Source organism: Lagenorhynchus albirostris, chromosome 4 (assembly GCF_949774975.1).
Source record: "Lagenorhynchus albirostris chromosome 4, mLagAlb1.1, whole genome shotgun sequence".
NCBI classification, from domain to species: Eukaryota; Metazoa; Chordata; class Mammalia; order Artiodactyla; family Delphinidae; genus Lagenorhynchus; species Lagenorhynchus albirostris.
Window position 1 is genome coordinate 1973526 of NC_083098.1, and position 288358 is coordinate 2261883.

General features: G+C 41.7%; 1 protein-coding gene and 1 long non-coding RNA gene across 5 annotated transcripts; one reads left to right on the forward strand and one right to left on the reverse strand.

The window, feature by feature from the left end:
* Positions 1 to 6874: 6874 nt before the first annotated feature.
* On the reverse strand, positions 6875 to 225569 carry PDGFC (platelet derived growth factor C). 2 transcript variants are annotated; one of them, XM_060147503.1, is made up of 7 exons: positions 225236 to 225267; positions 110509 to 110569; positions 98588 to 98783; positions 61840 to 62020; positions 20925 to 21132; positions 16094 to 16311; positions 6875 to 8837 (listed from the first exon to the last, which is right to left on the reverse strand). In XM_060147503.1, the coding sequence occupies exons 3-7, from the start codon at positions 98689 to 98691 to the stop codon at positions 8721 to 8723; spliced, it is 828 nt and encodes a 275-aa protein (XP_060003486.1). In that variant the 5' UTR covers positions 98692 to 98783; positions 110509 to 110569; positions 225236 to 225267; the 3' UTR covers positions 6875 to 8720. The 2 variants fall into 2 exon arrangements, with proteins under 2 accessions (XP_060003486.1, XP_060003485.1); XM_060147502.1 differs by lacking the exon at positions 110509 to 110569 and having other exon boundaries at positions 225236 to 225569.
* A 7376-nt stretch (positions 225570 to 232945) lies between these two features.
* On the forward strand, positions 232946 to 237048 carry LOC132519605 (uncharacterized). 3 transcript variants are annotated; one of them, XR_009540196.1, is made up of 3 exons: positions 232946 to 233939; positions 234927 to 235556; positions 236937 to 237048. It is a non-coding gene; the product is annotated as an uncharacterized LOC132519605 (long non-coding RNA). The 3 variants fall into 3 exon arrangements; XR_009540197.1 differs by lacking the exon at positions 236937 to 237048 and having other exon boundaries at positions 234927 to 235308; positions 235471 to 236605; XR_009540195.1 differs by lacking the exon at positions 236937 to 237048 and having other exon boundaries at positions 234927 to 235018; positions 235170 to 236605.
* The last annotated feature ends 51310 nt before the right edge of the window (positions 237049 to 288358 follow it).

Genomic DNA, 288358 nt, shown 5'->3' on the forward strand with positions numbered 1-288358 from the left:
GGAACAGATTTCGTCCCGGATACATAAGACACACAGTTGCTGATCTCTGAACACTCTGAAATTAAGACTGCCAGTCTGGAAATTTGGAAGATAAGCCCTACCACACATACTATCTTGAAGAAAACAGCATCTGCATTAGGAGATATTAACTTTAGTCCTTGTGCAGGTTACTTGGAATGCATCTTATTTTCTGGATTTTGGAGGGAATTGCTACTTAAAATTTGTCTATTGCTTATTTTTATTAAATATATAGACATTTTAGTTATACCAGAAACTAGGTTATTTCATATAAATGATATTTTATTTACATCTCTCTATCTGGGATGTCATTGGAGCTAGTTGTCTATTGGTAAGTCCATCAGGTACTTCTTTAAATAACTGTACTAAAATTGATAATTTTTTCCCCTAGGATTTTTTTTAACAGGAAACTCATATAGTGTTTAGTGGGTTGTCATGGGTTTGACTTATATTGGAGGTGTCACTTAAGGAGGTAATACTAAACTCTTTAAACAGAGTTAAATTTTGTACTTCTTAGTAAAGTATTTACTGATTAAATGGATTGAAGACCATTACAAAATTTAAAATACTTTGTTTTTTGCCTAAACAGGAGATTAAAAAACACTTGTACAGAATTTCAATTTAGCTTAGAAAATAATTGCATTTTTTTTCTACCTGACTTCTGTGGAAGACCTTGAAATTAGAAGAGTGTAACATCTCAGTCTTTCTGAACAGATGGGCAAAACATCCACCACCCACCTAGTACTGAGTAGCATTAATAATTTTAAAAATTAAACCTGCAGCAAGATTTAAAGACAGAGTTCATATTTCATAGAGTCACATAATATTTAGTTTATACGTATAAAATGGAAATAGCTTATTTCGGTAGCAAAAAATATTTAAGCAAAAATTAAATGATCATTAGAGTCACAATAATTTATAATATTAAAAGAGTTTCTAACACCAGGATAATAACAGTCAAGGGGAGCTTAATCTCAGAAACAAAATTCCAACAAAAAGTTCAGCTGCTAGTAGCATCCAAGAAAGGGACATATTCCTGCTACATGAATGAGAATTTAAGAGTGAAAGAGGAGTTTATGGTGAGGCTTAGGATAGTCTCCATTCCAACCCCTCTTTCCAGATACAGGACTGAGGTAAAATTCTAAGCATCCTCACAAATATGGCTAACTTTAAAGTGAAGCAGTCAGAGGAGGTAGCATTATATTTTTTTCTGTTGTGAGTAGAAGGGCAAGGAGCAATGGTTTCTGGGGAGGCAGATGAAACATGGAAATCGGAGAGTGGGGGCTGATGTCCTCAGGCAAAAGGAGAGACTCAAGGTCTTTGCACGAGTCTTGAATACGATCTGAAACCTTCCTCTCTCCTTTCCCCACTCCATGAAGAGTGGATGCTTCTCCCAGAGTGAATCCCAGCATGAGATATTTTACAAGGGGGCTGAGCAGAATTCTTTCATCAATACCACACTGTTTTGATTACCGTAGCTTTGTAGTATTGTCTGAAGTCTGGGAGCATTATTCCTCCTTCTTTGTTCTTTTCCCTCAGGATTGCTTTGGCAATTCTGGATCTTTTATGGTTCCATATAAATTTGGGGATTATTTATTCTAGTTCTGTGAAAAATGTCATGGGTAATTTGATAGGGATTGCATTAAATCTGTACATGGCTTTGGGTAGTATGGCCATTTTAACAACATTAATTCTTCCAATCAAAAAGCATGGGAAATCTTTCCATTTCTTTGAATCGTCTTTAATTTCCTTTTTTAATGTTACGTAGTTCTCAGCATATACATCTTTCACCTCCTTGGTGAGCTTTATTCCTAAGTATTTTATTTTATATATTGATGCGATTTTAAAAGGGATTGTTTATTTACATCCCTTTCTGATGCCGTCAAAAAGAATGAAATAATGCCATTTGCAGCAACATGGATGGACCTAGAGGTTATCATACTAAGCGAAGTAAGTCAGAAAGAGAAATACAAATAACATATGATGTCACTTAAATGTGGAATCGAAAATATGATACAAATCAACATATCTATGAAACAAAAACAAGACTCACAAATATAGAGAACAGATTTGTGGTCACCAAGGGGGAAGGGTGTAGGGGAGGGGTGGACTGGGAGTTTGGGATTAGCATATGCAAACTGTTATATATAGGATGGATAAACACAGTGTCCTACTGTATAGCACAGGGAATAATATTCAATATCCTGTGATAAACCATCATGGAAAAGAATATGGAAAAGAATGTGTATCTGTGTAGAACTGAATCACTTTGCTGTACAGGCAGAAATTAACACACTGTAAATCAACTATACCTACTTAAAAAAAAAAATCTGCACATTTCTCCAAATGCTCTTGACCTCCTTCCTCCACAAGAAACAGAAAATTAAATAGAATATAATATCTAATCCTCAAACTGTAGTTCTGGTTGGCAAACAAGTTGTAGAAAAGTAAAAAAGGAGTCAAGAATTTACCCTTCCCACACAGAGTAAACAGTATTCTGGACGTAAACTATACATGTGTAACTAATCAGAAAAGAATTAAAGGCATGGAGATTATATAAATAACCTAATGTTTTATAAAGAAAGAGGAAGGAAGGAAGGAAGGAAGGATGGAGAGTGAGAGAGAGAGAAAGTTTGGAAAGAAAAATAAACTAAAGAACAGAAGAAAATTTCTCAAGATGCTTTAAGTTATAAAAGAGCTTATTAAAAATATAAACATTAAACATTATTATTAAATGTTTCAATGTTTTGTATTAGTTAAACGTTTATTAAAACATAACATAGGGCTTCCCTGGTGGCGCAGTGGTTGAGAGTCCGCCTGCCGATGCAGGGGACGCGGGTTCGTGCCCCGGTCCGGGAAGATCCCACATGCCGCAGAGCTGCTGGGCCCGTGAGCCATGGCCGCTGAGCCTGCGCGTCCGGAGCCTGTGCTCCGCAACAGGAGAGGCCACAACAGTGAGAGGCCCGCGTACCGCAAAAAAAAAAAAAAAAAAAAAACCATAACAAATAATAAACTACAGTGAGAATGGTTACTGAAGAGGTGGACCACATTGTCCAAGAGCTTATTTCCTCTTCTTAACAGCAAAATGATAGATGCTGACTGAACTAGAAGCAAGTGCTTTGTAAGTGGTTTTATGTTTTTAACATTTTCAAGAACATTTTTTCACAATTTTAGTGGGGTCGTTTAAGCAGATTATATCTTGTGTTGATGAAACATTTTCCAAAGTACATATTTTTCTGTCCCATTTCAATTTTCTGTCCGTAAGTTTCAAGTGAAGGTATTCAGGAAAGTTTCACTAAAAAACAGCAAGTATGATATGACCTCCTTTTAAATGAAATACCTATTAGTCACTCTCACCAAATAATGTTGTGTAACAAACACCCTCAAGACCCCAGCAGCTTACAGCAAGAATTGTTCGTTTCTCACCCAAGTGCATGTGGGTTGCCTGGGCTCAGCAGGACTTGACCCCATGGCAGGGACTGGGCTCAGAAAAGCAGCAGGAGTTCTGGTCCAGGGTGCTCTCTGGAGCACACTCTTCTGGTGATGGCAGCAAAGACAGCAAACCATCTGCGCCAGCACATGGCACCTGTCACAGGTACTTTCCTCCTGTAGGTTAGAGCAAGACATGGCAAAGACCAAATTCAAATGGGAACATATAGCCATGGCAAAGGTATAGACATCAGCCACTACTACTGGGGACACAACTGAGTCCAGTAATCCCCTTATGCCACCCATTCACTTATCTATACACTGGCAGGCATAGATAGAAATGGTGTGGGCTAGGGTGATAGAATTTTAGATTTTTTTTTTTTTTACTTTATTCCTTGTTTTTGTTGTTGTTGTTTGTTTTTTTGAAGGGAGCTTTATTTCTTAAATGCTGCAGTATATAATTTAAAAAAATACTGCACTTGTAATTAAAAAAATAACTTCATTGAGATATAATTTGAACACAAAAATTTCACCCTTTTGAAGTGTGTAACTCAGTGGTTTTTAGTATATTCAAATAACTATCACCACTATCAAATTTCAGAATATTTTCATCACGCCAAAGAGAAAACCTGTACTCACCAATAGTAACCGCCCTTTAACCCCCTTCCACTAGCCACTGGCAAAACCCCCGTCCACTTTCTTTCTGTATAGATCCGTCAATCCTGAACATTGCATAGAGATGGAATCATACATTCTATGGCCTTTTGGGAAGGGCTTCTTCTCCCTAGCATAATGTTTCCAGGGTTCATCCAAGCTGTAGCCTGTATCAGTACTTCTTTGCTTTTTATTGCCTAATAATATTCCATTGCATGGATACACAACATTTGGTTTATCCGTTTATTAATTGATGGACATTTGGGTGGTTTCTATTTTTTGACTATCATGAAAAATGTTGTTATGAACTGTCACATGCAAGACTTTCAATTTTCCTGAGTATATACCCAGGAGTGGAGTTACTGAGTCATATATTAGGTTTGGGTTTAAGGTTTTGAAGAATTGCGTCACTGTTTTCCGAAATGGCCACATAATTTTACAATTTTTTTTTTTTTTGTGGTACGCGGGCCTCTCACTGTTGTGGCCTCTCCCGTTGCGGAGGACAGGCTCCGGATGTGCAGGCTCAGCGGCCATGGCTCACGGGCCCAGCCGCTCCGTGGCACGAACCCGTGTCCCCTGCATCGGCAGGCGGACTCTCAACCACTGTGCCACCAGGGAAGCCCCCAATTTTACAATTTGACCAGCAATGTATAAAGCTCCAATTTCTCCACATCCTCCCCAACACTTATTACTTACTGTCTTTTGGATTCTCGCCTTTCCAGGGGGTGTGAAGTGGTTATCTCACGATTTTAATTTGCATTTCCCTAATGACAAATAACGTTAGCTATCTTTCTATGTGCTTCTTGGCCATTTGTGTACATACATATATTTTTTGAGAAATGTGTATTCAAGCCCTTTGCTCATTTTTCTATTGAATTAATTATCTTTTTATTGTTGAGTTGTGAGAGTTCTTTATACATTTTAAATGTAAGACCCTAATCAGATATATAAATTGCAAACATTTTTTACATTATGTGGTTTTTCTTTTCATATTCTTTACGATGTCCTTTGAAGAACAAAAGTTTTTAATTTAATAATGCCCAGTTTATTTTTTCATCACGTGTGTTTTTGGCATCATACCTGAGACACGATCACCTAAATCTAAGGCCCTCAGAATTTTCTCCTATATGTCTTTCTTAAGAGTGTCCTATTTCACCTCTTACATTTAGGTCTTTGATTCATTTTGAGTTAATTTCTGTATATGGTGTGAGGTAAGGGTCCAAATTTATTCTTTTGCATGTGCACACCCAGTGGTCCTAGCACCATTTGTTGAAGAAAGAATACCCTTTCACCACTGTATTGTCTTGGCAGCCTGGCTAAAATCAATTGACTGTAAATGTAAGGGTTTACTTCTGGACTCTCAATTTGCTGCTCGTCTAGATTTATTAGCCTTACCACACTATTTCTATAGCTTTGTAGTATGTTTCAAAGTTGGGAAGTGTGAGTCCTCTAAATTTGCAGTTCTTTCTCAAGATTTCTTAGCTATTTTGGGTCCCTTGCATTTTCATATGCATTTTAGGATCAGCTTTCCTATTCGTTAAAAAAAAAAAAAGCTAGCTGGGATTGCATTTATAATCTTTTAAAATAATGAAGTTATTAACGTTAAAAGCCATATTTCCTACCAAAATACTAAATTTCTTCCTAAAATTTTATATAGATTTAAACTGAATAAAAATTACTATAATGCCTTAGGAGTTACTAAAGAAATTGGATTTGGTGTAGGTGGCTGTTCAAATGCTTTCTGAAGCAGAGTGCAAAAGTGTATAATGAACATTTTAATACACATAGGAGGAAATTATTGAAATAGGGCTTCCCTGGTGGCGCAGTGGTTGAGAGTCCGCCTGCCGATGCAGGGGACACGGGTTCGTGCCCTGGTCCGGGAAGATCCCACGTGCCGCGGAGCGGCTGGGCCCGTGAGCCATGGCTGCTGAGCCTGTGCGTCCGGAGCCTGTGCTCCGCAACGGGAGAGGCCACAACAGTGAGAGGGCCGTGTACCGCAAAAAAAAAAAAAAAAATTATTGAAATAGATGAGTCCGGAACCATTGGTCCATAGAGAGTGCTAGCACACGAAACAGGAAGACTCACAGACATAGAGAACAGACTTGCGGTTGCCAAGGGGGAGGCGGGGAGGGGAGGGATGGATCGGGAGTTTGGGGTCAGCAGATGCAAACTATTATATATAAGATGGATAAACAACAAGGTCCTACTGTATAGCACAGGGAACTGTGTTCAATATCCTGGGATAAACCATAATGGAAAATAATACAAAAAAGAATGTACTGATACACGTACGTATAACTGAATCACTCTGCAGTACAGCAGAAACCAACACACCACTGTAAATCAACTATACTTCAATAAAATAAATTAAAAACAACCAGTTGGAAATGCTGGATTGAACACAGTTCCACCGCTCACTGCTCTTAGATTTCAGAGCCTCTTGACTGTGCTAATGAGAGTTGTCGACCGCCCAGAGGGAGAGGCAGCGTAGACCTTCCAGGGGAGCAGCTGGGCTGTACCTAATTGGCCTCCAGGGGGCTGCAACAAAACTATGAAAATAAGTCAATAAGACACAGCACGTATATTCACTTTTTATTTGTCTTCCACGTGGTTGGGTGCAGGGTAGGACTGCCAGGTGGAAAAGTGCCGGAAAGGGTATTGCCTTGGAAGAAGAGTCTGGGACCTAGATGGCTCCCGGGCAAGTTCAAAGGCAGGGATCAGGTGTGGAAGATACCAGCCTGCATAGAGATCTACCTCTGAAACTGAGGCTGCCACCTGGAGGAGTGCCGTGTAAACTGCACACACACGTAAGCCACACGCCACATGGACCTGGGCTCAGTCCCTCTAGTACCAGCCGTTGGAAATGAAGACAAGAGTGGAAAGTTACAGGATCCCCGCCCACTGTCAGTTTCATACTACCATACAAGCTATCATCAAGCATTTCATTAACCACACGCAACTCCAAGCCATCTGCAATTTAATTTACCAGCAATTACTATCAAGATGACTGGGAAAAAGAAAACTACGGCGCAGAGGCACTGGAGTCCAGGGGCAGGAAAGTCTCCCCAGAAATGGTCACTTTTCTGCCTGTCTTTTGAATGGATACCAGCTTTTGCATAATAAAAATCATGGTGACACAGAAGTCCGTCGCTTTGATTTTCTTGGCATTTAAGGGACAAATCTTGCAAACACACACTCAGTTTCTCCCCGGAACAGCTGCATTTTTTTTATTTGGTGATCCAACACATTTTGAATTCAAATAGTCACCACTTAACCTAGGCACAATATTAAGCATTTTACAAGCAAAGGATCTGGCTGATTTTCTTTTTAATTGCCAAAGAGTATAATAAGTGAATCGGTTAAAGGATATACTTCTGTACATAAAAATATTCATGTATTTATACAAGTGTATGGAACAGAGTTTAAAGACAATCCAACCAGAACATCACAATAAATAGGATGTGGTCCTACGGGACAGCCAAGCACGCTTTGTCAGGAGGCTGTCAGGTCTCTTTCTTCAAGGTGCTTTCTGTTCTGCTGAGCTAGGCTCACTTTTCCCAAAATAAGGGTTAGGGGTTAGTAATTCCTGGATGCCTCCGGGAATACGCTGCTTCTTGCCGGCATCTCCAATAAGGGGAGTGGAAGATGACATATTTACTTATTTTCCAAGAGTCTTTGCCACTTACCAAACTCTATCCATTTCCCATGTCAGTATTTCAAAATGCAGACTGATCTAAGCTCTAGCACCATACAAGAAGGAAATACATGTATTTTTGTCAGAGCAACAATATTTTATATCATCTTCGTCCCTCTGGCTATAACCATTCTGTTTAGAAAAATTTACCAAGCTAAAAATAGTTGATCTAGGTTGTCATAAAAAAGAATATTAAATACCTTTGGTAAAAATAGATATATTTAACAAGATTAGAAAAGCAAACCGTTATAATGTCAAAAGGAGACTATAAAAATGTACACAATAACACAAATAAACCAACTTATAAAGTGAAGATAAGGCCACTCTTCTTCTCAGGTTTGTCTGTTCCAAACCGCGGATGGAGGTCTGTTCTTCTAAATGGCAGGAATCTGAGTAAGAAATAGGGAAAATCCAGTCTCTCCTATCAGCGTGACACAAGTTTAATTCATGGCAGCACAGTTCTTTTTTTACACCCACGTTGGTAGAACTCAGAACACTCTGGCTTATGCATGTGAATGAGAAACAATCCCAGATTTCTGTGACTGTAGGCCCAGAGCAGGGGCTTTAGAGTTAAGCAAGGCGACAGAACCAGGGGCTTAGGGGCAGTGTTTCCTGTGCTGACATGAACCTAGGCCTCATCCAGACGAGAGACACAGAGGCAGCCAAGGGCGCACGTGGGGACTTCGCCACTAACTAGGAAGCTACAAGGTTCATCCTTTCCCTGGCAAGGACTTTTCTCCTGTCGTGGGGCCTCTCCTCCAAAGGGCCGTTGCACAACCCCTACTTCTGCGTGGTATCTCCTCTCTCAGAACACGCTGTAAATCCTGAAGACGAAAGGGCCCTGGAACCAACAGCCAGCTGGGATTGTGGATGGAGATAAGGCACGAGCTCTGTCGCAGTGGCAGCCCTGAGCCACCGCGAGGCGTTATCCCCCGGGGTTGCCCCTGCACACGCAGTCACACTCTTCGTGGTGCTCCAGGGCCACGTCCGTGAGCGACTTATGCAGCCCCCGGACGCCCGTCTTGGGTCTCAACTGAAGGACCTGAAAGGGAACGATGGAAACCACCTTTAAAATCAGGCCACGTCTGCAACTTCTGATTTCATGGACAAGGTCAATTTCAGACCAGAATCTCGGGGTCCAACAGCGACCTACACATTTTAATTTTTAACTACTGAAGGCAGGATGAACATACTCCCCCACCCCTCAGACAAATCACAAATGATCATCATCACTGTATGAAAGGAAGGACCTTTTAATACCAACGATTTGGAAGGAGGCTGCTCTGAATAAAGAACAATCCTTACACAGAGAACGGACTTGTGGTTGCCAAGGGGGAGGGGGTGGGGGAGGGAGGGAGTGGGAGTCTGGGGTTAGCAGAGGCCAACTATTACATATAGAACGCATAGACACCAAGGTCCTACTGCAGAGCACAGGGAACTATATTCAGTATCCTGGGATAAACCATTACGGAAAAGAATACGAAAAAGAACATACATATGTGTATAACTGAATCACTTTGCTGTACAGCAGAAATTAACACAATGTTGTGAATCAACTATACTTTAATAAACTAAACTAAAAAAAAAAAAAGAACCGGCCTTAAATGGAAAGGCCCACCATGCCATGCCCGCTTTCCTTTACGCACCTAACTGTATTAGAAAGAATTTCACCTTCGTTAGGTGTCTTGGAACCACGAATGCGCAATTCATTTTTCTGTTTGTTGGTTTCTTTCACTCAATCAGTTATTCACACACTTAGCAAATATTTATCCTTGAAGCAAGGCAGGCAAGTACTGCGATGCTGCGAAAAGAAACATGGTCTGCAGATGAGTCTGAGTCAATTATGCCACTCATTAATGCCCTTGGCTAAAGGTCAAGTCCTCCATCAACTTGATGACACGGATTACATGTACTTCGTAGACATCAGCCTCGGTCACAGCTAACTTCCTGCAGCTGGGTCCTAGTGCACTGTAGATGGTTTGGCAATAATAACAAGAATGTCTCTATTAAATGAAGTTATTTGCAGTTTGGATGGTTGAGATTCTTAACCAGAAATATAGCACAACGGACACTGATACTAAACACACCCTTTTCACACTGTGACGGAAGGACACGGCTATGTACTCTATAAGAGACTATCTGACGTATCTGATAAGAACTAACTACTCAATGTGTATGATTACATTTTAGGTCTTATGACAGAAATGGCAAAGTTTTAGAAATTATGTGGCTTTGGCTTATGAACAAAGCCTCGAGCACAGCATAATATGAAGTTGTCCAGTTTCTCTGCTCTCTGGGTCTGACACGGACAACCTCATAGAGCAACTTCTAAAAGACAGCGTTGCTGGAAATATTCATTAATCCAAAAAGGCAAAGGTCAGGTTTTATGACTGTCTTACTTGAAGATTTAAAAAAGAAAAACAGAGAATGGTCCCTCATTTGGAGTATGTGGTCATATCGAAGGTTAATCAGCTAACATTTTTTGAACGCTTATGGGTTGCCAGGCGCTCTAATAATGTTTTTACATACTTTAATTCACAAGAATTCTATGAAGTAATTTTCAGTTATTACCCCTATTTCACATGTGAGTGAACAGAAGCTTAGGGAGAATGAGTGACACAGCCAGTGTCTGTACTTCTGCCAAACAGAAATGATTAAGTTGCAGTGATGGATACTAATTTCATCAAGACTCAGAATATTACTAGTCATACACTCTATTTATTTAGTAACTTTCTTCCTAGAGAGATAAACTGCAAAATCTTATGATAACGATGAGAAACAGTAAACTTTTAAAGATTCTCTATTACATTTACAATTCCAGAATAAAAATGACTAAGACTATTATGTTAATGTGAAACTGAACCCAATGAGTATTGAATATAGATCATGGGTTGGTACTGATTTCTTGTTTTTGACCAACATAAGGTGGTGTCAAAACCAACTTCTCTTAAGATGTTGGCACTATACCTTAGCAGCACACTCGCGCTACAAAGGGCTTCTGGAATGAGGTTGGGTGGAGATACACTGCGATACTGGCATAGGCAATGTCTTTAAATCCTGTGTCCACTTCTATACATTTTCCCAGTTGGCAGGGGAAAAATAACTATGAAGGGTAATGGTTAGAGAGGCCGCCATATACAGTCCCGACAGTTGATGACACCAGGCGGCAATCCTAGAGTCTTTCCTTCCTCTGTGGTGCTGACGCAACACGCATTCACCAAATAAACGTCCCCCCCCACATGCCCAGTCTTCATCCACTGATACCTGTGGGTATTTACAAATAGCAGAAGAATCTCATAACGTTCCAGTGACGTTAAGGTCTTGTACGTGGTGTGGAGGGGTGGGTGATAATCAGTGTTTTCTCTCTCAATTCCCTTTGAAAGTTTGGACTTTGGGAGACAAAGAGAGACTTGGAAGATGACCAGCAGGTCCCAGATAATGTTAGAGAATTTGGTTTTTAGGACATAGCTTATGACACAGAAAAGAAACAAGGTAGAAGCACATCTCACAAAAATGTTGAGGAAGAGGTTCAAACTAAAATCACGAGGCCATGAAAAACCAATCCAGGGAAAAGCTAAAACCAGAGACTGCAGACAGAACAGATCGGGCACAGAAAGACCCATCAGGGAATGATGCCCAAAATTCTGGGCGGCATAGAACCTTGAGTGACGGGGCTCACTACTAGAATAAGGCAATTGAGTGGTATATTTATTTCCCCCAGACAAACAGATCTAAGCAAGAAAACACTACTGTGTTAAGGAAAGAAGTGAAACTAAATATACGAGGATATAAACAAGGTGAAACTCATCATGCTGATTAAGAATGGGAAAAAGGAGCAAATATGTTTCTTCTGTCAGAGTCTCCTATAGATCTTTTTTCCAGAAAGAGAATACCGTCCTACCTCTGGGCAAATTCATTAAATCTTTACTGATCATTTGCCGTACTTTAATGAGGCTAGGAACACGGAGGAAGTGAAGGTGAGTGAGACAATCGCTAGCGTATACTGAGGGCTTGAAATGCGCCACACCTCGTTCTAAGTCTTATTCATAATAAGGCACGAGGGGTGACGGCTCACTTCACAGATGGAGAAAGCGAGGCCCAGGGGACGAAGTAATTTGCTCCAAGTCACACAGCTAACAAATGTCAGATTCAAACCCTGGATGCCCAGCCTTGGAGTCCCCGCTCTTGAGTGCTACGCTGTGATGGGATCTTTACTCTGAGTTCTCAATTTGGGAGAAACAAATACAAATAAATAATAATTATGAAATAATAAAAGTTAGCTTATAGAGATATCTTTAAAGTCCTACACATGCACAGAGGAGGAATGAGTTATGCTGGGATTGGCAAGAAACTCAAAAGTGTTTCAAGGAAGAGGTAACATCTAAGTTTATACGTATATAAGGCTCCTGTCTTGCTTTTTTGAGAATTCCTATTTGGGAGACGGGGAAATTAGGAAAAAACATTTTTTGTTTTTGGCTAGAATGGCTTCCAATAAAGAGTATCTGGTGACTGACACAAAGAATCAGTCTTAATGATACTATTATGCTATAATATTATACCAAAACACTACTACAGTAATATCATTATATTTTATGAGAATTTTAAGTCTGTAAACTTATTTTTGATACAATGGTTGAACAAAAGTCAAGGAAAATGCTAAAGGAAAGCAAAAGAGGGAATAACTCAGTTATATTTGTAGTGATACAAATGGACACACGTCAGCTTAATATGCAGGGAAGCTGGTATAACAGAACTGGATGGAAGAGAGAAAAATTAAAACTCCTAAGCTCTATCTTTGCTTTTGCCTTGTCCATGAAGTGGGATAATCTTTAAACTGAAAATTGGAGCAATGATCGTCAAAAAGAATTAAAGCCCAAGATGGGCTTAACTTTGAATGAGTTAAATCTCTAGATCCAGATTAATGGTTTTCGATGACTTAAGAACTATCTTGAATTATGTTTTCAAAAAATTTCACTTATTTAGGAGTAGTACTAGATTCAGAACTTGCAAAATATAAGACTGAGAAAAATCTAGGCCTCAGAAATCATGAATTACACCAAACAAGTAATCCTTTTTTCATAGGGTAATTTGATGGTTAACAAAATAACTCTCACAGAAAAATTTGTAATTCCCATAGAAGAGAACTGAGATGATTGGATTGGAGATATCTATGAGAAACGTGGAATAGGTAACCATGTATATTTCTGCACACACACGAGAGATATTTGTGGGAAACTTGCACTACATGGTCGTACAATTAGATAAGCGTCCGAAGCTGTAAGTGTGGACATGCAGACAATACACATAATCAACGCCACTTGAAGACTGGAGATGCTAATCAATACCATTCTGGAAGGTCAGTGCGTGTCCAAGCACTGACCATGGCCTTTCCCTACACAAGAACTTTATCTCAGACTTTAAAACAGATACTGCACGTTCTGGGGCAACTTTCTGGAGAAACCTAAAACTAATGGTATTGGAAAAGAAATTTACAAGTATAGGATGGGGGAGGATACACTTGATCTGAGGACTGATTCAGCTGCCCCAGAAGCATGATACCAATTCAGCATCTGATAAACTTGTTTAGAAAAGCTCTGGGTTTTACAGGTCGTAGCAAGATGAGTCATAAACCCAAGACTTGTTGGCTAAATCAGGTCCCCAGATACACTTTGCTTAGTAAGTCCCTGCTTTAGAAAGTTCAAAATGAAATGCTTTTAGGTGGGGAAAGATCACCCCAGCTTAATTCCTACTCTCACCCTATTCTTTTACATTATGCCAACCAACTCTAAGATCTGCCGACCCTTTAAGGCCTTTTAACTTTCATGTGCTTCAGGGCTGTCACTGAGCAGGACCCTGGGAGGCCTTCCCAGAGCAGACCTCCTCGCCCGCCCGGCCGCATGTCCTCTGCCTGTCTTTTGTCTGTGGAAAAACTCTAGTCATTTAATCAGAGAAATGAGAAAACGCATAAAGAAAGGAAAACAGTACGGCAAGACAAAATAATAACAGTTTAGCCATTAAGCAAAGTCAAGGACCTTTAGTTCCTCCTCACGGGCTACAGATGATATTCTGAGTCAGGTCCCTTGAGCTGTTTTGCAGATACTGAAACCGCCACCAGATGGAAGAAGTTAACTGCGTGCTGCCCACAAGCATGGAGATCCCAGACCGGTTGGAACCAGAAGGTTGATGATGTGGACTCCCGATGACCTCACCACCAACCAATCGGAAGAGTGTCCACCAGCTGATCACACACCTCCCCCCGTCTTAAAAAACCTGTCCCTGAAAGCCTTTGAGGAGTTTGGGTCTTTTGAGCACTGGCTGCCTGGTCTCCTTGCTTGGCACCTGCAAGGAATGCTGCACTCTCCTCCCCACGACCTGGTTCAGCAGCCTTACTGCCCCAGCAAGCAGACCCAAGTCTGGTTCGGTAACAAAACCACCCCATAAGGGTTTTTTCTTGACTAGACTTCCAGTTCTTAGAGTAGCAACAAGCCGTCGTCTGGGCAGAGCGGAGCTGGGGCTCCCGCAAGCTCCCGAGGACCTCCTCCTGAACAGGAGTGCACCCGTTCCCAGCACAAGGATCTTTAGACGTGTGTGGTGCAGAAACGAAAGTGGACTATGAGGACGGCAGTCAACAGTCCTACTTTTATCCCAGACTGCCAGGTTTGGATGTCATCTTTTAAAACTTGCCATCTAACAATTGTCAGAGAATAACACCTTTAGGAAAAACCTGAGAGATTATCAGAGTTTACACATATTTCACAAAGGTTAAGTGTCCTGTGGATGGTTACAAGTTAATGGTAGATCTAGGAGGGGAACAGGCACCTTGTCTGGAATCCACTGCTTTTCTCCCACTTAATCACCTGCCAACACAATATTGGGGAAGAGCTGGGCAACCACGTCACATGAGCGCGGCTACCTGTTCAGATTACCCAACAGATTAGGGTTTCACCGACGTCTTCACTCACAGGTAAAATCATTTCCTTTATTAAGTGGGTATTTAGTTTGTGTTATTCTTTTATTTAGCAGAAAAAAGTGAAAATGAATGAAGCCATATCCAAATGAAGTTTTGTGAAAATTAAAGTTTGTAAAAGACATTTTGTAAAAACTGAAGGTGAGCCATCAGGAAGGGGTCGCTTCCGGATGCACGAAAGCCACGTGCTTCTGGGGAGGACTGGAGGGGGTTGGGTATCACCGGGGATAATGAAAATTTTAAACATATAAACTCTAAGGTCCCCAAGGCTCTGAAAAACAATAATTACTAACATTTCATATTGTATTTTCCTTAATTCCATGGAATAAAGGGAAGGATGAAGGATCTATAAAAAGCTTAACATACTATTTGGGGCACCATGAATAAGAGGAAGATATAAATGATGAAATAACAGGAAGTATAATTATGAATATGTCCCTTGGAATTTATGTGCCCAAATGGCCCCAAATGGAAAGATAAATATTAAAGATCTTTATTTTCTCCAAAATAGACCATAATTTACCTCCAAGTTTGTCTTTGAAATATTTTCCCTTCATATTTTGAAGAGGTGAAAAGTTTCACCCATTTTCCTCCCTGGAAAAACAGTTTCTTTTTTGTATGAGACAGAAAACCTCCACTGAGTACCCATGATGTGCTATCAGAGGACAAGCTTTCTAAATCCTTGATGTCTGGTTTCCTGAGTTCAAGGTCCTAATTAAAAAACAGGGATTTCCCTGGTGGCGCAGTGGTTAAGAATCTGCCTGCCAATGCAGGGGACGGGTTTGAGCCCTGGTCCTGGAAGATCCCACATGCCACGGAGCAACGAAGCCCGTGCGCCACAACTACTGAGGCTGCACTCTAGAGCCCGTGAGCCACAACTACTGAGCCTGCGCTCTGGAGCGCACGAGCCACAACTACTGAGCCTGCGCTCTAGAGTCCATGAGCCACAACTACTGAGCCTGCACTCTAGAGCCCACAAGCCACAACTACTGAGCCCGTGCGCTACAACTACTGAAGCCCACGTGCCTAGAGCCCGTGCTCCACAACAAGAGAAGCCACCACAATGAGAAGCCCGCACACCACAACGAAGAGTAGCCCCCGCTCACCGCAACTAGAGAAAGCCCGCGCGCAGCGACGAGGACCCAATGCAGCCAAAAAATAATAATAATAAATTTAAAATAATAATAATAATAAATGAAAACTTGAGCTCTTTGGTAAACCTTGGTTTTGTCTGGTCTGGTTTTCGTGAAGACGACATCTCCCTTCTAAACCAAAATCCACTTCAGAGAGGCTGGTCTGTCATCTTTCGGGAAGGGAAAGGCTGTCCGTACCTCGTGATACTTCTTGGTGACTTTGCTGGGGACACATTGACACTCGCTGCAGGTGTGCAGGCAGCACGCGCAGTTCCCGCCGCAGCGCTTCACCAGGAGACAGCCCGGCCAGAAGACGGTGTCGGTCCTCTTGAGCTCCTCCCGGATGGACACGGAGAAGTTGCGAGGCGTGCAGCTATAGAGCCGCACCTCTTCCTTGAGCAGGTTCAGGCCCAGCACTGCACGGCACACAGGGGAGCAGAGGAAGAGGCGGTCATGCTCTGAGCCTTGCGATTTCGCCAAGCGCCCTCGCGCGCTCGCTCTCATACAGAAATCTAGACATCTCCCGAACAATCGCCCCAATAAGAACCCCGATTATCTAACTAGGTCTTAGGGCGATGCAGCTCGCAGGCTGGGCTTTCCGTTTTATGGCAAACAGAGCTTCCTTGTGACCCAGGGACAGATGAAGGGACGGCATTGTGCAGTGCTGAGGATGGAGACTACAGAAGAGTTACCAGCTATAAACAGGAAACTTTCTAGAGAAAAAGGGGACTACACCTTTTAACCTTTGGAAAAAAGTAAACAAGGGGGGCGTGGGAGGGAAGAATAGAATGTAAAAGGAAAGCTTTGATGAAAACACAGATGCGATTTTTAGAAGGATGACAAGCTCCCGCGATGAATGAAACACAACGTACAGACACTTGTTGACAGAACCTTCTATAATCTTCCTGGCAACAAGAATCATAGAGCGTGGAAAGGAAATAAAGCAAATGAATTTCTGAAGACGGCTGAGTGGACCGGAGTGGGGGAAAGGACACGTTTGAAAGGAGCAGAAGTTGCTGGAAAGCACTGCTTCTGGAGCGTTGAGAAATTTTTGGACTTGGAAATTGAGCCTAACTAGACTCCTTTTCAGATGTCTATTCTCCTGAAGGGCAGAAGAAATGACTAACTTATAACCACTGTCTCTATTCTTTTAGTAACTTGGTTAACTATGCCGTGGTTTATTCTTTAAGAGAGTGTCTCCATGTGAAGACCAAACCAAATGTCCTTTCATTAGACTGTTGCAGTACGTTCTAAAGAACCATTGTTATCAACTATAGAATGATACTGCCTCAGTTAAATCAGATCAAAATAACACGTCATGTTTAGCATGAGCTTATACATAACATATGAAGTAGCTGATAATTATTAGGATAAGCAATTCTAATATGATTTTAATTTCTGCTTTACAGCTTTGCCTTTTTTCCCCTAGAAATACTCAAATCAAAGCAAATCCAATAAAATTGAAGTTTTGAATAACATATAATTCATCAGAGCTTTTTTCCTTCAAAAACAAAGTTTTCATTAAAATTTAGGAATACTATCTAAACTATACTAAATCTGGTTAAATACCTTTTGAGTCATATTGGCAACATTATAAATAATATTTTCTGGTTAAAGATAGCTTCAGGTAATAATAATCACTACATAACCCAGTCTTAAAAATTAAATGCCAACATTTTTAAATACTTTTAAAGTGACAAGGTAATTAAGAATCAAATGCTTGTTTTCTTAGCTAGGTTATTCTTGAGTATGTGGTCAAGTTTTTCTAAAATGTCAAAGGAAGCCAATGTAAGTATTTTCAAGAAATATATTACAGCTTATGCAAATGCAATTGTCAATTATAAGCACACGTAAACCATATGGTTGACTAAAACCTTGGTCAAGTAAGGGAAACACGGAGGAAATGCTAATTCAATAAGTTCATTTCAACATCTTATTCAGCTAGAAATTATTTTTTCCAACCTAAGAGAAAATCACTGTTTTATTTATCTAAAGATTTCCCTTTCATCTGAAAAATGACCCTGTGACAGCAAAGCTTTTAAATATTTAAGAGGAAAAGAGTTCATTCTTTCGAGGGTCATTAAAGAGAAGCTTATCTCCAATAAAATTAATGAGATAATTAGGTTAAATGATGTCACGTATTTTACCTCATTTCATTTTGCCGGAGCCTAACCTACGTCTATACACGTACAGCTCTTTCACTGTCAAAGTTGTACATGAGCTTCTTTGAATCTTTTCGCTAGAAGTTAACATCTAGGCAAGGAGCGAGAACGCCTAAAACAGGCAGACACATACAAAAGCCAGTTGCCAGAGTTTTTAATGCTTCTTTAAGATTTATCCTTCTTTAGAATGTGAATGAACTCTTAGCTTTCAAAGGATATTCATCTACCTTAAAGAGTTTTAAACATACTATTTCATGAAACTAGAAAATGAGTCTGTATATGTTAGCTTTAAAATGTTTACTTAACCACAATAAAAGGTTAGATGGATTTCCCAAGTGAACCAAGTTATGATACCTGCTACAATGTGAAAATTTAAACAGACTTTCAACTTAGCTTCCACTCATCTATCATGTTTGACACAAAAGTCAAAAGCCCTTTTTAAGTACTAGTTAAACCTGACTTAAAAAATATGGGTTTTTCTTTTCTGTAGTAGTAAGGTATGAATGAACACGCTGAACCAGAGGAAGAAAGGGAAAATAAAGAAAAGGAAAGACATTAACACAGTCCCCTCTGGGCTAAAAATACAAGTAAGGACTTTACATTTAGCATATGTTATTTGAAATTTATGCTTCCTACTTCTAGGGCTTCAAACACATCTAAGCATCATTAGAATAAGTCACGTGACTATGATTGGTGTCACAAATTCTCCAAACATTGGGTAGAACACCAACACATGCATTTTAATAGCTTAACTGTAATAATGTGGAAGTTTCCCTCTGCAAAATATCTGTAAAGTAAACTTAGCCTTCAGATGCTTTATTTCCTTTTCGTAACAACCTCCTAAGACAATACATGCATTAGCTTGTCTTTCTAAAGAATGAAGATTTGAAGCCTGTCGTCAATAAAAACTGTTTTTCTAATGCCTGTTTTCTTGTTCAGATTCATAAATATTGCAAGTTTTCCTAAACAGAATAATACTGATTGAAAAAAATTACGATCACAGTTTACTTTGTCAGTGTTCATTTTTTTCAGACACTCAGCCCAAGGATATTCTATTAACGTAATGCAATCTGAGGGTGGTCTTTCTAAGATGAATGTGGTAACGCTGTGATATGTTTATTCTGTGGAAAATCTATCTCAATCTCTAATTAGAAGCTTTTAAATGTTTTACTCCTCCTTCCTTTGTAGAAAGACTCCTGTAGGGGGGAGCTGGTTTTGTCTATAGAGATGTTATCCCACACCTGCATTTTAGTTTATGTAGAGTTCCAAAAATATACACTGCTTTGCTCACACTTACTGTACATTTAAAAAGTTAATAGTTTTGGCAAACTGCAAAGGGCTTCAATTTGGAAAGTGTTAAATGAATATTTGAGAGATCTGGTTCAGCGCTGGGCCTTTTAAACACACCCTAGCCTCCGGCCAAATCTTCACTGAGCACCACGTGAGAGGTGCAGGCATACAGGCAGGGTTAGAGGGGAGATTTTCAGGCTCCGTATCCCAACATCGGCCGTCAAAAAACTAGATCTGAGCTCAGTCCGGTTGACTCCCTCTGCTTCTTACGGATCCACGGGATAATCTACCTCGAATTTGCTAACAAAGGCTCTATTCAGGGGCGTTTCAGCCAGCCTTGCAAATCTTCATCTTCCCGTTCCTAAGTGGGAGGGAAGGGAAGTGTTGTTGTTGGTGAGTTATTTATCACGATCATGTCCTATAAATATGTAACCGTTTTCAGCATCTGGACAAGATTCAGCTGCCTCTGGACGTGAACAGCGATTTCCAATATCGCTGAGGAAACCAGGGCTGCTGGTCCAGCAGAACACCGTGCTGGGCAAGTCCGAACATGATCTGCTGAGATGTTAAGTCCTGATCAGAAGGGCTGCAACTCTTAGCAGGAGAGGGCAGGAATCGGGTTTCTTTCTGACCAGTCTGATGCAATCTGCCCCTGTGAGTCGCTCAAATTAACTAAACACTGTGCTTTCTACAGACTTTCTGCAGACTGTCCTCCGTTCTCTAAAGGGACCCTGGGTAGATTTCAAAGTTTCTGACAGACTGAAACAGATTGTCTGAGGGCTTTATAACTACCCAGTTACATTTTCATTTGTGTTTGAGAGGGATGCTTTCCAAGTTTAGGGTGACGAGGGAAGTTACCTGACCTGAGAACAGATTCGGCTAACATTATCTCCAATCTCTTGACCATGTGAAATTAAGTTTAATTATCAACACTTTCACTCTTGAAGGGAGATGTGCTCACAGAAGCAAAAGTGATCATTTCAGAAGCATATTTACATAGAAAAAATTATCATGGTGTGAGTTCCTTTAGAGCATTATTTTCTTACAGTGACTTCTATCTTGGAAACTACAGTTCTGTTTTCTGGGGGGCCATTGTTATTTTTCGTATTATTTAGAAAAGTTTCTAGGCTTAGGAAATGGAAATTGATATAATCCTGACTCATGGGGTCATGGTGAATACAGATTTTAATAGAGCTTTCCCCTTTTCTAGCCCTAAACCTGGTTTAGCAGCTATGATAATCTCTCTTGAATCTCTGAATCAATATACCCCAAATATTAAGTTTGAATAAGCAATGTTTCTTGAGAAATGTAGCACAGGACTTCATCAAAATGATATTTGTGAATTAAAGAAATAACAGGAATTTTCAGCAAAAGCATCTCTTTTAATCTTCCAAACCCTCCTTTTATATGTATTCTTATTTAATATGTAAATATGCTCAAATGTTAAGAAGGTTGATTATCTAAACTTCATCGGGGAAGAATTTTAAACTCTCCTCATTAGAAGGTACGGCAGAAGAATCTGAAACGTTAGCTGCTAAGAAACTTAAATGAGGTGCTAACCTGAAGAGAGCACTTACCTCTGGATTTTCTTCCAAACACAAAAGCCTTGCCCAGCAGTTGCCATGTGGGCCTGTAGAGATCTTCTAAGTCCAGCTGCCATCTATCTGGTTCAAGATACCGAATAAGGTCTTCCAAGGTGCTGAACGCAGTGACAGCATTGTTAAGCAGGTCCAGTGGCAAAGCTGCAGCGGGGAGCACGGAAGGACTCACAGTTTCTGTCAACTGCTGAAAGTAAAACGAATCCAGTGTCAGACGGCAACCGTTTTTAAAAAAAACGACGTGCTCCTTCTGGACTCACGCACGAGGTTAGATAGGCAGACTAAGGCCGAAAACACCTGGAAGTGAAACTGTATTCAACCCCAGTGAGCAGTAAACTACTTTGCCAAGGCTTCATGCAGATGAACTTGGACGGAGTTTCTGTGGGAAACGATTTTCAATGGGCAAGACACTCACTTGCGTTACCACAAACCATGGTAGGCAAAGATGCCTCCATGGTTCAGTTATGGACTTAACAACGGAAGCCTTAATAGAGTTTTTACCAAAGTTTTCTTTTGTTTTCAACTTTTTATCCTCCTCATTCTGAAAATCACCTGGGAACTCCCAGGTGTGTCAGAGGAATTAAAAATGTAATGTAAAGTAATTAACCCATAAAGAATAAGAAAAAAATATATAAGTGAAAAGCTAAAGCCTTTGACGTTGGAGAAGGAGTTGTTAATCAAGATAGAAAACACCCAAACCATAAAAGAGAACTTTGATAAATTTGCCTATTTTTTTGTAATAAACAGAGTTAAAATACAGACACTGGGAGAACACCTTGGCAAACCATATACCTGTCACAGGACAGAGTACACGGAAAAAAACAAACTCAATAGAAAATGGACAAATTCCAGACAAGAAGCTTGAATGGCCACTAGACATATGAAAATATGCTAAAATTCATTAGTTATCAGAGAAATGCAAACCAAAATGAGATATTGCACATACAAAAAAAGAGATACTATTTCACTTACAGGAGATCGGCGAGCATTGAAAGGAAAGGATTGCCAAGGATGTGGGTAAATTGGAATTTTTCTGGTCTGCCTGCAGAAGTGAGTATATATTGGTATCACTGTAGTTGATGTAACTGATGTACACAGGATACTAAAGTTGAAGATGGATATGTCCCATGTCCCTGTAGTTCACTTTTGAGGTTCTAGCCTTTTATTTGTGCACATGGAAATATGTGCACATGAATATCAATTCATCACAGTGTTGAAAGGAGAAGAACTGAAAACCACCTAAATGCTCATGTACAGAGCGATGGATTAAAGTGCACCATTTTAAAAGGCAAGCCCCAAAAGGAGGTAATGATTTCAGGAAAAGTCCATTAAGATACACACTCCTCCCCTCCCCAATTTTTAAAGTGGACTAAAAGTGGGGAGTGGTAGATTAGAACTGAAATCAAAACAGGCAAAATAAATACAGGAACAAATGCTCCACTTAGTTTTTTAAATTTATCTATTTGTTTATCTGCAGAAGAAGAAGAAAAGGGAATAGTATGGAATAAAACATTTATGTTGACATGTTTATTACCGTAATGTTTATAATAACAAAAAGTTGGTCACAATGTAATTTACAATAGTGGAATAGTTAATGACCCTGCAGTCATAAACTGAAATAGTGGGACAGGCATGAAAAACGAGGCCCTCTAGCAAGATGTGGAGCAACCTAAATGTCCATCGAGAGATGAACGAATAGAGAAGACGTGGTACCTATATACGATGGAATGTTACTCAGCCATAAACAAGGAAATAATGCCATTTGCGGCAACATGGACGGACCTAAGATGGTCATAGTGAGTGAAGTCAGTCAGAAAGAGAAAGACGAATACCACATGACATCACTTATATGTGGAATCTAAAATATGACACAAATGAACTTATTTACAAAAGAGAAACAGACTCACAGACATAGAGAACAAACTTATGATTACCAAAGTGGAAAGCGGGCTGGAGGGGGAGGATAAATTAGGAGTTCGGGATTAACAGATACAGGATATTAGATCTAAAATAGATTAGCCAACAAGGACCTACTGTATAGCACAGGGAATTCTATTCGATACCCCGTATTAAACTATAATAGAAAATAATCTGAAAAAAGAAGATGTACATATATGTATTACTGAATCACTTTGCTGTACAGCAGAAATTAACACAACACTGTAAATCAACTATACTGCAATAAAAAAAATTAGGTCTTGGGCTTCCCTGGTGGCGCAGTGGTTGAGAGTTGGCCTGCCGATGCAGGGCACGCGGGTTCGTGCCCCGGTCCGGGAAGATCCCACATGCCGCGGAGTGGCTGGGTCCCTGAGCCATGGCCGCTGAGCCTGCGCGTCCAGAGCCTGTGCTCCGCAACGGGAGAGGCCACAACAGTGAGAGGCCCGCGTACCGCAAAAAAAAAAAAATAAATAAATAAAACAAAATAAAATAAAAAATTAGGTCTTCTAGGATTTTTTTATTAAAAAAGAAATGCCAAATATGTAGTAAATGACAAGAAATCCAAGCTATGTAAACATAGCATTATTATACCATGATTTCAACATACATACATTGAAACAAAACAAAGAAAAATCAAGAGCACCTAAAATGTGGAGTGTTCATCTATGGTTTTAATGAGAATGGGTAATTTCCATTTTCTTCCTTATATCTATCCATATTTTCAGCATTTTCTATAATAAGTATGGATTCTTTCTAGAGATCAGGTAAAAATGATAACATTTGCTATAATTAAAAAAACTATCATATCAGCTCTTCCTTTTCATCGTCATGACTCAGATACAGGGCAGACCCTGAAAACAATGGACTATATTTAGCAGTCTCTAACCTTGTCTCCCTGCCTTTACTCTTTCTTATTCCTTTTATTCTATGCTGCATAACCCTGGGTTAATCTACCTAAAATAAGTTATCGCTGATCATGGGATGGATTTGGACAAATGCCTAGAGTGATTTCTCATCTGGAAGATAAAATCCAAATTCCTTTCCCTGCACTCAGAATCCTCACCACCTGACCTTCGCTCACCTTTCGCATCTAATCCTCCACTCATCAAAGACAGGCACATTTTGTCCCAATCAATCTAGTCTCCTCACTGGCTGCTGCACATGTCATATTCCTCTGACCTTGACCTTGCACTTCTCCCCATGCTTACGTTGCTGCCCCCCCTCCCCGGGCAAAACTCTCCATCTTGTGATTCACATAATAAATCTTTACCATTTCTAACAGCCTTTCTTGAAACCCATTCCATCCATGAAACCTTCCTGAGTAACAGGGCCATTGCTTCCCCAAACACCTCAATTGGGTCAATCTGGAAAAGACCCTCTCCAGGCTATCCTGTGGACACATGGCTTGAAAAGCAGAGGGTACTTGCTTTTCAGAAAAAAAGGACATCCGTTCTCTGGGGCAGACACAGCCCCTGCTGGGACTCATGGCTTTGTGGGTCCCGAGCCCCATTGCCCATGATGGTTGTGGGGTTTATAGAGGATAATCTGCAGAAGTGAATGTGGCAGCTTTGGTCAACACTGATTTCATTCTTATTTTAAAGATCTACTTTCAATAATGTCAAGATTCTGGCTAAAATATTAGCACTAAGATCTTTTTCCATTATTCTATCCAACTTTTAAGAGTAGAAAGTACATTTAATATGTTCCTCTCTACTACCAGAATGTTTTTAATTGTCCAAGAAATGCAATATTGCTTTGACAGAGAGTACTATTATGACTGATAAGTGCAGTATGGATATAAATAAGCAATTCTCTAATAAAAGTGTTCATTACTAATTTAGCCAATTTGGTTCATATTGATTAAATTTATAATGTGAAAAACTTGATGCAACGGTTTTGCAAATTTTTAAACTATACGCCAAAATGTGTATGTTTATGTAAAGTTAAAAGAGTCAGTATTACTCAAAGGATAACTGAGTTATGACTGTGATGATACAAAACAAATCAAATGTGTCAATCTGCACACAGAGGGTAAGTGTATAGAAAGCCTACACAAAAAGTATACAGTATTCATTAAAGTGTCAGAGTGCAGATGTATATTGTAGGCATGATATAAAATTGTTATTTATGCTCTGGGGTTGGCTTATTTTGCTTCCACGTCTGTTGGAAATGTATAGAGCATTCCTTCAAGAACAATGAAAAGTTCCAACTGAAATGAGGACCTCTGAGATAAAGTTTAAAGTAGTTACACAGAAAAAGAAAACACAGTAAGTCTGTAATGTTGGACAAACAGAATATGCCCATCTTGGGTTCAGTGAAGTATCAGAATATCAATCCCCTCAAATGACAAAGGGAAGAAAACAACTTGGCAAATGTTACTGCACGCAGTTAATTGGTTGATGTTATAAATCTCCACACTTCTAAATATTTAAATTAAAATAAGACAATGCTTTAAAAAGATAACCCCATACACACAGGCGCACACACAGCAGTCCCCACCCAAAAGAAACAGGAGGGGAGAATTAACTCACTTCCTCTGGATTCAAAGATTCAATCCCGGGACAGAACAGAGGAAGCAGCGCTTTTCTTTTTTAAGGGCTTCCTCATGACTGTCACCCACCCACTGGTTCAAGGAACAATCAAGTTGTTCACTTTTGAAGTTCTGCTTTCCTAAGTTGTCTAAAGGGAGTTTTCAGAGAAAAGGGGGGCATTGGAAAAAAAAAAAAGTTAGAGGGAAAAATACCTTCTACTTTTTTTAAGCTTTAATTTCTCCTCTAACTAAGAACTCCTCTTTCTGGTACAAGCCTAGAGGCTTTGCTCTCATATTTAGTGTCTAGAAAATTCTACCAATATCTTTGCTGTGTAAAAGTACTTACGACTGGGCTAAGGGCCTCCAATTGAATTGGATTTGCCTATTCCCCTCCCCCCAGCTCTCTCGGTTGCCATGCAAATAGATGCTTATCACTAAGCTATGGGTTGTGTCATTTAGTGGAAGCCAATGTTCAGAAACAAAAAGCAGTGTTTCTTGGCTTCTGTAATGTACATAGCTAACTAAATCAATACCCCTACTTCAGTAAGCCAGAGAAAAGCTTTTCTGCTATGCTCTTCAGTGCGGCAGCAGCAATAACCTGGGTGGATAATCTAGTCCTAGTCTAGACCCTTTTGGCTATATGACTTTGTAAGGACAGATCCTGAAAGATGAGGAAAGAGCTGCGAAATCTCTATGCAATGAGCTGTCCTGTCAAACCATTTCTAGAATGTCAGGACCGTGTGTAATGATCCTATACAAGATGAGGTCTTTTTAGTTCATTTCTAGAATGTCAGGACCGTGTGTAATGATCCTATACAAGATGAGGTCTTTTTAATTCCTTGGTGAGGGTCATTCCGGGTGGCAGCATGACACGAGAGAAGAGCCCTGATCAGGAGTCGGGGAGCCTGCACTTACCCCTGAAGCTACTACATCAGGAGAGGGAATTTCAGCAAATACTGTAACCCATACGAGCCTCAGTTTTCCCCTCTGTGAAGCACGGCTGCTTAAACCCAGTGACCTTTAAGATTCTTTCCAGCTTGTACGTTTAAGAGTTCCATGTAACTGTGGGCTACAAGAGGGTCCGTTTTCTCCGCACCCTCGCCAGCACCTGCTATCTCTTGTCTTCTTGCTGACGGCCATCCTAACAGGTGTGAGGCGATACCTCACTGTGGTTTTGATCTGCGTTCCCCTGGTGATGAGTGACGTTGAGCATCTTTTCATGTACTGTTGGCCATTTGTACACCTTCTTTGGAAAAACGTCTGATAAGTTCCTCTGCCCATTTTATAATTGGATTTTTGTTTTGTTGGTTATTGAGTTGTATGAGTTCTTTATACATTTTGGATATCAACCCTTGTCCAGTACTTGGTTTGCATACATTCTGTCCCATGTCACGGACTGCCTTTTCATGTTGCTGAGTGCTTCTTTTGATGTGCAGAAGCTGTTTTAGTTTGATGAAGTCCTACTTGTTCCATTTTTGCTTCGGTTGCTGTGCTCTTGGTGTGGTTTCCAAAAAATCCTTATGAACCGTTAGTGGGAAGGTAACTTTGTTCAGCCACTATGGAAAACAGTACGGAAGGTCAGCAAAAAATGAAAACTAGAGCTACCATCTGATCCAGCAATCCCAGTTCTGGGCTTGTAAGAAGAAGAAATTTGTAAGAAGAGGTCCTTGAAAAAAGAGGAAATTTGGACACAGATACGCACAGAGGAAAGACCACGTGAAGACACAGGGAGACGGTGTTCGTCTACAAGCCAAGGAGAGAGGCCTCAGAAGAAATCAATCCTGCTGACACCTTGATCTCCAACGTGCAGCCTCCAGAGCTGTGAGAAAATGAATATTGCTGTGCAAGCCGCCCAGCCTGTGGCACTTTGTAAAGCAGCCTGGCACACTAAAGCATGCTGTCGTGGAATTCCCCACTTCATATCGACCAGAGCAGCAAACGAAGGTTAACATTATACCGTGTGCATTAAGTCATTTAACAAACGTTTGTTAAAAAGCCCATCATGCGGGTGCTGTGAGAAAACCGACAAAAATTCTTGCCCTTGGGAAGCTTAACCTTTACAAACCAAGTATTTTGTTTCACAGAAGAGACTTTTTCCCTTTGCCGAAACAAAGCCAAACTGAGAATTTGCTATTACGAATCACATAAGCAACTCAGCAAGGATCAAACAAATCCTGGTGAGTGTGGACCATAAAAAGGGAACTTAATGTGAAAGAATAACTGAAAAACAATCATATTTCTACTTTTATTATTGAAACATAATGGGCAGCCCATGTGTCTGGACAAAGTAAGGGCCAGGATGAATCAGTGTTACAAGCTGAAGACAGCGAGTGAGTTCCTCTGTTGGCTTCTCCAGGTTCATTTAAAAGATCAACATCTTAGTGGTTTTGTATTTTCTTAAGGCTACTTAGATACCTTATGCATTAATTATCATCTTCTTTTTTAGAAGAAGAATAGCTGACTTCCTATTTGGAATAGTACTATCCGAACTGCTTATAATTCCACGATAAATACCCAGCTTGAGAAAACCGCAGCTTGTCTTTCTATTAGTGTTTCTGCGGTGAGTGCAAATTTAAAAATATGACATTGACAATGAACCTTCCCTGGACAAATACACACACACCAATGTTTACCTTGAGCAGCACAGGGCCTACGGACACTTACGCTGCAGCTTTCCCAGCCAAGGCATAAAGGACATTTCAAACTGATAAGGGGGCTTCACTTCATTCACACCTAACACAAGGGTTAGGAATGCGGATTAGGTTTTACTGTTGCAGTTATTAAAAACAAAAGAACAACAAAGTAATCATCCAGGTGTGGGGAGAGAAGAAAAAAGAGAAGTTCAGCCTTGCAGCCTTGCTTTCCATCACTTTGAAAGGTGTCCCCAGTCTCCGTTACACCATGTCAAGCTGATATATTGAATATAGGGCTGCTTTTTAAAGAGCTTAAGAAGCAGACGGGGCCCGCAGACAAACATTTCTGCCAGGAACGACTGACGGGCAGTGCCGTAAAGGCACAAGAATGCTCTGGAACAATTCATTTAAACACGCTTCTTCCTCCTTTCCCCCTGCTTTTATCTGAATCTGTCCCAAAAGTTATCTGGGTTATGTTTTTAAATGATTTTAAAGCCAGCAAAGAAAATCAGATGCTTGCATTACTACTCCAGAACAGATGTTTTAATACTGTGTGGGTGAGGCAGATTATACATTTAAGTGAGAAATCCTAGGGAAAGTGGCCAAGTGTATTCATGTCGTGTCTTAACACTGAGCGGCGCTTACTCAGAGAGCATGGCAATGGAATAAACCTTGATTTGTCTACACAGCTGATCCCAGCGACCGTCCAGGCTGAAAAGGGAACTATGTTTACCCTCCAGCACTTAAAAGCTGTCACGTCAAGGCTCAAACCTGAAGCTGACCTTCCCGGAGTTTCAGGGTTTCAGGCAAACTCTGAGTAGCAGCTGTGTTCTGTCTGGGCCCAAATATGGGAAAAGAGATGGCTAGCTTTGTTAAAAATTCCAAAAAAAAAAAAAAAAAAGAAGAATGGTTATGTTATAAGCACAGTTTCTTACTAAATTAGTGGATGAGACTGTTACCGGCCCAGTGTTCCTTTCAGTGCGAAACTTGAGAACCACTGCCGTCTGACTAGACTCACAAATTACAACACCATTACCCCAGCTGCTCTCCACCTAAAGTTCCTGGTCTGAGGTCACTCCAGTTAAAGGGTGGGAGGTCTCCTGGAAACCAGCGCTTTCCTGGGACAGCTGACTGCGGGCTGGTGAATCAGAGTCAACACACACAGTTTTCCACTTCCTAGGTAAAACTGTGAATTAGCAGCAATGACCCAGACTGAAAGCTAGGATTCTATGGGACAACTAAATAACACAGCACCAAGGACTCCTTCCCCAATGGCATCAGCGGGCGAAGCCAAAATGAAGGGTTCTTTCCTACTGAGATTGTTACAAGGATTCCTCTGAATCAAAAAACGTGACAGGCCCTAAAAAGCTGAGACAACATCTACAGCTACTAGCGTTTGACGGCAAAGTACCACGTGCCTTTTCCCCAATCTTGTTATATTGAACGCTTGCGGATTTGCTTTGTCTCAGTGCTCAAGAAGGGACCGACAGGAAGGTACTTCACAGGAAAGAGAAGGTGAGCTAAGAACTGTTAGAAGAAAAACACGTCTTCCCCGAAACCCTAGAATTAATGTGCGCCTCAAGCCGTAATCCTTAAGGCTCTTTCTTACAGAAATTTCTCTTGCGGCTCCGTATTTATTCAATGCATCATTTAACAGCCATTAAGGGAAATTTTCAGAATGCTTTGTGGGGATCTAGCTGAGAAATGGTGCCTGTATTGGTTGATATTTTCAATTATCTGTTCAGTAGGCTTAATAGTCAGATAAGACCCTCAACCTCATTCAGATTTTATGTGGGTGGAAGACTTTATTTGGGGCAAGAAACAATGGTATAAGTTATTTATTTTAAAATGGCTTGCCAATATATAGAGTGTGACCAAGTAGCTGAAACTGGGAGGAGTAATAAAAAAATCCCTCAGAAAGTTCCTTTGAGGGGAATAATGAGATAATCTAATGGAAATAATTAGTGTGTGCGTAAGGCATGAAGGTCCCCGATGACGCCCCACCCCTCAGGGCTGAATGTAACAGTCCATTTTCTGTCTCCAAGCCGACACCAGGCTCTGCAGACTTGCTTCCCACTTGGACAGACGCTTCTCCTTAGCTGTGCTTGCTGGGTCCACCCCACCTCCGGGCTGTCCATGCTTGGACCTCATCGATCTTCTGTCCGCGTTCCTTCCTTTAGTGACCTCCCTCCAACTTACACGCTGCCACCATCCCCCTCTCTATAACCTTACCCTGTGCTTCCTCAGTAAATGGACCCCATCGTGTGCAGTTGCTCTTTGCTTCTCTCCTGTGTCTTCACCCCGCATCCCACCTTATCTCGGCTCTACCATCAGACTAGGGTTAGAATCTGTGATCATCTGACTTATGGTAAGAAATATGGATTTGGTCTTCATCCTGTTTCTTCAGAGCTCCTAAAACCCTTGGAATTGCTGAAGTGATGAGAGCAATAAGGGTGTCTTTTGTGGTGTTAAGGAGATGACTCTTGGCCGCACCTAAGGATGGGGGCTGGTTGCCAGGAGAACCAATCAGGTGAGAGGGGTTTGAACTTTCGAGTATCTGGTCACCCCTCCTGCCCCCATATTCCCCCCCAAGGCCCCGTCAAGGAGGCAAGAGGACCAGGTGGGTGAATCTAATGCCAATGGCCAATGATTTGACCAATTAAGCCTATGTAATGAAGCCTCCATGAAAACCCAGAAGGATGGGTTCAGAGAGCTTCTGGGTTGGTGAACACGTGGAGATTTGGGGAGAGTCATGCCTGGATGGGGCACAGAAGCCTGGAGCCCTTTCCCCATATCCCGCCCTGTGCACCCATCTGCCTGCTCTGAGTGATATCCTTTTATAATAAACTGATAATCTAGTAAGTAAAATACTTCTCTGAGTTCTCTGAGCCATTCCAGCAAGTTAATGGAATCTGAGGAGGGGGCCGTGGGTCAGAGCACCGGTAGCAACCTGTATTCATGACTGCCAGCCAGAATCGGAGGGGATTGTTGGAACATCCCATGTGTAGCTGGTGGGTCAGAAGCCCAGGTAACAGCTGGGGCTTGTGCCTGGTCTCTGAGGCCAGGAGGGAAGCAGTCTTGTAGGACTGAGCTCTTAACCTGAGGGCTCTGAGTTGAGCAGAAGGTGGTTCCCCCAGCTGGTGCTGGGACATTGCTGCCAACACTGAACTTGGTCTCGGGACACCCCAAAGAGGATCTGAGCGCTTTTCACCACTTCCACTGCTACCGTCCTATCACCCAAGCCACCACCTGCAACAGCCTTCTAGCTGGCATCCCTGTTTTCTTTCGCCTTTCCCTTTGTTGACTGAATTTACACAATTCTATGTCAGACGGTCCGTAGGGTACAGTAAAAATACTAGTTTTTAAGTTTTACTTTTCCAGAAATATATATCAGCTTTTAAACATTATACTTTTACAAAACAACCTTGTTTGAAAGATGCTATAGATGACTCACAGTGGAGCCCAACGGGAGAGGTTTGTACAGATTCCATAAACCTCTGTACACTCCTTACGCCTCCTGAAATCTGCCCCTCCCCTACCCTCCCCTGGCATCCTTCCTTCCGTCAGGTGGAAGGCACTCCCCAGGCCTCCTGCAGAGAGCAGATGATGGAAAAGATGGTCTCTTCTTCAAAGTAGGGGAGCCACACCCACCGGCCAAATAAAATGCAGCATTTGAGTAAGTTACAAATGAACACTTCATTTATGTGTTTCTCTAGGGATCAATGTTTCAAGCAGGGATGATACTACCTGCCTCAGAAAAGTTTTAAGAATTAAGTAAAACAGTATCACTAGACATTTTAATAAGCAGTTAAGCCTTGTACAGACTTAGGAATTATCATACACATTTTTAACTGTACATTTCATCGTCCCCACTATGTCAGTTTTACTCAAGATAAACAATTATCTTTAAAAGTTTAGTTCCTGGGGACTTCCCTGGTGGCTCAGTGGTTAAGAATCCACCTGCCAATGCAGGGGACACGGGTTCGAGCCCTGGTCCGGGAAGATCTCACATGCCGCAGAACAACAAAGGCCGTGCGCCACAACTACTGCGCCCACGTGCCACAACTACTGAAGCCCGCGCACCTAGAGCCCATGCTCCGCAACAAGAGAAGCCACCGCAGTAAGAAGCCCACGCACCGCAATGAAGAGTAGCCCCCGCTCACCGCAACTAGAGAAAGCCCGCGCGCAGCAACGAAGACCCAGCGCAGCCAAAAAATCAATCAATCAGTCAACCAATCAATAAATCAATAAGTAAATTATAAAATTTAGTTCCTGATTTATGTTATTTTGTGTGTATGGAGTGACATTAGCTATTTAGTCCATGTTCATGGATACCTCACCCAACATTCTTATAACACTGACATGGCTTGCCCTGCACCACAGGGAAAACCCTTGTTCCAACTTCTTTCTCTCCTAAAACAGATTTATATTCAGTAGCTATTCTGGGGAGTGAAACGGGCATTTTGGAACAACAAGTTCAGTAAAGGCACGTCTAGGTATGTTCGTGGCCATGAAAAACTCTGTGCTGAGAAACTTAAAAAAAAACCAAACGCATAATAATGTTCGTAATTAACATCTCTAGTTTTCAGTTTTCTGAATTCATATTTCTTGCCTAAAAAGTCTTTATATGAAATGAGACAAATAGAAACCCCACCAGAAGCGCAGGATTTCACTAGTCAGGCACACTGTGTAACTGTATCCTAACTACAGTGTATGGCATTGTATTAACACAAACTTCTATAAAGTAACTAGTCAGCATGCAGTGTGAAGAACAATTATTTTATCGAGTGTGAAGTCATTGTCTTTCACAATTGTAATCGCTCCGTGACATTGCTATTACGCTACGAAGTCTTCAGTGACTGTCCACACATCCCAACATCTCCAAAAAATAAAAGTATAAGCAGTTATATGTTCTTTCACCATGTTTTTTAGCGCTGGCCACTGCACTAAAATGAAATTGTGTCACGTGGTCAGCATTCTGGGCAGGTCAAAAAAAAAAATCACACAACGTGAAATAAAGAAAAAAATCGTGAAATGTTACTACCATCATCCCCAAGTACACCTGAGATGTCTTTTCCTTCTGTTGATATAAGCAAGTCATGGCTTTGAAAATAGGGACACATGAAAGTAACATCATTCTGCAAACTGGACTGTACAACTCAGGTGCTTGCAGGAAGTGATGAAGACGAACAGCCACTGAGCTTCTGATGGGCAAACCTACACCCGTGCGTAAGGACTGCAACAGCGTTTAAAAACTAAGTGCCAGGAGAGCAACTGACTGCCCGAAAAAATCAGGGGAGACCACAAAGAAGAGATGAAAGTTAACCTAGAGCTCAGAGAACAAGAAAGCACTCATACGAGAAGAATACTTTGGATATTTACAAAGAACCTGAACTGGGAAACAGAAAGGTGATGGGTTAAAAGGAAGAGGAAGGGCAGCAGAGGCACTGCCGTCGGGTGGGAGAGCAGGTGGTGGTGGGTGGAGAGACAGACCGAGGTCTGATCAGGTCGCCTCTGTGTGTGCCAAGCTCCACAAGCAGCAGGAGAGTGAGAGAGGTTGTAAGAAAGGTGGGATGCGATCACGGCTTTTTTCTTGGTCTTCCTACGTGAGGAGGTGCCCTAGATTGGGGGAAAGGGCGTGTAGACTCTGGCGGTGCCATACACAGGGCTTCGGGCTTGAAGCCCTGCCCATGCTGCTTCCCCGCGATGGGAATTGCCTTGTTCCCTTCTGCACCTGGCTCCCCACTGCTCCTCCATGAAGACTCAGCTCATCCAGGAGGCTGTCACCAGCCAGACTTCTCTCTCCATCCACTATCGCGGGGCTACGGGCCCTTCTCTGATCCCATGTCTCTAGCACCACGCTGACTTGAAACTATTGCACATCTCCTTCAGGGCAGAGGACAACCCTCATGTCTCCTGGATAATGTTTTGGTTTTATTTTCATTAATTAATTCATTTATTTATTTATTTTTGGCTGCATTGGGTCTTTGTTGCTGTGTGCGGGCTTTCTCTAGTTGCGGCGAATGGGGGCTACTCTTCATTGTGTTGTGCTGGCTTATCATTGCGGTGGCTTCTCTTGTGGAGCACAGGCTCTAGGCATGCGGGCTTCAGTAGTTGTGGCACGCAGGCTCAGTAGTTGTGGCTCGCAGGCTCTAGAGTGCAGGCTCAGTAGTTGTGGCTCGTTGACTCAGTAGTTGTGGTGCACGGGCTCAGTAGTTGTGGCTCGCGGGCTCCAGAGAGCAGGCTCAGTAGTTGTGGTGCACGGGCTTCAGTAGTTGTGGCTCACAGCTTCAGTAGTTGTGGCTCGCAGGCTCTAGAGCGCAGGCTCAGTAGTTGTGGTGCATGGGCTTCAGTAGTTGTGGCTCACAGCTTCAGTAGTTGTGGCTCGCGGGCTCTAGAGAGTAGGCTCAGTAGTTGTGGTAAACGGGCTTAGTTGCTCCACGGCATGTGGAATCTTCCTAGACCAGGGCTCAAACCCATGTCCCCTGCATTGGCAGGCAGATTCTTAACCACTGTGCCCCCAGGGAAGTCCCTCTCCTGGATAATGTTGATCCCTAATGGCTTTTAGGGCCTGGCAGAAATACATCAACGGAATGTTGAAGAAAGAGTATATGCTATGAACTGATACCCACCGTGAGGAAGGGAAAGAAGGGTGTCAAAGCACTTGACTGTGGTTGTATCAACGGGATCTGGTAGCTGATGGAGTAGAGGAAAAGGAGGGAAAGGGTCCTGCATGACCTCAAGTACTTCCAGCTTCAGAGAGTGGGCTGCCCATGACATACCTATCCAGGTACACAAAACAGGTAAGGATGGAAGAAAGAAAACGTTCAGCTTGGGGCATTTGACGGAGAGGAGTGGTAGCCACCCCTCCCTGACATCACATATGCAGGACTGGCCATCGATGGAAACTGACAGTCATTCACAGGTATATGTTGGTTACAGCCATGGAGTAAGAGTGCAAGAAAAATGAGACTATCAAGGGGAGGAAATCGGGATTTCCCAGCACGAAGCTGCGATGCTGAGGCAGGGGGGCTGGCACTGGTTCCCAGAACACAGGAGCCAAAGGGGCTGAAGGGGGCCTGAGGCACCAGTGGTCCTGCAGCGAGAGAAGAGAGATCTGACAAGTGAGATGGGCAACATTAAGGTGATGGAAGGCCAAGGAGAGGGATGCTAACAGGCCACTGTAGTCACTAAATAGGTGGCCTTCTGTGTCCTTGGACTTACTGACCTTTCACTGAAGGAGGTGAGGAAGAAAGAGGGCCTTCCCGGGAAAGGAGCATCAGTGCAGGAGTGAGAACTGGGTTCAGTGGGACAGTGAGAAAGAAGGAGAAGAAAGAGCAGCGGATTTATGGGCAGGTTGACTAGAAGAAGACCTCATAGAATAAGGGGAGAAATCTGTCTGTATTTCCAATCAGAATACAAGAGGCCTAAGGACGAAAGGCAACTTGAAGACAGAAGAATTCATATCCACTGCAGGTAGAGAGAGGGCAAGGATATCCCTCCCATAAACCACAGGGAAACAGAGTAAAATGTCACAGCATCTCTGAAGGTCAACTTGATGGTATTTTCTAAGATCTTATAAGTTTATATTCAGAAATTTATCCTAAGGAAATAATCAGAGGTATAATCCAAGGACATTTTTTGTAGCAATATGATGAGGGAAGAGTAAAATTAAAATGAAATAAAAAATGTTCACCAAAGGAAGATTGTTAAAAACGGGATTATACTGTAGGTATGAACAACGGTCCGTCATACTGCCAATACTTTTCAGTGCACGTACAACACTGTAGAAATGAGCTCTAACAGCGTACGGATAAGATTGCCCCATGAGCTAAACTATAAAGCAAACAACAATTGACATCACACATAAGCTGAGAGAGAACAGGCAGCCTGAGATCGCCTTCGTTGTTCCCTAATTTAAGATTAATAAATATCTGAAAGTAGACTCTCTGGGGACTTCCCTGGTGATCCAGTGGTTAAGCATCCGCCTTCCAATGCAGGGGGTGCGGGTTCGATCCTTTATCAGGGAACTAAGATCCCACATGCCGCGGGGCAACAAAGCTTGTGCGCTGCAACTACTGAGCTCGCACATTCCGCAGTCCGCACGCCGCAATGCAGAGGCCCGTGCTGCAGTGAAAGATCCCCCATGCCGCAACTACGATCCGACGCAGCCAAAGAAAGAAAGAAATAAAAGGAATCCTTAAAAAAAAGCAGACTCCCCGGTCATCACCCTGATAAGAAGGGCACCTCCTGGATGCATGTATCTTCCTGAACGGAAGCAGGAGCATTGAAGGAAGGGGGTTACTGGACAGCTTTGTCTGTAAGTGAGAGGGGTTGACAGTGGGATTCTAAAGAGTGCAACAGTCACAGGTATACAGAAGGTAAAACTCTTCCAACCAGAGTCAACTAACGGGGTTACTAAAACAACCAGCAGATTTCTGCACTAGAATTTCTAGACTACTCAGAAGCAGCTAAGTCACAGTTGAGTTTATTAAAGTTCAAGGTAAATGTATAGATATCCTCCCACATTTCTTTCTTTGTCTTGTCCTTACCCTGCAACTCTGCTCTGCCGACCTTTGCCCTAAGCATCCTGTGCTCCGGAACCATCTTTACACCCCTCACCCCTACCCTGCTCCCTAAAAATCCTCATGGTTTCAGCTGATTTCAGAGAGAGGACTGAGGGCCCAAAACATGTAAAAGTGTTAGTAAAAGCTAACACTTCTACTCTATAAAAAGTAGATACAACCACAATTAACAGCATCTTAATTATGCAATTAGGATAATACACACACTCATTCAATTATTTTTATTCGCTAATTTGGGCAGCCCTAGTTGGAGAGTTTCAAGCAAAGGCGTGTTATTATTTGACTATGTTTGAAAAGGGTCATATCCACTGCTGTGCTGAAAGCAGACTTCAGGAAGGCACTTCGCAGGTAATGCCAATAAAATCCAAATGGAAACATTGAGGAGGCATGTGGATGTTCAAAAAAGGGTTTTAGCTGAGACACAGGGGCTGGATGTATAAATTTCAGAGCCAATGGCTTCTGGATTGTATGAAAAGCCATGCGATGGGCTGAGCTTGCCGAATGAGTGAGTTTTGGTGAGGAAGAGGTAAGTATCATGGCTTCCAAGCCTGGCTAGAGAGGTCCTGATTAAAAAAGGGCCATGACCCTAGGGATACTCCCATAATTCCATGTCCAAGGAGGAAGGGGGAAGGAGTACAGGGAACTGAGTTAGGAGGAAACTGGAACGGGTGTGACGACCTAGAAAGCAGGAGAAAAAGTGTTCAGCGGGAAAAGATAAAGGATCAGCTGCGTCCAACACTGATGGCAGGTCTGATCAGAGAATCGGACACTCGATTTAGCAATGCCTGTACGACCGCACTGTACATGGGGCACTCCAGCATCCTCGGATTTTGGTCCCCGAGGGGGTCCTAGAAGAAATCGCCCTGGACCCTGAGGGACGACTGCGTGCACTCTTTGGAGATGTTTCAGGTGTGATTTTGGTAGAGGGAGGGGGTGAAAAGCTTGAGGAGGGTGAGTTGAGGAGAGAATAAAAACAGAGACAGCAAACACAAAGGACAGTTGAGAGGCGCTGCTGACCGCAGAGCCGACGACAGGATTGGTAGTGGGATGGGGACATGGGATCCGGAGGACTTCCTCTTAATATAGGAGAAATAACAGGCTACTCGTATGCTGAGGAACGTGGGCCAATAAAAGGTCAAAATCATTAAGATGGGGCTTCCCTGGTGGCGCAGTGGTTGAGAGTCCGCTTGCCGATGCAGGGGACGCGGGTTCGTGTCCCGGTCCGGGAAGATCCCACATGCCGTGGAGCGGCTGGGCCCGTGAGCCATGGCCGCTGAACCTGCGCGTCCGGAGCCTGTGCTCCGCAGCGGGAGAGGCCGCAACAGTGAGAGGCCCGCGTACCGCAAAAAAAACAAAAAAACAAAAAATTAAGATGGTGCAAGAGAGAAAGGGGGGTGCTGGAGCCCCCCGAGTAGATGCAGATAAGAGGGAGGGGTCAGGCAGGCACGGGCTCCCCGAGGTTCTCCCAAGGCTGCAGGAAGGAGGGCCAGGTGGGTAAAGAGCAGGCTGAGAACTCGTGATCGCTGGTGTTCTCCTTGTGAAGCAGGAAGCAGAAGCATCTTCTGAGAGCGAGGAAAGAGGAAAAGATGCTCAAGGTTTTAAAAGAAGATATTGTCCAGTGGAGTCGTGGAGAGTGGGACGGAGGGCGGACAGAGAAGGTGTAGAATGACCGCCCAGCAACACAAGAGAATGTGTGACTCTAACCTAAATGCAGAGATTATCATACTGAGCGAAGTCACTCAGAAAGAGAAAGACAAATACCGCATGACATCACTCACATGTGGAACCTAAAATATGACACAAATGAACTGATCCGCCAAACAGAAACAGACTCACAGACACACAGAACAGACTTGTGGTTGCCAAGGGGCAGGAGGGTGGGGGAGGGACGGATTGGGAGTTCGGGATTCGCAGATGCAAACTAGCGTGTACAGGATGGATAAACAGCAAGGTCCTACTGTAAAGCACAGGGAACTACATTCAGTATTCGGTGACAAACGGTCATGGAAAAGAATATGAAAAAGAATATACATGTATAACTGAATCACTTTGCGGCACAGCAGAAATTAGCACAACGCTGTAAATCAACTATACGTCAATAGAATATTAAAATAAAATAAAAGCACCATCAGTCAGAATGACAACAGAGTTTTCTTCCTGGACTCCATGAAGGGTGTGGGGCATGATCTTGTGGTTGGGTGTTTCCAGAGCTTTCTTACGTCAGGTGCATTTGCCAAAAGTCACCAGTAAGTGGTCAAAAGTAGGCACACACTGGGCTGATACGGGTGGAGGCCAGCCCGGAGCCAACGTTGAGCAGAGAGGACACAAAGGAATGGTTAACTTGGGGAAGAACGTCGCGGGTTCAGAATCACCGCACCCTCCCAGGCGCCCTGAACTTCAGCACGCTGTCGCTGTGGCCCTTTAAGGACTTGACCAAGATTCACCAAGAGTCGAAGCTTATCTCTTTTAGAGATTTTTTAACGACAAACTGATACAAGAAGTTTTTATGAAAACATTCATTTCAGCATCAGAAGCCCAGCCAGGCCTGGACTCCTTCACTGAACTGAGCACCTGGCTAATCTAGTCATCACTGTGAATTCAATGTCACCTCTTATTCAACGTGAAAAGATGCTGAAATTCAATTTCTAATTTTCATCATTTTCTAACCAATGCACTTCAAAGAAGGGAATCTGGTTAAAAGTATTAACTTCATGGCGAACTTGAAACTTTGCACATAAGCAGCATAATTTGAGATAGATCCGCTTTAAAGACTTTCACTCAAGTCTGGTCACATGAATATTCATGCCGTGAACACGATGCCACTGTTTTTTTTCCTGTGTTTCACAAATGGTTACTTTCAAATGATTTATCTTTCTAAATGTCTTTCCTAGTCACTGACGTGGAAATACTTTCCTGCTTCTGATGATTTTATGCAGAATATATGGAAATAATTACATAGTGGTCCCAGCAAAACTGTGGTTTAGATGCTCTCATCAGCTGTCATTTCAGCTTTGCTACTGCGACTCACAGTCTAGGAAGTGGTTAGTTTTGTTCTGGGGTTGAAAGTATAGAATTATATATTTGTTGATGCTGGGCTAACCTCTTTCTTTGATATTCAGAGCATGGCATAATCCTGTATCCACTTAGTAAAGCAGTTTCTTAGAGAACTCTGGAAATACTTGGGCTTTACTGAGTGCACTACTGCCACCTGAAAGCACTGATTTCCTGTGCTGGCCAAGCTGGATGAAGTTGGTCAGATGTGAGGTTTTCCCTCTAACCCAACACAGAGTGCAGACAGAAAAATGTAGGAATCTTAAACAGCAGTCCAGAAAAGAAGTTTTTTCTGATTTCACTGAAGAGTAATGTACAAAATAAGGGTAAGTCCCATACTTCTTCACTTGAAAACTATGTACTCTGAAATGGTCAATGATGTACACACTGGCTTTTTAAAATATTTATATAAAATTTTACATAAGACAGGAGACTCAGAGAAACCAGAAGTATCTACGCGGGATGGGGGTAAAAAAGTTGGTTATGAGTACAAAATACATTACAACCACCAGAAGGCTGTGGGCTTTTTGCAAGCTCTTCATGGACATAAGTACACACACACACACACACCATCTAGAACCACTGACATTTGTCTCACTGAAAATTAGGTCACTTGAGGCATGGCTAACAAACAGAGAAACTGAAGAAGCTGAGGGTTGATAGCATCTGGAGCAGTGAATATAGGAGACATCGCTTAAGACTGGAAAAGATATTTTGAGGCAACGCAGCATCATGGAAAGAACATGGAATGTTGAATCCAAAAATCTAGGCTTGGACCTGAATCCACCCTGTATTATTTGTGGGTGTGACCATTAGCAAATCATTTATTTTCTCTGTGTTTTAGAGTATTTGTCTATGTACCCGGGATAATAATAATACATAAGCTACCTAATTTACTGGGTTGTTCTGAAGCTCAAATCAGATAATGTGCATAAAGATATTTCACAAGCTAACAGGTGATTATGCATTACTAGTGACGGAGAAAGTCATAAAATTATTGCAGGCAGTATCAAAGGAAAGACTAGGACCAGTAAGAGGGAGTTAAGAGAACAAAGATTTTTGCTTAATATAAAAAAGAAATTTCTAAAAACAATACTGTTTAAAAGTAGAGTGGCCTCAACAGCTTCAAAGACAATGAATTCGTAAGTTTTGCATCAAAGTCACAAAGTCATTTTGTTTGGGAAACAAAAGATTTTTGAACCAGATGGAAGTTATGCAAAATTAATAGATGGGGTCTTCCACGTTTGAAACTCTATGAACTTGGTTAGACTAAAAATATTCAAATATTAATAATACAAAGACTCTTTGCCCTAAGTCGGCCACCAGGAGCCATTGCTTTGTGTCCTGCAAATCCTACCCACCCCAAACTTTCTAAATAAAAATACTAAGATCAAGAAGTAAGCACAGGAATTTGCACCAATTATTTATTGAGATTTTAAAAATCACAGTTACCCGTGTTAAAATAAACATGTTAATGCATGTAAAAGTATTGTGTGACTGGAAACTTACATGATATTAACCTAGGTATAGATACTATGGTGCTTTACTAAGAAATGAACAATTCAGTTAATTAACAGGGTAGGAACTTAGACATTTTTATATTACTTCATATAGCCTGAATCTCTTTTCCTGTCTCGCTTTTAAATTTTAGTTCCTAAGTAAGCATCACTCTCACACCTTGAAAGTGACAGTGATTTCTTGGGCAAACCACCAAGGTTTTTCCCAGGATCATCATTCTGAATGGGCCCAGGGCTATGCCTCCCTGGCTTCACGCTCCAGGATTTGATTTATTTACAACAGAATACAGAGGTTGGCATCTTTCCAGCCAGTGCTACTAATGACGGTGCTACTGGCTATCATGGGAACACCTGCCTGCCACCAGAACACCCATGAAAGATGTTATTTATCACTCATTCATCTGCTTAAAATTTTGGGAGTGCTTTCTATGAGCCAGGTACCCTGCTAGGAAGTGAGACTACAATAGCGACTAAGACAGTTGTACAGGGCAAGGCATTTAGATGAACTGTAGTGATCCCTGCAAAAAAAAAAAAGTATAATTATGATGGTTTACATTCAATTTGTGATACCGTAAAAATTAATAAACAGAAACCTCAATTAAAATAGAGTCACAAGGCCGGAAGAAGGAAGTCTCATGCCTTATGACTAGCCTAGCCCAGCAAACAGAAGAGGACTCCCCTGCTCGCCTGGCAAGAGCTCAGCCAACGAGAAGCCAAGACACTTTGGAACTCTCGGCTCGTCCAGCGGTCTCTGGGCTTACGACAGCCCTCGCAGCTTCCTGTCCCCTCTATAAAAGAGGTCGACTCTCCTTGCCGTGCAGGGACCTGCGTGTGCCTTGCCAAGGCGGCAGAACCCCAGCTGCAATTCTTTGGTGATCCCAAATACATCCATTTTTGCTGCAGAACTAAGGAAGTCTCATGCTCTACAACTAGCCTAGCCCCACAGGAAGAAAAAGTCTATTTGCTTTAGATCAACAAAACATCTATAAGGAACTTTGAAATTTAAAAATGACCACATTGAATTTGATGTGCCTTTAAAACCTCCAAGCCAAAGGCCTCGAAAATGAATTTTCTTTTTTATCAAGAGGATAGTGACACCAGCTTCAGGAAAGCAAAAAGCAAAACAGGAAATAATGTGAAAAAGGAAACAAAATGACCTAACCAGTAAGGGTTATTTAAAATAAGGCTTGAGTTCTAAAGAACTGACTCACGTGTTAACTGGGGGAAAATCTACTAAATACGAAGCAGTGACAACAAAGATTTTATAGCAGTTAAATAAATCTTAAAGACAAAGGTTTACGTATTAATTATTAACTATTACATAATGCCCAACAGAACTGTTCTAAAGGTAATAAAAATATGTTAGTAGCAGTGACTTTACACAGATGCAATACCAAGGCAAGTCTTAAAGCAAATTAAAAATGTCCATTCACTTCATGGTACATATAGCTACGGTAGCAACAATGCAATACCCTGTCTGTCTTGGGCCTGAAAGCCTAATCTCCATTTGGCCATCAACTTTCAAATCTATTCTAGGAAGGCCTGGAAACTTTGTACGCCTAATGAAACCCTCCCGTTTATTATTCATAGAGATCAAAAGGGGTATGTGAAAAGCAGTTTCACCGTGGTTAACATCTGTAAATATTTCCTCTCAATCCCAAGGGTCAAGAAAAAAAGTCTAGCATCTTTGCCCATACTTAAAACAAATGTGACAAGAGACTGAAATTCTTCATGTTCTCAAAAGTAGAGCATTGATAGGAAAATGATTCAGTAAGTATTAATATCTGTATGATTTAGATATGGATAAAAGATTGAAAAAATACAGATTTCATTGGAGCAATCATCCAAATATATGAAGAAAAATACAATTGTTATGAATACAACTTACTCAGAGTAAGAATAAAATGGCAATGCTGTGGGATGCTTGAGACAATTTGGAATTGAATTAAGACCTAAAAGTCACACTCCATACAAAATACTTTGCTTTAATTATTTACCATTACATAGGACATTGTTCTAAAAGTAATAAAAGATGTCAGTAGCAGTCACCTTACACAGATGCAAGACAAAGGTAAAAACCACAGAGCAGATTTAAAAGCAAAAACCAACACATCAAAATTAGAAAAACTCAGATGAGCAGGGAAACAGGAGAGCACACATGAGCAGAGAAATATTTTGAAACTAAATCATCTTCCAAGCAAAACGTCTCAACTGAGTGACAAGTTATTTTTACCGAAAGTGCTTTATCTTCAGGCAGAAGTGTCATTAATACACAGGGAGTAAATACCATGAAAGGCCCCATTTCATGTCATGTGCACAGCTCAGGAAGCCCAGAGACCTGTCTAAACCATGAAAAACGGTGTTTTCCAAAACCTTTCATCTGTGTTTCCAGTTGGACCGTGGACGGCACAGAGAACTAATTCAAGCTCCATCTTCACGAGTTGGCCCTGAGACAGCTTCCCATCCCAGCTCCCGCCTCTGCTCTGGTGTCACTGAAAGCTCACAGAGAACTGCAGCGTGTGCAAGAAGCCATGTCCTTCCCCTGTGTGGATGGCCGTCGGCACCAAACAGGCGCGGGGGACAGGTGGGCCCTGGACTACTGATTCAGAAACTGCTAAGTGAACCTTAAATTCCTGCACTAGAAGATGGACGAGCTCTTCAAAAGCCAAGCGCGGAAGCAAACTAAGCCAATAGTGCATCGTCGCCAACAAGCTGTGCATTTAAATACCGTAGGCTACAGGGAGGCATTCAGTCCATAGTTCCTGTCGTCATTCAGGTGTCAGTACAATTCTGAGCAGTCACCATCAAGCACAATCTCCCAAAGGAGTAACTTTTCAACGGGTCAACACTGATGAAAGACCTTGAGCCTCCATTTCCCAAAATCCATGGGACGTTTTGCAGGGGATCATGGGAAGTGTGCTTTAACATCAATTTTGGAGATTGTAAGAATGAATTCTTACGTATTTTAGCATAATACGGTACTTTCCCAGGAAGGTGAGTAAAATGGTCCAAAGCCCTACTCTTCCATCTACAAATGATGCATCTTCTACAATTGAGGTCAGATTTCTCCAACTCAAGTTGTGATGTGTTTAGTGGGTTGTGAAACTGATCTAGTACATTTAACTAGCATTCTTTAAAAAAAAGAAACAGAGGGCCAAAAAGTCGGGTTAACTTACAGAAGAGCTGAGAAACAAAACAACAACAACAAAATGGCATTTTCCCAAGTGAGGAAAGGGTGAGAAAGTATAGACAAAATTCTGAAATCCTAACTTTGAAAATAACAAAAGTCAAGCAGTTGTTTAGGATAAGGAGCATTTAGGAAGAGGAAAGAAAGAGAGAAAGAGAGAGAGAAAGAGAGAGAGAGAAAGAGAGAGAGAGAGAGAGAGAGAGAGAGAGAGAGAGAGAGAGAGAGAGAGAGAAAGAGAGAGAGAGAGAAAGAGAAGGAAAGAAAGAAAGAAGGAAAGAAAGAAGGAAAGAAAAGAAAGAAAAAGAAAGAAAGAAAGAAAAAGGAAGGAAGGAGGGAGGGAGGAAAAGGAAAGCCTGTTCCACCGTTACTTTGATAAATATCTAATATTTTTCATAAGCTATTTTACGTTTCCAGTAAGATAAAAACATCTCTTCCTAAATCTTCGTCGAGAGTTCTCTATAAAGGATATTATAGGAGAACTCTATAAAGTTCTCTATAAAGGATATTCCGAGTGAGTCGGAAACTCACTCCTTCAAACTAAGTAACTTCCAGATGCCGTGCTCTTCTCTGCAGCTTGAAAAACAGCAAAGCTAAATCACAGGAAAATTTACGGAAGAGAATAAAAATGCGTTAAATGTCTAATTTGTGCCAGGCGTGTTGTTCCCACTCTGACAGCCATACGAAGACACAGTTACCACTACATTTCTACTGGCCACACTCATTTAATTTACAATTTCCCAATGACACACTATCAGGCAGTGTCAATATCAAAACTGAACAAAGGATGAGAGTCCTTATCTTAACTGACCTTCACTCGACTGGCCTCCTGGTTTAGGTAGCTTTCCTATCACGCAAAGCACGTGGACCGATGACGCCCACAACTAACTGAACGCTACTGGCATCCTTTCTGCTCTTTCCAGTTGGATTCTACACCTACCAAGAGACAGTTGTATTGTTCCCCAAACTACTTCTATCAGTAGTACCTGTTACTGTAATGCTCCTTATTTAAATATTATGTAACCCAATCAAACAGAGCAGTTGTCTCTTTGAAAACTTAGGTAATTGGGAAGGATTCCATCCAAAATGAGTTACTGTACAAAGTTGCTATTCAAGCAGGTATGAGAGAGAAAACGAACATTTAGGAGGAAAACCTCACAACAGCTTAGTGGAATTCTGCACTTCGATTGCATTGAAACCTACCTTTGACTTCTCATTTTTTACTTAAAGACATACAAACTGAAAGTCAATATTAAGGCATTACAGCTATGATTTTTGAAAGAAATACACCAAGTTTCCAAGTAGCATATCCCTACTTAAATAAAAGGTCTTGGCTTAAATAAAAAGTAGTGAAGTTAAAATTAAATGCTTACAGGATAAACAGCAAGGTCCTACTGTAGAGCACAGGGAACTACATTCAATGTCCTGTGATAAACCATCATGGAAAAGAATAGGAAAAAGAATATGAAGAAGTTATACATCTATATCTACGTATCTATATGTATAACTGAATTACTTTGCTGTACACCAGAAACTAACAGAACATTGTAAATCAACTATACTTCAATAAAATAAATTTTTAAAAATTTAAAAATTTAGAAAATTAAATGCTTACAGAATATGTGTATCATTGTTAGGACTCTCCTTTGAGCTCTCTACCAACTAATGGACGAGCTATCAGCCCCCAAGGCATTCAGGAGCTGCATTCCACAGAATTCTAAAATTTAAAAATACCTGGAAAATATCACATGTTACTATATTTTGCTTTTGTAATAGTTTAACTTTTACATATTGTACAGTTACAGTTACTATGTAAATATTCCCACATACCATACCTGTTGGAACCGCATTATACAGATTTCGCATGAGAAGAGACCTAGTAGCACTGAAGTCATCAATCTCTTCTGGAGAGATGAAGGGCTTTTAAAGCAATCAGTTCTGAATCTTGACATCAGTTTAAAGCTATAGATTATATCTTGAGCTCTCAGCATCCTAAAACTTCATTAATCTCTGTCTCAGAGGCAGCAGACCCTTATTCATGGATTTATTTATAGTGACTATTTACGTTTCATAGTTCACTCTGAATCCCACATCCAGAGGGGTGATTTGTGGTATTACTTTTGATTTTATAAGCTTTAATCTATGATAGATGTTCCACTCGAAAATGCCGCAAAAACGGTTCTGCACCACACAACAGAATTTCAGATGAACATTATAAGATCACCTAGTTCAGGACAGAAATTCTTCTCAGGACCGAGGCTGATGTTCTGAAGCCATTTCGTGATACAAAAATATGTGCTCTTTCTTGATTGAGCCATTTTAGAAACTGTCTATTAATCAAATGTCCTTTTAGCTTTTATTTGTAAAAGTCTTTTCATATAGCACTTTCGTGTAATACCTACTATGGTGTTGTGTATTTTCAGTCAAAAATTTCTTCTTGAGGTCGGTGGGCTGTAACAGTGTCACTTGCTAAGTTGTGATATTGTTCTATGTACGGTCATGCATGAAGCTAACCCTTGGGGAAAACCAGGTGAAGGGTGTACAGGACCTTTCTTACAGATGAATGTCAATTTACCATTATCTCAAAATAAAATGTGAAAAAAGTTCTTATTGAGCAGAAGTTGATTAGGGGATATCACGTACTATGGTTGAAATTCACGGTCTGACTCTCATTTTTTCCTGTTTATTTGCTCTGAACCTCAGGCAAGCTGCATTCTTTCTGGGCATGCTTCCTCACAGGTAAAATGGGAATCATTTCCCATAGTTATTATAAAGAATAAATGAGGGAACTCCCTGGTGGTCCAGTGGTTAGGACTCGGTGCTTTCGCTGCCGGGGCCTGGCTTCCACCCCTGGTTGGGGAACTGAGATCCCTCAAGCTATGGTGTGCAGCCCAAAAAAAAGAAACGAGATGATATATATCAAGAATCCAATACAGTAGCGGATGTTACAGAAATGGTTTGTACTACGATTATTCATGTTGGTAGACTGGAGTGTTTAAAATCAGCTTGATACAAAATTACAGTTAAAATACAAAATGCCGTCTACCTCCAAGTCAAATGACTGAACCCTTTTACTTAAGCTAAATGCCGCACCTCACAATATAAAGAAGTGAAAACCAGATGCACGAGGGCCCCGCCGGACGGTCCAAGACGGTGCTTTCCAAGAGTTAAATGTCCTTAAATTGCTCACGCGTGGAATGATGCCACACCATCTGTGCCATTTATGGCAAGCCAGGGGCAACAGTGAAGGCTTTTTATGTAACAAGGAATTCTATCGGAAGAGGAAACATCACCTGAGGATAAACGGAAAGCATGATCCCGAGATCTGGGGAGACCCATTTAAATACGCAGTATGAACGCACAATTCTCAATCAGTGCCATCACCATTACAGACTTCAGTCAGACGTACCCTTCTTGACATCGAGTCACAAAATATGGAACTTTTCTGGAGTTCCATGAGGTGACTGCACAACAGGCAAACACTAAACTCAGGGCCAAGTCAGTTCCCTGCAGAACACCAAGTCTGAAAGGGATCCCCCGACTTTAAACAAAACACTGTAGGCCTGGGTGGATTCGGGAGTTCTTTTTATTACCTTTACCAGTAATGGGATTAGAATACCACAAAGCATCACTCATCATATTCCAAAAAGAAAGGAAAATATTTCTGTCAGAATGTTTGAGATGACTTCTGAAGGATCTCGTCCAAAAGATGTGTCATGTATTTTCGCATTGCCTCACTCAGGCACTGGAAGTCAAGCCTTGGCATGCAGTCTTTCTGTTTCTGGAACAATTCTGTGTATTTCACATGTCTTCTCCTAAAACGACTAATTATACTTAATGCTATTTCATTAACTTATACCCGGCGGGAAAATGCCTTTTTTTTTCAAGCTGTATCAGAATGTTATTCTTCTGGAAAAAGGCATTTCCTCTTTAGCGACCGTGTGAAATTTAAAAGCACAATTTCAGAGACAGTATTAAGACACTCACACAGGCTAACCTGGAGCTATCCACGCTTACTTCCTATTCCTATCTCAGATTTTATTTTAGAGTCTTAAGATAATTGCCATTTCAATGCCTTTTCTATTATTCTTCCAAAGGAAAAAAATAAAAGTTTTTAATAGACACCTTAGCTTTTATTAAGCAAACCTGCTTTGGGAGTACTTAAAATAATTCATATAGTATTTTAAGGCAGATGACAGCCTTAATCCAGCTTCTGAATAACTACCTGCAGTGGGAAAACACAGGCAAAGGTACGAGGCAGGCATTCCCGAAATAGTGGAAGTTTTACTTCCACTAGTAAAGTAAACAGTGTTAGTTTTACTCACACTAAAACAAAAGCTGACTTACTTTTTAAAAAACTTTTTATGTTATATTGGAGTATAGTTGATTAAAAATGTTGTGTTAGTTTCAGGTGTACAGCAAAGTGATTCAGTCGTACATATATGCGTATCTATTCTTCTTCAAATTATTTTCTCATTTAGCTTATCACAGAATATTGAGCAGAGGTCCCCGTGCTATACAGTAGGTCCCACTTTAAATGTAGCAGTGTGTACCGTGTGTACTTCAATTTATCTTATTGAAGTGTAGCTGATTTACGATGTTGTGTTCATTCCTGTCGTACAGCAAAGTGATTCAGTTATGCACATATATTCATTCTTCTTCATATTCTTTTCCATTATCATTTAAAAACGGACTCAGTTCTCTAAAGTGGAAACACCTAGGCAGATGCAGGACCTCTGTTCTGGGGCCAAGACACCAAGACATTTAGGTGCCTGAATTTCCTCTCTGTTCACCGGGTCTTTGGTGGCCCCCAAGTAGCCACCCGGCAGACAGCTGCGAAATGGCACGCCCTGTGCAAATTCGTGCTTACATGAGCGTTTCCTCTTCCATTCATTTCAAATCTTACCAAATGTCTGCTATATTTCAGACACTGCACAAATTGCAAAATTTCAAACTAAAAGTGCTCTGGGTCTTTCTTATTTCAGTGGGACTCACTGAGTAGGTGCTTCATAGGAGACTTTCAGTGGAGTCTCGTTCACCCTGTTACGCTTGTTTTCCAACTTGATTTTCCTATTTCTTTGTATCAATTTTAGCCTTCAAAGTTTCCTTCATGATGAAATTCTGAAAAATTCTTTGGAGCTGAAAAGAGTGCTAGGGTACTTACAGGGAGCTGTAATTTTTCAATAGCAATTGAATTTGATGGATAAGTGAAATTATTAACTCCATCGGCGTTTTTACCTTTTTTTTTTTGTAACATTGCCTTTACTTTGAAAGTGACCTTTAAAGGAGCTTTATATGTCTTGTTTGCATTTTAAAGGTAAGCGTGTGGAGAAAGTACAATAACCCTCAATATTGATTACCACTATCATTTTTACAACATTGGCAAATTCTAATTTAATTCACCAGCTTCTCAAAGTTCCTAAACAAGCCATGACATCGTAATCAGCAGAAATAAAACTTAGGTGTTTTAACAGGAAAACATTTGCTCTTCCGTCCTCAGTGATCTTCCTAATATATTTCCCAAACCAGCGCAGAAGCAGCCTGGCTTTAACTAGAGTGAGGAAAACCCTAATTAGCATCCTCACTTCTCCGAGTCATAACCTGTAAAATGGTGGTAATACCGCAGTATGGGGATTCAATGACCTAAAAGCGCCCATCAAGCCATCAACATGTGTTCATTCTCTCCTGCCTGATTCAACTACTTCTAAGATGACATCCTTGAGCACCTCCTTTCCAAAATATGTTTAAAGTATACTTGACTTTCAAAAATTAACTTCTGCACAGGGAACTACACTTGATATTTTATAAGAATAAGGGAAAAGAATCTGAAAAAGGATACACACACACACATGTATAACTGAATCACTGCGCTGTACACCTGAAACTAGCACGACACTGTAAATCAACTCTACTTCAATTAAAAGAAAAAAAAATCGACCTCTTCAGAAGCACATAACACTAATCACACTGACTCTTTAGTTTTGTTCTAAGACTGTCAGAGGATGTAAAAATGGAAGGTTATATGATATATAAAATCAGGTTCATGTGGTTTTAAAGTAACCTTCAATAAATAACAATAGAAGTATGTCATATTAGTTAAAGGACTAGGTAAAAATTTTAAAGTTCTGGGTTTAATGTTTGAAACAGTCGAATACTTTAATAGCATAACTCAAACAGGTGAATATTTGAAGACTCTTCTTAACGATAGCATTTTCTCAAATGTATGGATCCTATGAGCTGTTTGGTTACAACTGACACGTATAAAGAATGAATCACGTCTTCTTATCCGTTCGTCTCTCGTTGGACATTTAGGTTGCTTCCATGTCCTGGCTATTGTAAATAGCGCTGCAATGAACACTGGGGTACATGTGTCCTTTCGAGTTATGGTTTTCTCAGGGTATATGTCCAGTAGTGGGATTGCTGGGTCGTATGGTAGTTCTATTTTTAGTTTTTTAAGGAACCTCCATACTGTTCTCCATAGTGACTGTATCAATGTACATTCCCACCAACTGTACAAGAGGGTTCCCTTTTTTCCCACACCCTCTCCAGCATTTATGCTTTGTAGGTTTTTTGATGATGGCCATTCTGACCGGTGTGAGGTGATACCTCATTTCTCTAATAATTAGTGATGTTGAGTACCTTTTCATGTGCCTCTTGGCCATCTGTGTGTGTTCTTTGGAGAAATGTCTATTTAGGATGAATTGGGCAATTAGGATTGACGTATATACACTACCATATGTAAAACAGACAGCTAGTGGGAACCTGCTGTATAGGCTCAGCTCGGTGCTGTGTGATGACCTACATGGGTGGGATGGTGGGGGGACGGAGGTCCAAGAGGGAGGGGATGTGTATATACATACAGCTGATTCACTTCATTGTACAGCAGAAACTAACACAACATTGTAAAGCAATTATATCCCAATTAAAAAAAGAGAAAGAATGCATCACGGTTGGTGTCCTATGGTTACTACTAGACAGGACACTAATACTGAAACATAGTTCAGGAAAAGTGAAATAGCTGAACAAGTCCTCTCTGCCTGTCCAACTTTAAAAAGGTAAACATAATATTAGCATCATCATGCAAAGCGACTTCTATATGGGCTTATTTTACCTGGCCTGGGAGGATAACCGAGAGTCATTCTGTAATAGGGAAGAAGATATCTGACTCCATATTGGATCTGTTTCTTTTACTTTAATCTTTGTATTTTGTTGCTTTTGCTACAAGTTAAGAATGCCTACAGCCTGAAATATACAGGACAGCCCATTCTCAAGGCTCTGACCTTTAAGGGTATAACACTTTTCATTCATCTGAGACAAAACGTTGCAGAACAGAGAATAACATTCATCTTGTTGGAGGTTTATAGAAACATCATGACCTGACCTACACGGACAGCTGCAAGAACAAAGGATGCTGCTACCAAGAAGTCTGCAACAACCTGCCACACCCCTCCCTGACCTGGCCTTTAAGATGCTTTGCTGAAACCCTTGGGGGAGTTCGGGGACTTTTGGGCACCAGCCACCCGTCTCCTTGCATGGCCCTGCAGTAAACGTTTCTCTGCTCCAAACACCAATGTTTTGGTTTGTTTCATCTCACTGTGCATTGGGCCCAAACACTCGTGTTTGGTAACAATTCCTGAAAGCCAATTACAGAGCATGGCACCTGGTACACAGTGTGTCCTCCATAGAGTGCAGTTTCTGAATATTTTCTCAAGCAAATAACAACTTAGTCTTTAATAAGGACATTGCTATATAAATAAAAGAAAAAAATGAAAAGATGGTGACTTTAGCTCTGTTCTAAAGGTATTTTTTAAATGCATAATCGTTAAGGCCGAAGAAAATTGGAGAGGAGCCTACTGCGGTAACATTCTGAAACCAACACGCAGGTGGATGCGTAGTCCTTGCATCGCTGGACCTGCAGGAGACAAAGCCAGGAAGCAACCTGACTGACACAGAAGAACCACGCAAAAGCTCTGGCAGGCGGGGCGTCGGGTACCTGTGGGCGTGGTGATGACAGGGAGACTGCATATAGGGGGACGGGCTGGAGATCGCAAAGCCATCAGACACCCCAGAAAGACTTCCCCACTGGGGCAGAGAGGGACATATTCCCTGCTCGGACTTGTACCCTGAACAGGATAAAACTGAGCATTTATGGCCTGGGGAACCCAAGCATAGAAGGGAGCAGTGATGTTATTCTGAATGCGGGGTGAGGAAGCTGAGTAAAAACCTTTATACTTAACGCTGTCGACTCTCAGCTCTGAGTCCGCAGAGCTGGTAGCCAGGATTACACCCTCAGCTAAGATGCGAGGAGAATCTGGGGGTTTTCAAGGAACTGAGCCGCCTTTACTCACAGGACAGTAAACACCTTCATCAGCAAGCCCATCACATGCACAGAATGTCCAGTCAGCTTCGAAGGGGTCAACTCACATTCTAGACTGAGCTAAGAATTCAAGTCTGAGGGTTAAATCAACGCGTTTTCAGTTATGCGAGGTCACAAAACCTTTCTCTGTGATACTCCTTTTTCTCAGTAAATTCATGGGGGTTTTGCTCCCTTCCCAAATAAGGAAGTAAACTAAGAGAGAGGAAGACAAAAGATGGTACAAACAAGGGATCTAATTCAGGACAACCGCAAAGGGGATGCTCAGGGCAGGAGTGGAAGGAGACCCCAAGGATGATGGCTGTGCAGCAGGCAAAGGGCAACCGGCCCAGAGGGAAGCAGACAGACTGCTTCTGCAGGGATTTCTTCCCAAAGACAAAATGATTAGGAAACCTAATGCATGTGACTGTACTGGGAGGAGATTCACACAATCTGAGGAATGATTGGGGGATGAATCAATGATAAATACACAGAAAACTCAGCAAAGCGCAAAATGACACAACTCTAGGGAGAATAAGACAAAACAGAGGGCAGGAAAGGAAATGTAGTCACAGCATCCTTCATGGCTCAGCTGTGAGAAATGGCTGCGCGGCCACCAGGGTGCACGGGGTGCATTTGGATCTTGATATAATTAGGATCTAACGGAGGACGAGGGGATGGATGGGAAGGGGTCTGTGAAGGCAGGAGGGTGAAAAAGAGGGAAGGTCTCACCTCCCAGAGCGTGACGTCAACGACGTCCACAGACAATTCTTAAAACCAAAGACGCCAGAAGTAGCGACAAAAGCCTTTTTGACCTGAAGGTCTGAAGGTCAATTCTAAGAGCATCAGTTAAAAGAACCAGAAGTACCTGCCGCCAAAGGACAACAGTCGGGGCAGGGGAAGTGGGCAGCAGGGGGCAACTGCTATGTCTGTAACTAGCCTAAGAAGAAGAGTCGCCTTTCAAAGCTATGTGCAAGTGTAACTCAGACAAAAATTACAATTACATGTTAAAAAAACAGAGTGAGGAGAATGAAAGAACACTTCTTGATGGCTGGAACTGTCTTGTTTTACTGACAGCGGCTCATCACACCCATCACAACCAACAACCAAAGAATACGTTGTCCGGAATGCTGCCTCACTGCTGGACCTTGGCCACCTGTGAATTCCCAGATAAGCTAGTGTTGACCAAGAAAAGATGGCGGGTGGTCATGTATCCTAGTTCCACGGGGAACAAACACTGACAACTGACAGAATTGATAGGTTTTAGTCTACAGCTTAGAAAAGTCGGTACAATAAATGCAAGTACTACAAACTGAAATCATAAAAATGTAAAATAAAATTCTCACTGGAATAATTTGAAAAAAAATCTGAAATCTATCCATCTGAAAGTAAGTCCCACTCTTTTCTGCAGTCCTGAAAAAATAGAGAATGCATGGGCACGTTAGCTATAGAATACACGAGCAGAGTCTCCGATCTGCTCCATAAAATATTCATGCTAGTTCGAATATAAAAAATATTTCCCCAACAACTTCAGTAAAACTCTCTGTATCCTGCTCAGTTTATAGTTTAGAGAAATTTCTTGCCCTTAATTCAATGTGAGAACGTCTTGGAGCATAATATATAAGCACATTTGATGAAAATGCAGATAACTGGGCACCACTCCAGAACTAGAGAATCATAATCTCTGACATCTGAAAACATACATTTTAATAAGCTCTTGAGAGGTATTTATCATACAGTTGTTATCGAATTTATACTAGGTAACTCCCAGGGTTTTTGTTTGCTTGTTTAGTTTTTTTCTCTTTAATCTAAGAGTTATGACATCCTCTGCTCTCAACAATCGCCTCTCTTCCTTCTCAAAATCTTTCCAAACCACTTATAGGACACACCGACACACTGTATTTGTATAGGTATACAGTGCGTATCTCTTGTCCAGAATAAGCCAGGTTCTTAGAAACACAGGGCAATACCATATACACCTCTGACTTTTCCCATAACAAAATACCTCAACACATATTCAACAAATGTTGAAAGAATTAACAGGAACATGGATGGGGATATTGAAGAAAAAGTATTTCTTTTATCGTTTTAAATTGTAACAAACTTATTTCTAGAGAGCAGTTCTCTCCATTGGGTTTAGGTTGCTGTATTAACCCTAAGCTTCCAAAACTTTGTGGCTTTCGATGTACAATATGAATCAAACTTCAAACTTTTAATTCACCTAACTTCTAATTTACAGCCCACTTGCACATCGACTTAAAATGATCTGCGCGCCTTCTACCATTCCCGCAGTTGTAACAACAGCCTATTTCTTTCCAACTACAAATCATTCTATCTGTGAAATTCCTTCTTAGATAGCTAGGAATTAAACGGAACAAAAAGAATCAGCAGAAATGGAAGACAGCCCATGCCCTTCACGTGAAAGGGAGCTCTGTGTCCATGGAGTAGAGGGTGGGTAGAAAAATATATTTAACAGCTCTTAGGCAAGTAAGAGTTTAGTCTCTGCAGCAATTGTATAATTTCTTTGATGCAAGAAAATACTGTCACCTCAAGACTCCCTGCATAAATATACAAGTACATTGTATATTTTAATAAAATTCAAATCATTTCAACGTGTTTCAGACTCCAGTATAGACATACAACACTTGAAATACTTCTTCTATTCTCTGCTACAGAAAAAATTCTAAGAACACATTTTTCTCTTAATTCTCTCTTAAGGTAAATAGAATTTTATTCTGAAAGGTTTAAACCTAATTTTCTCCTTGTTCAAATCGGTTTAATACAATAACATAGGAATGCAATGCAGTTTGTTATGAAGATTTACGATTTTTAAAAATCCTGAATACATTCTGACATTTTTTTTCCTAAGGCATTTGTGTTAGGATATTATTCTAAGTATTTTTATTCCAGCCCCGCTCCTGGAATAAAGTGAACCAGTGAATTTGATGCCTTGTTTGAGAGTTAGCTGGAATTTTTCCTAACCTGAACATAAAAGCAAATCTGGCCTTCTGGTAAGACATTCCTTGACAAGATAGTAACAGTGATAAAGCTACTGGCATATCCAGAAGGGAAGGAAACCCCCAGTCCTTTCTGCCCCGGAGCCAATGTTCACTAAGCTGCTTTGTTCTCTGCGTCCTGCATAATTAATAACTCTTTGGCGATCAGTCATGCATTCCTCATTGGCACCTCGGGCTTCCAGTGTCCTCTGAGCCTGCCCCACGGAAGGCCCTGCTGCTGCACGGCAGCCCCTTCACTCCCCACGCGTCCTTCACAAGAAGGCTGCTCAGGAAAACACACGGTGGGGTCACAAAGTGGCCTCCATACTTACCCTCTCTCTCTCTCGCTCTCTCTCTTGCTCTCTCTCTCTCTCTCTCTCTCTCTCTCATACTTTGCTCTCTGGGTATGATTTTACTAATAAGAATAAAAAATATGTGATATCCAACAGATGCCATTGATTATACATATTGAAAAGGCAACACAGGGAACTAGATTCAATATTCCGTGATAAACCATAATGGAAAAGAATATATTAAAATTATATATATATGTGTGTGTAACTGAATCGCTTTGCTGTAGGGCAGTAATTAACACAACATTGTAAATCAACTGTAGGTCAATTAAAAATGTAAAAATATTAAAAAAATAATTTTGGGTATTTAAAAAAAGAAACATTAAAATCATACAAATAATAGAACAAATGTGGAAGTAACTTAAGACGAGCTGCACGGCATTGTTGGGCATTAAAGGAGTCTTCAGTTCATTCAGCCCCGCACTCTCCCCTTTTCAGGCAATAAAGTAAAGAAGATCAAAATACACGGCGTCAAGTGTACGGTAGCGCTAACATCTATTTCTTTTCATCTAAACTGATCCAGTCATTAAACTGAAAATGAGAGCAAATAAACTGTTGAAAATATTGTTACTACTTCTGATCAGAAAGCTTAGATTAAAGCTCTTTAAAAATATTCAATAAAACCATCCCGAAAGAAAGCGGCGGTAGTTTAATCACCCTTCAAAATGTTAACCAGTTTGGAGAAAAAGAAAATCCTCAAATCTTATAACCATTTAAAAAAGTATGGATTACAAGTAATATTATACTCAAGAAGAAGAGTTCTCTATATAAAGAATAAAACCACCAAAAATATCAGATCTGGATTTGTGCAGTTTATTTCAAAAATAGGTATGGTTTTGTGAAGTAACTGACTGACAAAAATACGCGGTATATTTTACGTGAAGGCTGAGAATTTTTTAAAAACAAAACACTTTTAACAACGTTTTTTGATATGAGAAAAGATGTTATTTTTCAGCCTTTGTAGGTTTCTTAACGTTTTAAAATAATGGTGCTTATGCTACAGTACCCAGAGTGAAACACACACACTCTATTATAAATTACTCCAAAATTAAACAAGAAATTTTCTTTTCTTTCTAAGTGATCTGAAATGTGCGCTGGCGCTCACTGTGTGTGGCCTCCAAACAGAAACAGGCTTGCACTGTTTTATTTCAGTTTTGCTTCATTTCTTCCCAAACAATCTCTCACTGCTAATCTACCAGGCCTTTTTTTTCCTCTTCTAGCATAAAGGAAACAAAAATCAAAGCCATTATTAACTCCTTATGCCCCTTCAGAAAGCTGGATATATATTGTTTGGCATCCAATTGCCTGCATTTCTTTTCCATTATGTATTAATGGAGCAGGATTGGGGAATATACATTTCCATAAATAATTCTTGAAAACAGCAGGAAACTTCTATAAGTTTTAATTAATGTCGTCAATCTGGTACTATTTTTTTTTAAAGCTACAAAGAACTAGCTCTAATTTCAGGTAAACATCCTATGCCACGGTTTTTTTTTCTAAACTAACAGTCTATAATATCAACTTAAAAGAGCAAAATGGAAAGATAAATGTTATTCATGTCTTAGTCTAAGGTACCTGGGAATCAAGAAAATGGTACTGAAAACATAACATTACAAAGGAAAGCGTATCTCTATATAAAACACATATGAACTATATTAGATCAGCATCACTTTGTCCGAAATAGTAAGGGATCCCTTGTTTAACTACACGCTCTCTCATTCACTGGTGGAGGGAAAAAGAGTGGGTAAATCATCTTTCAAAGGCGATCCCAATTTCTAATGGCAACACGTGTAGCAAAAACTATTTCTGAGAACTTTAACTAATGCATTAAAACTCTCCTGCTAAGATGTATGGTAATCAGAACCACAGAGTCTTAAAGGTCGACTGGAATAAATATTCATTCAAGCCCCCAAAGAGGGCTGCGGAGTTCACTCTCTTCTTTGTAAAATATAAAGGATATTAAACTAAACTTTCTCTATAATCGTCCCAGAAAAAAATGTGATTAAACTCAACACTTTTTTTTCCTATGTGTCGACAGATGCAAAACATTCGTTCTGATCATTATAAAAAAGCAGGTAAGGATGCTTAGACCCATCAAAGCGTATGACGTCATACGTAGACACTAATTTCTTTACCCCGGGGGTGTGCTCGAGTCCCCAACAACAACAACAACAAAAAGAAAAAGAAGGAAAGAAAAGAAAAGATTCCAGTTCCATTCTTTCTTTAAGAAGAACCAGAATGTAACGTTGGCAATACAGCCTAATACACCAGGACCAGGAGAGTATATCGTGCCATTACTGCGATTCTTCAGTTTTCTGGTTTATGAATCATCACTACTCTGTCACATACAGTAAGTGAGATAGCTCCGTGGGGGGTTCACCGCCCCCCCCCCCAGGGGTGACGGCAGATGAGGGAACACTGAACAGCTGCACAGCGACAGCTCAAGGCAGGAAGTTCACAGTGCACTCAGGGCCTGTGCTGAACAGCATTGTATCATTACAAAATTAAGAAGCCATCGGGCCGGTGGCCCCTCAGTCCTCCTGCGCAGCAGGGGGTTTGCAGTCAGGGAGACCATGCCCTCTGGGGAGCTGGGTGTGTTAATTATGAAGTTCATCTCTGGGGAAAAAAAAAAGTGTGAGCGAGGATCCAGGGGCTTGGAGGGGTACTTGCCCCTGAGCAAATGCCCCAGAACTTTAAAGTCTCCTCTCCAAAAGGCAAACTTTCTTCCCTGAGGCTTTCCTTCGCTGGTGCACAGATAAGACTGATGGATGATGCCCTGCTGGCAGGGATGCTGGGGGAGAGGGTCAGGCAGGGAGGGGTGCCCTTGAGCAACGTACACTGATACTTCACAACACTCTGGGAGGCTAGAGTGCAAAATCGCTCACCGATTTTCACTCACCAACTCGGGGCAGTTGTTGAGAGCAGAATGAGTGTGGGCTGCATGGAGAGAGCCACGGCTGCATGGGATCAGGGCAAAGGGTAAGTGAGGGAATGGCAGGTAAACCGTCAAAGTAAACTCACACCCTGAGGGGTCAAAGCTTGTGAGACAGTACAATTCACGTATCAGTGATCACTCCAGAAAGCCATCTGGCAAGATTAAAATCACCAGGTCACACATGTTAAGCAAGGCAGGAACCTACTGTCCTCTTCTCTTGCTTCTTCTGGCCCCAGCCTGATGGTTTCCTAAGCATAATGCAAACTTTCCCCAGGCAGCCATCGCAGGGCAACTAGTTACCAAGAAGTTAGTTACCAAGAAAGACACGTTCAACAGAGCCCAGGAGAGTGTCAATCCGAAGTCCATATTGACAATTTATCCAACTATTTCTGCAACGATCTAAAAACGTACTGAACTTAATTTTGATGATGCAAACAGAAATACCCTCTTCACCCAAAGTCTTCCAGATGCAGTTTCTGGTCTTAGTCACAGTGAATCCCTGGTAACAGGTCAAACCCAGGGGGCAGGGTCTTTCCCAGTCCAGAGGATGGGTGGTACTTACAGCAGATCCTTATGGGTCTTTATCTCATCTCCAGGCTCAGGAATCTGACACACACATACATATGGAAACACAAGTGTCAGTGAATCCGCTGTTAGTTAAGCTGGGGTGACTGAGTTGTATGGTCAACTCAGTATTCAACTACTTATTGAAAAACTCTAATGGGGCCAGAACTAAGCGAGGCACTGTACATTTCCTGTGTTTTTGTCTTTACATATTTTATTTCTTCCACACCACTCCGTGGGTTATACAACCAGGCAACCTATGAGATCATAAAATCAGAGGAAGGCAACACCTGGTGTCAGCATATATCTTTTTGCTTTCATGTCTTATTCTGTGGGATGATAATAGACTGCTATTAATATAATGTGAAGACACTAGTTCATTTAAAATACTGTACAAACAGCTTCTCAGTTTCAAGTTTATTTTTGTCACAGGTTTGGGATAAATCAAACCTTCGCTATGATAGAAGACCTACCATTATGTTTTACAGTAAAATTTGATTGTTTCATAAATATTTAAGAACATTAGATGTGCTAAATCCAAACTGGAAAATATGGACTGTATAACTTTGTGAAAGTGTAGCTTTCTCATGGCTCCCAAGGGCGTTTTAGGCTTAAAACAAATACTAAACTCATAAATTCTGTGAAGAAGCGTACTGTGAAAGGGTGATAAACAGATTCTTAGTGGCTTCATTCAAACAAATAGTCAGAGTATCAAAAGGTTTTTAAATAAGTTCATCCTTGTCTAACATTAACACTTTTCTAGGTGAAATTATTAAATTTTATTAAATTTAAATAAAAATGTTAAACAGTTAAATTAAGAAAAATTTTGGAAATTAACAAAGGACATGGTAGAGAATCTACACTGTGCAAAGTATTTCATAATGGAATAGACACAGATATCTCAAATAATCTGTATCAGAAAATTGATCAAGATTCACAATGTAAATTCACAGCATATTTTAGAGGTACCTCCCTTAACTTCAACTGTACACAGTAAATGATTCTGTTAATAAATAAATTATCATTTTTCCAACTTCAGTTTACATTCTGTTGTTTCTTTTCAGCTGTATCTCGAACAATACTTAAATTTCATAATATAGTCAGTTGCTTAAATACTATTCCACAGAATTGAGTTTGGGCAATCAAAAAAGGGAAATTCCTGCTTAATGTTATAATATGAATAATATATAATTATTCACAATGTTTAAAAATTATTATATAATATAATATTATAATATTATATAATATACGAATAATGTATAATCATTCACAATATTTATATGTTAATGTATAATTATTCATAATATTTACGTATCAATATAATATATAATTATTATAATTATATATATTCTAATTGTAATTATAATAATAATATAAAGTTAAATATTGATCCCATATTTTCTAATTGGCCTCATGAATTGTTAGTGTGCTGGATGCATTATTTTTATACCTGGTTAGAATATACATGTTAATTAATGCATGTAGCCCACACCATTTCATGTTCCCAGTGTGCATACTGATTTGCTAAATCTGTCGAAATCATTAATGATATCAATTTTATATTCTTTTAAACGGTGATACTCATCATATTTGAAAAGTATACTAGGTGACACCATATTTGTATAAATAGTTCTGAATTACCATTATAAGCAGCATGTGATAAACAGCCAGAAGGTTTTCAATATTTTCGTTGCAGCGCAACAAACAGATACAAATGTTTGAAATAATACATAAAATAAAGGGAATAAACAATTGCAATACAAATAAAAACAGATTTCCTAAATCCCTGTGAGAATTTTGAAACTTCCTCTTTGGGGTACAAAGGCCATAATATTATTAATCAGGACAAATATTAAGATAAGTAGGAAAACTGAGATAACTACTTTTTAAAATATATTTTACTAAAACACTGATTTGAAAAGAGTAGTTAATAAGTTTACCTTTCCCCCAAAACAGATAAAATGACACATCTAAAAAATCAACTTTTGGTGGGTACAGAAAGGAAAGATGACACCTTAATGGGGGGAAAATTAAAATATCACATAAAAGCGTGGACTTTTAATGCAATGGAGACACTAATAATCTGCAGTGAATAAATTATAGCGATAACCATAGTGACATTTATGAAAAAAAAAAATCAAGCTATGGAAAGGTTTTTGGTTCTTGGTTTTCCTAAATCTCTTGTTTAAAAGGAGAAAAAGAAGTGACCAAACAACTGATCCAGATACATAAGGGCATCTCTAAGTGGTACTTACTGGCATGACAATGTTATAGTGGATGCAGAACCCGGGTTCCGAAGGAAAATATTCATCAGACACAAACCGTATCCTGATCTGATTGCCTTTAGAAACCTGCTTTCCCGGAACAGTGCCAGACCCACACCAGCGCCCTAATACGGCTCCGTCGCTGGGTTCCTCGACCTCTACAAAATCATACCTGCAAGAGACCAAGACAGAAGAGACATCAAACCATGGTCTGTTATTTTAGGAATTCAAAGTCCATGTCCATGGAGACAATGAGTCCCCGCGGACCACAGCTGTGAGTTCATCCCAAATTTAACAGCATAAATAGAATAAAATCTTCCAAAGAAGAGACACAACTGAAAATGCATTCCCAATTAAAGAAATACAAGTCTTCTATTCTAAGCCCTCCAGTTTTACTGGTAACGAACTTCAAATTCATTTAAAGAGCCATGGCAAAACTTGAATATTTTGTACAGAGCGACCATATCTGACGTTCATGAATTATTCAATTTAATCTCCATTTGGATATGACAGTTTTGCTCCAACTTAATTTCCATGATCGCTGCCCATCACTTTCCGGCAGTCACTCCTTCACCCCAGTCAGGCTCCTTGGCCCCCTTTCCTCATCTGTGTTCCAAGCTTTTCTAGAGCCACTTTTTTATAGACACGTCCTCCAACTCTCACTCTGTACTGCGCTGCCTCTGTGAGACCCTTCTGGCTGTTCTCAGCTCACCGCCATCTTTCTCTTCCTGATAAACACATACTTTTAACTACGCCTATGCAAGTGATTCATCTTGTTAGCTAGGCTGTTAAACCCTTGAAGAAAGGAATCAATTCTTACATGCTTCTGGTTTACACTGTGCTACACACAGTATCTTAAACCTATGGAATGAATGCTTAATACTTTTCTAACCAATGTTAACTTGGGTTTGAAAGTTTCGATCCGTGGCACTCATGGAAAGCCGGGCTGCCCCTTACGAGAATTGTGAGAAATGTGTAGGGCATTTTACACTGTCTCAATGGGGGGGGGGGGGGGTGAAGTGGGCAAGGTCCGTGGACACCCAACAAGGGACAGTCCCAAAAATGGGTGTTTGCTCCATGCCCTCCACGCCTTTCAAACAGTTCGCTGGACACTCACGTAGGCAACATTTCTGCTATCGTCCGTCTGAGTCTAGAACATAATACTGTCACACAGAAGCACAAATATGTTTTGCAGATTTAGTTGAAGCCAAATTTTCTAGAAATAGAACGATCACGTTAAGTCGAAGGAAGTTTCTATACTTTGGAACAACAGCTACTACTTTGGAAAATCAAATCACTAATAGGAACATCGCTTATACGCTTTGCATCACAGTGAAAACCAGAAAACATACGCATTTAGTCTGAGTCTGCTGCTTACAAGATACAAACATCTGACTACTTCATTTTCCGTTTCTTGTAATGGTGCATGTGTATTTTAATATAAGTTACTGTTATTATTTCAGCTTTACAGAGCATGTAAGCCACTACATTTATTTTTTAAACAACTGCACATATAAATAGATGATCGCTGTTATGAATTGCGTTTCACAACAGTAAAGAGGACATTGCCAAACTTTTCTTAAGGGAGGTCTGACATGGATGAAAACAACTGGTTGGTTTTTTAAAAAGTCTAAATTCAGTAGATACCAGACAACTAAAATCAATACACTTTGTACAGTACAGAATTTACAGAAGAAAAAAACTGAGGAAAAAGGACAGCATAATGAACCAATTGTACTTATGCAACTCTGTCCTCAAGCAGTAGCCAGAGCTCTCCTATGGTGTGTAACTCAACCTGTTCCAGCCTCGTTTTTCTTGTCCTTAAAATGAGGAGAATGCTACCTGACTCACGGGGACGTTTTAAGAGAGGGAAGGCGGGGCAGCACACGCGCGGCGCCTAGACGTCGCTGGTACAGAGCTCCCACTCAACAGTGTGCCCTTCCTCTCTACCCAGCACCCCTTCGCTCCCACCCGGCACCTACTTTAATGTGACCCTGCGACTGTGAAAGCAACAAATAAGAAAACTCAGATACCGGAGGAGAGCATAGCTTTTGCTCGATCGCACGACGAGCCTGGGTGGTAAATGATAAATGCACAAGGCAGCCGGTACAACCTTCCCAGGAGTCTTGCTGTGAAGGTGGACCAGGAAGGGGGGCAGGGGGGAGGAAGATTTGGGTAAAACAGACGGAGTGGTTATTTCAGACGTGACGCGGTATAAAAGTTGATAACTAGCATTTTCAATCAAAGAGCAACTTTTATACCGAGATCGTTTACGGGTGGAACAAAGTCGCTTTTCACAGAGTATGTCTGTTCTGTGTTTGGGAGGTGACGCTCTCTGATATGGGTCACCATCAGGGCTAGTTTGCAGACAGCTGAGTTCAGGCCTGCTCAGTCATTCCACGAGTACCTGCGAAGCACTGTGTTGGCCCAAAGCGCCAGCCCACCAAGTGCTGGGCTAGATTCTTGGGATACAGAGATGAAACCATAGCTTCTATGGGCTCAGGGTCCATTAAACAGCGCTGAGTGCTCTAATGAGGTTGCTTAGGAAAAACGGGCAGTGCGGAACCCTTTCAAGGTGAGGGAAACCCTGTACAGTGAGATGAGGGTCAGCCTTCCAAGCAGCATCTGGGCTGTCAGTGAGTCCTGACTGACCAGGGGGGACAGGGAGAATGGAAACGCATTCTAGCGAGAAGCACAATCCCGAGGACGTAACAGAGGAAACCAGGGGCCCGGGGTGGTCCCTTGTGAACAGAGGATGGAGCTCAAGCTGGAAGAACAGGGGTAGGTACGCAGGCCTTGAAATTTCAGAGTCGGATGTTAGAAAAGTAGTTTGGAGACCAATGTTCCAAAGAGGTTAAGCACAGTGTGAAGAGGTTCTACCCTTCTTTAAAATATTTGTCCACATTTAATGAATCAATTAAGTTTTTAGGTGCTACCTGTATTTTTTAAATTACTTTTTATTGAACTATAGTTAATTTATAATGTTGTATTAGTTTCAAGTGCACAGCAACGTGATTCGGTTATACATATACATATATATATTTTTTCAGATTCTTTTCCGTTATAGGTCATTACCAGATACTGAATGTAGTTCCCTGGGCTGTGCAGTAGGTCCTTACTGTCTATGTATTTTTTATATAGTAGTGTGTATATATATGTTAATTCCAAACTCTTAATTTACCTCCCACCATCCCCCCTTCCCCCCCTTTCCCCTTTGGTAACCGTAAGTTTGTTATGTCTGTGAGTCTATTTCTGTTTTGTAAATATGTTCATTTGTATTATTTTTTTCAGATTCCACATATAAGTGATATCATATGATATTTGTCTTTCCCTGTCTGTAAGTCAACATTTTCAAAAGTCAAATTTCACAGAAAAATCTGGATTTCAGGCCCTTTTAAAACAAATTTGAACATCTGGTCATACTAAATATTATTAGCCCTAGTGTGACTCCTTGTGTTACTCAGATCTGCAGAACCGGCGTCAGCTCCAGGAGAGGAGGGCCCTTTGTCCTCTGGCCTCACCCGAGCAGCTGGGTGCCAGGGACGGAGAGCGTTTACGGCACGAGGTCAGTATGGCCTTCACTCCTTCATGGAAACTGAGGCTGGGCCAGGTGGAAAGGGCTTTAATGAGACATCCTCCTTCCAGTTTTTAAAAAGCCTTGTCTGTTTCCTACGCTGCTTTATTATTTTTTTTCTTAATAACCAGATCCTCATTTATTTCCATCACTTGCCCACGTGGGCATCTGAGTTTGCTTCCCTTGCAGACTCTGGGGCACCTACAGGAGGTTTCAATGAGGCAGCAGCATAGACACAGGATCACAACACGTCTGAGGATGCAGAAACGACAGCATCTCAAGTGTGGGCAGAAAGAAAGCCCTTGTAACAAAAACATCCTGAAAAGGAGCCCTCAGGGAAGCAGGATGGCACAGGACGAAGGCAAGAGGGAGGGAGAGTGTCCACCCAAGCAGAAGTGGGCCCGCTGTCACTGCCAGAGAAAGACCAAAGGAGAGGAAAGCCAAGAAGCATCCCGTGGGCCTGGCAATTATGAAGTCATTTTCAATAAACTGGTTGGGTGAACACATAGTGTCAAAAACTTTCTTCAGGTCATTTTAAAATCATTTTATTTTCTAATTTTTAAAAATTGAAGTCAATGATTTACAATGTTGTGTTAGTTTCAGGTATACAGCAAAGTGACCCAGTTAAACGTATATATGTTCTTTGTCAGATTCTTTTCCCTTACAGGTTATTACAAGATATTGAGCAGAGTTCCCTGTGCTGTACAGCAGGTCCTTGTTGGTTATCTCTTTTATATAGAGTAGTGTGTATATGTTAATCCCAAACTCCTAATTTATTCCCTCCTCCAGACCATTTTCAAAACAACTATTATAATCTTTCTAATAGAAACATCCCAAGAGAAAAGAATACCATTTGCAAGGAACCTAAAACTAACAACTCACATAACTATTTTATTATACATATTTCCTTTTGATTTCTGTTAAAAAAAGAAACACCAGGGACTTCCCTGGCTGTCCAGTGGTTAAGACTCTGTGCTTCCACTACAGGGGCGCAGGTTCAATCCCTGGTCTGGGATCTAAGATCCTACATGCCGCCGGCGTGGCCAAAAAAAAAGAAACACCATATGTGTTAATCTGATGTGTAAGCTCCTTATAAGTATTTAAAAGGTGTTTTTAGGGGCTTCCCTGGTGGCGCAGTGGTGAGGAATCCGCCTGCCAATGCAGGGGACATGGGTTCGAGCCCTGGTCCGGGAAGATCCCACGTGCCACGGAGCAACTAAGCCCGTGAGCCGTGGCTGCGGAGCCTGCACTCTAGAGCCCACGAGCCACAACTAAGCCTGTGTGCTTAGAGCCTGTGCTCCACAACAAGAGAAGCCACCGCAATGAGAAGCCCGCGCACTGCAACAAAGACCCAACGCAGCCGAAAATATTTTTGTTAAAATTTAAATATAAGAATAAAAAGAAAGATCTTACTGGCCTTAATTCAGCAACTCACGACAGCACACAATTTAGAAAAAAAAAATAATAAAAACAAAAGGAGTTTTTAAGCACACTCGGAAATATCTAGATTATCAGTGTTAACGTATTAAGGCACAAATAAGTCTTAAACTTTGCCATATCTAACTTGTATCCTGAGACAAAAATCACTGTCCTGCAGAGAAGAGTGACAAGTAGATTATTACTTGTTTCATGAAGATTTGCTACTGAATTTGACACCATTAAAAAAAAAAAACACCCCATAACCCTAATCTTTATAACAATTTTTGGATTTGCAGTTAGATAGCTGGTAATTAATTCTCACAAGCTCATACAAGTCTGGTGCATACAAAAATTTATCATCGTATTTTAAAGACCTACATAGTTTTTCGTTCCATGAAGTTAAATGAAACGAACATCTAAAAAGTGCTCTGTTTTTTGCCTTCCAGAAGTAGAACTTAAGTTATACTACTAATTGTTTCATAGTAAATCTGGCATTTTAGGATTTGTTTTTCAAAAGCAGTGTCATTATGATAATATAATGCTAAGTTTCATCCAATTATTCCACATTAATTTTGTGAATCAAAACAGTAAATCCTCTTGCTAAAAATAGCATTCTTATATTTAAATCATATTCAAGTCATCTAAAACAGACCCAGTGACAATCTACTTGACACATATTACCATGCCTCACGGCTGCTTCCTAACCTTCAAAATAGAAACAAAACAAAACAAAAACCACTGCCACTCGATTCCATATTTTCCTCTAACTTGTTTCTAGAGTGTGGTTGGAAAAAGACTAAAGTATTCAATCCAATTATCTTCCCCAATACTTTGAAATTTTTCTTTTTTCTCATAGAATGCCATGTAGAGAATATGGGACCCATTGCCTAAGTTGGTTGGCTGACACACTACAACACAGCTCAAAACATCAAGAAGAAAAGGAAGAGAGAAAACAAGGATAAAAGATTATCTGCAGGCCCCAGCCAAATGAATGGGAGAAAATAAAACCAAGCAACGTGTGACCCATAAAAGTGAAATTACAAAACAGAATCAGATTCAGAAATCTACACATGCCCAGGTGACTTTTCTGGAGACATGGTAATCCTATAGCACACTCTCAGGTATTAATGTCCCACGTGCACAGTTGCTCACATCAGTATTTAAGGGATTTACTAAACCTATTTTAGGGGCCAATCAAACATCACTTTCTCACGGAAACATGATACAGTACACACAGCGCTAAGTGGTTTGTAACGAGCACTCCCTTTCTCTATCATACCCCTGGGGACCCACGGAGGATTTATGTTCTTTGATGTTTAACAAACAAGTCTGGTATTGTAGACAAAATTTTCGTTCTCACATGGGAATTTTAAAACTGAAGATAGGAGAGCTGCTGAGGACTAAACCAAAGAAATAAATTCACTTGTAAACACAATTGTCCGACACCTAGCTTCCTTCCACGAAAATAAACCAACCCTGCAAAACAGGCTGTTTCTAGTTCACACTAACTAAAACCCTGTCAATTAAATCTACCCTGTGAATGATGGAACCCGAGGGTGGTGTGAAACTCTACCAACAAATAGACATGCATCTTCAGAAGGCCTCGTTCTGCATGTGTCGGCGGGAGCCTGGGCTTGTTGGGGAAGGTAATAAACTTAACAAGATGACAGCTGTGCAGCAGTGCTCAGTGGCTTACACTTTGGTTTAACAGAAGACAACCCAGACACAGAGTAAACGTTTTAAATCCCTATTTAGGCACCAGAATGGTCATCCATACTTTACCTTATAATGAAAATAAATTTTAATAATTATGCATGTTGGTGGGAATGCAAATTGATACAGCCACTATGGAGAACAGTATGGAGGGTCCTTAAAAAACTAAAAATAGAGCTACCATATGACCCAGCAATCCCATTCCTGGGCTTATATCCAGAGAAAACTGTAATTCGAAAGGATGCCTGCATCCCAATGTTCATTGCAGCACTATTTACAACAGCCAGGACATAGAAGCAACCGAAGTGTCCACTGACAGATGAATGGATAAAGGAGATGTGATACATACATCCAATGGAATATTATTCAGCCATAAAAAGGAATAAAATAATGCCATCTGCATAGACGTGAATGGACCTAGAGACTGTCACACAGTGAAGTAAGTCAGAAAGAAAAAAACAAATATCATATGATATCTTTTATATGTGGAATATAGAAAAATGGTACAGATTAACTTATTGGCAAAGCAGAAATAGAGACGCAGACGTAGAGAACAAACGTATGGATACCAAGGGGGGAAGTGGGGTGGCGGTGGAATGAATTGGGAGATTGGGATTGACATATATACACTATTGATACTATAAATAAAATAGGAGAACCTACTGTATAGCAAAGGGAACTCTACTCAGTGCTCTGTGGTGACCTAAATGGGAAGAAAATCCAAAAAAGGGGATGTATGTACACGTATAGCTGATTCACTTTGCTGTACAGCAGAGGCTAACACAACACTGTGAAGCAACTATACTCCAATAACAATTTTTTTTAAATTACACATGTAACACATGTTACACATAGTCATTGCTCTTTATACATTGCTTTGATCCTCACAAAAATCATAAAAGGTTAATACTGTTATTTTGCCCATTTTACAGATTATAAAATATGGAAAAGCTAAGTACCCAGCCAAGGTCACATAGCAACTAAGTATAGAGCGAAGGCTTCGGTTTTGGGAGCTGAACTCCAAAGCCCACGCTCTCAAGAGCGAAGCCGTACTGCCTATTATATTTAAAATCTTCCTACTTAATTATATTTCCTCTATTCTGAGGCTTAACAGTATAGAATTTATGTGTCTTTGTCCAGATTGGCCAAATGAACTTGTTCAGTGGCTGGAGAACCATTAACAGTCATTCAAATAAATTAATCAGTCAACTTGATAATTTGGGCATATACATTTACAGGTATTTATTTTAATTGACTCAGGACTGTCTACTTTTAGGCACTCAAAATTCGTTACAGAGAACTTTAAACCTACATAGGAAATGCATAAGTCAAAGCAAAGAGCACGCTGCAGAGGGAGGACAACATACGATGGAGTAATTCTCAGGAAAATATGAGAGTTCTACGTGTCAAAAATGGGGGTGTTGACTGTACATGGTAGGAAGTGAAGAGTTTTAAATTATCTTATTACTAAATAAAAATACTGCAAATATATAAGCCATGAACTCAATCTACAAAGCTAGAAAAATTAAAAAAAAAAAGAAAACCAAGAGAGTATAAAGTGAAAAAAAAATGAAGACTAAAACTCTAAAAGATATATTCAAATACAAAATTAGGATTCAGAATTAAAACCAAGAGCTGGTTCTCAGAAAGGAGTTGGTGGGGAGAGAGAGAGAGGTCAAGAATTTCCATGCATAGGAGTAAGGAAGATGTAATCACAGATAAAAATGGATTTCACATCTGTAAGTATGTTTTAGGCAACACTATTGCCAATTAAATCTGAAAAGCTAAATGACATGGATGCCTTGCTAGGAAAACGTAAATTACAAAGGTTGACTAAAAAAGTAGAAAAAGTGAACAGACTAATAACTCCAGAAGAAATTGAAAAGACTGTCAAACATCTGTCAATAAAAAAAGATGCAATGGCATAGGATTTATAGAAGAGTTCCATTTGATATTAAAGGAATGTATAATTTCAATGTTATGTAAGCAATTGTAAAAAAAAAATGCAACGTGACCAGATATTCACTCAATTAATAATAATAAAACCTAGCCTAAATCTTACGAATATAGTTAACAATATTGTATCATATACTTGAAAGTTGCTAAGAGAATGTATATTAAATGTAGAAGTAGAATGACGTGGTATGAAGGGGCTCTTAGCTAATGCCACAGTGGTAATCATACTGCAATATATAAGTATTTCAAATCAACAGGTTGTACATCTTAAACTTACACAGTGTTACATGTCAATTATATGTCAATAAAGCTGGAAAAAGTAAAAATTTCTAATAATTGAAAAAAAAGTACTGTGTCCAAGTTTTTTGAAATGGCAAAATATCAAACATGTAAAATGAAGACCAAGTTCACTCATAAATGGAGGGAAGGGCTTCCCCGGTGGCGCAGTGGTTGAGAGTCTGCCTGCCGATTCTGGGGACGCGGGTTCGTGCCCCTGTCCGGGAAGATCCCACATGCCGCGGAGCGGCTGGGCCCGTGAGCCATGGCCGCTGAGCCTGCGCATCTGGAGCCTGTGCTCCGCAACGGGAGAGGCCACAACAGTGAGAGGCCCGCGTACCGCAAAAAAACCACAAAAAAACAAAAAACCTATTTATAAATGGAGGGAAATGCAAACATTCTAAATAAAATGTAATCAAATATCGTTCATTAGTGGGTTAAAAGCATACTTCTTGACAGAATATGGATTTGCAACATGAACTTGAGGATTAATGTAATGATGACCTTTTAGAATATTCAAAGGAGAAAAACTATATGTTCATATTAATAAATGCTGAGAAAACGTAATAAAGTCAATTATATTTAGATAAAAACGGAGTCAACTGTGAAGAGCAGGAAACTTTCAAATCATGGTAAAATTACACAACAGAAATTAACTGCAAGTATTACATGAAATACAATCCAAGTCATTCTCATTAAGGTTAGAACAAAGGCAGGATTGGCCATTCTCACTACTATTTTCAGCATTTTGGGGGGAAGCTCGAGCTAATTTAATGAGAGGAAAGCAAATAAATGTAATAGAAGCAGGAGAAAAACGATCCTTAGTTGAGAACAGATCCCTTAAGAACAGACAGTAGTCGGATAAGCACAGACTGGAAACGCTCCGCCATCATCCAGGTGGGTGGCTTGAGCATGGGGGCAGGTAGGGGTAAAGAATGGGCTCCAGGCTGTGCACAGTCTGAAGATCTGATAGGAGGTGGGCTGGGTGTGAGAGAAAAACAGGTATCAAAGACGATTTCCAAGTTTCTGGCTTTTAAAAACCACCTGGAACTAAAATAGAGTTCAGTAAAGTGACTAACTGTGAGATCAATATACAAGTATCAATAGTTTTTCCTTATGACAGTAAAAAAAAAAAGTTAGAAACCGAATAGGGAAACATGTCTTTCAGTGAGCTGTAAAAAGGTGTAGTAATAAAAGTAACAAATAAAATATAAACACTTTATGAAGAAAGGCAAACAATATTATTGAATGACAAAAAGGCATGCGTTTACGATAACTTTTACCAAAATCCCAAGTCTTCTAGAATATCTGTGCAAAATAATAACCACAATAATAAAGCAAACGATATGCAGTACATACTGTATGCAGCTCCTTTATAAATATTAAGTGATTCAATCTTCAAACACAATCCTATTTGTAGCTCCTATTATTATATCCATATTAGAGATGGGAAACTGAGGTATAAAGAGGTAACAAAGCAAGTCATACAGCGAAGAGTAATGGGGAGGCAGGTCCTTGCTCTGGGCTTCAGAGCCCATGTTCTTAGCCATCACATGATACTGTCTCTAGCAAAACAGGACACAATGGAGCCTCCCTAGATCGTCTTCTTTCCAATGAGGATAATATTCATTAACTCTCAAGGCTGTGGTGAATGGTCAATGAGAGAATGTATGTATATGAAGCAATTAGAACGATGCCTAAGGAGTAAACTGCTCAGTAAGTGGTAATTTTTTTTTTTTTTTTTTTACTAGCTGCTATCGTCAAAACCCCACATGCAATACTCTGGCTCTGAGAAACAGCGGCCCCTCCAGCTCCTCACCCGACCACAAGCTGCGGGAATCATTACTTCTGGCTTGAGGCGGACCTCAGAACCAGCCCCCATGGCCCTACTTTCCGAAGCCTACCTGCCTAGAACAACACAAGCACACATGCCTTGCTGTTAATTATTATTACCGGTTGCGCCTTTCACTGTAGTAGAAGACACATTCATGAATGCAGTGGGCAAATACCGAATTCTTAAATTTTGTGTCTGTATTTTACGTCCTACAAAAGAGGCACAGGAACAGGGTCAACTTGATGGCTGTTGTGGGGATGAAATGAGTTAATGTAAAAACAGCACCCACCTACCCGCTCAGCATCCTTTCCAAGACTCGCCAGCCCTTGAAACATATCACCCCTACCCTGAGGCAACTACTACGTGGGTGAAGGATGCACTGTTACAGAAACATCACCATGTACCATTGTGCAATTCCTGAAACTATGCCGCGATTCAGGCAGCTCCGGTTACCAGGTCAACTCAGAGCCCCCTCGCGAGACAAGGCTCCTCTCTGCTCCGAGGGCCACTCTTAACCATCATTACTATCAGGTAATTCTTCTCACAATAAAACCTCACCATCACTGAGGGCTGCCTAGTGTGATGCTTTGTGGTGTGTGGCTGGTTATTAACCATATATTGACTGAGTCACTGTTAAGCCAGTAATAATTAAGTAACAATTATATAAATGATAGACAGTATACCTTTGCTACATGTGCCAACTACCAAACCACTGTAGTACGGACAGAAACGGGAGGGACTAAATTGAAGCAATGAAATTAACATTCTCCTTAGACTTAAGCAAAGTTTTTCTCTCATGGATTACCATCTTGTTTGTTTTTCCTTCTACTTTCAATACACAGGGTAAGGATAAAGGAGAATTTGCCTGTAGAAGTAGGTGGATATAGGAAAAAAGGACTTCCTGTAATGCATTCCAACTCTTGAGTTTAGGATACTAGGAATATTGAAATGGGAATGCACGTGTCAAGGCTTACTTCAAGGGCCTCAAAATTTAAAAGAAAGAAGGCCTACGGATATACTCTTGTCCACCCAATATCAAGACCATTCCAGGCACAGGAAAGCCACAATGAACCATCATCCAAAGGCACCCTACGGACTGCTCCTTCTGTATGCTGTTTACCTACCAACCAAATAGATTCTTTGAATAGCTGAATTCCATTGCCTAAACATATTAACAAAAGGCCATAACATCATTAATCAAGACATTTGCAAAGGATTGCTGTTGGTTAGGTTAGTTCATTTTTTACCTATGTTGTATTGTCCCTACACTTGCACAGACAGACCAAGGTGCACTGGATATGGGTTTATCTAAAGCTGAGAGAATTATTTAAGTAGTGTGATAATAAAATTTGGACCGGATTCATGCAATGCTTATCAAAGCATTATCGTGACGTCAGGCCTGGTTTTAAAAGAAAATATTTACATGGCTGAGCAGGAGCATAAGGGATTTTAAAAGGCTCATCTGTTTAGATACACAGATTTACCTTTTGGTGATAAAGTCTGTGCAAATGGCAAAATAAGCTTGTTTTAAAATACACCAAAGTGAAATCAAAATATTCTTCCTCTTGGGATACTAGAGAATTTCAGGCATAGTCCTGAATATGAGTGTTTTTTTTTAAGCTCAGGGTACTTATTTTGAGCATTTATATTCGTTAAAATTTATTTCATGATGGAATGATTTCTGAGAAAAAATACTCTGAAAAAAATACTCTCAGAGTTTAAAACAAATTTCAGGCCATCCAGCATAATTCATTATTCAAAGCTGTAAAATCCCTAAGAACAGACCCACAGCCTCGTACTTTAACAAACACAAACAGATGTGCAGAGCGCTTCAGTCTTCAGTCATGAACTCCTTATTTTAAGGAAAGAGCTGTACAGTTTTAACTGGCTCTAGACATCATGTCCCTCTTGGCAAAATAAGCAGCAAACTAGACGGTCCAGAAGGTAGTTTTTAAAATCTTAGCTTTTTTTTTTCTTTCTGGTTTAAGATCCAAATCACATTTCCGTCGATGTGTATAGTCGTGTCAAAAATAAAGCAGCTTAAACACAGAGCATATGACTAGAAAACACCCACTACGACATTTTTCTAGAATATTTTATTATTTCCCAAGGTCTGTGTGGCACTGCTATCACCGCATATCATCATTTTCTACAGACAATAGCCATGGAAACAACTTGTAAATATCAGTGTATCATGAAGCCAGAGAGAAACACACAGTCCTGGAGGGGCTGAGGCGCTGAGCAAACGTGCCAACAAGGAGCCCCGTGCTGTGCACGGCCCACTCCCTGACCAGGCAGCCCGGGGTTAGGGGCTCCAAGCCCCCCAGGAGTGAAGGCCCCTCCCCTCCTCCTAACCAAGGCACTTTCACAAAACTCTTCCAAGTGCCAACCGGTCCACTTGGACACCCAGGGCTCCAAGACTGCAGAGTATCTAGCAGCACAAAGTCCTTTTTCTTACATGCCGTGCAGCGCAAATCACACCTTAAAAGGTCATCCTTATGGGGAAAGAATCTAAAAGAAGAGTGGATATAGGTATATTTATAACTGATTCACTTTGCTGTACAGGAGAAACACAACATTGTAAATCAACTATACGCCAATAAAAATTAAAAAAAAAAGAAAGGTCATCCTTTGGAACACAAAAGCAGATTTTGGAATTCACGTGACATAGTCTCCATCTGACTCTTCTGAAAAGAAATGATCCCTCATCCCTCCTCAGATACACCAAAGAGTGATTCCAAGAGGTACCCATAGGATGGGATCCGGCATGAAGAAGATGCTCAATTAATGGAAGTTTTTATTATAGAATGAAGATTCTATTAGTTTCCGAGACCGTCTCGTTTCTCATTCACCTGTGTTGTCCAAGTCATAAAAATGGAATTTTACTGCTACTTTGTTTGCTTTTTCTACTTTGTCTTCAGTGATCACTCTACAGGATACAGGTATATATTTGTGTGTGTATATACCCCCGTGCATATGTAAATATACCCACCCACACATACACACACATATATGCATGTGTGACTTTAGGGTATAAATATGTAGAGTATAAGTAGAATAGGTAAAATTCTACTCATATCACTTTGATTTTTGTATCACCCCCTGAGTACATATGTATTTACTTTAAGCATGTTCATTATCAAGCTATTCATATATATATTTCACACATATATGAAATCCAGAAACTGAATTAGGTAAGTTGGAATCATTTTTTATTAAAGTTTACTGAGCAATTTTGAAAAGAATCAATCTTCACTTTGAGATTTTCTAAGATCATCACTTTTATTTCTAATGCCAAAAGGTTTATGGGATATACGGGATTATATTTTCCTCTGAACCTGACTACAGAATGAGGCAGAAGAAAAAAAAGAAAAGAAAAAGAAAAAGGACTGTCATTTCTCAAGAAACTAAACAGAACAAAAATCTTCACATTAAATAAAACATTGCATTTTGCCAGGTGATCTGACCACTCTGGTAAGTCCAGCTAAGGTGATTACTTCACATTTTGTGGCACGAAAAGGGAAATAAGAAATGCTAGGCTTCGTGTGCACCTGGCTCAACCCACCTTCCTGGGCAGTATCCCTGGGCCGGGTTTGTTTCGGCCCTAGGGTTGTTTTATTTTCCTCTTCTCACTTTACAATTTTTCCTCTTGCTCTATTTCTTTCCTCATCCTGTTAAAATTACCCCTTCAAGGGGCTTTGATATCCAGGACTCTTACCATAGCCTTTAATAGGTTCCCGGGCTACCAGAAAATTCAGCTTCTTTTAACAGTTTTCTTAGGCTCTTCACCCCTTGACAGAGGTGTAGAATAGCTTTTTTTCTTTCTTTTTTTTTTGCGGTACGCGGGCCTCTCTCTGTCGTGGCCTCTCCCGTTGCGGAGCACAGGCTCCGGACTCGCAGACTCAGCGGCCATGGCTCACGGGCCCAGCCGCTCCGCGGCACGTGGGATCTTCCCGGACCGGGGCACGAACCCGCGTCCCCTGAATCGGCAGGCGGACTCTCAACCACTGCGCCACCAGGGAAGCCCTGCTTTTTTTCTATTTTTAATTATCTCCTGACTTCTATTCATATATTCAGAAATTTTTATCTACCTACTTATTCTGCTAAGCCTCAGTGTCCTCTCTGAAAATGACAGGAATCAATCACGCATGTCACGCCTTAATTTTCTTAATCTCACAGGTAAACAAGAAAACAATATCAATAAAGTAGACGAGAACCAGATCATGCGCCATATAGGCAGAACCGAAGTCTAAGAAGCCACTTGCAGCAGCTATTGTACTCTGGTTTCAATCACAAAGCTGTTCGTATTTTCATTTAAACTAGAGTTTAAAATATGAAAAAAAATACACATGTAAATGTCTTTCTAATACTGTATTAGCACAGGATATAAGCTTAGAATACAAGCTCTTGTGAGGCAGGGGCTGCATTTCTTTTCTTTTCTTTTCTCATCTCCATGTCCCCAGCCTCTACTATCTGATACCAAGGCACAAACACTGACCCATTCGTTCCATTTGGCTGACAGGCGAACGGAAGTGCTTCAAACCACACAGGAAAGTGAAAGATACGGCAACATGCATCCTCTCCCTGCCCCCGCCCTCTGCAAACTTCAGTTCAGGGAGCTGATGAGACACAGACAACTTTCCCGTCTACTTGTGGGCTTTTGGGCAACTGAGTAATTGTGGGCTACTCAGGGCTTTAGTCATCTTGAACCTCAACCTGGGCGAGACAGCACAGCTCACCAGATGGCGAACATGATCCCAGTTTTCAATACAGCAACTCCAGCGATAATATTCCTGTCATAGGTCAAGAACGCACTATATCACCAATTATGACTCATGCGTTCCAAGCACACACGGCAGGACACTTCACTGGATCTACTTAGAAGGTGCCTAATGGCAACTTTTAAAATACTGAGCATGGAATTCTTTAGAACAATGGATCCCACACTCAACACTTTAAAAGTTGACCGATTAAGTCCTGCACGACTAATAGTATTAGCTCTATCATTTCACTCGGCACAGTTACGTGTACCCTTCACATTTCAGCTGAATGTCATCTTCTCAGAGACGTCGCCTGTGAATCCCACAGGCAAAGAGGTTGCAACCTTCCCCAGCAAAGTCCACACTACACACATTACTATTTTCTTACTATTCAAGGCTTTCTAGAGGCCAGGGGCCCATCTAATCATCTTTTTATTCCCAATGTTTAGCATGGCCTTTGGTCCATACATAGCAAGGACTAAATGACTGGTGAGTGGGATGGATGGATGGATGGATGGATGGATGGATGGATGGATGGACGGACAGATGGATGAGTTTACACATGAATATATGTTAACATACATATTTATATACAAACATAAGTAGAGTAGGCAACCAAATAGTCATGATTACACATGTGGTCTTGAAATATTCCTATATAACTAACATCTACACTCTTGAACATTTTTTTCTTCTTTCTCTAATTCTGCCTATTCACGTTAAATACAAGCATAACTTTCTCAAAAATAATTGCAAGTGGCTTTTAAAACATGAGGACTCTAGACTTTATTCAGAGTAATAAATTAACACCTTTTTTTTTTGGTCACGCCGTGGCTTGTGGGATCTTAGCTCCCCGACCAGGGATTGAACCCATGCCTTCAGCAGTGAGAGCGCAAAGTCCTAACCACTGGACCGCCAGGGAAGTCCCAAATTAGACACTATTTTTTAGAAATTTATTATAAAGTTATTCCTCCTTCATTTCCTCACATGCTAATCATTACCACGGCGAGCTCTCTGATTTGCTGTATACACCTTGGCACGCTAGCTGAATACTAGTTACACAACTTGCTGCCTTTGAATTCTATGGTCTAGGTATCCGGCTGTTTCTTTTTCAAATCGTCTCCAAGTAGGAACCCATGCTTATACATCTCAACCTCACCAGTGTTTCTATACTGAATAAAGGCTTGTAAAAGCAGTATTAATTACATATTCTCAAACCTCAAGGCTTGTTTTCATCAATCATTCTCTTTTTAAAATTTTTATTGAAATATAGTCGATTTAAATAAAATGTTGTTAGTTTCAGGTTGCCAGCAAAGTGATTCAGTTATACACATATGTATACATATATATATATATATATTTTTTTTTTACATTCTCTTCCATTATAGGTTATTACAAGATAACTGCGGGGAGTTCCCTGTGCTCTACAGTAGGGTCCTGTTGGTATTTTGTATATAATAGTGTGCATATTTCAATCATTGTCTTTGACTAAACGTTTTACCTCTTTCAAGGAAGTAACAAGCAGGACTGTAGCTGAGTTTTTCTAACTCTCCCCACCTGCTTTGTCAAACAGGAGATTAATGAATTATGAAGTGCTTTATGACTAATGCTTCCTTATCACACACAACCCAGCCCATGAACTGTGAGTGCACATATTTTTGTTCATTTCAAAATATTTTTGCCTTTCCTCTCTCTGTACTGAAATCCCATGATTTCAGGCCCTGGTTAACATAATCCAGATGATGCTAGTAGCCGACCCTAATCCGTACTTGCTTGCCCTCCTCTACACGCTGTGAGGCTTACCCACCTTCAGGACTGGCCTCTTCCCTACAACACACCCTGGAGCACGTGCCGCAAGCACCACATACAAAACCATGAGCGGCCATTCATCTGCTGCTTTGTCAAATCAGAACCTCGGACATTATATTTTTCATTTAAACTGAATACATTTAATTCTGGTTTACAGGTTGATATTTTGAGAGTTTGCTTCACCTAAGCCTGGCCTTCAGAAGCTGGTTCAATGTGCTATTCAAGCCAAATTTTGGATCATCTCAGGTAAAGGCCACCTTCCGGTGGTGAGTTCATGACGGTAAGTACCAACTTCTGACATCTCCTGGCAGCCACCCTGCTTGTGACCTTCTCAGGCTGTTCACTTCCGTTCAGACTTCTCCACTTCGAGAATCTTATTCTATTCTTCACAATCCAGCATTCAATTTCACATTATCTTGTGTCTTTCAAGCGCTGGTGTCTCTGGCTAGTTTAGCTGTTCCCTGAGGGCAGAGATTATGCTAATACTCCCAGTCTGTCCCTTACACTAGTGGGCCTTCACTAAGCACATAATTAATCTCTGGTCCTAGGAGGGAAAGCTCACATCACCTTACTGCAGCAGAGTAAACCAGGGCATCAGTGAACTTGAACTTTGCACCGATTGTAAACATTTGATGAACATAAATTCCTATTATTAGCAAACAGTCTGGGGATGGAATTATGAGTTGTAATTACCAAAATCTTCAGATAGGAAGTACATTGTCATGTGATCGTGACTATTACTTAATGATTTAAGCTACCAGGTGTTATTTGTATTTAGTTTTATGATGAACAAGAAAGATACATAATGATGTTTTTCTTGCCTAGCAAATGATACAACAGTTAGTACAGATAGGGATAATTCTACTCTTAGATAATGCTTCAACTTGGAGCAAAGGTATGAATCCAATCTTTACCATTTTCCAGCTGTCTATTTGGACAGTTTTTACATCCTCTTTCACCTGTATCCTCTTTTGTAAAATAAGGATAATCCCTCCTGTGAAGGACTGCTGAAAGATTAGAGCTCACGTGAGTAACTAACCTAGTTTGTTTTGCAAACCTAGCTTGCTTTGCAAACAGTAGGCGCTCCGTAAGTGGTGCTATTTGTCACGTAGTTCCCATCTGCTAGGGTTCTCTGCCCAGGCCCTCGGAGACCTGACAGCATCAGAAAAGAAGTGTAGTCTGCAAATAGCCGGCAGCAAACACAGTATCTTCCTCTCTCCCTCTCTCTCTTCTTTTTTTCTTCCCTTCCCTTTTTCTTTCTTTCCTTTCTTTGCAGGCTGCGTGGAAAACTTTGTTTTTTTTAAACATTCCTTTTTATCTCCTAAGAAATTCCTCATATTCAAGTTCTTGAGAGATATAAATAAGAATCTGAAGTTTGCTAAGCATAAAAGAGCAGTGTCACACTTTGGAGAATGATGTTGAACTATTACCGTCACGCTTGTGGACATCCTTAACCTAGATAAATAGTAGGGAAACTACGATTAGAGAGTTTCGGGGGGCAAAATGCTCTCGGATAACATAAGTGCAGGCCTCATTTGTGCCGAGATTAACCCCAATGCCCCAGCAAAACAGTGCCTACCACAATCCCATGAAATAATTTTAGAAGCGATGAATTAGGACTGGTTCCATTTACACAAATATTTTGATACCATGAACTGGCTCGCTTACTCAGACAGACGCGCAGAGTTGGAGACCCACAGATAGGAATGTCGAGAAGTGGGTGATTGAAGTCAGTGCATGGGGTTTTTGCTGAGAAAGAGTCGGGGGTTAAGTCAGCTGCCATATGGGGAAACGATCTGGGATTCTCGGCAGACAGGGAGCACGGTCTACTTGACTGTTGACAGTGTCTATTCAGACATGTGTCCAAGTGCTGCAAACAGCTATTGAGGAATCACTTTAGGGGAGAAATCTTTGAGCAATGAGGTTTCAACATGTACTGTATGCAATGCATAAGTCCTTGACTACCACCTGACTGTCAGCTGTGTGTTCACCAGAGTTGTTGGTTCCATTACATTTAGGGATTTGTCATGGGCTTGGGTCATATGGTTAAGAGTTTGAAAATGACAACAGAAACAACTAAGCCCCTGAGAGATTTCTGGGCAGTGAAATTTCTGTCCCATTAAATTAAATGTAAAGGAATCTAAAATGTGATATAAATGAACTTATTTAGGAAACAGAAACAGACTCACACAGAGAACAGATTTACAGTTACCAAAGGGGAGGGTGGGAGAGGGACAAATTAGGAGTTTGGGATTAGCGGATGCAAACTATTGTATATAGGATGGATAAACAACAAGGTCCTACTGTACAGCACAGGGAACTATATTCAATACCCTGTGATAAGCCATAATGGAAAAGAATATGAAAAAGAATATATATATTTTATATATAGTTATAAAAGAATATATATGTGTATAAAAATCAAGTATATTTTTAAAAAATCAATATTACTGCAAAGGTTCATATACAAAACTACAGTTTAAGAAGAAATATGAAGTGGGGCTTCCCTGGTGGTGCAGTGGTTCAGAATCTGCCTGCCAATGTCGGCGACATGGGTTTGAACCCTGGTCCAGGAGGATCCCACATGCCAGGGAGCAACTAAGCCCGTGCGCCACTACTACTGAGCACGCGCTCTAGAGGCCACGAGTCACAACTACTGAAGCCTGCACGCTCTAGGGCCTGTGCTCCGCAACAAGAGAAGCCACCGCAATGAGAAGCCTGCGCACCGCAAGGAAGAGTAGCCCCCGCTCGCCGCAACTAGAGGAAGCCTGCGTGCAGCAACGAAGACCCAGTGCAGCCAAAAATAAAATGAATAAATACATTTATTTAAAAAAAAGAAATATGAAGGGATTTTGTTCCCACAGGAACAGAAAAGTTATAATATTATCCTATACTTTAATATTTTCAAAGAACTTTTATAAAACATTACTTTATAAAGGCAAAACAAATGTGTGTGGACAGTCCAAGGAAACACAGATCTTTCAGTGGTGGAAGAGACTTGAATCTTTGTTTGGGACCCAATCCCCTTACTTTATTTTATTTAAAGAATATAATGATAAAACAGGCTCAGTATTTTAACCAAAACCATGTAGCTAATAGTAAAGGACAGAGCTGAATCTGAAACACGTCAGGCATTCCAAGCCATTGTTCTTCCATGTACATAACAGTACTCTCATCATAATTCTGTCATGTACATAAGTGGCCAATTCATCCTACTAAAAAATCTAAGGCATCAGTATGGTACCTGGAGCAAAGTACAAATGGAATTTCTCCATTTCCCAAACTAGTAGCCCTAATACTGTGTGTACTGAAAAACGCATTCAGAATTTCACCTAGATGCGTGCGGAAGAATCTACTCTACTCACGGTCTCCTGTGGGATTTTATTTATTTATTTATTTATGGCTGTGTTGGGTCTTCGTTTCTGTGTGAGGGTTTTCTCTAGTTGTGGCAAGTGGGGGCCACTCTTCCTCATGGTGCACGGGCCTCTCACTATCACGGCCTCTCTTGTTGCGGAGCACAGGCTCCAGACGCGCAGGCTCAGGAGTTGTGGCTCACGGGCCCAGCTGCTCCGCGGCACGTGGTATCTTCCCAGACTAGGGCTTGAACCCGTGTCCCCTGCACTGGCAGGCAGATTCTCAACCACTGCGCCACCAGGGAAGCCCGCCTGTGGGATTTTAAAAAGAAGGTAGGAACATACAGCTCTGTGCACCAGTAACCTGACGGTTTGTATGGACAGAAATTAAAGAAGGTGTACATTACTGTGAGCAAGAGCATCTTTCTATATCTACATAAGAAGAAGCATCTCCCTAAGATTACTAACACTGCGCGTGCTCTGAGCCAGAGTCCCCAGAGTCTACTCCCTGGGGCAGGACTCCTTCCACACGGCCCTCCTCTAAGTGGGCATCTATGAACACACAGGTCTCCCCAATTGTTCTTAAGCCAGGTGGCAGCTTATACAACATGCATCGTCGCCAATATTCAATTGCATCTCATCTGAAGGCAAGTCACAACTACCACAAACCCTCCCTCTAGAGGGTGAGGCTCCCTTGATTTCACTGAATGAAATGTTAAAGTGAGGTCCACTCCACAGCATTTTCCTTTAAATACTGGAATCCAGTAGAAGAACTTTCTCCTTGATTTTATGACATCCTCTGTATACCAACAGAAAATCCCTTTTCCCCTGTTCTTTTTGTAAGTTTCAGTGAATGATCAAAGTTGGGTCTGCCTGCACAGAATCAGTCCACTGGGCTCACAGCGAGTCCACCTCACCTGCACGGTGATAATATTCATACACATATACTGTCCATATCCTTATAATACTCATAGCATAATACCCATATACTGTTCGTATCCTTATATTCATATACATATACTATTCGTATCATTATAATATACATATGCTATTCACATCATTATACTATCCATATACCTACACTATTCGTATCATTATAATATTCGTATACCTACACTATTCATATCATCATAATATTCATACACTATTCATATTATAATACCCGTATACTATTCGCATCATTATAATATTCATACACATATACTATTCACATACACCCAGTATTCATATCATTATACTATTCATATACATACACTATTCATATCCCTATACTATTTGTATCATTATAAAATTCATATACATACAATGTTCATATCATTATGATATTCATATCCATATGTTGGGTTGGCCACAAAGTTCGTTTAGGTTTTTCAAAAACCCGAAAGAACTTTTTGGCCAACCCAATACTATTCATGTCATCATAATGCTCATATCCATGTACTATTTCTATCATGTTCATGGTCCAGGAGATAATATTCACATCATTCCTTCCGCTGAAAACAGAGGTGTAAGCAGAACCAACATGGGCAAGGAAGCTGGGCAGGGGTCCTTAACTTCTACCTTTTACCTTCACATGTGAATTAGGTGCAATGAAATCTTTTCAGCTTAACTTCAGAGGGTTTTGTGAAATATCTTAATTTAACCTCTGTTAACTGCATAGCAAAACAATAATCCTTTTGTGAAAGTTATATGTTTTGATTCATTCTGTCAAAAACCTTAGAGGGGAAATCAAATAATACTTAGAAATAATTCCATGAATGAATTAGAAATAAAACCTCAGTCAGCACCTCCCTGTCCTATGAAAGCCAAAGGAGGTGGCCTATTTAAAGACTGCTTCTTTAGAAAGTAGTCTGTACCCTAAAGAGAGCTGAGCACAGCCTAGTTCCCCGAGAGTCACGGCCAGGGCACCTGAGGAAAGTGCGCCATTTGAAAGCTCAAACAGCAAAAAGATACTAATACTTTAATACCGGAGATACAACTACATAAAATATTGAATAAGCTGAGAAAAGGAAGGCCTGTGCAGTACATTTAAGACCTGTATATGTAGAAGTCTTTTATTCTTAGTGATTGGTGCTGTAGTGCTCTTGCTTGGCTTTTCTTTGAGGGTAAAATTATATAAATGGATAACTAGCTAGCCAGCTGGTAATACGGGCGTTTCGTTGGTTGCAGAAGTTGTCCAAGTGTAAGTCACTGTGCCAAGGCAAACAGGGGGTGGTGTCCTCACCCCACGGGAAGACATGGCAGGAACTGAAAGCAAAGGCTTGCCACGGAGAAGGGCACTGAGATATGCCCCGAATCCTCATGGCGTGCAAACGGTCAGAATCTTCCCGAGTAACAGAGGGACAGTGATAACTGGACAATAAACGGGGAAGATGGGGGAAGGAAAGCCAAGAAGAGAGGGAGGTGTTGGGGGTAAAAGGGGGGATAGGACGGGGACATAGGTGCAGACAGGGCTGGAGACAGACAAGCATGGGGAGACCGACACGGGTTCTGGGAGTTACGGGATTCATTCTTTCTCTGCTGGAATGTTGATTTTGAACATTTCAAAACATAAAACCAAAACATCTCATTAGCCCAGGGCACAGTCCCTTGATCTCAGACTTGGTCGGGTCCCTACCCTTCATTTTAAGCCCTCTTGGGAACGATTTTTTTTTTTTTTAAGTTACAAAAGTAATTGCTACAGAGGTCAAAGGATAACAAAACTATAAATTATGCCATCAAGCTCACTACTCAAGAGCGGCTGGAAAGGGCTCTGGCAAAGCCTTCACTCTAAAGGGAACTTTATTCTGGCCAGAAGTGGAGGAGGGGAAAGCAATGAGTGTACATTTGAAAGCTGCCCGTAACTCCTTCTGGGTCTTAACACCAAGAGTGAAGACGGTTATTTCTGCACCACTGGCATTTCTTCCTCTTTCTGATGGAAAGGGAAAGTTTTGTTTTCAGGAACCATTTCTCCAGCAATACAAACCATCACTTAACTTCAGGATGGGCAAGGAGCCCAAATCCTGCCAAGCGCGGTAACAGCTGCTCCTATCTCCCCCTATAGTAACTGGTCCAGGGATGGATACCTGGTTCAAAGCAGGCCAATCAAAACTCTTCCGAACAGACGTGTGGTTGCCAAGGGGGAGGGGGAGTTTGGGGTTAGCAGATGCGAACCATTATACATAGAGGATGGATAAACAACAAGGTCCTGCTGTAGAGCCCAGGGAACTACATTCAATACCCTGTGATAAACCATCATGGGAAAGAACCTGAAAAAATATATATATATATAAAACTGAGTCACTTTGCTGTACAGCAGAAACTAACACAACATTATAAACCAGCTATACACTTCAATGAAATTACAAAACAAAAAGAAACTCTTCCAAAAATTTTTGCAGGAAGAGTTCCTGTCTCCTTCGAAGATTGCAAGTTCTAAAATCTTGGCACCTGTCTGGTTTCCTCTGCGATTTTATGAAGACAAACTGATTGAGAGTGAAGCCCACCACGAGAAAGCAAGTCTATGGAAGCAGAGGAAGAGGCAGAGTGGGGGGCATCATTCAAAACCTGGATGAAGCCCATCCCTTGAAACGTTCGGGGACGGATCCAAACATTATCTTTTTCAGTTGGTTACTTGAAGCTGAAAGGATCTGAAAGTTACTCTTTCTTGCATGAATCCCACTATCTTTCAACCGAAGCCGTTACCTATTAGGGACATCTCTTCTGTCCTGGTACACCGGTAGCAGAACTGCAGTAGTATCCCCAGACCCTATGCAATACTGCTTTGTATTGTAGCTCTTCTCAGGGCCCACGGAGGCCTGGCTTAACCCTCGGAGAAGTGAGGAAGGCCATCTCTTCTCTGTAACAGAGGAGCCATTTAACGTTCTAAGCAATTCCCTGGTTTATCTTTAATATAAATATTTCTATTGTCGGCAATGTTGAAATTGGTCGTTTTGTTCCTCCCCAAACTTGTGCCCTGGGGCAAAGGGGAACGTAGCTTTGAAATACAGAGCATTGATCCCACTGTAGAGCTTCTTTCTTTTTTAAAAAAAAAAAAAAATTATTGGCGTACAATTGATTTACAATGTCGTGTTAGTTTCAGAGGTACAGCAAAGTGAATCAATTATAGATATACATATACCTATTCTTTTTTAGATTCTCTTCCCATATACGTTCTTGCAGAGTATTGAGTAGCGTTCCCTGTGCTCACTAGTTATCTATTTTATATATAGCAGTGTGTATCTGTCGATCCCAATCTCCCAATTTATCCCTCCCCCGCTTCCCCCCGGCAACTATACGTCTGTTCTCTGTGTCTGTGAGTCTGTTTCTGTTTTGTAGACAAGGTCATCTGCACCATTTGTTTAAAACTCCACACATAAGTGGCATCATATGGTACCTGTCCTTCTTTGCGCTCGTGTGCATGGGCACACCGCGCCTCAGCGGCCCCTCCACTCACACGGAGCTTTAACAAGGAAGGAGGAGAAAGGAAGAGAGGAAGAGGCTTTTTCTGTTATTAGATCAGGCAGAAAATAATTGGCCAAGGGTAGGTCTGAGGAAATCTCTAATGGGAGAGTTTTGTGTCTGAAAATAACACAATTCCTTCAACTAAGTACCTTTAAATTCTTCTCCAATCCATTTTGCATGGCTTCTGGCAGTATTTTCTTGGTAAACTATAGACTGGTCCATGTTCTCTTCTGCAAGAAAACCCTCAGCTTCTGAGAGCAGAGGAAGGGAGACCAAATCCATCACTGGGGGTTCACAGTTGGACCCTGCCCACTGGGACAGCCTCACCTCGACGGCATCACGTGCTCCAGGGGAAATCATCATTCACACATTCTTCCCCTCTAACCCACCTATCCTCTTATGTTAGCTAGCTCTTACTGAGTACCTGATAGGTGCTGGCTGGTACTGACGTCTCACCTATTCTTCGAGGCGGGACACGCATTGTGTCTCCATCCTTCTGGATCATCACTTATCGCTTCCTAGTCGTGACAGGCGCTGGAGGAGACCCTACCTTTGCCCTCACAGCCTCCTCCTGTGCTCTCTTCTCTTCTGCCCTAAAACACCTGTGACCTGTGTAGGCAACCAGCCTGCATATGCCTGGCACAGACAGGCCCTTCAGGAAGGTCTCGGGGATGGATAATAAATGCCCCAAGCCCACCTGGGCCCCTACCCCTTGCCAGTAGTGGAGGTGGACGCCAAGCAAGTGGTCATGCTGTCACCTGTAACACCAGGCACGACTCCTCTGGTCTCACAGCAAGGCTCCCACAAGGCACCTTAAAAACGCACTGAGCTTTCTGTCTCCCCTAAGCTTTTCTTGCCATTCTGAACAGGACTGGAATGCTGAGTGAGAGGCCCACACCCGGCTACATGTTCTGAGCCCCAGTTCTGCAGACTCAGGCTGGGGCTTCACGGGATGCCTTTGGACCTTCCAGGGATAAAATTTAAGATCATTTATGCCAAACAGTGTCTAATGCCGCCTTGTCCTTCCCTTCACTATTTTAAGGGGCTCACAAAAATATTTTGCTTGAAAAATAAATTCTTAGGATGAACTTATGGGTCTCCAATGTCATTAGCAGCTCAATAATACTGTCTTTTTTTCAGTTGTATGGCAATAGAACTAAGAAATATCTTTATTCCTTTCCACAAAATAACTTTTTCCTTAAAATTTTGTCTCCTAGAGCTTGCACTGTCGTTGTAAACTTGATATAAGAAATCTATCCTAGGCTTAAAAGTTACATCTACTAGAGGGAAACACAGAAAATGAGTATTTGAGCTTCTGAGGTCTGCGTGGGAGGGTTAATTTGTGCCCCCCATTTCTCCACAATGAATTAATAACAATTATTTATAGGCTGTTGCTGGTAAGATACGCAGTTACGGTCTGAATTAGAAAATGGTCAACAAAGCAATCTAAACACAATCAGTTACAGTCGTAACTGTACTCTCTACTTACCGTCTTCTGGGACCTGTGGCCTTTCTATTTTAATTGTCTGTTTACTTGTCTGCTTCTGACCAGACTATGAGTTACTTGAGGGTAGAGACGACTCCCCCTCACCACTGTCTCCCCGCACCCCCATGGGGCTCAGCAAGTGCTCACTGGACTTACAGTAAATACATGAGCAAAAACCAAGGCCACATTAATTCTATGATAAACAGCAGGAAGGGAGGACAATGTCCAAAAGATTTTCTTCGTTTGGAAGAAAAACTAACAGTTTTGATCATCTTCAATTCCAAGTATTAAAAAATGTGTTTCTTTCGCCTAGCAGATTTAGCATTTCTATCATTCAACGTTTTCCACGCTGGACCAAAGACAACATTTCCTCCAAAAGAAACTCAGCTGTTTTGGTGAAAAAGAGGCACTATTTTATTTTTTTTTAATTGAAGTAGAGTTGATTTACAATGTTGTGTTAATTTCTGCTGTACAGCAAAGTGATTCAGTTATACAGAAGCACCAATGAACAGCCCATTCTTTTCCACACACTGTCATTTACGGTCTTTCTCTTTGTAAAATATAATATATAATAAGTAAATTTATTTATGTCAGAGAGGAGCAAACAAACAAACAAAAAATTGACTTTCCACTAAAAAGTGCTCTCTTAAGGACACCATATGTCACACACATAAGAGCCACATGTGCACAGAGAACATTGAAAAACAAGACATATTTCGGCCCTTTTTACACCAATGTGTGTACACACACACACACCCCATCCTTCCATTCCTGTCCCACACCAATACCCGCCACCACATTGCCTGCACATCTTCTCAGGCTGGAAAAGCAACAAAACCAAACTTGCCTCTGACTTGTTTTGCTCTTTGTAATAATGTCAACCTCACAGCATAAAAACACAGCTCCCTCTGTCTGTTTCTTTATAAAAGATGATTTGAGAAGCCAGCAAGGCCACGGGGGTAAAAGTCAAACATCTCACTCGAGTCTGCCCTCTTTTGAAGATGCCGCTAAAACAGTGAATCACATTTTCTAGACTCTTCTACGTTTCAGACTTGAGAAAATATTGACACTGGGGCAGCTTAAATTCCGAAGATGCATTTTATCGGGGACACATCTGTACTTAAGTTCTCCAGCCTTGTCATGGAAGAGAGTCCATCTGGCCATTTTTAAAAATCAACTTTAAACTTGAACTTGAGAACACTAAGTCTTGTTAGGAGAAACGTGGTTTTGCTTGAAACAGTGTCGCTTCCAGCCACACGGTAGACAAAGTTAGGCAGAGACACTCCTCTTGGTGCGCTACAACAAAAATGCTGAATAAATGAGTAAAAGAAAACCTTTGTTTTTCATGCAATACTGAACTGTCAGGAAAATAGGAGAATTCTCTGGAGGACACACAAGAAAAGGAACCAATATTCCAGTGAGGTGACTATGCTCTGGGCCCTGCGGGCATCTGCTGAGCCTCTACGTGCAAGGGCGGGGTGGGGGTGGACGGTTAATGGGCCACAGGTGGTCCAGGAGCTGCGTGGGGCTGCATCCTAGCTCCATCCTTCCCTCTCTACCCTGCGGCCCACACACCTCACTCGTAAAAGGTACCCCTCTATGGGAGGCTACAGGGATACGTCAGCAATTAACCGGACGACTAACTTCTCAACAGCCGTAGACAGTGGATGGCGTCTTCACAGAATTGAGAAAAACATAAACACACAACGGAAAATCCTATATCCCGTCTGAACAACTTCCAAGAATGAAGGTGAACTAGAGAAATGTTCAAATAAATAAGACCTGAGTATTTACTATCCACGGGCTTTCACTTAAGAGGCCTTAAAGACTATATTGAAAGAAGTAAAATGATGCTACCCCCAAAATTCTGAAGTGCAAGAAGAAATCGTTAGCGTCAAAAGTAAGCCCGTAGGGATGGCTAAAGAAACACCGACCACACAAAACAATAACGACACATGTTTTACTTGTGAAGGTAAAGAACACAAAACTAAAATCCTCAGAATCCCACACCTATCAGGAATGAGAGTAACTGTGGTGAGAACCAAGCCGGCTCGGACAAGAAGGATGAAACCACCCGGTTATGTGGTTATAGTACCAGAACATGACTGTTTTACTGTCTTCATTATTTTCCCAGGCAAATGCCTTTACTGTTAATTACAGGAACTTCCTCCAAAGAACCATTAACTCCTTCAACAAAGCATCAGCAGTTTACTATCTAGCACTGCGGAACCCATGCCTGAAAATCCCTGCCTTGTTTCCACGAGTTCCGAACTATTATGTCCTAATTCTTACACAACCCTTAGTCCAGTCTCAGACTGAAGATCCATTTTAAACCAGACTTCAAACCCTCAGCGGAGTCTGGTTTTGCCTTTCCTCCCCAGACGCTGCTCGAGCTGCCAAGGTGGCCGTCCCTGTCACCATGGTGAGCAATCAACTCAGCTCTGTCTTATCAGCTTGGTGAGCGGAGAGCTGGGATTCAGCATTCCAGGGCAGTTCAAAGGTTCTCAGGTAATTTTCTATTTGGGGAAGGCGGGTAAACGTGAATGAGCTTTCTATATGGAGTCCCGTATGCATTTCTAAGGGAGCCATTTAAACACAGAACTTGATGTACACTTTCTGAATTAGTAGAAAAGAAAACTAGGATGAGAAGACAAACTGAATGAATGCAAAAAAGGAAAGAAACAGAAAAATGAGTAGAAATGGAATGTACAAAAGAAATAGTAGCAGGCTTCCCTGGTGGCGCAGTGGTTAAGAATCCGCCTGCCGATGCAGGGGACACGGGTTCGAGCCCTGGTCCGGGAAGATCCCACATGCCGCGGAGCAACTAAGCCCGTGAGCCATAACTACTGAGCCTGCGCTCTAGAGCCCGCAAGCCACAACTACTAAGCCTGTGCTCTAGAGCCCATGTGCTACAACTACTGAGCCCACGTGCCACAACTACTGATGCCCGTGCGCCTAGAGCCCGTGCTCCACAACAAGAGAAGCCACAGCAATGAGAAGCCTGCGCACCGCAATGAAGAGTAGCCCCCGCTCGCCGCAACTAGAGAAAGCCCGCGCACAGCAATGAAGACCCAGTGCAGCCAAAAATAAATTAATTAATTTAAAAAAAAGTAAGAGTAGCACTGAATCTAAAAAAGGTATAATCAGAACCAATGTGCTAAATTAAGTTCCTAAGTGTAACATGAAGATTTTTAACTGAATTTTTCTTTTTAATCTTACTCATGTTCCTCTCACAAGGGATAACACACACATACACACACACACACACACACACACCCCTAAGGACACAGGAAAGCTCAAAGTAAAAAAATGGAAAGAATGCCAGGCAAATAACCAGCCCAATCCCTGGCACATCTATATCAGTATTAGGCACAATATACTTTGAAGTCAAAACAAAACATTAATAAAGATTAAACAAGATCAGGTCTCTGAGCCTGCCTGCACCAACCGGCACGATTTAGACACATATAAAAACAAAAGTGGACAGTCCTACGAGATGAAACTGATACATACATGTATTCTCTATTAGGAGTATTTGACACATACCTCTCAGGAATTGTTACATCAGGAAGAAAACAAAATCAGGAAGACCCCGATGTCGTGACCAGCACGGCTACAAAACTTGCCATGATGTACATACATGCAGTGCTGAACCCATAACGGAAGGAGAGCACATTTGGAAACTTAAAAATCTTGAAGCAAGTGAAGCCAAGTATTAAATTTTGAACAATCACAGACAAACGGGCCACATTCTTTTTTTTTTTTTTTTTTTGCAGTACGCGGGCCTCTCACTGCTGTGGCCTCTCCCGGTGCGGAGCACAGGCTCCGGACGCGCAGGCTCAGCGGCCATGGCTCACGGGCCCAGCCGCTCCGCGGCACATGGGATCTTCCCGGACCAGGGCATGAACCCGCGTCCCCTGCATCAGCAGGCGGGCTCTCAACAACTGCGCCACCAGGGAAGCCCAAACGGGCCATATTCTTTATCCAAAATACAATTAATTTAGAAATCTATAATAAAAAATGCATTTAAAAAACCTTATGCATTTAACGTAGAAAATGAACAATATGCTTCTATATGACCCGTGCGGCTTAAAAGAAGAAAACAATCGATGTTATAAAAATCCCCAAATGGACAAAAATAAAAATACCACATTATCAAAATTGGCAAGATGCGTTGAACACTGGATTGAGAAAGCAAGAGTGTGTCGTGGAAATGCAGTAAATGAGCAGGGGGCTTCCCTGGTGGCGCAGTGGTTAAGCATCTGCCTGCCAATGCAGGGGACACAGGTACGAGCCCTGGTCCAGGAAGATCCCACATGCCGCGGAGCAGCTAAGCCCGTGCGCCACAACTACTGAGCATGCTCTCTAGAGCCCGCGAGCCACAACTGCTGAGCCCATGTGCCACAACTGCTGAGCCTGTGGTATAGAGTCCGTGGGCCACAGATGCTGGGCCCGTGGCGGGAGAGACCACTGCGGTGAGGGGCCCTCATGCTGAGGTGGGGAGTGGCCCCCCCCTCGCTGCGGCTGGGAAGCACCTACATGCAGCGGCGAAGGCCCAGTGCAGCCATAACTAAATATATAAATAAATAAATTTTATTAATAAATAAATTGATCTTCAAATAAATTAAAAAATGAGCAGTCCGAGGTACCCATCGCCTAGAGAACATTCTGGCCAGAATCTTTCAGCAGGACTTAATTATGAAGACGCACTCAGAAATGAAATTGAGAGACATTCCACTGAACAAATGGGCTGGACAGCTCACAAATATCAGTGTCATGAAAGCGAAGAAAAGGCAAGAAAAGAGTTACAATAACCAGCTTCAATCAATGACTGATTACCGAATCAAAGCATAATAAGAAAAAAAGCAAATAATGAAGTGATAACATATTGGGATCGTGAGAAACATTGGAAAATCAACTATATATCAGGTAATAGTTTCATGTTAATGTTACATTTCTTGCAGGTGATACAGGTTTTCAAAAGACAAAGGAAATATCCTAGCTCTTAGGTGATACATGGTGAGGTATAAAGTGTCATTATCTCTGTAACTTACTTTTAAAAGCCAAATTAAATGAATAAAAAAATGTCTCCCAAAGGGAAAATAGGCCCCTTAGAAAAGTAAAACAAAACAAAACAAAAACAAAGTACTTCAAATAATATAAGAAAATCTTCATCAATCATCATATTCAATATCGATGTGTTAACAAATCTTTTACTTCCAGTGGCCAAAGATGAAACGATTTCAACAACAAAGGAAACAACAATAGCACTGCGTTATAACACAGGGCATAAAATAAATCTCCGTGAGTCTATAATGATACAAATGATTGAAGAAATGAAGGAAGGAAGGAAGGAGGGAAGGAAAGGAAGAGGCACAAATTTTCTTTACTGAAGAATTCCCAATAATATATGTATATATCCCCCCCTCTAGGAGGTGTAACTTAATCACCGTCTCCTAGAATGTGGACTGGACTTAGTCACGTGCCTCCAAATAATAGCATATGAAAGGGAAACGTATTTCCTCACCAGAGGAGAAGCCCACCTGACCTGAGCGATTATTGCTAACATCGTCAGTGATGAGTGCGGCTGGTAGTACATACCCTCTGCCACCATATGAGGAGAAGAGCAGCTCACCTATTTGGAACCCTTCCCCCAAACCAATAACCTCAGTGTGATCACCAGGAAACATCTGAAGAACCTAAACTGAGGCCTCTTCTACGAATTACCTGACCACTACTCTTCAAAACTCTCAAGGCCATGGAAGACCAAAAAGAGAAGCTCACAGGTCCGAGGAGACTAAGGAGGCTTGAGGACTGAATGCAAGCTCATCCTGGAAAGGATCCTGAACCAGAAGAAGCACACGGAGTGACCGCACTGCTGACATCTGTGTAAAGCGTGTAGCTCAGTGAGTGGCATTGTATGAATGCTGGCATCTTAGTTACGCAGATATGCGGTGCTGACGGAAGACATAACATGGGGGGAACCTGGGAATATGGAAACTATACCATCTTTGCAACATTCTGTAAATCTAAAGTTATTCCAAAGTTTAAACTTTATTTTTTTTAAAAGAAGCAAACTCTAAAATCAGGAAGTCAGAGACACCTCCTCATGCAATCAACAACTTAATAAGAAACAGAAGAGTAAAAAGAACTGACTGGAAGAAAGACATCTTTCTCATGAACCATATCTTTTTTTGCACAAATCCAAAATAATTGCCAGAAGAATTATTAAAATAAAGAGCTTAGCGAGTTTGCTACGTACAAGATCGCTACTAAAAAACTATACAATTAGAAATGCTAGATACAAGATCGCTACTAAAAAACTGATTGCCTTTCCATATACCAGCAATATACAATTAGAAATGCTAGATACAAGATCGCTACTAAAAAACTGATTGCCTTTCTATATACCAGCAGTGTACAATTAGAAATGCTAGATACAAGATCGCTACTAAAAAACTGACTGCCTTTCTATATACCAGCAGTGTTCAATTAGAAATGCTAGATACAAGATCGCTACTAAAAAATTGATTGCCTTTCTATATACCAGCAATGTACAATTAGACATGCTAGATACAAGATTGATACTAAAAATTGATTGCCTTTCTATATACCAGCAATGTACAATTAGACATGCTAGATACAAGATTGATACTAAAAATTGATTGCCTTTCTATATACCAGCAATGTACAATTAGAAATGCTAGATACAAGATCGCTACTAAAAAATTGACTGCCTTTCTATATACCAGCAATGTACAATTAGAAATGTAATTTTCAAAAAGCGATTTTAGTAAGAGACCATAGAAAGAAATCTAAATAATGATGCATCACATCTTTACAAAGAATAGTTTAAAACTGTACAGACAATAAAGAAGACCCAAATAATCGGAGAAGCATAAAGTTCTCAAGGACAGAAAGGTCGTTACAATAAGGATGTCAATTCTTCTCAGAATGACCTATACGTGCAAGGCTATTTCAATAAAAATCACAGCAGGAGTTTTCAAGGAACTTGGTAACCTATTTCTGAAAACATATATTGAAAAGTAAAATGGTGAGGATGCTCGAAAAGGAGAGGAAAACAAGGTGACTTCCCTACCACACAGCTTCTGTAACGCTACAGTAATTGAGACAGGGTCAATTTGGTACACAGGGGGGCACAGTAAACCCAAGGAACAGAACAGAGAACCGAGAAACAGGCCAGATCAGATACAAAAATCTGACCTGTAAGTTGGCTTTGCACATCATTGGAAGAAAGTGTGACTATTCAATAAATGATGTCAGGGGCTTCCCTGGTGGCGCAGTGGTTGAGAGTCCGCCTGCCGATGCAGGGGACACGGGTTCGTGCCCCGGTCCGGGAAGATCCCACATGGCGCGGAGCGGCTGGGCCCGTGAGCCATGGCCGCTGAGCCTGCGCGTCTGGAGCCTGTGCTCCGCAACGGGACAGGCCGCAACAGTGAGAGGCCCGCGGATCGCAAACAAAAAAAAATGCCTTTGCTGGGTTTCCCTGGTGGCGCAGTGGTTGAGAGTCTGCCTGCCGATGCAGGGGACGCGGGTTCGTGCCCCGGTCCGGGAGGATCCCACGTGCCGTGGAGCGGCTGGGCCCGTGAGTCATGGCCGCTGAGCCTGCGCATACGGAGCCTGTGCTCTGCAACGGGAGAGGCCACAACAGTGAGAGGCCCGCGTACTATAAAAAATAAAAATTAAATAAGTAAATGAATAAATGATGTCAGGACTCTATGTGATACCCTAGTGAAGAACCTCACACCGATAAGATGAATTACAGATGAATCAAGGACTTAAACGTGGAAACCAAAGTTTAAACAGCCAAAGATCCCAGTAAAAACTGGGCAAAAGACATCAGCAGGCATCTCACAGCAAAGGATGTCTGAGTAGCCAACAACAATATGAAAATTTTCAAGCTCACTGCTAAGAAGAAGAAACAAATAGGAATTAACATTAAGGTACAATTCTACCCTTACCGTAATACCCAGAATTAAAAGAATGCCAAATCAAAAGGTTGGGGAGAATGCAGAAAAACAAAATTTTGTATATTGTTGGTAGAACTGTAAATTGGTCACTTTTAAGAATAATGTAACTCTACCTCAAGAAGTTGAAAATATTAATTTCTTAAGACAGCAATACCATTCTCAGCTATAGATTCGAAGAAAGTTTTCTTGCACTTTGGGCAAGGAGCGTTGGAAATAAGCCAGACATTCATCAAAGCGGAAAAGACAAGAAAGCTTGCCTATTTATACAATGGAGTACGGTCCGTCACAGAAAGCAAAGGATCCGAGCTCTCTGCATCTACGTGAACTGGAAAAACATCAGACCGCATCGGGTCACAGGAGTAAGCACGTAGTATTACCCCACTGATATATACTTCGAAAGAGGCAGAACAATTTTTACAGGCTAGTTCACGGGGAGATGTGTACATGCGGTAAAATTACAGAGAAAATTGGGAGGTCGAGGAAAAACAGAAAAACTTAAGACAATGATTCTATGTGCAGGAATAATAGGAAGGTACATCAAGGGATTTCAGAACTATTGGAAGAGTCGCTTTTCTCGAGTCTCCTATGGTGCGTGACGTCTAGCCACAAAATGCTGCGGTAGGCGTCCTGGACGATAGTTTATCTTCTGCGATCTAACCACTCACATGCATCACACACACACACGCGTGCACACACGCACGCACACAGGACGCTGCCTGTCCCGTCACACGTCCAGCCAGGCATGCAGGTGTCACGCGGCCCTCCCGGCACTGACCTGTGGGAACAGAACTCCTGTCACTGCCACTGCTGTCACGGATCCTTTGTCTCGGACCCGGGAGCCTCCTGTCTGCAATCAGCATCCATGAAACTGTGGTAGGTTAACTTGCTACTTTGCAAGGAGGGCCAGACCTTAAACCCTCTGCGGTTTTTACAACATTATGTGATCCTCCGCATGAAAAGGAGGCAAGAGGTGTAGAACGGCATGGTGAGAAAACATCTCTACGAGGGTCAGAAAAATGGATTTTAGTACGTGTTGAGTTATAAAACATGAATGAGATCTAGGGCAGCTACTTTACTTCTCTGGCTTGTTTGCTTATCTATAAATGAAGGGTTGAATAACACCATCTCCAAAAATAGCTAGAATAACTTATCCTTCTCAAAGCCTAAAATTAGAGATGTAAGGGAAAAAATAACCTGAAACGCATAGCCACAGAAAAAAGAACTTGAAAGAAAAAATGTAACTATATATAAATGTTAAAGATACAAATTGTGATGACAGCAAGTATAAAGTTTATCTTATCTGTATTGAAATATTTATCTGTAATATACCATAAAGAGAAAATTCTCTTTTAACTTGTATATCAAAGGGAAAATAAAGAACCCCACAAAGAAGCTCAAGTGAAATATTTTCATGATATACAAATGCCATTGAAGTGAAAAATCTTCCCTGAGACCACCCAACCCTGACAAGTATATTCACATAGGATTTAAAGACTAATATTTGTATGACATACGGTAGGTGGTCTTTTGCGTGGGTGAAATACTCCAGCTGACTCTGGTTCATGAAAGCTTCTAGGAGAATTATGATAAATTTCTACCTGGCCAACTATAATGTTAGCCTAAATGTTTAATTCTGCTTTCAGAACTGTACTTCTTCCTTGTAATGAAATATTCAAATTTCTTAGTTCTGGGTGTATGTATGTATCTATTTGTGTATCTATGGATACTGCATAGTATGGATAAAACGTATGCATGGACACTGCTCTTTCTTTTTACAGCTTACTATTTATCTTATTGATTTGGCTATAAGGAAGCTCAAATGTAAAAGTTTTGGCACTAGTGGTAACTCTGGTACAACCTTCATTCCTTTACTTGGCTTTTGATTCTCTATTCCTTATTTTATAAATTGTTTTACTCTATATGTAATGTTTTCTACCATATATTACCTCAAATTACTATCAGATGTAGATAGAAACAGAGCTTAAATAAGGTTGTAAATTTCTTGGATCATCAGAAAAACATAAGAGAACAAAAGATGCCATTTAAAATCACAGCCTCAAAATGAAGCAACTTGAAAGACTGTAACAGTTGTTACACTGTTGGAATTTCAAGTATGATCACTTACTTGCATATGTCATCTTCTGGGTCTTCAAGCCCAAATCTCTCATCAAATGTGAGCTGTATCCATACATTTTCCTCTACTGCTACTAATCTCCATACCAAGACCATATTTCTTGGATAAGTATGAGGAAACCTCGGGCTGTGAATACTTCCATTAGTAGACACAGTAATAATTCTCTCATGCTGGGGATCTTGTACTCCTGAAAGTAAAAACATAAGCATAGACACACACTTAGAACAGACATTTCAAAAATTATAGGTTTCAAGATAACTTCTGAAAAAAGGTAACCAATACAAGCCCAAAGTTTCCCATGAACTGTAATTACTAAATGATTTCAACCCTTAAATGACCTCGAAAAACGAAATGAGGTCAAAGCAATGGTATCAATTTCTTGTTGTAAGGGAACTAACAGCGATCTATGAAGATATGAAATTATAAGAAATGTTGCAGGACTTCTCAGTGACTTTAAAAGGCTAACATGAATTTTAAATTTCTAAGAGGAGAATACAGTATAAAATCGCTTCCAAGTTTATTAGGCATGGCAACCTTTTACACGGTGAAACGCCAAAATACATTGTTATTAATATCTTTTTCTTTTGCTTAGATTGTTGGGGGAGACATGAGGGGACGGGCAAATTGAAACAATTTGTTGAGACAAAAGTGTTCTTTTTTTAATTGAAGCATAGTTGACTTACAGTGTTTCAGGTGTACAGCAACATGATTCATTTATATATAGATATTTTTTTCAGATTCTTTTCCATTATAGGTCTCTACAAGATACTGAATATAGTTTCCTGTGCTATACAGTAGGTCCCAGTTGTTTATCTATTTTACACACAGTAGCGTAGAGACAAAAGTGTTCTTATATCCACCCAACTGAGAGTTCATAATGAGAGGAAACAAATAATTGGTACTTGGAAAAGGAGCAGCTGTTTACCTACACGAAGAAAATCTAAGAAGTAAGACAGTTACACTTTTTCAGGCCATGAAAATCCAATCCATTGTTTGCTAAATTCCAGTAAAAAATAAAAACAAAAAACAAACAAACAAACAAAAAACCTTTTAAAGACTCTTTTATTCAATTTCTAAAACAATTTAAAAGTCCTAAACTGCACCTTGAACACATGAAGTAATGTGCATGGCACAACACCTGACACGTTTTTTGTTCAACTTTGATATACTCATAACATCAGGACAACAATATTATCCTGTACCAATACCTCATTAGTTTTCATGATTTAGAGATATGCTTCATAAGACTGAACTTTGTATTTGCAGTATTATACAGAGAGAAGAATATCATTACTTTATAAGCACCATTTTTCCTTTATTTGCCCATTTCCCAACATCCAATCTCAATATATGCATCGTTACTTTCAGAAATATGAAAAAATTCTCATTTTATTGACTCCTTTTAGGTACATTCCATCAAACTGTGTAATACAGAGTTGTCTAAGGACTATTAAATCATTGACATTTTATACTAAACTACATTTTTCTTCTCTCTTTTTTTTTTCTTTCTATTATGGTTTTCTGCCTTTTCCTCTTCAATTCTTTCACTCCCATACCCTACTTCCCTTTTTTTAATTGAAACGTAACTGATTTACAGTATTGTGTTAGTTTCAGGTGTACAGCAAAGTGATTCAGTGATACAGACATATGTATCTACTTTTTCAGCTTCTTTTCCATTATAGGTCATTACAAGACGCTGAGTACAGCTCCCTGTGCTCTACAGTGGGTCCTTGTTGGTTATTTGTTTTATAGACAGTAGTATGGATCCGTGAATCCTAATTCCTTTTTGACCAATGGACTCCTCCATGCCAAGTTTGCCTGCTAAGTATCTCAACTCCACGTGCTCTCTCCATGATTTTACACCAATGACCCTGCTTCCCGCTCTGGAAGGCAGACCCTGAGGCGACCCCCGATGTCCCTCACGCGTCAGGAGCCTCTGCCTTGAGTGGGTGGAAGCTGTGACAAGGATGGGGTATTACTCCCAGGACCAGGTCAGTTAACTCTGAGTTAACCCAAAGTTAGATTATAGGAGAAGCCTAACCTAATAGGGTGAGCCCTTAACAGGAGCTGGCCCTTCCTGATCTTAGAAATTCCAAGTGTGAAAGACACTCAACGGGGAAAATTCTGTGTGGTGGCCTTGGAAAGGGAGCAGGTTGTGTGCCCAGGATGTGGATGGCTGAGAGGTACCGAGAAAGAGGGGGTTTATCCTGAAACCTCAAGAGACCTCGATGAATCGGAGGCAGACTCTTCACCAGCCTCCAGAAAGGAATCGAATCTCGCTCATACCTTGATTTTAGTCTTGTAAAAACTTGGAGCAAAAGCCCAGTCTCCCAGGCCTGGATTTCTGAGCTCCAGAGCTGAGAGCAAACAGGGTGTATAAAACTGAGGGTTCGTGGTGATTTCTTACCTAACAGTAGACAATTAATATACCTTCTGCTGTGCACAAAGCTATTTGATTTGCAAGTATGTCTTTTTGCCCTTCGTTCTTCAACGGCACTTAGAGTAATTGTAGCAACTTTTCATTTACTATTTATGTGACTCAAAATACATACTTCACACTGATAAAATGCAACTTAAGAATATGCTCTAAGATACTTCTTGAATTCAAAAGACAATGTCAAGGGTTATTTATTAGTGAGAATATGATTTGGGTTAAAGAATACCTGTTTTATTGTTAAAACACCCCAAATACTTTTAACAAGGTGTAGTTATGGTTCTTAAAGCAGCTTTTTCATTCTCTTAAACTCAGCTGTTTCAACAATGAGTCTGTTAAGTATGATTTTATACAAAGACAAGATAAAGACAAACATATTTCCTTTGAATATATACAGTGCATATCATGGGGAATATCATCATATTAGTAAATATGCCTTAAGCGCCATAGGATGTTTAAATTAAATAATTATTATTTATAATTATCACTTGTGCAAAAGCACGCTCCCTCTCATTGGGGGCTAATGTTCGATATGGCCATAGGTTATATTCACGTATATCAAATAATCAATACCTCTCCTGTGCACATAATTTAGCACCAGTATATCTCATAAGGACACAGAAGGATCTATCAAGTTAGATGAATTCTCCTCTATACTGACAATTTTTTAAAGAAAATGATTATAATCTACTATTAAAATTAAGTTAATACATTGTCTGTTTTCAAAGATTTCTTTAAAAAATGAGATTATTTCCCCACTATCTAACTTTTAATACAACAGCCTGCATATGTCAGAGGTGTTTTAGAGCAGTAGCTAATACAATAGCCTGCATATGTCAGAGGTGTTTAGAGCAGTAGCTTATATCAAGAGTCCTTCTCATTCTGGCAGCTAATTTTTTTTAATGAATTAATTTTTTCCAATCAAATTTATTAAAATATATTATTTGCCCCATTCTGTCTCAAAAAAGAAAAAAAAAACAAGAGTGCCTTATATCATCCACAGCACTGTTCACAAATATAACAGTGTGTACGCTTTCATATGCGTAAACTACATGGCTACTAAAAGATCTGAATTCTATTTTTATATCTTCAGTCAAAAAAGCACATGGCTAAAACGTATATACTTAGATTGTGTTTACATCTTTATTTTTTCCTTTATAGTCCACAATTCCATTAAACTATAATTAAGCATAATTTAAAGGTTGAAAATCTAGGCCTTATTTGTGGTAAAAGAATTGTAAATTTCCTTTGAAGTTAAATTGCTGCTGCCCCAAAATCATCTCAGAACACAGTGAGGTTTGCCACCAAATACATATGATTTGCACATGACTGTCAACGTTACATGTAAATCTCAAACAACAAGGCCTATAATCGAAAAGGAAAAAAAAGAAGCAACAAAGAGTGGGATCTACCAAAATAAGACTTTGCATTCGTAGCTCAGCTGCTTAAAAAACCGTCTTTCCAAACACAGAACTCTACTAGGGTTTTAGGGATGAGACAAGTACCTATTCTGTGACTACTTTATTGAACGTTTGCTTTTCCTAAACAATGGACAGTACACTCAACGGAAGTACCAAAGAAATGAAACAAATGTTTGTCAGCAATCATTAACGTGTTTACAACATACTCCTTGCAATGCATCCTCAACAGGAATAAGTCTTGCTCTTCCAGATAAGTCTTGTTCATCCAGATAAGACAGCATGAAGAGTGAAAATATATACATAAACACTAAATTTTAAAAATTAAAATTAACACCATTTCATATTATCCTACCCAACCCTCCTTGAGGTCAGAGTATTGAAAACTAACAATAGAAAAGGAAAAGAAGGGAGATTAATAATGTGAAGACTCTAAAATTGTTGACTAAGTATGTTCACATACAATTCAGTTATGAAGAATCATTACACATCTGTATGTACTCAATAAGTTAACAGTAAAACCAAAGCAATTTCATAATATTTGCCATGCATTTCAGACTGTTAGCCCCTTTAAAAGTATATTTATTGGGCTTCCCTGGTGGCGCAGTTGTTGGGAGTCCGCCTGCCGATGCAGGGGACACGGGTTCGTGCCCCGGTCCGGGAAGATCCCACATGTCGCAGAGCGGCTGGGCCCGTGAGCCATGGCCACTGAGCCTGCACGTCCGGAGCCTGTGCTCCACAGCGGGAGAGGCCACAACAGTGAGAGGCCCGCGTACCGCAAAAAAAAAAAAAAAAAAAAAAGTATATTTATTAAGAACGAAAGAGGGAAGGAGTAAGAGAATCATGAAAAGCAAAAAAAAAATTTAATGCTTGAAAATCTGTATTATTTAAAAAGATAACATCAAAAAAGAAGTTCTGTAGGGAGTTCCGTGGCGGACCAGTGGGCAAGACTCCACGCTCCCAATGCAGGGGGCCTAAGTTCCATCCCTGGTCAGGGAACCAGATCCCACATGCATGCCACAACCAAGACCCGGAGCACCAAAATAAATACATAAATAAACATTAAAAAAAAAAGTCTGTGGGCAAGATGTAATTCCTAAAGAAAGATAAACCATCCGTCCTTCTCCATGCTAACGCTTTAAGTTGGCAATAGCAGAAAAGACCTGGAGGATTAAGAATGAGGTAAAAAGAAAGGCCTCCAGTTTTGGTTTAGCTTTAAGTTCTGAAGAATTCTGGTTCCTGTTCACATAGGGAGGGCGTAGGGATGTGTCCCCATAAACTGGTAGATTTCACAGGTGTCTTGTGAGATTTTTGATGCGTTTACTTCCAAATACATGTTATCTTCAAATTGCGTTAGAAAAGGTATTTCTGTAATAGTCAGGTGCACCTATTTCCAGATCCTTCCTTGATGCATACACATGCGCACTGGTCTCACTTGTGCTTTGATCTGCTCACTATTTTTTTTTTTTTTTGCCTGTGATAATCCTTCTTTATCTCAATCTTGCTAGTTTTTTATACGGCTATTTCCATTTTCAATCTCATTAACTCTTAATTAGCAAATTTCACTTTTAACAAAAGTTAGTTAAAATCATTTAACATATATATACATGCACACATACAAACATACATATATGTATTTGTTGCTAGTTTCACTGGCTCCATAAATTGGCACTTTTTGCCTAGAAAATCCAGAGTAATCTCACCTAATCTTACTTGATTCTGTAGAGAGAACGTATACTTGAACTCCACAGCGCAAACAAATCGCTCTCCATAAATTCCAAACTATATAGAAGTACCTTGTTTTCATGCTTAATATTTTAAATTCTGACTATTGTACAAAAGTACAATAATACTTAATACAATAACACAAAAAAACTGAGGCTCAAGTTTTTGTTTTCTTATTGGCTCCATCTACTGTTTCCCATACTTTAAAACAACAGCAAAATAAAACAGACAATCAAAAAAAGTTACTGTCGTCTACCTCAAACTGTTTACAAATTGCAAAAAAAAGTTCACTAAGGAAAAATAAAAGATTGTTATATTAAGTAAGCCATAAAAACAGATGCAATTATTTAAAATATGCCCAATGGAAGTTCTTGAATTTATTCCAGGATATAATCATTTTATGCCTCAAGGGAATGAATAGTCAAAAATCATATATTGAGAACCTATTATGTTTCATGCACTGTACCAAGGGCTTGGGACATCAGAACAAGACAAAGCCTTGTCCTCTTAATGTGACAACTTCTAGGACTGTCATTTAGTATCATTCCTAGACTAGGTATTCTAGTAAATACATACTCAATTATCAAAACCCACTTCAGATGTCACCTTTTATGGAATGTAATCCTTAATTCCCTTTGTACATTCCTTTAGGGCTGCATTTTTAAAAATGTATTTTATTGAAGTATAGTTGATTTGCAACATTGTGTTAATTTCTGCTGTGCAGCAAAGTGATTCAGTTATACAGATATATACATTTTTTCTTATATTCTTTTCCATTATGGTTTAACTCCAGGAGATTGGATATAGTTCCCTGTGCTATACAGTAGGACCCTGTGGTTTATCCTTCCTATATAATAGTTTTCATCTGCTAATCCCAAACTCCCAATCCATCCCTCTCCCACCCTCTCTGCCTTGGCAACCACAAGTCTGTTCCCTATGTAGGACGGCATACTTTAATCATCACACGTAGGCTGACGTTTCTGTCTTTTCTGCCACACTCTGAACTTCTAGTGAGGTAGAAAATCTTCTAGGCAAAACTGATTTTGAAGTCTGTAACCAGTATCTAGCTCTATGCCTGGCACATGGTACCACATAGTACATATTGTTAGTATAAAGAAACTTGATATCTTGGAACTTGGCAATAAAACAGTTTCAACATTCCATCCTTCATTCATAAGTTTCCAGAGACAATACATATGAGAATTAGAAGCTTTTACAATGTACATTCCTCCCCAATTAAAATCCCTTAATTCATATTTACTCCAAGTTCATCTATTATAACCTACATATATATTTCAGCTGGAGGTGACAGATTACTCATAACTGAGATTTGCCATTTTCTTAACATACTAATTCATTTTAAAATAAAACACGTTTTATAATTTTACCACACTGAGAATGCCACAATTATTGTCATTATTTTATCTTAACTCTGAACTATGAATCAGTTGACAATAAAAATCTGTTATCTTGTGACTTCCCTCATGGCGCAGTGGTTAAGAATCTGCCTGCCAACGCAGGGGACGCGGGTTCGAGCCCTGGTCTGGGAAGATCCCACATGCCGCAGAGCAACTAAGCCTGTGCACAACTACTGAGCCTACACTCTAGAGCCCGCGAGCCACACCGAAGACCCAATGCAGCCAAAAACAGAGTAATGAATTAATTAAAAAAAATCTGTTATTTTAGGCAAGACACTTGATATCAAGGTTTATTTTTTTATGAACTAGAGATAATCAGAGACTGTTTTAAAGTTCATATGAAACGATGCTCATATAAACTAACCACCTTGATAATTACAAATCAGTATGTATGTGAAGGAGAAACTTTGTCCATCATATTCGACCTAATTCAAACACAGTGAGAAAGAAAATTTATTAGCAGGTATCCAGTTTTTCTGATGTTAGTAAATAGAAGATTGCTATGGAAGATAATGCAAAATTGGTCAATATGTATACGGAATCCAATTTCACAAAGATCAAACTGATGACGCAAGAAGCAGGAATTTTTCGGCAGTGATGCAAATTTCTGATTCCCTTCTACAGGCTGATTGCAGAAGGAGGAAAGAGGATAACTTTGTAGAAATATGCCATTTCTTTGACTTGGCACTATCTTTAAAAAGAGGTTTGAATTCTTTTGTATCTAAAAAGAAGTAAAAGAATTCAGCCATAAGCCTCCTACCTACCTATGAGCAACGGTAAGAAACGAGCGTCCATGTTCAGAAGTTCATAGCAAATCTTCCAAATGCAATGAGGGAAAGTTTATACACGGGCATCCGCATAGCATCCCTCCCCCTGCCCACCAGCCCTGGTTGACTCTACCCAGAAATATGCCTGGAAAATCAACATGAGTCCATTTCCCTCATTGCATGGATGGCTCTAAGGGGCCAGAGTGAATCCAATGGCTTTTTTTTTTTTTCCCCTCAACAGTTGGGGATTAGACCATGTTGGGCACAGAAGTAAGGTCCAGAGCTGCTGTAGCCAATAAGCTGTCACATTAGAATCCAGTCTGATGGAAAAGTCAATGCACAGAAGTAGACAGACACACAGCAGTACAGCAAAGTGGAACCAGATCCCAGCTCAAACCACGCAGTAAATTCAGCCCATCTCTGGGCTTCTCGGGTACATGACTAAACAAATCACTTTTACTATTATTCGAGTTACAGTTAAGATTTTTACGCATGCGACCAAAATCAAAATGGGCCGTGGTTCAGGCCCATTATCCTGGCGTGATTATTACTGGTGTTCCCTGTTCATGCTTGAAAATATCTGGATTAACGTTAGAAAGGACACGGCAAGTAAGACCTATAAAGTTCTGCTGTTGAGGCACGAGATATAGAAGTGGTAATGATTTGACAGCATGGTATTTTAGCCTTAAGGTAGCGGTAAAAATAACCTATTTGGGTTTTATACAATGGGGTATGACAACATTTTCAGTGAAGGCTCAATTACAGGAGACACACTGGCAATAATCTTCTTACCTCTTACGCTGCAGGATAAATCGCCAAGTATATAAACACAGAATCTCCTTAAAGCCTTTGCTGCACACCAATTAGTAACGAATGTAATTGTATACACACACATTACACACACCATTACACAGAAACATGTTGGAGCAATGCTATTAGTTTTTATTCTGCATTAAATGGTGCACTATTTTACATACCACAAGGCGGCTAAAACCAGAATATAGAACAGAGACAAATGAATAAAAGAAACGTTCACTTTAAAGATTCACTATTGATTTCATTTTTTCAATATTTAATTGGCTCTCCTGTTGAATTAAAACTATTATTCAGTGTAGAAAGTTTACATTAAATACCAGGAGCTCTGAAATATTTTAAGCAGCGAAACGTATTTACGTGAAATATTATGACACATGATTAAGCCCAAATTCATATTACTTAACCTCTAAGAAAACAAATATGCTTATTTAAGAAAAGCTACGTCCAATAAAGAACCTAGTCCATTTGGAGACTCAGGATCTGTCAGTGTATTGTATCTGCACTGGACGTATCATTTACACCATTCAGATGGAATTTACCAGCAATTTCAAATGTGGAAAGCAGTGACCTATTTCTTTGTGAACACACAATGTCTAGTACAGTAGTGACGTTTTGATGCGAAGATGTTTAAAATGCATCAAGGAGGGCTTCCCTGGTGGCGCAGTGGTTAAGAGTCCGCCTGCCGATGCAGGGGACGCGGGTTCGTGCCCCGGTCCGGGAAGATCCCACATGCCGCGGAGCGGCTGGGCCCGTGGGCCATGGCCGCTGAGCCTGCGCGCCCGGAGCCTGTGCCCCGCAACGGGAGAGGCCACAATAGTGAGGGGCCCGCGTACCACAAAAAAAAAAATGCATCAAGGAAAATAATCATGAAACAGTAATCGGTACAAACTTACTCGTTAAATAAGGCCATTCGTATATGACTTAAGTGAATTTTTAAAGTATGTTTAAAATTCTCTCTTATGTTAAACTCTGAATTAGGCAAAATAAATGATTTCTAAGAAACAGTAAAATAGGAACCTGTTTCAGCCTTGATATATTCAACCATCATCAGTGTTGAAGAATGAGACTTTGCTGCTTCTAGTTATATTTATCATTAAAGATGAATGCATATAATTTATAGGTAATGAGCCTATGAGTTTCTTACGAGTAACATCCAAAGATAGGAAAAATAATAAATTTGGTCACTTCTATGCAAATCGTGTCCTCCCATCTTATGTTTTAAATGTTACTAATTAAACACTCTCAATGATGGAGAGCGTTTGGGTTTGCATCTCTTTCCGTAAGCAACATTTGAGGTTTACAAGTTACATCTGCAGCAGGATCTTTGGTTTCAGTGGTAATTCCACATCAAGATAGCAGGAATAAGAGAAGAGCAGTTACCCTGGACGTGATTGCCCTTCACAGGCCACGGTCAAGTAGACTTATGCTCATGAATATTCTAACCATTCTGCCCTGCTAGAAAACGTCACCTCCCTACCCCACCCTCCAAAACCAACAACTGTCCTCAACCGTAAAGTGATGTTAGAATGTGTATAAAACACAACTGTGAGACTTTTAAAAGAAGTGGAGGTCGCAAATGAATAATATCAATAAAACACATAATTTTGGTGGGGAAATAGATTACTTAAATTTTATTTCTCAAAGCAAGGGCATTTTTTTATAATGACCAGGAGATACCAAATCATGCCAAGCTATTTCATCTCAGCGTATGTTATTTTATCATCTAGTTGGGCTATTATAAGGGAGAAAATAAGCACAAACATGAAGATGTCGAATAATTGGTCTGAATATAACCGTTAGCAGAGTTCTTCCACAACAGCTAGTTTTATGACAATAGTTTTAAAATCAAACCAAAGATCCAGAGACGAGCGGTCTAAAAAGAGGAGCTGAGACACAGGATGGAACAGAGTCACGGGGATACATAGTTTGAATTTTGAACACGATTTCAAAGCAGGAACTGAACTGAACTTTACAGAGTCCACTGGAAGTTTCGTTTGTGAGGAGGGATGACTCTCTGACACTCCTTATCACTGGTTCCTTCAACGTTATTCAAAAATACCTACTACTTCCCTAGCTTCTGATCTCAGGGAAGATTCTGAGGATACGTCTGTCAGACTGGACGGTGTCAGATGCCACAAGAAGATTAAGAATCCTTCTGCGTGGTATTTGCACTGTTTACGTGACTGTAATCTCCAGCCAGCAAATGGACCAGCTGCATTCGTGACCTCCCAGCAAGGGAACAGACCTGTCTCAACAGAGCATTTCCTTGAAAATTCTTGCCCATGAAATCTGATTTTGATGCTGAAAACTCTCCACCCACGTTTCCTATAAATCCATCCATCCCTCTTCTGAAAGAAATCAAACAATTGTCCAAAGAAATGGAACAAAGTTACGGACACACCTGCCCAGGGAGTGAGGGGAAGCAGGAGAAAACTGGCGGGAGAAAAATTACAAATTAATTTAATTTGTACAAACTTAATTTAATTACAGCAACTGTAGTAATACTAATTACCTTGACATGTGGCTATCTATCACTCTTATTTTCCAGTAGAGATCAGGCTTTTTAAAGAAAGATATTCATAACAAAAGCCTGAAGAACAACTATACTAATCACTTAAAACACATCATTTAAATTTACAGAGATCTATTCCTGCAGAGCCACACAAACCGTCAAAATATTTATTTTATAGCAGCCATCATACTTTCAAATTTGATTGCAATGTTGTAATCCTGTTAAAAGTCATCCGGAACAAAAGATTTACGATGGGGAAGCAACATACCAAGAAAAAGCCCCTGATATAAAAAAATGTATTATGACTTTTACTCAGGAATTAACAAGAACCTTTTATTCAGTAAGTTCTGCCAAAGAAAGTTAAGTATCAATGAAGGATGAAAAAGAACGCTAAGGAACACCAGAATAATCAATTACACTTTGAGAAACATGCTGCTAGTCTCTCTACACCATAACAGCCAAAGCAATATGCCAGGGGACGTTACCTTGAACACATCAGAGAATACACAACTGAGAACAGAGATGTTTCAGTAAGCATGCTGCAGTCTGCAGATTATTAGGAATATGAAAACAGCCCTGAAGCACCGGCACAACTGGCCAGACGTTCAGAAGCACAAGGATGTGAGGACTCCCACTATGAAAGGAAAACAGTCAAGTCTACACTTGCTCACGTCGAAGAATCAGGTAAGAATGTGATCCCACCTAAAGAAATTCTCTGCTTTAGCAGGGTTCATTGTGTAAACCTTAACCACGTGAGATGATGTCAAGCGTGTGTAAGAAACGTTTAAAATGGAGAGTAAATAAAATATATGTTCCGCTTACCTTTCAAATGTTCTCTCTCCTCTTTTCTATGCCAGTCCAGATGCTTGGGGATAGTTCCTCCCTGCCAGTAGATGAAGATAGTAAAATTGAGTCTTTTGATGACCTCAAATCCTAATCTAGGGGGTTCAGAATCTGCAGTTTCAGATTTTGGAAGTCAAAATAGTTTGAATGATTGAGAAGACGCACAAAATTTGTAATAAGTGTTATCTGAGTCAGTCAAATGAACTCGTATTCATGGTCATTCGTAACAATCCGGAAGGGAGAGGTCTTGGCTGGCATAGAAAAAAATTAAAGAAAGAGCATTATTTTGTAGGATATATTCCCTTGACGCTCCATTCTTCCCAGATCCTGCGCGTTTACTCAACTAGTATTTATTAAGCAGCTACTCAAAATTGCAGGTTACGGACCCGATGTTTCCGTACACATTATCTCTTTAATATTTTTAACAACCCTGTGAAGTAGTAATAACTATCCCCTAGTATCTTGTCCCAGAAACTGTATTTTTAAAAGTTCCAAAGGGTGAGCTGACTCTTGCTTGCCAAGGTTCTGTGGTCCACACGATGCTTAGTTCATGGCTTCTCAGATCGAGGCAGAATTAAGTTTCTCCTTCCTACTGATAAAGGGACCTTGAATCTACCCCTTCTCCTCTTCACAAGTAAAATCTAGGTTTCAATATTCTTCGTTGTCTGGTTGTGCCTCGATTTCAACATAACATATTCTGGGAAACTAGGGCATTATACAACCACTTAAACAAGAGTAATACCAAATTTGTTCGAGAATGACTGACTGAAATAAAACCACTCTCTGTATACAAGCCACTGTAGTCTTTCTGCCCAAATGAATACACTAATATTTATACACCTCTTTCTAGTTCTTATAAATGATGTTCAGATTACAAAATGTTTTCTTATACACAGGTTTCTTCCGGCTACCTCAACAGCCTGAAAGACCAAATGTATTACGCAAACTTTATTATTGTAAAGATAGAGTTGGTCGTCACAGTAAGTTGGCCATATAATTTCTTGTCCAAACCAACACATTTTTAACCCTGAAAGAGGGCAGTACTATTAACTGTGTCAGGACCACAGATATAAACCAGGACGGTCCCCAGACAACCTGGGCACACGGTTACCCTAATGACAAATGACAGCATTAACCTTCAATCCAGGTCTTTTGTGTTTAAATCAGGAAATCTTTCACCCTGAACATCTGTGTGATGAATTCTTAAGTGTATGTTTTCCTCTTAGCATCTTTAGTCAACTCAGCACACCGAGTAGAACTTTTTGTTTTCATAAACTTGGTAATATCTATTGCTTTCACAGTACGTTATTTCAAGGTAAGTTAAAACAACAAAACAGCAAAAGTCACAATCCTAATAACTTTCTCTGTTTAACCACTTTCTAACGAGTTATTTGTGAGGCCTTTCTAATACTACCAAGGAATCGGGAGACATTTTTACCAGTTATTGCTGATTTGCTGGATTCTGGCTCCATTCCAGTGCTTGGACCAATAAGTTTGACATTAATTCTACCTCTAACTATAAACAGCTTCCAGAGTTTGGTACTCCTTAACAAATGATAAATTCCTTATTAATTGGGAGAAGATAAAAGATCATTTAAAAGGTACTTTAGTCCATCGACCGATGAATGGATAAAGAAGATGTGGCACATATATACAATGGAATATTACTCAGCCATAAAAAGAAATGACGTTGAGTTATTTGTAGTGAGGTGGATGGAGCTAGAATCTGTCATACAGAGCGAAGTAAGTCAGAAAGAGAAAAACAAATACCGTATGCTAACACGTATATATGGAATCTAAAAAAGAAAAAAAAATGGTCATGAAGAACCTAGGGGCAAGATGGGAATAAAGATGCAGACTTACTAGAGAACGGACTTGAGGACACGGGGAGGGGGAAGGGTAAGCTGGGACGAAGTGAGAGAGTGGCATGGACATGTATACACTACCAAATGTAAAACAGATAGCTAGTGGGAAGCAGCCGCATAGCACAGGGAGGTCAACTCGGTGCTTTGTGACCACCTAGAGGGGTGGGACAGGGATGGTGGGAGGGAGACGCAAGAGGGAGGAGATATGGGGATATATGTATACGTATAGCTGATTCACTTTGTTATACAGCAGAAACTAACACCATTGTAAAGCAATTATACTCCAATAAAGATGTTAAAAAAAAAAAGAGATAGTGCTTGAACTGGTTTTAAAAGTTTAGCTCTTAATTCTCTTAATTTTTCACTCAGGGAAATGGACAGTGTAGTTTACTATGGACCCCAAAATAAAATAAAATTTAAGTCAAAAAATAAAAATAAATAAATGACAGCATTAACCTTCAATCCAGGTCTTTTGTGTCTAAATAAAAAAATCTTTCACCCTGAACATCTGTGTGATGAATTCTTAAGTGTATGTTTTCCTTCAATTAGGGTTAAAAACTATAGAAAAATGAAGCTATACTAAAAGTAAAAACTGCTTACCTTTCACAGTGAGTGCTGTCTCACGCATATAATCATTTACTTACTTGATTATTCAATTTTTAAAGTATCTGTGTGTAATTTCATTAACAAACTCCAAAAGATCATGGATTTTGCTTAGGTTTTTGTTTTGCTTTGTTTTCATTGTTTGTTTTTTTCCTAAGGTATCCCCCCACCAAAATAACATCACACCTCACCCAAAACAGACACTTAATAAACATGTGTTGACAGGAAAGGCCCATGTTGCAGCTGCAAACACATTGACAAAGGAAGTTCAGCAGATAAAAAGGATGGCATGTGGGTAGACTCCTGGCATACTGCTGCTCCCTGAAGATCTCTGGCCTTTAGAAGAATCAACCAAAATCCCTCACATTATATGCAAAGACGCCAGCAATCTACTGCCACGCCATCAAAGCTGTTTCTATGGAATTGAGTTATACTAAATTCGTATTTGGAATTACTTCACTGTATCTCTGAGATCTCTAAAAGAAACCTTCAAGCAACTGTAAGATTTCATCCATAGAGCATCATATTCAGGGAAGAAACTCTTTTTCCCTTTCTGAGATCGAAAGTCAAGTACCTATTTTAAAAACTAAAAATCCCCGTTCTCTCTTGGTCAGACTTTAGAAACACGTATATACGAAACACGGACAAAGTTGAGATTTTCACTTCACAATTCCCTTTCTTACACGATTCCAAGATCCAAACGTGTTTTAGTTAGCGTTATGCTTTTATTTTTCTGTGCCAAATGAGAGGTATAAAAGGTAATGTTAAGAACTGATTGGGAGCATTATGGGATGGTGGGATAATACAATAGCACCATTATGGCGAAGAGCATGATATAGGCTGGTCTATACAGAATATAATAATGTAGGAAGTTGTTGAGACAGAAAACAAGCCTTGATATAATTTGCTAAATAATGCCTATAATCCTCTCTTCCTTTATAATTGCTCCAATTATAAAACTAGGATTCCTCAAGAATGTTGAACTGATGAACCAAGTATAACAAGAGCTATTTTTTGATCCTTTTAAACCGTGGCTTGAGAAAGTCTTGAGAACCTGATGAAAGATATGAATGTTCAAGCCAGAAAATTATATATCTAAATACAGACTCTCATAATTTTCACAAAATAGCATATAATTTCAGAGTATCCATCCAGTCCCTGTAAACTATCCATGCACCTTTTATCTATGAAATCAAGGCTAAGAAGGCTTTGCTCAAAAATAACTTGTCCATTATAAAGCAAAACGAACACAGAACCATTTTGGTAAAACAGCATCAGTGCAAAAAAGTAAACAATTTAGCAATCAGGGATTAAAAAAGAAAATTATTCTGAAAGACTAACTTGAGTTTTGGAGTAAGTAAAATATATACGTATGTGTATACATACATACACACACATATATACATATATACACACATACACATATAGTAGGTGTAGCATGTTTTTTACATAAAAATAATGACAATATTTCAGACTTCCAGTGCAACTGTATAAAAGTGTTTAAAATATTTCCTGGAAAAATGTATCTAAAATGTGTAATTTAGAACAATCTAAGAATTCTTTACGTTCACTTTTCAGTGATATCCTTCAAATATTCTCTTTTCTGGAGAAATTTTAAAGATTTCTTATCAAGAAATGTATATAAAAAACAGAAATAGACTCACAGACACAGAAAACACATTATGGTTACCAGAGGGGATAGTGAAGGAGTGGGGGGATAATTAGGAGTTTGGGAGGAACACACACACACTACTATGTATAAAATAGATAAACAAGGTTCCACTATATAGCACAGGGAGCTATACTCAATATCTTATAATAACTTCTAATGGAAAAGAATTGGGAAAAGAACACATATATGTAAAAGAAATGTATACATAAAAGAATATAAGATAGTTTTTTAACAAGAAGGATTGTTTACTATAATAGTTTATAAGTGCAAAGGACAGAGCAATTACCAACGTTTGAGCACTAATTGTGGACAAGTAACTGTCGGGCACTCACGTGAACTGTCCTACAGCAATACTGTTAGGGAGTTAGTAGAAGGAAAGAAATCATAAAGATCAGAGCAGAAATAAATGACATAGATACAAAGAGAACAACAGCAAAGATCAATGAAACCCAAAGCTCGTTCTCTGAGAAGATAAACAAAATTGATAAACTTTTAGCCACACCCATCAAGAAAAAAAGGAGAGGACTCAGATCAATCAAATTAGAAATGAAAAAGAAAAAAAAAGAAAAAAAAGAAAAAGGAGAAGTTACAGCTGACACCACAGAAATACAAAGGATCATAAGAGACTACTACAAGCAACTATACACCAAAATGGACAACCTGGAAGAAATGGACAAATCCTTAAAAAGATACAACCTTCCTAGACTGAACCAGGAAGAAATACTGTTAGGGAGACTCTGGTATCACTGCTCCACCAAGGAGAACACTTCTAACTTCTAACAACACATCATAAGCACAGAGAATTAAAAAAATGGTATTTATCAATGTGCCCCCCCTGCCCCCAGGGAAGATGCTCCCACCTGCAGGCATGGATCGATAACAAAGCTGCCTTCTTCTGGGGCAGCTGTAACTGTACCCTTAGGGTGGGTAGTAACAGGAGTTCACGTGCTTTGAAATGGGCTGTGGTTCTCCTGAGCCATGCAGGGGGTCAGATAGCATGAAGCAGATCTAATTCAATCCTAGTTCTTTGGTGACCGATTCATTTTCAGAAGATACTTAAGACAGCATTAGAAATTTTCATCTACTTTTGGTTTTAACAACCCAAAAGCCCATTCAGTCAGGCTGAAAAGCAGTTATCACAAAGATTGCATATGCTGTTATTTTTTGCTTCTTAAAGAAGTGTTATAATGCAATTAAAATCTTTCACTAGACTTTCTATTTCATAAGGGAGATTAGAGAAAGTTTAAAAACACAACAGTACTGTATATATTTAAGTCCTCTGTAGGTAGTTGAATATTTTACTCAATAATATTAACTAAAACCGTTTTTTCTTGACAAATGTACAGTAGGTAGGTTCTTTCTTTAGTGAGCATGGTACAGAAAATGTATGGGAAAACAGTGCACAGTGAGTACAAGTTCAATCAGCATTGGACTCAGGCTCATGCAAGGCTCCGGAATCATCATCATTCTCTACTTGTCCCTGTCGAGTGTAAGTGAGGGGGAGAAGAGACTTCAGTAACTGTGATCTCCTTCGTATCTTTCATATTCTCCTACTCCATAAGAAGTATAGCACGCAGTAGGGTATAAACAGTCCAATATAATAAAAGTCCTAAAAAGCAGTTCAATTATAATTTAAAAAATGTCTTCACCCCCAAATTTCATGTTTTAGTCAAGAATAAAGTATCTTAGCATGCATATGAAGCTGACGTGTTTAGTAAATCATGGACAGAACATATTCTAAGTAGAATTAGACTTCAGAGCTATGCCTAAATGTTGCGGTCAACAAATATTCATTGACCGTCCACTGAGTCCAGGGCGTAAGACAGGAGCCGGGCTGCTGCAGCCTGGTGGGCCCGGGCTCACTGCTCCACACTCAGGTGTCACTTACTTGAAGCACAAAGCGCTAAGCAACAATGCTAGGTGACCTTTCTACCTCTTGAACTAAGTGACTTTGAAAGGCATATCCTAAGTCTCTATAGTCACTTAAGGTCTCCGTTTGCTTCAGGAGACAGTGGTGGCTGGTGAAGGTCCAGGTGGAAGTTGGCAGAAGCGCTACGTGGACATCACGGCCAAGGCCAAGTGTACGTGCCAATCAGTTCAAGCGAACCTAGCCACCAAGCGTCCCACAGCCGGCTCCGACCTTAAGAAAAGCAGTAAATCACCTAGAGAAGGCTTAGAGAATTGACAAACGCTCACTATAACCTCAGGGCGTTCCTGTTTTAAGTGATGTGTCTCTCTTGCTGTTCACAAGCATGTGATTATAGCTAGTTTTAATATTTTAAACAGAGTTCTTAAAATTAAAACCATAAACCCCCAATATGAAAGAACTGATGCAGTGCTAAGAATCTATGGAAGTGTCAAAGAAAAATGTGAAAGTTAAATTCAAGCCCCAAAGACCAAATCATGGGATTCGCTGACAAAGTAATGTCATGTGAAGAAACTGCATGAATAAGTATTTTGTGGCAATAAAGGCAGGATATTAAATACTATGAATGTCATGCAACTATCAGCCATACCTGTCATTAAAAAGAAAAAGGAGCATTTTGAAAGTTCAGACGGAATATTTTTAGCTAACGTAAAACTAATTCTTGAGCTGGGAACTTAATTCTTTCACAGGTCATTTTAAAGTCAAATAAAATTTTATTACTACAAAAACAAATTTTTCTCAAAATGATTCCTGTGGAAACACTGCTATTTAAGGATTATCTGTCACCAGCTTTGAAAAGGTAAGTGCATCTGTTAAAGAATTCATTTAATAATGTTTTACAATGAACAAAAATCACCCAAGGAAAAAATGGATATATAAAAATAACTCTCCAAAATCAGAAGCCTACAATTTTTTCATACATTTTCAGAGGCTGATTTTATAATAGTTTGCTACCGTCCGCCAATGGGACGATATGACAGTTACCGACTGCTCTTCTAACTGCTTCATTTGATCGTGCTACCCGGCGCCTCTTCCTACTTCCTTTCCTACCTTAGACATCTTAGATGCTGCAGAACTGCATCCTCTTCTACCTAGAGTTCCTTCTTCTGCAAGAATTTGTCCTCAGTATTCTATGTTCCCAAATCCTTGGCGACCTTACTTCTTGGACTGAAGTCCGTATCTTCCACAAGCATATGCTCTTTGAATCTAGAGCAGTAGCTCAGAACTCTCTCCCAAGTCACAGTCACATTCCCAAGTGTCTGACTAGTCCTGTAAATCAATGTATCCTACTCCAAACTTATGTATAAGGTCTAGATCCTCTTCTACTTTTTTTTTTCTAATTTCTATAAACGGAATCACCATTTCACCAGCCACTTAGCCGCCAAATCTCCTTATTTTTTACTTTAACTTTTGTTTATGACACTACGTGGCCAATTTAATATGACTGAGATGATTTTAAAATAAAACGTGGCCTAGGACACGCTTAGTGCTCCATACATACTGGTTACCGTTGTGTCTGCAACTGTCTTCAGTATGGATTACTCAGTTTGATCAGACAGCAACCTTGCTCTTCCTGTTCTGTGACCAGAGTTTTGCCACCTGCGAGTAACAGCATATTCGTGTACTACTTGGACATACCTATAAGTGAAACAAATCTTCTATATTAAAATCAATACTGATAATCCCATACCTCCTTAAGGAACAAACTTAGGAAGTAAACGCATTTCGCCAAATATGCCTATTCATGTCTGGTTTTATCAGAGTGAATTTTTAAGTGAACACAATGAACAGGGAAGCTGTTTCTGATTTTTTTTAAAACGTTGGTATGGTTTTTTCACACACGTATACACAAAAGTTTAATATTAGTAGTCAATTTTGAGTGTTTCACGTCTCATTTAAGGAACTATAGCTTATAAGGTCAAAGGGATATTCTTTTATATTTCACCCCTGAATGTTTCTTAAAAAAGGTTTTTGTGTATGGTATGAATCATGTTTAATTTCATTTATTTTCCCATATGGATGGCCAATATTCTAAACATTTCTGTATTCTGTCTCGCAAATCAAATTGCTGTATGTATATAAATCAATTTCTGGTTTTTTTGTTCTTCTTCATTGTACTATGTGCCTATTCTTATACAAAAAACACCACATGGTGATTATGTCTTTATAATACGCTTCAATGCCTTGGTTACTTACTCATGGCCCCTTACATTTCTACGTCAGTTTTCAGATTAGCTAATCAAGTTCCATGAAATTCTACAAGAATTTCATTGAAATTATGCTGAATTTATAAAATTATGGGAGGATACTTTACATAACTGTAATGTTGAATTCGCCCACCAGTAAGCATGGTATTTCTCTCTTCATTTATGTACAGTTTATGTATTCCTTTTTTTTAAAGACGATTTGAACAACTCCAAAGACGGCTACTGAAAATGGAAGGAACAAGTATAAAACTGCTGAGGAGTGTGCTCCTGTCAGCTAGGAAATGCCAACGTCAGATTTGTGACAACATCCCAAAGCCAAGTCCAAGGGTGGGGAATAAAAACAGATGCACAGCGGAGAAAGTAACCACTGCATATAGCCCTCAAAACTGTCAGCTGTCAAAGTGTTCTAAAGCTTGGCTGGCTCCCATCACCAGAAGAGACACTGTCTCACTTAATCCACCCGCACAGCATTAACAGTTCTCCAGCTACTATTTCAATACAATTTCAATTATCTTCACAAAGGTCTCACACACCTTCTTTCACACGAACTGAAAAGCAGCAGTTGTGTAGTTGTCATGAATAGGAGTTTTTCACGCTATTTACAATGGGTTCGTCATCACGCTGCGTTCAGGTTTTTCCTCGGTACTTACCTGAAATCATCTTATGTAACATGCATTTGCTTCACTGCCCTTCTCTCCCTACCAGAAGGTGAGTCCCTCGAAAGCTGGCATCCTGTCTGGACTGTTTATTGCTACATTCCCAGCAACTAGAGTAATACATTGTCCACAGGAAGTGCACAATATGTATCTGTTGAATTAATAAATTCATATTCATCTAACAATATGCCTTAAATGTAACTACACAATAGTCAGACTGTTTGTCTTAACAGTTTTATAGTTTTGTGATCCTGTTATCCATTAAGAGGATACCAAAAGGACTGGAGTCAGAGCCAAACCAGGAGAGTCTACAAACAAAAATGATTGACTTACTTCCCCAGTTCAGGCCTCCTATTTCTTCTTCCCTTCACTTTTTTCTACCCATTTATTACACTTTAAAGAGTCTTCTTTTTTCTCTCTCTCATTTTACCTTAATAGGATTTTCTTTTTCCTCTCCCCATTTATCTCACCCAAAGGAATTTCATTAGGACAAAAGTTTACAGTGTTTCAGACAAATTTCATAGTGTTATAAAGCCACAAGGCTGAAGTGAACTTAAAGAAATGTTTTTGTCTTAAATATGGAGTGAAAAGATGAGCACAGCACATAATTATCTCCTGCTTCTAAGAACTTTCCTCTCCAGTACGCTGTCTCTGTGAAACTCACTCTTCCCCATAATCTTCTTGAAGAAGATGTTATCCCTGCCGTATTTAAATGGCTTTTATTCTCTTCACCTATAAATAGATATTACAAAGTTGTTTCCACAAGGCTTATTACAAACTTATTTTTTTAAAAGAGAAATATGGAATGAGTGCTTCAAAAGAATGCTCAGTCCCGATGCCGCCGACAGGTAAACACCATGAAGATTAAGAAATCCTTAATACAGAACCACTTCTTATGGGGAACTAAATGACTTCCTCCCCCATCCATGTTCACACAGTATTCCAAAGTCCAGCCCAATTTTAATGCCATTGATTTGTATATTCTATCTTGCTATAGTTATATGACAACAAAAGCTATGCTTTATAAAATGGTTGCAAAGTTTCTTTGAAGAAACTGGACAAAGGAAACAGTAAAGGGGAAAAGATCATAGAAAACACTGAATGCTGAGTGATTCAAAATACTAAAAGTCAACATGGAGGAAAATCCTGTAGGTCAACAGAATAACGCTTCACAGGCAGAAGCTTTTTTGTGTCGAGAGTACGGTGCAAAGAGAACCAATGTGGGGCGGAAAAGGCCATCATGCTCAGTATTCCTTCCAATAAACCGCTGTCTGTAGGAGCAGCTGCAAATTCTCTTAGGGAGATGCCAACGCGAGAGTTTTCATCAGCTGAGGATGGGAAGTGTGTAAGAAATTCCTTGCAAACAGGAGCACGAAGAAAAGAGACAAACGGAAGGAACTGGAACAAATCTAGGCAATTTATGGATGAAAAGGCCTAAAAGATTTAGATTTAAAACTATTTTCCTGGTAAAGACTGTAAATCATGGAAACAAACAAGCAATCACAAGCACCCAGTAAGGCTACACAAGAAGTTACTATGTCATTCTGAGTTTTTGTTTTACACTTTTGGTTGAAGGTAAGAAATGGTGCAGGTATAATAATTTTTAAAAAGTGAATGAAGAAATTGACTCTTTTAATGGGCCACGCATAAGAGAACTCATCTGTTACAACTGTCTTCTATTTTAAAACTTTCAATCATTTTTGCTCAATACCTATATATTTAGGTGTTTGTTTATGGATTAATATAAAGCGCGTTTAAATATTTAATTCAAGTGAAAATGAGGTAAGACACCCTCCAGGAAAATTTATTAAAGAGAATATACTGCTTAAGTACTTTAGCCATAAAAGTTACTTTTTCAAAAGTTATAGGCTAGGCAATAACACTTCAGTATTATTGTAAATGAACATGGGAATCCTGATCGTGTGTGTCCACAGAAAGATAAAGGTGTCACCAAAGATGTATCAATTGCAGGCTTTTAACTTATGCACCTGTGCCTGTCCTATAACGCTGGGGTCTAGTTCTCAAATAGTTTTTCTGAGAAATCTACACTTTTTTGGTTCTCCATAATCAAATGGCATATTTTAAAGGAATAAAACTAATTAAAGAATAAATAACAAAAAAAACTAGCAAGATTATAAAAATAAACCTCTTTAAAAAATCACACATAAGATCACTAAACCTCTATTTACCACTTAGATTAAAAATAATAGTTTTGCCCACTCTGGTTATACCTGGGGACCCCTTTAACACAATAGTCTCAGCTGCTGCCCTTAACCATGTTTGTCATAAATATGATAATATACTGAAATGTATCTGTACATATACAATACGTATACACGCACGCACCCACATCACTAAACCCAAATGTAAAGAACGTGCCACAGGTGTGGATTCTGGGAAAGCAGAGCAACGAGGCCGTGGCCTGAAAAAAGTGCAAACAAGGCTAGGTCTTCAAATCCCAAAACCCGAGTAAGGGCTTGTTTTTTCTAGCACACACATTAGCAGACATTTCTGGTGGTACCGCTTTGATGCGTTCCAACTGGAATAACGCTGTTGACTCAGAGCTTCAAAGGGCCAACGGCAGAGCCGGACAGCCCTGGACCCATCACGCACAATGACCTCATCCCCTCTGAGCGCCCAGGGCACATCAGTCAGACTCACTCATTCTGAAGTTTAAGCTTGGAGGCCTTCACTGTTCTTTACTTGGAGGATATGTTGAAGTTTTATCTCCTTAACTAGACTGGTGATTACTTCAGGCCACAAAATATACTCTAGTGTGTTTTCCTTTTCAACATTCCATGTTAACGCGACTGAATATAGAATTTCAGATGATTCCATCTTTGACAAGGATTGTTCTGCACACAGTAAGCAATTAAACATATGCATTTTAGGATGGCTGTGAATGACAACATTCATTTGGACTGTTAGCCTTTTGTTAAAAAAAAAACCTCTTACACTGAAAGAAAGTACATATAATGCTAAATGCACCATGATATTGACAAAATACACAAAACATTTGCTATGTATTATAACTGCCTCCTGCCAAGACTAGGTTTATCCAACTACTTTTCACCCGTCGATATCAGCAGCTCACTAGGCATGGACTGAGGAAAAATAGTTTGACCACAGCTCTCACCTCTTCACCCCCAACTCCCAGAATGAGCATGACAGTGGGCTTCCTTCCTGGAAGGAAGGGTTCCAGTTCGGAACCCTTGCTCTAGACCACTGTCTCTGAAAGCGTGGTAACTGTACCACTAGCAGTTCTCAGTATGATTTTCGTTAGTACATTAAAAAGGCATGTTCTTTATTTAACAGTTGGTAATTCACTTTAATAGATATTAACTATACATAAATTATATTTTGTTCCCATGGATATTTCCTACTGCTTCTTTTAAAGATCTATTCAATTAAGAGAAAAGGTGCTCATGGGACTTCCCTGGCCATCCAGTGGTTAAGATTTTGCCTTCCAATGCAGGGAGTGAGGGTTCGATCCCTGGTCAGGGAGCTAAGATCCCACATGCCTCAGGGTCAAAAAAACCAAAACATAAAACAGAAGCAATATTGTAGCAAATTCAATAAAGACTTTAAAAATGGTCCACATCAAAAAATCTTAAAAAAAAAAAAAAAGAGAAAAGTTGCTCAATGTAAGAAAAAATATTTAGGGAATATTTGAGTGAACAATTTAGTGAGTAACAGGTGAGTAAAACCTTGGTAAAAACTATGAACGGGTGTAATGCAGTGTCAAGTCTGGAATAAAGGCTGTAAGGCCATGAGGATGGAACCAAAGCTGATGCGTTCATTGTTTTATACGAAGGGCCTAGCACATTCTTTGGACTTATTATGCTCTTAATAAACATTTGTGGAAAGCATATAATGCATAGGTAGGTCTTGCCGCTTGATTAAAAAAAAAGAAAAATGTCAGGTTTGAGCAAAGACAGCAAAATTAAATATGCAAAGTAATTCAATGAATACTAAAGTCCGAGTGCTGCAAAGATCTTTTCTTACTTTTACTAAATTGTTTGAAACTATCACAAGTCATTCCTGGTCAGAAATATGAAAGCCCACGTTTGTCCATGGATTACAACGATATAACAGATTAGGAGTTTACTGTCATATATGCATATATTGTCACTTGCAGAAGTAGTGATCAGGAGATTTTTAAGGCTGAAGAGGGTGTGGCACGACCAAATTCCAGACACGAAGTATCTTCTGTATTAAAATCGAAATCAACAGCCTAATGGCCCTTTGGGCATTAGCTCTAATATGAGACATTAAATTACAAGATGTTCAAAAAATGTTGTAAGAATTGTGTAACTGCCCAGTTGTATAATCGTAAACATGTACAGCTATGTATTATATAGTTAATAAACTGTCATAAATGTGGAAAGAAAATTTAATACATACTGTAAAGATGACCATTTTCGAAGAATCAAAAAAGTAAAATTATAGATCATAGACCATATATCAGTTTTTTAAAAATATTTAAAACATTTATTAAACATCCAGTTTGAAGACTGAAACATAAGAACAACTTTAGTTTAAGGTGGTTTCTCAGACAGACGCTGTAGAACAATGAAGACTCAAATACAACAAAAACTATGACTAGCGAAACAGATCTCACACAATCTGGGGCGAATTTACACGTACAATACAGTGAAGGCAGCTGACATAAAATATAAATCAGTAGTTTACCTATGATTCGGCTCAAGAAATTGAAAAAGCTGACCCACCTGAATAAAAAAAGAAGGAAGATACTGCATCTTCCCTCCAGCTGCCTCTTGGTCAAAAACATTGGATACATGCCAGACAAAATAAACATTTCTCTATTTGATAACTTATTTTTGAAATGGCATCATTTTAGGTGTATGTACTTCTTTTTATGTGCATGACCATGTAGATATTGCAATTATCAGAAAACAAAGCAAAACTAATTGACGATTGTGAGCAGAATTAAGACCGATGTCAGGGGTTAAAACTGCCAACCAGAAGTTCATTTGTATCTTTTGTTTTAGATTTCACATGTTAGTGATGTCATATGGTATTTGTCTTTCTCTGTCTGACTTACTCCACTTAGTATGAGAATCTCTAGGTCCATCCATGTTGCTGCAGATGGCATTATTTCATTCTTTTTCATGGCCGAGTAATAGTCCATTGTATATATGCGCCACATCTTCTCTATCCGTTCCTCTGTTGGTGGACACTCAGGTTGCTTCCGTGTCCTGGCTGTTGTAAACAGTGCTGCTGTGGTCACCGGGGTGCACGTGTCTTTTCAGAATGCTATGCTGTTCCGAGCAGAGTGCGTCCAGGAACACGGCTGGTCAGTGCACGCCGTGGAACTTACAAATGTCAGTAACGTCCTCCTTCTCATCAGAATAACAGAATTGAAGGCAATAATGCTTAAGGGTAGCCCAGCTCACTGGGAACTGGGCTGGATCTAACGCTTATTAACCTTCCTTCTATTTACAGAGTTGAAGAGGGAATGTGACCATCATACAGGTGGACGCTGAGCCCTTAAAACTCCACACAGCCTGACCTCCAGCAAAACCCAGGTCTACCAGATGTCCCTTCACCCAGTCAAGCTAAGTGGTAAAACAAATCTGTGGAGACTATGATAAAATCACTGCAGCCCAGGAAAAAGGTAATATTAGCCCGACGGATTAGAGGAAAAGGTGTCTCAAAAGCGACTGAGCACAGACACGTGACGAAAGAATTTTAAAACTCTTTTACATGTTTGTTAAATGAAAACTGGGATCCTGAGGAACCATCACCCCTGAGCTGTGGGAGAAGTTAGTAGACAGAGAACACAAAGGATGGAGAACCAACCTAAGAATGATAGAGGCTCCTGAGGAAGAAAACATAAAGTGGGAACAGAAACAGAATCGAACACGAATGCCTGGCTGTGCAGCGAAAGAGAAAACAAAGCAATGACATGAGTAAGCAGGTAACAAGTCTCCCTGTGCGTGCCCTTTACAAACTTAATGAAAGACGATCTATTCCTAATCATTTCCCCACAATATTTTAGATTATAAAAATATAGGGAAAAATCCTAAACTTCAGATTACTTACTCTGTCTACTCTTGCCAACCCACCTTTGAAATAACTACTGTAGAGTCTCCCATTTAATAGCTGAGCAAACTGAATCACAGAGAATTACACATGACCCCGGCAGGGTTTACAGATGGCACTAAGAGGAGAAAACCTGAGGCGGCCTCCAAAACAGGAGTCACGGTTCACACTGCCGAGGGTCTTGCTGCCATGATTTCTCCGGATTTCACTGCATAACTCTTTTAAATATGAGACCGTGACTGAGATTATGATCCCTTCTTCATAATATAGAATTTCCGGTGAGAACTTTGGAATATGCTAAAAATATATGTTATTTATCATACTATGCTAGGATAAGAGTAGCTTTATTAAAATTAAAAAACTTTTTCTCATCATTAACAGCATATCTTCATTTGCTGAAACACCATCAATGCAAAAAATGCCAGTATACTACCGAAGCACAATACCCTGTCCTCTTGTAAGAGTATAAGTTAAGACATGTATCTTCAATTCACAGATCAAATATAGCTCTATTATGCTTTTCAACAGTCAAAAACAATACCTAATCTAGAAAAGAGTGGCCCACTTATTTAAATGTCTCAAGTTAATCATTTCAATATCACCTAACAATGATATGGCGTCTACATACTCTTCTAGGTATGAAAGAAATAGTTTCATTTTTTAATATTGCTCTCTTTTAATCTAAAAATTACTTATGACAGGGACTTCCCTGGTGGCACAGTGGTTAAGACTCCACACTCCAAATCCAGGGGGCCTGGGTGTGATCCCTGGTCAGGGAACTAGATCCCACATGCATGCTGCAACTAAGAGTTCACATGCCATAACTAAGGAGCCAGTGAGCCGCAGCTGAGGAGCCGGTGAGCCGCAGCTGAGGAGCCCTTGAGCCGCAACTGAGGAGCCCGTGAGCCACAGCTGAGGAGCCCATGAGCCGCAACTGAGAAGCCCGTGAGCCGCAGCTGAGGAGCCCGTGAGCCGCAGCTGAGGAGCCCGTGAGCCGCAGCTGAGGAGCCCGTGAACCGCAACTGAGAAGCCCGTGAGCCGCAGCTAAGGAGCCCGTGAGCCGCAGCTAAGAGCCTGTGAGCAGCAACTGAGGAGCCCGTGAGCCGCAACTGAGGAGCCTGTGAGCCGCAGCTGAGGAGCCCATGAGCCACAACTGAGGAGCCCATGAGCCACAGCTGAGGAGCCCGTGAGCTGCAGCTAAGGAGCTGGCGCAACCAAATAAATATAAATAAATAAACATAATAAAACTTTTTCAAAAATTACCTATGACAAATTTTACATGGCACATTCAAATAACCATAACTTAATCATTCTAAGTAAATGATAAAGTTATAATAGGGTTAGTGATGTATGGTGTAGATTATTTTTATAAAAGTTCTTTCTTCCTTCTGGACTCCACTCCACATCTTGCCAAAACTCTACACTGTAATCAAGTGTCTGCTGAGCAAATACTATAAGGCAAACATTGTTGGGGGGTAAAAACAGAAATCTCGGTGCTGTACGGGTGCACAGTCAGGAAGGGCGGCAAAGCAGAATACCCTACTTCACACTTGTATTCAGTGCAACCTAACGCTGGTTACAAACCCTGAGTGCTAAGAAATTCAGAAGGAGCAAAAGCAGAATGAGTGCACTATGCTGTTTCCTCCCCTGACACCATCACTTCGGGGGTCCTCACCCTAGCCACCCTAGCCCTCCATCCACATCCAAGTCTCTTGCTTAGTTAATTCTAGTCACCCTTCAGCTCTCCTCTGCCCATGGAGACTGTCCCTGGTTCTCCAGGGTGGGACAGGAGCCCGCTCGGAGCATGTGATGCTGAGCGCGCCTTCCTTCCACAGCACATACGGGAAGTGCACCTGGACTCATCAGCTCTTTGCTGCCCACCCGCCCAACCGGGAGGTAAGTCCCTCTGGCGCAGAACGGCGCTGGCCCCACCACAGCTCACTCCAAGACGCACCCCTGGGCCCGTGCGGGGAAAGCACTCTAATGTTTGTGCATGAGCAAAGGGGTGGGATGGATGGACAGTTACCTGGGATTCAGATCGGGGAAAGGAGAGGAGATGAAACGGCCTTTGGTTGGAGAGGGTGGGATGGGGTAGTGGGTACTTTGATCCAGTCATCACAGATTGGCTGGGAAAAGTAGGATGCAACCAAAATACGGTTTCTACCAGACGTGAAATGCCCCACAAAAATGATTTAAAATTAGAGTTCACAAATCTGTTTAAATAATATCATTTTTAAAAAACTAAAGTAGAGTTGATTTACAGTGCTGTGTTAATTTCTGCTGTACAGCAAAGTGACTTAGTTATACATATATACATTCTTTTTCATATTCTTTTCCATGGTGGTTTATTACAGGGTATTGAATACAGTTCCCTGTGCTGTACAGTGGGACCTTGGGGTTTATCCATCCTGTATGTAATAGTTGGCATCTGCTAACCCCAAACTCCCAATCCATCCCTCCCCCACCCCTCCCCCTTGGCAACCACAAGTCTGTTCTCTATGTCTGTGAGTCTGTTTCTGTTTTGTAGATAAGTTCATTTGGGTCATATTTTAGATTCCACATATAAGGGATATCATATGATATTTGTCTTTCTCTGTCTGACTTACTTCCCTTAGTACAATAATCTCTAGGTCCAGCTATGTTGCTGCAAACGGCATTATTTCATTTTTTTTATGGCTGAGTAATATTCCAATCAATAATATCATTCTACAGCTCAAAGGTATTTGTGGCTTCCTAGTGCAGACTAAAGCAGAACAAAATCACTGGTCTAGTATTCCAAAGCTTTCTGACTTCCATTCCCTCTAACTGGGATAGAACCTTGGCACAGCCTATAAGTTCCATCTCCAATACTACTCTGTAATAAATGAATAGAGTGGGAACTTCACAATTAAAGAATAATGACTCACCACCAGAAGGAATTCCTACAAAGCATTTCTATGTTTCCTTTCTCTTTGCATTTCCTAACATAGTGCTTGACATCTTATAGCTCCTAAACACTTGAGATGTATCTGACTTTGAACCTCCTCAAACACTGGCTTAACGATGCGATCATGACTAATTTATATAGCATCTCTGTGCCCCAGATAATTTGTCTGTAAATGTAGATAACATCAGTGGCCTTATAGAGTGTTTTCTACATAATATCTGTTCAAAACTGAGTTCCCTCTTTTCCCATTTTTCTTCCTTCTGGAGGTTTCCTTACTGCTCTTCACTGAAAACCTTGATAAACCTTAGAAGTTTAGTCTGAAAAACATTCAACCCTTACATCACTCTCTCTTCAGATGTCACAATAAGGAAAGCTTTGTCCCTGCTAGTTGATGAGAGTAACTAATTTTTATTATCTTCACAAAGTATTTGAAAGACTCACTTTCACCTACAGATAACAAAAATCTACCAAAATATGGCCTCAACCATCTCATCCCATCTAGCAAAGGCAGAGGCGAGGGGAGAAAGTAAAGCATTTTAGATTTTAATTCCTTGTTTCCTCTTTTAAGTTGCTTCCTTTCTTAAAGCCCTCCCCTTAGAGAAAAGCCCAACAGTGACATAGATAACAAAAAATGAATTCTCCAAAGGCACAAGAAAACCAAACTGCTCAGTGTAACTAAAAATACAGTACATTAATAATAAAGAACAAAGCTTCTGATCCGTCTTTAGGCCGTTACACAAACATGGGGCATTTATTCCAAATTCCAGTATTCTTAACCATGATTTATGGACATTTTTTAGCTACTGGGTAGAACATGCAGATTTTCATTGTTTTGATTTTAAACAATAACACACTATTTTCCTCTCCTGAAGTATAGTTCTTTCAAAACCTCCAGTAATCTCCAAAGTAAAATTATCAATTAGCTTTATGACCCTATATTACCAGGCATACTTTCCAAACTAGGTATTTATATCTCAAATAGTAATAAGTCTTCCAAGTCTTATGTATCCAACTGTTTCATTATGCCACAACTGAAAAATCAATTTTCTATTTACTTTGACAAGATACTTTACTTTGACAAGATTTTACTTTGAGTCTTCAATCTTTGCCATTCACTATCTTTTTTTAATCCCTTTTTAAATTGTAATCAAGGAATTTTCTGACAAAAATATTTTAGGGAAAACAAACTGCATCAAGACTCAAAAACCTATTTCTAAGAAGTCATAGTAATACAAAAATATAACACTGTATAATTCACTTAATGTGAAGAACTATTAAGGCACTTATCCTTAAATGAGCATTTAATGCCCCAAATATAAGACAACCTAAAAAGACTCCAGAACCATACTGTAAGATATTTAAAATTATCATCTTAAATATACAACCACACAGGGTTCAGAGGCTAAAAGATGCCACACATAATGTTTACAATTATAGAAAGTTGTGTGTTGATAAAGATTATTCTTCTCTCTTCTTAAAAAGCTAAAATTTGACTCAGTGGAGATCTTTTCACTAAAAGTAACCAGCAGTAGATTTTGAAATAGATTTCCGTAAAGCCGTTTTAAGCACAAATTTAAATGAACTGCTACTGCATTGTTAAGATACCTGCAGCTTTCAGGACCACAATACAACAGAGGAAATGTCACTCAGTAACTCTGGCTTGACATCATCGTTCTTCTAATATTCCTATGCACTTTTCTTGTCTTTGTCTACATCAAACAAGACGGCATGTTTTTATATACTGCTGTATTTCCCTATTATTTCAGAATATTGTACGGTTGGAAAAGACCTCAGAGGACCTCAGGTCCAGCTCTTTAATTTACAGATGAGAACTATATAACTAAGCACCATGATATGATAGGATCAAAATCACTGGATGAAAGCCATTTGGGTTTTTCAGAGGCTGGAACTGAAAACACACCCAGGTGATCTTCAGACCCTTGGTCTTCGTCTCATCCTAGCCTGCCGCACTACCCTCTCTTTCACAGGCTTCCAATTAGCCTACCCCAAGAACGAGCAATTTCAGGGGCAGGGGCTATGTTAACTCTTTTTGTGACATGCTTTTAAAATGCAAACTTTCAGGGACTTCCCTGGTGGCGCAGTGGTTAAGAATCCGCCTGCCAATGCAGGGGACACGGGTACGAGCCCTGGTCCGGGAAGATCCCACGTGCCGCGGAGCAACTAAGCCCGTGCGCCACAACTACTGAGCCTGCGCTTAGAGCCCTCGAGCCACAACTACTGAGCCCACAGACCGTAACTACTGAAGCCCATGCGCCTAGAGCCCGTACTCCGCAACAAGAGAAGCCACCGCGATGAGAAGCCCGCGCACCGCAACGAAGAGTAGCCCCCGCTCGCCACAACTAGAGAAAGCCCGTGTGCAGCAACAAAGACCCAATGCAACCAAAAGATAAAAGAAAAATAATGCATTCAAATATAACTGCCTTGATTGATTACACTGCCCATTTACCTTATGCAGAAGAAAACAAATGAGCTAGAATAATTCCAGTGACCCTCAATTATAGCGGTCTTATGTGTATTCTGAACTTTCTTCTCGATGAGGATAAGGGCATCTGTAATGATCCGGGACTTTCTTTTCTCCCTCTCAGTATCTTAAAGAAAACTCAAGTAGCTGCTTATCTAAATTGCTATTTTCTAAATTGTTATTTCTATTCACTGAAAACTTAATTTAACAATATCATCAGAGCTGATAGGGGCCCTTTATTTAGGCTTTCACTCTTACTGAGTATCTACCTAAATCCAAGCACACCCACAAGATACCTTGGGTCTTTTGGCAAACACCATTCATGCACCAGTTTTGAGGGGAAGTTGAGGATGTCCACCTCTTACAGTCCACTTAGAATTAATCCACCCTGACTTTCAGCAGAAGAATTAAAGGCGTGTATTCTACTGTGGACCCCTAAGCACCCCTTCCCCTCTTTTAAGTCATGTCCTGCTTGGAGATTGCCTCCAAGAAAAAAAACGAAGCAAGATTAGAGGAAACCCATGGGAAAGCAAACCCGGCAGCTAGATTTTACATTCAAATATGTTTAGATTCCACAACAACGTCACATTTACACGATGCCATAGTAATGCTTTATATTAGTTAGATAACATCAGCTGACATAATGTATACTTAACATTTGTGAGGTCTGAAAGATTGTTCATCCTTACTTTCCCCCTTTTCCTTGTAATAGAACTAAGTCACGAAACCACAGACTGTCATAATTATTTAAAATCCATATACTTTGAGGAAAATATAAATACACTAGGCTATATTTTTATTGGGCTTAAGCATTGGTTTCTGGAGCTGATTTAAATATATACATATATCTTTATGGATATAATTGTTAATATCAGAGATCTGTCATCTACAGAGAGTCTGTGTTTGTACTGAGAGAATGACGATTGCAGATGGCTTTGTTCTGTTTTGTACAAGCTCTGTAAGCTACACAATGTCTATTTCAGATCAATTTAAAAGTTCCAGTTTTCTCAGAAATGATGCTAAACAATCATGCTGAGTTAACAAGTACATTCAAGTAGCTGTTAGCGGGTGAAGAGACTCTTATCTGACCCAAACCTCAAATGCAGAGAAGCCGAGGCTTAGCAGACAGGGACCTCAGATTCTCCGCAGCAAATATCTTACGTGAAAGTGATTTTCCACACGTACAAGAGGATCACCTTGCTGTCACGAGCCACACTAAATCCCCTAATGAATTCTACAAAAGTAGAATCTTATCAATGTTTTCTTAGAAAAGAACGACGCGCTCTGTAGGCTTCAAGTTGCTGGGAGTTCAGGTTGGCTTAGGCACACCTCTCCCAAAAAGAATCTTTGCAGTCCCTACATGTGAATTATAAACCTTTAGATGAAAGACATTTTCATATTATTACTGGCACTGTTGCTTCAGGACTGCATATTTGGAGAGGCCATAATAATAATATTTCTTCTGTTAGACATTTCAGAACAAATGTCCTAACCTAACCAGAAATAGAATATGAGAAAAAAAGGACTCAGGCCTACACATGTGCATATGTGTCTGTGTGTGTATGGACACATAGAAACACACACATATACCCATCCTTACATAAACATTTAATATCTAAATATTTTACCCACAGTTCTATTCCACAAACAGAAGGTTTATGTGGGCCTATTGTATCTTACTTCTTCCATGTTAACAGCATCCAGTGAAATCTTGCGTTACATATATGTCCTAATACAAGTGATGAGCATTACATTCAATAAAGAGATCAGTGAAAATGTAAGTTTCAAAATTTTCTAGGCTGCAAAAATTAAATTAATTAAAACGCATTTAATAAGGCTTAGAGTACCTGTGAACCCTTTCAAAGCCACATGTGTGGCTTGAAGACTTTACGTTTCTAACAGCTTAAATATGAATGTCATATAAAAATGGAAGTTTCAACTGATAATTTGAAGTAAGCACTCACTGACTGTCAAATTGCCACCATTTCATTTTGTGTCATAAGATGTAGGCAGCTACGTCCCTTATTTTTCAGCTTCCAGCATAACAAAATACTGGTGGCAATTCTTTTAGTATGCTAGCACACTTAGAGGAATATTTAGGAGTACACTACATTTTGTCTCCCGGGTTGATCATTATCGCCTAGAATTCTGTTCAATTATTAAAATGTTGCACTGCAAAGCCAATTTAGCAGGAAACAAGACTTGGGGGTGGGTGGAAATGAAATCTCGACTCAGATGGGGATAAGAATTGGGGGAGGTTATAAACAGAACAAGAGTCACTCACAGCCAAGTCTCTTACATAAAATCATAACTATTGATCTAAGTATATTTGGGGGGGGTTGTTTTTTAGAGGCTTCACTTATGTGTCAATAAAACGCCAATGTATTACAAACAATCCATAGATGACCAAGAGGTTCATTGCTTCTTCATCCTTGATGATCGTTCCCACAGGACTTGCAGCTCTACTTGGGACTTTTTTTTAACTCTGTGCTAAAAATAAAATTAAAGTAGTTTTATATTGTGAATTCGTATTTGGTAGACACAGTTTTGTGAATGCTCCAATTGTCATCCCACACTCACTATACTCTGTTAATAGAATCTTGATTTTTTTTTTCTCTCTTCTCTAAGGGGTCAGGTTCTTCACGGGAAGCGGATCTCCTCCCCAGCCCAGCAGGGACTCAGAAATGACCTAACACAATGAACTGCGGTCTCCTTGCCCTGTGGCCAGTGACTTCTAGACAGAGGCCTGAGACCCAGTACTGGCCAATGAAGGAAAAGTGGCAGTTCAAAACGAGGTAGCTGTGTTGAAGCTTCCTTTGCTGCGTCTGGACACAGCTCCGTGAGGAGGTGACACCGGGAAGAGCCTAAGGTCTGACATCTACAGGCTGAGGATGATGGAGAAACAAGTTTAATGAGCCTGGTGACAATGACACTGAGCCCCGGAACTGAGTAAGCCCGAGCCTGCCCGAACTCCAGACGTCTTGTTATGAGACAATAAACCTAACATGGAAGCTATGAGTTGAGAGTTTTGTTACAGGCAGTCATCAGCATCCTATACGATGACCCTATATTAGAAATCATGTGTGTATATACACAAATATGCATCCAAAAATAAAGCCATACGACCTACTATTACGAAACTTATTTCTGCATTCAAACACTTTAGATCATATCCTCATTAGAATATGAGGAAGAAGAGATCACCATGAATGCTTCATAGCATGCCAGTTTAGTGTAGGTGTGAAAATCTGATTTAGGAATGCATTTATACCAATTGCTAATTTAAAAGTCTGACGTCAATTTGTTAGAAAGACTCCCTCTAGGTCATCTGTTTAGTCACTTGACTAAACACGGAACACAAGGAACTCATTTCAGTGCAAGTGTCCATTCTCCACTCTTGACCCTCTCATTTCTCTTTCAGGAATAAGGACAGATTACGTGCGTTACCATCAAACAGAAGCATTATAATTGTGCCTGAGGTCACATAGTTTACCTGACCTCTTTCTTATTATATGGGTTAACTGACAACATCACAGAAGGAATAACTTCTTTAAAAAAAAAAAAGAAAGCAATCAATTTTGAAAGAAAATCTGGGAGTCCATGTTGGTCTCAGGCCAAGGAGACCGGAAAAGTCCATGTTCAAGATTACTGTTAGCATAGGAAAAGCAGAAAGTGATACCCTAGTCCCGTAACAGTTCAAAGAGTTTTCTATTAGGAATCTCCCTTAAAATAATGGACTTCTTTTACTCTCCTCGTGATAAATACCCACAGAAAATTAAAGCATGTTTACGAGTGTGTCAGCAGTCTCCAGGTCAAGCAGTCCTAAGAGGTTACTCATCCTGGTGTCTGGATAACATAAAGAGGAGAAAAGCTGGCCACTGTGACGTGTCGTTTGAGGTTGCAGTTAGTGACCTGGTCACCTCACAAGCATCGTCTTACAATTCAACGTTGTGCACCTTTATACCATCTACATATTGATCACCTAATTTAGTTCAAGAAATCCCTTAAGGAGACAAGGGCTTTACTGACCATAGTTTCAGGTATAGAATTAGGTGTGAGATGAAAATATTCTCCAAAGAGCGCCTCCGCTTGGGTCACATGACGCCCCTCCTTCCTGTGGCTCATCACCCAGAAATCCGTCCCCAGAAGGTCCTCTCCTGCGTATTCTGCCGAACTTTTTTGATTTATTTTACTTGTTGCGTTGGTTGCTTCTCACGTGACTCAGTCGTGCTCCACCGTTTACTTGCGTTTCACCTCATTCTTTGTGTTTCACCCCTTTTTCTTCCAACAATAGTGTATATTTATCGTTTGTCAATTTTGCATCCTTTACCAAGCGGTGTTGGAGGCTCAGGAGCTGCTGCACGGAGTGTTCACAACACACGGGAAGAAAAGGGCACATGCAGCTCTCACACAATTAGAGGCGGGAACCGTTTATCCAAGAACTACAGGCTTGAGAAAAAAACTGTTTTTTCAAAGTCGATCTGTTAAATGCCTTGAGGAGTTACTCTTTAGGGCTAATGTACTGCTGCACCGCATGGCGTGTAATGATTCCTTTGTGAGCTGCCCTCAGAACTCCGAGAGAACGAACGCATTGTGTGTCTACCACCGGGATGAAGAATCCAGACACTCACTATTCTGTGTGATTACAGACCTCCCATTTTTCACTCAAAGTTATTATCTTCAGAAATCTCATTTTCGTGCCCAGACACAGGCCTATTCTCCCCTCAGCCATAATTTCTTAACTCTAGTCACCGTTATTACTTTTTTCCTCCTGTTTTCATGTACTCAAATACCCAGCTGTGTCTGCAAAGTCTCACATACAGATCTGGTAGTTTCTCTAAACATCACACCTTCCTATTAAACGTCCAGCCTACTGTGCCTCGCATCTCATACTTTCTCAGACACATACACACGGTTGGCCCTTGGTATCCATGGGCCATTGGCTCCAGGACCCTCCAAAATCTACAGATGCTCCAGTCCCTTATATAAAATAATATAGCATTTGCATACAACCTACACACATCCTCCTGTATACTTTAAATCATCTTTAGATAACTTACAATCCACAATACAGTGTAAACGCCATGTAAATTGTCGAGGTGTACAGCAAATTCAAGTTTTGCTTTCGGGAAAGTTCTGGAATTTTTTTCTCTGAATTTTTTTTTTTAATTTAATTTTCATCTTTGGCTGCGTTGGGTCTTCGTTGCTGCACACGGGCTTTCTCTAGTTGCGGCGAGCAGGGGCTACTCTTCGTTGCGGCGCGCAGGCTTCTCATTGCGGTGGCTTCTCTTGTTGGGAGCACGGGCTCTAGGCGCGTGGGCTTCAGCAGTTGTGGCACGCGGGCTCAGTAGTTGTGGACTCAGTAGTTGTGGCGCACGGGCTTAGTTGCTCCGCGGCATGTGGGATCTTCCCGGACCAGGGCTCAAACCCGTGTCCCCTGCATCGGCAGGCGGATTCCTAACCACTGCGCCACCAGGGAAGCTCTCTCTGAATATTTTTGGTCTACAGTTGGTTGAGTCCGTGGGTGTGGAGGCCTGCCTATATTTAAGATGTCATGTGATCCACAGAGCGTCCCGGGGTCATGGAGAAGGAGCAGACAGACACTGTTGCCATAGTCCATGCGAGGATACTCAGCCCTAAGAGATTTAAGCCCCCTGCCCAAGTGTTAGAACTGGGATTTCAACGTGCACAACTTTCAAGGCCAAAGCTCTTAACTGCCACACACCTGTCCAGGTGTCGACAACGCCGATTCTGTAACGCGGAGTTCACATGTAACACCTGAGCCTTTTCTTCACGAACAGGAGCTCGTGGGCCCACAGAACTCCCTCCACACAACCCCACAGGGCGTTCACGGACCGGCTTAATACAGCAGACCTCAAAACCCAAAGGAGACCTGAAGCTCACAGAAATCGTCTTGCTTTCCTCTGATCTCGGCATTTGCCCAATTCTCCACAACAGCCGACTGGCTTTCTCTGTGAACAGAATGTAGTTCACGTGTACGTCTAAGCAGCAGCCTTGCAACCTTCACGCATAAAGGTTTAGCCAACTGTGTACATGCAGCTGTTTTTTCAATGTTGAACGGTCCAAGCGTTGGTTTATCTGGGGAAAAGGTATATGGTACCTAGAAGGAGGGATGGGGGTTTTCTTGCTTATTTAATCAATTCACTCCTTATTTTTGTTTGGATTTAACTTTACCTAAGCAGGTGTTCTGAGTTCATACATGCTGACGGTCTGCGTTTTGTTAGCTCCTGGGTTTACAAGGAGGGTGGGCACTGGCTGAAAGTGACATGTGTCCAGTGAGGGGACGAAAACACACAGGAAGGGGGTCAGTTAGAAGCAGTGACTCTCGGACCAGACTGCAGAGTTTGGAAGCACCCGAGCATCCATCCAGAGACCGGGGGGGCCAGGAAAGCGAGGTGACCGCTGCAAGGGCCAGATGTTCCCCCGGAGGCTGGGGTTCTCGTCTGAGAGCGCCGTGCCCCCCGCCCCCTGGATTCCAGCTGAGCCTTGATCCCTGGCTTCCCTCCTCCAGCATCTGGCACAGCTGCTGCTCTGGCTGGGACACCTTCCTCCGCCCAAGTCCTCCCTCCTCAGCCTCCAGACCCAGGAAAAGGCTCAGCCTCTCGGAAGAATCCGCTGCACAGTCCCCCTGACCCAGCACTGCCTGCATTCTTGTTTTGTTTCTTTAATCGAAGCAGAGTTGAATTACAAAATTATGTCATCTTCAGGTGTACAGTACAGTGATTCAGTATCTTTACAGATTATACTCCATCAACAGTTATTACAAGATCATGTAATCACTCTCCCCTCTGGTACCAACTAGCTCGTTCTCTGTATCTGTGAGTCTGCTTCATTCATTAGTTTTAGTTTTTAGATTAGGTTCTCATATGATATTTGTCTTTCTTTGTCTGACTTGCTTCACTCTGTATGACAATCTCTAGGTCCATCCACGTTGCTGCAAATGGCATTATTTTGTTCTTTTTTATGGCTGAGAAGTATTCTGACGTATATATACACCACATCTTCTTTATCCATTCATCCGTTGATGGGTATTTAAGTTGCTTCCATGTCTCGGCTATTGTAAATAGTGCCATATGAACCTTGGGGTATGTGTATCTTTACACATTAGCGTAAGGAATTAGTGTTTAAATTTTTTCCAGATATACGTGGGATTGCTGGATCATACAGCAGTTCTATTTTTACTTTTTTTGAGGAACCTCCATACTGTTCTCCACAGTGGCTGTATCAATTTACATTCCCACCAGCAGTGCAGGAGGGCTCCCTTTTCTCCACACCCTCTCCAGCATTTGTTGTCTGTAGACTCTGTGATGACGGCCATTCTGCCCAGTGTGAGGTGATACCTCACTGTGGTTTGATTTGCATGTCCCTGATGATGAGCGATGTTGAGCATCTTTTCATGTACCTGTCGGCCATGCGCATGTCTTCTCTGGGAAAATGTCTGTTCAGGTCTCTGCCCCTTTTTAATTAGGTGTTTGGGTATTTTTTTGGTGTCGAGCTGCTGAAAGATTGGGTTCCCTCTTCCCCACGCTACCAAAGCACATGCACCCCTCTTGTTTACTTGTCTTTGTCACTAAACTGAAATCTCCCTGAAGCAGGAGCAAAGATCTCTGGCCTCTCTTTACTCGCTTTAAAACACAGAGTAAAACAGACACTCAATGAACGTGTTGAATAAAAGGCTAAGGAAAAACAAAACAAAACCTTAATAAACTGTACAATGTTTCATGTAAATCTTGCTATGGCAACACAGTGGCAAATATAAATGTAAACAATACCCTTTACAAACCGACTACTCCCTAAATGTATCATTTCAATGTTTAATTTTTTCTGTTCCCCGTGACATACATCAAGTTGGTAACACATATGCATATATATTACATTTTCACCACAGAGTCTTATGACATCAAGCCTCAGAGAGGAACAGTGAGCTCCACCTGGGCAGTGGCCAAAGACAAACTGAAATGACCTCAGATTAACCTTTCCGCAAACTTCTCGAGTGTTCAGTTAAATAAGTTAAGTGCAGACTCGAGCAAACAATACCAAACCTTTCCCCCTTCCTTACCACGTGTGCTAAGACACCGTGGTGAATACAGGCACTGGCTTTACGGCTGAATAATTCACCAATCATTTCTACCAAAGGGAGAGCTTCCATTAAAAGTCTGATCATTTCCCACGAGAAACGAAGTTCCTGTCAGCATCAATGCACAGTTAAGATTTTTATAATTGAAAACCTTGAACACAAGCACAAACTAGTCCTGTAACTCTAAATGACATTACTGTGATGAGTAGGCTGTTCTAGTTTACCTAGATGGGGAGTCCTTGCTTCCTGTCACCCAGACGGCAACTTCTGAGCCCTGTGATGTTTAGTCTCGCACAAGCTCTCAGCACAGTCAAGACTGGCTCCGTCCTAGCTTCACCAGCTATGTAACCTAGAACAATTAAAATCCCTGACCTTGGAGGTCCTTATCTATAAAATAGGAGAAAAGAACATCTACCTAGTAAGACAGATGACAAAACAAAATAGGTAAGGCGCCAGAAATGCCAGAAACCACTGAGACATCAGTAGAGGCAGACACTGTACAATAATGAACATAGTGACTCTCTTTATGTAGACTACACCCTACGGGAGGCATGATTAACAAAAATGACATGTTTCTCAGCTCAGCTTTGAGGTCCTAGGAGCTACTAAAATGCAACACATTTAAAACAGAATGAATGCTCTCCTCCCCAGAATCAGTTCTTAGACACGGTACACTTATTTTTTTATTTTCGTTGTTGTGATTTCTTTTATTACTTTTTAGTTTTCTGATAGCACCATCATTTTTCTTACCACAAGTCTCAAACAAAAATGAAATATAATCATTAACAGAATGCTGCCCTAATCTTTGATGAATGCTCAACTGGGAATCCAAAAACGGATTTACAAGTCCTGAGAGATTATTATGAAGAAAGTTGGAGAAAAGTATAAACACATAATCCATTATAATATGGATGGGCCTTTAAATATGCTTTTGTTACATAAACTATGCAGCCGAAGGATTTCAGCTGAATTTATAATTTCTCAGCAAATGACACTGATGATGGAAAATGACCTGCACAGTCACACTGGACCACGATATTGTCTGCTAAGTGTTGGCACACACAGTGTTTACGACCCCGGCTATTTACTGACTGAGTCAGTCCCCTAAGGCAGGGGTCCCCGCTCCGTGGCCTGTTAGGAGCCGGGCCGCAGAGCCGGAAGGGAGCGGCGCGGGGGAGCGAGCGAAGCTTCATCTGTATTTACAGCCACTCCCCATTGCTCGCATTACCGCCTGAGCTCCGCCTCCTGTCAGCATTACGGCGAGTTGTAGAAACATGTCATTATTTATTACAGTGTAATAATAATAGAAATAAAGTGCACAATAAATGTAATGCGCTTGAATCATCCCCAAAACATCCCCTCCCCCTCCCCCGTCCGTGGAAAACCTGTCTTCCCCGAGACAGGTCCCTGGTGCCAAAAAGGCTGGGGACCGCTGCCCCAAGGGAGGCAGGGCCCTGGGCTCGCACAGCTGTGTACCTGCTGCCGTGTTTGGAGGACCTGACTTCCTACTAAGTGCTCTGGAGTCAACTATGCAGATACCTGGCACATGCTGGGCTAAGTCCTCACCACCCCTACACCACACAGATTTTTTTTTTTAATTTTTATGTTATATTGGAGCATAGTCGCATAACAGTGTTGTGTTAGTTTCAGGTGTAAGCAAAGTAACATCAGGTGAATATTACAAAGACCTATAACATCCTTTCTCAATATTTTGTATTGCAATACTGTTCATTTGGAAACAGGATAACAGCATTTGTCACAATCCTTTTAAAATACGTTGCAAGTCAACAAAAGAACTGAAGTGGGAAAAAAAGGTTAAGATGAGAGTCTAGTTTTCTTTTTTATGCATTTTTATTGAAGTATAGCTGATTTTAGTTGATTTACAATGTTGTGTTAGTTTCAAGTGTACAGCAAAGTGATTCAGTTATATGTGTGTGTGTGTGTGTGTGTGTGTGTGTATCAATTCTTTTTCAGATTCTTTTCCATTATAGGTTATTATAAGATATTGAGTGGAGTTCTCTGTGCTATACAGTAGGTCCTTGTTGTTTATCTATTTTATATTTAGTAGTATGTATATGTTAATCCCTAACTCCTAATTTATCCCTTCCCCCCCTTTCCCCTTTGGTAAGCAGAAGTTTGTTTTCTATGTCTGTGAGTCTATTTTTGTTTTTAAATAAGTTCAGGTGTATCACTTTTTTAGATTCCACATATAAGTGACATCATATTTGTCTGAGAGCCTAGTTTTCTTAATGTGAAAAGAGCTATTCTGTTCATCCTATGCAAAAGCAGCAATACACGATTTCAACTTCAGTCCTGTCATTAAGGTGAGAAGGCACCCAGGGACACAACGGGTAAAAAGAGCTCTGCTGGATCTATTTATGAACTCATTCATCGCCATTAAAAAAAACTTCATGATGAAGTAACAGTGGGGACAATTACTGCACGCATTGGTCTGCTGGTTTCCATGCTTGGTTAACCAGCAGTGAGGTACACGAACTAGTTCAAGGGGCAAGCAAAACAAATATAATTTAGAAACTCACAATGTTTCAGCATCTTAAGGTGGAAAATATATATAACTATTATATTTCAAAGTCCTCCATGAAAATCATGCCAGAGGTTAGATAATTTTTTTCTCTTTAGTAATTTTTTTCTCTCACAGACTAGACCTTGAGGCCTCCCTTTAGATCATGTGTTTCCTGAAGGTGATACACAACTAAGGTATCATTCACCTTTTATTCCTAACATCTTCCAAGGTGCCAGATATACAGTAGGTGCTCAAAAACAACTGCTTAATTAATTATGTATTTACATCTTTTATTCCATGGTTAAAAGAACATTCATGCCCCAATTTATTACTTTATCACCACAAATATATTAGCAAAACTTCTGCTGTATTAACTCCCTTTTTACAATTTTGATGAACTATATTTTACTTTACTAAACTTGACTTTTTTTATTAGAGGCTATTTTAAAATCTTTGGAGAAATAAGAAGCCTAATTATAGTCTAAACATATAATGTAAAATTTCATAACTTACATTATCACTCTAAGTTCCTAACTGGGCAACTTAATTATCCAGTTCTTCCCCAAATTCATGCTGAAGCCAAGGATTTACGTCTCTCCATAAAGGAGTTATAGATTCTTTTAAAAGTATGCTATCGTTCTGCTTTTTATGAACAATCTGCTCCAGCAGGGTTGGTCTCATCACTACTGTAATGAACACAATAGGTATTTAAACATATATTTAAAAAATTCAGCCACTAATCAATTACTACGAGCAAATATATGGCAATAATTCAACCTCCAAAATCTTGTATTCAAAACGAATTCATTCTCTCGTTCAGAGGCAGGTTGTAAACAGGAACTACGTTACACAGAAGATAAATTACAGCATCAACAAGGACCTACTCTACAGCACAGGGAACTCTGCTCCATATTCTATAATAACCTATAAGGGAAAAGAATTTGAAAAAGAACAGAGAAATGTATATGTATAACTGAATCACTTTGCTGTACACCTGAAACTATCACGACATTGTAAATCGACTATACTCCAATATAAAATTAAAAATTTTTTAAAAACAGTAATTATACCTTCAAAAAATGGTATAGAATAATTGGGATTCCAGCAAATAGGAAATGAAAGGACTCAGTGGTTAATAAGCCAGAACACAGATATCCTGTCTGAGAAGTTAACAGAAAAATGAACAAAAACCAAGCCATAGGCTCTTCACTCATTTAGTCCCTTTTCTAGATTTGACCCATCCCTGTATTCTTCAGTCGACCGTCTCTTGTTATGAGCACGCTTGGGGACCTTCACAGCCACTGGACGGGCAACTCAGCAGTGCTGTGCGCAACCCAGTGTGCAATTACATCCAATTATGAACTGTCCACTTTTCACGTGTTCATCTTGCCTCTGCAGGTGGAGTTCTGTGAATTCGGATGACATGTTATATTTCTTTGTTCCCTCACAGGCCCTGCCACTGAGAGTGCCATGTAGGGACCACTCCACAGGAGGACCACAGAATAACTGTCCAACAGAGAACTCTTCTTAGCGAACGGGGGCCCTAGTCTTGATGAGACTACAGACCCAACCAGCATGAGGGCCCACTTAGTTCTCTAAATCTTCTATTTCCACAAAAGAGTGTTAACACAAAGTGCTGTAAATTATACAAAACTTTAAATGCTTTGATACCTAATTTGGGGTTAACAATCTATAGAAAAAACACAGGTTTCAGAAAAGTGATAAATTCTACCTTATTTCCTCAAAGAGACATAAACTCTATGGATACATCTATATGTCTGTGTATTTATAGTACAATATATACGCAAAAGTCTTAAGTGGGTTTTTGTTTTGTTTTGTTTTGTTTTAATTTATTCAGTTATTTATTTTTGGCTGCATTGGTCTTCATTGCTGCGCGCGGGCTTTCTTTAGTTGCGGCGAGCGGGGGCTGCTCTTCGTTGTGGTGCGCGGGCTTCTCATTGCGGTGGCTTCTCTTGTTGGAGCACTGGCTCTAGGCACATGGGCTTCAGCAGTTGTGGCACGCAGCCTCAGTAGTTGTGGCACGCGGGCTCAGTAGTTGTGGCACACGGGCTTAGTTTCTCCACAGCACGTGGGATCTTCCCGGACCAGGGCTCGAACCCATGTCCCCTGAATTGGCAGGCAGATTCTTAACCACTGCACCACCAGGGAAGCCCACTTCAGTGGTTTTAAACAAAAGCATGAGGCTAAAGTTAATGGCACAGAAAGGCAGAAGACAGTAAGTAAACAGGGAAGGATGAAATGGAGACAGAAAAGTTAGCAAAGGAACAGAAGACCTGAAAAGGTTGATTTACTAGGAAAACGAACATGACTAATACATTAAACATGAGCATTGCTACAATAATAATTAATCCACTTCCACTGAGTGAATCAAAAGAAGACAACTTAGTCAAATCTCGATAAAAATTAAGTAAGATTAGAAACGATTATAGCATTTCAACTACAGATTACAAAGAAAATGAATAATAACGGAGACCTGATATCAGGATTAAGGAAATCTGATTAATTACATATTAAAGCAATTAATGTACCAAACATGATGAATCTTTTTACCTAATACACAATTCAGAAATACATAGGGAATAATTTGCAGCAACACAGGTGCACCTAGACATGATCACACTAAGTGAAGTCCGCCAGAGAGACAAATATCGTATGATATCACTTACATGCGGAATCTAAAAACATGAAACAAATGAACTTATTTACAGAACAGAAACAGACTCAAAGACACAGAAAACACACTAAAGGTAACCAAAGGGGAAAAGCAGGGGGAGGGATAAACTGGAAGATTGGGATTAACATATACACACTACTATATATAAAATAGATAACCAACAAGGATCTACTCTAGAGCACAGGGAACTCTACTCAATATCTTGTAATAACCTATAAGGGAAAAGAATCTGAAAAAGAACACACACACATATGTATGTGTGTAACTGAATCACTCTGCTGTATACCTGAAACTAACACAACATTGCAAATCAACTACACTTCAATAAATTTTTTTAATTTAAAGAAAACGGGAATAATAATTTTAAATAAAAGAAACATAGAAGGCATAATTTAATCTTTCTTAGCATAATTCAAAAATACCTCATAACCTTACAGTGTGTAAAGATTAGCTATAAACATCCTTGTAGTCTTGAAGAAGTTTCTGAGGCTCAACAACTGTCTACCAATGTCTCTGAGTATCTGATCGATGACTGGGAAAGTGCTAGCTCCTCTCATGCTTTCATTCACTCCCCACAACAACCCTGAGAGGTAAGTGACACCCTCATTCTACTGGTTAGAAATGTGAAAAGCAAGTAGTTTACAAGCCCCTAAACACACAGGTCTATAGGTTGGACTAAGAAATCCAACCTATAGATCCCTCCAGCCCTGAATCATAGCTACTGCTTTCCAACTTTCATCACAATTTTAAACTGATGCATATTAATTAACAGATTGATATCACATAGAATATCAACAAATCAAAATTTGAGTTATATATTTGGAAAAGTCATGCATGTAACACATTAAATTAAGAGGTGAGAATACAGAGAAAACTATGCAGATCCCACTGTGCAAATCTGACCAGGAAGTTACTATAGCAACCCAAGTATTCAGAAGGTAGAAAGTTATTCAACCATCCAGGTACAGGAAGCTCAGAAGCAAGCCACTGAAAGATGCTTTACGGAAAACTGTAAGCTTTAAGGACCACCAAGTACCATATCTGGAAATAGATTTTTTATTTTTTGAAGAAGGAAATCTATTGAGATTTGAAATTGACCCAAGAAGAGACTGACTCTGCGTCTCTGGACCATCTGCTAAAACAATGGCATCGCTCTGGGCAGAAAAGATCTCACTCACTTTATGAGGAGTATAATTTAATACGTACAATGAAGAAGCCCAGTCAATACCCCTCTGCAGCAATAAAGAAATCTTTAGATGTGCAGGTCTCCACGCATAATAGGAAAGACAACAGAAACTTATGTGGGGATTTAAAGCAGTGAGATTAATTGGTAAGGTTTTATCGAGGTAAATAGGAAGGCACTGGACTCAAAAGTAAAGGGAGGAGATCTCACTTTTTTTAGTTATCTGAAAGCTACATTTTCTTTGATAATTCCACACAGGAAATTGTTCAAGGTAACAGTATTATAGCCAAAATCATTGTTTCAAACTCAACGCACGTTAGGTCAGCCTTCTTATACTTTTTATTCTGTTCTCTCTGTTCCCTGCACATACACACATTTTCTGGCCCCCAAATTACGCGACTCTTTGCCCACAGGAAAAGGACTGAATGAGCTCTACCTGACCTATCTGGAGAGAGCCTAGCCAGGATGCAGAATCATTTCTATTTCTACATTAAATATGAATGGAAAATATGAGAAAAAATATGAGACAATTACAGCTCCATGATCTACATAGATTTCCAGAAATCTCACTATCAATATTCACATTCATGAACATTCATGTCTGGGTGGACACACGTGACTTACAATGAGGTTATTTCCACTTTTCGAGCCGTGTATGAGCAAACTCAATCACCCAGCAGAAGAGACTGGCTCATGCATAAGACTCGTGAAACTCACTTTCCAAAGAGATATGCTTTAACCCTTCATCGCGATGGAGACTTCAAGTAATAAATGTTGGCTTTACAATAAAACAAAATTGTGAGCTTCACACCACAGAAACGTTACTCTGCTTGAGACGGATGAGAAGAAGCTCTATGGTGTCTTAACTAACAAGCTACGTGCACTAGTAAGAGTTATCAACACCCACCATGGAGGATCAGATGATGAGCTTGGTGTGCACAAACCTTCCAGATCTCTCGCCTCTGCATAAGCATGTCTCCAAACGGAGCCTGCATTTCCTCTTTCCTCTTCGCTCCCAAGGAAGAGGCACGTGTCCCCCTACTCAAGTTAGAGTTCCTCTACTTCTGCTCAGAATAACCCACATTCTTGATGCCAACAGTATCCAATCCTTCTTGATTCTAAGGCACTTTTCTTTTTCTAGGAATTCTATCTCTTGGGCAATTCCACGTGCTCAAGTTACACCCATCGTAACTAAAACCAACAAAACAAAACCAGTCAAATGCATGATTGCCTTGCGGCCCTACTGCTCTTGTCTAAAGCTTCTTGAACACGGAGTTGATTCTCATCAATACATCTCCACTGGCCATTCACTTACTAACCCAAGGGCTTCCACTCCCACTGCCCCCATTAAAATGGCTTTTCTTATGGTGCCTGTTGATGTCCTAATTGCAAAATCCAAAAGATAACTTTCAATCCCCTCAGTTCACTGGACCTTTCTGCAGCATTTGTCATGGCTGACCACTGCTGCTCTCCAGAAAATCTCCACTCTGCTGCTAGGCCTACTATGTGGTTACTCCTTCTCTGAAGCCCTGATTCTCAGGTTCTCCTTAGTATTGGTATTCTCTATCGTTTATATCCTATGCTTTCTAGTCCTTCCTCTAAATGATAATCTAATCACTTCACTTCAACTACCCCAGCTTGGCTGATGCCTTCCAAATAGTTCATTTCTAGACTTAAGATCATGAGTCTGTGTCTCTAGATAAACATCAGTCATCTTTATTAAATAAATAAACAGAAAACTTGAACCAAATATGTGCAACACAGAAAGCCTCATCCTTTCCACCCACCTGGCTACAGCCCTGAGATGTTAGTCATCTCTACCTTCATCAAATGCAAATCTCCAATCTTGATCTCCTCTGTAATCTAATTTTATAAATTCCTGCTAGAATTCAACGTGGCCAGTTTTGTTCTCTTTTTCATAAATCTCTTTAAGTGATCTACCGAAAATGCAGGCTCAAAAGGCATAGCTGATTCCCTGTGACGTTTAAAGCAGTGCTATTGATTTAACAATCTTTTTAGAAGGCCCCTCTTAGGCCAGATCCCTTGCTGTGTGTTATATAAACAAGACTCCCCCAGCCTCAGGACCATTACCACTTAAAGGAAGGGAAGGTTTGAGAAACTAGGATATGTAGCTTGAGAGAGAGAAACTTGTGGAGTCGAGGGAGGGAAACAGGTAAGACTTTGAGATGCTAATAGCGTATTGAGTCTTAAAGGATGAGCAAGCCTGAAGGAACTAAAGGACAGCGCAGGGAAGTGAGTGTGGAAGCACAGATGAAACAGAGGATGCTGATGAGTGAGGAATGAGCTTTCCACACCCAGCTCCAGAGCTGGTACAGGCTCCGGACGCGCAGGCTCAGCGGCCATGGCTCACGGGCCCAGCCGCTCCGCGGCATGTGGGATCTTCCCGGACCGGGGCACGAACCCACGTCCCCTGCATCGGCAGGCGGACTCCCAACCACTGCGCCACGAGGGAAGCCCCAGAACTGGTCTTTTATCTAATAGAGCGATGATTCTCAGATTGTATGATGCATATAAAACATCTGGGCTATTTCTTATAAATACTCATCTGAGACCCACCTCTAGAGACTCTTAGTCATCAGGTCAGAGTCTGTGCCAGGGAACCTGCCTTTTGAACAAGGACCACAGGTGGCTTTGATTCCAGGGCCTCCATGGATCACACAAATGACCTTAGAGAGCCTGTAGGGTCCTGAAAGGGTTCTCAGCAAGCACAGGGAATGGTCAGACTGACTTGGAGTGGGTCTCTCTAGAAAGTAGGTGAAGGATTGGTAAGCAGAGTGAACCCAAAGGGCCACAAGCAAGGACACCACAGCAAACCAGGACAGAGGGACCAGGGGGCCAGACTCAGTTGATGATGGAAGGGAAGAAAGAGAATCATAAGACAAATCCATGGCAGATGAGACAGGTAGAAGCAGGTGAACCATTATATCATGGTGGTGAGTGAGAGATGAGAATAATGGCGAGGTATCTAGAATAAAGTAGAAGATGTCTAGTCTGGGGCATGTTATATCCACAGCGCTACCAGGACAAGGGCGGTGGGACACAGAAATCCGACATGCAGAGGAGGGGGCTGGGTTGGATTGAGCTCAAGGATTTCAGAGTCATCAACCAAAAGATGAGTAACAAAAAACATAATAGTGGAAACATTCACGGCAAAGCCACAACTTAGCATGACACATCAAACACCTTCCAATCTAACTCCTGGCTACTCCTTCACTCTTCTTATTCTTTAACTGCTGTCTACTACCGTATCTTGTTACAAAATATGTTTGTGATTTCTGTCATAAACTATTTCAAAAAAGTTCAGAAAATCTTATAATGAAAACTTAGTATCTACTCCCCAACTTTAACAAGTCTTAATATGCTGCCAAAATTGCTTCAGAATTTTCAAAAGAAATTCATTATTGAGGGCACAGTTGAAGACTCCGTGTTCCCTTTCATAATCCCATTTTCCTCCTTGCCTCCCTGGAGAAAACTTTTGTGCTAAATTTGGTTTTAATTATTTCTTGTATGTTTTTATACTATCCCTAATATGTGTATATCCGATTGCTTTGCATGTTTCCACACTTTACATAAGTTCTATCAAACTATAAGGACCATCTATAATTTACTTTTCTTAATTCAATGCTGTATCTCTGAATACATTCAGGTAAAACAGGCTCTAAACTATTAATCACTGTATAGTATGTTGTATAAATTCACCATAGTTTATTCATGAAATTACATCTTGATGGGCTTGTAGGTAGTTAACAATACATCTGCAGTCTATACCCCAGACAAACAACAACCTGTGGTCCTGAACATCTGGCCCTGGTTCATTTCACATCCACCTGAAATATCCTTCCCAGAATCAGTATATTAGCAAACAGTATTTTTTTCCTTTCTGGCTTCCTTCAAACTTCTCATTCTTCAACTATACAGAGCAAAAAACAGGCACTCAGGAATTGTTTACTGGTTGGACCAAGTACCTAGTCGCTGAAGATTTATTTACAGAGCTCCTACTATGTTTCACTTGTTAGAATAACATACAGTGGTTTCAAATACTTCCTACTCTCCTGGCTCTGATGGTGAAGAAAGAAAGCAACAACAAAGCAACAATGACAAGAAGTGTGTGTGTGTGTGTGTGTGTGTGTAATACAGTGTGAGAGGGCAGTTACTTAAAGAAATCTTAATTTTCTAATGAGATGAAATCTTCAAGCTACAAGCCAGTAAGGGGGATATGTTTATGAAATAAAATGATTTATGTAACAAATTAAACAGCAACTTTCTATGATAAAATGATGCACTGATGAGCGACATCATTTATGTGATGTGTCCATTTAAGTCTTCATAGGGGAACACAGACTCAATAAAAACAACAATTAGGAGACCACACCAAAGTAAGCAAAAGGTGATAAAAGAGATTATCAGAAGAATTTATAGTGTTCCCGGACAATAAAATTAAGTACCACTTCTACATGTATACTTATTTTTATGCACTAGCAACAGACATGATGGTTTTCACCTATGAACAGTGAAAACTACACCCAAAATATAAAACTAAAAAAATAACACACAACAAGTTCAGAAACAGATATTTTTGCTTTATAAATTTATTTATTTATTTTATATTTTATTTTTGGCTGCATTGGGTCTTTGTTGCTGCGCACAGGCTTTCTCTATTTCTGGCGAGCGGGGGCTACTCTTTGTCGTTGCGGTGTACGGGCTTAATGCGGTGGCTTCTCTTGTTGTGGAGCATGGGCTCTAGGCACGTGGGCTTCAGTTGTTGTGGCACGCAGGCTCAGTAGTTGTGGCTCGTGGGCTCAGTAGTTGTGGCTCGCAGGCTCTAGAGTGCAGGCTCAGCAGTTGCTCCGCAGCATGTGGGATGTTCCCGGACCAGGGCTCGAACCCGTGTCCTCTGCATTGGCAGGTGGATTCTTAACCACTGCGCCACCAGGGAAGTTCCAGAAACAGATATTAAAAATAAAAGTGACTCCAAAATGAAAGATTGAATGTTGACTGATAAGACTGAATGTTGACTGGAAAGACATGGCAATTCAAGACAACACCCTTCTCAAGTTATCAGAAATAGAGATAAATCCATATGTGCAAATGGCGGGACTTACGAAACACCAGCACACAGACCACACAATCCATTTTTGTAGGACAAACAGTTGTTTGGATCTCGTCATAATTTCAAGATTAAATTTATAATATAGCAAAGTATACGCAGAGAAATAAACAAATACACAGATTTGACCGGAAGAGGAAGGAAAGGGAGACTCTGAACTCAAAGAAGGTTTTGAAAGGTGAAAAACTCTGAAAGGTTTTTCTCTTAACAACCAATTTTAACCTCACTAGCCTGATCTAACGTTCAGAGTGACACCTGCCTTTAAGCTGGTAAATCATACCTCATTAGAAATCCAAAACCAGGTTAACTATAAACTTCAAATAACTACACGAAATGTAATAATCGACTTTGTCAGTGAAAATGAATTTAGGGGCTTCCCTGGTGGCACAGTGGTTAAGAATCCACTTGCCAATGCAGAGGACACGGGTTCAAGCCCTGGTCCAGGAAGACCCCACATGCCGTGGAGCAACTAAGCCTGTGTGCCACAACTACTGAGCCCGCGAGCCACAACTACTGAGCCTGTGCGCCACAACTACTGAGCCCGCGAGCCTAGAGCCTGTGCTCCGCAACAAGAGAAGTCACTGCAATGAGAAGCCCGTGCACCGCAACGAAGAGTAGCCCCCGCTCGCCGCAACTAGAGAAAGCCCACACGCAGCAACAAAGACCCAACGCAGCCAAAACTAAATAAATAAAATAAAATAAATTTTTAAAAAAAAGAAAACGAATTTACCTGTCATACTGTTGCAATGAAATCACAACATACCAGTTACAGGCAAAATTAGATTAAATCGGGATTAAAATGGAACGGTGGAGCTGAGGGAGGATCATTAGTCTTTATTTGAACAGAGAACTGAGAACCTTATCACCTGACTTAGATGTTCAGTCTTTCACAGCTCCTAATTTATCACGTGAAGTAATGGATGAAAGCTCACACGGGAAAGAGATCATGACTGAAATCCTTTTTCCATCAGCCATTAATAGTGTGTGACTTCCGGCAAATTACTTAATTTTATTGCGCCTCCACCACCTCTAAAACAGGGCTAATTATACCTTCTTTAACCATTGTGAACATCAAGTAAAATAACACACAGAAAGTGTCCTGCATTTATTAGTTCCCTTACCGATGAAAAGTCAGCATTTCCTCCGTAAAAAACCACACCCTTTATCCACCTCTCGAAACACCAGTTCCATCCTTTATAAGATCCAAAGAAGAACTAATTACCTCTTAAGATGTTTGTGTGACATAAACTTCAGGAGATGTAAGCAAGCTTTAAGAAACTTTCACTCGTGTGCACATGTGTGTTACAGTTATTCCAACCATCTACTCTACCCTGAAGCTAAAAGCACCTCCCCTGTGGGGTCTTCTCTGGTTACTAAAATAGCACCTGCCGACAGGCACACCTGTCTCTCTAGTCCCCTAGACTAGTCTCCTGTTTCGTTTTCCTTCTTAGCACTCCTCACCGCCTGACATATCTTATAAGTTGACTGGTTGTCTATCCTCACTGGTTTGAAAGCTCCATGGGAACAGACACTTCCTCTGTATTTTTACTGCATGACTGCTGGCATAATAGGTGCCCAATAAGTATGTGATGAATAAAAACCTGAGTTAAAAAGAAAACTACCTTCAGAGCAGATTCAACATCGGAAGAGGAAAATCAACCTGGCTTTAATGCGTGTATCTTAGCAGCAGGAGTATCTGGGCACTGCCGGCGGATCTGGGTTCCGCACATCCCTTACACAGAAGTGAAGTGAGTATCAGACAAAGACAAATGTCATGTGACACCACTTACATGTGGAATCTAAAATATGACACAAATGAACTTATTTACAAATCAGAAATAGAGTTGCAGACATAGAGAACAAACTTATGGTCACCGAAGGGGAAAGGCGGGGAGGGAGGGATACACTGGGAGACTGGGATGGACATATACACACTACTGTATATAAAATAGACAATCAACGAGGACCTGCTGTACAGCACAGGGAACGCTACTCAGTACTCTGTAATGACGTAAACGGAAAAAGAATCTGAAGAAGAATAGATACATGCATGTGTATAACTGAGTCACTTTGCTGGACACCTGAAACTAACACAACATTGTAAATCAACTCTCCTCCAATAAAAATTTTTAAAAAGACAAAAAAAAGAAAGAAAGAAAGAATGGCGATGCTACCGCTGTTAATGCCTGGGGACAGGCCTAGACCCAGAAACAGACACTGACCCCAAAAGTAACCCCCAAACTCCACTGAATGAATTCATCAGCATTTCTGAGAGAATAAGAATACAGCAATCTGAGAGCACTGCTGCAGAATGAGGACCCATCTACCAAAAAGCCAGGCGTTGTTGTAGATATGTTACGTTTATGATTTCATTGAATCTTCACTAAACCCCTGCATGGCTTCAGTGTCATTCTTGAACTCTGACTACATGCCAGACACGTTGCAAAGGTATTTCACACAATCGTTTATGTTCACTTTGTTTCTCAAAGATAAGACAGTTGCCCATAACGTGCAGATGTGTAAACTGAAATGTGACTCAAAGAGATTAGTAAAATCTACCCAAATAACACGGAGATTTAGGTACCAGGACCTGGATTCACACTCCAGCCTAAGACTTCAAAGCTTCTTATTCTGTCTAAAATACTACATGATCACTCAAATTTTTATAAAACAGATCTTCTAAACTGTTAAGTGGTTCAACTTGGAATAGAAAATATGTATCTGCTTCTCCCCTCTCAGTCAACCATTTAGAAATCCTGGCATCCAATCTCTGATTCATTCCCAAAGAAAGACTATTTCCCCAGATACCAAAGTAAATCTATTTAGAGTTTAAAGAGCTCAGCTTTCTTTTAATTCCATTAGGAAAGCCTTTCTGTATTACCCACGGGGCACTCAAAGCATGCATTCTATCTCCGAAATGGAATAAAGGAACATAATTGTCCTATACTGTCTCACATTTAATGTACTGCAGATACACGTCCCTTATGCAAATGTGTCAGGGACCAGAAGTAGAATATGAAACACAGTATTATCGGGAGAAAGATGCTCCCCCGCTTTGTCAGCTCGTGTTGTGGTGTGTGTATACGTGTGTGTGTAAATATACAGAGAGACATACATTTATAATCTACACATATGCATTTAATGTTTCTGTTTGTATGTACACATGTAATGTATATATGAAATACATTTTACACGCTGCCTCTTCTGGAGTTATAAGGTCGGAAATTTTTAAAAGATTCAAGAGAGGATTTCATATGATCGTTGCACCCAAACAGATACAAACCACTTAAAAATATCGCTGACTTAGATTTCTTAATATCCTAACTTTTATTTTGGTGGGGGGGGGCAGGTAAAGACTGAGTTTATTAGCATAGTAATATCCTAACTTGTGAAAATGGAAATTTTAAGCTTTTTCTGCTCTTCCTTTTCATTAAAATTATATCCATTGTTAAAGATAGCAAATGAAATTCAATTTCTTTCTTTTTTTTTTTTACGATTTTTATTGAGGTGTAGCTATTCACAACATCGTGTTAGTTTCAGGTGTACAGCATAGTGATTCAGTTATATATACATATTATTTTTCCTATTATTTTCCATTACAGTTTATTACAGGATATTGAATATAGTTCCCTGTGCTCTACTGTAAGACCTTGTTATTTATCTCTTCCATTTCTATTTCCTTGCTTAAATTCTAGAATGTTTACGGTTCCCGGTGAGAGGTGGTTTGGCCCCCTCTTTTGTAGGAATAATCATTCTCACTTTGATTTACTATATTTTTATCATCACCTGTAAAACATGTGATACAGTGGAATGTAAAACTATATTCTTGAGAGTAGACAGATGTGTAATGGGAGCTGACTTCCTGCTTCTTCCCTGTGGTGTAATTAGGAATTCTTGGAAGGTAGCTTAGGGGGACAGTTTCCAAAAAAAAAAAAAAAAAAGATTTATGATGTACTTTGAAGAAATTCTGAGCATGGACAAAGGTTTCTCTTTGAAGTTTGGGGATATAATTAAAGTGGAACTAGACTTGGGATTCATAAAGCTCTTATAATTTCCTCTTTGCAGACTCGGTTTCTGGCTACCCCTCGGCGTTGTCTCAGGGCGTCTCAAGGTGAGGAAAGGGACGTACACAATGGACTTTATTTGTAGCTCAGTGGCATTTGGCAACTGGGACTTTTTCCCCTCAATTACATGTAATGACATGTAGTTTTTAAATAAACTTTTTATTTTAGAAAAGTTTGGGATTTACAGAAAAATTGTGAAGATAGTACTGAGTATCCATTAACCCTAAACCTTGTTCTCCATCATTAACATTTTAACGTTCCTATGGTACATCTGTCCTACTTAACAACCAATATTGATACACTGCCATTGACAAAGGTCAAAAATTTATTCACGCTTCCTTAGTTTTTGCCTACAGTCCCTTTTCTGTTCCAGGACCTCACATTTACATGTAGTTATTGAATTACCTTAGGGTTCCCTTTACTGTGACAACTTCTCAGACATTCCTTTTTTCTGCTGACCTTAAACGGCTTTGAGGCATAGCAGTCAGGCATCTCGTCGAACGGCCCGTAACTGAGATCTGACTGATGCTTTCCTCATGATTAGACTCAGGTTATGGATTATTAGGAGTGAGACCGCAGAGGAAAAAGTCATCCCTATCACATCCTATCAGAGTGTATACTATCAGCATGATGTATCGCTGCTGCTATTAATCTCCATCGCCTGGCTGACATAGTATCTGTCAAGTTTCTCCACTATAAAATTACTCTTTCCCCCCGTTTTACTGTATCCTTTGGAAGGAAATCATGATGCACAGCTCACACTTAAGCGGTGGGGAGTTATTTTCTACCTCTTTGAGGGCAAAGTAGCTATATAAGTTTTTGGTTTCATCTGCTTGGGAAAATTTGTCTACACTCCTCATTTATTTATTCAATAATTTGTTTACATCAGTACAGACATGTGGATATTAGTTAAAACATAGGTTATTTTGTAAAGTCATCTCTACTTCAGGCAATTCTAATCTATTGGAGACTACGCTTATTAGAAAAAAAAAATGGTGAATACCCAAACCTTCAATATTGTCCACTATTTAACCTATACCCAAAAATCCTGGTAAGAAAGCTTCATTCTAAAAGAAGAAACAACTTGCATTAAAAACTTTTTAAAAAATGATGGGGCTTCCCTGGTGGCGCAGTGGTTGAGAGTCCGCCTGCCGATGCACGGGACACGGGTTCGTGCCCCGGTCCGGGAAGATCCCACATGCCGCGGAGCGGCTGGGCCCGTGAGCCATGGCCGCTGAGCCTGCACGTCCGGAGCCTGTGCTCTGCAAGCGGAGAGGCCACAACAGTGAGAGGCCCGTGTACCGCAAAAAAAAAAAAAAAAAAAAAAAATGTATCTCATGTAATTTAAATAAATTCCATCCTAAGCTATTCCATAAAGAGAATATTAATAATATAAACAACTACATAGAAATTAATTCAAACTTCTAGCATCAATGACTTTTACTGTAATTAGTGATGATGGTATCTACCAAACAAAAATCAAATATTAAAACGGATACAAATACATTTCCATAAGAACATAGGAAACCTATAAATTTAAAGATCTCACCAAATATAATACTCAAAAAAGGGGAAATAATATTTAAGATGCTAACGATTAGAGGCATAAAAACCTCTCCAACTTCCTGAAATTTTGCTAACATAAAGCAAAATTGATTAAGGCATACTTATATAACTCTTCCATGATTACTTTTGTGTATACACGTAATATGTGCATATAACTTAAGGTAAGTTTTTGGAGATATCGGCAATTCAGTGTAGCTCAATAATTTAAAAGTTGAAGTACTAAAGGGTACTTTACTGACATTTAAATAGTGTATTAATAAAATGTTTCCATTTGTAACGAAGTTCAAGGGGAAAAAAAGCAATGATGATAAAAGTAAAAAGAGTGGTTACAGCAGGGATAAATTCTGACTGACTGGGTACAAACATGTAAAAAGTTACCAGGCTGTAGACTTCAGATTAACACTTTCGCACTTTGCTCCATGTATTTATTCTCTTCCTTGAAAATACAGAGGGGTAGCACATCCCTAAATCCATCACCATAGCTATGCCATGACGCATGTGGACCTTACAAATGGCTCCTGGCATTCTCCAAACATTCATAACAGTCATTGTCTCTGCCGTTTATCATAAATTGTCTCAAATTTGTGGGGCAATCTGTGAAGAACCGTTCTTCTTCAACCAAGTATAACTGACTGAGGCCCTGGGTTATATATTAAGTTTCCCATATGTCTAGTTTGTTTCTGGCATCTCTGCCAATAATCTCACCAGGTTGGCCAAAATATACCGCATTAGAAACTATATTTTATTTGAGGCAGATAGAATTTTTAGGTAAACCAGTGAGGGGAAAGAAAGTAAATGCTTTGACAAAGAAACAGTCAAACTCACCTGGATTTCCTTAAAAACCGTACAGCGATGATCTTACTACAAGGCATTTAATTATTGATGTTTTCTTCATGTTACGAAAGATATCAAAGATATTCCTGAATTTATATATCATTTCAATTTGATAATGTTTATTTTGGGTAGCAGTCATATTACAAAAGAGTTGTATGCAAAAACAGGACTTTTAGAAGTTAATCATGCTTTTCCCTTAATTTCTAGGATAATTTCTAACATGCTTTAATTTTATAATCACTTCCAAAGAGACCCGTCTGGAAACAGGAAGCCTGGTTTGAGCTGGTGCTGTGGACTGAATTGTGTCCCTTCCAAAATTCTTGTGTTGAAGCCTTGACCGCAATGCAATGGTAACTGGAGGTGGGGCGTTCAGGAGGCGATGAGGCTTAGATGACCCCACAATGGGATTGGTGTTCTTAGCGCTTTCTTGGCCACGTGAGGACACAGTGAGAAGGCAGGTGTCTGCAAGCCAGGTAGAGAGCTCTCACCCAGGATTAAATCTACAGGCACCTTGATCTTGGACGTCCAGCCTCCAGAACTACGAGAAACAAACTCCTGTTGTTTAAGCTCCCCCAGTCTGTGGAACTTTGTTGTGGCAGCCTGAGCAGACTAAGAGGGGTATCAATTCTGTCCCATCCGCTACATGTGAGTCAATAAAATGATGCAGATGTAGCCAAATATGTTTCATGATAGGAATTGAATCTTTACTGTCATGAAAAATGCACTTTTGTAACGACAGTCATGTTGTTTATTACTTGCATTTACGTTGCTCAGAGCACATGCGTATGTGGAGCCCACGATCCATCCCACGTTGAGAATTTACTACCACAAAGACTTAAAAATAAAAATGGGCCAAAAAGAGATTAACAATAGTTTTTAAAGAGACTTTTTAAGAGATTAAGAAATGCCTGATTTAAGTTAACACCTGTCTTTAATATTTTGGTAATATGAAAAATAAAACTATTTTATCTTTTTACACATCCTGATTTTTTCACGAGATTTTCTTAACCTAACACCTAATTCTAATCATAAACTATACATTTGCTTGTATTTGAGTGAAGTTATGTAATATAAATGTAAGCCAAAAACACAAACGAAAGAAAATCCAAGCACGCCTAACGATGACTTTTGGAATTCGCACCAAGAAATGGAACATAAAAGTCTAGAGATCTGGTACTCTACGACAGATGAAATGAAGTCTTTCTTCTTCTTCCTTTGCATGTTTTAATTAATCTCAGTGTCTGAAGACTTCATTTCTTGTATCTCTTTTCACAAAATAAGGCTTAGCTTCAAGGGAATAAGAAAATATTGATTGATCAATAATAAAAAAATTAAGAGATTTATAGTGCCTTATGACAACACTATTCTAATTACATAAAATAGTTGGTAAACTATATAACATTTCATTAAAGGCAATTTACTAAACAATTTAACTCTCTTAATATTCTTCATTTATTTAAAAATAATTATTTCAGGGCTTCCCTGGTGGCACAGTGGTTGAGAGTCCGCCTGCCGTTGCAGGGGACACAGATTCGTGCCCCGGTCCGGGAAAATCCCACATGCCGCAGAGTGGCTGGGCCCGTGAGCCATGGCCACTGAGCCTGTGCGTCCGGAGCCTGTGCTCCGCAACGGGAGAGACCACAGCAGTGAGAGGCCCACGTACCGCAAAAAAAAAAAAAAAAAAAAAAGATGTGGTGGATAGATACAATGGAATATTACTCATCCATAAAAAGAATGTATTAAAGCCATCTGCAGCTACGTGGATGGACCTAGAGATCATCATACTAAGCAAAGTCAGTCAGAAAGAGAAAGACAAATATCATATGGTATGACTTATATGTGGAATCTAAAATACGACACAGATGAACATATCTGCAAAACATAAACAGACTCACAGACGTAGAGAACAGACATGTGGTCTCCAAGGTGGGGTGGGGGAGGGATGGAGTGGGAGTTTGGGATTAGCAGATGCCAACTATTATATAGAGAATGGATAAACAACAAGGTCCTACTGTAGAGCACAGGGAACTATATTCAATGTCCTGTGATAAACCATCATGGAAAAGAATATGAAAAAGAATATATATGCATATGTATAACTGAATCACTTTGCTGTAGAGCAGAAATTAATACAACATTCTAAATCAACTATGCTTCAATAAAATAAATTTTAAAAACAAGAACTCAGTCCCTGTGCCATGGCAGATATTCAAAGCTCACGTGTCTGTTGATCACGGCCTCTAATGATTCAGAAGTCCTTACTACACCCAAGGCAAATGTCCTCAGAAAATTCCTCTCTCCCTCCCTCTGCCCCTTTCTCTCTCCCTCCTTCCCTCCTTCCTTCTTCTGGCAGGTGAGGCAATAATACAGAAGGCAAAGCCAAAATCTACCCCTAAATTCTGATCATCAACAGCACTGGCCTCGTTTGTCAACTTTAATGAGATTTCACAATTTTAATGAAATGAATCGATCTTAATCTTAAGGAGAAAAAAAAGAGGCAAACTCAAGAAGTATGTAAGTACACTGTCAATATTATATACATATTTATATTTTTGTCTACTTTGGAGGTAAGTCAGTAGGACGTCACATAGTCCACACACATATATACTTTTAATCTTTTTTTTTAATTACTTTATTTTTTGGCCACATTGGGTCTTCACTGCTGCACACAGGCTTTCTCTAGTTGTGGTGAGCGGGGGCTGCCCATCATTGCAGTGCACGGGCTTCTCATTGCGGTGGCTTCTCTTTTGCAGAGCACGGGCTCTAGGCGTGCGGGCTTCAGTAGTTGTGGCACCTGGGCTCAGCAGTTGTTGCTCACAGGCTCTAGAGTTCAGGTTCAGTAATTGTGGAGCATGGGCTCTAGGCGTGTGGGCTCAGTAGTTGTGGCTTGTGGGCTCAGTAGTTGTGGCTCGTGGGCTCAGTAGTTGTGGCGCACGGGCTTAGTTGCTCTGCAGTATGTGGGATCTTCGTAGACCAGGGCTCGAACCCGTGTCCCCTGCACTGGCAGGCGGATTCTTAACCACTGCGTCACCAGGGAAGTCCCACACACATATATATATTTTAAATGACAGGCTATAAAATGAAAAGAATGCTGCTCAAAAAGCTGGAGGGATTTAAAATTTTAACAGGTGCTTTCCCCTTTGTTTCTCCAATTACAGTCTTTTGAGACACAGTCCACACCCATCCTCACGTTCTGGACAGAGGCTTCCAGCTGGGAAGTTGATGCCCACGACCCATTAACAGAAAGACTCAAATGCAAAGTTCAGGTTACAAAACGTCTGCCTTTCAACAGCCCCTGTGTCGCCTTTCTCTTCAAAGAGTAGAGATCCTGGAAGGTTTCTTACACACCCTGGGCATTACTGGCACATAGTTACACAGGCAAACATTTCCATCCTTCAGCTAAGAACCCGGCCCCCTAGACCCTGTGGGTCAATCGTGTACTTTATTGAGATATAATTCACAACCATATAATTCACCCATATGAAGTGTATAATTCAATAGTAAAACGCAAGCACTGTAGTAACGGTTCCTGTAAACGTAATTGGAAGAGCACTTTTCAATCACTGTAGTGCTGACACACTTGCATACCAGCTATGCTAAAATGTCAATGTAAGCAACTATACTCTGATAAAAATTTTTAAAAATTAAAAAATTTTTTAAAATTTAAAAAGAAATGTAAGGTGAAAAGTTCTACTTAAGCCTTGAGTCTGACTTTCACTTACATATTAAAATAACAGATATTAAAAAAGAGAGACTTTCCTGAATGGGGTTGTAAGATAGAAGCTCTAAAATGCTTATTTTGCAAAATCTTTAACAAATTAAGTTAATCCAACTGTAACTTATCTAATGAGTTATATTCAATGGACTATTTTGCCTATATGGGGTTTTTAGCTTTCAAGCTTTCAGAATGTTAAAAAATAATTCTGCATGAACGGTAAATAATGCTTTATTTTGTTTTCATTCCTTTCTCAAGTAGATGCATACTTCAAACCACTCCTCTCTTCCAACGTTCAAAACAGTTTTGTTTCAAATCCAATTAAATTCCATTAGTGAGAAAAAACGCTTTTTAAGTTTTAAACGTATGCTTTAGTGCATTTAGTTTTCGATAGTGATCTCTTTACAAACTTGACATTGCACAGTAAATCACTTCTACCACATCATCTTTAACTCATAATTGAAGACATTTCATTGTTTTTTTGTCTTACGGGCATTTTTTTCTTCCTTTTATTTTTTTTTTAACGGGCACTTTTAAAATTTGCTTATTCTTAAACTATTGTTTTTCCTTAGAAATAAGTATTCCTGCGGAATTTACTCTAAGAAATCATAATGATTTAAATACTGAAGATAAGCTACATACATGGAGTTAAACAGAGTATATACTCCATTTAGGAAAAATAAAGGAGAAAAAACAGGCATTGAAAAGGTTGTATCTATAAGACCACGTCCCTTAGATAGGTACGGAGTATTTTTACTAATTGTTATACCGAACATCCTTGAGAAGTGAAATTCATGAAGTTATCAAAACCGATATTACCAAATTTCCTAAAAGGACTTTCTTTGAATGTATAGCTTGTAATGGTTTCTAGTATTGTATTAGGTTGTAGGATAATAAAGATTCTGCCAAAGAAGTAAAGTGATTCTACAATAGGACTTACTAAATATGGACATATTTCCAGTGCTATTTACTAAGTACCCTCTTTTCAGGCCTAGAAAGACATTCACTTGTTTCCAAATGTGCTTTCAATCTGATTTATACGAGTATGTAAATGCAGAAATATAAAGTACACCATTCAAAAATTGTTCATATCAGGATATCTGAGAAAAGTTAAGCAAAGCATTATCTTTTAAGGCAAGCTGGCTTCACAAATCGTATTTTCTCACTAATCTCCTTACAAACTAAAAAAGGAAAACTAAAAATTCATTACTGAAAAGTACATGTACCTTTTTCTACATGCGGGTAATCCCTAGCCTTCCTAAATGGCCCCCAAATTTCATAATCTTCATCTGAGTGGAAAATTTACTGGGATAGAAAGTGGAGCAGACCAAAGAACTTATGGCAAGTTGCCTGAAACTCCCGACTGAAAACGGAAAGATTCCAGAGAAGGAAACCATTCAGCCCAGAGGACGGCCTGGGCCCACGACCTCACGAGCATCCTGGTCTATTCCTCTGCAACGGCCCGTCCCTCAGGTTCCACGGATCAGACCATGAATGACCCCAGACGGCTGCCCACCTGGGCTCCGTCCTCTGGTGGAAGCAAAGAGGGTGGAAACGAAGCTGAGGACCAAGAAGGCACCCAGGATGTGCCCCAGACCCCGGGTGACGGGCACACAGATGCCGCCAGCACCTGAGGCCGCTGTCAGCCGTGATCTCCACGATCATTTGAAGAACAACAGGACAGTATTAATTTGGACAGAGTTACCGGCATGAACCTTTTTTACGCCTTTTTAAATTAATTTTTATTGCAGTGTGGCTGCTTTACGATGTTGTGTTAGCCTCCACTGCACACCAGAATGAATCAGCCATACACAGACATCTATCTCCTCCCTTCTGGACTTCCCTCCCATTAGATTACCACCGTGCATTAGGTAGAGTTCCCTGTGCTAAACAGCGTGTTCCCATCGGCTGTCTATTTTATGCATAGTATCAATAACGTATATGGGTCAGTCCTAGTCTCCCAGTTCCTCTCACCCACCCCTTCCCCCCTTGGTGTCCATACATTTGTTGTCTACGCCTGTGTCTCTATTCCTGCCCTGGAAATGAGATCATCTGTACCATTTTTCTAGGTTCCACATATATGCGTTACTATACGATAGTTGCTTTTCTCTTTCTGACTTATTTCACTCTGTATAACAGTCTCTAGGTTCATCCACGTCTCTACAACCGGAATGAAACTTAATTGGAATTTCAAAATATCTTAGCTCTCTAAAAGCAGAACCCTTCTTATTAACGTATATAAGCCTGTGGTCAACTTCCCCATCTTGAATTTTTAATACAGCTAAGAGGTACCTCACGTGGGCAACCAGGCCACTACCTAAACCTTGTCTCATTTAGTCCCTTTAACAATTCTGTGAGGTGGACATTGCCATCATCTCTACAGATGGAAACCACTGAGGCCACAGACTGAAGAACTGAAAGTGGTAGATGAGGTTTTGATTGCAGAAGAGTTGGCTCCAATACTCTCCCTAAACTTCTGCCCTACCTCAAGAAAAATGTCCTCAGTCCGGGCTTCCCTGGTGGCGCAGTGGTTGAGAGTCTGCCTGCCGATGCAGGGGACACGGGTTCGTGTCCCAGTCCGGGAAGATCCCACATGCCGCGGAGCGGCTGGGCCCGTGAGCCATGGCCGCTGAGCCTGCGCGTCCGGAGCCTGTGCTCCGCAGCGGGAGAGGCCACAACAGTAAGAGGCCCGCGTACAGCAAAAAAAGAAAAAGAAAAAAGAAAGAAAAATGTCCTCAGTCTCAAGATAATTTAGAAGTTAGCTTAAATCAGCAGACTTCTCCAGTTAAAAGAAAAATCACATGATCTGAGGAAGTGTTTGTATTTTGAGAGTATATAAATTCTGCTGTTGAAAACCTTAAAAGGAAGGGAAAACTCACAGTCTTACACACACACACACACACACACACACACACACACACACACACAGCCCTGTAGTTCGTCCTATGGGTGAAGAAAAGGTCTGCCTAAGAATTTTCTCTGGCCCAACTTAAATGAAAACTGTAATTGTAAACCTTTTTCTACTGTTTTTCTGCTCCTAAAGGCGTATGGCCTGATAGATGGTTCTTCTGTTTTGGGGGAAAGTACAATGAATCCTGTCTTTTGTGCCAAGGATGTTGGAGCCCAGAGCCTGGAGATTAAAAGTTAAATTTCTCTACACAAGATGGCTGGAGGGAAGGAGTGAGGACCAGAAATCCAGTCACCCATGACCAGATATTCAGAGCAACAGATAATCGGAGAATAAGGACTCAAACCCTAACCTCCAAAACACTGAGAACCGTGGTGAACTTCCCACAATAAACAGGATGGGGCATGTTTGGGTGTTAAGAGAATGTGGTCCCAGATGTCTGGAGAATTTGGTGGGTAGGTAGGAACTTCCTGACAGAAGCAGGGGCAGGGGAGGGAAGGAGGAATGAAGGAAAGAAAAAGACACACACTGATCTAGAGGGTTTTCCCCTTGGTGACCAAGTTAAGGGACAGAAAGGTTTCTGGGGTGATGCCTGAATTTTTGAATTTAAAGTGACCTTCTGAACTGAGTAATCTTATGTCTCCGATCAAAGACCATGCAATATTAGAACCCATCTAGTTCAACCCTCCATTCTATAAAAGAGGAGTGATTTCCAAAGAAGTAAACACATGCCAACGTCTTACAGCTTTTCACCAACAGTTCTCCTGCACCCTAGTCCAAGGTGCTTCTCTTTTCATGACTCATTTCTGGAAGCTTCTCATAAAAAAATTTAACTTAGGAAAAACATTCTCAACCTACTTATAAGTGTATATATAAGTGTGTGTGTGTGTGTGTGTATATATATATATATATATATATATAACTTGTAAGCCTGTTAGAAAACTCTTTTACTAAAAGAAATACAGATAACTATTTCTACTGATTTGTTTCCATCGTTAGTATCTCTAATTTTTCTCTGATATGTAAGTTGTCACCTCAAAATTCTTCCCTCCTGAGCAACTCTCTACACACACACACACACACACACACACACACACACACACACACGTCTTCATAGTCTTGGCACAGTGATGATTACAACTGCCGATCAATGGAACAAGCTGCTAACTGTGCTAATAACAGGTGTGCAGATAACAGCAATGAACGCGGCCCAGACCCAGCCCTCAAGGGGCTTCAGCTTAGTGGAAAACCAAAAAATGAAAATCAGCTTAATGAGGGCTACTTAAAAATATACAGTAAGGAGTCCATAGGGTTGTACCCATGTCACAAGGATTCATCCTTTCAAGGGGGGATAGCACGCATGTGTGTGTTTCTGGTTCCTGGTTCAGTTCTTATGTAAGGTATGTACTCGCTTAAACACTGTTCACTGGTGCTGAATTTTGAAAAGGACTCTTCTGTTTCACCTCTAATCTGGAAAATGCATTCATTTATCCATTCGATACCTAACACATCCAAATAATATTGTAGGCGCTTAGACTACAACACTGAAGAAAATGTACCCAGGTCTGTTCTTTTGGAAATGTCAGTGTACTAGAAATATTAAAAAGTGGCATATGACAACATATGGTGTGGGGAGCGTCACTGTGACAACAAGTGGAAGGGCAGAGGCTGGCATGAGGAAACGGCATGAACCTTGAAAGGTTGTCCATAAAGTAGGGCACCGACGACCAGGGCTCATGTTCACATGCAGAGGTCTGGGGGCTGAGCCAGGTCACACGCGAAGGTGGAGGGACTATCCCCAGGAGAAGATGATGGGGGAGAGGGTTTGACCATCCTCATGGACTGATGTTGGGGAAAAGATGCTGGAGAAAGGGGAGCCATGGGAAGAGAGAGAGGACAAGCCGGACGGACGGGTGAGACAGCATCACCGCCACTGTGGTGGCGCCTTCCCTGCTCGTCACGCCTTCCCCTGCTCGTCACTCCGCGGCTTCCTAGGTGCCCTGCACACCCACTGTCTTTTCTCCACACGGAAGCGGGCGATTCTTTTAAACACAAATCAGATCATTTTATTCCCCTGAAAACCCGCCAGTGGTTTCTCACCGCTCTTAGATCATCCAAACTCCTTATCCTGGCCCGCGAAGCGGTCGTCCACGACGGGACCCCTGTGCAACCTCCCAGCTGGGTCTCCTGGTCCCTCACCGGGTCCCCTGCAGCCACAAAGGCTGCCCTGCGGCCCCTCCGTTAAAGGTCGGGTGGGTCCCGACTCAGGCCCTTCACGCTTCCCGCTCTCCCTGCCCGGCAACGCTCACCTGTGGTTTGGGTACTGCTTCCTTTTCATCACTCCAGTCTCCAGCCAAATGGGACGCCCCCCCTGCCCCCCAAGTGCAAACCCTCCCTGTTCCCTTCATCTTGCTTTACTTCACCCAGAGCAGCTGCCCCTCTCTAAAGATGTACTTTTCCTACTTTCTCCCTTGTGTGCGTGTGTTGTGGAGGCAGTATTTTTTTTGTTTTTTTTTTCCGGTACGCGGGCCTCTCACTGCTGTGGCCTCTCCCGTTGCGGAGCACAGGCTCCGGACGCGCAGGCTCAGCGGCCATGGCTCACGGGCCCAGCCGCTCCGCGGCATGTGGGATCCTCCCGGACCGGGGCACGAACCCGTGTCCCCTGCAACGGCAGGCGGACTCCCAACCACTGCGCCACCAGGGAAGCCCCGAGGCAGTATTTTTGTTTATCGTCTTTCTCTCGCACCAGAAGGAACCTCTAGAAGGAACCTCTAGAACCCGTGTTACTCACCTTTCCATCCCAAAGGCCAAGAACAATGCCTGGCACATCGTAGACACTCAAAAGACACTTTAGGAGTTAAAGATATTAAAGATTGAGTGATAGGAGCTAAGACACGAATAAGCCCACCGGAGGACAACCTAAGAGGAAGGTTCAGGCAGATGGAAAAGTGTGCTAAAGCAGTGACATATAAAATGAAACCTAAAGGTGTGCGAGGATAAATTAGGAGTTTGGGATGAACGCATACACACTACTCTATATAAAACAGATGAACAGGGGGCTTCCCTGGTGGCGCAGTGGTTGAGAGTCCGCCTGCCGATGCAGGGGACGTGGGTTCGTGCCCCGGTCCAGGAAGATCCCGCATGCCGCGGAGCGGCTGGGCCCATGAGCCATGGCCGCTGAGCCTGCGCGTCCGGAGCCTGCTCTCCGCAACAGGAGAGGCCGCAGCAATGAGAGGCCCGCGTACCAGCAAAAAAAAAAAAAAAAAAAAAAAAAAGATGAACAACAAGGACCTACTGTAGAGCACAGGGAACTCTACTCAATACTCTGTAATAGCCTATATGGGAAATGAATCTGAAAAAGAGTGAATATATGTATATGTATATCTAAATCACTTTGCTGCACTCTTGAAACTAACACATTTCAGTCAACTATACTCCAATCTAAAATAAGAATTTTTTTTAGAAAAGATGAAACGTAAAACACAAATACAACATAACATACTGAGTGAAAGCTCAAAGGGTGAGTGGAGTATCCAAATACAAGAGAATAAAAACTTTAAAGCCTCAGACTGAAATTAAAGCCCATGCGGAAGCAAGGACAGTACGGATGGTCCCAAGAAACGAGGAAGAAACCCTGACGGCAAACGGAGCCGAGACTGTGAAAACAAGGACAGTGAGATCAGCCCCAAGAATGTTCAGATCAACTGAGCAGCTGGAAATTGCTTGTCCTGCCTACACTGAGTATAGGAGTGTTTCTAGGAAGGTCCAGCATATAATGGAAGTTCACTAAATTGCTATTAAAGGGGCTAAGAGACCAATGCATCGTTATTATAAGAGATATGGCGTAGTTACAGAATCATACAACACCAACGTTAACGGAGTCTTCTTAAGCCATCTATTCATTCTTCAATCCCTGGTCATCCTCAGACATCTACTGAGCACCTACCATGTACCAAGCAGGAAACTGACGATACAGTTAACACTGTGTTGATACGTTATTCTCCTTGGAAATTGCTACAGATGGTTACCTCCACTTTCCACTCTGAGAATAAACGTTACAAGCAGCCTTCTGGAAACAGTGCCCTTGGATCTCTAATGTAATGACAGGTCCTGAGGTGAGGAATGTCAGGCCCTTCAGGAGGGGAAAGTGGAGCACGTGGAACCTGCGGGAAGGAGATTCTGGGGCAGGTAGAGGCTTGCGGGCCCCTCCAGCCCTGCCACGGAGGCAAATACCACCAGCTGAAATTAAACAGGTACATAAATAAGACACTGGAGAGAATGTTCTCTAACACCATACACGGAAATAAACTCAAAATGGATTAAAGACGTAAATGTAAGGCCGGATACTCTAAAACTCTCAGAGGAAAACAGGGAAGAACGCTCTTTGACATAAATCATAGCGAGATCTTTTTGGATCCGCCTCCGAGTGTAATGAAAATAAAAACAAAACAAAACAAACAAAAAACCCCAAGACAATGAAAATGTCTCGTAATTGAAACAACCTCCTACCAATGGAGAATCCATTCTAATGACCCCCCGCCCCCAGCTGTCAAAAAGAGTTTAGGAGATATGAGGATATATGTATTCGTATGATTCCCTTGTTATAAAGCAAAAACTAACACACCATTGTAAAGCAATTATACTCCAATAAAGATGCTAAAAAAAAAGTTTACTACCAAAGTTGGAATTAATACACAAAGACAAGTTTCCCAGGGTGTGGATAGAGATTTGTTCACATTATGTCTTAATAAAAACCTCTCTTGTAGGTGGATTTTAGGCTTTCAAGGTGATCGCCTGAAGGTATCCCTGTCCGTTTCCATTGGAACTTCCTGGGATGATAGGAATGTTTTCACAGCCCAGTACCACTAGCCACACGTGGTGACCGACTTCCAAGTGACTACAGCAACTGAGAAAATGAATTTTTAATTTAAGCTTAGTTAGCTTTAACTCATTTAAATAGACACAGTTACATGTGGCTAGTGGCTACCGTGCTTATCATCACCATCAGGCCACAGCTGTGGTCCTAACACTGGTTAACAGAGGCTGATGTGTGAGAAATGGTATCACTGCCTTCGCTTCCACCAGCACTGAAATGAGAATTTCCCCCAACCCAGAATGACAGTTGAACTAGTATAGTCTTTGGTTAAATTAATTATTTTTTATTGACGTATAGTTGATTTACAATGTGTTAGTTTCAGGTGTACAGCAAAGTGGTTCAGTTATATATATATATATAAATATATATATAAAATATATTAAATGAATACATACATACATATATATATATATCTTTTTTCAGATTCTTTTCCCATATAGGTTATTACAAGATATTGAGTAGAGTGCCCTGTGCTATATAGTAGGTCCTCGCTGGTTACCTATTTTAAATACAGTTGTGTGTATGTTACTCCCAAATTCTTCTTTCTAAAGGGTTAGGTAATCAACACTATTCCTGAAGTCCCCTTATTCTACTCATAAATGTATTAGCTGTTTGACTGTCCATAACTCATCATTTCTCTGGACCTCAGCTGCCTTACAAGTAAAATAAATGACTGGAACCAGGAAGCCATTTGCTACCTGACGGGTTTTTCCATATCAAATATATATGACTTAAATCAGTCTACTTCACACTTTGAAAGAGCTATTCTTTGTAGGTAATTAATATGCCTAAAACATCATCGGCCTGAAGATGCATCATTGATTTAATAAACAGCTCTGAAGAAAAAAGAGAATGGTATATGTATTTCAAGGTCTCCTACAACTTCAGCAATAGAAATTTGTAAAAAAATGTGCATCTTGGGGTCAAGGACCTACAAATATTCAATACAGATATAATAAATTATTATAACACATCAGTTTTCATTTTCTTAACTTAATCAGATAGTACTTTTTTTTAACATCTTTATTGGAGTATGATCGCTTTACAATGGTGTGTTACTTTCTGCTTTATAACAAAGTGAATCAGCTATATGTACACATATATCCCCATATCCCCTCCCTCTTGCGTCTCCCTCCCTCCCACCCTCCCTATCCCACCCCTCTAGGTGGTCACAAAGCACCAAGCTGATCTCCCTATGTGGCTGCTTCCCACTAGCTATCTATTTTACGTTTGGTAGTGTATATATGTCCATGCCACGGTCTCATTTCGTCCCAGCTTACACTTCCCCTTCCCCATGTCCTCAACTCCATTCTCTCATAGGTCTGCGTCTTTATTACCATCTGGTCCCTAGGTTCTTCATAACATTTTTTTTTTTTTCAGATTCCATATATATGTGTTAGCATACAGTATTTGTTTTTCTCTTTCTGACTTACTTCACTCTGTATGACAGAGTCTAGGTCCATCCACCTCACTACAAATAGCTCAATTTCCTTCCTTTTTATGGCTGAATAATATTCCATTGTATATATGTGCCGCATCTCCTTTATCCATTCATTGGTCGATGGACACTATCTTGCTTCCATGTCCTGGCTATTGTAAATAGAGCTGCGATGAACACTGGGGTGCATGTGTCTTTTTGAATTATGGTTTTCTCAGGGTATATGCCCAGTAGTGGGACTGCCGGGTCATATGGTACTTCTATTTTTAGTTTTTTAAGGAACCGCTATACTGTTCTCCAAATTGATACAGATAGTACTCTTATAATTAAAAAAAAGTACAGAAATACCATATTAAACCCAGGCCAATAACATCCAGCAAAAGCAACAAATAACATACACAATAAACATATAAAAAGAGTAACTGGAAATTCCCTGGCTGTCCAGTGGTTAGGACTCTAAGCTTCCACTGCAGGGGGCCCCGGGTTCGATCCCTGGTCGGGGAACTAAGACCCTGCAAGCCGCGATGCACAGGCAAAAAAATAAAAATAATAAAAATAAAATAAAAAGAGTAATGTCGCCCACAGCATGGTCTACCCATTTTATTTTTCTTAATCATGGCTTAAGTTGAAGTTAGTCCACAAGAGTGGCGTCTGTTAGCAATGAAGTGTCAAACTGAGCTTTGAATTTCCTGGCTTTTTACATATAAAAGCCTCTAAGAGTGTCTTAAGGATGGTAGTAATATTGTACATTAGACACGAATTCCAGGCCATTGTTACCTGCTTTCAGATTGTGAAACCTGTGTTAAAAGCATCCCAAAATATATTTATTCTGTTGGTCTTTGAAGTAATTATTTTGGCTGAAAGAATTCCAGAGTAATTAATTTCTTCCTTATATAAAATTTAAATTTATGAGAAAAATGAACATATATTCATAGTCAGGTAAAATTATTAATTCATTACGTCTGCATCTCACATTCTCCTACAATTATAGTAAACTACTAAAATGTTTTTTAATAGTCTACTATAACTGTATACCAGCTGGTGATATACCAGCTAGACGTAAATGAAGATTATTTCAAATCTATGGATCAAACTCAATGCTCTGTAAGCCTTAAAAAAAAAAAAAAGAAAGCTAAAAAAACTATCTCAAAAACAATAAAGAGAAAATGAGCAAGCTATTCAATTTTATTCAATGAATAGACTTGGAAAATCAGGACTGGAAGTGGTTACTAATTATTTTTAAATATTTTTAATTACTAGTACTAAAGGGAAATGCTGCAGAAAGCAATTTGTAAATAAACAAAGAAGGAGTTTCAAAGAAAACTCAGAAGACATTTTCTTCAAGCCACCTTTTTAAATGAACTATCAAAGCAAAGACTCCTTTTTCGAATATCATTCAATGACATTAGAAGGACTGATGATTGCTAGTAGTGTCTTTAAAATAACCTGTAAAATTCTCAAAAAGGGGCCATTCGACACATAAGCCCACCTTCCAAGAGACACAGCATCTCATCAGTCAGCAAATATTTGTTCATCATTTATAATTCATGCAAGGAAATGGGGGCAAAGGGTTAAAAAAAATCGGTTCCTGCAATTCTGCAGCTCATGGTCTGGAGAACATACAAGACAGAAAGGCAGCAAACACATATGGAGGTGCGGGTAGAGAGGCCAACGGGAAGACAAGTGGCTGTGTGGTGAGGTTGAGGGCAAATGGAAGATGGACAGTGTGGAGCTGCCGATGCCTATTCCTAGAAGGAAATGTCGTCCCCCTGCCCGTACCCCCTGCCCCACTACATCAGTGGAAATATTATTCTTCCAAGGCTCTGCTTAACGAGCAGCCCCAGCGAAGCATCCTGGTCTAAAAGGCACAGAGGAGGCACTCAATAAACGTGGGCCAAATGAATAGCCCTTTTCTGGTCTCTGCAAAGCCGGGTCATGTAAAAGTTTAAAACTTCATTACGTGCAGTCAAGTGTCCCTTCAGGGGCAGCTGAACGGTCTTACCCTACAATCTGCATTCTTGAAATCGGGCCCTCTTTCTCTGCATAAACTCATTACCTCGTCCATCAATCACTTACAGAGTGCTTGGAATACACAGAGCATCCTTTAGTTGCTGGTGTACTGACACGGGAAAAACACCTGCTCTTAAGTCCCAGCGGGAATAAAAACTTTTAAAAATAAATGTTGTCTAAAATAACAACAAAAATATCAGACAGTGATGTGTGCTACACAGAGAATTAAAATGGTGTGATGTGACAGAGACAGGGTGGGTCCTCTGGTGGCCTCAGGTGTCTTAGTCCTGACATCCCCAGAAGTGGACCTTGGGACAAGGATTCAGGTGCAAAACGTTTATTCAAAATGTGGAAGAAACATCAGTGGGGGTGGGGGACTGAGACCAGGAGATCGAGTAGCCAGGAGAAGCTTCTTTATCAGGACAGTCACCGCCATGAGCGGCATCACTTAATCCCTGGCGTTAATTTTCTGGGCAAACCCTGGGGCCCTGTGGACATACACATGCTTCCGAGTTTCCCAGTTCTGGGGGGTGGGGAGCTGGGGTATTTATACGCCAAGTCCTATCAGTCATTGGTTGAGAGCCGATGGGGAGAGAGTATCAATTCCCTGGCACTGCTGTCCTTCTGGGCCATAAGGAAGGCTCAAGTGAGGTGTAGATGCCACAGGTCTGCCAGGATGTAGCAGGTAGGGTGCAGGGCTTTGCCTGCAGGGGGCCTCCTGGACCAGGAGACAGGTGCGCTGGGGTCTAGATGGAGGGAAGGATCCAGGGTAAAAGACTCCCAGACGGAAGGAACTGCTAGTATAGGATCAAGCTTGGAATGCTCATCCAAGGTCACCCAGATAGAATGTCTGGAGCAAAGTGGATGACGATATCACATCAGACCACAGAGGGCTCTGGGAGCCAGAGTGAAGTGCCTGGGCGACACCAGTGGGAAATACGGGCTCGACAGGATCTCACGTGCATTTTCTTCTTGTTTTTTACTTATATGTGTGTGTGTGTGTGTATATATATATAATATATATAATATATATATATTCTTTTTCAGGTTCTTTTCCATTAGAGGTTATTATAAAATATTGAGTAGAGTTCCCTGTGCTATACAGTAGGACCTTTTTGGTTATCTATTTCATATATAGTAGTGTGTATATGTCAATCCCAAACTCCTAATTTACCCCCCTCGCCCCACCTTCCCCTTTGGTCACCATAAGTTTGTTCTCTAAGTCTGTGAGTCTATCCTTTTTTGTGTAAATAAGTTCATTTGTATCATGATTTTAGATTCCACATATAAATGATATCATATGGTATTTGTCTTTGTCTGACTTACTTCACTTAGTATGATAATCTCAAGGTCCATCGATGTTGCTGCAAATGGCATTATTTCATTCTTTTTTCTGGCTGAGTAATATTCCACTGTGTGTGTGTGTGTGTGTGCGCGCGCGCGCGTACCACATCTTCTTTATCCATTCTGCTATAATTTCAATTTTCAAAAGATGACTGGTGCAAATGAGTAGCGGAGTCCTGAGTGGAAGCAGGAAAGTCAGGACGCTGCTACAGAGGCAGACTCATGGCGGCGGAGAGGCAGGAGCGGCCAGATCAAAAACCCTGCGTGCGTTCTTCTTTAGGGATTCTGTGTCCGGTAGTGTCATTGCGACCTTTTACTAAGAAGGAAGAAGACTAGAGGCGGAGTATGTTTGAGGAAAGAAATGAAGTGGTTGTTTCGGTCAAGTTAAAGTTAAGATGCCTACGAGATATTTGCAGATGGAGAAAAAATACAAGTTTGAAATCAGAGAAGCATCAGAACTAGAGATCAATATTAGAGCCATCTATACGCATACTGCATTTGAAGTCAAGAGATTAGATAAAGAAGAAATGTGTTCCAAAGACAGACTGTTATCTTGCAAATAATAGTTTCATGTCAGTAATCTTTTACTGTATCCGTAAAACGTACCTCAGTAAGCACAGGTGACTCATTCATTATTTATTGAATATACAATTCCCCTGAAACTATCACAACACAGTTGATATATAGTATATCAACTATATACCTCAATAAAAACTATATATATATAGTATATCAACTATATACGTCAATAAAAATTACTTATTGAATATAAAAGAGACGTGTGGCATTACGCTGAGAACTGTAGGAAATTAAAAATATATCATATATTAATTCTCATTTTTAAGATCTAAGGTCTACAAACCCTTCAAGATTAAAGATTGACCACAGTAATTGTCCCAAGAGATAGAGAAAAAGGACCATGGAAACTCAAGAGAGAGAGATTACTTCCACCTGGCAAAATCATAAAAGGTTTTGAGTGGAAAGAGCATTTAAGCTGGGGCTTAAAGCCTTTTCAAATTTGTAGAACTTGCCCTGTAAACACTTAGAAAGTGGATGCATTTCAAGAGTTAGAGATTTAAAGAACAAAATCACAGAGACGGGACATTGGAGGGAGCATAATTCTGGAGTTCATTAAGTAGCTCAATTTGCAAGATGATAAAACATATGAATGGGATATAGGTGGTGAGTATTTCTAGAATACAGTTATTAAATTCATTTCTCAAATATTCCATGTGAGTAAATAATTCACTTTCCACGGTGTTAAATATATATCTGGTCGGGTTTAAGAAGAAATTTTAAAAGACGTAATTTCATTTCACCTCCATTTTATAGAACATTATTTTCCACTATACGCAGCTACTATGAACAGTCATTATGCACTTAGGAATTTGGTTCTCACTTTCATTGCCCATTTCGGTTATACTGTTCCCACATTGTAGATAATTTCCCATCTATCTATCTGATTTTATGTTGAAAGACTGAAAATTTGTGCATTAAAATTGGATCTGTAAGGTGGGATTACTAATTACTGGTCAGTAGAAAGGGAAAGGAAAAGACCTGGGCTGGGTAAAAAGAAGACGGAAAAGGTGCAGAACAGTGAAGTACAGGGGACATGCCCCAGTGACCGATCGAGGGGACAGGATGTGTGGACCACAGAGAGGGTGTCACCAGTTCCACACCCTGCACTTGCCTCTAGACAGCCTTCATTTTAGACCCACCAGTTCAGCTCCTTTTTGCCATTCTTTAGGAGACCATGAGAAACATCCTTTTATGGTGGCATTTGAAGACTTCTTAGTTCACAGTTCCCCCAAAACAAAAATGTAGCCATAAAGGACTTTCTGAAAAACACTGCACATGAGAGATTACACATTTTCTCATACTGTTTGTTGTAAGAATAAAGTTTATAATCACTGAAGGACCAAGTGTTTATCTCTATGGTGGGTCTCTAGAAGACTGTCATGCTAACAATACGTGACTGCACGTACAGGAAAGTGAAACCAAGTTACAAATTAGAAAACGCAACAGGCAAAGAAGTGATAAACTCAAAGAATATGCCTGACCTCTTTCCAAAAGAAAGGTGAGTAGAAACAATTGCAATAAGTGAATCAGTGAGGGGCACCTCAGGAGGATGGGCTGGAAGCAAGTGACAAAGGAGCAGTGACCCCCCCCCTGCCTGGACTGGGCCTTAAGACTCAAAAACTTAGAAATCCTTAGTTAAAAAAATGTGCAAAATGACAACTACCAAGAAGACACCCCATACAAATCAGTCAACGCTTATAGAAAATGACTGAATAATACTATTACTATGTAAATAACGTGTTCCTCCAACATTTAAATACCTGTGTACTTTCAAAGAAAATTTAACATCGTCTGCTCAACCCAGAAATTATGAAAATATAATATATTCTATGTCCTGAGCTATCTAGGTAAGATACCAGTTGGGGAGGAAAGAGGAAAAAAAGGGAAGAAAGAGGAGAAAAAGTAAATCTATCTTATAAAAATAATTTTTATAGTTCATAAAATCAATTTTTCATAGTAAAAAAGGGCAATAAAATATAGAACCACTCTCCAGTTAAAAAACAGAACTAATTTTGCCCCCCAGCACGTGCACATGTAATTTCTATTCTTCGGGCCTTCCGGAAAGCATCAAAATACAACAGAGTGACCCAAAGGGACAAAATCTTTCTTCCTCCCCCTCCTCCTTCAGTGAATGATTTATTGTTCAACAAGGGTTAACTCAGGTCAGCTTAAGGAAAAAAAAAAAAAAAGAAAGAAAGAAAAAAAAAGAGGGAGCTGGTACTCACAGTCTTTACAGATTGAAAAATACTCCCTGGTTATTTACCCTTCAGTGGGATACAAGGCACAGTTGATAACATTTTTAAATACTTGGGTTCACATCAAGTTACCTCTCCTACTTTCAAATGGTCCTTTCAAGATATCTGTGTTGACAGGCCCGAACTTGCAGTGCCCTGCCCAGAAGGCCCACCCAAGTAGAATGTTGAAAAACTCCTCTGCTCACAGATGGTAATATACCAGATGCTGGAAAACACCAAGTGGGTTGCCATTTGAGTTTGGGTCTAAACTAAATGAGCTGGGTTACTAACTGGGTTCATCTGTCATTAGACTCACCTTCCTAACCTCCAAAGAGCACATTTTCATTGTGACCTGCCTGCATGCCTTTGTGGGAGGAACGGGTAACTCACATACACTGTAAGCAAGTATCTCTTCAAACGACAAGCAATAATCTTGCTTAACAACAGACTTAAAGGAAAAAACTCTCTATAGTTCACCCTTATTGTTATACGACTTTTCCAGGTAGCCTCACGGAAAAGGAATTTCGGGCACTGGGAAAAGCGTGTGCAAAATCGTGCAAAAATCAAACCGTGGGGAATCGTAAGGACTGCACATCAGAGGTGGATGGCTGAGGGCAATAAGGAGTTTGAGCTGGATCCAGGGAGGATGTGTAAAATAGGAAATCCTGTTTCTAGATTTTTGAAAGGCAATAACGTACAGAACAATTTGTTTACATGATCTGAAAAAACACTTTCTTCAAATAAGGCATTACCACAAGAGTCATATAATTGTAAACAAAAATGAAATCCCATTATAAAGCCGAGACTACTTGTACTAAAGGCCAAAATGAAGAATCTAGGTTTACGTGTTTATTACACGCGAAATTCAGCCTGGCTTCTTTCCCTTTCCCACATTGGTGGGAAATTATCATCGCTGCTAATTTCCCTGCCCTGTAATCCCACAATGTATTTTAACTTTCTTTCCCTGCTACCTACCAACTGGGGAGAGAGAGAGCCTGCAAAGTGTGGAATGCAGCCAAGTCGATCTGAAGAGACAAAACTGACATGAACTGTGAAAGCAAAGGATGTGACAGCCTCAGAATTCTGACCTTTAGAACAGGAAAGCCAAGGTACGACTCAGCTCCCCAACCTGCATGCTTTCTTTTGTATCTGGGTAACAGGCACAGATTTCCTGTTATTAAAGCATTTGTGGATTACCTTCCCAAGGGTCACGAGAGCTTCTGAACAGATAAGTGCAGGGAGACAATGAGATGACCGTTAACAGGGCCCGTCAGCTAGGGGACAGGAGTATCATATTTCTACTGAGAAGAGCACTTAAATCACAGGCAAAGGTCCAGGAAGGCTTGAGTTGCCAGGGATCACGTTCACCTCTGTGGTCAGTGCATGGGCTCAGGGACACGTGACGATCGCAGGGCTGGCTTGCTCGGGGAAGGACAGGAGGGATCACCTTTCCTCACTATCCAGGAAAAACCGCCCAAGGTAATCTGGAAGCACCTCACACCTCGCGTGTGGATCGCAGCTGGGACGGGAAGGCCAGGGCAGTGGACAGAGGCAAGCTGTCGGCACTGGCCCCGACTCCCCAGAAGACTCACGTCCCAGGAGACTCCAGACCACCCAGACATGCGCTATGCTAACCGTCATCTTAAACTGAAGTGGAGATATTTATTCAGAATTATGGTTTATACTTATCTTTGGGCAGATTTTAAACATCACATTTATAGGAGGTTTTTTTTTTTTAAATCTACGTCTGTTGAACAGAAAAGTCTCAGGTAGCACCGTCTGCTTTACTTTTATTTTAGAATCTTCTTTCCTTTGAAAATTGTTCCATACATTCTTCCTAAAAAGTATATCATGGCAGCACTGAGAAGGCACACAGTACCTGGCCAGGACATTTATAGGATACGAGTTGGCTTTAAAATAGCTCCAAGTTTTAGAAAACTTATAAATAAAAGGAGTGAGGGGGGCTTTTTCCTTACCAATGTGAGGTTAATTTAATCTATTATTAGGAACTTTTAATTCGCCAAAGACTCTGTTTTGATCAGGAGTCTGACTGTGTCCGTTTCCTCCTCAGGTTTCCTGCAGTTTACATTTCTAAGGGCAACACTGCAAAAACTTTTAAGAATGAAGGCACTTAGGTTTAGCTTTCAGAAATCCAGGAAGGTATAATATTTACTCTTTCTGGTTAAAGGAAGTAAACCCAGAAATGCCACCCTGTATTTGTGCTCAAAGAGGGAACAAAAAAAAGTGCGGAGAGAGAGTTAATATTTAATCACGAGCATCACGGTGGGGCCAGACAGGCCTGTTGAGAATCCGACCGAAAGCCCTCAGGTTCCAGAACTTCTCAGAGTCTGGGCTGCCTCACCTCAACCAGCAAAGTCAGCTAACGCACAGGTTTGCTTAAAGACCCACAGGAAAGAAAGCTGAGGAACTCCTGGCCACGGCAGACCTTAGTCGGCTTTCGCTGCACATCCTTCCCATAAAGGAACTGCTGCTCACCTGTTTCGTGCACATTCAAACTCCCTACAGCAGGTTCTCACTACTTGTGGACTCCACGTTTGCCAAGTCCAAGCAGGCGAAAAGGTCCTGCTTTCAGTCCCTTCCTGCGAACGAGTTTCCTTTCCACAGCGTATTTAGCACTACGCGTTCCTCGTTTTTGTGTTTCTGGGGAGAGTTCACTGTTTTCAACGGCCCCAAGCTGGTACTGATGCGCCGGCTTGCATTCCCTGCGATGCCCTTTATGGGTGTGAGATAAGCTTTGTTCAGACACGAGTTATATGCCACTGGCCGTGAGTTCAGTCGTCCTGAATCAACAATACAGATCAAATAAGGTGTCTTTAAACAGAAACACACATAAAACCGGGTGTATGAGGTGACGGGCTGAAGGAAATGTGACCAGGGGCTCATGGGAACCTGATCCTACGTTTCCTGTAGGGGCGATGGTTTGGTATTCGCTAATGTACGTTTGCAGTGACTTCACACAACATAACTACCACGGATGTCGATAACTGACGGTATGTATACACTAGATCTCATGTTAAGCAACAGCAGTGCACAATTAAAGAACGCAGCCCCTCGCTCTCAAGGAAATTAAAATGTCAAGTACACACTTCGTAAAACATTAAAATACAAACAAAATTTGCGTCATTCTTTTTCAAATTATGTAAAATACACAAACATCCTGTCATTGGAGGTTAATATTAAAATATAAATTACCAGTCTCTGGCTGGAGTCAGGCAACACTTGTTTGCTTGCTATACAATTCCTTAGCACAGCCCGATGTGTCTAGTAGTTAAATCCATCAAGTGGCCCATCACCTCCATAGGCTGAGTTTCAAAAAGTATCTTTGTTTTGTTCAGGATGTGAACTGTTTCCCTTGAGGGGATTTCAACTTTGAGCCCTGATGGTGTCTCAAAAATTAAGTCAGAATGTGGCCAGTGGAGCCCTTCGAAGACGATTTCCACCCCACTTCAGGTCTTGATACCGAGCAGGACCCCGTAGGGCTCCTGGGCACAAAAGCCTCTCCGTGTCCCCTTTTTTCTTGATGACAGGAAAGAGGCTTCACCCAGCCTCCAGGACCTTCCCTGAGTTCCAGCGGGCAGGTTCAGAAAGTCGCTCATCAGGGAAGGGAGGGGATGCAGAGAACCTGGGGCCAGGGTCCCTGTTCCCCCTCCAGGGATGCACAGAACAATATTTTGAGCTGTTCTGCAGATACGGAGACGCCCACCAGGTGGGAGAAGTTAACAGGTAACACAGCATGCTGCCCGCAAGCACGCAGACCCCAGACCAGCTGCAACCAGAAGATTGATGCGGCCGACTCCCACTTACCTCACCACCAACCAATCAGAAGGACGTCCACGCGCTGACCACGCCCTCTTTGAACCGCGATGATAAACCTCCGCACTACCGCCGCAGGTCCTGACACACGGTTTTGCGGGCAGGAGCCCGCTGCGGCCCCCTCTGCCTGGCAAAGCAATAAAGCTGTTCTTCTTCTCTACGTCACCCAAAACTCTGTCTCCGAGATTTAGTTTGGGTACAGAGGCCGGATTCGGCAATGGCCTTTCTCTTCCCCACCCGCCCCTTCGACTCATTCCCCTTGCGGAAGGGAAGGCATTAATAGCCTTAAGGGAGCCACTAAGGGAGGGGAAGGCACTAATACTATGAGTTTCCCTCGTAAGTGTCTTACTGTGTCTTTAAAACGGAACCAACAGACAGCTTCCGGCCTCTCTCTGTGACCTACGAAGGCCAGCCCTGAGCCCTTTTGCTCTTTTCTCCTTATTTTATCCTCCGGTGCAGCAAGCAAAGAGAGGCAGGGGATGCCCTGGCTCTCCTCCCTCACGACGCACCCTTCCCGCCCTGTCCTGTGCCCTCCCTCGGGTGCTGACCTGCAGAGGCCACCAGGCCAGGCGCCCCTGCCCTCCAGCATCTGGCCACGTTTGGTCAACTAGGCACTGGCCCAAGTTCAGACGGCAGAAGAAGAAAAGGCTGAGCCCTTGATTTCCTCTCGTCCCTGCCTTGAAGTTCAAGTCCTGGCTGCGCATTTGTTCTCTGATGCGCCAAACCCCTGCCCTCAAATTAGAGGCTCACTACATGTGGTCCAGGCACCCCTTCGTGTCCCCAAGGGCCTTTCAGGGGTCCATGAGCTCAAGATTATTTTCATAATCATATTAACATGCATTCTGCCTTTTTCTCACTCACTCTGTCACGCGTGTGCAATGAACTCTGCCAACGGCAACGGGACCTGATACCACAACCTACCGAGTGCAGACGCAGATATGAACACCCAGCTGTCTTCCAACAGGCCAGACATTAAAGAAATCGGCAAAAACGTGACAGAATTCTAGCACTATCGATAAAATTTTTCTTTGGAAAATGCATTTTATGATTCATGAAATTACGTTATTTAGGTTAACATAGAATGGGTTTGTTGTTATATTTAAAGTTTCCATCTGTTTCCTGCCAGGATCCTTCCAGCCACAGGGGCATCTCCTTCCAAACCCCTTCCACAAGGGCCCACCTCCCTGACTTGGTAGGTTAAACAGGTCAGGCTGTTTAAGGACCCAGTGATGGATGCAAAAACTCTCTTTCGGTCTCAAGTGCAAATCCCGTTCTCCCACATAATCTGTCTGAACCCCTGCACTTGGCAGAGTTATTGGATGGGCGCCCAGCCTTCACCAAAGCTGTTATTTGGCCACCACTAGGCTGTCCGCTCTTGGGGCGCAAGTTCTGTCAATCAGGGACGATAACGGGGGGGAAAAGGATGTCTTAGGTCCAAAAGCACTTATGAGAGAAGGTTTCGGGAGTTGCTGTCTCAAAGCAGGCGATGAAGCCAGGAGCCCCCCTGAACTTCATTTATCCCTTCAACAAAGTAGTCTGGCTCAATTATAGTAGTTTTATATACAGTCATAACCATTTTACTTACCAAATGCTTGCAACTAAAAATAAAACCTTTCAAACTCAGAAAGCCTCCGTTCTTGCCTTCAGGAACAGTAAAGGAAGGAAAATTGGGGGGTTAAATTCCAACATGTCATTCAATGCAGCCAGTCTGGTGGAGCAACAAACCCCAAAGACCAAGTGGCCGATGGTCTCCCCAAGAAGAGAGAGAAAAGCAGAGTCTTCAGCCAAAAAGAAACGCGGGTAAGGAGCCTGACATGGGTTTAGTACAATCAGCACCGGCAGCTTTGATTCCTGAATAAAAGGAACCCAGTGTTTTATTCATATTTCCAACACAGAAAAAAAGATAAACGCCATTGTTAAAAAGATCTCTTCAATTACCTGTTCTTTATCTTCTGCGCTCAAATTGAAAAGCAAACTGTAAGCTAGAGAACATATTCACTAGAGAGGTGTCAATGCATTAAACTCTTCATTGTAAACATATTCTTATGCATAATGAGAAAAAGAAATTGACCAACACAAAAATAGACCGGGGGTATGAAGATGTAAGTCACCAAGAGAGAAATGCAGATGACCACAAATTAAACTTAAAAGAAAGAAAAAAACGTTCAACTTTACCAGTACTAAAATTACGCTACGCAAAATGAGAAACTGCTTTTAAGTGTTTTAAAAGAAGATGGAGCTGAAAAGGATAATCATCCCATCACTGCTTACAGAGTCACCAAAAATTGGGTCAAAATTTTTCAACAGAAAACTGGCTAAAGGAATTATAAAACATGAATTGAAAGGGCCAGTATATCGTGAACAAAATAATGCTGTCAACTAATATTTTATATCCATGGTATTTCATTATTGCGTGAAAAATCATACTATAAAGCAGCTGGATCCTAAGAGTCCATTTTTGTGAAAACAGATCTGTAAATACGCACAATAAAAAAGTGGAAATTTTTTCCAAAATTAACTTTAGTAACCAGGTGGCCAATATTCATGAAAGCAAGGAGAAGCAGGTAACATAGCTAAAACGTTCCGGGGAGGCTTCCTGGACCAGGCAATGCAGAACTGCGGGCTATCGTGAAAGCATCTCAGGAAAGAGGGCGGAGCTTGGGAGGAGATAGGACTGCTTCCTCTCCGCAGTGTGATTCCTGGGTAGGACCAACAGCTCAATGCCAGGTGGGGAGCGAAAGAGAAAAGACTACATTGAAAAATTTGAAATCCGGGCTAAGGAATGTGGATTTTCTCCAAAAGGCAAAAGGGAGACGTGTTAGTAGGCAGATGGACTAGATACATCGGTGGGAGGAGAACGGCAGGTCAGAGGTCACTGCCCTCACCCAGGATGCTGTGACCTTGTCTGCGACTCAGCCTCAGAAGACGCTGGCTTCTCTCTCAGCCTCTGGATCAATAGTCTAGGCCTGCTTTATGAATTAACTGAAGATCTTTTTATATTTAATTTACATGTCTTCATTCTTTAGGCTCAAAGTCTGCCAGCCACACACCACAGCCCAACCTATATCACCACTTGAAAGCTATGTTTTTTCTGGTCCAAATAGTATCTTAAATGATATTCTACAACATGTGTGTAAACTTGTAATGCTGACATCATGAACAAAGTGAATTCAGCAGAAAAATAACTCAGTGAGTCAGACGTAGAAACAAGAAATAACAAGCAAGTTCATCTCTACATGAAAGAAAACCCTATCACCGGCAAGGCCTACTCTCACTCCTGGAATTTCTCTCATAAACCTGAAAAATAAAATTTGGCTCATAAAAAGAGGGCTTGAAAAGATGAGTCTATATAAATCTCCAAGATAAGAAAACACATTTTTCACTTACATGGGAATGAGGAATTCACTTCAGAATTGTATTATGAACCAAAGAGAATATACAGAGAAAATTTCTTATTGTGGCATAGTTAGATCATGGCTTGTTTAAATAATATCCCTTACAAAAACGTAAGATGCTCAACGTTGCTAATTATTAGAGAAATGCAAATCAAAACTACAATGAGGTATCACCTCACACCCGTCAGAATGGCCATCATCAAAAAGTCTACAAATAATAAATGCTGGAGAGGGTGTGGAGAAAAGGGAACCCTCCTACACCGTTGGTGGAAATGTAAACTGGTGAAGCCACTGTGGAACACAGTATGGAGGTTCCTTCAAATACTAAAAATAGAATTTCCATATGATCCAGCAATCCCACTCCTGGGCATATATCCACATATCCGGAGAAAACCATAATCCGAAAGGATACACGCACCTCAGTGTTCACTGCAGCATTATTTATAACAGCCAAGACATGGAAGCAACCTAAATGTCCATCTACAGATGAATGGATACAGAAGATGTGTGTGTGTGTGTGTGTGTGTGTGTGTGTGTATTACTCAGGCATAAAAAAAACAACGAAATAAAGCCATTTGCAGCAACAAGGATGGAACTAAAGATTATCGCAGTAAGTCAGAGAAAAAGAAATATATGATATCACTTATATGTGAAATCTAAAAAAAAAAGAATCATAGAAATGAACTTATTTACAAAACAGGAACAGACTCACAGACACAGAAAACAAACATGGTTACCAAAGGGGAAAGAGTGGGGAGGGATAAATTGGGAGATTGGGATTGACATGCAGACACTACTATATATAAAATAGATAACCAACAAGGACCTTCTGTATAGCACAGGGAACTCTACTCAATATTCTGTAATAACCTATATGGGAAAAGAATCTGAAAAAGAATATATACTTGTATATGTATAACTGAATCACTTTGCTGTACACATGAAAGTAACACAACATTGTAAATCAACTGTATGCCATAAAAATTAAATTAAAAAAACATTATGACACTGACGTGTCATCAGAAGAAATCAAATTAACATATTCTTCTAAGACATATTACTTCTAAGCACGTCTTGTATAATAATTTTGATTCCTAACTTTGATCCTTCCCCTACAAACTACTTCTTAGATATTGCCCTTGTGATAGAAAACTGTCAACCCGATACCAGTTTCACGTTCACTGGACACAGAAAAAAGATGGAACTATACCAAGAGGGTTTACAATATATGAAACTGTCAGTGACTTACTGGAAAGAAAGTCTTGGAAACTGGTAAACAGTTGTACCCGTGTCACTGCACGACACTGTACAGCTTTTTACTGACAATCACATGAAAAAAAAAAAAAAAAAGGAAGAGCTGAGTTTCTAATTTCCTCATGATATCCGAACCAAGTAACAATAATTCAGGTAGATTCTTCACAGATGAAAGGTTTTTATAATGCTGAACAATGTGAAATACCAGAAATATATACGTAAAGAATCAACTACTGGTTGTAGTCAAGGAACTATAAAGGAAACCATCTTATTGTTACATAAAATCAATTATTTTCAAACTTGAAAGGAGCATTTCCTTCCTAAGTACTTTAGTGCAGCTGAATCTTGAACACAGCGGGGGTTAGGGACCCCAACCCTCTGTGAAGTTGAAAATCCACGGATAACTTGCGGTCAGCCGTCCGAATCCACAGTTCTTTCATATCCTAGGTTATTCCGTATCCTCAGATTCAACCAACCTTGGATTGTGTAGTATTGTTTATTTACTATGGAAAAAAATCCGTGTATAAGTGGACCTGTGCGGTACAAACCTGTGTCGTTCAAGGGTCAACTAACTCTATTTCCAAGTATCCTGAAAAAGTTTAAAAAGTATAGCACTTCATCCAGGGAGATTTAAGCCAGCCTGCTCTAAGATCTGGGGTCATGTCTATACTAATAGAACACATGCCCTCAATATGGGGTTAGAAAGTGTACATTCAACACCTACTATGAGAATAAACTGTACTTAGGTCCACAAAAGCCAAGACTAGAGTCTCTTTTTGTGTACCAGTCTATACCTGCGGCTGACACAGAGGTCCTCAAAGTGTGCTCTAGGAACCTTTGAGGGGTCTGTGAGATCAAAGTTATTTTCCCACAAACGTGCAGTCATATTTTCCTGAGGTTATTTCCTGAGTCATGTTTTCCCGATGCACAATATCTCAGCAGATTGAGTACAGAAGCAGATGTGAGAATTCACCTGTCTTCCTGCAAGCCAGACACTAGATTTTTTAAAAATGTAAAACAACAACACACTTCCTACCCATTGTGTTTGCTTTGGAAAAACAATGATTTTTTTCATAAAATATGTTCATGTTAATATTTATCGCTGTTACTTCTAAATGAATAAGTATGTTGATGCTTCCTCAGTTTAATTTCGAATACGATCAACATCAATAGATGTAACCCCTTCAAACAAAAGCTCTTTGGCATCTTCAATAGTTTTCACATGGATACGAGGATCTTGAGACCAAGAAGTCAGAGAACCAATGGTTCAGCATCCAGCTGGCCCTCGGTAAGTACTGAATCGTGAACTAAGGGGGAAGGCCAAGCAGACACAGGGAGAGCTGAACTGGGATCTGAAGGGTGGCACAGATCTATGAGGTGAGCACAAGACAAGAGGGGGTAGAACTCTTCTATAACAACATACACAGTTTATAAGTCGTGCTGTTTAAAATGTTTTCCAAGCCGTTGAGCAACTTGTAGACAATGACTGAAAATGAAGTGGTCCCTTACAAATGAGAAACTGGGCAGGATGAAGGAGCCACAGCCATGGATGTTTACTGCCTCTCCACAGACTCTATGCTGTAATTCTAGAGAACATCTTGAATTTAAAGCTGGACACGCAACCATCTTTCCAAGGACAACTGTGCTGAGGGAAGGAGTGTGGTTTCTCGTTGGTTCTATCATTTTCGAGGATGCATCAGTTTTTAAATAATGTTATTATGATCTATGTTGATATTATTTCCCTTTAAAAGATAATGTCAAATCCAAAGAAAATATCAAATATGGGTTTGCGCAATAGTGTTTCCTAAAATCACTCACCCTTTGTCCTTTCAGGCCGGTTAGTAATCTCCTTGGGTGTATAATACACGAGATTCCTCCTCAAAGACAAGTGTGGACGTTACTCAAGGGACAAAGTAATACCATCTGTTCCTGGAAGGAACACTAGCCATTCTGAGCAGAACAAGTTACGATTAAAATAATAAGGTGAGGGCTTCCCTGGTGGCGCAGTGGTTGAGGGTCCGCCTGCCGAGGCAGGGGACGCGGGTTCGTGCCCCAGTCCAGGAAGATCCCACATGCTGCGGAATGGCTGGGCCTGTGAGCCGTGGCCATTGGGCCTGTGCGTCCGGAGCCTGTGCTCCATAACGGGAGAGGCCACAACAGTGAGAGGCCTGTGTACCGCAAAAATAAATAAATAAATAAAATAATAAGGTGACACTGCCTATTTTGTAAGCAGAACCTATTAACAAAGCTAAAAATTGAAGAGGAAGAGAGGTGAGCTTGAAAGAAACAAAAACAAAAAATATTGTCCTTCTGCATAAATCCCTTCATTCGTTCCAGATCAGCTAACAGCTGAGGTAAGCAACACAAAGCCATTTCTAAGATCTTACAAAAGGGGACCAGCTTGTGAAACCGTTCCTACGGGTGGTATCAGAAACACACTCCAGCTCCCAGCCCCACTGTCAGCCTGAAGACCAGAGGGAAAACCCCTGGTTGACCATAAAAGGGCCGCCTGCATGTGCCCAGGGCAGAGTATACAGGATCTTATTTACACGAGTATAAATACATGCCATTCCCGTGTGCTCACTGGTCCTCCTGAGGCCTGGCCAGAAGAGGTGGGTCCCGGGTGCAATGCAAACAGGATTCAAAAAGTCTGTGACGTTTTCCCAACGTCTTATGTACTTTATTTTTCTGGCTTATCTTCTCTCCTGAGAAAAATATCTACAAAGCCTAAGATCACTATCATTTAACAGGTGACAGCTCCAGAAATACTTGAAAATTTAAGATTCCGCAGGAGGAGAGAAAACACACGTCCCATAAATAGGCACTTTTTTCTAGTAACAGTACAGCTGTGTGAAAACTGAGGAATGAAGAAGGTATTTCTGTTCCATCACAATGGGCTATCCATTTCTATTTCTAGAAGGCTAAAGTCTGAAAACTTCTGAGAAACATTAAGTGCACGCATTACCATGACGTAAACCTGGCAAAAAATACTGGTAACAATAAATTAAAGGCACAGCCGGCACGTGAATCCTGGGTGGGGGGTGGGGGGTGTAACTACAACACTGTGATCACAGAGCAAACATGTGGATATGACTATGAATAGTTTCCATTTAAAACTCTTAGGAAACTCTGAGATTTCAGTTTAGTAACTTGTGTTAAAGAGACACGGCACAGATCTCAGAGTGCCGCTTTCAGCTGGATTTAGTGTCTGATTTAAAGACCCATCTCAAGGCTACAGCAAATATTAACAGCATCTCATCCGATCATCTTCACAGAGAGTGAATTCCGCTAAAACGTCTGGGCTTGCTGGTCTCACCGCCCAGAGAGACTCAAACTATCTCCGCCAACAACGCTTAAAGGCTCCACCGCTTCTAGGCGAGGTTACCCCGCACCAGTGGGTCAGGTGAGGTGTGAGTCTGGCTCAACCCCCAGAGCATCAGCAGTGACTGGGGAAGGGTCCCCTGGGATACAGCTCACCTCACCTCTGAGATGCCCCTGGAGAATGCTTTCCTGATATCGACCTGAAGATCAACCAGTATCACTCCCCATGTACTTCAGAAACCTATTTTGATAAGTTCTTGCTAGCCATGAAACTGAGCAGGACACTGCGGGGCCCTCCTGGGTACAAACCCCCCTCCATGTCCCCTGTTTCTTGTTTGTAGAAAAAGGCTTTAGTCTCCTAGACCTTCCTTGAGTTCCCAAGAGCAGACTCAAGCAGTTACTAATTAGGGAAGGGAGGGCATGCAGAAACAAAAGAAAAGCAGTGAAACAAGAAAAGTAATGTTAGCTTAAACAATAGCTGAGTGATAAATAGAGTCCGAGGTGCTCCCCAAGGGACATACAGAACAACTGACACATATCTTTGAGTTGTGCTGCAGAAACTAAGACCACTGCCCAGGTGGTGGACGGTGAGTACATGCTGACAGCAAGCACCAGACCCCAGACTGGTTGGAACCAGAAGGCTGATGACGAAGATTCCGGAAACACCACCCTGTGACCTGCACCCCGCAGCCCTCACCCCAAATGCTGCCTTTAAAAACCCTTCCCTGAAAGCCACTGGGGAGTTCAGGTCTTTTGAGCATGAGCTGCCCACTCTGCTTGCCTGGTGCCCTGCAATAAACGCTGTACTTTCCTTGGCCACAACTGGGTGTCAGTAGCTTGGCTTGGCAGTGAGGTGAGCAAGGGGACCCAGGATTGGTTTGGTAACGGGCAGAGTGCAGTCCCCAGACCGCCAGCACCAGCATCCCTTCAGCTTTTTAGAAACGCAGAATCTCAGGCCCCACCCCAAGCCTGCTGAAGCAGCATTTGTATTTTATCAAGATCCCAGAGGGTTCAAAGGAGCATTCCAGTCTGAGGAGCACTGAGTTGAGCAAATGCATGCATTATTTCTTTACGGTCCTGCTGTGGGGCTGCACTGCATTGTTCCGCTAGCCTCCTGCATCAGGGTCTTTTTCTCCATTCTATCCAACTTGTTTTTGGAAACCCCTATGTTCGTTTTCAGCCTCTCTAGCCTGGAAGATGGGCAGAGGAAGTCAAATGTGTTCAATGGACCAGACATTTTGCTACTTTTCATTACTCTACTCTGTGAGGTAGTTCTTAATTTTAAAATTTTACAAACAGGAGACCTGGGCACTCAGAAAGGTGAGGCAACAAACGGAAGAAGTAACAAGTGGGTAAACCAGGATTCGAGCTCAGTTCCAGGCTCCACTGAGTCATACTTCCACCCTTTCCTTCCTCTATGGGCTCTTCTCACCCCAAATGTCCAGGCTTTCCCAAAAACAAGAATGTGATGATGGAGAGAAAAACCTCCAGGGTATTCAGGGCCCCCGGTGCCTTCTAGACATTGAAGAAGTGGAACCACATTATTTCATTCTTTTTTATGGCTGCGTAATATTCCACTGTATACAAGTGCCACATGTTCTTTATCCATGCCTCTGTCGATGGGCATTTGGTTGCTTCCACATCCTAGCTGTTGTAAACAGTGCTGCAGTGAACACTGACATACACACACTGCTACGTATAAAACAAATAACTACTAAGAACCTACTGTATAGCACAAGGACTCTGCAACGGCCTATATGAGAAAAGAATCTAAAAAGGAGTGGATCTATGTATACGTACAACTGAATCGCTTTGCTGTGCACCTGAAACTAACACAACATTGTAAATCACCCACACTCCAATAAAATTTTTTTAAAAAGTGGAACCACATGTGAGCAAGTCTACTCAGCTCTTAACCAAATTCGAGCTCTCGTTCCAACACAGCAGGGTGGCGATTAGGGGCCGGGTGATGCAATGGTTAAGGGCAGGCACCCTGGGACCAGGCTGCCTTGCTTGGAGCGCGACCCTGGGCAAGTGGGTTACACCCTCCTCAAATTGGGAATAATCCTAGCCATCGCCCCCAGGGGTTTTTGTAAAGATTAAAGGAGTCAAAGTATGTGAATCATGCATTAACACATGGTGTGTCGTAAGCACTCGGTAACGGTTAAGTATATTTATTATTAGACGGAATTTATTACAGTACAACCCGCCTCTGGTTACAATAAAAAGGTCCAGTCTTCCACCTAGTAAGCAGATGGTAAGATTCTTCCAAATCAATATGAGGCTGTTTTCTTCTCTTCTGTTGCTCTTAAACTCACACACATTGATCGCTTATCATTATTAAATATGAACAATGAAACCCATCACCAACTTGTATCTTTTACATCCTTTCACGGTCACAATCACGCCACGTGTCCGGGGTACCCAGAAGAGCAACTGACAAGTCGCCTGAAGCCTTGAAGACATAAACACAGGCCGCAGACCTACATGCCAGTCTGGCCCATGGGCCAGAGCTTCAAGCTTCCTCCTTAGAACTGACTCCCAGCTCCAGACAATTCTAACAGCCCTAATTTCAGAACAGAGCCGAATCTGAGCCCCGACCCCCTTCACTGAGGTCTAAGTCACCCTTTTCTACGCCCCCGCCCTACAGAAGCAGCAAGCCCTACACAAAGCGCCACCGGTCAGCTCAGTCCCCTCCAGCCAGCCCCCCACCCCCGCTGTCCCCAGGCATCCGGGCACAGGCACACTGCCTGCATCTGCCAGGCCTTCTCGCCACGCCCTCAGATCCAAGCTCAGCGCCACTCTGCGGAGGCCCCCGCGACCTGCCTCAACTGCGGGCACGTGCCCTGGCCACTCTGCGCATCCTCCAGTACCGACCGCGACGCAGCCCCGGAGCACCAGCAGCTTCCTTCTCTGTGTGCGCGTCACCTTCTCTCCGCACCAGACTGTAAAGTCCACCAGGTCAGAGTGTTACCAGCCGGGGTCCTTGGGCTCTTTGTAATCAACAGAAATTGACCAGAGGCCAGACGAGGAATCCATGCAGGGCTTTATTGGGGCCCCCGGCTGCAGCAGGCGGGAATGAAAACAAGTAACAGGTGCCCTTGCTCGCTCCCCACGGGGTGGGGTGGGGGAGCAGGCTGGTCCCTTATCTGGGATGAGGGTGGAGGCAGATCCGATGGTCTGCCCGCCCCCTGGGTGGTGCTGTGTGCAGGGACCCTGCTCAGGACCTGCTTCTGCTCCTGGGGACCTCAGGAGCGGCGGTTGGCTTGTGCCCTTTCTGTATCTTGTTCATACTCTGCCCCCCTGCTCGGGCCTGCAGTTATTTTTAACCCCTTATAGTTTCTTAGTATCTGTTGCTCCAGGAGGTGTCTGTCCGGGTGCCTGCACTGCAGCAAAGGGTCCCAGGTCCCAGCCTGTCTCAGGGGGATTTGGACATTCTGTTCATCACTGTGTCACCTGCGTCTAGTATCTTGCTGTCTACGTAATAAATGCTCAGGAAATATGCATTGAAAGAACAAATGAACGGGGGTATCCTTTTCCCATCCCATTCACCCCTAGACTCATGAATAGTCTAGAGATCTCCTAATATTTCAAAACAGAAATATATGTATGTATCAATATATATATAATCTCAGTAGCAAAAACTTAAGACAGCAATACGCCTCCTCCTGCCCCAAAATCTACATCAAAACCCAAAGATTTAAAAGAAAACATGAAAGAAAAAAATCTAAACTCTATTTTTTTAATTGATCGGTTTTATTACATAAAACTTTTTTTTAAAACTTTGGCATGGGAAAAAAGCACTATAAGAAAAATGACAAAGTAGAAAAAAACATTTGCAAGTTATTCGTAAACAAAGAGTTAATATGCTTAACTCTTTAATATAGAGAGACTTTCCCTCATCAACTTCCCTTCATCATAAACTCTAATTTTTAGAAGCTAAGCAACCACTGTCCCATTTCCCAAAGCAGGGGGGAAAAAACAATAAATGTATAAGCCTGTGAATTAAAGAACTTGTCCCCTCTCCGTTAAAGAGGCCACTCTCCCGGAATGTGACGGTTTTGCTTGGGAGGTGGAGGCAATGACCTTGCACGAATGAAACTGCAGGACCGAATGACAGAGCCACTCATGTGGCTCACGTGGCCAAGGTGCTGGCTAACGCCTCATAATCTTGGGAAAAGCACTTTGGGGACCGTGATGACCATCCAGAGTCAGCAGTTTAGTTTCCATTCTAATCTGCAAAGTATCCAGTTCTATATCCATCTCTCTATTGTGACACCTACTCATGGGTTCAACATGGCTCCTGCATCCCCTGGCCGGTCGTCAGGAGGACTCCGGCCCTCTGCTCCCACACACAGTCAACCCCACCTTCTCCAAACCAGCTGCTAAGAATGAAGGAATTAGAGACTCCGAACTCGTGTTCTGTCTCCTTCTCGTATTTGGTTTGGTCGTATTTATCATCCCAACAGCAGGATGCTTTAGCCTTGACATGTCTTCTTGTAAACTGCAGAGTGTGTATTATTTATGAAAAATGGATAAAAGTAGGTTGTCCTGCCTATGAAAGCAACCTACAGAATATGAAAAGAGAAGAGTAAGCCCTGCAGAAAGTACTACTTATTAATATCATTCACATGGACAGAGGAGATAAAAGAAAATAATTTTAACAGTCAAGGAATTTAAGGTGAAATGCTGCAATGTCTCCTTCACCTGCCACCTAGAATATGGAGTATGTACCCAGGTCAAGGCAGAAATAACAGCTCTGGTTTCAAAGGAGACAGTGACAACGTAACCAGAGACACAAAAGGTACAAATCAGAAAAAGAGACCAACCCATTTAAAAGTATATTATACAATATTTCACACGAGATGATTTCATGTATTTATCCATGAAAATTATAAACAAATAGGTCAGAGCAAGGTTTTGACCTGTTCTGAAAAACGGCCTTCGTATCATTTCTTCATTTAATGAGCATGGCATTTTTTTTAAAGCCCCTTTTCTGAGGCAACAGTGACCTCAGATGAGCCCAGGTCACTGGAAGGCAGAGCCCCAGTCTTTTCTCGGGAGGTCACCTACTGTCATCAGGACAACCTGATGGAGGTCACCTACTGTCACCTACTGTCATCAGGACAACCGAGGGCAGGTCAGGATGCGGCCCACCAGCCAGGGCGAGAGCCAGCCTCTGCTCCAGTCCTTCCGTCAAGGCCTCCATGACTCAGGACATGACTTCACCTCCCAGACAAGGAGGGGGCCCTGACAGCATCTCACCCACTCCCAGGGCCTGTCCCTGGATCCTACCATCCGGGATATATCCAGAACAGAAGCATTAAAAAGACATCCTCAAGTCGATTTCAGAATGTTGAAATCATATTCTGAGCTACTCTGGTGGAGGAGGCTGAGGCCCAGAGAGCTCTCCGGGTTTCAAGGCTGGGAGCATGGCCGTCACCATGGCTCAGACAGCCCAGCCCCTCGGTGGGGATGAGTCACCATACACGTCTCCAGCCACAGAAGGCAAGGAGGTCCGCAGTACGCACAGACTCATCGCTCTCTGATCTCCTCCGACTCTCGCCACGAGGAAGTCAACTGGACGGAAGACCAAAGGGGGAAACAGCTTTAGCGTACACAGGGCCCTCCCTGGCAACCGGCAGCTCAGGCCCTGTGTGCACACGGCTGCACCCACCCTGCACCCCGGACGCCCCGACCCTTCACTGCTTACAGAGCGTCCCTGAGGGCTTCTTCCCCATGCAGAAGCCCGAATCTACTTCCCCACTCAAAAGTCCCTTTTCACTGAGGATTCTCCCCTGAGCTGGCGAGCCACAGAGCCCAGTGCACTTGGAGCAGCTCCAGCCCCTGCAGACAGAATCTTTCACTGGCATCACAGAACCGTAAGAATTCAACCTCAAAATGAAGGCGCGGCCATGAAGTATGAGGGCAGCAGGAAAAAGCGAGAACCAAACAAACCCATCATTTGTGTAATGTCTTTGTTATTTGGGGGTTTTGTTTCTTTGCGTTCTTTTATTGATTACCAGTGTCACTGTTTACCTGATAGATGAACCTCTGAGCGGGGATAGCCCAAAATAAGCACCTTAGTTGAGGCGTAACTTCACCCACGGGCACAAAATACCAAGTCATCACTTTGAGTCCTTTTTTTCCTCATTCCCTAAACTCAACCTGCAGTGTCCTAAGTACAAACTGTAGGGCTTCTTCCAAAAAAGCATTCCCCAGAGCAGAGTTTTCTTTGTGCCTTACACCTGGAGGTTGAAATAATTTTGAGTCTTGAATTTCTAAAAAGGCAGTCACAGATTGAGTATCATATGACATCACTTATATGTGGAATCCAAAATACAACACATACGAACAAAACAGAAACAGACTCACACAGAGAGCAGTCTTGCAGTTGCCAAGGGGGAGGGGTGGGGTGGGAGGTTGGGATTAGCAGATGCAAACGATTATACAGAGAAAGGATAAACAACAAGGTCCTACTGTAGAGCACAGGGAACTGTATTCAATATCCTGTGATAAACCATCATGGAAAACGATCTGAAAAAGAATGTAGATAGACGTATAACTGAATCACTTTGCTGTACAGCAGAAATTAACACAACATTGTTATAATCAACTATACTTCAATAAAATACTTCAATACTTCAATAGTATAATCAACTAGACTTCAATAAAATAAATTTTTTAGAAAATGAAAAAAAGAAAACTAAAGTGTGAGAGCCTGTGGCCTCGGGGCAGCACAGCCCTGATGGAAGCCGCCTGACCCCAGTAGGGGACCAGGGCCTGGTCCATCGGAAGGACCTGCTGTGCTTAGAAGGGCAAGTCCCGTGTGTTTCTCAGTCTACCAGTCTGGGCGAATGGGACGGGCGGGATTCTGCAGTCCTTACAGACCTGGGATCACGCGAAACCGTAGGATGCAGCTGTAGGAGGTCTTTTTTTTTTTTTTTTTTAACGATGGTTTATCTCACACACTTGTTTGTAAATAAAGCCCATGGTATGCAACCTAGTGGCACGTTCCAGATGTTTCCAACAAGTGTGCAAAAAGCCCACCATATTGTTTTGCTCTTTAAGGCTTAAGAGCAGGGTGTGCAGACTACACACTAAGCTCGGGGGAAAACAAAGAAAAGGGGAAAGCAGAAATCCCCGGATGGTACCAGATGATCTCTCCTCTCTTCCTGGACAAAACTCTTAGGTCTTGTGAAAACAACATTTCTTGTAAAGGGCCAAAAACAACACAGATCCTCGTGGTGATGGCTTGCCCTTGCCGACTGCCGCAGCCATGTCCAGCCTCCCGGGTAAAACTAAGAGCCTAGTTCAGCTCTCAACCCTGCTGGCCCCGTTCGAGATGCCGCCTCCTCCTGGCTTCTGAAACAAGGCTTGCATTTTAGGTGCTTTCCTTCAGAAGAGGAGAAAATGCTATTGTTTGAATCTGCCTCCCTTTCATTAAATTTGGTTTCCACAATTAGTACAGCGTGGCTTCAACTCTAATAGCAATATAAGCGTATTACAGGAAATTTTAGAACTGTTCAATGTATTGCAGGAAGGAAGATAGCAGCAGCCCCACTGCTTCGCTGGATCCCTTGTTGATAAAATACTGAGAACATGTGAGGATGCTTCCTTCTACTCTTCCACAACCATGGAAGAATGTATGTGGGCATATGAACAAGTATCTTGAAATCCAACTTGCACCCTGCCTTTCCTGTTAACACGATAGTGTGAGCATTTTCCCAGGGTCAGACATCATTTTGATCCCCACCCCTTATTCCCTGAGTAATGACAGCTCTGGATAATTCACGGCACTTTGTGCAGCTGAAACCGGAGAAAGGTGAGAACGTGTTATAGTGCACGCGATGGGAGCCCACCTCGGAACACACGCAGCTCTGGGGGGTGGGGGGTCTCTTCAAGAGACTACAAAGATACGATATATAAGAGAGATTAACCAACAAGGACTTGCTGCTGTACAGCACAGGGAACTCTACTCCATACTCTGGGATGACCTATATGGGAAAAGAATCTGAAAAAGAATAGATACATGTACATGTATAACTGAATCACTTTGCTGTACACCTGAAACTAACACAACATTGTACATCAACTATACTCCCATAAAATTAAAAAAACAGGTAAACAAATAAAACCTTTCCAACAACCCCTGCCGAAAAAAAGAAACTAGAAAGAACCTCTTTTTCTTAAGAACCCAGAAGAGACAAACGTATTCTGTGGTGTCCTAACATTACAAAGCCTTTGAGAGATTCATGATTTTTCCTGTAAATACTCAAGCCATTGAGATGTGTGTACAATATAGAAAATGAGGCATTTAATTTGAATCATGGAGAGAAGTTAAGAAGCATTCATTACCTTCTGCCTGAGGCTATGATCTCCGTAATTAACATGCAAACTAAAGGCAGAAGTATCTAATGCTCACTTGTATTTTTGCTACAGAGCATTAATATCATTTGAGTTGGTCATTAAGGAGTCATCACACACACACACACACACACACACACACACGCAACTCACACACACACTGTCTGTGCTGCAATGTTTCTTTATAACAAACCAGCCTCAGGAAATTATTAATGAGGGGTTAGGAGGTTACACAGCAGCTAAGCCCAGAAGAATGTCTGAGCAAAGAGAAAACTACCTATTCAGAGGGAAGAGAACAGCTCACAGCTCTGGAGGATGGGCAGCTGGAAAGGAATTCCTTCCCAGCCAAGAAAGTTTCTATACTGCGCAAAGCCAACACGCAATGAGTCAGAACACTGCACATTTCCTAGCTGTGTATTGCTAGAACCACCTCTGAATTTCTACAGAAATCCAGGATGGCACAAATGAGGCTGGAGAATTGCTTCTCCTTCACTCACCCTCCTGCCTACGCATTGCAAAGAATATTTGAGGTCATATGGACCTAGTCCTGGCAGAAGCTAAACTAAGAACTAGATGCCATATTATTTGTAACTTACGGCTTTTACAAGAGAAGTAAGGAGTGTACCAGAAAATAACAGTGGCTTTACACAGAGGTACACAGGTACCAGCATCGCCAGCCGCCAGCAGTCCACTTATGACCCTTTTTCTAGGCTACGTGTACTATTAGCAAAAGCCAAATGGTGTAACCAAGAGTTAGGGATCCAGAATGTGCCACCCCCAAGATACGCCACTTTGGCACAAGGACTGTTTTGAGCAGAAGGCAGTGAAGCACCAACAGATGCAGGACAAGTTCTCTGCTCTTTCCTTATCTGCCTAAAAACACAGCATAAATTTCCCTTTGGGAAGGTGGCATAAATTTCGCCCCCTACCCCAGTACCTGGGTAAGAAGAGCTACCCATAGCCCTGGAGACAGAGAGCCAGCACGGAGATGAATATGCATAAACAGACCCCACTAAAATGAAAATAACCCTTATCTTCCATTCATTTCCTCCATATATTTCCTAGTCACTTTCACACAATTTATAGCCCTTTGTTAGAATGGTATATAAAGCCCCCTGAGTCTAACTGCTTCTTTGGATTTTTCATCCCTTTCTGTGAAGCCTCTGTGCACATAAGATTAAAAATATTAACAAAATGTGTATGCCTTTCTCCTGTTAATGTGTCTTTTGTCAGTTTAATTTACACACAGCAAGGACTGAATCTAAGAGTGTAGAGAAAATGTCCCCCACCTTCTATAATTCCATAGGCAGTTTGAAAAGCAGCGTTGAGTTGGAAAAATCCTACTAACACAAATACATAGATCTCCAAAATGTCTATAATTGTTGAAGTGCTAAGTGACTATAAATTTGTGAAGTGCAAAAATTTATAAATTGATAGAAATTGGCCAAAATAGCAAAATAAAAACGCCAATTGATATGTCTTTGTAACAAATAAAATCACAGTTCACATCTGTATAGTTTTTGAAATTCACTCATTCATTCTTTCAGTTTTTGAGTGCCCACCACAATCAATGTAGGCAAACCGTTTAAAGAGAATACACAACGGACACATTTCTGTATTTCTATACGCTTGCTCGTGAGGACGCCAACGTCAGACCATTTGTCTTCAATTTTGAAATCACTATTAACCTTGCAAGTTGTGATTAGTGAGTTGTGATTAGGTTCTCTATGTTTTGGTTTCTTGCTGAACGATCTGTTGAAAGGGCAGTTTCTCCTATGAGACTGTCTCACTGGGGAAAAGTTAACCAGGACTGAGTGTCTTCGTGTTCAAGGTCACGATACCAACCCATCAAAGACGATTCGAAAGGCAAATGACAATGAAAAGAAGGCAACCGCTGCTTCTGTACCAGAGCCAGCCTTAGTCTTGTCCTACTAATCTAGCCAAAGAATCTAGTCTTTCTCAGGTTAGCCAAAATCTGAGCCTGGAGATCCACATTCCGTGTGGCTGGAAAGATGAAAATCCTTGTTTTCTAACGCAGACCAACCGCACAAAAGGTCAACGTTAGTCATTCCTAAACCCACAATGTACTCAGGTCCCCAAAACGTTCCACGTTTAAAATTTCTAAACCATTTCAAGAATACATTTTAGTGGCAAAGAAACTGATAATGAAATGTCTAAATTGGTAGAAAAGAAACCAAATCCTTCCTCTAGGAATATTCTTCTGCTTCAGACTTTCTTCCCCCAAAACAGTAAAAATGACAACTCTTGGTCACATTATCTTATTTGTGGCATAACCTCTTTCATAGGTACAATGAAATGAAACATGTCCTGTTTATAACCTATGACAATATATTTAACCAAAAGGATGAGTCTGCTGGATTTTTAAATATTGGGTGTTTCAAATAAGCAAAACTTCTTTCTAGAGCTTTTACTAAATATCTGATTTTACCAACATCCTCTGTCCACTTAAATAAATAAGGTATTTTCCATAAAATTTAAAAGGACTCAAGAAACAGGGAGAAGCAAAGAATTTCAAGTCACAGAATAATGATGGAGGGCTTCCCTGGTGGCGCAGTGGTTGAGAGTCCACCTGCCGATGCAGGGGACGCGGGTTCGTGCCCCGGTCCGGGAAGATTCCACATGCCGCGGAGCGGCTGGGCCCGTGAGCCGTGGCCGCTGAGCCTGCGGGGAGAGGCCACAACAGTGAGAGGCCTGCGTACCGCAAAAAAAAAATAATGATGGAGTTAACCTAACTTATGGGTTACTTACTACACAGAGACATACAATGATACAGTCAAGTTTCTTAGGAAATGGAATACTTATTTATTGTCAGTTACCACTGAGGTAGATATCAATACTTATTACCATGTAGAAAATCAAATAGAAATCCTCAATTCTTTAATTCTTCAATTCTCTAAATCTACGTTTTAAATATACACACAAAAGAATGTGTTTGTATTAGCCACTAAAATCACCGACAGCACTGGAACTTAATCTATTAATGTTTTAAGATATGAGCCATTCTTTAACCTGCCATCTATTCCAGTACAAAGACCTAGGCTGCAGACGAAATGGGGAAAATCAATGTTAGCAGCTGGACAAGAATGTAAACAGCACAGGCCAAGTATCCCCGGACCCACGACACTGCCTGTAAATGACACAGCTAACACTAAACATTCAATAAGCTGAAGTACTAAAGGACTGCGAAAGGGATCTTCCTCGACCTTCTAATATACAACCAAGGCAAGTTCCTTGGTAATCTTTATTAATCTGCACAGGATTCAAACACCCACAGTAATCGGTACAGTTTTGTTTTTATTTTCAGCACCAAAATAAGATTTTAAAGATCAGTAAAAAATCTGTGATCGTTGTAAAATTCTTGGGCATAAAAACAATTGAATGTTTCATCTGAAAAAAAATGGTAAAGGAAAGTTTGTTTTCTGTTTTGTCTATTATTAAGACAATTATTTACAATGAAAACATACTGAATTTTGTCTTTTTAAGGAAACACCAAGGGAAATCTCAAGGATCAATGTCTGGACTACCAAAAAAGACCCTAAGCACAATGTTTAAATCACTGAACTCAAAAAAACCAAAATAACTTCTTAAATATCTTGGATCCTATTCCATCGTAAAAGAAGGATTTACATAGTCAAGCTTCATTTGCTCCCAGGGAAGTTACTCTTTAAAAACTTCTTTTATCCTACAAATGAGGAAGCCTCCCCCTTGCAGAAGAGATGGCCACTTGTGGTCACCAACTATTGTGGAAAACTTTGGCTTGACACTGACTTATAGGACCATCTCCCCAAGAGTCAAAGAGCTAAAGAGTACTACTAATCTGGTTCCTGTCCAGATATTTTTCTAGACTGGAGTCTCAGCTAACGCTAGAATCTGAAGGAATCGGGCAAGAACCTAGGACTTTCAAAAAGACCAGTAGGGATGCATTCATATGCAAATGTCATATCCATCAGCAAAGGTGATAGCCTGTTGTCTACAAAACCGCATTCCAATCATACCCCTGCAGTTTTGTACTACCTTTGTCACTTCGAATGCTGTACTGTTAGGTGCCTAGCAGTGTGATTATAACTTAAATTACCAGATTTCCTGGTCTTGTAAAAATAGAAACGATGGAGTCCCAACAAGCCTTCTGACATTTTACTGTTCTTAAAAATTTACCAGATGGTAATGCTTTCAAAGTTGCCGTAAAAAGACAGAAACTATGTCTTCTTACCAAAAATATGCTTGGAATTTTTCTTTTTCCAAACTGGTGTAATCCAGGTCCTCTACTAGCAGAAATAAGACACTATATAGTAAAGATGGGGACCTACCCATCTAATCTAAGAAGGCACCCATAGACAACCAACAAGGGCCTCCTGTCCCTACGGCACAGGGAACTCCGTCCAATACTCTGTAATCACCTACACAGGAAAAGAATTTGAAAAAGAACAGATACTAGTATATGTATAACTGAATCACTTTGCTGTACACCTGAAACTAACACAACATTGTTAATCAACTATGCTCCAATATAAAATAAAAATTGAAAAAAGAAAAGAAGTAAATTTAAAAAAAATAAAATAAAAAGAGGTTCTATTCCATACCAGGGGATGTCTATGCAGGTAGATAGGCTTTCTTTTATATCCATCAAAGCTCTAAAGTCTTTTCTATATATTTCTTGTTAAATTTATTTCTAATTGTTATATACCTCTGTTGCCATTTTAAATGAGATCTTCATTATATTTTATTATTTTTTCCTCACTATAGAGATAGCTTTAAAAAGATTATTTTAAAACATGCGGCCATTTCAAACAAAATTTTTGGAACAATAAAGTAAAAATCACTCGAAATCTTAAGAAAAACAAATACGAAGCTGTCCACGTTCACGATAAGTAAGCAGTACATCTAACTCCCCCCAGCGCGCAAGTGAGCAGACCAGGGTGTAGCTACCTGAATGCATGGGAAAGCACAAAGCCAGTTTTCACCTCTGCTAAATGCAAGCCCTTCAGAAAGGACAGAAGTGAAGACAATTCACTCTGCCTCGCAGAGCAAAATCAAAAGGATGTGAAGATAAAGAGTCTGGTCCCTAAGAGCCCTGAGCATCTGTACTGCCTTAGATTTACTCAGCGACACGGGCACAAACTTGTCCGGTCTGGGGGCTGCACTTCTGAGGGTCTGGTTTTAATTTGGATGCGACACCACACACACTAGCACGTGGAGCGCATGCTCCCTGCCGTGGATTCTGAACTTCCCTCTCCAGGGTCTGCTTCTGTTTTGTCCACATGCCAGAACGAACGACTACTTGCCCATAATCTCATATGATCAGGGCTGAGAAATTCCACTTTATTTCCAAGAAAAAAAATACATTCTTTGAGTGACTTTCTAAAATAAGGATGTTTTCAAGATTTTTGCCTTCCAGGGAATAAATCACAGTTGTCAATCTCAAAGAAAAAAAGAAAACCAAACTAAAAATAAGAAAGTACACATTTTATGTTACCTAGAAAACAGAAGGGGGGAATAATCCCAAACAAAAACAAGTGAAATCTCTTGAAAATGGATTTTTGATAGTCAGGTTTTTTCTTAGAATAAACTGATTGCAATAAACGTTATCACCAAGTTCCCTGTCTAAAAATAGGTTTCCTGGAAATGATATGTTTCTTTTTCTTGTGAAGGAAATCACATTCTAAGCAGTCATCATTATAATTTTGCCAGTGAGGTTCTTTGCACATTCATTTTGCTCAGTCTAAGCAGAAAGATTAAGATGCCCTCCAGTGCATCCCCTTTTAGTTCCTCAAAATGAAGCCAGACGTTAGCTGCATCCTTGGTTGTGAAATAAGGCAGATGACCTCTTAGGGCCATCAGCCATGACCCATGAGACCAGAGGTCCACGCTGACAGGACGGGCTGCCCTGGGTCAAGGGGGCTGCTTTCGCTTCACTTCGAAGATCTGCCATCCAATGGGGCTCCAAGCTCAACACTCTTCCACATCTTACTCTGACACTTGACAATTATGGGAGATAAGGCACATGTATAATTACAATCTCAGGTAGAAAGTGGTGGCTTCTGCAATATTCTGGGAGTTTGGAGAAGGTAGACATGCCAGCCTGAGGAACAGGAAGGCCGGGCCTTGAATACCTGCAGGCTGTGGACAAGCAGAGTAACGGAGAAGCGGTGTGGACCTGCCCCTGTCCCGGGCAGGGGATATCCGACATCCGAACTGTTACCAATGCCTTCAGACCAGAGTCTAGCTTCTGCTTCTAGCTTCTCTGCCCTTTCCAGTCATCCTGATGTACAATTTTTTTGAAAGCAAAAAACAAAACCAAATAAAAGCAAAACAAACAAAAAACCAATCTGACCATTCAGTGGGTAGTTACTGATCTGTTATAGGGTAAGAATATGAAAACGGAGGGAAAGACAGGCCTTAACGATTAGGAACTGCAGCCTCCCCCTGCATCGTCCAGTTGGTCCAAACGTGTCAGACAGAGTCTTTACATTTAATGAATCACTTTTTCAGTCATATTTCCCACCAAAGAGAGCTGACTTTTAAAGAGGCTGTGGTCCCTCCCAAGTCTATGCCTTCTGCTTAGAACCCTCCTCCTTTTCTAGTGAATGCTCTTCATCCTTCAAGACCCAAATGGTACAGCAGCCTCCCGTGGAGTCTCTCATGACTGGGAAATGGAGCTTCCTTGGTTTCTTGTGGGTTCTGAGGACACGTCTGGTGTGTCCCAAGCCACATGGCTGCTAACATCAAGGACCCTAAGAACCGCACTTTGTTTGTCCGTCTTCAGGATGTGATATGGTACCTTGAACACAAGGTGCTTGATGTTCACTGGATGGACCTGGATTACTTGGGTAAAAGAGTTGCAGAAGCAGTGGTACAGGGTCCTCTCTGTGCTGAACGGAGATGGGCTTTGTGCAACCGTTTTATTAGAAAGATAATAAAAATATGATGAGATCCCAGCAGACCTCGGAACATGGGGAGAGCCCTCATGACTCAAAGTTTGGTCCTCATACCAGCATCACCAGTGCACTCACTGCACCCCCATCCAACACACAACATCAGAGTACGTTTTACTAAGATTTCCCAAGTGACGTGTACATACACCAGAGTGTGAGAAGGACTGACCCAAGCGACACAGGAGTAACAGCCAGAATTCTACTACAGGAAGACTGTCTGCTATCAGTCTCCTACGTAAGATCAGTTGCTTGCAGGAGGGTATGAGGAAAGCCTGGATGCAGAAGGAAGAGAAAGGATACTTCTGCCACCATGGAGGTAGCCAGCACCTGACCTGGGGTGATGACAGCGAGGAAGCAGAAATTACAAACATACTGGCTTTACCTAAAAATAGAAATGTTAATATTCACCCATTAGCTTAACAATAACTCTGTGCTTGATTAATGTACTGTATTGTAAACAATAATTCTATGCTTGTTTGATCTACTATATTACACATTTTGAATTTTTGTTAAGGAATGATTTTTTTTTCCTTTATTTTTGGCTGCGTTGGGTCTTCGTTGCTGCGCGCAGGCTTTCTCTAGGTGCGGTGAGCGGGGACTACTCTTCGTTGCGGTGCGTGGGCTTCTCATCACAGTGGCTTCTCTTGCTGTGGAGCACGGGCTCTAGGTGCACGGGCTTCAGTAGATGTGGCTCGCGGGTTCTAGAGCACAGGCTCAGCAGTCGTGGCACACAGGCTTAGTTGCTCCGCGGCATGTGGGATCTTCCCAGACCAGGGCTCGAACCCATGTCCCCTGCGTTGGCAGGCGGATTCCGAACCACTGTGCCACCAGGCAGCAAGCCCCAAGGAATGATATTTAAACAGAACAAAAGCTCTTAGCTTTAGGTTGCGCTCTCAGACTTGCAGTTGTAAGAGCAAGCCTAATAGGAGGGCTAGGAAATCCTGTAATCATGTGTGTAACTGGACGCTCTCATGGGACCCAGGTGCAGACGGACAGGTACCAGATACCAAAGCGACAGTAAGACAGATGCGCCATAGGCAGGGTTTCAAGGAAAATGGCCAGAAGCCTTCCCTAGCTGTGTAATCCCCCTGCTCTTCCATCCCACTTCCTTTTCCTAACAGGGTCCCACTCAGAAGCAGGCCTAGGAAGGGGGTGAAGAGATCCAGAGCTCTCACATTTAGAGTTTTATTTATTCCAAAGGACTGGGCAATTGTCATTGGTAAATCGTATGGGTGTTTACATTCGAAGTCACTCTAGAACTCTGTACCTCTTAGGAGTGAGCTGATAAAAACACCGTCTTGCAGAAATATCTATCCTTGGACAGGGGAAGATCGCCCTGCGCAGTAGAAGTCAGGAGCAACACACATAACATCGTATCTTCATCAAGACCCAAGAATCATGATCATAAACAAACCAATTCCCAACGGCATGTTGCCAATGACCGTAAAGAAGGATACCCAGGACAGGAGCACAGAGGATCCCTGCAGAAAATGTACTCTGCAGATGTACACAGAAGACAGCCCTCTTGGGAGGGCGTGGGAAACACATGCCAAGATATACTCTTCTCTTGAGCAAACAACTGCCATAAGTTGAGCGCACACCCAGTACGTGTCTATGTGGCTTCAGTAACCGTTAACACAAATCAGGGCTTCCCTGGGGGCGCAGCGGCTGAGAGTCCGCCTGCCAGTGCAGGGGACGCGGGTTCGTGCCCCGGTCCGGGAAGATCCCACATGCCGTGGAGCGGCTGGGCCCATGAGCCATGGCCGCTGAGCCTGCGTGTCCAGAGCCTGTGCTCCGCAACGGGAAAGGCCACAGCAGGGAGAGGCCCGCGTACCACAAAACAAAACAAAAAAATCCGAACAAATCTGTGTAGTGCTTACAACAGATGCTAAAGATGCCACAGCAGAGAACCCAGAAGGCTTGCCCTGGTGTTCTCCTACCTTTTATGACTTAAGGGCATATTTTGAAGAGCATCAGAACCAGAAAAATCAAGTAAAGATCATTAAAGAGGTCACTGACTTAGAGATCTTCGTACTAAGTGAAGAAAGTAAGACAGAGAAAGACAAATACCATATAATATAGCTCATATGTGGAATCTAAAAAACACAGTACAAATGAACTTATTTACAAAACAGAAACAGACTCACAGACTTTGAGAATGAACTATGGTTACCAGGGGGGAACGGTGGGGAGGAGGGATAGACTGGGAGTCTGGGATTGACATGTACACACTGCTGTATTTAAAACAGGTAACCAACAAGGACCTACTGTATAGCACAAGGAACTCTGCTCAGTATTCTCTAATAACCTAAATGGGAAAAGAATGTGAAAGGGAATAGATACATGTGAGCAGAAGCATGAAGAACTACAATCCTGCAGCCTGTGGAACAAAAACCACATTCACAGAAAGACAGACAAAATGAAAAGGCAGAGGGCTATGTACCAGATGAAGGAACAAGATAAAACCCCAGAAAAACAAGTAAATGAAGTGGAGATAGGCAATCTTCCAGAAAAAGAATTCAGAATAATGATAGTGAACATGATCCAGGAACTCGGAAAAAGAAAGGAGGCAAGGATCGAGAAGACGCAAGTAATGCTTAACAAAGACCTAGAAGAATTAAAGAACAAATAACTAGAAAAATTAAAGAACAAACAAAAAAAGATGAACATACAATAACTGAAATGAGAAACATATTGGAAGGAATCAATAGCAGAATAACTGAGGCAGAAGAAAAGATAAGTAACGTGAAAGACAGAATGGTGGAATTCACTGCCACGTAACAGAATAAAGAAAAAAGAATGAAAAGAAATGAATACAGCCTGAGTGACCACTGGGACAACATTAAATTCACCAACATTCGCATTATAGGGGTCCCAGAAGGAGAAGAGAGAAAGAAAATATTTGAAGAGATTATAGTTGAAAACATCCCTAATGTGGGAAAGGAAATAGCCACCCAAGTCCAGGAAGCACAGAGAGTCCCAGGCAGGATAAACCCAAGGAGAAACACGGCGAGACACACAGTAATCAAACTGACAAAAATTAAAGACAAAGAAAAATTATTAAAAGCAACAAGGAAAAAACGACAAATAACATACAAGAGAACTCCCATAAGGTTAACAGCTGATCTCTCAGCAGAAACTCTACAAGCCAGAAGGGAGTGGCATGATGTATTTAAAGTGATGAAAGGGAAGAACCTACAACCAAGATTATTCTACTTGGCAAGGATCTCATTCAGATTCGACAGAGAAATCAAAAGCTTTACAGAGAAGCAAAAGCTAACAGAATTTAGCATCACCAAACCAGCACTACAACAAATGCTAAAGGAACTTCTCTAAGTGGGAAACATAAGAGAAGAAAAGGACCTAGAAAAACAAATCCGTAACAATTAAGAAAATGGTAATAGGAACATACATATCAATAATTACCTTAAATGTGAATGGATTAAATGCTCAAACCAAAAGACACAGGCTTGCTGAATGTATACAAAAACAAGAACCATATATATGCTGTTTACAAGAGACCCACTTCAGACCTAGGGACACATACACACTGAAAGTGAAGGGATGGAAAAAGATATTCCATGCAAATGGAAATCAAAAGAAAGCTGGAGTAGCAATACTCATTTCAGATGACATAGACTTTAAAATAAGGACTATTATAAGAGACAAGGACACTACATAATGATCAAGGGATTAATGCAAGAAGAAGATATAACAATTATAAATATTTATGCACCCAACATCGGAGCACCTCAATACATAAGGCAAATGGTAACAGCTATAAAAGAGAAAATTGACAGCAGCACAATAATAGTGGGGAACTTTAACACCTCACTTACACCAATGGACAGATCATGCAGACAGAAAATTAATAAGGAAACACAAGCTTTAAATGACACAATAGACCAGATAAAGATTTAATTGATATTTATAGGACATTCCATCCGAAAACAGCAAATTACACTTTCTGCTCAAGTGCACACAGTACATTCCCCAGGATAGACCACATCCTGGGTCACAAATCAAACCTCAGTAAATTTAAGAAAATTGAAATCATAACAAGCATCTTTTCTGACCAGAGATTCGAAATCAATTACAGGGAAAGAAACGTAAAAAACACAAACACATGGAGGCTAAATAATATGTTACTAAATAACCAAGAGATCACTGAAGAAATCAAAGAGGAAATCAAAAAATACCTAGAAACAAATGACAAGGAAAACACGACGACCCAAAACCTATGGGATGCAGCAAAAGCAGTTCTAAGAGGGAAGTTTATAGCTATACAAGCCTGCCTCAAGAAACAAGAAAAATCTCAAATAAACAATCTAAACTTACACCTAAAGGAACTAGAGAAAGCAGAACAAACAAAACCCAAAGTTAGTAGAAGGAAAGAAATTATAAAGATCAGAGCAGAAATAAATGAAAGAGAAACAAGGATAACAATAGCAAAGATCAATAAAAATAAAAGCTGGTTCTTTGAGAAGATAAACAAAATTGACCTACCTTTAGCCAGACTCATCAAGAATAAGAGGGAGAGGACTCAAATCAATAGAATTAGAAATGAAAAAGGAGAAGTGACAACTGACACCGCAGAAATACAAAGCATCATAAGAGACTACTAACAAGCAACTCCAGGCCAATAAAATGGACAACCTGGAAGAAATGGAAAAATTCTTAGAAAGGTATAACCTTCCATGACTGAACCAGGAAGAAACAGAAAATATGAACAAACCAATCACAAGTAATGAAATTGAAAGTGTGATTAAAAATCTTCCAACAAACAAAAGTCCAGGACCAGATGCCTTCACAGGTGAATTCTATCAAACATTTAGGGAAGAGCTAACACCCATCCTTCTCAAAGTCTTCCAAAAACTTGCAGAGGAAAGGACACTGCCAAACTCATTCTATGAGGCCACCATCACGGTGATAGCAAAACCAGACAAAGATATTACAAAAAAAGATAATTACAGACCAATATCACTGATGAATATAGATGCAAAAATCCTCAACAAAATACTAGCAAACAGAATCCAACAACACATTAAAAAGATCATACACCATGATCAAGTGGGATTTACCCCAGGGATGCAAGGATTCTTCAATATACACAAATCAATCAGTGTTATACACCATATTAACAAACTGAAGGATAAAAGCCATTTGATCATCTCAACAGATGCAGAAAAAGCTTTTGACAAAATTCAACACCTATTTGTGATAAAAATTCTCCAGAAAGTGGGCCTAGAGGGAGCCTACCTGAACATAATACAGACCATATACAACAAACCCACAGGAAACATCATTCTCAATGGAGAAAAACTGAAAGCATTTCCTCTAAGGGCTGGAACAAGACAAGGATGGCCACTCTTGCCACTATTATTCAACACAGTTTTGGAAGTCCTAGCCATGGTAATCAGAGAAGAAAAAGAAATAAAAGGAATACAAATTAGAAAAGAAGTAAAACTGTCACTGTTTGCAGATGACATGATACTCTACATAGAGAATCCTAAAGATGCCACCAGAAAACTACTAGAGCTAATCAATGAATCTGGTAAAATTTCAGGATACAAAATTAATGCACAGAAATCTCTTGTATTCCTATACACTAACAACGAAAGATCAGAAAATTAAGGAAACAGTCCCTTTCTCTATTGCAACAAAAAGAATAAAACACCTAGGACTAAACCTACCTAAGGAGGTAAAAGACCTGTATGCAGAAAACTATAAGACACTGATGAAAGAAATTAAAGATGATACCAACAGATGGAGAGATATACCATGTTTCTGGATTGGAAGAATAACTATTGTGAAAATGACTGTACTACCCAAAGCAGTCTACATATTCAAGGCAATCCCTATCAAATTACAAATGGCATTTTTCACAGAACTAGAACAAAAAATCTTAAAATTTGTATGGAGACACAAAAGACTCCAAAGAGCCAAAGCAATCTTGAGGGAAAAAAATGGAGCTGGAGGAATCAGACTCCCTGACTTCAGACTATACTACAAAGCTACAGTAATCAAGACAATATGGTACTGGCAGAAAAACAGAAATATAGATCAATGGAACAGGATAGAAAGCCCAGAGATAAACCCACGCACCTATGGTCAACTCATCTATGACAAAAGAGGTAAGGATATACAATGGTGAGAAGACAGCCTCTTCAATAAGTGGTGCTTGGATAACTGGACAGCTACATGTAAAAGAATGAAATTAGAACACTCCCTAACACCATGCACAAAAATAAACTCAAAATGGATTAGAGACCTAAATGTAAGGCCAGACACTATAAAACTCTTAGAGGAAAACATAGGAACAACACTCTTTGACATAAATTACAGGAAGATCTTTTATAACCCACCTCCTAGAGTAATGGAAATAAAAACGAAAATAAACAAATGGGACCTAATGAAACTTAAACGGTTTTGCACAGCAAAGGAAACCATAAACAAGACAAAAAGACAACCCTCAGAATGGGAGAAGATCTTTGCAAACCAATCAACGGACAAAGGATTATCTCCAAAGTATATAAACAGCTCATGCAGCTCAATATTAAAAAAACAAACAACCCAATCAACAAATGGGCAGAGACCTAAATAGACATTCTCCAAAGAAGACATACAGATGGCCAAGAAGCACATGAAAAGCTGCTCAACATCACTAATTATTAGAGAAATGCAAATCAAAACTACAATGAGGTATCACCTCACACCAGTTAGAATGGGTATCATCAGAAAACCTACAAAGAACAAATGCAGGAGAGGGTGTGGAGAAAAGGGAACCCTCTTGCACTGTTGGTGGTAATATAAATTGGTACAGCCACTATGGAGAACAATATGGAGGTTCCTTAAAAAACTAAAAATAGAACTACCATTCGACCCAGCCACTACTGGGCATATAACCCGAGAAAACCATAACTCAAAAGGACACATGTACCACAATGTTCACTGCAGCTCTATTTACAATAGCCAGGACATGGAAGCAACCTGAGTGTCCATCGACAGACGAAGACAATGGAATATTACTCAACCATAAAAAGAAACGAAATTGGGTCATTTGTAGAGACGTGGATGGACCTAGAGACAGAGTGAACTAAGTCAGAAAGAGAAGAACAAATATCGTATACTAAGGCATATATGTGGAATCTAGACAAATGGTACAGATGAACCGGTTTGCAAGGCAGAAATAGAGACACAGATGTAGAGAACAAATGTATGGACACCAAGGGGGGAAAGGGGGTGGTGGGATGAACTGGGAGATTGGCATTGACATGTATACAGTAATATGTATAAAACGGATGACTAATAAGAATCTGCTGTTTAAAAAAAAAGTAAAATTCAAAACAAACAAAAGAGAAAAATACCGTACGCTAACACATATATATGGAATCTGAAAAAAAACGGTTCTGAAGAACCTAGGGGCAGGACAGGAATAAAGACCAGACGTAGAGAATGGACTTGAGGACACAGGGAAGGGGAAGGGTAAGCTGGGACGAAGTGAGAGAGTGGCATGGACATATATACACTACCAAACGTAAAATAGCTAGCTAGTGGGAAGCAGCCGCATAGCACAGGGAGGTCAGCTCGGTGCTCTGTGAACACCTAGAGGGGTGGGATAGGGAGGGTGGGAGGGAGACGCAAGAGGGAGGAGATATGGGGACATATGTATATATATAGCTGATTCACTTTGTTATACAGCAGAAACTAACACACCATTGTAAAGCAATTATACTCCAATAAAGGTGTTTAAAAAAAAAGATACTTGTATATGTATAACTGAATCACTTTGCTGTACACCTGAAACTAACACAATATTGTATATCAACTCTCCTCCAATATAAAATAAAAATTAAAGTAACAAAGTGGTCATTGAATTTGAATTTCCATGGTTCTTTTTTAAATCTCTGCGGCTTTTTCTAGGTTAATAGTCTTCCCCATTAGTATTTTCACTGCTACACATGACCATATCTCCCACCACAGCCTTCACGCATCTTCCATCCATGTCCACCCCGCAAGCCTGTCACCGCATTCTCCCTGTAGGTGGACGAACCATGAGAAAACACCCACCCTCCTTAACTTTTCTCTCCTGTTATTTAGGAGACATTTGGCTGGACCCAAACCCCACTGCGGGGCTCTCTCCAGCCCACCAAACAAGGAAACAAATATCCTCTGTCCTCCTTCCCCTCTGGGAGCACTCTCAGATCGCCCCGCCTTGATCCCTAAAACTCTCCCCAAAGTCTTATAGACTTTACGTCTCACTTCTCCACTTGAGCCCATAAACATTCTTCCTTCCACTTCTGCATCCCTCATCACACTGAAGCGTTTTGGCTTTTGTTCTGTCTTCTGTCAACATTGAAACATCATAAGCTGTTTATTCGCTGGTCCTCATTTTCCTAAACTCTACTGTATTCTGTACTATCGGCCAGTTGCCTTGGTTTTTCTCTCCCGTCCTTGGCGTCCTCATCCTCTACCTGCCTTAAGCCTCCTCCTTTCTTTCTCTCTCCCTCCCTCCCTCCCTCCCTCCCTCTCATTTCCCTCTGCTTCTTTTTCTCCTCTTCTCCCCGCTTTGTTTCCTTCCCTGTTTGCCTGCACGGACTCGTCTTCCTGGTTCTGGACCACAAAGGTGGGATTGCCTTTTCCTTCCACTTTAGGGTTCCCTGTCCAGCAGCTCCGCTCCTGTCCCTATCTGCCACACACCATGAGGACTCAGATGTACGTCTGGGCCAAGGATCCGATTTAAAAGCAGACCCTGGATTTTTCACAGACGTAAGGCCATCTAGCCCTAAGTTATTCATTAAAAGGAGGGTGGGGAAAAGGAAATAGCAAGTCACACATTACACAGAAACTATAATATCCACCATTGTCCCTTGTTTTTCAGGCCCACGGAGCCGGAGCAGTTCTTTCCGCTGCCAAAGCTCCAGCAACAACACGTGAAAGCTACCAGTACGGTGTGATGCAACCAATTTTCAGAACTTAGAAAGGCTCATTGATTTTTACTGCAGTTTCTTACACAATCCACTTCCTCTCAGGCCAAGCAAGCCAACCCTGATGGAGAGAAGTTACAGGATGAATAAATGTGATGGTATCGACATAGAAATTATTCACTTTCCTTTCCTCACTTCAATTTCCAAATTTATCTCTGCCTTCCTCCCGCTAGCTATCACCAGCAACGTGCAGGACCACGCACCCCCTGCCCACCCCCCCTTATTGGACACTGTGGCACAGCCCTCATGCCAATGTCAGGGGAGTCAATTAATATTCTAATGCAGTAAAGCAACTCTCTAAAGTAAGACAGCTTGGGAAAGGATTTTCTACCTACACCTCAAGCAAGAGGAATGAATGTCACAGTAGGTTGATCTAATAGCGGTTTACTACATCAGCGGCAGAGTCACAGTAACTGTAAATCAGAACTTTGGTTGGCTTCCTACTTTACGTACTTATAATTATGAGTCCACTCTCGCTATTCAGAACAATTATTTTACAATTAGTTGGGACATGTCTGAGCCCAGAAGGAAAACTTCAATTGCAGTCATCTTATTTTCCTTGAATAGAACCCAGTGCTACCAAAACTCAGGTCAATTCCACTTTTCACACAAGGGTTCGTCACCGTTGTCTGAAGCTGAACCAACATACATGCAAATGCTCAGAATTGTAAGTACTTTTTCAAGCTGCCGTATAAAACAGCAATAATGGGTCTCCACGCACCAAAGAGAAACAAACACACAAACAAACCAAAAAACTAAGCTTGTAGCTTCATTTTCAAGGTGGAACATGGTCAGAGCCTATAAAACATAATCCCTAACCCTGAATTTGGACTGCAAATCTATCACTGAAACATCTAGCAAATGACTCAATTTATTTACACAGCTCTGTACCTTTTTACGGCCTTTCCATAAAGGAGTCATTACATCCTTTCCCTTTATTTTGTTTAAGAGTGTTTGAATGAACCTCCGAACCACAAGCCAGTTAAACGAGCTCTCCTTAGGTGGACGTGGTCTCGTATAATTCACCACTACCGGGAAAATTTTCAAAACGATGTTTGTAGTTTGGAAACACCACACACTCCCACACGCTCGAAGTACTTCCTGTGCTTTATGCAGTTTTAAACGTCCAGCAGATATATTAAATAAGTCCTCCTTTTCCATTTTTCCAAGTAAAAAGTGTGGCATTTGCACTTCTTCCAGAAGATGTGCACCTCTGAGTGTTTTGCTATAGGGTAGTTTGGCTGTTTGGAAATGACTGCAAAGGAAGATCGCAAGGAAATGTGGGATCCAGGCACCTTAACTGATTTCCGAGGACGTAAATGTTAGTTCTCAAAGGAAACCATCCTAAAGCAGTTAGCTTAATGGGGTGCCAAACCGGTGCCCAGCAAAAGTTATCAGTACGGGACTTCCCTGGTGGCGCAGTGGTTAAGAATCCGCCTGCCAATGCAGGGGACACGGGTTCGAGCCCTGGTCCGGGAAGATCCCACATGCCACAGAGCAACTAAGCCCGTGCACCACAACTACTGAGCCTCTGCTCTAGAGCCCGCGAGCCACAACTACTGAGCCCACGCACCACAACTACTGAAGCCTGCACTCTAGAGCCCGTGCTCCACAACGAGAGAATCCACCGCGATGAGAAGCCCGCGCACCACAACGAAGCGTAGCCGCCGCTCGCCTCAACTAGAGAAAGCCGGCGTGCGGCAATGAAGACCCAACACAGCCAATCAAAAGTTATCAGTACAGATTAAAGATAAATTTTCTACGACGACAAAACAAGTGCTTTCTTAAAACAAACACACAGATTATTTAATTTTACATTCTTAATCATGCCTGTAAACACCAAGCCTGTTAATTTTCTCAAGAAAACAGAGGTTAGAACCACTTTTTCAAGGGTTACCATTTATCAGTGAGGTATCTAGAGGCAACATCCTGGCCAGATTTTGACCAGGAACACCTGCTAGTTTTTGATTGTGGGTTTTTCTACAGCCAGACAGTTTTGCGACTCACACAAAATACAGATACAGCCGAGGCTATACACATCTCTAATATACAGGAAACTGCATCTGAAACTGTAAAAACATAGTAGCTATGAGATCTAGGCACCTGTATTACAGAGGCCATCCACTGTCACGTGGACCTCCAGAAACAGAGTGTAGTTTAGTTTAGAGGTAAAAGTAAAGCGAGTCACGAAACATACGCATTGAGACATCGCTGTTTATCTAACAGGAAGCCTCCCCAATACCTTTTATTACCCACAACCTAACCCTATTACCATCAGGGGAGACCCGCCTCCAGGACACCCCATCTCTGGCCCTCGATGTGCACTAGCTAATTCGGTTTCTCGTTTTTATGGCATTCAGTCTCCTTTGAATGGCTAAGCAGACGGCAAGTCACACTCTAGTAAGAAGGAGTCTAGTCTATTTCCAAAGAAAAACATGAAAATGCTGGAAGTTACTGTGTTCTTAAACCATGTGCACCCTACCACCACCATACCTCAGGTTTAAAGTCAGATACATCAGAAATGAACCCTGCAGGTTCCCCTTTTTTCCAAACCCGGGAAGACATTTCCAGTAAGGAACTGAATACTTTTTTGTTCTCATCTCATCTCATCACATTTTAAGCAAACATTCCTTCTTCATACATGGATTTTAAACATCACCTGTTGCCACAGAAAAAGACATTATAACGCTTTAATGACTCCCAATTTGCATTTCTCATCACCTCAGCCTATGACTGTGTGTGGCAATACAGGAAACAAGCTGTGATTCATTCCTCAGTCAGAAAAAGAAAAGATAAGTAATAGGACTCTTTAAAAGACAGATGTCCTTAGAAACACCCAGCAAAAACAACTGCTAGAAACAACACAAGGTGAGCCCCTCGCAAGCCCAGCTTCTGTTGTTCGTGGTTCCTGATCTCTGCAGTGACTCTCAAGGCAGGTGCAGGAGCCAGCTGGGCAGTCGAGCACAGAAGCCCGTCCCCATCTGGCAAACGCTGAGAAGCTTAAAATAGTACGCACTCACGAACAAGGCTTCCCTGGAATGCAAATGGCCTGCCTTCAAAAAAAATAGCGTGGCATCCACATCACATCGAATGCATTCATTTCAAATCCTTAAATACCTCAAAATATTTCTAGCATTGGGTCCAGGGAACCAGGACGAACCTCCCCAGAGGTTACTCAATGCAAATTAACCTCAGAGGAATTAATTTTCCAGGAAATTCAACATCCTTTCCCTTAAAAGTACAAAGGCCGTTTTCCTCGCTCCTTGCAAGGGAATAGCTTCATCACACTGATTCTATGTGCCCTGCCCCTTTATCACATCCTGTCCCACACCCGGCCTCCTTCTGCATGCCATCCGTTTTGTGAATGAAGTGTGAAATTAGCACTTTGTTTACATAAAGCAGGCAGCAGAGATGGCGTGGACACAGGCTTAGCTTATCTGAGTGTCACTGAGGCTGTGCAGCCTGCACCCGGACCCGTTCAGAACCTCCCAAGAAAACCCCAAGAAGCCCTTAGCCGCTCACACCAAAGTGGAACTGCTACCTGCCTGCCTAGAAAGCAACTGGAAAGAAAAGGTTTGACTCAACCTTAAACATGAAGACAACCTTTCCCTTTTTAAAATTAAAACTGATTTACAATGTTGTGTTAGTTTCAAGTGTACAGCAAAGTGATTCAGTTACACACACACACGTATATATCTAGATCTATGATTTTTCACATTCTTTTCCCTTCTAGGTTATTACAAAATACTGAGTGGAGCTCCCTGTGCTCTGCAGTAGGTCCTTGTTGGGTCTCGATCTTACACACAGTAGTGTGTACCTGCTAATCGCAACCTCCTAATTTATCCCTCCTCCACTTTCCCCTTTGGTAACCTTCAGCTGTTTTTCTATGTCTGTGAGCCTGAGTCTGTTTTGTAAGTAAGTTCACCTCTATCATTTTTTATATGGAATCAACAGATTCCACATATAAGTGATATCACATGATATTTGTCTTTCTGTGTCTGACTTACTTCACTCTGTATGACAGACTCTAGCTCCACCCATGTCACTGCAAATGGCATTATTTCATTCTTTTTTATGGCTGGGTAATATTCCATTGTATATATGCACCACATCTTCTTTAGCCATTCACCTGTCGATGGACGTTTAGGTTGCTTCCATGTCCTGGCTATTGTAAACAGAGCTGCAATGAACATTGTGAATTATGTTTTAAATTAAGTCATTTTATTATAAAAATTACTCTTTTTGAATTATGGTTTTCTCAGGGTATATGCCCAGGAGTGGGATTGCTGGGTCATATGGTAGCTCTATTTTTAGTTGTTTAAGGAACCTCCATACTGTTCTCCATAGTGGCTGTATCAATTTACATTCCTACCAGCAGTGCAAGAGGGTGCCCTTTTCTCCACACCCTCTCCAGCATTTCTTGCTTGCAGAGTAAAGACAACCTTCTCCTGGATTCTGCTTCTGAGCTGCCCTGCACACAGCACCAGGGCCTTACATCTCCCCTGCCTCTGTTCATCCTCAACCCCAGACTTGCTTCTGTCCTGGGCTGCAGGCTGTCCCCTCGGCCTAGAACACTTTCCTCTTCTCCCTTCTCAAGCCCACTTCAAAGTATGTCATCTCCCCCGTGGGAGCTTTTCTCCATGCACTTCTTTTCTGCGCGGAATCCACCACCTGGTCGATCACCAGAGGATCCGGGGGGTCACGGTAAAGCCCTCTGCGTTCCCACAGCTCCTGGAGCCCAGAACCAACAGACCTGGAGATAAACTCCAGAGCTGCCATCCTCCTCGGACAGCGCTTCGCAAGGGCAAGGGCTGCATCTCCTTCTCTGTGTACCCGGCACCTCGGGCAGAGCTTAGCACAGAGCACAAGCTCATAAACTGCTGTTTAAAAACAATGTTCTAATAAAACGTTAGACCATTAACTCATGACGGGGGAGGCGCGTGGCTGAGTCCTGGCTTGGAGTCAGAGCCAGGCCCAAACGTTCACCAGCTGTGCGACCTTGGCTACTTGGCCAGCCTGGCCTCGGTGTTCCTCCCAATAGCGCACGGTGGCGGGGGCGGGGGGGGGGGGCGGTGTCACAGAGATGAACTGTGGACTGTCTGCAAACACTGAGCACCAGCGCCGCACCCAGCGGGCTCTCGGGGAGTCATCATCAACATCACAAGACCAGAGACCCACCAGGGACCCTTTGGTCCCACTGAATCGCCCCCCGTGGCGGCATCCAAATACTGCCCTTCCCGGGAGCGCGTCCCGGTTTCTCATCAGCGCGCAGCGTATACAGGTGCAACGCAGAGCCGCGTCCTTGCGCTGGCTACCATCGACGGGCCTCGTGCTGTCTGGGGGTGGTGTTTTCTCTCAAGGAGCCAGACACCCGCTTTGCCTGCCGCCCCCAGACACTGCAACAACCCGACACACCATCCCTTAATTGAGAGATGGTTCAACTACTCTTCAATGGGGAAAATGCCAAATCCGAAAAAAAAAAAAATTCACAGTTTGAAAATAAAAAGGAATTAAGCCTAACACCACGAAAGCTAAATTAGTGAAGCTAGCCTGGCAAAGATGGTTTGGCTTTGCAACAAGGCAGATGTCCAAGGGGGGCGGCTGCCCCATCACCAGGGGACTGGGAATAACCACTTGAAGGTGGAGCAGAGAGCCCGACGTGAAGGCAGATGGCAGATAAGAGGGGCTGAACTCCATTTGAAATGTATCCTCCTGACCTAAACCACAGAATGAGCTCATGCTACCAAAAACATTACGCTTAGGAACTTGGCTTTAAGGATAAACGTAATTAACATAACTCCCCTTTATAACTGTAGCTCATTTGTTCTCCGATTCTGAACTCTGTAAACAAAATTTTTTAAAAAGGTAAATGAATTCTGTTTTAGGCAAGCTGTTCGAGTCCACAGCTACGAATTTATCTCCTTGATGCTCTTGATTTGAGAGCAGTCTGAACCTCTGAATAGAATGCCCTGTATAATATAGAGTAAATAAAGGCTAAAGTCACTCATTACATCCACTGCAAGAGAATAACAGGCTGTGTGTTCTAGAGCTCACTAAACCATGCCTATTTACTCACTTCTCCGGTACTTCACCACGGAGACATCCTGTTAAATAAAATGTTCAAAATTGTTAAAAAAAAAAAAAAAGAAAGAAAAGAAAACCTCCCAGTGGAGCCAAGCTTTCCCATGTCAACCTCCCCCTCAGCATCAAGAAATATGGCAAAATATGCCAATCAACATTGTTCATCCACGGACCCGCTGAAAATTCGATCCCAGCCCATCACGGTAACAATTCTAAAGGAAGTATTTCAAGTCATTTGCCAAAATGGCAGATTTCTACCCCAACAGAGGTGTTACCGTAGACTTAGCCAGAGTATCTGCTCTGCGTCGTTAATAGAATTATTCCGAGATTGTTGTCCTTAGCGTGCCTGTAAAAAATGTTTCAGGATCAGGGGAGCCCAAGCTGCCCTTACAACCCCCAAAGCACAAAACCTCCCAGAACAGTAAAGAAATGCATTTATGCCAAGTGTTGGAATTTTGAAACGAGAACGCCATTTGCCTCACTGGTTCCCATGGAAGGAAAACGTATCAGCCCACAAGCCGTTGAACCCGGCTACCCTCCAGCGCGACCTTGACAAAGTCACCTCGGTGGTCTAGGCCTCACGGTACACATCGCTGTGGACGGACTCCTGGGACCCTTCCGGCCCTGACGTTCCACCTGCCAGAATTACTGCGGATTTCTATCCTGTGCACGTTCTCCGTGAGCCACAAGCAGAAGGTGGGAAGCACACTGATGCTGGAGTGTGTCAGCCATTCAGCCTCACCATTCTGTGCAGTCCTGGGTCCAGATCACATGCGTGCGACCCAGCTGCAGCACTACAGAGGTGCACACCCCCGTGGCACTTTTAAGACAGTAACTAGCACCGCTTCTAGAAAACCTACCCACCGGCTTGGTACACACGCTCCTGGTCACGTGGTACATTTACCAAGATGACAAAGTAGAACTCTCACTGGCGGCTCCCATCCCAACCAATAAGCAAGTGCATCTTCCTTTGCAAAAAGTCAAGCAATGGTGAAAGTTCCAGTATCAAAAAGCCACCTTCCAAGACGGGCTGCTGTTCCAGGCAATACCAGAGTCCTGCTTAGGCGAGGCACTGCATCCAGAACTGTCTAACAAATATTTACTCTATGCCACCCTTCGTTCCAGGCGCTGGTGCAGCCACAAAGGGCAAGTCTGACAGGGCCACGCTCTCAGGGGCCTTACATCCTACAGGGGTGGCAGGGAGACAATATATAAACCAATAAACAAGCAGAATACCACAGTGGTAAGTGCTATGCAGTGAATTACCCTTGACGTGATAAACAGGGGTGGTTAATGAAAGTGGTTAGAAAAAAGACCTCGCCGAGAAGGTGGTCTCTTTAACCCAGATGTTAGGAAGGTGGTACCCAGGCCGAAGCAGCCGCCCGGTGTTGCCTGGGGAACCAGGAACAGGCACCTGAGGGCTGCAACCCCACGCCACGTGTGCCACGTCCCCTGCCGCGTCTCACTCCCAGGCCTCGAAGCAAAGAAGCTGCAGGAAGGAGGCTTGAAGGAGGCTGTACCCTTTCCTCTCTCCGGGTCCTTCAAGCTGCAGGTGGGTCGGGCCCGAGTGCCCAGCAATGGGGAGAAGAGACAGGAGTTTTAACTCCCCTGTGAACTAAACTGTCCATAGCTGAAAGTGTCAAAAGGCTTAAGCATCAGTGTGGCAGGCACAGGAGGGGTCCATCAGGAAGGAGGCCAGCAGGGTTGGAGCAGTGTCCCCGATGTCCCCAGCTGTGCCGGGCATTAACGCTGTGGCTTCTGCTCAAAGATGCTCCATCTGTCCTGGAGGAGTGGCCAGGCTCCTTCTCAACCCACTGGCGATGTTTCAGTATTTCCACAACGGGTGTGGTCGTACCCCGTGCTTACCAGCCAAAGATCGACCACTAGACGTATCCTCAGGAGACAGAGAAGGGGGATGTGAGGGGAAAAAAATCACAGGTGGAGGCAGTGGTAGAGAAAAATAATTCAGAGACTGTTTAACCAAGGAGCGTTCAGAAATTATATGGCGTCATACAGAGATATTCTGGCTACAGATAACACTTGCAAATAGAACCATCAGAGGCATCAAAAGCAGGCCAAGTAAATGAAGGGACTTTTATTACGACTTCTACCACGTTGGTTGATACAAACAGAAACCTCCCCTCTGCTCAGTGCTCTTAAATGGGAAAAGAATTCGAGAAAGAATAGATGTATGTATACGTACGGCTGAATCACTTTGCTGCACACCTGAAACTAACACAACATTGTTAATCAACTATACTCTGATATAAAATAAAATAAAATTTCTTTAAAAAGAAACATCTAGGGAAATGTTTAGCAGTCTTGGGAACATTTCGGGGGGAAGGTGGATATTACAAATGCACTGATTCAATTATTTTTTATTTAACACACATCACATTATCATTAGATTTCTATTTCTACAAAAAGTGTGCACGTTTATAGATAAAACAATTTTTGCACGAAAATGTTGAAAAAAACATGTAGTAGAAGAGAATGTCAAGAAGATACGTAAGGAGTAAGTTTCAGGAAGGATGAACTAAGAATAAACCAAGCTAAGACGTTGGTGCCCGACACAGGGCACTACAAAATACACCAAGGAGGAAAGTGTAGGGCCGGCCCCCAGCATCTATTTACAACTATTCAACAAATGATATATAGTCCCTGAGGCTTCGTACAGACCTTCGTACTTTCTAATTACCTTTCAGAGGTAAACATCAAGTTTCTAAGATTAAGGGTAGAAGGTAACAGCTGGGAGAAGAGGAAATATCACCATAAAATAGAAGGGGGATTTTTTGTCACCTATGGTGAAAAGCAATATTCATCATTACATAATGGTGCTTCGCTTCTCCAACTTCCTCAACTACCCCAAACAGAGCAGAGAACCAGGAGGAAGTTAAAAAACAAAAAAAAACCCCTCTAGATAACAAAAATAAATGTCACAAAGGTCATGCGCGACAACTTATAGACTAACAGGAAAGTCCCCTGGGTCCTCGGGCAGAGCTATGTACTCTTGGACACTATTCTAAAGGTTGTGACGATCTGCCTTGCAGTCAAATACAGCTTTGAAGCTGCTACCTAGGGCAGAGGGGAGGGGAGTGGATATGGGCACACTGGCAATGGGAGGAGGGGTGAGCTGACACTGAAAGAGACGCACTGAAAAGCCGTAAACACAAGACACACGTACTGAGCGAGGCACCAGGGGACCATCTGTCCCCAAAGTAAATGGCCGCACAGGCCACAGAAGCCCTTGAGGACAAGTGCGCAAACAATAAACGATGCTCAGTGGGGACAGGGAAGGGGGAGGGGCAATCTGGGGTAGGGGATTAGAAGGTGCGCTGTTATGATGTTGAAAATAAGCTACGAGGATGTGTTACACCACACAGGAAAGTAGCCAATATTTTACAGTAACTATAAACGGAGGATAACCTTTAATGATCATGAATCACTATATTGTGCACCTGTAACTTACATAATATTATACATCAACTGCACTTAAATTTTTTAAAATAATGTTCATAAGGAAAACCCTAATCAACAGAGACATATCCCAGATCTACACTCACAACAGTTAATAGAACAGTCAGAAGCATGTTTCAGGGCTATGGGTAAATTAAAATCCCTCCCCAGTGACACAAGGTGGGTGAGGCCTCATCCCACCGACAACCCCGTGACTGGCGTCTACTGGGGCCAAACACACGCGGTAAACAAAGCGAGCTGTGTTCCGTTTCGCTTGAGATGCGCCTGATTCCCTCTGCTATGGCCTGGAAGCAGCATCCCAGAACCCGCCCATTTCCTGGGAGGAGTTCTCTCCTAAAAGGAGTGCATGCAGACCACACTCATTTCCCCGTGGCCGTACAGCGCGTCCAGGCCAGAAACCCTACCTGCGTCAGCGTTCTCATCTTTCCTCTCCCTCTCTCCGTTAAATCTGGGGGCAGATCCTTGGTGGATATGTGAGACTTCATTGTCAGCAGTCAGATTAAGAATGAAAGACACAAAAGCGGGAGTTCTCTGTGGTCCAGCGGTTAGTTAGGGCTCCGCGCTTTCACTCATGGAGCCCAGGTTCAATGCTGGGTCTGGGAACTAAGCTCCCACAAGCTGCGCAGCGAGGCCACAAAGGCACCTCATAGTACTGGAGGATAAAATTATTTTTCCAGTAAAGTGGCAAGAACTGCAACAGAGTTTTGAGGAGAGAAACAACTAACTGAAACAGGGTAAGTGACACTGACCCCTCACACCTAATTCTGAAGCGCCTCCCTTAACCCCGGTCTAAATCCAAGTGCCCAGCATCGGTCAGAGCAATCAATTTCCATGTTTGACAGGGCTCAGGACACCCAGTTGATTTTGAAACTGAGCAGGCCTGGGGATCTGATGGAGTCAACCCCACAGGAGGCTCTGGAATTCTCCAGGGAAGAGAGTAACCATCCGTCGGGGAGGGGGGTGGTCAATGGTGGACAGAATGACCTCCGACTGTCACAACAGATCAATTTGGACATCTCACATTTAGCAGTTCTTCGAAGACCTTTCTGAATATGACACAGTACACAGACTGGGTGAATGGCGTTTTCTATGTGGTACCCTCAGGTGGGTCTGTACTGGGGGAATCAGACTCTCATCTACGTTGTGAGAAGCAACAGGGCAATCAGAAACCAATCATAATTCAGTAAGAGGGCAAAAAAAAAAAAATGCCCACATGACGGAATGGAAAAGTTGAAAGCCACAAAAACAGGAGAAAGTTCCAGCAAAGCCGCTCACTTTCCTGGGGGATCTTCCTTAGCACCCACCTGTTACCCTCGCATCCTGGGACCTTCCATGCGCAGGAAGATAGCTCTACACCGCCCCCTAGCGCTGGCCGCCCCGCTTCTCAGGCTGAGCACCGCAAGGTGAGCGGTTCCTCCACCTCCACTTACTTCCGGCTGCCAACCCTCCCAAAGGCTAAACATAGACCAGTCCTCTGCACACAGATTAGGAAACCACCCGGCTATTTTTAGCATCATGCATCTTAGGAATGGAAATGGCCCAGCCTCTGACGGCAACACAATGTGTGTGGCCTGGCTTCACGAACCCACTTCTCAGGAGGGGGGTGAATCGACCCCGGAAAGTGGCCAAAGACCCCGGTGAAAGTTCTGGGCCTCGTTACAAAGCGACGATGGCACGTGGACCACAAGAAAGAATGGCAAGGAAAGGACAATGACAAGTACAAGTCGCGAAGGGACTCGGGAAGATGAGAGATGCCAGGACAGGCCTGATAAGTAAGTCAGAGCATTAGGAGAAAGGACCTGGGATGGAAAAAATAAAAAAACAAAAGCCAGGAGCCAGGGATACGGTGCATGGTCATTTGGGGAAGCTTGGTCCAGTCAGAAGTGATATTTTGAACTGGGCATTTATTTTACGTGATAAAGAACAGAGGTTGGTCTGATCCGTCTCCTGCCAGGGTACAAGTGGCGCTGTGGCTTCTTTGATCCCCCCCTGCCCCCCCCGCCCTGTCCCCGCGCCCCCGGCCCTCTGCAGTCCCCGGGATTGGACGTGGATCCCTTTGATCAGCGGCTCAAGCAGCCTGCAGGTGCCCCGTCCCATCACATCACCAAGTCTTAAGAAGCAACCACAGTGCTATCAGCCTTGTGATGCCTTGTCTTGCTGCCCAAACAGCGAGTACAGATAATGGCTACAAAGGTCCCAGGAATCCTTATTTTCTCTCTTTTTGGACCCTAGAACTTTCTGTGCTTTCTTAAAGGTGAACACTCTGGAGAGTTTCAATCCAAACTTGAAGCTCGGAGACACCCCCCCCCCCCAAAAACCGACAGAAAAAGTTGCTTGTGACTTAAAAACACAGTTCAGGGCACTCTGATCTCCTAGGCACACGCTGCTCACGTTCGTTTCACACGGTTCACGAAGTGACAGCCTTCTTGCATTCCGAACAGATGGCATATAAAGCAGTAAAAACATGTACATTTCTTTTCAAATAACACCGAGAGCCGCCACTTGTAAACAGGGTGTTTAATATTCTAATTTTAGACAGCCTGCATTGACATTGTGGTTTCATGTGCAGTATAAAATTTCTATTTACAAAGTAGTCTCAAAAATGACTTCATAATGTTAGATCAAGAGCAAAAGGGTTTAGAAATTGAATGATGTAAATCATATGGGGTTCAGAGGCTAAGCAAATTACACACCCTGAAGCAGCCCTGGCTTTATGAAAGGAGCCTTTCTCCGGCTCTGTGCGATCCCAGCCCAAGGGAACTTGCATCTGAGAGTTTTCTAAACATTTCAGGTACACTTGAAAGGTGAAAGTAATTCTCATTTCCTATGCAGGATTAAGTCGTTTCCAGCACACACAAACTAGCAGTCACTCACCATCGCATATAAAAACACACCACCAGAAAGGTAAGGGCTTCAGGAGTACAAAGGCACATTTAAAAAAAAAAAAAAAAGAGCACAAAAGAAATACATTTTTTTAATTCCCCCCTGCACACGTCCACGGGGCCCCTCGACCTCTTGGCTTGCTATCTACTTACTGATTAATTGATGCCTTTCCACCGCGAGCGCTTCAATTAATGCGGCTGACACACGTCCTGGGACACCCCTCCCCAGGGCAAAAAGCTCGGAGGAGAGTCAAACATGCCAGGACGCGTTCGTGTCGGACTCGGGTCTAGAGGCAGTTCTCGAACTTAGGACTCCGGCGACGAGAGGTCTTGCAAGCGCGCTGGCCCTGACGCCCCCCAGGGCTCCCAGCATGTCCGCGCTGCGGCGGCGCCCGCGGGGACACTCAGGCTGCCCCGCTGGAGCCCGGCGGCCGCTGCCCCAGCCGCAGGCTGCGAGGAAGCTCCGCGAACGCGGCGCGCGGGCCGGGGTGCGTCCCGCCCGGGCGCGCCGGGCGGCGCGGGCGGCGCGGCAGGGGACGGAGCGGGGGCACTCACCGTTCTGCTCCTTGGTGCTGGCGAGCTGGAGTTTGCTGCTCAGGCTGGACTCAGCCCGGGTCCCGGGTCTCTGGCCGGCCAGAGCGGATGTCAGCAGCAGGAGCCCGAAGAGGAGCATTGGGCTGAGCGGGCGGGCGCGCGGGCGGCGGGCACTGGGGCGGCGGGGCTGCGGGCCGGGCTCAGCGCCGCCGAGCCCCGCGGGCTCCTTCCCACATCCTCCCATCCAAGGCTTTCTCCGAGGGCCCTCTTCGGCGTCTCCAGTTTGCGCCGAGGATCAAAGCAGAACCTGGACCTGAACCAGTTCCCCGAGGTCTGAACAGATCCTGCGCCGCGCCGCGGCGGCGGGGGGGGGATGGGGGCGAAGGCGAGGGGGAGGGGGGGACGCGGGGGCCGCGCGCGCCGCCGAGGAGTCCCCGGCCAGGGCCCCGAGCACCTGTCAGCCGGCCGACGGCCCGGCGGCGGGTCGGGGGTCGCGCGGGGCCGGCCTGCAGCCCGCGGGGCGGCCGGCACCTTCCAATCGATCACAGAGCTGCCGGTCGGGGCGCTCTCCGGGCGCCGCGGCCGCCCCGCCCCCAGCTCGAGGGGGAGGGGAGGCCCAGGCGCGGGCGCGGCGCCGGGGCCGGGGGGTGTCCCGAGCGGGGCCGGGGTCCCGGCCGAGGCCGCCCCGGCCCGGGCGCACGGAGGCCGCGGGACGCGCTGCCCGCCCGGAGCGCGGCGCGGATCGAGCACCTGGAGGCGGTCCCGCGCGCCCGCCCCGCGCAGCGCCGGAGGTCGGGCAGGGGTCGCGCGGGGGCCGCTCGGTTGTCCCCTCCCCAGCGCTCGGGCGGCGCGGCGAGCGGGCCCCGGGCGCGGAGCAGGCCGGCGCGGACCTCGCGTGTCCCTCCCCTTCCCCACCTTCCCGGCGCCGGGGGGGTGGCCGGGGTCCCGCGCGCCCGGGCGGTCCGGCAGGTGCCGGCGCGTGCGCGGGGTGCCGCGGGGCCCCGGCGGGGGGATGCGGCCCGGGCTACCCGGGCGCCACGCGACGAGCCGGCTGGGCGCGGCGGGCGCTGCCCGAGCCGGGGGACGAGTGAAGAACTTCCTGCGCCTCCCCGCCTCCGCGCGGCCCTCCCCCCCGGGCCGGGGCTCCTCGTTCCTTCCCGAGGGCATCCCCGTCCCCAGAGGGCCGGGCTGCGACCCTCGGCCAGGCTTTCTGCGTCCGAGGAAGAAGGGAAGCCGGAACGCAGGGAGGTCTTTGCCTCCAGCTTCCAGCCCTCTGAAGCAGGGAGTGGAAAAAAGTAAATGTAAAGACAAATGGCCGGGCTAGAACACCATTTATTCCTTTAACAAACACTGTAGGGACCGAATGCCTCCTGAGTCGGGCACTGTTCTAAAACTGCAGACATGGAACCAGGCAAAAGTCTCTGCCCTCGTGAAGCCTGCCTCAAGCAAGGGCCAGGGCAGGCAAAGCACAAAGAGCGCCCACCTCCTGTCAAAGAGCCGAGGCGAACGACAGGACCAGGTAAGGCCGGGGGAAGGATGGAGCCCCAGGGGGCGAGCTGAAATACGGGCGGAGTTTCAGGGCTCCTGCCGAGGGAGCCAGCTGCCCTTCCCGGCCCGGCTAGGCCCTCGGTGAGTACGGAGGGGAGCCGCCCTGGGACAGGTCCAGGGACGCCTGGGCGGGGACTCCCCCACCATGGACCCAACTGGGGGCGGAGCCTTCCCGCTGAACGTGGCAAGCCCCCTTCCTCTGCTCGGATGCCCACCGAGCCCAGCCAACTTCACCTCTCTGCTTGTAACATCTTAGTTCTCTTCTCTTTTTTCCCCTCTTAAAATTCTCCGAGGCTCAACTCCCCTTTGAGGCCTTTGCTCACCTCTCCCATGGGTTCATTCTTACTGCTTCACCACTTCTGTCTTCAGAGAGCAGGATGTTAAGGCCGATAAGGAAAGTCCAGTCTCTGATCGTGAAGACGCCGCAGTTTAGCAGACACAGGCCTTGGTAGTGTCTTCACTTGAGCAGCCCCTCAAGGCCAGTGTGAAGCCATATTTGCACAGTAAATATGTTCTAAACGTGGTCTGTAGATCTGAGGGAGAGTTCCCAGTTTTAATAGCTTAAGGAGATTCGTTATGTAAACGACATGCTTTATGAACACACTCTAATCTATTTGTCTTGAAACGAATCGCTTCCCGGTTTTTCGAATTCGGTACTTTTCATTTCCTAATCAGGATTTTTCTAAATGACGCTGTTATATGTCTATATCGTTGAGTTTGCTGACCACCCACATAGAGTGTGTGTATGTGTGTGTGTACACATTTAATCCATTTGCTCTCACGAGATTATAAGGGTGATGACTACCCTTTCTTTTGTATCGTTTCATACTGGCTAGAAGAGTGCCTGGCCCAGGGAGCTCATAAAGAAACACTCGTGACTGACTGACAGGTTTCTTGATTGGAGTCACTTACGTTCGCCCTGGAATTTCAGCATGGAGGTTGTATTTGAAAAGTTACACACGATCTAGAATAATCCTCCACCTCTGCGTTTCACCTCATCCATAGTCTACAGATGGCTTTGGCACTGGCCTTATAAATAAAGCCAGCCGGGTGCCCCTGCAGGACTCTAGACCAAATCCGCCCACATCTCCATTGCCTGGGTTCCCTTCCGTGTCCTTGCACTAGTGTCTCTTGAACTGCCCTTGGCCTTGGCAAGGTTGATGGTTTTAAGACTGTATCATCCTCTGCTCCATTCTGCTTATAAACCCTTCCTAGGAAAGTGGGATCCTTGCATCGAAAGTAAATTTTATATAACCCGGAGTCTGCACAGTTACTAAACAATAGATTCTGAATGAATATGGCTTTGTTTTGGCCTAAAGCATTTTCCTTGAGGAAAGGCATCTGTTCCGCCCACCAGGAGAAAATAATTGGGAACATTCTTTGTGGTTTTCGTGTTTTCTTAAACCTTCGGCAGGCGTGCCCACTCCGGCTGAATATATGTAGAGTACCACCTACAAATTCCTGATGAGGAACATGCCGGAAGGTACTCGGTTATTAGCAGTGATCATTTTGGGGGGGAGGGAGGGTGGGTGTCGCTATTAACTTTTTTTTTGGAATGAAATCAGATTTAAAGCCAGCTATCCATTCAACTAATCGCTTAACACTCAGAAGGGCAGGAACCATGGGGCCATATATTTTGCCCAGAAAATCAAATATTACAAGTTTTCTTGCTCTTCTTCTGATTCAGTCCTGACACACACATGCACACACACACATGCGCACACACACACGCACACACACACACACACAGGGACACGTGCAAAACGATTTTGACTTTTCCCAGAACTTTTCAGTATTTTAGTGGCAGATGAGTGAGTAGGAGTTTCTGAAGTTCAGAGTGCTATGAACTGAAGTGTCCACTACTTTCTAGAATGACTAACTAGCAATACTTCTTTTTTCATTTTTTTTAATAAATGTATTTATTTATTTTTGGCCACATTGGGTTTTCGTTGCTGCACGCGGGCTTCTCATTGCGGTGGCTTCTCTTGTTGTGGAGCATGGGCTCTAGGTGCACGGGCTTCAGTACCTGTGGCTCGCGGGCTCGGTAGTTGTGGCTCGTGGGCTCTAGAGCACAGGCTCAGTAGTTGTGGTGCACGGGCTTAGTTGCTCCGTGGCATGTGGGATCTTCCCGGGCCAGGGCTCAAACCCGTGTCCCCTGCATTGTCAGGTGGATTCTTAACCACTGCGCCACCAGGGAAGCCCAGCAACACTTCTATACACATTTAAATGAGGCTGGGAGCTGGGACTGTCGTTAGTAGGCAAAGTGAATGCCCACAGATCACAGCAGGAATAAAGAAGAAGTGCAGTAAAATCTCTCTCAGAATCATGCTTTTGTTTCTCCACTCTCTCCAGTTACCCCTAGAAACACATGACCTCTCTCTCTTCAGACATCTCAGGATATATTAATACTCTGTTTTTCCACCCTAAAAACAGAAAATACACTTTTCCTCATATTTTGTTTATCGAGATCGGTCACCCCTTACCTCCCCACGTGCAGCTGGAATCAGAAAGGCTCGCCTGCCGAGGCAAACGGTAGAGGCTTGTGTCGGGGCCCGCTCTCAGAGGAGCAGATGTACTTTCTCATTGTGGCCTTTTGAGGGAGGGGAGTCCAGAGGTGGGAAGCTAAAGGTGTGTGGCCCAGAGAAACGGGAGATAAGGACAGGCCTTGAGGTGGCTTTGCCCATTGAACTCAAGCTGCTCTTTCCTTCCGGAAATCACGGTTGAGTGTGCAAAGGTTTTTTTGTCAAAATCTCAGAAGTGCTTGTCTGACTCAGAACCCAGAGCGTGTAAGGAGCCAGAAACAGCCCCAAAGAAAGAGGAGCCCTGGCCAACTCAGAGCCACCACAACGGAAGATTGTTTCACCGGGAGACGGGAGACGGGAGGCCCCGGACTTAGGCTGGCTTCACTGCTAACAAACAGCACAACCTTGGTCTAGAATCCTCTCTGCCCCTTTTCCTTACAGGAGACGTTTACACTGGAGTCTGTCTCCAGAGTATATGGAGAACTGAGAATTCTTAGAATTCTTCCATTCTCTAAGCTACGGTAGTGATGCCAGTTCTTTTTCAATTTAATTGTGCTTCTGTGATGATACAGGACTAGGACCAATTTCCTGGACTCAACTCAGAGGTGCCTGGGGGCTGGCAACAGAGGATGAGTAGGTGCTTCTCCCCAAGTCCATCCAGTCATGGTAGTTCTCTTTCACCTGTTACGATCCTGGTTGGGAAAGAGAAATTCTACTGATAACCAAAAAGAAAGGGAGAAAAAAGAGTTTGGAAACCACTGACTAAGGCAAGTGTCAGGAATTGTATTGAATTCAGGAAAACAATAAGTTACGTGTGGGTAGCCACCTTTTCATGTTTAATATCTGTTTGGTATCATCAGAAGATGCCAAGTGTGGTTCCGAGGTAAAGAAAAATAGTACAGTACATAAGGGAGCTGTAACTCGTAAGGAAATTCTGTCGTCATTAGCCAAGCACGGACATCCGATCTGCTATTCCACAGAGTCCCACGGGTGGCATCCGGAACAATCCTGAGATCGGGGCGCCCCCTGAAAATTCGGACAACCACCAAACACTGTGTTTGATCATATCCCGTGGTCAATAAATGTCCTTTTTCTCTCCCCCGAAATCATGGGTAGGCTCTGAAGGCTTCTGTCCACGTGGTGACAAATCGTAGTAAAGAACTCAAGACACGGCCACGGATCTTCCTTTCTCAGACAGGGAGCCCCTTCTTTCAGAGGTCATGAGAGAAGGACCCTCTCACTTTGTGATCATTGTTTCGGGGCAGTCTTTCCTTGGCTGTCAGCCTTTGTGTAAGGGGCCCAGAGCCTCAGTGTGCAGCTTCACGAATGTGGAAAGAGCGCTGCTTGTTAGCAGGCAGGGACAGAGAGCTGAACTCGTCTTACGTCAAGGATCCCTCGATCGCTTTTGAAGCTCAGGATAGTTCAAAGGGTTGTCATAACCCTTTTCTACTGTGATGACTACTCCCAGCCGTCTGTCATCTTTATGGTCAGAAAAGCGCCTGCTCTCTTCTATCCTAAACAGCCTTGCGACATCCTAAGGCATCGTTTTATTTTCCCAAATTTTATTTCTCTGGGCACAGTTGGCTTTGATGCTTTCCCCATCTTCCCGGACCCCAGTCTCTCCTTGCTCATTGTCTGGAATATCTTCTACTGGTTCTTCGTGAAATTAGGAGGGTAAAAAGCATGCCTTTCCCCGCAGATTGCTAGTTAAACAGAAGGCAACCAGGGAAAATAAAAGTGAGGGGAGAATCATTCAGATTCAGATTTACTTTGTGAAGCACCTGTCATGTCCCAGGAACTGTTAGATACCTTGCAATATATTTTCTCATTTCATCTTCCCACCAATCCTTTGAGGAAAGCTGGAGTTTCCCCCATGTTACTGCAGAGAGATGGAGAATTAATGGAGAATTTGCCTGGGGTCACACTACCGGTGACAGGTACCAGGTCACCTTGTCTCCCGACTCCCCTTAGACTCCAGTGTGTTTCATTCGACACTCTGAGGCCCTGGATTTTGGACCAAAGTGTTCCCACGTGAAGGTTTTGCATGTTTCCCAAAGTTTTCTTCATGACGACTGGCCTCCCCATCTTTGATCTGGGGTAGACCTTGGCGTACGTAGACGAACTCTCGCACGTGTTCAAGAGCACAGTGCCGAGACAGCTAGCATCTTTCTGGAACAGCCTAAGTAAAAGATGTGAGCCAGACTGAATCTGGGTCACTGGAGGTAGGGTGGTGACTAAGGCTGGCCTGGGGTCGAAGCCCACCCAAGGCGTGGGCATCCTGTTTATCCTGGCCAAGTTAGTCATCCAGGGAATGCCTCAGTCTGCACCGTCTGTGGGCAGTTATGTCAAAGAATCTATCTCCTTGTCTTTGAGGACAAAGGGGAAGGAGTTCTCATTCCTCTCTTGCTGTTCATGATTGCTACCGAATTACAGCATCAGAGCTGGGAAGAAGTACACTCTTTTCCCAGTTGTTCCCTTGGAAAAATCAATTTATGATGAACTCTAGGTGTCAGAGCCTAGGCTTCTTTCACGCCTACCATTCCTATGTGTATCCCTCCGAGTTTCTAATTCAAAATTCCTGGTCTACAGTGTTTTCTTAAAGCCCTATGGCAAGGCAAATTTGCATCTGCATTGATAATTTTATGAAGGTATTTTTAGATAGGCTGGAGTTTTTCAAAGCCCAAAGGCAAGAACTAACCAGCAACCTGTTAAGCCCTCAGGCAAGCAAAAGTCTTCAAATGAAATTCTAATTCCTGAAATAAATTCCGTTCGTATCTGAAGGGATATAGGAGTGGAAAAGACACTCACGGTATCAATATTTGTCCCATCAGACGGTGTGGAAAAAACTCCATTCTTTCTTTTCTTTCTTGAATGACTTTGTAGACACACATAAAACCAAACAAAAATGTGAGTGTTGGCCCATTAATCTAGCCACTATTTTTCACACTTACTGAGGCAAATGATTATACTATGGGACTGTTAAAAAACACTATTTTAGGAATTCAGAGCACTTCCTAGTACCTCTTTCTTCCTGGCTGCCTAGATTTCTGTTTGAATTTGATCATCGCCGTGTCCACCCACGTTCAGCACTCTCAGCCCTGAAGGGGGAAGCAATGTCCCATCCCTCAAAATCTGTGTGGTCTGGTACACGAATCGACCGTCACCTAGTCTGTGAAGTACAGCAGCCTATTTTCACGTTACATCTTGCAGAGCTGTTATCACATGACTACCTTTTTGATTGAAATGTCCACAATGAAGTACTCTACAGTGGAGTTTCTACAAATGATGGATAAATTAATTAACTCTGTGCATAACTATTAATACAATCCCCATTTTAAAGATGAGAAACTGAGCCCCAGGAAGGCTTTGTAACTTGACCAGAGTCACATGTTTGTGAGGAGCAAAACCAGGCAGGACCCTGCAGGGCTCCTGGTCTCGGAAGCCTTTCTGTCCCCCATTTCTTGTTTGTAGGTAGCAGGCTCCAGCGTCCGTGGCCTTCCCATGGAGGTTCAAACAGTTGCTCGTCAGGGAAGGGAGGAGATGCAGAGACAAGGGAAGCGCAGTGGAGAAACAATGGTGCAGCCTTGGGACAGGGTCCCGGTTCCCCCTCCAGGGCTGCACAGAACAACATCATTGAGCTGTTTTGCAGATACTTCCATCAAATGGAAGATGAAGCATTCTTCATTCCAGAAGACAGGAAGCGCAGAAGCTCAGCAGGGACCTCCTGAGGCCAGATTAAAGGAGCGCAGGCCCTGCACACACCCTGGTCCTTGTCAGCACCCCCGCCCTGGAGCCCTTGCTACAAAACTCCTCACCAAACCCTCCCGGGTTGGGACACACAGTGTTCAAAGGCAGGAACCTGCTGTGTCCCCCTTTGCCTGGAAAAGTATTAAAGCTCTTCTTTTCTACCTCACCCAGCTGTGTCTCCAAGATTCCATTCAGCACCGGTGCACGGAGGCCGCGTGTTCTGCGTCAGTATTGAAGCCAGAACTGGAATGCGGGCACTCGGTTCCGGTGCCGGCGCTTTAAACCATCACGTTTTCATTTCTCCATGAGCGTCTCCAAAAAGACATTTCAGACGTATGAAATGTACATTTATATTAAGCACTTGGTGTTTATTTTATGACTCCACACCGTTTCAGTCATAAATATGTAACTTAAAAATTCTACTGCCAACAACAAACATGCATCATTTTGATTTTGGTCTCACATCAAAAGGGCGGTGCCCCAAGCCTACAGGAGCGAGGCACTCCGTCAGTGAAACCGTCACGGTGTCTTGGATGGAATACCCTTTCTAGTGGCTATGGAAATGTGAGATGAATCTTCTGAAACCATCCAAAGGGAAAAGGCTCTGTTGCCCTGATTCTTAGCGAGAAGACGTTTTGCCATAAAATCGCCGTTACTGTGTTCCTGGGCCTGACAACCCGTGATGAGGGAAAATCATAATTTGTATTCACATCAGCTTCTGAAGGACAGAAGTAGGAAAAAGCAAAGGCAGTGAGGTGACTAACTTGTTTCTGGGGAAAAGTGAACGTTCTAAGTAGGAGACAGAGTTTCTGTTACCGCTAACCTTGAGGTCATCATGGGCGTGACCAAGGCGGCAATCTGTCGGGAGCTTCGATGCAGGCGTGCTGCTGGACCCAAGAAGCTACAAGGTAAATAAAAGGCAAGATTGCTGCCCTCAGTGAGTTCCCCCTGATTTGGGGCATCCAATCATCTTCATGTGTGTGTGTGTTTCCACCTGTGATGTGACCTGTCCTCTTGCATTACCTACAGTCTGCAGAAAGCCCCGCAGACTGCACTCTGCCCGGTCCACTCTTAATGTTCCTGAAAGCTGTCCTCCGGTTACCAGCTTCATCTCTTTAAACACAAAGCTGATCACAGCCTGATCCCTGCTCTAAAAGTCTGAGCCTCCCCCTTGACTGCAGGAGAAGAAAAACGTTCTCCTTGGGCGTGATCTTCTCTTCCTTACCCACCGGGTCTCACACTCCCGATGCACCACAGTTCCTGTACTCACACTTGCTGGTCCTTGCTTCTTCTCTTATGCTCACTCCACAGTTATAGATAGCTCAATCTGGGACTTCTCTATTCTGATTTACTCTTTTATCAGCTTCTTTTTTCCCAGTACTGAACATACTGCACTTATTGAATAATAATCGCTAGCTCTACTATGCCAGGCACCATTCTAAAGATTTCATGTATACTCACATCTTCATTCTCACAGCAAACATACAAGATGGGTGTATTACTTTTTAATTTATTTTATTGAAGTATAGTTGACTTTCAATGTTCTGTGAGTTTCTGCTGTACAGCAAAGTGACTCAGTTATACGCATGTATACATTCTTTTTCATATTCTTTTCCATGATGGTTTATCACAGGATATTGAATATAGTTCCCTGTGCTATACAGTAGGACTTGGTTGTTTATCCATTCTCTATATAATAGTTTGCATCTGCTAACCCCAAACTCCCAATCCATCCGCCCCCCCATCCTCCTCCCCCTTGGCTACCACAAGTCTGTTCTCTATGTCCGTGAGTCTGTTTCGTATATAAGTTCATCTGTGTTATATTTTAGATTCCACGTATAAGTGATACCACATGGTATTTGTCTTTCTCTGTCTGAGATGAGTGTACTCAATAGGGTTTACAGAGAAGCAGAGGAAGAACAGAGAGGCCAAGCGATTTACCTAAGACCACTCGGGCTGTAGGTGGCAGAGCCAGGTCCTGAACTTGGTAAGTCTAATACTCGAGTTCCTGCTTTCGACCATCACTCTGCCTCTAACAGAAGGGGTCCAACCGGTACGGGAGGCCGTGTAGATGCCCAGTCACCATCTAAGCATTGAAGTCAGAGGTACAAGCTAACATCTTTTTTTCTCTCCAAAAGGCTGTTATTAATTCGGTGGAGGATTTTATCATTAATGGTGTCTTAAAATAAAGATAACACTAAGTAATTTTTTTGGCTGAATAAAGAAGTCTTTCCCTAACTTCTCTCCTTTTCTCACCATCACTGAGTCATCACCAGGGTAAGTCTCATCCTTCCAAAAACTTTCTAGGACAAATCCTTAGCCCCACTGCCCCCAAAGTAATGATAATATCCTCTAGGTTTGCTGATGCACCCTCCCTGAAATTGACCGTAAATGCTTTGATGGCAGAAATCGTGCCTACTCTCTCTCTCCTGTTTTCAGTCCAACCACCCCTGGACCGCCTGCCCACCACAGCACTTAACTCTGCATGTGTGCACTTCCATGTTGAACACATCTTTTAATAGCTGGTGAGTGAAATTAACAAAAGTATGAAGTAGCCAAATGCAGTTACAGCCATGATAAATCTTCATGGAAGAAAAATGAATGAGGAGCAGCTCCTTCCGACATAGTGACGGAGACTGGAGCCATGTGGAGTTCATTTTCTTGCTTGGCTGTCAGTCAGAGTTGCGGAGCTTGTAAACGGAAGAGCTAAATTATGGAAAACAGGAGTCAAAATGTACAAATCTCTAGGCTCACACCTAAGTGAAAATTATTCATATGATTTTATTTATTTGATGAGCTGAAAGAAGACCAGGTGAGCACTTCCCAAACCGGAAGCAATGCAGAATCTGTCTTTTCAGAAGTCCGATGGTAATACTCATTCCAATATTACAAGGTTGTTTCTAAAGCCTGGCAAACAGCCCAATTCATATTGCCTGAGTGGTTTAAATAGAGTTATGATAGAAAAATCTTATGGAACAGATGGTTCACAAGACTCTAATAGCCAATCTGTTATAGCCAAGATGTCATCATTTTGAAAAATAACTTCTAGGAAAGTATCTTCTTCATATTTTGAAAGTATGATGTCAAATGAAATCCTTTGCTTTTTAATTTTAGATTTTAAATTTGTGTGTTACAATTTAAAACATGTATGTGTGTGCAAGCATGTGGTTTTGAAATAATAATTGCTGACTGTTGCTGCCTGGGGAGAAGAAATTTCAAGAACCACTGAGCTAAAATGGGAAATGAAGGGTCACTGTTTATGAAGATTCATACGTAGAGTAATTTAATGAAATGACAATTCACTTTGCATCTCCTGTGCTTTGGGCAATTAATTTTACTGTGAAATATTAGACTTCAGCTCTGAGTTAATGTCTTACAAAATAAAGAAACTGTCGTGGACTGAGCCAAACATGCCACTTCACGATTAAAAACAGCATATAGGGAACTATACTCAATATTTTTAACACCTATAAGGAAAAGAATCTGAAAAAATATATATATGTGTGTGTGTATATATATATATATATGAATGTATAACTGAATCACTTTGCTGTATACCTGAAATTAACACATTGTAAATCAACTATATTTCAATAAAAAACAATTTTTAAAAAACATATGCTGAGATTTTATTCTTAGAAATAAATTAATTCATAACACAGTAATGAAAAAACCTTCCTTAATGAGCTTAGATAAAATATAATTACTCTCATGACGCTTTAAGTTCATGAAAATGGATTGTATTGTGACGTAAAAATACTGTTTATAAATACTGTCTGTAAAAAAATTGAATCACTGTGTTGCACACCTGAAACTAACGTAACATTGTAAATCCACTATAGTTCAATAAAAAGAAATAAATAAAAATGCTGTCTATGATAGTTTCCTTGTTCCTTTCACCACAGATGCTGAAATGATGCATTTGCAGCTGACGTGGAATGGGGTTTCCAAGCACTGCCTCGTGTAAATGTCCCTCCTGAAGTTGATCAGGCATAAAACTTCACAGGAGAAAGGAAGCATATATTTCTGAAACTAGGATTGACCTTTCATTAGTAATTTAATTTTGAAAGATTTTAAAATGTTTTACAGTATACCACATGCTGATGCAGGATGTTCATTTATTGTAGGACATCATGTTATGATGAGAAGTACACACAATTGGAAGTTCTGTGTTCCACCACAATTAGATTTGTGACTTTAACAGCAAGGAAAAGTTAACTTGTCCGGTCCTTAGTTTCTACAACTGCAAAAAAGAAAGTTTACCTGGTTGATTTCAAGATTCTGTTTCCAACAATTTCCGATTCAATATACACTTTGTTTCTTTTTTACTGGAAAAAATATCTATTCTCATAGTCTTTCTTGTGTGGAGACAATTACATCTTAAAGGATCTTCTTTATTTCTCTTTAAAGGGAAACAACCTGTGTCCAGAGAGCTTCTACTTAGCTGGACATCACATCAGAGCAGTCATGGTTTCTTAGAGATCTGCCTACCTTGACCTTAAGGACTTTTCTGGCCAGAGGCAGTATATAGATCACCCTAAAAAAATGTTAAGTGTTTAAAACAACAGAAAAACAAACAAAATATTACTGGGGGGTGGGGGTGGGGGGAGAATGTGAAATCTGAAAAAAAAAACTCCCAAGGGAGAAATATAAGGCTCCTATAATCAAAATTTCCATGTGTTTAGAAAAAACTATTATCCAAATTATTCTTCAAGTGTTTAACAGTTTAGGATTCTTATACTGCCTTTGGTCATTATCTTTTCCTATGAATATGAGTTACAAAGTGACAGTGGCCAATTTCTGCTTTGGCTTCTGCTGGTGGTTCTGCAGTGGCAAGCCTGTGATGTTTGAGCTCCATGGAGCAATAGAAAAGGATTTTGATTGATGGCGCTGTCTTCTATACATATGCAAATTGTGTTTGCATTAATATTAATATTGTCTAGATACAAAAGGAAACATTTCCTTTATCATTATATCATAATAACGAATATTACTACCTTCTAGACTTCAATGTAAATTAAAAACACTACAGTTATTAAAACTTATCTCCTGACATTCTGCTATGGATTTGTTCTTTGCCTTCCTCTGAATCTAATATCGTGTGGTTATTCACGTCGAAAACACCAGGAGGCACATACAGGAGACTCTGTATCTGTTACTATGGTGACTATTGGACGTATTTTGAAAGAAAAAGCAACCATTATTATGCATAAATTTAAATACTACTGTCCACCTTTTTTAGAATTGCCGTTGGAAATTAGACGTCGCATTTTAAAAATTGTTTAAAGTCGTATGCTTCCTATCTTTCTTCTCAAGGAAAATACAACTAGTTGGAACAACACAGACAAATAGCTGAGTTGTTAAGGAGAGTAAACTGCAACTTTTGTTTTCCTCTAAAGATGCTGACACATTATTCTGTACGTAGGCTCTAGAGACAGTCTCATCTGGCTCAAATCGTAGCTCTGTCACTTATTGGATGTTTATTTCCCTCTGTAACATAAAAGGAACCATAAAGAGGAATTGGAATGCATTATGGATAAATTTGATTTGAGTACGTGGACCAAAATCATTTTTAGGGTGAGCGGACAGAGAAATAAATGTACAATATCTTATAGTATTTACTGATTTAAGGTGCCATGATTAGCATCTTAGAGACTCTTTTGCAGGTCATGCATCATAATACTGTAATTGATACAGGTGTATTCTGAAGTTGTATTTTCAGTATTTTATTTTCACCTTTTTCCGAAAAAGTATTGACTATGAGTATCGGGCACTGTGCTAGGTCCTGGGAGACAATTGACAGTAGCCAGGATGAAGCCCTGAGAATCTCTAATACGTAGACTCTGGGTCGAGAAGAACAATTGAGAAAAGGGGTCTAAGAAGAGCCAGTCTTGTTAGGTGTAACAAACACAAGACATGTCAGGAGAGCTGGGGAAAGAGTACGCGTTCAGTTGTAAGGAATGTGGTTACTGGGTAGCGTCTGTGAAAACTATTAGATAAAGAGCACATTGGATTTGGGACCATGGAGGTCATTGCTGACCTTGACAAAAGCAGTTTTAGTGGTAAGGCAATGACAGTAGCTAGAATAGGATGAGTGGAAGATTTAATTGCAGATTGGTTTTTAATTTAAATAATCCATTGTATTATCATTTATATACAATTAATTTGTGCATTTTAAGTGTACGCTTTGGTGAGGTTTGCCCCACGTAGACACTGATGATAGGGAACTGATGGGATGATCATGTGAAGACACAGCAAGAAGGCGGCCACGTGTAAGCCAGGGAGAGAGTCCTCGAAGAAGCCAAAAATGCTCCCGCCTTGATCTCGGACTTCTAATCTCCAGAACTGTGAGAACGTAAACCTCTCTTGTCCAAGCCACCCAGGCTATGGTATTTTGGGCTCTTTGCTGGGGTTATGACAGCCCTAGCAAACGAACACAAGTGTCTTCTCCCCACCACCTTGGGCAAATTGTCTTCTTATTTAAATGATGAGAGTTCTCTCTATATTCAAGATATGTCTTTGTCAGATATGTCTTTTGTCTTTTCTCATATTAATTGAGAACATTTTCTCCCACTCTGTGGTTAGCATTCTTAGGTGCTTAATGGTATCTTTCAAAACGAAAATGTTTTAATTTAGGTAGAGTCCGCGTTATCATGTGTTTATTTCAGGGTTTGTGAAGTTTCTTACATCTTACCTAAGAAATCTTTACCTACTCAAATTTATACGATTTTCTCCTATGTTTTCTTCTGGAATTTTTATAGTTTTTATCTATGATCCATTTCAAGTTATCATTTGGGTATGGAGGAAAGTGAAAAAACTTACATTTTCCCCATTATGCATATCTAATTGTTCCAAGACTCTTTGTTGCCAAGATTTTACTTTTCCCAATGAATTAACTTGGCACCTTGGTTGATAATCATTGAGCACGTGTATGGGTCCACATCTGAACACTTCGTTCAGTTCCCTAGATCTGTATTTCTCTTTTTCTGCCAATTCTGTGCCTTCTGAACTATTGTAGCTTTATAGTAAGCCTTGAAATCAAGCAATGTGAGTCCTCCAGGTTGGTTCTTTTTCTTTTTTTAAATTGCTTTGACTATAGATAATTTGAATCAGTTTGTCAAATTCTACCCAAAAATCCTGCTGGAATTTTTATTAAGATTACTTTAAATCTATAGATAAATTTAGGGAGAATTGACCTCCTAATAATATCAAGTCTCTCAGTCTGTGAGCATATTCTGACCCACATCCCTCATTTATTTAGGTCTTTAGTTACTCTCAGCAATGTTTGGTAGTTTTCAGTAGACAGATTTTGTACATATTTTGTGAAATTCACAACATAAATTTTTCTTGTTTTTAAACAATATTATAAGTGGAATTGTGTCTTTTTACTTCTTTTTCTGGTTGTGTGTTCCTAGTGAATAGAAATAATATCAAGTTTTGTATTAATATATTGATCTCATTGATCTGCCTAAATTTACTTACTAATTCGAATACATCTTTTGTGGATTCCTTATAATTTTCTACGTACACAATCATGTCATCTTATTATGGGTTGAAAGTCTCCCCTCAAGTCTCCCCTCAAATGACATGCTGCAGTCTTAACGCCCAGTACATGTGAATGTGGCCTTATTTAAAAATAGGTCTTCACAGATTTAATTATCGTAAGATGAGGTCATTAGGATGGACCTTAATCCAATAGGACTGATGGCTTTATAGGAAGATGGCCGCGTGCAGACACCGACGCACAGAGAGAGCACCCTGTGAAGATTAGGGCAGGTTATGGAGTTAAATAGCTACAAGGCAAGGAATATTAGGGATTGACAGCCTCACCAGAAGATGGGAAGGACAGGGACGGTCTTCCCTCTAGAAGTTTCAGAGGGATCATGGCCCTGCCAAAACCTTGATTTTAGACTTCTAGCTCCCAGAAATTACTTAGTTGTGTTTAGCCACCTTGTTTGAGCTATTGGTTATGGCAGCCCAAGGAAACTGCAAATAGAGAGTTTTGTTTCTTTCTTTTGAACCTCTATGTCATTTATTTCTTCTTCCTGCTATGTTACAGTAGCTAGTATAACCAGTAAGATGTGGATTACAAGTGAGGAGAATGTGCGTCCTTGCCTCCATCCTGATCCCAGAGAATTATGGATCTAGACTTTCACCTCACAGCTGATGTTGGCTGTGGGTTTTTATCAGGTTGAGAAAGTTTCCTTCTACTGGTAGTTTTCTTAGTTTCCTTAGTTATATTCAGTTGACGAATACTGGACTTATTAAAGATTTTTGTGTCTAGGGTCTGTAGTTTTCTTTATTTGGAATGCGTTTTTCTAGAGTTGGCATTAATGTAACGCTGACCTCATAAAAGGTTTAACTGGGTAATTGTTCAAATTTGAGAAGACTGTATGTTTGCAGTTATTGGTTAAGGTGATTGATAGTGTCATTCAGATCTTCTATATCCTTACTGTTTTCTTTATTTTCTTTCTTTCTTTATTTTTATCTAATTCTTCTAGTAAAAGCTCACTGTGTCTGGTTTACTAACATCCTACAAAACATCACCTCAGTCCAAGGGACCCTTTTCAAAGTAAAGCAGGTGAGACAATGGGCATGTGTTAATAGAATCCACTGATCTCATCGTATGTAGACTGACCTGGATGCTCTTGGTCTGACAGAATGTTGGAATAGCCTCAGAGAAAAGTAAATAAGGTGCCAACTTAAAGATGATAGCCTGTAGAGTTGAGGCTCTGACCTTCAGGATGTGATATATACCTTAAACCTATGGCCATTCTATGGAGCTGTGTCCCTGGTAGTGAAAATATATGGTTTCAGAATCAAGGGGAGAAGGAAGGGAGGCTCTAGTAAACTCGTGGTCATCATCCTGGGCTTTGGGGGAGAGCAGCTACCGGAGGCAATATTGATGCTATGAAAGCATCACTCCCTCCTCGTCCTTTTGGGCTCACCATGCCCACATTCCAAGAGTAAAGGAAAGGAGTTTCATGTATTCACTGGAGGAATCAAGTGGCATTAATCATCATACGGAGACGAGATGGCTGTGTTCTGATGGAGCGCGAAGGATCGAGTCTGAAACTCAGAAGATAACTTCCGTGTTCTTCGTCACTTCCGCAGCCCGCCATAGCAACGAGCGGGCAATCTCCCCATTTCACAAGGCGTAATAACCAGAGGCTCCAACCTCGCAACAGGGAGGTTTGTGTTACTCCCCTGGGAAAGCGAACTGGACCACCAGAGGTGATGGCCGTGCGCAAGCAGTATCTTGAGTGATGTGCTGAACCACTGAGCCCAAAAGATGCGGCAGGGACAACACCTCGTTCCACACATCTTCCTACTAGAATCTTTCCATCGGAAGTGGTGATCAGACACCGCCTTGGAGAAGCAGTGAGGGGAACGGATGAGCTGATCAAGGGCCATCAGTGGATCTGAATAGTACCCCATCCTCATGCCAGCCTTCCCAGGGCTGACCTCTGACTGCCGGCACATGCACCTTTTGACCGAGTGCTTCCTTTTATTTTCTGTTTATATATAAAGTCTTTTTTGTTTTCGCTTAATGATAGTAGTTAAAAAGTTATAAACCTACAAAATGGATCTGCCGTGACACCTGCCCCCATCATAATCACCGCTGTGTTGTCATTGTGCTAACAGTGGCTGATAGGATTGCTACTTATTGGATTGGGCGGCATTGCAGTGCAAAGCAGACATGAGCACGGTGGCCATATACAACATCAGTATTTGTATTTGTAGGGAAGACAATTTCATTGTAAGAAAAGCAATCTATGATGAGGAATGAGAGACAAAATAGAATTTAGTGTGTAGAGCAGACATAGAATTTGGAACTGAACTCATGGAAAGCTAGTAGCTTCTGGAAGTCATGTTTTGAACTGGGGTCCAATACTTGCACAATGGTACCAGGTATGTGGATAGTGGAGCTGAACAAATAGAGTGGGCTACAAATAATATCCACTTGTAAACCGATCGGTCCATAGGTCATTTAACAAGTTCTGGTAACTAGCATTTTAAAAAGCAGGATTCTTTTGTACATGATTCCAAAAATCTTGACTGAGTGTTTTCTTGGTGATCAGAACCGCACGGAGGCCAGAAGTACTGAGGAATCAACTCTCCGTGGTTAGTTCTTAACCAGTCTCTAGTGGAAGTTGATGTATAAATATCCCAGCTCCTTTGTCCCTCAAGTGGATCAACGCTGAGTTCAAGCCTCGTTGGCTGCTAGAATCCCCAAGGGATTAAGTTCCGTTTACACAATGGTAATCTGCTTGTAAAATACTCTTATTTGGTTTAACTTTCCTATTTCCCTATCGGTGCTCGTTGAGGTCACTTTTTAAACTTTGGCATCTGGTCCCCGCAAGACCAAACAAGGAGTATTTCTTCCTGCACATCAGGCTCTTTCTTGCCTTCATACTTTTGCTTACAATGTTTTCTTCACTTTTTCCTCCCTGGCTAATGTCCATGTACCTGTGAGGGCACAGCTCTGAGGAAACCTTCTGGAAACCTCCGTGCTGAGTTAGTGACTCTCCCCTGAGATCCCGGAGTGGGTGAGCATCTCCGTGCCTCCACTGACTGCACTGGGTTATGAGTGTTCATTCATACGTGTTCACCACAGGCCCCCTCCTCATTCTTGAGACAGGAGTTGTGTCACAAAATCAGGCCCACGGCTGGTCATTAAACGTTTGCTAAAGAAATCAATGCCTATGCATCTGAGCATAACACAAAAATATAATGCTTAAAAACTGTATTTTGAGCAATGCCAGCCCTATTGGTTTTCATGACTGGTATCCTAAAAATTCTTTTGAGTACAACAAAGTACTTTGGGATAGATGTTTGTTAAAAACAAAATTAGCCATAGTAATTATGGATATAGTTATATCAGAAGTGTAAATTAAAAAGTAAATTGTCGTGACATCATAAAGCTGCTAGCAAAGCCTTTGATGCCACATGTGACAAGCGTGCAAATCGGCTCCATCCCGCCGTAGCCAAAGCAAAAACGGCCAAGAACGGTTTTGATCAAATGGCGGTAAGTTTTCAGCAATTGGTAGGCTCCCGACGCACGAACAGGAGGAGACTAAGAATATGGTTGTTTGGGAAGTCCATGGCATCAAGTCAAATGTTAATAGGCTGAGCCATGTGAATGTATCCACAACTGAACAGATTCCAAAGAGGAAACGTATATCATTTGGTCAGCATGTCCCTGTTACCAGACGCACGGCAATGTACAAGAAACAACAACATTATTTAAGTTTTTGATGGTGAAAAGATTTTATTTAAAAATATGTACTCACAACAACTCAAACACATTTTCTTCTTAAGTGTTAATTAAAGAATTATTATTGCTCATTAGGTATGTATTAAGAGATCAAGAAGGCAGTGAATTCATATTTGTTAAGTGTGATTAATGAATTCTTTTCCCCACCTGTTCCTTCTCCTCAGTCAAAAGGCGTATAAAAGACAAGACGCTGCTAACATCACAAAATAAAACTGATAGACGGGGCTTCCCTGGTGGCGCAGTGGTTGAGAATCTGCCTGCCAATGCAGGGGACGTGGGTTCGAGCCCTGGTCTGGGAAGATCCCACATGCCGCGGAGCAACTAAGCCCCTGCACCACAACTACTGAGCCTGCGCGTCTGGAGCCTGTGCCCCGCAACGAGAGGCCGTGATAGTGAAAGGCCCACGCACTGCGATGAAGAGTGGCCCCCCGCTCGCCGCAACTAGAGAAAACCCTCGCACAGAAACAAAGACCCAACACAGCCAAAATAAATAAGTAAATAAATAAAACATCCTTCCCTCTACTAAAAAAAAAAACTGATAGACGGACATGTAATCCTGTTGTTACGTATTTGGCTGACGTGGTTCATTGCAAGGGTTTTATCAAGTAAAAGTCTGTAGTAACATAGGTCAGCCACTAGAGGGCTCACACTCCTGAGAGGATTAATTTCCCTAAGACGGTGCATCAAACATTAGCAAAGACTTGAATGCCTGCAGTGCGGTACCCAATACCCAAACGGAGGAAATATGTCCTTTCTCATGTGTTGAGAGCCTGCTGGGGGAACACACTCATCCAAAATTTTTATAATAAAAAAGAGAAGTTCTGTAAGAGAGAACCATACACAACTTCAGGAACAGAGACGAAGGTCCTTGGAGCTGATCAAATGACTCATGGGATCAAACTCTAGAATTGTTGGGAAACCGACACCGGTTCTGTTTCAGAAGACAAGGACCTAAATTTTTTTTTTTTTTTTTTTTTTTGCTGTACACGGGCCTCTCACTATTGTGGCCTCTCCCGTTGCGGAGCACAGGCTCCAGAAGCGCAGGCTCAGCGGCCATGGCTCATGGGCCCAGCTGCTCTGTGGCATGTGGGATCTTCCCGGACCAGGGCACGAACCCGCGTCCCCTGCATCGGCAGGCGGACTCTCAACCACTGCGCCACCAGGGAAGCCCAATTCTTTTTTTTTATTCTTTTTTTTATTTTTGGCTGCGTTGGGTCTTCATTGCTGCACGTGGGCTTTCTCTAGTTGCGGCGAGCAGTGGCTGCTCTTCATTGCGGTGCATGGGCTTCTCACTGCAGTGGCTTCTCTTGTTGCAGAGCATGGGCTCTAGGCGCACGGGCTTCCATAGTTGTGGCGCATGGGCTCAGTATTTGTGGCTCGCAGGCTCTACTGAGCGCAGGCTCAGTAACTGTGGCGCACGGGCTTAGTTGCTCTGCGGCATGTGGGATCTTTCCAGACCAGGGCTCGAACCTGTGTCCCCTGCACTGGCAGGCGGATTCTTAACCACTGTACCACCAGGGAAGCCCAGGACCTCAATACTTGATTTTAGTTTCAACAGTCAATTGTCGTGTCTTCCAGTAAACTTTACTCTCCAGCCACTCCCTGAAACCTTGACAGTTTACTGAGCATCTCATTGGTGCCAGGCACGTGCAAGGTTCTGAGGACCAGCCAGTGACCAAAGCTCTGCTGTCACGGCTGTCACGGAGTCCGAGGGTGGGCAGGCCCAGACACAAGGCACTTCAGCACAAGGTACAAAGGGCAGCATCTCCAGGACACACAGGAAACTCAGCCTGGCCTGGGGGGCGGAGAGGCCGTTCCAGCGGGAGGTGCTTCTGAGCAGAGCTGTTATAGGAGATAATCAGGTGAATGTGGGATGGGAGAACATTCTCATCAGAAGTGTCACGTGCGAAGCCCTAGAAGCCAGAGGGAGCCTGGCTCATTGAGGGAACTGGGACAAAGGCATGCGGTCTTATTGGCTCCTGAGGCCTAGGGAAGGGGGAGGGTCAATGCTGAGGGTGGGGAAGGGAACTCCAAGGCCTACTCTAGACTTCGTCCCGACGTGAGAAGGAGATGCGTTGATTCCAATGGTGTTTAGGAAGATACTGCGGTTGCAGCATGGAGACTGAATTAGAGGTGGGTCAGGAAGGAGGGCTGGTAGGTATTCGGGGCCATGCACCGTCCAAGGAAAGCCAGAGATTTTGAGAGCTTCAGTTTTTCCCCATCATTCCCAGTTCTGTTTCCAGACTTGGACTTCTGTTTACAGCAAGCCCTGCCATGGCCCTCCCTTTCAGTCCCCCCTCCCCATCCCTCAAGTCCTCTGAATTACCGCCCGAGCAGCCCTCCTGGTCTCCTTGTCCTTCCCCGCTCCCTCCTCGTCCCCTCAGGTGCAGGACAAGGACCAGAAAGTGGGGGGGGGGGGGCAGGAGCGGCAGCAGGAGAATGCCTTAGACCCGGGCATCTCAAAATTGCCTAGCCTCCAGATGGACTGTTTAAGAGAAAATCAGACCTTAGGCGTAAAATTTAACTTCTGGTTAGGACACCTCCTACCGCGTGTGGCTCCCCTGTTATGTTAAACCAGTGTCAATCTCTCCCTTCACCATCAATTTATTTCTTTAAATACCCTTTTAAGATATGAGAAATGGAATATTTCCTGCCCCATCAGTACGCAAAGGATGTCACAGTCATCAGCGATTGCAGCCACCAGCCAGTGGCGAGCCCGTGAGCCCCGAGGGAACTCAGGAAGGAAGGAGTACCTGCCATCTAGCGGCCATCAGACTGCAGCCACCCCCGAGGGTGCACCCCAGGGAGACTCAGGATGAGAAAGCACAGGATGCTGGCCGCACCTGGCTGAGTGCACATCAAAGGAATGATTTCAGTGAGCCCAGACTCTTGCATCTTCCCAAACATAGAAAAGCGCTAAATTCCTTGAGATCTCTGTTTTTCCTTAACTAACAATAATCTTTAATGTTCAGACTACCTGCTCTTTGTTGAAAAATCTCCTCTATAACCTGGCCCCCTCCTCGGAGCCCTTTTTCAGGGTTATTTGAGATGCTGCCTCCCGGGCTGAAGTCCTAAGGATGTCCCCTGAATAAAACATCATGCTCAACTTTTAGGTTGTGCATATTTCTTTAAGTTGACAGAGTTTACTCTTTCCCTCTGCCCCCCTGTTTTTGTCCCAGGCTGCCAGCGGGTAGAGAGCGGGGTGTCATTGGTGAATGTAAGGCCAACGGGCCCGAGGCCGGGGAACACAATCAGATTCACAGGTTGCGTCAGACCGAAATTCTCCGGACCACCCAGTTCCAGAAACTGCCCTGGAGACATTCCGGACCACCCAGTTCCAGGAACTGACCTGGGGACTTTGAACCCAGCCCAGCCTTCCCACCTTTCGAGGGGCGGGACTAACGGTCCCCCAGGATACCCGAAAAGACCACCAAATAAGGAATACCCTGCACCGTCCCAGATTCACCACACCCCTTTCCCTTCTTCCCCTATAAAGTCTTGCCCAACCCTCGCTCGGGCGCGACTTCTCTGGCCCCTTTCTCTCGGACCAGTGCACCTCGCCCGGGAGCGCTCCCTAATCTCTCGGACCAGTGCACCTCGCCCGGGAGCGCTCCCTAATAAAGCTCACTTGAAGCTTTCCTCTGTTTCGCGGTGCCGTTTGTTAAGATCCGACCTTACGGTGAAGGACGCGGTTGAGGAGAAAATATCCTTCAGCTACGCAGCAACATGAGAGTTCAACTAATGTTCTCAAATGACTAATGCCTAAAACATATGACATCTGCAATTCAAGGACATCAGCAGAGGCAAACTGTTACATGTAGGATGGATAAACAACAAGGTCCTACTGTATAGCACAGGGAACTATATTCAGTACCCTGGGACAACATCATGGAAAAGAATATGAAAAAGAATGTATATGTTTATGAACTGAGTCACTTTGCTGCACAGCAGAAATTAGCACAACATTGTAAATGAACTATACTTCAATAAAATTCAAAAATAAAACAAAATTTAAAAGACAGGGAAGTAGTAAAAGTGGCAGTGCAGTTTTACATGTGTTAAATGATAAAGAAGTGTGTAAGTCCTGCAGTAAATGCAACCATTTACCACCCTGCGATATCTCTTATATGTGGAATCTAAAATATGACACAAATGAGGTTATCTATGAAATATAGAAACAGACTCATAGACATAGAGAACAGATTTGTAGTTGTCAAGGGTGAAGGAGGGTAAGGGAGGGAAGGATTGGGAGTTTCGGTTTAGCAGATGCAAACTATTACCTATAGGATGGATAAACAACAAGGTCCTACTGTAGAGCACAAGGGAACTATTCAATATCCTGTGATAAACCATAATAAAAAGGAATATGAAAAAGAATATATATGTTTATAACTGAGTCACTTTGCTGCACAGCAGAAATTAACACAGCACTGTACATGAACTATATTTCAATAAAATTCAAAAATAAAATAAAAAACAAAGACAGGAAAGAGGGAAAGCTTGAGTGTCTTACTAGTCCATGAAAAGAAGAATTTCTGCAACAATTGAAATCTGGTAGCTGTTAACTGATACACAATTCGAATCGTAACATGGGCCACTGCATCACGAGATCTGGGCAGAATTGTGAAGAGTGCCCGGGAAAGAGAGGCTCACATGGGGACAGGAAATGTCTCCGTGACAACTGAAAGAGGTTCATAAAATTAAGCATAGGTGGTGAGATGCGAGCTGAAATGGCTTTTTGCCATCCACCTCTGCTTTACAAGTCTGCCTTTGGGCCCCTCTCTCCTGCTTCTGTAACAACATCTTGGTCAAAGGCCCTGGCCTTGCAGTGCCTTTTAGGTATTAGCACAGTGTCATTTTTTAGTTATTCAAATGTTGCTCCAACCTAACATCCCAACATCAGTCTCCCAAAGCTTTTTCCTTGTTCCGGCTCCTACCCAGCCCGTGAGCTCTGACATGGGGACCAGGCCCTGGCAGGTTGTCTCACTCTTTCCTCTTTCCCCAGCTGGCTTCTCCAAGAGCCCTCCTCTGTCCGCGCTGCTGGGGAGACAGGAAAGGCGGGGTTCTCCGGGGACTGGTGCTCTTGTCATATGTACGTGGGCCTCTGCCGTGGCAAACGTCCCGGCCACACTTCTCTCCTATTCACTTTGGGACTCCCCTCCCCGTTTCCCATCCCCTTCTCCAGCACTGCACGGTTTCCTAACTCAAGCAGTGGATTTTCTGGCTAACATTTTCCTTACATTTGCCACTCAACCCTAGCCCCGAGGGTATTCGCCGAGAAGAAACGCTGATGTCACATTCTTTCCCGGTGAGTCACCCTGGCTGCCTTCCAGGATGGCCTCTGGCTTTGGGAAATGTTATACTTATTTGCCCACCGAATTCTCTAGGGGCCACTCAGCTGGCAGCTGCAGCTTTGCTCTGATTTTCAAGTAACTCCAATCCTAGACTTTGACTCTCCCGGGGAAGAATCAGTCACCACGTGGAGTGGAGTCTCGGCCTACCACCCACCCCCAAGCCCCAGGGATCACAGACTTCCAAGGACATCGCCACTGTTCGGAAGCCTGAGTTTCTGCAGCTTCGTGAGCACCCAGCTGGGTACAGAGATGTATTTCCAGATGTTTCTGGAAAGCTGGCTAGCTCTCCATGGGCAACTGACTGTTTCCAATCATCCACGTCGTCAAGGGTTCTTATCATACCTTGTCCTCGGCTGTGGGGCCTGAGCCGAAGCTCCCGAGAGGAAAGCCTGACCTTAACATCCTGCTACAGAAAGATGACTCACCGCAGCTCTAGAAGAGGCCATTTAGGGTAGCACTAGGGTTCCAGGAGAGTCAATCCACATACACGACGAGGATTGAATTGAATCATGAGATTGATGACAAAAACTCGGCCTCTGTGCACCGCCACTGAATCCAATCTCAGAGACAGAGTTTAGGGTGACGGAGAAAAGAATAGGCTTATTGCTTTGCCAGGCAAAAGGGGACACAGTGGGCTTGTGCCCTCCAAAAACTGTGGTGTGTCCCAACCCGGGAGGGTTTGGTGAGGAGTTTTGTAGCAATGGCTCCAGGGCAGGGGTGCTGATAAGGACCAGGGTGTGTGCAGGGCCTGCGCTCCTTTAATCTGGCCTGGGGGGGGAGGGTCTCCTGCTGAGCTTCTGTGCTTCCTGTCTTCTGGAATGAAGAATGCTTCATCTTCCATTTGATGGGCATCTCAGTATCTGCAAAACAGCTCAATGATGTTGTTCTGTGCATCCCTGGAGGGGGAACCGGGACCCTGCCCCAAGGCTGCACCATTGTTTCTCGACTGCCCCTCCCTTGTCTTGCATCCTCTCCCTTCCCTGATGAGCAACTGTTCAAATCTGCCCTTTGGAGCTCAGGGAAGGTCACGGAGGCTGGTGTCTATTCCCTACAAATAAGAAATGGGGGACATAGAAAGGCTTCCCTACCCAGAAGCCCCACAGGGTCCTGTTTGGTTTCAAAATTAGTAACTCTGGGTTGAAATCTTCCAAGAGGCATCTAGTCCAATTCTATAAACAATAGTTTAATCAACAGTAAAAGAATCCTAATAAGATTTTGTCCAAACTCTGCTTGAATACCTCTGGCGACAAGGACATTTCTGCATCTCAAAGCTGACCACACCATTTCTGTACAGTTCTAACAGTCAGCAACTTTGGATTTCCATTGAGTCACAATTTCTGTTTGTGAATTTTACCCAATTTTTCAAATTCAATCTCCAAAAACTCATAAAATCTGACCAGTCACTTTTCTGCATGGTACCCCTTTAGGTTTTTTGGAAACAATGATCATTTCCCTTTTAGATTACTCTGGTCCAACCTAAACTGCCCCAATTTTTTCCAAGTGTTCTTTCTGTGGTAGGTTTCAGGCTTTCCTTACCACTTTGGCCACCCTTCTCGTATTGTTTTCCAGTTTATCCAATGCCTACTTACAATATGGTAGCCAGAATTTAAAACAACACCAGGAAAAATGAAACAGGGACTCATTTCTGTAAAAAGTTAATATCCAAAAAGGGTACAATCATAACTCTCATGTGGTTGCAAAATAAATATATGTTAAAGATTAATTAAGGTCATAATCAACAAGGAAACCAGACAGAGATTATAATTGGTTGAAAAGAACCCAAAGAATGGACACACTGGTAGGTCAGGAATATTGAAATATTTGTGCAAGAGAGGCACAACTGTTTACCCCATGATGGTAGGGGATTGTCCGTTACACCTCCACAGACAGGGTGGAATTTGCATGTATATAGAGAAAAGTGATCTAGCATTACTATCTGTTATCTACAATTCATGGTCAGTGCAATTGCTTTCAGAGCTTCTGAAGACTTGGAATCAGATCACCCAGAGAGTATCTACTTCTCTTGCTCCAAATATTATATTTCTTTGAATTCAACAAAATAATGATTGCGCATAGAAGCCAACACCTACATAGTTATAAAACTGCCCCACATCTTTTTTAAAAGTTTCTTCACATTTATAAGGATTAGTAGATTATCCCAATAAACACTAAGGTTAGCCTTAAGTTACTTAAGGAAAAAAACAAAAAAGGAGGCATTGAAAGCATGTTTGCCCTTCCCTGGGTATATCTGAAAGGAAGCTGATGTCATTGGTTTGCTAACTGTGCCTCACCCTTCAAGTTTCCCACCTTACAAGAGTCTGGATTCATCAGTCCCAAATCAGTTAGCAAATCAAATTAATGCCAACTGAATTTATAAATCTGCTGTATGCGTGAGAAAAAACAATAAGTAAAAGTATAGATTTGCTTGCAGAAAAATCATATTTCAGTTGGACAGGGCAAGGGGAAGACATGTATAAATAAATTACAAGACGAAATATAACTTACTTACTGGCAAAAAAATAAGCTATTGGAATTTTTAAATGAGCTAATATTTTAGGTCAAAAAAATCAGAAACAATGGGAAAATTGCATTTCCTTAAATTATATCAGGGTACAAGAGATACTCCTAGAAAAGGAACCAGAAAGAATGGATCCTAGATTAGAAGTGTCGGAAATATTGCTGGGTCATCTGAGGGTCTTGAAGGTCCAGCTGAAGAGTTTTTATGCAACTCCTAAACAAAGGAGAGTCATGGGAATTTTTGAAACTTTTATTTGCAGGATAAGAGCAAGACTGAAAGATCACAGCAGAGCTGTGAGGAAGAATGTAAAAGGCAAAGATGGAGGGGAGGGTACCTCTCGGAAGTAAACCTGATGGACCTGGCAGCAGTGTTCTGGCAATGAAGCTAGCAGGGGTGGGTGTGGGCTGGGAGAGAAAGAAAGGAGGGATGATTCCAAGTTCTCCAGTTTAGGGAAAAGTCTGTATTAGCTTCCTAGCGCTGCTGTAACAAATTACCACAAACTTGGTGGGCGTAAACAAGAGAAATGGATTCTCCCACGTTCTGGAAGCTGGATGTCCTGTGCCCTCTGGAGGCTCTGGGGTGACATCCTGACTAACCTCTTTCCGGCTTCTGGTAGCTCTCGGCATCCTTGGCCCCATGGCTCGCGGGTGCATCACTCCAACCTCTGTTTCTTTCTCCACGTCGCCTTCCTCCCACGTCTCTGTGTGTCTTCTCTTCTCATAATGACACCGGTTATTGGATTTCAGGGCTCAGCCGTACCCAGGCTGATCTCTTGATCCTTAACTCTGTGCAAAAAACTCATTTCCAAATAAAGTGACTTTCTGAGGTTCCAGGTGGACATGAACTTTTAGGAGACACTCTTCAACCCACTACAAGTAACTTGGAAAAAAGAGGGATTATTCATGCAAATAAGTGTTCCGCTGCCCGTCCTGCTGGAAAAGCAGTTTTCTGTGAAGGTAGATTCAGGTTGGAGTTCCGACAGCCAGGTGTGTGAGTGGTAGAAGCTGGAGTAGACTGACTCCCGGTTACAAAGTGTAGAACAAGGATGACAGTCATTATCATAATTAATATTAATAATAATAGATGAAGTCAGCAGCAAAATGAAAATTATGAAAAGAGATGACTTTTCTTTTCTTGCGGTACGCGGGCCTCTCACTATTGTGGCCTCTCCCGTTGCGGAGCACAGGCTCCGGACATGCAGGCTCAATGGCCATGGCTCACGGACCCAGCCGCTCTGTGGCCTGTGGGATCTTCCCGGACCGGGGCACGAACCTGTTGTCCTGCATCGGCAGGCGGACTCTCAACCACTGCGCCACCAGGGAAGCCCAAGAGATGACATTTTTTACCCAGCAGAAACTACTTTTTTTTATTGGAGTAGAGTGGATTTACAATGCTGTGTTAGTTTCAGGTGCACAGCAAAGTAATTCAGTCATATATTTCTGCATATATATACTCCTTTTCAGATTCTGTTCCCATATAGGTTATCACAGAATATTGAGTGGAGTTCCCTGTGCTCTACAGCAGGTCCTTGCTGTTTATCTACTTTATATGTAGTGGTATGTGTATGTCAATCCTGAACTCCTAATGTATCCCTCCCCCCATTTCCCCTCTGGTAACCGTAAGGGTGTTCTCCATGTCTGTGAGTCTTTCTGTTTCGTCAATAAGTTCATTGTGTCATTTTGTGGGACTTCCTAAACCGAGCTGTGTTGGTAGCACAAAGCCTAGAGCTTGCTTACGGGGTAAGAAGGACAGCGCCTTCAGGCATCTTTGTACTGTCTCCAAGTGGGAGGAGGGAAGGCAGCACCGATTGACAGGGGAGTTTGATTTAAGGCAGAGTTTTCCCCGCAGGGACTTATTAGGGTTGGGTTAGGATCACATGCGGGAGTCCCGTGAGGAGAGGACGTCAAAGCATCTGAGGGGGCTTCCCTGGTGGCGCAGTGGTTGAGAGTCCGCCTGCCGATGCAGGGGACACGGGTTCGTGCCCCGGTCCGGGAAGATCCCACATGCCGTGGAGCAGATGGGCCCATGAGCCACAGCCATTGAGCCTGCGCGTCCGGAGCCTGTGCTCCGCAACGGGAGAGGTCACAACAGTGAGAGGCCCGCGTACGGAAAAAAAAAAAAAAAAAGAATCTGAGGGCCTGAGCTAGTGACGCTCTCCACTGGGAAATGGATGCGACTTTCAGAAAGTTCTTGTCACGAGCAAGCACAATCTGTAAGCGTCTCCAGCAAAGTAAAGTAAAGACAGGAGGCTAGCAGACGGCTAGGAGGGAGACACCGTCGGCAGGGAGCTGGGGTTCCTGTTCTCAGCATCCTTTCTGAATGTGAGGGCAGGTAGCCTCACAGCCACCAGGGAGACCATGCCACCGCCCACAGGTTTAGAGCGAGGGCTCAGAAGAGGAATCTAGATGAATTTCTTGAGGTGCAGACCACAGGGGCCAAGGTGATGGTGACGCTTGGGTTTGGGTTTTGGTTTTTTAAAAAGATGCCTGCAACTTTGGTCAAGGGTTCAAAATGGGTTCTGAGTGTATCCAAATTTTGGAACAGAAATAACGAATGTGGGAAGACGATGATAATGAAATTAATAACTATAAGGCATTAGGAGAGTATGGTCACATTTAAAAATAAAGAGGTGTCTTCAGTAAATTGGTATGGTGGACACTGCTAAGGCTTCCCAGCAGCCACGTCTTCTCCTTCTGCACTGTGCAGGGACAGTGACCCCACCTTCCAGCCCTCTTGCGAACAGGCAAAGCCACGTGCTTAGTTGAGACGAATGCAGTGATCTACGAGGAGAGGAGAGGTACTTCTGTGTCACTTTTGGGCCGAGACAATGAAAGTCGGTGGTGTGATGCTCCGGCTGGTCCCTTTGCACACACCGTGCTCGTTGGGTGTGTAGTGAGATTCCAGAGCCACTACATGGAACATTCTAGATCCCTGACTCACCAGAAAGCAGTAGCTCTGCAGAGTCACTGACTTGCAGCAGACTTTCTGAAGGCAAACAACACGTGTGTGTGTGTGTGTGTCCATAAGAGCTTTGAAATTAATTTATTCCTGCAGCAATCCTTATCATACGTTATATACTGAATTCCAAGAGTCACAAAAATGAACAAGTGATGACAAACTGGGTCAAAAACGTAGAGATTATTGTTTGAAGGATCTGTTGATGAGGCAAAGGAGGAAAAAGGGGGAGTTTTCAAGGTCTTAAAAGCAAATGCACATTTTTTTTTTTTTTTTTTTGCAGTACGCGGGCCTCTCACTGTTGTGGCCTCTCCCGTTGCGGAGCACAGGCTCCGGACCCGCAGGCTCAGCGGCCATGGCTCACGGGCCCAGCCGCTCCGCGGCATGTGGGATCTTCCCGGACCGGGGCACGAACCCGAGTCCCCTGCATCGGCAGGCAGACTCTCAACCGCTGCGCCACCAGGGAAGCCCAAATGCACATTTTTGATATTTCATTTAGTTTTATAAAATTTGGAAGCTAGAGCAGCATTAAGAGATCCCAGGTTAACTTTTTTGATTTTTAGATCATAAAATGAAACCTCATTTAGTGGATAATGTCACTTTTCACCTTCTGATTCCCATCTTTGCTTGGAAACTCACATCAGAATTCACACATTTGGTGATTGGCCAAGAATTTGACCTCAGTGCCAGGAATTTGATCTCATTGAAGCTAAGGGCCTATATTAAATCGCTCTATTTTTTCCTAAAGTGCTGTCTGCCACTTACATGCTCTGGATTAGTGAAATACATTTAGATAGCATTTGATGTAAGAAATACTTTAAATTGTTTTTTATTTATCATCCACTATTTTCTTGGGCAATTATTTTTATACTTCTTCCATCAATTGTCAGTTCAGTAGGACGTGTTCTCATAATTCCAGGAAGTCATGTTATGGTTGTCAAGACGAGGTGTTGCATAATCGGTAACAGTAAAGAAGCTGATTCTTTGAAGCTATTCCTGCTGGAAGGTGTATAAGGATATCCACGGAAAGGTGCCAAAGTCTACCTGCCAACAACTGAAACCTAGGAGTTGAAAGAGCAGGGAGATAAATAAGGAAATGTGCTATAACTGTCTTGAAATATTGAAATATTAGCCTGGGAGGCACTGTGTGAAAGTACACAGTGATCCCTTGTTTTACGTGGTAACGTGTTCTAGTAGGAAAAAGAGTGATCTATCCTTAACTCACTTTTGCTGCTGGATTCGGAGTGTGCTTTGTCACAACGAGTCAGTGTAGAGGGAAAAGATCCTCTGCTAATTCAGTGCCTGGCGTATGGTGGGTACTCAGTAGATGTTTGGTAATAAGGCAATGGATGAATAAATTAATGTAGTCATGGAGCAATTGGTCCAAACGACGAAAATCCATCCCTTTGTAAAATTTAGAAAAGGCGTGAAAAACTAGGGTTCTAGTTTGCGTTGGAAAACTTAGACGGTTAGTGGATAACCTCTCTTCCTGGAAAAGGAGGGAGCCAGAGTGCTAGGTTCAGGCTTGAGTAGGGACTGGCAGAGCTGGACTTAAAGGTGGGGACTTCACTTGACTGCTGGCTCAGGTAGGGGCTGTGCTTTGAGCGGCAGACCTAGGAGGAAGCCAAACTAGAAGGAAAGCAGATGGCCAGAAGTTCTCTCCTGAAACAGAAAGAATCAGAGCAAGGCAATGGAACAGAAATCAGGAAAAGACTGGAGGGCCAGGAGCTAAACAAATTCTTGGAAGTAAAGCGTCACAATTGCAATAACTTCTTAGAAGATGAGGTAAGCGTGCTGTTGTAGAGATGGCTAGTGGTATCCCGATACCTAGTCTTCCTTCCTTACTTAGTAATAACTACCCTGTTGGTCAGTGAACACACTGCAGTCCAGGAAGAAGTAAGGACATTCTCCATCCTTCCTTGCATCTGGTTATAGTCAAGTGATGACAGTTTGGCCCATGAGCTGTGGCAAAATTGGTGTGCTACTTGTAGAAAATCTACTTTAAAGGAACTGGATATTCCCCTCCTGGATTTTCGCTCCATCCTGCTTTGTGAAATGCAAACGTGATGGCTGGGGCTGTAGCAGCCATTCTGGACCATGGATATTGCTCCGGAGAAGGCAGAGTAGAAACTAGGAAGGAGCCTGTGTCGTAAATACTTCATGAACCTGGATTACTTACCCCTGGATTCGTTTTACAGGGAAAAGTAAAAAGTCCATCTTACTCAAGTCACTACTTTTTGAGTCTATATTACAGCTCATATAGACTACAATGGGTCTTGGTAGTTGCAAATATTCCTTCATTTACTTTCTAAGAATGAGTCATCTTGAATGTAATGGAAAACTTCTAGAATACCCCCAGAAAAGAGTGTGATAATCATTGATACTGACTGATAAAACTAATCATCAACCAAGCTGTTACAATACCTGAAATTTTATTTGGTTTCTGTACAAAGTGGAAACACGTGAAAACATGATTTTTATATTTTCTGGTGAATCGATGGTAATGGTCCTATAATTTTAGTATAGCAAGAAACTTTGGCTAATCCTCTAATTTTTCAGATGGAAAAGCTGATTCAATGACTTAACCAAAGAAAAAAGTTTAATTTATTGTAGAAATGAAACTAGCAGCTAGCTAGCCTGGTTTTCAGTCCCGTGTCTTTCTATTCTACTATAGTGCTAGTATTTCAAAGACGATAACATGTCCTCATTTCTGCCAAAATACAATTGCTAAAACGTTCTCAAAGCCAAGAGATGCTATCAGTATCTGAAAGCATAAGAATTTCTCCTTCCAAAAATTTAAGAAATAATCTTAAAATTTTGAGCTCCATTGCAGTAAGTTTATATCAATTTACATTCCCACCAGAACTATACTCTTATATTGACATAGTAAGACACAGATAACACTCTATATTAATATTTTAAAATGTTTCCCTCTGGTGGATATAACATTTGGAGGTTACTAACGGTCTGATATATCCCTGCATAAAATTTTTCCTGTTTTATTTTGATGTATGGTCTAATCCATCTCTTCATTTGATTGTAGTTTGATAATATCTGCTGCAGCGCGAATAGGGAAATAGTCTGTTCTTTCCTACAGCCTGGTAGATCGAGGTTTACTTCTTATTATTAATGGTTTAGAAATGATTGTTTCAGATTTTCAACTTGTTGGATTATGCTGTTAATCTCTAGGATTGTAGTCATATTTAAGAAACTCCGTGTACAGTTTATTTCAAATGTGAGCTGTATGATTTTAGGGTATTTTAAGTGTTCTTATACTGTGACTAATCTTAACTAGAATGTCAGCGTCACTCATCGTAGGGTCAATGCCCTCATTGTAATGGCATAATATGAACTGCATATTATTTTTATTGATGTTAGCATTTTACGTTAAGCTGGCAAGAAATTAGTAAGGTTCTGAATAGCTAAGGTACAGGCGACCCCATTTCCGGGTCACCTCTCCAGGGCTGTTCCCAAGCCAGTGACACCGTGGTAGGGGCCCCAGAGCTGGGGCATCTCTGCCTGATGTGGACTCTTCTAACGGACAGGCTGGCTGCCCCACCATGCCCCCCACCCCAAGTGTTTCTCAGCACAGCTCTGAGTCAGCAGGATTTCCTATACAACCTCCTTTCACAGATGTCAGAGAAACATGGTGGTCTGTAGGTCCCCCTGCTTCTTCCCGCTGCCCCTCCCTTGTCTCTTCAGAGATGTTCCCCTGATAAATCTCTTGCACTTGTACTTTCTACTTGGCGTCTGCTTCCCAGAGGATAATCGGACACGGCTGGTTCTGCAGAGGCAGGATGAAGGACGGGTCTGCCGATGGATGACATCACTCACCCCCTAAGTGGCAGAGAGGACCGGGGGATGCTGGCCCAGTGGTCTGAGGTCACAGACACTCCAGGGCGAGGGATGGTGGTCCAGCGGCCGTTCCTGCTGGAGCAGGATGCTCTTGCCAGTGCGGCGATTCTGACACTGGAAAGGTGTAGGGGAACCGTGCATATATGAACAGTGGCTGGAGCTCCACGGTCATGCGGGAAGATGGAGCCCAGGCAGAGAACATATACAAACTTGTAGGAGGTGGTCAGTGCCCTGGCCAGTTGGTCAGGGGCCTAGAAGGAAAAGTACTAAAAAATCAGAGACAAAGACATGGGAGGTAGAGGCATGCATGTAGGAGTGAGCAGAGTGTGAAGATATTTTCACAATCATATGTTCATGTCCTCCCACCAGGAAGTGTCCCTCATGGGAAAGGCACTGAACAGCTATGGTTACAGAATGATGGGGCCCATCCTGGCCATTAGCCATCTGAGAACTGACACAGTGGGCCCGTAAGGAGGGTGACCAAGATGGAAGAGAGGAGAATACGCGCGCACCCAGCCATACGGATTCCCGCTTGCAGAGGCTGACGTAGCTGCTGCGGCCTCTGAATATCTCACTCGCCAGCAATGCAGACCAATGCTGGGCCTCCCATATGTTGGTTTCTCAAGGAGACCACCCGTCAGCCTGGTGGCAATTCAGCTACGCTGGGCCCCATTGCCCAGAATGCATCCTTCCAGGAGCAGGTACCTATTTGGTGTACCGCTTTGACTTTCCTGCCCTCAGAGCCTCAGCCAGCATCCCCCTCTGGGGGCTTACAGAGTGCCTGACCCTCAGGCAGGAAAGCCCACGTGCCGCATCATCTGGACACTGAGCAGAAGCGGTAGCAGACTCACTTTCCTAGGATCCCCTGGTGTGTCACGTACCACGCCAGCCAGAGGCAGTCGGCCTGCTAGAGCCCTGCGATGGCTTTTCGAAGGCATCCTTGCAGGGCCATCTTGGAGGTAATAGTCTGCAAGGAAGCACTGTCACTCCCAGGATACAGTATACACAGCAAATTAAGAGACCTCCCAAGAAAACCGTAATTTGAAAAGATACGTGCACCCCAATGTTCATAGCAGCATTATTTACAATTGCCAAGACATGGAAGCAACCTATATGTCCAGTGACAGATGAATGGATAGAGAAGATGTGGTGCATATATATATATATATATATATATATATATACACACATATAAAGGAATATTACTCAGCCATAAAAGAGAATGAAATAGTTCCATCTGCAGCAACATGGATGGACCTAGACATTATCCAACTAAGAGAAAAACAAATATCATATGATATCACTTATATGTGGAATCTAAAATAAAATGATACAAATGAACTTATTTACAAAACAGAAACAGACTCACAGACATAGAAAGCAAATTGAAGGTTACTAAAGGGGAAAGAGGAAGATAAATTAGGAGTTTGAGATAAACATAAACACACTACCGTATATAAAATAACCAACAAGGACCTACTGTATAGCACAGGGAACTCTACCCAATATCTTGTAATAACCTATAATGGAAAAGAATCTGTGATAGAATAGATATATATGTATGTATAACTGAGTCACTTTGCTGTGCACCTGAAACTAGCACAACATTGTCAATCAACTCTACTTCAATTAAAAAAAAAAGCGAGTGACCTCTCCACGTGGCTCTGTATCTCCAACGGGAAGAATACACAGTTCTCAGAACCAAAGTGGTTCCACTTACTGTCACTGCCAACGTCCCATCGGGAACTCTGTGCTCTCTCTGGTTGCAGTGGAAGCTCGAAGGGGTCCCTCTCACAGTAGGAAACACAAAAGTTATCCCTGGAACTACGAGCTGTAGGTCCTTGTGACCAGAGCCCAGCAGGCAGAAGAGGCGAGTGATTGTCACTGGTCATCGGGAAGAGGGGGCTGCTCTTACACGGCTGGGCAGGGGGGAGCACGTGTGGGACTCAGGTGACCACTGGGGCATCTCTCGGTACCCCTTTTCAGCCGTGTGGTGAACAGACCCGACAGCAGCCCTGGCCTGGGAAGGGTACGCCTCAGACAGGAAGAGCTGGGTGCCACTGCCAGCTGGGCCCCCAGGCTCCGCAGAGCTGGCTGCTGAGGGAGGGGGATGGATAAGTTATAGTGGAGGAGAGTAAGGATGAATGGCCTTTGCAGTCAGAGACCAAGAATAGCCACTGGGGCTTGTTTATGTCCCACCAACTCCCTCCCCCACGTTTCCACTTCGGGTGGGAAGTGAGAACCCTGGAATCCTGGAGAAGCTACTCCCTGGGCATCTGTGCGTCTGTGCGGTGTAACGAGTGGAGAGTGGGAGCCGTGAAGGTCACCACTCAGATCCGCCTGCTGGGAGGAATGGGGGTCGCTGAGGGCCTGGGAAAGCCCCCTTGGGACCCACGGAGCAGCATTCCCGCCGAGGACATGCTGGCTGTCCCAGGCAGCTCCAGCCAAGCCTGTGGTGGTGCTGGAGCTGGGCCCTCTTTCCATCACGGACCTCCCCGACTGGACACCTTTGCTGTTCGCTCCACGACAGCCTGGCCTTGTCTGGCTCTGTGGCCTGAGCTTCTCCACCCCAAGCCTCCTGTCTTCTCTCTCTCCTCAAGGATGTCAGACCCGCATCCAGGGTCAAGGGCTCTCTTGGCCCTTCCTCCTTCCTCCATCCTCTCTAAGTCTTTCTCCCAATCAACGTCTTCATTGGACCCGGAATGACACAATAACTGGCCACCCAGTTGTCACCTCTTTGTGACAGTATCCAATCTAGAAACAAGATCTCTTTTGACACACCTCCTAGAGTAATGAAAATAAAAACAAAAATAAACAAATGGGACCTAATGAAACTTAAAAGCTTTTGAACAGCAAAGGAAACCATAAATGAGACAAAAAGACAACCCTCAGAATGGTGGAAAATATTTGCAAATGAAGCAATGGACAAAGGATTAATGTCCAAAATATACAAACAGCTCACGCAGCTCCATATCAAAAAAACAAACAACCCAATCAAAAAATCAGCAGAAGACCTAAATAGACATTTCTCCAAAGAAGACTTACAGATGCCCTAAAAACACACCAAAAGATGTTCAGCATCACTACTTATTAGAGAAATGCAAATCAGAACTACAAGGTGGCCCCTGTTTCTCAACCAGCCTAAGCCCAACTCATTCAAGAAGTGTGTTCCAAGTCCTCTTTTCTGAGACACACCACGGTTCCTTTGAGTTGCATTCCCGGCAACTAGCAAAACAACAAAGCAACAACAAAATAAAAACAAAAAACCTAATAAAAAACACAAAAACAAAAACCACCAAAAACAACAACAACAAAACACCAACCTAGCTTTCTGGCTACCACTGTATCTGGCCGTCTTTGATTGGGAGGTTCAATAATTATTAGCATTAGACAAACTTTGGTTTGATTCTCAATTCTGCCACTTATTAACCTGTGGGATTTTGCTAGAGCTAATTTAATCTATATGCAGTAGTGACCCCAAATCCCACAGTAAATTTTACTAGACCAAACCTGAACTAAATGCATGTTAGAGCCCTAAAATGTTTGTAACTGCTGCAGTTTCCTACTCACCACTCGCAATAAAAGGGATTATGTGTTGGAGGGATAATCGGATGGAAAGAGATAGTGTTATTACGAGATTACAGCAAACACAGCTAACATCTGCAAATTCTATAAAAATATATGACCATATGAAAACCCTGCTAGGGTTCTTCCCAAGGGCTTTGAAGATTAAACTTCATTAGCTTCAATGTAAATTAGTTTTCCGTGTAAAATAATGAATGATTGGATGTACCATAAAACCATTGTCTCCTTCAAGAAAAGCTGACTACTTGCTGGGTATTCAGGTTTGGGGATGGTAGATGCAAAAGGCAGCTTGGCTTTGAGGCTAAAAGAATAAGAGAGTGGAGGGGTAGAGAGAGAGACAGATAGACAGACAGACAGAGAAAAACTTAGAATTAGGAGAACCTCTGCTTAGAACCTGGGAAGACAGAACCCTAAAGAATATTCTTAGGAAGCTTTGTTCTATGTGAGTGTGGCCAACCCTTCCGTAATACCCACATTATTATTAAAATGTTTGGAATTTAATATGTATTTATTTATTAATATCATGGGGTTGCCCTTGTTGGTTAAATTATACTCAGTTTACACACATGTGCAGGTTGTAGTGGAAATAATGACCAAAAAAATCACATGCTAAGTTTGTGCAGGTGCCGTTAGAAGGTCTTCTCCTGTGTGACCTCATTTAATCCCCACAATAACTGTGGAAGGTAGGTACTCTCATCATTATCATTTTATAAACGAGGAATTGAGATCAAAGCCTTCCTAACTTCTTCAGAGTCACACAGCTATTATTAAGCGGTGGGGACAGGATTGAAATCGAGCCTGACCCTGGAGCCTGCGTTATCTATACAATACTGGCAAGGAGGTGCATCGATGCCTCCATAGATGTCCTTAATTCACTATTCTTCTAACCTTCTCCAGGCGGGGACAAATCCCATTTCTTCATCATAGCTTTGTCTCAAATTAATTGAAGCGGGGCAGATTATGTTATTCTTTACACTCATTAGTTTTCCCCTCCATTCAATATAAACCCCGGCACTGTGTACAAAGAACCCATGAGCTTTGGAGGCAGATAAGACCTGAGTCTGAATTCTGATGTTACTTAGAAGCTGTGTGAACTACGGTAGTGTTACTGAGTCCAAGGTCGCTCTGCTCGCTTCATGACAGGCCAATGAATCGGAGAAAAGGTGTTGAGGCCAGGGATACGACTTTATTTGGAAAGCCGGCAGACCGAGAAGATGGCAGTACTAACATCTCCAAAAAACCATCTTATTGTGGTCTGGGTGCTAGTTCCTTTTATAGCACAGAGGGGGGAGAAGAGGAAGTAAAGTGAAAAGGCCACAAGTTTGCAAATATCCCCAGGAATGGCCAGCCTCAAGGAGGGGATGTGTGAATTCCTCCTTTCTTGCTGCGGTCCACAGGTGGACAGGGTCAGGATGTTTCCCTGCGCAAAGGCACTTAAGTTTACCATTCAGGCAGAGGGGCAGGGTTCCCCAAGGCAGGTCATTATGTGTAGACAGTAACCTCTTAGTGAAAAAAAGCAGCGGAAAGTAAAGGTTAAAGTAAAAGAAACAGATCCAACATGTAGTCAGATTTGGTTCTTCCCTGTAACAGTAGGATCTCATTTCCTTATTTTTAAAACAGATGATAATAGTATGTAGTTTACAAGCAGTGTTTATGTTACATAAGATAATGTCTATCAGATGAATGGACAAAGAAGATGTAGCCCACGTATACAATGGAATATTACTCAGCCATAAAAAGGAACGAAATTGAGTTATTTGTAGTGAGGTGGATGGACCTAGAGTCTGTCATACAGAGTGAAGTAAGTCAGAAAGAGAAAAACAAATACCATATGCTAACACATATATATGGAATCTAAACAAACAAACAAAATGGTTCTGAAGAACCTGTCTAGGGGTAAGACAGGAATAAAGACTCAGATGTAGAGAATGGACTTGAGGACATGGGGAGGGGGAAGGTAAGCTGAGACGAAGTGAGAGAGTGGCATGGACATATATACACTACCAAACGTAAAACAGATAGCTAGTGGGAAGCAGCCGCATAGCACAGGGAGATCAGCTCGGTGCTTTGTGACCATCTAGAGGGGTGGGTTAGGGAGGGTGGGAGGGAGACCCAAGAGGGAGGGGATATGGGGATATATGTATATGTATAGCTGGTTCACTTTGTTATACAGCAGAAACTAATGCACCATTGTAAAGCTATTATACTCCAATAAAGATGTTTAAAAAATATAAAGAGAAAAGTGATAATATCTATAACAACACCTAGTGTATGTATCACAAGAGTTTAATATATGGTCATTTTCTTTCCTTCTTTACCAGGAAATTAGCTAAGATACTCTGAGTATGCTGGTATGCTTATATCAATATTCATATTTTCTTAAACACTCAACCTGTCCAAATATTAATAGTTTGGAGACTTTCTTGGTAAGCAGTTTTCCATATTGAGGTGATGACGAAAGTGTTGTGCAATGAAGTAGCTTGTGTAAGAACTGGAGGTAAGTGTATATAGAATTTTTGCTAAGTGATTTCTGTAGAAATATGAAGAGCTTACTTATCTTTTAAGTGTAATTATATTTGATTTGCAGTTCTTTTCTACTCCTTAATTCAAGACCTAATGCTTCTATGTTCTCTTCCACCAAAACCATAAATATATGACGTTTTGTTGGTCATCACGCCAGCGGAAAAATCTTAGCTCAAAAATACCCAGAAAAAATATCTTTCCTTATTGTTATTAATTCATTCCACTCTAAGGATGAGATTATAAAATTTTGTATCATTGCTCTAAATAGGCATTTTAACATGAAAAAATGTTAAAGTCTATGATTAGAAGTTAGAAGTCTATAATTTTAGGGATCAAACACCTACAAACACCTTTTTTTAGTAAACAGAATGACATTGCAAAGCTTAGCTAAGCAGCTACATTTAGAGCAAAATGTTGCTACGAATCAATTACAATAAATATTTATTAACTTTACACAAAATAGACATTGTTGCAGTGGAAAAAAACCCCAACACATTAGGAATGCAACTTTATTTTTCTGGACCATCTAAATCAGCATTAAATATTAGTCTTGTTTATATTAGTAAACTTTTAAGAAGTCTAGCAAAATCCCAGAATAGAAACAAAATATAAACTTAAATTCGTATAGCACATTCTTACCATATTCATCAAAAGGTAACATTGTCCAAATAAAGATTTCAATGCAAATTTGTATTTTATATTAATGAACAAAATGATGAGCAAACTTTTTATGTACATGGAGAAAACGTTTTGTGAAAATTTTAAGTGCATAGGAGACCCTTTTTAATCGCTTATCTTAAATGAGTTTAAGATGATTATCTGGGAAGGTACATAGATACGTAATGACTCATTGGAGTGTTACCAACTCTGGGCCATGTACATGAGGTTTTTATGTATGGGTGACCTTCCATGAACTTCTCAGGTTTTGTTGGTCGGTTTGTTTTGTTTTTGTTTCTTTTTCCTATTAAGGGTTCAGAATTAAGCTGGAAACAAAGGAGGGCACTTTAGTGTGGCTGGTATAACAGACGTTCTCTTTAGAGTTTTGTGGTTGATGTTACATGGAATGTGGGCTCACTGGGAATTCACACAAACGGGGCGTAAAGTGAAGCAGTAAGCTACGATGTAAGAAAATTTTATCTTGGTCTCTCTGGTTTCCGAGTATCTTACAAGCATTGATAGTTCTGTTTTGGATTATCTGTTCAAAGGTGTTTGTGTAGCAAGTGGCCTTGGAAGATAGAGCTACTGTGTCCCTCTGAGACAGAGGGCAGGTTTGTCTGTGGTCCGCTGTGATAATAAGCATGATGTTTTCTTCCCAAGCAAAGGTCATGTGTAGGTTTGCTCTGGTCTTCTATTGATACAAGAGTGGGGTGGGTGTCCTCAGCCGGAGGACCTTTCCTGTGACACAAGCCACTGTGTGTGGGGACGTCGCTTGGCCCTGTCACATAGCCCTCCCTCCTGGAGCTGAGAGAAGAAGAGGGTGGTGCTCAGGCACTGCTGTTGGTGTGGGTAAGAAACTGTCCTGTTCTCTGACCCAGGAGCATCGCGGCTTCCGCACATCGCCCAGGAGCATCGCGGCTTCCGCACATCCTCCAGGAGCATCGCGGCTTCTGCACGTCGCCGAAACTGTGGCCGTCCAATGCAGCTCGCAAGCACAGCATAATCCCCAAACTCATCACAGTTCTCGGTGGCTACTACAGACTGTTTCCAGACCTAGATACTGTGTGTCACATAGCGTGAAACATCTATATACACCCCAGATGACCAGGAACATTTCACTGGGGTAGAGTGCTACATGGGAAGTGACTCATGACTGCCTATGGAATCATAAGAATTTATCTTCCCGCTGGTTTGGGACGGGCCAGTACTCTCAGGACACTGAGAATGTTTCCAGCTGTGACTCACAGGGCTGAAAACACGGGCCTGATGTGAAAACTTCCCAGGGTGTGGTCTAGCGTGCAAAGACAAGCTGGACCAAGGAGAGTCTTCTCTCAAGATTCTGAGTGGGAGACAGAATCCGACATGACAGGTACTGCAGCTGAAAGGATGCAGGGAGAGGTGCTCATGGATGTCGTCAGAGCCACGAGGTCTCAGGCGAGTCAGACTTCTGAGGAAGAAAAGTGTGAGGAAAGGGAGCTCCTTCATGAAGGAATAGGCTGAGAAGAGGAGAGAAGTGTGTAAACACACACAGCAAGAGAGATCAGGGAAGCCACTTGGCTAGAGGCAGAGGAGGGCTCCTCCCCCGGGGCTGCCTGGGTTCCTGGCTGTTTCCAGCTCCACTTTACGCCCCGTTTGTGTGAATTCCCAGTGAGCCCACGTTCCCTGTAACATCAACCACAACTCTAAAGAGAACGTCTGTTATACCAGCCACACTAAAGTGCCCTCGTTTGTTTCCAGCTTATTTCTGAACCCTTAATAGGAAAAAGAAACAAAAACAAACCAACCAACAAAAACTGAGAAGTTCATGGAAGATCACCTATACATACAAAACTTATGTACATGACCCAGAGTTGATAATACTCCAGTATGAGTCATTATGTATCTATGTATTTTCCCAGATAATCATCTTAAACTCATTTAAGGTAGGTGATAGGGTCTCCTGGGCTTCCCTGGTGGCGCAGTGGTTGAGAGTCTGCCTGCCGATGCAGGGGACACGGGTTCGTGCCCCGGTCCGGGAGGATCCCACATGCCGCGGAGTGGCTGGGCCCGTGAGCCATGGCCGCTGAGCCTGTGCTCCGCAACGGGAGAGGCCACAGCAGTGAGAGGCCGTGTACTGCCAAAAAAAAAAAAAAAAAAGGTCTCCTATATAGTTAAAATTTCACTAAACATTTTCTCCATATACATAAAAAAGTTTCCAGAAGGCTTCATCTTGCTCTGATGGCATTAAAGAAAAATGACATAAAAGTCCATGATTGAAAGATTTGTTTCTTTATGTATTCATTCACTTTAACAAACTTTTCCTAAGTGCCTTTATTTATCTATTTATTTTTTAGGTGGCATACCGTCATTTTTATTTATTTATTTTTCAAGCAGTCACCAAGTTTTGTTGATTCTGTTACCTAAATACTTCTTACTTATATCTACATTCTTTTTTTAAATCTATTTTTTGAATTGAAGTATAGTTGCTTTTCAATGTTGTGCTAGTTTCAGACGTGCAGCATCTAAGGTACGTTTTGTACGCCTGGACATGGGGAAAAGAAAAGAAGAATTCCTAAATAGAGTAAGATATAGGTTTTGCGTTCGGAAAGTACACTGTCTACCGGGGTGAACAGAGCAGAGCATCACGGCACAATCAGACTGTGGAAGTGGAAGAGTTACAGTGAGGCGGTTCAGGTGAACAACTTCAGGAGGGACCACTCACTCAGAACCCAAGATAGTCTATGGATTCTTTATCTTCAATACCTCCTGAGAGAAGGGTGCCCTCAGGAACTGAGCAACGTTGTGGTCCTAATAGCCTGGACATCATCTCATAGAAGGAAATACTAGCGTTAGACGCTGGCATGGGGCTGGTAGCAGGCAAAGGATAGGAGAGGAATGCAACCCAGGCATCAGGTACGTTCTGCGTTCTGCATGTGACTCAGCATCTTCTCCTACTTCTTGCTATCTGCACTCCTGAATCATGGTAGACAGAGAGCCGAAAACTATGTCTCCTGGGCTTCCTGGTAGCCCAGGTCTGGATGCAAATTAGGTTACGCTAACTGGAGGCATTTGTGTGAAATTTGGAACCTGGCTATGTAGTAGGAGCCATTTTTTCACTGCTACTTTAAGTACCAATAATCCCAAAGAGATGTTAGGGTTTAAAGACGGTTGTAGCAGCCAGACTTAATAGTCTGGCGTCTGGTGGGTCTAAAGGCAGCCATTGCAGGAGCTGCAGTCCACACACCTGGGTCTAGTTGTCAGCGTCCAGTGTGTCCTTGAAACAATCAGTGCAGGAGCTGCCCACGCCCCTCCTCCTGCAGCAGCCCTTCGATCATTTCGTAAGCATTTAATTTCCTGTGTCAAATCTCTTCTGCTGGAAATATCTGTTTACCACGCTCCACTCTGGCTGACACGGCATGTTCAAAGGCAAGAGATGTGGAAAAAAAAAAGTCTGTGGTCAGGGAATGCGGAGCTGCTAGATGGGTTACAGCCAAGGATGGATGGGGCAGAAAATACAGATGGAGGAGTGTTACAAAGGTTACGAGTTTTTAAGTTTTGTTTGTCCCAAAGACTTGGCATCTCATAGATTTTCATTAAACGTTTGTTGTATGGAACTGTATTTAAAGGCTTTCGAGTTCGGCCTTTGTCTTGTAGTGGAGCCAGTGGAGTGAAGAACCACTGAAGGCTTTGACTTAAGAGAACAACACAATGAGATGTGTGCTCCTCGTTGAAAATCCTCTGTGGATGATGTGGGGAAGGAATTGGAATTCTAAGGATAGAAAAGCTATCCCAGATTAACCTGTTGCTAAGGAGGCTACTGAAAACACAGTTTATAAATTGGGTCACATTTTATGCAAAGTTTATTCTGTGATTTTGAACAGCTAAAACCTTAAGATGGTCACACTTTGAGATACTGAGAATCTGAAAAATTTAAAAAATATTCATCAAGATCACATCTTTTTTTTCCATTGTTTTAAATTGAAGTAGAGTTGGTTTACCATGTTGTGTTAGTTTCAAGTGTAAAGATCACATACTTTTAAAGCTATCAGGCAGAGGAAATTGTAAACTGTGTGAACAGTATTGCCGTGAGGTGACACCAGTTTGACCGGTAAATGGATATAACTTCTGTCCATATTTAGTCGGTATTATGTGATTCGTGTATGGGCCTCAGACTGTCTATATACGGAGGCGTACTTTATCATATGATATTATTACGTAGAATATTTTCATGCCCTTTAACAGTGTCATCTGGAGGTCATTTGCACTGAATTTGCTGAAAAATATGTCCCCAAACTTTGGGATGCACGAGAGATGACAGGAAATGCCAAGGTCAAACACTGCAGGACAAATCTTGCTAATTCATTTGAAATGGGAAACTTTAAAATATTGGACCTAGGTTGAGAAAATGAAAGGGGACGGTCAAGCAAAAAAGGTGCTAACATAGTTCGAGAGTAGTTCTAATATCCAAGAACACACCTCCTCTAACTGACATTTATTTTTATGGGGAAATTAGTCGAATTATGCGAGTGTTAATTTAATGTCTTTGGAAAGTTCCCCCTTTGAATTAAATGGGACTGCCTACACACGGCTCTGTTCTGTCACCTACCACATCGTATTAGGAATACTTTCTTACATGTCTGTGTGATGGAGAAGACATTATATTCCATAGCAATCCATTTCTTCCCGGCCAAATAGAAAGATGCTCTTTTCCACCCTGGAACCCCATGGTTTCCATGGAAGCCTGCGATGTGCGGAACTTGGAGGCTTGGCTGTGGGACCCTTGAACGGTCTTCCTCATCCTATCTTCCTTTTTCCCCGTTTATGGCAATTTTTAAGGCCACACGTTGAAGCTGATGGAGCCGCTAGGTAAGAAGAAACTGAGTTTCTGAGTCACTGCATGGGGCCCCTCCCCCCTCGACTCCCCCATCTCCCGACCTGGCCGCACACACACTGGTCCACACTAGGCTGTGAGATAAACCGGAAATTAACCTTTGCTGTGTTAGGCTGCGAGATTTTGACATGTTTATTACAAAACTAAACTCGCTTTGTCTCACTAGATTGTGCGTGCTCCTTGAGCTCAGAGGTCTTGCTTTATTTGCCTGTATCTCTTGTTCTACCGAAACATCTGAGACAACGCCCTGCACACAGTACATACTCAATATATGTTGAAAAAATAAGTGAATGAGTATTCTCAGCAAGAGGTAACAGGTACCTTTAACTAAGGTAATGGCAGGAAGCAGTATGAGTAACTATTTAAAGATATCTTCAATTTGGAAAGGATTTTTAAAAAGAATACTCTTTAAAATATATGGTTCTTTAATAATAAACTATATTTAAAAAATATACAGCTTTTAAACACTCGGCAAATACTGTGTCAGTATTCACTCTTCCTTTAACTTTTTTTGCTGAATATGTCTGGGATTGTTGTGAAATATGAAATGAAAAGTAATGTGTAATGAAATGTATTGCCATGTAAAACATGGACTCAGTTGGACTAATTTTAAGTCATGATGCCACATGTTGTAACCTAATTCATTCTCCCCACAGCTCTATCTTCTTAAATCTTTTTCTTACATTGATAGACTTGAATTTTTGAGCAGTTTTAAGTTTACAGAAGAACTAAACAGAAAGTACAGAGGGTTTTCTTATACCTCTCCCTTCCCCTATTATTAACGTCTTGGATTATTGTGCAAGATGTTATAGTGGGAAGATGTGTTTTATTGTTTGCTATAATCGATGAGCCAATACTGGTACCTTATTAATGACTAAACTCCATAGTTTAGAGTTCACTCGTTGTGTTGTGTTGTAAATGTATAAAGACATGTACCCACTGTTACAGTATCATAGAGAATAGTTTCACTACCCAAAAAATTCTCTGTGCCCGGCTTATTCATCCTTCCCTCGGTCCTTTCTTCGGAAGCCCTGGCAACCACTGATCTCCTCACTGCCTCCATAGTCTTATCTTTTCTAGAAGGTCATATAGTTGGAATCATTCAGTATGTATGACGGGCTTCTTTCACTTAGCAATATGCATTTAAGTTTCCTCCATGTCTTTTCATGACTTGATAACTCATTTCTTTTTGTGATTGAATACTATTCCATTGTATGGATGGACCACAGTTTATCTACTTTCCTGTTAAAAGACATCTTGGTTGCTTCCATGTTTTGGCAACGTATAAGTAAAGCTGCTTTAAAAATTCATGTGCAGGTTTTTGTGTGAGCAGAAGTTGTCAGTGAGTTTGGGTGAACACCGAGGAGGAAGATTGTGGGATCAGATTTTGTGAGTATGTTTAACGGCACCATTTTGCCTCCCAACCAGCAACGGATGAGCATTCCTGCTAGTCCACATCCTTGTCAACATTTGGTGCTGTCAGTGCTTTGGATTTTAGTCACTTTAGTAAGTGTGTAGTGATTCTTCTTAGATTTTATTCCATGGTACTTAATTCTGTCCTATGTCTTCAGACAAAGTCCTCCTTATTACCTGTGAAAAGCGGAAGAAAACAGTAGAGAACCGAGGTTTCCATCTGGGAATCCAGGCTTAATTTATTGAAATCATAGGTCACCTTGGGTCTTAGACTCAACTTTCATGTATGAACAAGTGGGAACTTCAGCTGAAAAACATGCTTCTAAGAGTTAAAATTCTGTGCAATTTACTTTGTTTATCCTTTACTGACTCCAGTACTTTCTGGCTCACGTCCGAGAGCAGGTCAGATCACTGTGATGACGGATGAATCGACCCAGTATCCCCAAAGATCGGAGGAGCCAGTCCCAGCTCTGGAACTAATGGCGCCAAGCTTTGCCCTGAATGTAGTTGCATAGTTGCGACTGTGTTGTTGCACCTTCCTTATATAGTTGCACACCTTCCTTATAAAGTCGCACACCTTCCTTATAAAGTTGAGCTTGCTATAAAATAAACAGGTTGGAAATGGACAAGAGCAGCTGGTATAAAATTCCCTTCAAAGTACTGACTCTTTTATCTCTGCATTTATGAGATGTGACAGACGGACAACCAAATGGTCACAGGATGGCTGCGGCTTAGGGCACAGGTACGAAACTCAGGGCACTGATACAGTTGCTTTTTGCAGATAGCTGTTAACATTCTGAAGTGACTGTCAGGTGCTGAATGAGATTTTTAAAGGTGCTGAGAGTGGATAAGAGAAATTCCTGGTCAGAGACGCACATTCTCTGTGGTTCACACTTCCCTTTTGGCAGTAAGCTTTGGGATGACTGCTCTAATTCTGATCCTCGTGTGTAAATATTGTTTGAAGGATAGAGCGAACAATTCGTATAATTCCAAAGAATTCCAAACTCCATACTACTGAAGTTTGGGGGAGAGGAAGGAGGGTGGGTAATGGAAGAAATTTTACTTTATTCCTGGTCTTGTTACAGAAAAAAATGATTTTTCTTATCTTTCAAATGGAAACCCGAGTAAACCCGGCTGACAGGCAAACTGACCATATCATGATGGCACTAAAAGCCAATTTATTTGCCAAATGTCCTTCAGTGAGAGCCCTGGTGATTGAATGATACTGAAAGTTGTCCAAAGGGGTGATAAATTCACTTTTATGTGTTTTGACACTACGGATAAAGAAATTACTGTCATTTCTCACGGATTTTTAGTTATGAGTTACTGACAGCTGTGCAGTACCAGATCTAAATGTCATTACTGCAAGCTCATTGACTTTAGGATACGTACAGTAGGAAAGTTAGTACGCTCTTTTAATAAAACCACTTACAGAGAGAGCACGGGGTAAATATGTTTCAGTTTGATTTCAAACTAATTGCTAGTATATTAAAACTATTCTGTAAATACCGAACACATAGATGATATTCTAGCATCTATCATTAGTCACAAAGTATGAGTGCTTGTACATTGCCCTGTCCTTTAATTGATTCACATTATAGTAAGGCCAATAAAGGTACAGTGACTGTGGTAAACTGTATTTTTTGTCAATAAATATTGGATCTTCTCTCTTACCACTGAGAGAACCGTACTTCCCCACCCCATCAATTCTGGGTTTGGTCGTATAACTTGCTTTGCTAATGGAATGTGGTAAAAGTGACATCTTGATAGCTCTAGCCTTTAAAAGAAATTACAAGTTTTCATCAATTTGTAAAGCACACCTAATCCAGTTCATAGCCTGAAGCACAGCGGCAGCCCACAGCCAAAGCGAGCACTGTGAATAAGATGTATTTGCAGTGTGTGCCCTTAAGATTTTGAGATTTTTTTCTTCTTTTTATGGAGCATAACACATTTAAAGCCGACAAATGGAGATCTTAACATCTAAGGTTGAAGCGTTTTTTACAGTAACAACAAAGAAATAGAAAGCTCTGGCGTTGGCTTGGGGCTGGCTGATGTAATGTAAGGAAACTTCTAGGAGTCTGGAAAAAATGGCAGCCGTGTTATGTAATAAGGAACTATCTGGCTGAACTTTTGAATGCAAATACCTGAGGGGCTGAGAATGTAATGGATATGGTGTTTGAAATTGGTTGTGATTTGATATATCTGTAAAGCTAATGCAAGAAAGAATAAGCTCAGAAAAGATCTGTACTGTTTGCGAGGTGACACAGAGAGTCTAAGGGAAGCTGGGGGACTCAGAAATGAAACGGTTTCTCATTTCTAGTGAGTCTAAGATAAAAGTGAGAAACCCCTTGAGCCACAAATGCTGATTAGCCCTCAGGACACAGCATCAGGGTTGTGACCATCGCAGATGTATAATGTATTATATTTTCTCAGAGGGAAAAGTGAAGCAGAAATTGCACTTGCAGTTGCCACACTGCCCTCACTACAACACACATTTCCACTCACCCACATGAACTAACGTAACACCTGCACTGAAATTCACTCCTACGTGAACACTGATGCAAACAGCAGCTGTGCCTCATCGTGTCAGACACCTGTACTCGTGTCTACGTCTGAGATTTAGCCCGTTGTAAATGCTCAGTAGTAACTGCTGAATAAGCTCATGATTTTTCCCAAGGTCTTAGATTTTAGATGCTAATAAATCTGTTTTCAATAAATGAAGGAGACACATATGTCTTGTATAAAAAGTCAAACTTAAAGGCTTACCAATTTAACACACAATGTAAATACATAAATAATTTTTGCGTGTGGGTAAAAGAAAGACTTTAAATTAAGACACAGTGAAGAAAATGCTTGGAAACTCCAGGGGTTATCTTTCATTAATGTTCATATTGATATAAAAAGTAATAAATGTATTTTTTGGCCAAGATATATATTGATGAGATTCAATATTGTTTCTGACAAAGGGTAAGAAGACCCAAACATATGAGTACTAAGGAAAAATGTCCTAAAGTAAAGATGGTCTACAACTAATATTTTTTTCTAGTGCAGCCAGAAGCAAAGAAAAAAGACCTCCTAAGAATTCTTTTTTTTTTTTTTTTTTTGGTTTGTTGGGTCTTTGTTGCTTCATGCGGGCTTTCTTTAGGTGAGCAGGGGCTACTCTTCGCTGCGGCGCGCGGGCTTCTCATTGCGCTGGCTTCTCTTGCTGCGGAGCACAGGTTCTAGGTGCGTGGGCTTCAGTAGTTGTGACACACGGGCTCAGTAGTTGTGGCTCGTGGGCTCAGTAGTTGTGGCTCACGGGCTCTAGAGCGCAGGCTCAGTAGTTGTGGCGCATGGGCTTAGTGTCTCCACGGCATGTGGGATCTTCCCGGACCAGGGCTCGAACCCGTGTCCCTTGCACTGGCAGGCGGATTCTTAGCCACTGCGCCACCAGCGAAGTCCCTCCTAAGAATTCTTGAGAAAAGTATTACAATTGATGTTATTGAGAATTTAGGAAAAATTTCCCCCAAGTTTACTTGGTTTGTGAGTGTATTGGCTTATTCTTCTGAGTTTGCATCAGTTTAAAACTCAGGGGATGTAAAACAGAACTGCCAGCATTATGTCTAGATATTCTTGTAAACCAAAAGAAACTTGAGTCATGAAGTTTGTAACAGTACTAAGGGTGAACTGCCTTGCTTTTTCCATGCTGTCTCTGTCTCCATGACAGAAGCAGCTGTAGAATGAAGGGAAAGATCTTAAGCCTTCTAAAGTCTTGAGTCATTTTAGAAATTCCTTCCCTTTGTATTAATTACATATTTTAGTTTGAGGCTGCGTTCTAAGTGTAGTTTCACACAAAAGCCCGAAGACACGAAAATCCAAAGTAGTCTTCAGAAGTCTATCCAGAAGAGAAAAATCTGTTAGAAATGAGCATGTATAGGAAAAAATAGAAAAAATTTGTTTTAAATTTATAATAATGGAAAAAGTTTTAAAATACTGTTTATAAGACTAGAAGCTTAAAGTGTGTCTTTCCACCACAGAGTTCAGCATCCCTTCCACTGATACTCATGAATTTTATTACACAATTCCTTGGCTTCGCGACACTAGCTTTACCAGTTGTTTTCTTCGTGGACCTGTGTGAAGAATTAAGTATTTCTCTATTATTTTACTCGTGTATTTACTTTGTAGTTGAATTCAATTTATAATACATAGATCAAAGTCTTCCCAATTTGCAAGAAAATTAGCTGTTTATAAAATATTTAAGATATTTAAATGTGTTAGAATCCAAGGGACCTCAACATTCCTTTTGAGCTACTCAGTGAAAGGAGACTTTGAAAATCCAAGAACAATCTTAACTGAAATTCCTATCTAAACAAGAAGAGAGAGAGAGAGAGAATTCCTAGTGTGATGGTCAGGGACCATCATACTGCGATGATTTGACTTATGATTATTTGACTTTTGGAGAGCTCAAAAGCACTAGGCATTCAGCAGAGAGCACACTTGGAATTTGGAGTGTTGATCTTTTCCCGGGCAAGTGATTTGTGGTTCAGTACTGTCTTGTGAGGCTGGGCAGCCACGTGATCACCAGGGTGAAGAACTGACATGCTTACGACCACTCTGTATGCAGACAACCATTCTGCTTTTCACTTTCAGCGCAGTATCCGATCAGTTACACGAGATAGTCAACACTTTATTATACAATAGGTTTTTTAGATGATTTTGCCCAGCCGTAGGCTAATGTAAGTGTTCCGAGTCTGTTTAAGCTAGGCTAGGCTAAGCTATGATGTGTGGTAGGTTAGCTGTATTCGATGCATTTTTGACTTACGATATTTTCAACTTACAGTGGATTTATCAGGACTTAGCCCCGTCGTAAGTCAGGGAAAATAAGACATTTTGGCCAGTAACTTAAATCATGAATTAAAATATTTTCCTCTGGAAGCTGTCAAATTATCAAACCACATCTAACTTTGTAAAATATCCATGTCTAAAGAACAGTAAATATGTCATGTTTAAATGTGCCTTGAAAGAGTTGATTGTACAGCTGACAACTTTACAATCCTCAAATGTTTTAATTGGAAAAAAAAGTAAATCACGTTTATCATGAACACATTTATAATTATCATGAAAATAGGAGGACTGCTTTTTATCACCAGGACTAGAAAGGGTGACAGAAAGCACAAGGAAGGGGGCTACGTAAGATTGCAGGAGATATTGTCTGTGCACGTGTGAGGGGAAGAGGAGCAGGGGTGGGTGAGAGCACACAGGAATATCCCCTGCTCTTTTCCACAGGGCCTGAGGGCACGGTCTTCTGGCGTCCCACGCATTTGCATTTTTAAGTGCTCATTGCAGTTACATCCTTGTATCTATCTGATACAAACTTGGTAGAGCAGTAAACTCAATGATTTAGAAGAAACTACCATAATGTCCCTTGGTTTCTAAGATCCTAAAAGGAAAGCAGCATAAATTCGACATAAACTAATTCAGACTATCGCATCATATCCGAATTATTAAATGGAGGAAATGTTGTACCTTCTTTAGCTACATCCTCTTAGGAGGTTTATAAAATTCATATTTGCTCTTAAAGGCAAGATTGAGGGATTGACCACCGACGAGGACCTTGTCTCATTGTTACTTATATATTGTTTTTTATTTCCAGAAAAATGTCTGGAGTCTCCATACAGATAGCTAACATTGAATAATAAGTAGCATGGAATGGTCCCACACAGCCAGAAGTTTAAGCACATACAAAGGGCAAGGATGTTTCATAATTACAGGCTCTTCTCCCTCTGCATGATCCTGCTTTTCCACATCTGTGGTACCATCGTCAGGCACAGGGTCTCGCAGTTCTGTACTATAATATCAGGGTATTATAACATCCCTCATGAGAGGACTTTCAGTGGTGGACTGACCACTGTTACTGACCTGTAAAGACCTGTGGGGTGGTAAGCACTCACGGCCTCCAGCATTTGCTGCTGGTTTTCCTCTATTTTTGTAAGCAGCTCTTTGCAGGAAACCGCCCTCAGCAGGAAGCCCCTTTTCTTGTTACTATAGCAGAGCTATATTGTCACTCATCTTAAACCAGGCTCCCCCATGCTCTACTCATCTCTGGCCCAAGCACACCATACTTTGCCTAACCTGTTGGTTCTTTCCGTAGATCAAAGTAGAAATAAAGAATAAGTAATTAACAGATGACCAGATCTCTCCCCCAGCTTCCCCTTCAGTAACCTGGCAAACAAAGTGTGTGAACAAGACAGCATCTGAAGAAAGATCACCAGCGGTTGACAAGCCTGCCCACAGCGGGGGATGATGACCAGTCTCACCCCCCTTCTCGATGATTCACTGAAATTACTTCCCTTTTTCCCTTTAAAAACCTTCATGGCCGAGCAAAATCTCTGGAGGTGGATTTTGGGGACCCTGAGTCCACCTTCTCCCCAGATTGATGGCTTTCGGATTAAAAGCAACTTTCCTTTCCACCAACACTTGCCCCTTGGGTACTGGTTTTCGAGCAGAAAGCAGCTGGACCTGAGCTTGGTAATGTTTGGGGACGTGGTTCCGCAGTAGAATGTGGAAACTGTCCCAGCTGCATTGCCCTCAGGTATGATTCTCTGTGTATTTGCCTACTGCAACCGAGAATACTTTTTCTTTTTCTCCTCTCTCTCTCTCTCAAACACACACACTTGACAATGAGGGGAAAACACCTTATTAACAGATGTTGGTTTATTAAAACACATTAGCTTTATAATTTTTTTTTAGCATTTTCCAAAAGATATAAGAGAAAATGTATTGAGTAGAAAAACATGATAAATGAAAAATATTTCACCATTCATCAAACTTACCTCATTTGTTCCCCTGTCCTGGGCATCAGAATTTGGTAACTGGGATAAAAGAATGATTTCAATGGGGAGGCCAATATGCAACAGTTTTTCTCCTAAGGCTTCATACACTTATCAAACCTTAAACCAGATTCATTAAACAGCCAGTGTGATTCACACATCCACTCATTACAGAGTAACTCCTGACATCAGGGACACTGGCAGCTGCATGGAAAATGAGTGACACGATTTCTGCAGCAGGGCAGGTCAGGTGCAGTGTTTACACCTGAACCACCAGAGGGTCCAACTTACACATGCTGGGTCAGAAGCTACAGAGAGTGGAGCCCAGGGTCATGCCCGTTTTTATATTCACTCTCTGGGTGATTGGAAGGCACACTAGTGAAAGTTGGAGGGTAATGTGTAAATTCCTTCTCAAGGAAAACTTAACTCTTAAAACGAAAACAAAGCCATTAAAAACACCGGCAAATGCTTTGCATCCTATGTCGCACCTTCAAAATTTCAGATTGTAATTTTCACATTTTTTAAGGCATGATTTCATTTGCTAAGTTTAGGGTGACAGCATTTTCCACATCCAACAGAGACGAAAACCGTGGCAAATACAAATTGTTTCAAATACTTCCAAATAGGAGGAGCCCTAAGATTTGGATTAAAGTACGACGCTTCTGAAATTCTAGTTGTTTTCCCCGTTTAACTCCATGCTCTTTAAATTCCTTAAGCTTCTTTCTTCTGTAGCCCCATTATGTCACTATTATTCCACCACGAGGCCCAGAATTGGGGCAAGTACTTATCAGACCATCTCAGGCCATTACCCCAAAGTGTTTCAATGCTCTGCTTAATTTGACCATGACAACTAGTCCAGCTGTAAAATTTCAACAGGATGTGAATTTTCACCCAGAACCACATTTTGGAGTGTCTCAACTCAACTAGTATCATATCATATCATATCATATATCATATTGCATTCTACTGTATTGCATTCTATTGTATCATAAACTCATAACTTTCTAACAGGTCTGTCTTTTGCTGTACAGTTTTGGCCCAGGATCTCCAGGACCCTGGTGGTGAGTCCTACTTCATCTTATTGCTAGAACCTTGAGAAGTACCCATGTCTTTGACTCCTTACCTCCCTATAGAGCACAGTCAGTATCAGAGTTACAGTCTAAGCAGGTAGGCTAATGTACACTTACAATACACATTTTCAACCTTTTCCTTTCGGCTAGGGCTGGTAGGAACTCTTGCGTATGTTACAGGCAGAATCTCAACAACTGGTATAAATGGATTAGCTAAATAGGTATTGGAAGGCTCTGAAGATTCTACGGAATGGCTTTGGGTTTAAAGTGTTAGAGATTAGGGAAAATCCTCCATTCTCCCTGGGTGATATAGTCACTGGGATCCCATCCAAATCTGCCCTCGGAAGAGGCGGTTGCAGTGCCAACTGTTAACGAGTGTTTTGTTTATTCGAAAGGTTGATAGGTGACATCCTCTAGAATAGTCACGCAATGCGTTAACATCTTTGAACACACTCATTCTTTGGCTCAGTTTTTCCATCTGCATCAGGTCTTTGATGTTGATCATTTTTGTTGGCTCATTAATTCAACTTTTCTTTGTTCAATAAATTCCCTGCATGCTGATGTCGAACTGCCAGGAATAAGAATACTGATGATAGAAATGGCACCAGAGGAATCACTGCTATTCTTGGCCACAGACATTTCCAGTCTGAACAATAGCTGTTTTCTTCATAGCTTTCACCAATGTCATATTTTAAGCAGGGATTTTGTGGGCTTAACAAATGAATGGAAAAGTCTGTAAAATATGTTGCAGAAATCTCTCACAGGTAGGCAGGAAATTTGGAATAGATTATCAGGACAGAAAAGTTATATAGAGATGTCTAGGTCAAAAAGACAGCGTGAAAAGCTGACGCGTGTGGTGAAGTGGGATGCAGTCAGTAGCCCAGCCGTGCTCTTCCCAGCTGATTCTGTATCTACTGCTGTGAAAGAAATTACAGGAGGGAGGCCAGGAGACCTGGCTATTTGAAGTTCTAGGAAGTGTTAAGAAGGCAGGTTTCATAAGAATAGAACTATCTTAAGGTAGTTTATTTTATAACTCGGTATAATAAAACTCTTATCCTTTTACTTTATTTATTTTCAAAAAAAATTTTATTGGCACACAGTTGATTTACAATGTTGTGTTAGTTTCAGGGGTACAGCAAAGTGAATCAGTTATATACATACACGTATCCACTCTTTTTTAGATTCTTTTCCCATATAGGTCATTACAGAGTATTGGGTAGAGTTCCCTGTTCTCTATTTTATATATAGTAGAGTGTATATGTCAATCCCAGTCTCCCAATTTATCCCTCTCCCTTTCCCTCCTGGTAACCATCAGTTTGTTTTCTACATTCTTATCCTTTTAAGTGATAATTATTTAAACCAAAATTTTCACAGATTGCAAATATCCAAATAGTCAATTCCAGAGTCAAGGGATATGAACGAGGGAGAATTAGGGAGGACACAGGTAACATGCTCATACCAGAGCTATCTGCCTTTCTTGGCTTTTCCTTCGAAGCATGAGTGGGAGTTAACACATGCAAAGAAAACAATATCTAATTACAAAAAACATGCAGAAGAATAAGGAGTTTTCCTGAGAAATACCTGAGACCTAGGGAAATTTCCCAAGTTTATTCAAATCTTCTTCATCTTTCCATCTCTCCAGAGACCCTCAGGAGTGACAGCTGCCCCTCCAATACTCCCAGTCTTTTCAACCTTTCTCTTGCTGTTCTATACTGCTTTTTTTTTTCTCATTCCACTTTAGTGATCTCTTTATTATGTGAATCAAGATAAACCTTCGTAGACTTTTTCCTTTGGATCACCACAGTGACTCCCAGCAAATGTACTTCATTCTGAAAGTTTACCTCAAAAGGTCAATTGGTTTCTCTAGTTGAGAAGATGTACTTCATTCTGAAAGTTTACGTCAAAAGGTCAATTTGTTTCTCTAGTTTAGAAGACGCACCTCTTGTTGGGAAGAGTTGATTATACTGAGACATCACAGGTGTTTGTGGAATTAACTTCTCTGTTTCAGACACTGAGTTCAATGGCTAGGGGTACTGTATTCGCTTGTAGGCGGTCTAGGGAAGCTGCAACAAGAGTCACTAGACATACCTGACAGTTAATACTTGAGTTAACTTAAATGTACTAAAATTAAACTTTCACTCCCACTTGCCATATTTCAAAAGCTTACTTGCTAACTACGCCTACTGTCTATCATGTTGGAAAGCATGGAGATAGAGACCCTTTTCTTCTTTGCAGAAAGTTCTATTGGGATGACTGTTCTAGAATCTTCTATTCAAGGTGCATTCATGGACCAGCAGGGTCAGCCTCCCATGGGAGTTTATTAGGAAAGTGGATTCCTGGGCTCCACCCCGGACCTACTGGATCATAATTTGCACTTTTTCACAAGATACCTGGGGTTTCATATGAGGACACGTCAGTGCCCCCAAGAGGTCATTTTGGAGTCTGCCTTTAAATATGAACTTCCTTGCAGAGAGAGCAGATTAAAATATGCCTGATTTTTGAGATGTAGAGGTCAGAACTCCATCTGAGCCTTTCTTACCATGCAATACCAGAACAACCATTAAGCCACTGTACATTTATTTTAATAATAAGGACAATTATGATGTGTTTACAGCATTCCAAGATGTCTTCTTCAATTAAACAAGCTAATCATTTGCTCTAATTTTTCCAACACTCACGTCTTTCTGAAATTATGCTTATTTTATTGGGACCTTCAGAAAAAAAGGAAATCACAGGCAAAGGGCAGCTCATCAAGTTGTGACACTTTTTTTGAATCATGAAAATACTTTGGTCAAAATGAGGGAGACAGCACCTAACACAGGCAGCTCTCTGGGAGTTGAATGAACTATACTTGTAACTGCAGAATATAATGGGGTCAACCCAAATTTTTTTTTTTTTTTTTTTTTTTTTGCGGTATGCGGGCCTCTCACTGCTGTGGCCTCTCCCGTCGCGGAGCACAGGCTCCGGACGCGCAGGCTCAGCGGCCATGGCTCACGGGCCCAGCCGCTCCGCGGCATGTGGGATCTTCCCGGACCAGGGCACGAACCCGTGTCCCCTGCATCGGCAGGCGGACTCTAAACCACTGTGCCACCAGGGAAGCCCTCAACCCAATTTTAAAGACAAGGATAATAATTAATCTATATCCACCATTACAGATAGCCACCTGAAGATATTTAATATTCATTTAAAATCGTAAAAAAAAATTCAGTTCTCAAAGTCGCCAAGCCACTCACCGTGGCCTCCTTTGAAACTCAGAAAATCTTGCTTCGCATATATTGTATATCTCATCACTTTTTACATTACTGGTGAATTGTTTAATGACAGTGAGAATTATTAACACGTCAAATATCAGAATTATTCCTGTGAGTCTTCTTAGGTAGATACTTTTAATATAATTACCTCCCAAATATTTGTTCTTGAAGATGAATATTCATTTCTTTATGAAATGCCAAGATTCTAAGATAAGCAGTCCTTGTAAAGATGTATAGGGATTAGCTCAGGCTCTGAAGACAATTTGAAAGTTTCACAATTGGGCTGGCCCTGAATTCCATCTCTTGAGATAAACCAAGGATCCAAATAAAATAAGCTAATCTGGCTCAAGTTCTGTAAAATCAGGCCAAAATTCCATCCTCTACTGGTGAAAAATACAATATACTTTGTGGTGGCCAAACAACAAATAATCGCGTTAATTTATGATGAAGACTATGGTCCACGTCTTTCTTTGAAGTGAGATTAAATGTGTTTTTCTCTGGCTCAGCTTCCTTGGTTCAAAGATCACCATTTGTATATCTGAATTATCAAAAACACTGTTCAAAGTGAAAAAGAAAATTTCCAACTTCTAGGCTCACAGACCCTCACAGAGATCTTTTCTCTCATTCCCTCACTCGCACAGAGATCTTTCCCCTTTTCTATATTGGATACTACTTTTCAATGCTGAAAGGCAGGATATTACAAAGGATGCGTATTTATCATAAGAACCCACTCTCTGCATTGGTTCTCACTGGCCTGCTGGACTCACTAAAATTTCACCATTAGGAGTTTATCACTTTATCTCAAATTATATCATTTCCAAACGGCAGGGTTTTTTGTTATTGCAGAGTCCTGGGGCAGTTTTCCTTGACATTCTACTGTATGCATTCTTTTATCATATGATTAACCTCCAGCTGTGACAGGTGGCTTCAGTTTTAAGGAATGTGGCTGAGGATCAATGGGACAGAAGGACAGAGCCAGAGCCCAGCACGCTCCCTGTGGATGCAGACGTGGCCAGGCTGCTGAGAGGAACTTCTGGGCTGCCTGGTCCCCTGGGATGCCCTGTACGGGGAACAAGCCACACAGAGTGGAGGGGAGGGCGGAGGCTCAAACTTTATCCAGTGTAGACATGGATAAATGACTATAATATTGGGAGACTATATTTATTTATTTATATTTTTATTGAAGTATAGTTGCTTTACAATGTAGTTTCAGGTGTACAGTTTATACGTATATATGCACATATATAATATATATTCTTTTTCAGATTATTTTCCATTATGGTTTATTACAAGATACTGAATATAGTTCATTGTACTATACAGTAGGTCCTTGTTGTTTATCTATTTTATATACAGTGGTGTGTATCTATGAATCCCAAACTCCTAATTTATCCCTCTCCACCCCCTTTCCCCCATTGATAACCATATGTTTGTTTTCTAGGTCTGTGAGTCTATTTCTGTTTAGTTGTGCTACAGTGACTTAATTCAAACAAGAACGCTATACGTAAAGTCTGAATCTCAGTGAATTTTAAGGGTCCAGCTTACTAATTAAGCAGATGGAGTTTCAGTTCAAAAGTTATGCCAAGCAAGGGACATAAAGCAACAAAGACTTTTCATGTACCAGTAAAACTAATTCAGATAACCGCTCCATTTTACTTTCTATTTTGGATATTTGTGAAAAAGTAATTTTTAGAATTTTTGGAATCAGCAGAGTTAACTGCTGATAATTCTTTCAAATATCCATCTCAGAAAATGCATAAATAAATACATCAAGAATAATATAACTGAATAAACATATGGAAAGTGGAGCTGATAGTGATATAAATTCTAAGAGAAATAAACTTATCTATAAAACAAAATTGTGAATCATAAGAATTTACCTGGATAAAATTAACTGCATAAAAAAAGACTAATTATAGGGCTTCCCTGGTGGCGCAGTGGTTGAGAGTCCACCTGCCGATGCAGGGGACGTGGGTTCGTGCCCCGGTCCGGGAAGATCCCACATGCCGCGGAGCGGCTGGGCCAGTGAGCCATGACCGCTGAGCCTGCGCGTCCGGAGCCTGTGCTCCGCAACGGGAGAGGCCACAACAGTGAGAGGCCCACGTACTGCAAAAAAAAAAAAAAAAAGAATCCACCTGCTAATGCAGGGGACATGAGTTTGAGCCCTGGTCCTGGAAGATCGATCCTACATGCCACGCAGCAACTAAGCCCGTGAGACACAATTACTGAGCCTGTGCTCTAGAGCCCGCGAGCCACAACTACTGAGCCCACGAGCCACAACTACTGAGCCCGCGTGCCACAACTACTGAAGCCCATGCGCCAAGAGCCCGTGCTCCGCAAGCCCGTACTCCGCAACAAGAGAAGCCACCGCAATAAGAAGCCCGTGTCCTGCAACAAAGAGTAGCCCCTGCTCACCGCAACTAGAGAAAGCCAACCTGCAGTAACGAAGGCCCGAGGCACCCAAAAATAAATGTAAATTAATTAATTAATTTAAAAAAGAGTATATAGAAAAATTCCTCTCTGTGAAAACTTCCATATAAAAAATCCAAATCTTTTTCTGTATCTGTATGATATAATGTGTTAATATGATGAGAGTCTACTTTTGCAAAAAATTAATAACAATAGCTTTGAAAATAGAAGTTTTTACATTTTTCCAGAGTAATACCATATACTGTTTGTAATTACTTATTAGAAATAATTACTTAAAATTATAAGCATTTATTTTATTCACTCTAGTTATTAAATCCTCCCAGGATTTCTTATAAAATAGATGTTCTTTAGGAAGTACATTAAATCATTTCTAATTAGCACAAGTATTTACATATATAAGCATTTTTAAAGTGTCTTATATTTGTAGACAACTAAAACTTGGCTAACTAATGTTAAGCCTCTTGGATTCCAAAACTACATCCTAAGGAAAGCAATAACATCTTAATTTCTACATCCTTTCATAGTTCTACAAATACTTGATTTAGTTGCATTATATTTAAATTCAAACTATAAAATTTCAACGATAAAGTTTAAAAATATTTAATTATATTTTACATGGGTACCATTAAAAATACACTGCACCTTTTATACAGTTTTTGAATAGATATTTTAAATGCAGTACTTTACACAAAACTATATGTGCAATACTAATGAATTATTAAGGGATATTCAATGGTAATTTGATTGAACCCTATTTCTATTTTGCACACTGACTTTAGAATCTGATTCTGGCATAAGATATGTCATTTCTCATGATTAGTTGCTCGCAGAGCTTTGTCTCAAGGAAGGAAGACACTTAGACATTAAATCTTCCGATTTTCTCTCTCTCTCCCTTTTTTGCTCTCCCTAATGGTAGAGAATTCTGAACTTAATAGTGCAAAATTTGGAAAAATAAAGAGAAACAAATGTCAATTATTCCTTGTGATGGGGGTAACCTTATCTGTTAGGGGTCAGAAGCTTTCCGACAGGGAGGATTTAATATAGGAAATTTGCTACCCAGGTGTTGGAGGGTTTAGGGGCAAAGGGAAACGCTGAAACCCCAGGGAGTCAGAGGAGGAGTTAGGTAGCAGTCTGTCTGGGGAGTAAAGAGGGAGATTAGTGTACTTAGAACATGGGAGCACAGCCCTGGGTGCAGGGCACGGCTGGGCTGCAGCTGACACCCCTGAGCAGGAACAAACAGGTGGAAAAGGCTGAAGGCTGGAACTGGCGGCCACTGCTGGGGTGGTGGTGACCGACCGGCACAGCCGGCAAACAGTAACAACGAAGGCCCTCTGCCCCTCTGCCGATCTCCTGATCTTTCTCTCGTTCCTGAAGGATGCTGGTAAGGAAGCCTGTGAGGTGTCATCTGCAGTCTTCCAGTCCCAGCTTTCCAGGGTGCATTGTAGAAGGACAGATCCAGAACTGAGATGCAATGGATTTAAAACCAGCACAGCCAGAGGAATGGGTAAAGAAGATGTGGTACATACATACGATGGAATATCACTCAGCCATAAAAAAGAATGAAATAATGCCATTTGCAGCAACATGGATGGACCTAGAGATTATCGTACTAAGTGAAGTAAGTCAGACAAAGACAAATATGATGTGATATCACTTATATGTGGAATCTAAAAACAAGATACAAATGAACTGATTTACAAAACAGAAACAGACTCACAGACATAGAAATGAAACTTACGATTACCAAAGGGGAAAAGAGGTGGGGGAGGGATAATTTAGGAATTTTAGATTAACATATACACACTACTATATATAAAATAGATAACCAACAAGGTCCTACTGTATAGCACAGGGAACTATATTCAATATCTTGTAATAAGCTATAATGGAAAAGAATCTGAAAAAGAAGAGATATATACATGTATAACTGAATCACTTTGCTGTACACCCAAAACATTGTAAATCAACTAGACTTCAGTAAAATATAATAATGATAAAAATAAATAAATGTAAAAAACCCCAGCACAATGATCAGGCAAATATTGACAATGTTTACTTATTACATTATTTGAAAACACCTATCAATGTTCATTTAGCTGTAATTACAAAGTATATTTACAACAAATTAATCAATACTAATAATAGGATTTTTCTGCTATATAGCTACAATTCTTTGGTATTTAAGCTCATAGAGTGAAATTTTCTATATATTACTCCCATTTAACTCTACCTTTCCTTAAATGTTATTGAAATGGCAAACTCAGAAGATGGTGTTATGTAGAAGAAAGAACCTTAGATTTTGCATCAGAAAAACTGGTTTCTAATCCAGTTTTGATCACTAATTAATTTTAGATACATCTCTTAAGTTGCCTGAACCTCATAGTTTGTTTTTTTTTTTTTCATTTAATGAACATTTACTGTGTGGGTCTATTGTGTTCCATACACCAAGATCACAGAACTAAACACTTTTAAACTAAATTCTTTTCTCAGAGAGCTTACAGTCTGGTAAGAGTGGGGATAGATACACAAGGTAAAACATTCCAGTAAATGTGTGCATAGAATGATATAGAAGCAAATGGGCAAGGTGACTTCAAGCAAAGTCAAGCAAATTTGCTTGACCCATCAAGCAAATGGGTCAGTGACTTCAAGGGTCAGCAAAGTTTTTCTGTTGCAGATAACACTGGAGTTTATTATGAAGAAAAAGTCTAGGTCACAAGTTGAAGGAAAAAGGAAATTCAAGGTAGAACAAGAAACATAAG

Coding starts and splice junctions, on each gene's coding strand:
- PDGFC (XM_060147502.1), bottom strand. CDS start 225,458: ATGGGAGGATGTGGGAAGGAGCCCGCGGGGCTCGGCGGCGCTGAGCCC. Junction 16,312..20,924: donor GTTTGGAAGAAAATCCAGAG/GTAAGTGCTCTC, acceptor TGTGCCGTGCAG/TGCTGGGCCTGAACCTGCTC. Junction 8,838..16,093: donor TCACCAAGAAGTATCACGAG/GTACGGACAGCC, acceptor GTTCCCTTTCAG/GTCCTTCAGTTGAGACCCAA.